The sequence below is a fragment of the Lissotriton vulgaris genome, chromosome 1_1 (genome assembly GCF_964263255.1).
Source record: "Lissotriton vulgaris chromosome 1_1, aLisVul1.2, whole genome shotgun sequence".
In the NCBI taxonomy this organism is placed as follows: Eukaryota; Metazoa; Chordata; class Amphibia; order Caudata; family Salamandridae; genus Lissotriton; species Lissotriton vulgaris.
Window position 1 is genome coordinate 999,210,324 of NC_141685.1, and position 288,358 is coordinate 999,498,681.

A 288,358-nucleotide genomic window follows, 5' to 3' on the forward strand; every position below is an offset into this window, starting at 1 on the left:
AAGTGTGTGGCGTTGGGGGCGAGGCGAAAAGGAGTTGAAGAAGAATTTTAGCCAAGACCCGGGAGAACAATGTCTGCTGGCTAGAGGATGAGGAACCTAGGCCATCAGGGGATGAGTGTGTGGAGATGGTACCAGGGGAGAGAGAGTATGTCTGTAGAAACAAGTAATGCTGAGCAAGCAAATTTGGAAGAGCAGTGCGATGAAGATGGGGTTCCTGATGGAAGTTAATGGATGCCAGAAGTCTTGCGAGGAGAGAAGCTACTAGTAACAAAAACAAAAGTAGAGGACGACCTAAGTGGCTGGAAGACTATATTTATGGTAGCAAAGTTTAAGTTTCTATTAACTATTTTGTTAGGAGTTCTATTTTCATAGTCATTTTGGATTATATGTATTTATTTCAGGGAGTGTGTTATGGGTTGTTGGTCTGTTGTTCTTTGTTACATTAAAGAAGGGGTGTTGTAGGCTTGTTGTTGCTATAGCACGTCCACTTCGCATCGTTCTTGAAGCTGTGATGTCAAGGATTCGATGGGAGGAGAAAGACGGTTGGGAGAGAGCTACGCGAAGGTCGGTGTTAGGCTCCGCTATTACTTCTACTGCAGAAAATAAAGCAAAAATGAAACTTACTTTGGTGTACCGTGTCACTACAACTGATTATATGTAAAATCAATCTTTATGTAAAAAGTGAAACAACCTCAAAATCGCATAATTCCAGTAGCCCTTTCCTGCTTCATTCTGCCCCTGGAAAAAAAGTAAATTCAAAATGGACACTACCCGGGAGCGACCCGAGTAATCCGTCCTCTATGTTCATGCCGTTAACTCTTTGCAGCCGCCGTAATTTCTGGCGCTTTCCGGCAGTGACGCAGCTTTGTTGTCCTATGGGAACGCTGCTGCGGCGGAACTTCCGGCTGCCGCGTTGATAAAGGATCCTGTTGGTGTTTAGAGCCGACCCCACGTGAACAGACCGGCGGCCGAGAGAAACGGAGATCTCTAACATAGGTAAGGTGGTGTACGTTTCTGAGGGGTGTAGACCTACAAACGAGGCTGAGATTGCTTCGTTCTGCGACGTGTGATCCTCCGGAGCCAATCAAGCTTGAGTGCGAGTGCTGTATTTAATGGCGAGGCCCTATTGATCCTCTCTAGAGGTACGGCTAAGATTTGCTTGCGCAGTTTGCCTACACCCACGTTCAGCTCCTTATTCTGGTCGCCGTGAATACAAAAGCTCGCCGTATCCCCTTCCAGCAGAGCCGTTCACTTTTCTCTTTGCTGTGACACTGGGTATGTCCGCGTAATCGACGATGCATTTTTTGGACCCCCACGTAGACCGTTTTTAACAATTAGGTTTATTTCTTGCATTTCCCAGTTGGTCTTTTTTTTTGTTGGTGAACTTGGAACGGGTCTTTTAGGAAAGCGTTTCCCGGTAATCCGCCTTGTATGTGACGTCGCACTTACCTCCCACTATAGAATCTTTTTTGACCCCACGTGCCCCTCCAAATCATAGTGATGCCCTTTTGGCATTTGGGAGAAAGTGAATAGTTCTGCCAGACTATTACTTCCCAGTCTGTTTCGAGTGGAACTACAGATCCGGAATCCCTAAGACAATGGTAAGCGACATTGGTGGCTGAATAATGTAGTAGGTTAGTTAACTTTGTCTCCTGGCTGTTAAAGCTGTCAATTGTCATGGGTTCGGTTTTTCAGTGGCCTTGGTTGTCAACTGTAAAACACGGCCAGTCGCAGTTGCTACAGGCCTAGTTTGATCGGTGGATCCTCGGGACGCAATCTTGACAGTGGCTACACCATTTTGATACATTTGCGATCTTTATACTATTTTGGCCCAACTCTGGCAGCTCCAAGAGAGGCACATCGGTAGGCACCACTTGATTGTGTGAATGTCATATACGTACTTGGGCACGCCGCATTGACAAATGCTGCAGTTTTTCCCTGGCTACGTTGTCGTTCGATAGGGACCAAACCGTTGTTAGTATTGAACGCCCGGTTTGGGAAATTTAACGCATTTTACAAGGAGAGCCGCGAACGAAGTCCTGTGCATCTCATTGTAATTTCAGCTGGCGCCGCCCGTCAGTTGTCATGGCAACATTTGGTGACAGGTGAGGGTGACCTAGGAATCGCATTTCGGTAATCACATCTCCCTCCAACTTAGAGGGTGTTTTGCTTTAAGCCTCCATCTTTAAGTAGACCTATATTTGGCGAAACATCAAAACTCATAATTTAATGTGGTATTGGCATATGGTAGTCAGTCACCGCATTGCCTGTTAAGGCCACCTGCTTATTTTCAATTAAAATGTAGGTGCATGTACTGAACATGATGTCCACGGAGCCATATATCTGGTTTGCTTTGAGAATTGTTTTGCAGTGCATCGTCCTGACCACTGGTTCTGGGTGTAGCAGACGCAATCAAACATCGTCTTCTAATTTCTGTACCATTTTTTTTGGGCCAAGCTTCTCCTTAACTCCAGATGTCCACATTACTGGGACTTGAACCTGGATGGGTGGTATAGGCCACCCGCTGTGCTTTCTGGCTCAGTTTAAGATTGTCTGAAGAGTGGTGTGGTAGATGTCTATATCCATGGAACCTGCAGTTGTCTATTTACCCCCGTTTAAAATCCCTTGCAAAATTATCCTGGGCTGATGTGCAGTTATGCGTGTAATTTTCTACAAGTGGCTTTCAGCCGAACATTTCTTTTATTGGTCTGTTGTCGTTCAGCTTTTCTTCTGCCCACTACACAATCCGGCATGCTGAAATTGGTCGTCAGCCCGCTTCAGCAATTGGTTACCTCCAGAGTGACCCCCTTGACTGAGAAGGAGCAGATCAACACACTAAGTAATTCCTTTCAGTGCCAGGAGCTAAGATGGCAGTGGGTGCATTTCGAAACCTGCAGCTTCCACAGCAGTAAATATTTACAAAATTACTGCAGTATGAAACTAGCAGTGATAAAGCCTAAGAGCTTGCAACCAACCAGCACCAAACATTAGTTTAGCAATGCTTGATTTTTTAAAGGCATCTTTATTGCTCATTTGTTTTGTGAGCAGTAAAAAGGCCTTTAAATCTTGTCGCATTTGCTCCATTTTCAAAGACGGGGGACAGAAGTTAGTATGTTTTCCTACTCTCCAGAAAGGGCGAGTAGGACCTAAAAATAGCTTGACCTCATAAAATTTACCTCGCAAATGCGAGCGGTCAAGTGGATTTGTCAAGCCCTGATCTTTAGATGACTGCTACCCACCTACACTACCCCATAATTTAAAATTAAAAATTAAAAATACCATAATTAAAAAGCAATAGTTAAAACGTACCTGTGCACTGTTTTACATCTAGCAGCAACTACTAAAGTGCACTTGTGCAATTTCCAACATCTGGCAGCTTAAAAACAAAAATAAACTCTCCCTGCTTAAAACAAGCCCACACTAAGCAAATTGATTCAATATTAGTATTTACCCAATTACTGCTAGCAATTGAAATCTTTTAAAATTTCTATTGCAAAACTATGCACAAACTTCAAAAGCAATTTATGGGATTACATATTCTGTTTAACATTATTGATATCCAATAAAATCAATCATAACACATTTTTTTTTTTTTTTAGTTTGGCATTTTTAAAGACTAACAATTATCCTGTAAAACCAAACATTGGAAATCTAGGGAAGCAGCTAATGTCGGGTGTTGCACTCTTGGAATAGCTTTTTTTCGGCAACAAGGGTGAACTTTGGAAATTGGATAGTTGGGTGAGACAAGGAGATGATAGCTTACATGCTCTCACCTCTAATTCATTAAGGATGGACTTTAAAAATGATTTCCTCCCTTCTAACAGTTGCAGACCGGTGGACACCTAGCCAACAACTGTTAGTGGGCCGTTTTAGTTCCCATTTAGGGATTTCATCCTTTGTAGGGTATCTCCCAATTCGTAGCAACATAAATCTGTCTCTTGGATATGATTTTAAATGGGTTGTGAGGTACTATTGTAGTTCTAATTTAATGAATGTGTTAATAACTGACCAGGAGTGTCTTTTTAGCGAACTCGTCCTTATCAAGAATTATTGATACATTTGCTGAGCAGTTTGTCTGTTTAAACACTACTTTACTCCTGGTTTCATCTTCAAAGAGCGGAGACTCAACATTGTTTAAACTCTCTGTTAAATAAGCGCTCCAGCCCTTAGCATGCTCGTACCTCAGTAGTTCAACATTGGTTCACACGAGAGCCCTTGTCTGAACAGAAAAAGGAAGAGGACTTTTAAAAAGACAGATTCTTGTCAGTTTGTCTTTTCACACCAAATTCCAATGTGACGTTGGCATGCCCAATAGACTTTGGGACCTTAAAAACAGATGTATAAACTTTTATTTGTAGGTCGTCAAGAGTTTCTTTGCCATGAAAAATCACTGAGTCATTAGCCAAAGAAGGGATCAATTTTGCTTTCATTATCTTAAGTAAATGCTTATGATTTGGACATGCCAACGTATACCAACTTTCTAAAAGCAAAGGACAAGGCTGTAGCTTTTGCTTTTTAGTTGATAAAATGCTGTTTAAAAGACAATCTATCAAATGTAATCACAAAGTATTTATAGAATTTCAGTTTCAATAGATAACCTGTTAATCTTCCACGCTCTAGTCTAATTTTGTACCACCGATCGTCATTATGTTGGTCTTTGTATTAATTTGTAAACCATTAATAGATATATAGTTATTACATGAAGCAATTTATCTTCTAAGACCTATAGCAGTGTTGCTTAACAGAATGGTATTGTCTGCATACTGTAAGTATTTAATTTCTTGACCTGCGAAGGTAGGCAAATGTGCCTATAATCTGCTGGATTTTGTAGATTGGCTGTATTATGCTTCTCCGCCATGATTTGGGGTCTGTTTTAATATTTTTTAAAACAAATTTTATTTATCTTCACATACATAGAAAGTATAGCTCCGAAACAGACTGTGGGCCTTATAAAGTTATTTGCTGCCTCGTTGCCACTGTAGCAGACGCAGTGTCTTTACCATGCCGTCGGTGGCTGGGCCGCCAAATCTACAGTGGTCTGCTGTTAAACAGACCCATACATACATGGGTAAAAGATAAATCATGGCTGCAGGTCAGCTATGCCAGCATGGTGTTCTTGTCATCACTTGTGGTTCCTGATTGTGTGCCTCGCAAAGCAGAAGGTGGTGAGCCCATCCTCAACTAAAATTCCTCATGCTTTGATAGTGTTCTTCCGTGGCGTGGAGCTTTTCTGCCCTACTACTAGTACTACACAAACCTAGTCACGTAGCTCAAAAAAACCGTAACAGCAATCTATTCACCGCAGCAGCGGATAAGTGTTTACAAAGATGTAATTGATAACTACACGTTAGTTTTACCTGCTCTATCAGGAACTTAAATATAATTCAAGATTGTCACTGGACAGCAGCTGAGCCCGGATGCGGCTCGGTAGGCTTGGTCCCTCCCAGTCACATGGTATATCACCGCCACCGATGTGCCATCAGTCATGCTGCAACCAATGAGCACAGCAGCTCGCTCCACCACCTCTCACTGCGACTGTTCCCCAATCCCCCCGCCCCCACCCCCCCCATTTCCCCCCGGCGCTGCAGTCACCCTGACTCGTGAGCAGGCCAGCCTCTCTAGCCCCGACTTTGGCTGGCTGGTGCAGGTGGGATCCAATACTACAATGGAACCGTCCATGTGCCATCTTTACCGCAGATGGTCGACGGTGCCCTGCATTGGCAACGGTAAAAATCAGCTGCAGCTGGCATTAGTTACTGTTGGAAATACTTGTCAGCTGCGGTCAGAGCGCGAGTTCAGGAGGAGAAGGAGCTGCGCATGTTAAGTTACAGGCGGCAGCAGGAGGACCGTCGGAAGTGACGCACATAGCCTAGTATTGTGAGTCTACTTCATCATTGGGCACAAACTGCAGTGACGATAACACTAAGTTCGGCGCCATGTGTCAGCCCGGGCTGGAGGTTTGTAACTTGAATACTAAAATTACGTTGTAGCAGAACTAACGCGCAAGCCGCAGAGCTGCAAACATATCTAGCAACATTATTTGTCGGATATGGCCCGTGATCTGAACGTGGCGGTAGATTCCAGATATTTGTCAGGTGGTGGGGTGGCCCAACATCTAAAAAAAATTCAGATGGTGGGGCTCAACCTACAAAAGACTTCTGCTGTAGGGCCTCTAAGTGGGGCAGTCGGCCATTGCGCCAGAGGGGGGGGTCTCCTGAGTAAGTACATTCCACCAGCCCATCCTGCGCAGCGCCTGCCGCCAGACAGAAGACTACTTGCGTGGCAGATGGAAGACCCCGCTGAAGTGGCGCCGAATACAGCAGCATATGGACGGACTGCGAGCCCATCAACTGGCGCTTCACCGCGTAGGCTGGATTGCCCCGGTCCCCATACCACCAATCATTCAGGACCAAGAGGTGCGCTGCTTGATAGCAAGAGTACATCAGACGTGGCAAGGCCACCAGTGTATGTCGAGAGGAAGCACGTCCGCAATGCCACCCTGACAGCACCCCCCTCCCAGAGGAACCTGCCCAGTACGGAATTGACCTGCTGGAACCAGCGAGGCGGAATCGGGTACGGATGGTTCTGCAGGTGATGCACGGGCCGTGGGAGCGCTGCCATTTTGAATGTAGCTGACCTCCCGTATATGATCGCTCCAGGTCCGTGAGAAAGAACAGCACATCGTCCGCATAGAGCGCTATTTTATCGGTGAGGCCCGGGGCACACTGAAAGCCCTTGAGCTGGGCATCTATGCGCACCCATGCAGCCAAGGGCTCCATAGCAAGCGCGAACAGGTATGGGGAGAAAGGACACCCCTTCCACGTACACGGACAGAAAAGGACTGGGAAATCACCCCCCCCCCCCCCCACTCGCACAGAGGCTGTGAGGTCTGTGTAGAGCAGCTGTATATAAGCTAGAAAACGTGGGCCCAGGTGCTGCAGCAGGGCAAACGGGTACGTCCAGCTCAAAGAGTCAAAGGCACGATCCATATCTGCCAAAAATAATGTATCCTGCTCTCCCAGCCTCTTCCAGGCAGAGATCGCCACCTAGACGCGGCGGATAAATTAACCACCACCTACAATTCCACCCCTGCTCCCAGATGTATTCCATGTCGGCCTTCACTGTGGAGCCCTTAGATAGTTAATCCACTGCTTTTTGAAGAGCATAGGCCACTCTGGTGCGTCTTTTACAGAGGCAGTGTGGGTCTACAGCAGCTAGTTAGGGAAGTAGTCTAGTTCACACAGAGGTTGCACTTTTCAGCAGGACATGCATACATTTTAAGGGTCTGTACCAGCAGTACCCTTTTTAAGAGTCGGTACCGGCACTTCTCAGCAGGGCAGTTATACGTTTAACTGGGCAGTACCAGCACTTCTCACCAGTGCTGCTATGCATCTACCATTGTTTCGTCGTTCTGAGCACTTACAGGGCTCCACCGCAGCCCTCCCCATGAATCCCCAATAACTGACCTCCGGGGCCCTCTTGTTGTCACTGCTGCATCCTCCTCGGGGTCCTTGCAGCCCTGCGGGGGGTTTCACCCCACGACCCTTCACCGCCTCCTCCAGGTCCAAGGGGTGGCTGATGCTGAAGTTCTTTATTCTCTGCGGGGGGTCCCAGATGTGCAGGGCCTGGGTGCTTTCTCCAGGGTTAAGCGGTCCCGGTCCATGGCCCCAGAGTCCCAGCCCTCCACTCCTATTCCGTACACACCCATCTCTCCTTCTCTCGCTTCCCCACCCTATGTCATCCCCTCCTCCTAGCCCCCTCCTTTAACTCTTCTCTGCTTCTTTCTCTCACTTCCTGGTTTTCTTAGCCCCCCCTTGTGTTATCCCATTTAACATCTTTTTCTTTTGTCCTCTTTCCTTCCTTCTGTGCCCCCCCCCCCCCCCCCCCCCCCCCTCCGTTCTTGTGCTCACTCCAAGGCTTTGCTGCCTCCTGGTCCCGCACCCTCTCCTCCATTCCCCTCTTTCCTCAGTTCTTTCTTTGTTTCTCTTCCTCCTAAGATTGTTTTCCTTTCCTCTATTTTCTTCTTTCCCAGCTACTTTCCTCCCTTCTTTCTTCCATCTCTCCCTCACTGCACTCTCTCGCTCCAAGTTTCCCCAGACCCTCTCCCTCCTATATAGTACTAGTAGCTTTCTCTCCCTCGTTCTCTGTTCCGCCTTGCTGACGTCTTGAAGAAAACACGTTTTCTCAATTTTAATTCCTCTGGGGACCCCTATCTCTGCCCCTCTACCTCCTCCACCATCTCTTCTCTCTTCCAAAATTCTCATCTGACTCTCAGCGTGTCGCAGTCCAGTGAGGCAGGGCCTGGTCTTTGCGCCTTGGAGTCCCAGCTTCTGCCGTGCTTGAGGGTGTCTGGCGGCAGTGAGGACCCAGAAACCTTGGGCCTAATCTTGGCCCCTCTGAGTCCTGGCTCCTGCCTCCTCACAAGAGTGATGTGCTTTGAGGGTGTCTGGCAGCCCCTCTGAGTGCAGGGTCCTGTCTGATGCGGTTTGGGATTGTCAGGTGGCTGTGAAGGTCCACGTGCCCTGAGTAAGCCCCTGTCAGTAGTTCGCAGAGCTGAAACTCTGCCACTGAGTGAAGGGTCCTTCCCTGCCAGTAGCTGTGTCCCCAGATGGTCCTAGGCAGCAGAGAGGGTCCCATGACCTGGGTACAGACTTCCAGGTGCCCCCTACTGTGGGGGGGGGCTCGGAAGGCCCCAGGCAGCACTGAGTACAGGGGTTCAAGATGTGTGGGGAGGGGTGAGGAGATCAGAGCCAACACTGCCCCTCTGTTCTGTGCGCAGACTCCCGAATGCTGATGCTGCCAGGCGCAGTATTGATGCGAGAGCTTCAGTGTCCAGGGGGTCTGCAGGGGGGGAGCCTTGAGGTTCCACTGAAGGGAGGGCCTGAACCCCCGCTAGACACTGACTACCATATGCAACACTGGAGGAAAACTACTTAAAAGAACACTTCTCACTTCAACAAGCGTTTGCAATACAATAGGTCTCGCATTTACGCATGTTTGCGCTATTGGCATTGTAAATTACAATGGCTTTTAGTTTTGTTATGTTTTAATAAAGAAAACAAAAATAAAAGGCATTTTTATTTGCAATGTCAATAGCTCAAACTCTCATAAATGTGAGGCCTATTGCATTGCAAATGCTTGTTTTAAAGTGTAGTTGATGATTGGATTATAGATTTACTCTTTCCAATCTGTGAGCAAATTCTTGGAAATTGTACAGGGTTAACTGCCCAGCATGCTGCAGGCATTCTGTCTGCGATAGACATCTTCCAAATAAAATGTAAACCTGCTGTTCTGAGGTGTGTGCCTTATGAGAAGCTTGTTAACCTCATGCGCGCGGGCCGTTTTCCCGCTGTGCGCGGAGTTTAAAAAAAACCTGCGTTACATGACGAGCTCAGCTCGTCATGAGCGTCTAAGGGGTTAAGCCTTATCGGTCTTTGGTCCTCCTGCATGAAAATACATATTTTGCACATCAACATACCTAAATGGATTTTAATGTCTTGACATTTCAGAGCAATTAATCTGGAGCGGAGTCTGAATTCCCATTTGTTAACTTCTGGTATTTTGTTGTATCAAGGATTAGTTTCTTGTCACATGCGCTAGCTTCCCACATGGATATACCAGTGACATTCAGTTAAGTCTTCCAAGTTGCATGATTATTATGATTGACATCTATGGTGTGTATCAGATCGTGATTTTTTTTCTTCAAATAGATCACCAGACCCAGGACTTTTTACTGTCTGATTTTGTGGTCATTAATTTCTGGCAGTAGTTTGGCTTTTGTATTGGTAGTCTGTCTTGCCATATTTTTGGGCCAACTTTACACTTGCAACCATGCGTGTATAGCCAAGAAAATTCACTCTGCCAATTTCCAGGCTTTAATGCAGCATGCATAATCTTTTATTAAACCATTTCCCTTTAGAACTTGTAGCTTCCATCAATGACTGGATCAGTGTGCTACGTGGCCTTAGGTCGCTTACTCTTGTGGCTGTTCCACATCATAAATGCTGGCCAGTGTAAGCACACGTACTTAAAGAACCTGTACTGTTTGCCATTTCTGCATTTTGAGCCCTCAATGATTCACCTGCTCTTTTGTGGCTACTACATTACAAACAGAGGGTATCCGTAATATTATTGGAGCAAGTATTGTAAGCTTTAAGAGCAAAACATAAATAAAAAGCATTGTCATTTACAGTGCCAGTAGCTCAAACTCATGTAAATCAGAGACCTATTGCATTGCAAATGCTTGTTTTCAAAGCCTTTGAAAGAATCTTTGTGGACGCATTTTAATTTGATCTTACTAGGGGCATCTCATGAGTTAACTGCCAAGCATGGTTTTCTATAGTTTTTACCTGCTGCTCAGTTGTGCTTGCTTGAGGTCCAGCTTAACGTAGGCCTATCCTTTAGTGGTGAATGTTCTTCTTCATCCCATGTTTCTAGTTAGATTTTTATTCAAATGCCCTTTGGCACCTCTTCTGGTTGTCCGTGATCTCTTGAACACAAGGTATCTGCAGCACCTTTGCGGCGCGCGAAAACAAAAACAGATGGACGAGGGGTGTAAGGAGATGTGTACTTAGCCCATGTGCTATGGGAGGGACAAACGCAGGATGTCATGACGCCTGCATGTCTTGACAAATGACATTAAAGAAAATGAGTGACACCGATGTTTACCAATTGTTGGAAATGGCATCGATGTAAGCCCACAGATGGGACCCAACACGTCTCTTCGAGACGGCGCATGCACTGTCTAACCGAGGCCTACACGCCCTTATTACCCAATACCATTCAACCTATCGAAACCCTAAAAAACACCTTTATGACCCATTCCATAACTGCAACAAGCATTTACAATGCAATGGTCTCTGCATTATTAAAGGTAGAGCTATTGGCATGGTTCCTAATTTTTTTTATTTTAAATCCTAAATAAATGGCATTGTCATTTACATTGCCAATAGCTTAATCGTTTGCATATGCGAGAAAGTGCGAGTGCTAACAAGGTGAAACCTAAAATGAGTACCAGGCATTAGCAAACTAGCACCTGAATGGTAATGTACAGATTTGTTTAATCCTGCACTTTGGCCCTGACAAATTTATTGGAAACCGGATACTGTAAAATATTCAAAATATGTATGTTCACAAACCGACGCACCTACTACCCTCTGCCATCAACACATCAGAGCTGTGTGAATAATAACAGCTGTGAGCCAGTGCCTTAGGTGCATCAGAGCTGTGTGAATAACAGCTGTGAGCCCGTGTCTGAGGTGCATCATCAGAGCTGTGTGCATAACTGCGTCAGCCCCTTTCCTGAGGTGCATCATCAGAGCTGTGTGAATAACTGCGACAGCCCCGTGCCTGAGGTGCATCATCAGAGCTGTGTGAATAATAACTGCGGCAGCCCCGTGCCTGAGGTGCATCATCAGAGCTGTGAATAATAACTGCGCCAGCCCTGTGCCTGAGGTGCATCAGAGCTGTGCGAATAACTGAATCAGCCCTGTGCCTGAGGTGCATCATCAGAGCTGTGTGAATAACAGCTGTGAGCCCGTGCCGGAGGTGCATCAGAGCTGTGTGCATCAGAGCTGTGTGAATAACAGCTGTGAGCCCGTGTCTGAGGTGCATCATCAGAGCTGTGTGCATAACTACGTCAGCCCCTTGCCTGAGGTGCATCAGAGCTGTGTGAATAACTGTGGCAGCCCCGTGCCTGAGGTGCATCATCAGAGCTGTGTGAATAATAACTGAGGCAGCCCTGTGCCTGAGGTGCATCATAGCTGTGCGAATAACTGCACCAGCCCTGTGCCTGAGGTGCATCATCAAAGCTGTGTGAATAATAACAGCTGTGTGCCTGAGGTGCAATAAACCTTTGCAAATAAGCAGGGGGCAGAAGGCAAGAAAAAAATGGCGGCCGCAAACGTCTGAAATTTTCGGAATCTGGGGTGTGTTTTTTTTGCGTTCTGAGTGACGGATAACGTCACAGGGCGAAAGAACGCAAAAAGCACGCCCCGAACCATGGGACTCAATTACACTCAGCACAGAAGGAGAATTGCTGTAGCACTGATGTGGTTAGGAAGCCAGCCAATGGAGGAGAGGCAGGTTCAAGCCCCCTTACCCAAAACATTAAATCTCTCGCCGAAGACTGCGCAAGCGCAGCCTTGCGGTCGACCTAAAAATACCTATACCACCCAATACCCTAAAAATTCCCTTACCGCCCAATAACCCTAAAAAATGCCCTTACCCGCCCCATAACCCTAACAATACCCTTACCACCCTATACCCATACAGTCCCATGACCCGTAAAAATGTCCTTTCTCAACATAAACCTAAAAATAACCTTGCAGCCCAGTACCCTTGCCGCCCCCAGATGGGTTTCTGTTACCTGATGTATACCTACATTTTTGTGGTAAAGGCATATGCATAGTAAGTCATGTTCCTCCTTGGTGTAGTCAACTACACGCCCAACTACACGCCCACACAACTACACACACACACGCACGCCCAACTACACGCCCACACACGCACGCACAACTACTCGCCCACACGCACGACTACATGCCCACACACACGCACAACTACACGCACGCACAACTACACGCCCACACACACGCACAACCACACCATCAGTGCACACTTTCACCGGGCACACACACACCACCAGCCGGCAGTGCGCGCTTTCACCTGGCACACACCACACCAGCCGGCAGTGCGCGCTTTCACCTGGCACACACACACCACCAGCCGGCAGTGCACGCTTTCACCTGGCGCACACACACACCACCAGCCGGCAGTGCACACATCAATTGTTAACGCATCCACAATTAACTATTGTAGCAATCGCAGTATGGCGCACTTTACATTTAAGCATTCATCTAAAGCGCAGCATGCCACCAATGCTACAAAAATAAATACACATTTTTTTGGCATACAATTTTAAGACTTGTTGCAATGGGTGTTGCACTATTTAGCAATGTCAATAGCTCAAACTTAATTAATGCGAGACCTATTGCTTTGCAAATGCTTGTTGTGGATTTCAACTGATTGTTTTCATGTCATGTTGGTGAGAAGCTATAAATGATGTATTGGGGAGAGAGGGGGTGGAAGTCTTTTGGGTCGATTATCAGGTTGTTTTATTTTGTCCACATATTTCTCGTGAGTTTTTGAGGGGTCGATGTTGCTCTGTACATGAGCCCTGCTTTTAAGGTGACATTTACGCGGAATAACTAGTGGCTTTTGCTACACGCCTTTTTGAGCACAGATATTGCTTCCAATCATATTACGTGATACCACATGCAAGACGTGTCCTTAGTGGCTAAGTTTCGGTGTTCTGGTTAAATGCGCCCCCAGTCGGCCAAACCATGGCAGAGGTGCTAATTGGCAACAATCTGCATGTAAGGCGACAATTTGGGAACCAAATTAACCAATCTAGAAGGAAGAACATTTGAGGCCTGGTGCCTGGTGCCCTGCATACTTTTTCTATTGTGACTTCTCTCCCCAGTGTTGACGTGTCCTTAATTTCAAAGATAGTGTGCGTTTTCAGTTCAGAGTCCGCTGCCCGGCATTTTTTGTGTGCAGTTTTTATAAAGAGTGAACTCTACCCGAAGGTATTGGAGCCAAGCACTGGTTACGTTGCACATGCACACATTTATGTTTGGTCGGCACGCGGAGCTGAAATGGTTTGCCCAGAATCACAGGAAGTTGAGCCAACGTAAGGCTCAAACCTGGTTCTCCAAATCCAAAGTTGGCGGTTGGGCCACACTCTCTTCCCTAATAATCTTACCTCCAGCATAGGTCAGCTAAAAGAAACAAGGCTCCTGGGAACAGTTAATGATGCATGACCTACGACAGGCCTATGTATAACTCAGGCCTGATTAAACAAGCACTGGCGTTGCCAATAGGTCTCGCAGTAGGAAAGTTGGAGCTATTACAATTGCAAATAACAATGCCTTTTATTTTTGTTTTCATTTTAAAAACATAAAGGGCTTTGTCATTTACAAAACCAATACCTCCAACTTTCCTACTGCGAGACCTATTGTGCACTGCACAGTGTGAGTGAAAGTGGCACTGCGTGTGTGAGTGGCTTTGAGTGAGTGGCGTTGCATGTGAGTGGCGTTGCGTGTGAGTGGCGTTGCGTGTGTGTGTGTGTGGCGTTGCGTGTGTGTGTGTGGCGTTGCGTGTGTGTGTGGCGTTGCGTGTGTGTGTGTGGCGTTGCGTGTGTGTGTGTGGCGTTGCGTGTGTGTGTGTGGCGTTGCGTGTGTGTGTGTGGCGTTGCGTGTGTGTGTGTGTGGCGTTGCGTGTGTGTGTGTGTGTGGCGTTGCGTGTGTGTGTGTGTGGCGTTGCGTGTGTGTGTGTGGCGTTGCGTGTGTGTGTGTGGCGTTGCGTGTGTGTGTGTGTGGCGTTGCGTGTGTGTGTGTGTGTGGCGTTGCGTGTGTGTGTGTGTGTGGCGTTGCGTGTGTGTGTGTGTGTGGCGTTGCGTGTGGTGTGTGTGTGGCGTTGCGTGTGTGGCGTTGCGTGGGTGTGAGTGGCGTTGCGTGGGGGCGTGGCGTGGGTGTGTGGCGGCGTGGGTGTGTGGCGGCGCGTGTGTGTGTGTGTGGCGGCGGTGTGAGGCGCATTGCGTGGGTGATAGTGGGCTTGCGTGTCTGAAAGTGGTGCTGTGTGGGTGAAAGTGGGCTTGCGTGTCTGAAAGTGGTGCTGTGTGGGTGAGTGTGGTGTTGCGTGGGTGAGTGTGGCGTTGCGTGTCTAAGTGTTGCTGTGTGGGTGAAAGTGGCACAGAGCCTTTGATGTGGCCTGGCGCTGGAGAAATGCTGCTGCTGCTAATTAAATATAAAAAGTGTTTTTTGGGACTCACGGCTGCCGAGAGTAACGAGGCAGTGCTGGGAGGGGGGCTGCACACCAACTGAAGTGCTCTGGTTGCACGGCCTGCGGCCGGCCGTGTGAAGTGATAAGCCTTTGAATTACACAGGCATGCTGTGACGGAGGTGTGAGAGGTCTGGCAGGGAACAGATGGCCTGGCTGTGAAGCAGGGGGCTGGGCAGCGCTGGGGAAGCCTGTGGGAGGGTGATTGATGCCTTTGATGTGGGGAGGGAGGAGAGCCTTTTGCGAGCCTGCAGGAGAAATGCTGCCGATGCGCGTGCATGTTTAATCATGTGATTCACGTGAACTTAAAGAAAACCGCGGCTGAAAGCCCGTGGTTTGAAGAGGATTTTGCCGACTTGAACTCTTCCCATTCCTGCGGAATGGTAAAGGCGAGACCTAAAAATTAGACTCCTCCGTGGAGATTAGCGAGACAGCATGGCATCTCCTTTCAGGAGTTCGCAGCACGGGTCCCGATCCTGCCTCGGTATTCAAGGATTCATTATCTAAATCTTTCCTTTGAGCGTCAGTCTGAGGGGCCAAAGAGGCCTACTTTTCAACCACCTTTCATGCTGCACGACTCTAGCTGCGGTAAACAGACCAGCACCAAGCAATCGTGTGGAATTGCACCAGGTCACACTCATGCTTGTGATCGGTTTATAGAGTGCAGAGGCTGTTTGGTATTGGCACACCTGTTACTGAATTTGCAAAGTGCCTAGACAACGAACATGGTTAACTATTTGTTTGCTCCACTTACACCATCGCCGTGTCCTGATCTATGAGCTTTAGCTGTCCCGACACAAAGGAATCAGCAGTTAAATACACAGGTACTTGCAGGAGTTGATGCAATAATAATTTCATTGACACAGTAATGCTTTTTTTACAGATATCGGCTGGCAGAGATGTCACAGCCACGAGGGACGGTGTAATGCTTCACATAGGGTGGTGAACACAAGCAGTGCTGCACATAGCCGTGAGGAATCAGAGGGGCAGATGGATTTGGAGATACTGTAGTGTACTGTCATATTTGTAGAGCGCTTGGTACCCCAGAATTAGGCCATGAAGCGCTCCAATTGCATCAGGGGCAGGTACCCTTTGAAGTGCATTATTGGAAAGGTGTTAGGTTGAAGAATGGGTGATTGATGTGTGTGACAGAGGGGTTGGTTTCCGGTCCTGGGTCAGTGGCATTCATGTCAATCTTTATCTTTGGGGCCAGGCAGTATGTTTGTTTTTTTGTTTTTTTATGAATCTTTGTGCCATTCAACTTTCTCCTCAGTGCACCATTGGAGAAACAGATGAGTGAAGGCAAAGGTTGTGTAGACTAATGTAGAGAGAAAGGGAGGTAGGATGGAAGCAAGCGAAAGAAAAGTCAAGTGTTTAAAGAGGAGACGAAGGGAACAGATGGAGTGATGGAGACAGGGTGTAACAAGCATTTGCAATACAATAGGTCTTGCATTTACGCAAATTTAAGCTACTGACATTGTACATAACAATGAGTTTTACTTGTTTAAAAAATGAAAACATAAATAAAAGGCATTGCCATTTACAATACCAATAGCTAACACTCGCGTAAATGCGAGATCTGTTGCATTGCTAATGCTTGTTTGTCTTGCTCCTATTGACACCATAGCCCTGATTAAGAGTGGGTTGGGTAATTCAGACCCTTGCAAAAATCCAAATTTACGCACAAGTTATAATTGCAAGTTGTTGGATTTTAATGCATGCGGTCAAGTATTGGATTTATTAAATAAATCAACCATCTTACCAAAATGTTAAGTCAAACCAGCCAAAATTTAACAAACTATACAGTATTCACTATCATGCAGAAGTGTGATGTGTTAACCATCAAAATTTGCATGTTTCCCAACAACTTGTAATATGTGGTATTTACTGAATAACTTACACTGTTTTGCATGTGCAATAAATACTGCCTATACCGGTTTTTCTTTGGTGACATAAGTTTTGTCCTTTTCTGCTTCTAGAAATGGCAGAACAGGATGTTGAAAATGAGCTCTTAGACTACGAAGAAGATGAGGAGCCAGCAGCAGTTACTGAAACGTCCACTGCACCAGCCAAGAAGGAGGTAAAAGGGTCCTATGTCTCCATCCACAGTTCTGGCTTCAGGGACTTCCTGCTGAAGCCAGAGTTGCTACGTGCCATTGTGGACTGTGGTTTCGAGCACCCGTCAGAAGGTGAGATGTACTATTTGGATTCTAATGTTCAACTGGGAATGCATACTGGTCTCAGATTAGGATTGTCCATGTATGCATACATGTACGTAACAAGCATTTGCACTGCAATAGGTCTCACTTTTGCGAGAGTTTAAGCTATTGCCATTTTAAATGACAATGCCTTTTTATCGGTTTTGATAATTAACACATGAATAACATGCATTGCCATTTACAATGCAATAGCTCAAACGCTTGTAAATGCAAGACCCATTTTATTTTAAAGAAGCAGCCACCATTGTTCCGGGCTGCTCCAGGGCTTGAAACATCCACTTGCTTACTCGCCCTTTCTGGTGAGTAGGAAGGCAAACTGACTTTTGACCGCTGCCTCTGAAAGTTGAGCAAATCTTACAAGATAGCAAGATTTAAAGGCATCTTTATTGCTCAAAGTGAATGAGCAATAAATATGCCTTTCAATCTTGTCACATTTGCATGTCTTTCAAAGACCGGGTCAAGTGCATTGCAGATAGATCGAATAGATGTTTTAATTTACTAGAACTTCAGGTCTAGTGACATTTTAGATTTTTTTCTAACACTGTGCTTGGAAAGTGAAAGTGGAAGCTTGCATGCTTCGTTGAATGTTGCATGGAGGCATGTCGTGCTTGTAGAAGGAGAAACTCAAAGAAAATAGTGCTCACAGACTAAATAAGATATACTGTATAACAGAAGTAAAAGGGTCCGTCCTTATGGGAGGTTACAAATGCAGGCAAGGCAGTACTAAGGAGGGACTAACAGGCCTATTAACTAATCAGATGCCAGCATTTACAGTGGGCAACACAAGCCAATTAAATATATGGGCGGAGCTTTAAGTCTGTACTCCAATACAGCATGCCTCACAGAACAGCACATCCACTGCCCAGGCTTGACCTAAAAATAATAAATGAAGTGAGCTGTGCTTCATGGTACAGAAGTAAATGAGTCTACTTAAGTATGAGTAGGCTTTGGTAAGCTCCTCTGTTATCTGTTTCTCTCTGAACTCTAGTTTTTGCTCTTAATGCATACAAAGCTCCTTGGTTTCGTGCTACTAACACCTTACTACCACCTCTTGTCTTAGTGCAGCATGAGTGCATCCCGCAGGCCATCCTGGGCATGGACGTCCTGTGTCAAGCCAAATCTGGCATGGGGAAGACTGCAGTTTTCGTACTTGCCACACTCCAGCAGATCGAGCCTGTTGATGGACAAGTGAGTTTAGACATTTTTCCTGTGTCGAGTGGCTGCGTGGTGTTGGCATAGATGTTGGCTGAAATTGGATGCAATATTTGCTTGTAAATAGCAACTAAATCTGATCTGATGTAGAGGCTGCATGGTCATAGGGTTCATATATGGTCTACAAGATAGCGTATATTAAAAAGGCATTACATCTCATATTTTAAGTGAACAGGGGATTAGGGTTGCTCTGAAGCCAAGGGTAAACGTTGGGAATTTGAACATGTATTCCCAGGTTTGAAAGTTGGCAGCACTAGTCACATCTATACTATGGTTTATTCTGTCGAGCAATTGTTGTTTTCATGTGCAGTGTGTTTTTCTATTTCCCACAGCATATATGGCTTCTGTGTATCTTAATTTTTTAATAGTTTTGTTACATTAATCGCTAATGTGAGGGTACATTTTTCTAACGCTTTAGGTAGTCGTTCTAGTCATGTGTCACACCAGAGAGCTGGCGTTCCAGATCAGCAAGGAGTATGAACGGTTCTCGAAGTACATGAACACAGTCAAGGTAAGACTTTCTCCTGTACCCAACTTTGGAAAACACCCAGAAGTAGTGGGAAGAAAAAAAACTTCTGTGAAGCATTCTCTGTATTTGAGGACTGATTCTTGACTGGGGCAGCAATTAACTGTAGTTTTTTTTATCGCACAGGTGGCAGTTTTCTTCGGCGGACTGCCCGTAAAGAAAGATGAGGAGGTCTTAAAGAAAAGCTGCCCTCACATAGTTGTGGGTACTCCTGGTCGCACACTTGCGCTCATCAGGAACAAGTCTCTCAATCTAAAGAATGTTAAGCACTTTGTACTCGATGAGTGTGACAAAATGCTCGAACAGCTTGGTAAGACCTAGTAAAAAATAGTGGCTATCCGGGTAGTTGTCAGACTACCAGGCTCTGAACCCAGTTCACTTTATCGGTTACCACAGTGGGAAGCAGGTTGTTTCCCACAACTGTGGTATAAAGGGAAATGCTCTTTCATTATGTTCCCAGTCGTTCCTTATAGCCCAAGCCAATCCAGAGAATGGTGGCTGGCAGTCTCCTTGGCCTTCCATCTCCCATGGCGGTCACTTTCAAAGGATGCTCTAACAAAACTTGCGCTTGACAAATTCATTTTTCCCCTTCAAGATGAGATTTTGGCATTTATCAATAGGGTGGTTTGAGTAGGGAGAGCCCTTATATTTTATGAATTGGGTGGCTAAGGGTAAATTTTGCAGATAGTGGTGGAGTGGGTGGCAGAATACTGGTACTGAGGGGTTGGTAATGTTGATATGCAGGTATTTGTGTTTTTTTAAAAAAATGGTGGTGGCTAAATTTTTGCAGGTAGCGGACCCCAGTTTGGACTGTCTGTACTGCTCTCCCTTGACTCCTACAGGAACACAGGTGTTCTGAGTGAAATCATAGAAACTAAAGCTTCAAACTTGTTTGTCAGAGCCCATTAGTGAAAACCTTCCTGCAATTCAGTTGCCCATTTGCATTTCTTTGCTCTAGCAGTCTCCATGGGAGTCTTAGATTGTCTTTGAAAGTACTGATTACACTGATTCTCTTCTCTCCTTTTTCATGCAGACATGAGAAGAGATGTCCAAGAGATTTTTCGTCTCACGCCCCATGAGAAACAATGTATGATGTTCAGTGCCACCCTCAGCAAGGAGATCCGGCCAGTGTGCAGGAAGTTCATGCAGGATGTGAGTGACCCTCCTTTCCATGGTGCAGGTGGCAGTGTACAGATGCCAACCAGGATGTGCACGAACCACACCTTGGCGTCCATGTGCAGCACACTTGGTAGGATGTTGGTGCTCCTGTGTCTACAGTGTCAGGCACCTGCTGCCCAGCCTTTTCTGTAGTGTAGGAGTGTATATCCCTAAACACACTGCATGGGTATTATGGTACTTGTAGCCAACAGTAGTGGATGCTTTGTAGGTTTAGCCTTAAGTGAACCTCTGAAGTCTTTATTTCATTCCTTGAAAATTCAGGTATATTTGCCCATTTTATTTGTTGCGCGTGGAAGCATATAAAAGGAACAATTGTGCAGTTTTTGAGTCCTATTCTGCTGCCTGTTGACTTGCGCAGAGGGAGTCTTGTAGGCATGTAAACTGATGGAGTGGTTCTTAGTTGGGTGTCTAGTCTGTTTTAATTGTATTATGCCTCCTAGTTAATAGAACTAGGATGCAGGACATGTGGTCTGAAGGCCAGAGCTGCCGACTTTGGAACTGGGGAGCTATGTTAGAGTCCCAGTCTCTCCCCCCACACGTCATCTGGGCACAAATCACTTAATCTCCCTGTGGCAAAAAAGTTGAACAAATGAATCAGACCAGGTGTAATACAATCTGGTGCTAATGTAAAGCGCTAAAATGTCCTGGGGCAAATGCACTCTTTATAACATTGCAAAAAAATGCAGATCAATACAGGAGAGAACTCACTTTCTAGAACAGCTCTCATTCCCCCTGGCAACTTGGCAGTTTTCTCAAAAGGTGCTCAGAGAAAATATTGTGTACTTTGGTTATTCTGTGGTTTTTGCTACTCCTACTCTGCCCCAAGGCATCAGGGTTTGGCCAGGTATCTGATAACCAAATTTGCCGCCTTTCTTTTGTGAAATGGTTCTTTTTGTGAAATGGTTCTTTGAGCAGGAATGGACTTGTCTGTAAAACCAATTGTGATGGGAAATTTCTTATGACCCCCACCCCATTAAAGTGGTGCCAAACTTGGGAGCTGATATTATTCTTCCTTGATGACATGGGTACTTTTTAGGCCGAGCCTGTGACAGCGCATATGCTCTTACGAGACTAGTTTACAGTGGCTTGCTTTGAGCCGGTGCATTGCTTACCATTTGTTGGGCCATTGTAACTCTTTGCTGCCTCCAAATTGACCAGCGCAGGCCAAGTGTCACTTCTATTCCTTTCTGTGGAGCATGGACAAAGCACAGATTGTGCTGCGATTGAGGTACTTTGTCTTCTTTACCTGCTCGCCCACCCTTTGTGTTGCTGCTCCTGTCTGGTGCTGCTCCTTCCCTGGCACCTCCGTGTTTCTTTCCCATCTTTTGTTTCTGCTCCCACACATATTCATGTTGCTTCTGTGCCTTGGTTTTTTGACACAATGCACAAAAAAAGCAATGTGACGCTGGCCATGCCATGGTGCTTTTTTTTTTTTTACTTGATACACGCCATACATGTCAAATATATTGGCTAAGCCAATTGATTTTACATAGGTTGTTTAATCTCGAGCAATGGATTTAGGAGGAATGTAACATAGCGTAAAGTCCCCCCTATTCTACATCATACCCATTGCTGAACACTTGATTAGCAAGTTTGTATTAGTCACACAGAGCACAATATGAAGGTCTGTTTTTTTCGGTTCTTCAGTTTACAAAATATTAATCAAATGTTACTTAAATTGTGATTTGGTAATGGGTGTGAAGTCATTTTCCCTTGATACTACTTTGGTGAAGTAATCAATGTAGGCAACCTTTGCTTGGCCCACACCTGTTACTGTGACACTGGTACTCCTTTGAACAGTCCTTGTCCCCCTTTATATCACTTGGGGAGTCTCGCGCTCACTAGGGTGAGCAAACGTGCCCCACTGTAGTACGTAGACGAGGATTCTGCAGTCTGACACATCACAGCTTTACGTTGGGTGAAGGCATTCAGACTGTTGGAAGTAATCTGTTGCATCCAACAGGTCTGTTGGATAATTATTGTGCTTTTTTTCCTTGGTTACTGCTATCGAACATTCTTTCATCCAACTATTGTGTGAAAACGGAGCAGAGTGCCCTCTGTTTGTCACTTGGTTCTCCATGCAATAGAGGAGCAGCTCAAGGCCTATTTGCAGTAGGGTGGTGACAAAACTCTGCAGATGAGTCAATATATCATTGTACGGCCAGTGTTTTTGATTACAATACTAGCCTACCTCTTTCACGACACTGCTGTCCTTTCAGGCAATATTAAGCAAGGAAGGGATTACTTGGTGATTATTGTAGTTGCGCATGTGGTGTAGAATCAGCACGTATTGAGATCCTGAATAGTTTGGGGTTTTCTCTTTAAGCTGGGAAATAGTATAAAACTTAAGGGAAGCACGGGAGCTGGCAGAGCATAGAACTACAGTAATGTATGGATTATAAAGTCGGCGAAGATGGCAGCCTGACAGATTTGAGAAGGAACAGATTTATTGGCATAAGCAGGCTGAATTAGACTTAAAAGTAGGAGATGGTGCGTGATTTTTACGGTATGCACCTGCGCCTGTATTAAATATTAACCCCTTCGACGCGGATGACTAGCTGGGCTCGTCATGGCGTAGCCTCCTCGCACGCTGATGACGAGCCCAGCTCGTCACGTAAAGTGCGTTTCCGCAAAACCCAGCGTGCGAGCGGAATTCCGCTAGCGCGCATGGTGTTAAGGGGGACTCTGTCCCTCGGGACCTGGTTCTATCGAGAAAATCAATTGGTGTTCCATAACTAATATATTCATTATGGAACAGAAAGTAATTGATTTTACTGGCAGAATCAATGGTATTCCATTTCATACATGGCCAGGTTCTGAGACACAGGGTTACCCCGTTACATTTAATGTGATTTTTAAGGTGGCAGAAGTTCTAAATAGTCTGGCGGTATGAGGCAGCAAGTTGGAAGATACCAGTTCTGAGTTGGCGGGCACCTCCCCAAGGCTGCACATGTAGAATGGTCTACTGCGGAGGGTGCTAGTGTCCCTCACAGGAGCCCCATATTGTGAACGACCCTGTCAGTTGTTGGGTCTGAAGTGGCTGATCCTGATGTTTATGTAGTGTTTAAGATCACTCAGTGCAATTGACCGTGTGAATCTACAGACTGGTCACTGCAGCTTGAAGCTATTTTGTTACCAAGTAGTTCTCCACTCCACTGTGTTGTAGGGTTTTTGACACTGCGTTGTGCTCACATTAACAATCCCAATGTCTAAGTAGTGATTTCTCGTCTCCTGCCTCTCCACAGCCCATGGAGGTCTTTGTAGATGATGAAACTAAGCTGACCCTTCACGGACTGCAGCAGTATTACGTCAAACTGAAGGACAGTGAAAAGAACCGCAAGCTCTTTGACCTGCTCGATGTGCTGGAGTTCAATCAGGTGAGCGAGTGTCTGCTGTGGGCCATTTTCTCTGGTGCTATGCTACAGCACCTCTGTCCCTGGATAATATCTAGGTTGGAGGGTGGTACAAGTTTGTCACCTCACGGTACTGGGGTGCTAGCCTGACAGTGAAGGTTTCAATATGCTCATTTCTGCTGCCTGTTTTCACTGGAGTCTCCAGCATGCTGTGACCGTGTCTTTGTTGTAGGTAGTCATTTTTGTGAAGTCGGTGCAGCGATGTATAGCCCTGGCTCAGCTTTTGGTGGAACAGAACTTTCCAGCCATTGGAATTCACAGAGGAATGGCGCAGGAGGAGAGGTGAGTTTAGTGCTGAGTAAAATCACAGGCCTTTGATAATGTCTTGCCCTATTGCCCACGCCTCATTTTCTCACTCTGCTCCAGGTTGGTCCGGTACCAGCAATTTAAAGACTTTCAGCGGCGCATCTTGGTGGCCACAAATGTTTTTGGGCGAGGAATGGACATAGAAAGAGTGAACATTGTCTTCAACTATGATATGCCAGAGGACTCAGACACCTATTTGCATAGGGTAAGTGAGCCGGTACATGTGTTTTAAAGGAGAGTAGTGTGGAACTGTGTGCAGCTTCTGTGAGCAACCAGCGTGCTGATTAATTAAATATCTTACTGTGCCCTTTAGGTAGAAAGGGTAATGAAATGTGCTTTTACCCTAAGCTCCGCACATCTGTAACCAATTTCTGTCTCTGCAGGTGGCTCGTGCTGGCCGCTTTGGCACAAAGGGTTTGGCCATCACATTTGTGTCTGATGAAACCGATGCTAAGATCTTAAATGACGTCCAAGATCGCTTTGAAGTAAACGTTGCTGAATTGCCGGAAGAAATTGACATTTCCACATACAGTATGTATCCATAATACCTCCTGGGGCATTTGCCCTGCTGTCGGCAAAAGATCGGTCGTTATCCCGCCTTGAGCGGTCCTCCATATACTTCATATCTGACAGTTTTCATGCAGATTTGACATAAGCACATCTGACAGACTTCTGCTGAACAATTATGGATTTTTGGGTGGTATTTTTTAGGCTTGGCCTGCTAGACTTCTTGTGGGCTCATCGGGAACCTACAAGGCTGGCTTACTTGCATCCTGCCCCTTGTTTACCATTTGATGGCTCTGCAATTAATGTGCTCGCTTTTTATTCTATTTTCCTTTTGCCAACCCGACCATCTAAGTTTGCCGCTCCCCTTATGCATATCTTTTTTACCATCTCTAATTGGATGACTTCTATCCTCCATCTGCTCACTTAAGTAATAGCTGTTTATTTTTGCTTAAGCACTCCACGAGTGCAATGTGTTCCAACTCTACCCTTATTTATTTAAAAAGTTTTATATAGCGCTACTGGACACGAGTATTAGAGCACTTGCAGGATAGGTTAAAACATCAAGAAACAGGTTAACATAGGGCAGATTACTAGCGTAGGATAAGGCATTTGATTCTGACGAGAGTAAGAGGAAAAAGTAATTAAGAGATCAAGTGAGGGAGAAGAGGACAGTTGAATATTTAGGGGGGAAGATGGAGAAGGAGAGAATATAGGAAATGGAAATTAAAGGGGGTGGATCGAGGTGGAATGAGAAAATGGACAGTGTGTTCCGTATCATTAAGGACCCCAATATTTGTTGAGAAGAAGCATCTTGAGGCTTTTTTTGAAGAGAGGGTAGGAGGGGTTGCAACGAAGATCTTTAGGAAGAGTTCCAAATCGAAGGGGCATTGCCTGAGAATGCATTTGATTGAGTCTTTTTATTTTTGATCCGAGGGGGGATTAGGACATGGGCGATGGTGCTCCTCAAAGATCTAGTACACCCTGCTTTTTGGGGTTTGTCAGAAAGGTACGAGGGGGTGTTTGGTGAAGGGCTTTGTGAGTGATGCAATCTTGTATGTGGATCTTCCTTCTATTGGGAGCCAATTGAGGTTTTTGAGGACAGGAGAGATGTGATCATATCGCTTAGTCGGAGATGAGCCTGGCCGCCAGGTTGAGAACAGATTTAATCGGGAAAAGTTGGACTTTGGGGGTGCCAGCAAGGGTGGCGTTGCCATAGTCTATTCTTGAAAGGACAAGAGATTGTACAACAATTTTGAAATAGCTGGAATAAAGTGTTTAATATTTTTAAGGTGTTGTAGAGTGAAGTTAGCACTTTTAGCCACATTTTTAATGTGAGGGATGAGATGAAGATTCTGGTCGATGCTAATGCCAAGGGATTTGACAGTTGGAGGTGGAGAGAGCAGTTAAGTGCTTTGATATCTGTAATCCAGTGTTGGATAGGCAGAGCGTTGTTTTGGGGAGCGAAGAGTATGATTTCAGTTTTTTTAGGATTACGTTTGAGGTGGTATCGTTGAGATGTAAGATGCCGTTGTGGGATTTGATCTTATAATATAGTTGAGTGTTATCTGCATAGAGGTGGTAATTGATTTTAGCTTGTTTGAGAATAAGGGTGAGGGGTTCAATGAAGGGGTTGAATAGAGTTGGAGAGGATAGAACCTTGTGGGACACAAAGTGAGACAGGTTGAGGTTTGGAGAGGCAACCGCTGAGCTTAATTTGTTGGGTTCTATTATGGAGATACGAGGTAAATTGATACTTGCATAGCGCACTACTCACCCGCAAGGGTCTCAAGGCGCTTGTACGAATACCGCTGTGGAACCCATCCTGGCTTTCGCTGTGAGGCGTCCACTACTGGGCACCCCCAAGGTGGAGGCCGTTGTGGAGATTAAGCAAGCTATTGCCCAGAGTTGCAGAGTGGGACTCCATGATTGGAATAGGCACCGAGGCGAGAATGATCAGGTCCGTGGAATTTTGAGCCCAAGACCCGCCGAGGCGGGGAATTGAACCCTGGTCCCGGGCTAGACCTCTGCATCAGGGTCTGCCGCTCTAATCATTGAGCCACACTGGTGAACCACTTGAGGACATTGCCATCAAAACCGAAGCTGTCTTTGAGAGTTTTAAGTAGGGTGGGATGATGAACAGTATCAAAGGCCGCAGAGAGGTCAAGGAGGATTAGGAGGGAGGATTCGCCTTTGTCCAAAGAGCGATGAATGTCTTCAGTAATATTGAGCATAGCAGTTTCCGTGCTGTATCCCTTTCTGAAATCAGATTGGAAAACGTCAAGGAGATTAATGGAGTCTATGGTTATCCAGTTGAGACATGACACATTTTTCAAGGGCTTTGGAGAGGAAGGGAAGGTTTGAGATAGGGCGCAAATTGTTTGTCATTGGGGTCAGCAGCGGTGTTTTTGAGGATGGGGGAGATTTGACCTAGTTGAAGGGAGGCAGGAACACAACCAGTGGCAAAGGAGGAGTTGATAATATTGGTCCATATAGGGGCAATGATGTGCTTAAGTTCCTGAACCAAATGAGCGAGAAGAGGATCTTTGGTATGTGAGGATGGTTAGAGTTTAGAGAGGAGAACAGCAGTTTCGGATATTTGACAAATTCGCTCTCAGAAGCTGTTTTTTGGCTGGGGGTCAATAAAATTAGAGTCAAACTGGGGGAGAGCGAGCAGGGGTTGTGAGGGGTCATAAGGGGGAGAGGTGGACAAAAATGCAGTAGGAATGCTCTGGAGGAGGTGTTGGCTAAGGGGAGGCTGGAATGAGGGAGGAGTTGGTCGAGCGGGTGGGTGGTAGAGAAAGATAGCTCTATTTTGACTTTATTGGAAAAGAAGGTAGCGATTTCTTTGCACCTCTCCAGTGGCTAATAGTTTTGGAGGGCCAGAGGAGGTATTTTTTTTTACAGTTCTCTGGGACGGTTTCTAGCCTGGTAGAGTTGAACGGAGGAAGGAGGCTTTTTCGTTGAAGATGTGCTTCTTGTATTTGGCCCTGGTGTTTCCAAGGCGTACCAAATTAGCAGAGGAAGGATGGTTCCTCCAAGCACATTCCGACTGCCTGAGGGCACGTCTTTCATTTTCAAGGTCTGAGTTGAACCAGGATTTGGGTGGGATGTTTTTTGTTTTAATTTAGTTGGGGCAGTTTGGTCAAGGGTTTCAAGGATAGAATTATTGTAATCAGTTAGGTCGGTAGTGCTGTAATAGAGGGGGGAGAAGTAATGTAGTTTTAACTGTGGATTCCAACTCGCATGGGGGAATGAGGTGAAGATTACGAGTATTTTATTGGATAACTGCCGATAAGGGTAGGACAATTAGTAGAGTTGTTCATAGTGAAGAGGATAAGGTGGTGGTCTGACCAGTCCACGGGAATGATCTTGGAGAGGGAGGCCAGATCCTTGCAAGTGATAGCATCAAGGGGGGCACCTTTAGAGTGAGTTGGAGATTGGCAGAGTTGAGTCAGGTCACTAATGTCCATAGTATCTTTAGAGGATGACTGCAGGTTCCTCATTTTTATTCCAATGGATATTAATCTCCTAGGAAGAGATTCCTGGAGTTGGAGAGCAATGCTTGAATAATGAGTCAGACAGCTCCTCGGTAAATGATAGAATTACCAGGGGGGTGGTAGAAGGTATGTAGTCGAATAGTAGGGGAACCAGAATTAGTGAGACCGGCACAGAGGTATTCAAAGGTGGATGGGTCCTGGAGATGGACCAGTGCAAGTTTGAGTTCATCTTTAAAGATTAGAGCAAGGCCTCCTCCTATTTGATCAATTCTATCTTAATGATGGAATATTTCGGAGGAGTGAGCATGTCGAGGATAGATGTGGAGTGGGGGTTGAGCCATGTTTCAGTTAAGAATGCAGTGTCTTCACTGAGAATGGTTTTTGCGATCTCCGTAGCGTGGCAAGATGCAGATCGGCAGTTAATCAACATGCGACAGGGGTGACGAGTTGAGGTATTGAGTGGAGGGACAAGGGAGGATACAGTTAGTTGTTGTGGGGGCCTGGGTCACTCTGGGTATAGGGGGTACCTGCTCATTCCCATGAGAACTGGGATGGTAGATTGAGGGGAGGGGGGGCTCGCAGGGGAGGAGGGGGGTGGAAGAACGGTGTCCAATATACCTTTCCCCTGTGCTGCTTTCTTCTTGGAAGCTCCAAGCTACTTCTCCCATGCCAACTCTGCGTCTTACAAGCTTAGTGTTTTCTTGCTTGTGTGCATCCCCGACCCCCCTGGTTCGCACTGCCCCCTGCCTACTTTAATTACTGCTGTCCCCACTGCCTTAAAGTCCCTTTAGCTACTATTTTTATTTTCTTACCGATCCATCTCAAAGGTAATTCATAAAAAGCCACCTGCATCACTTAGTAAGCATGCAGAATGATGTATGCACACGTCCATCAGTCATGCCAACATGACATGGCTGTTGTAGGCCCACTGCATCTTTTTTAATTGGCCATGCTGCACAGCATCTTGCCCATGCTATACAGCAATAACGAGACCCTGTCAAAGCCAAAGAGTCCCAAAGTGAGTCTTGCCTACGACCGTTTTTTAGGTGTGCCGGTGTTATATAAATATAAACAAGTGCCTTAGTTAGCTCCTCACATAATTCACACCCGGTGGTTAAGGAAGCATTGTGGAATGGCTTAAATGGTGCTGTGGTCCTTGCAGGCAGTGACTACTCGCCTTCTAAAAAGTAATTGCAATATAGCCATCTTGGCCCACTGCTGTATTTCAATGATGAATTTATGTATGGTGCTCAATGCTAGTTATTTCATTGTCTGAATCTCATAACCGATTGCTATGATATAGCAAAAGTTGATAACAAAACTGGTTACCCTCTATCATGTGATAAAGGCCTTCCAGGCCACGCGGAAGGCAGTTCTGCTTTAAACTGAAGTAGAAAACACAGCTGCTGGAGGAAGGGGGTGGGGCGGGTAGGAATGTACGGAAGGTGGTGGGGGCTGATCAAGGATGCTAAACGTTCCCTCCTACCTTTGGGTCTAATGATACATATGAGGAAATGTTGTGTTCCCCTCTATGTTGGAAGTTCAAGATCCAGGGCAGGTGATTTGGAGGTGTTGGGGTACATAACAAAATCATAGATTGGTAAAAAGTGAAGTATGGGTATGTTTTTCTCCGAGGGGTTGAGTGACCTAGACAACTCAAGCACCACTCTTATCTGTCACTCCAAACCTCCCTTTGAAAACAGCCCCATAATTATCTTTAATCTACAAATCTATATATTTTATGCATGGAGGTAAAGTCGGAACATATGTTGTACTGTAAGCTACTGCACCATACTGCCATTTCTAAATGCTGTGCTCTTCACATCTCATGGGATGCACCGCTCTAGAAAGGTTTTTGTACGCATGAACTCCTGTTGAAAGTATTTACCCAGATAATCGGCGGTGTGGTAGTTCCTTTTGAGTGATCGAGATGGTACTGAGTGACTGAGCAAGCTGGCACTAACTACTTTTGTGGAAAGTGAAGTGTTCAACTATTCTTTCTCGAGTCTAGCCTTCTGTTTGAAAGGGCTGTTTTTGTTCTCTGTGGCTTACTGTCATGCATCTGTGGGTAGACATATAATTCTGACTGGCGAGCCTGCCATTCTGTCCACTTATTGCTCTCAGGTTGGAGGTCGGGGCCCTCAGCTGCCGGACTGACTCAGTGTGTACCAGTATCTGGTTGCTGCATTGAGTCTTCTGGATCCTTTGTAGCTGTGGGTGCTCATGATTGCACAGATTGACTAGACGGGGTGTGGGAGTGGGAAGTTACTGTTGGCTGAGGTACTCCTGGTGTTGCTGAGCAGTGCAGTATAGATCTGAATTCTGTACAGTGCAAGTTTGTATATTGTGAATGTCTTTTGGGTAGTATATTCTGGGGGGTGCTCTGATTTTTCCTCACATCAGGGTTTTGCAACATCTCACATTATGATTAATTTAACTGTCTTCTCCTTCTCTCAACAGTTGAGCAAAGCCGGTAACCCTTACCTGTGTGTGAACTGTATGGAGACCACGCAAAGGATCTGTCAAAGGGAACCCCAGCAGGCTGGCTACACTGTCTTGTTTTTTTGTATTTGCTGCTTTTTCATCTGTTTTTCTAAACCAGCGCGGGTACATTTTTATGGTCTGTTTTTAGATTGTGTAAAAAAAACAAATTAAATTTTATTACAAAACAGTATGCGTGTTTTACATTTCCTGGAGGTCGCCAGTAATGCTGAATGTGATTTTTGTTTTTTCTTTGCTCTAATCGAGGATGGCAATGGTCTGTAGGGCATGTGTGACCTTGGTATTCCAGCAAAGAATTGACAAGGTTTAACATGTGACGTCTTTAATTTAAAGTACAAAACATACAAAAACATGTGTCGCCGGACAGGCTCCTGAAAGTTTGAGAGGAGAATAACGTGTATTTACATTCGAGAAGTCCAGATGGTCACATGTCTGGTAGACTGCTTAGTTACTCCTTCAAGCAGGTCATTAAGTGGTGAACAAGTTTTAACTCTTCCCCTTCAGTCCTGCAGAGGTGCGTGGTATCTTGGGAGGTTATTTACAGTACTTGTGCTGAAAGTCTGAAATCGAAGTTGAGAGCAAGAACACTTCAATATTGCTAATATCTCTACAACACTGTCAGGCGAAGGCATAGTCTACTTGTTAAATGAATTGCGTCTTCATGTTCTGAAGTATTTGGCTTCCCTGATGAAGCTTCCCTTTTGGGGTACCAGTATTTTCTTCCTCTAGAGACTGCAATTTCTGGAATACTTTAGGTGCTAAATTTACTTCTGTTACCTTTCTTAGAAAGGTGGTGTCTGAGTTCTGAGCAGCTGGAACGGCATGTTCGTTCTTGCGGAGGGTCTCGTACCTTAGGTAATCTATATACAAACAGCAAAAAAGTATTTTCAAGACAGTAGGAACTCCCGTTAGCACAAGTGACTTAAGTTCCTTCTGAGCTGGTCTCCTTAGTGTTCCCATTGGAGCCTCACCTTATGTAACCATTAGCACCATAGCTGATTACATTCAGAGAGCATAGCAACCTAGGGTTAAATCTGAGTGTTGTGCAGAACCTCAACAATATTTCTAGAACAAATGCTTACATTTGCAACTGTTCGTTGGCCAAAAATATAATCCAACTTGATGATGAACTGGAGCTTTCGACTTTGAAGAATTAAGTGTAAAGGTCTCTATAGCTGTTCTGTGGTGTTAGTTACGGTGACTAGCTCCCTCTTGTCCGCTGCTCATGGTTTGAGGTTACATGATGCTGGCTTTTGTCAAAATTGGCTGCGTAAGTCCAGTCATAGGTGATTTCTTAACTTTTAGCTTCATTCCGGTCAATTTCCAATAGGCATTGGTGCCATTCCCACCTGATCCTAAACTCTCATTCTGGCTCTGGGGAGGAGTTCTGACACGTGCTGATCTGTAGGTGTTGGCACTTGTTTACGGTAGATTCTTTGAGCAGCACCATATGGAAATATTTTTGGTCCATGGCTGGTTGAGGGGTGCTAAAGGAAGAGAAGACCATTTCAGAAGTGCCAAGTTCTGGTCTCTGAGCAATTGATTCCTTTGTCCGCCACAGATTACATTCCAGATTCTTTGGCCCGGAGAGCCTGCAAGAAAAGAGTGAAAAGTTAGCCATCACAATCCATTTCCTGCCTAAGACCTAGAATGAGGACAAGGTGCTTGTCTGTGCATGAAGAGGCATTTTGCAGAATGGTAGCTCTCTACTGCAGTTACCCAGCTTCCCTGTCCTTGGAGCAACTAGTGTGCCCAAAGCTTAAACCTTGTATGAATGTAGTCCATGTCTGGTTAGAGTATATATTGAGCTCTCTTGCGATGGGGTTGTCCGGCATTGGGACACGCTGAACGTGGAACCTCTGAACAAGCTAGATTGATCACTTTTCGCTTTGGGTCATGGACTTGGTGGTTGCCTAAAAAAACTGAAGCTGGACGATTTGGGAAGCAATCTGCTATAGGGGTCCTGTGAGGAAGAAGACAGACTTGGGTGAATCTTGTGACCGATAGCCCATCCCAGGCTACAAAATCAGGACATGAAAAACAGTTGCACGAAAATATTTTGAACAGATCCTGCAGGTGCTGAATGTGTGCTTCCACTGTGGGTACGTAAGGTGGGGGCAAGTGCAAACTAGCAATCTGTTTATGGTTAATGGGTGCTTCCCAGCCTATATATGTAGATATAGATATGAAGCTGACCGCAAGAGATGGCAGGAGACCTAGAGTTTTGACCTGTGTATTAGTGCTGTACTATACCATGCCTGGATTACTCACCCTGGACTGTGAGGATGAAGAAGAAAAGGCACCGGTGCTAGAGAACTTATCGTAGGTACTGGGTGTCTTCAGCTTGATGGCGGCACAGAACCAGCGTCTGTACTCTTCTCTGACCTGATGAGAGATCACACAAGGGGCATCAAGTTAACCCTAAAGTTGCACCTGGCATTGCCACCATAACAAAGTAAAAGTACTTTTGGAAGCTTGCTTGTAAGTTGCTATGCTGACTGAAGTTAGGTGACCCTGGCAGGGATGTGTGCTGCCACTTGCGTGTATATAGAAATATAGAGAGGCTGGTTGTATTTTTTGTATTGAAATGCTGGCAGGCTGTTTTTTGTTACTATGGTAGTGTTGTATGTACTGAGGGATATAAACGTCCGTGCTAAGAAGCTGTGCATGCGTAGGTTGGTAGTATTTGGAGGTGGTATAATGTGAATGTTGCTCTAGAAACAACTTGTTGGTGTTTGGTTGTGGAGAATCTGACTAGACCAACTCATAGGCACCCAATCCTTCTTGCATGATGTCTTCCCCTTACTGCCAAAATGGCGCCAACCCACTTCAAATTTATGCAGATAAGTGAAATGGTTTAGTGGGTGAAATGTAAATTTAGTTTTGCTTAATTATGCAATGTTTCTGAAGTTATGTGAATGTTCATCCAATGCAAATCTAATATTTTGTACCTTTTTGATGTGAAGTGTCTGTCCAAATTTCATGCAATGCGCGTTGCCTACTAAATTAATGCAAAAAACATGGATGTAATCCAGGGCAGCTAGTGTTGTGGGTTGGTGCTGTTATGGGTCTTTTCTGAGCATTCCCATTTACATAGTGTGATGTTTATAGAATTTCATGTAAAATACTCGAAATTAAGTGTACTAGCAATTTCACTATGGCCTAGTTAAAAGACCGAGCCAAAGTGAACATTGTGCATTCTTTAAAGCCCTTTCTCTGGACATGAGCTGACTGAAAGTATTTGTTTATAAACTCTGCAATTCTCACAGAACGATCGGTGGTGTAATTGTAATCCAACATCTTTCCAAATGTTGCCAACAAAGACCTTGTAAGAATGTGAGGTCAGCAAAATGCAGCTTTTCTTGTGTGATCTAGTAGACTAAGCCAGGCATAAAACACCTAGTTTCTACAATCTTGGTGCAAATTCGTAACTACAAGTACTACAAACTGGTGTGTATTTCTGTCCTCGTGATTTGTAAATAAACCAGTTGTCTTCCGTAAACGGAGGTCTTTGAATGTGAATGTGAGGTCTTAATCTCAATCTTAACATTTTCAGCGAATGTGATTTCAAAGTGGGGAAGGTGAAATGTATGTACCAGTTATACCAATTACTCATTCATTAAGACCTGCTTGTTTTTTATGGGGATACAGCAGCTTGGGTGTATTCTTAATATAAAAAAACGGTGTGATTGCCAATGCTGCTACTAATCCATGGTGAACTGGAGCAGCATTTGAACTCATTTATGCTGGTTCCACCCATATGACATGCTCACCTGCTTCTTCATCAAACAGTGCAGCACGAAGATGAATGCCCCCTGTAGACAGTTGAGGATGGTAAACAGGTAAGATATGACCAAGGTGTGTTGGTTAAACTGGAAGATGCCAACTATCCAGGTACAGCCCAGGAGGCAGAGCTGTGCGACTGCAGTGATGGTGAAGGTCCTGTGGAAAGGAGAGAACCTACATTAAGCAAGGCCTGTGAATTGGGAAGCTGGGTACCCACTACATTCCTTTTCTGCCTTGGTTTGAAGATGTCAATGTACAACTAAGTGTATGTATCTGATCCTTTCCAAACTTGAGCTACTAAAGAACGTGTTAACGAACTACAATTGCACTGGCATACATACCCTTCTAATAGACTACTAAGACATGCCTCAGAGTTGTGAATAAACAGTAGAAACTGATCGAAACATAAGTAATACTGTGTGCTCTTGCATGGCATATTGTTGCAATGATAAAATGGTGTACGATGTGCTAAGTGGGACCCCAAGATTTGAGACGAGAATCCCATTGTCAGACAGCAGTAATCCATTCATTGAGGCCTTCAATATGTGCTCGAGGTAAACCCCTTCGATACAGCATTTTAGACTAATTTAGCGGTAAGGAAAGCCAAATTATGCAGTCTATTGCTGTACAATGTTTCGTTATTTTGTGACTGAAACAATACTGTCTAGGCAAAGCTGCACTTCATTAGTATTAGTGTATTATATATATATATGAGTTTAGAAAACTGGTATAGTCCTATATGTAGAAACCAGAGTCGAGGCCCAAATTGTGTTTTCAGTGCTCAAGGTTTAATTGGCAAAAAAAGTATACAGCCCCAACGCGTTTCGAGGTAAGCCTACCTCTTGTTCGTGTTGTGTATATATATATATATATATATATATATATATATATATATATATACATATATATATATATATACACTATCGCTAGGAGGTAGATAGGATGGAGAGGGTCTGCCTAAAGTCCGGCTGGGTAGGTGATGGCGGGGCGTGGGGGGTTGGGAGTCCACAACCCATCTCTTTAGCTATCGGGTAGCTCCGCAGGGCATCAGTCAAAAACCTAGGTCTCAAAGGGAAACATTTTTAAAGAGGAGGGATAAATAGAGCGTAAAGGAGGTGGAGTAAAGGGGTAGGAGGGATAATACAACAAAGTTCTGTCCAAAGACCGGCTGGGTAGGTGACGGCTGAAGGGGTAGTCCACAGCCCATCTCTTTAGCTATCAAGTAGCTCCACCGTGCATCAGTCAAAAAGCTAGGTCTCCGCGGTCTGAGGTAGGTTCACAGATTCTGTATCCAGATGGGAGATGTGTTCGAGGACTGCCATTTTGAAATCAGGCAGGCCGAGACAGGAGCTTCCAACCAACACCTCCCCCCCCCCGATGGTCGTTTTCCTTGCCCCCTTTCACTTGGTAAAACTAATGAATCATAATAAAATATAAAGATACCTGGAGGGTATTCTGGTGCATATCCTGGATCAGCTCTCTGCTCTATCGCTGCTGCGCATTCTGTCTCAAATGGGAGCAAGGGAGGACACTGTCGTTGGTCAGGTCCCAACCCCCCAATCCCGCCCCCCACCATGGGGCCGCATCCTCACTCCTGCTAGCACTGGATGGTAGCACTGGCTGCCATCTTGAGGTCCGGCACCAGAACTCCAATTGCCCCCAGTGTGTCCACTCATCTTTGGATCTCGAGAGGTGGCAATCTCGCTATGCAAATGGGCTCAGCAGGCCCCCAGTTGTTCCCAGTCTCCAGAGGTGGGTACCTCCATTCCTGCAGCTCGCACTAGGCTCCCAGCGCGGGTGGCTCCCAGGCTGCCTGTCACCTGCCCAAGTATTTGTACTTCTGTAGTTGGGGATCTCTGTGTATAGTCAATCTAGTGAATAGTCCCGCCCATGTGCGTGGACCCCGGAGCAATCAAAAATAATCTCTTAAAGTGTCGAAAAAATGCAGAACTGCACAGTCACTTAAGAGAGAATTTACAAACCTATAATGCAGCCTATAAACAGGCTACACTGTCCAGTACTTCAATTAGAAATTCCACCCAAAAATCCACAAAACAGCAAAGCCTGTCCAGATTTCCCTTGCCTTCAGCAAAAACCCCTCTGGAATGATAGCGAGGAAGACATGGACAGACAAGCCCCATAGGCTGCCATTATGTGGCTCAGAACAGGATACTGTGCATTTAAGAACTTTCCAGAACTTCACAGTATCCCAGAATGCCCTGCAGGTCCCTCTTACTTTCAGTTCTTTTTTCCGGCTCCTGCTAGCAGGACCCTGGAGCATTGAGCTCGCCCTTTTTGGGACTTATTTTGTGTTTTTTCACAGAATTAGTACTTTATTGTACTGTGGGGCCTTTCTCCTTGGTTTCCTCACTCTGTTTTCTGTCGAATATGCCTGCATTATTCGACAAATGCCCGGAGTGCTCCAGGAAAAAGGCCAGGTCGGACCACCATTAGGTGTGTATCCTCTGCCTTCCAGCTTCCCATGTTCCAGAGGAGTGTGTTATCTGCCAAGGCTTCTCTGCGAAGGACCCTGAGGGAAAGGAAGATGATCAGACTTCAGGGTCTCGAAGAAAGAAGACTGAAGGCACAAGGTGGGTCTGAAGGGGCTTCTTCTGCCCATGCGGAGACCTCTGGGGGGCTCCCCAGGGGCAGGAAGACAAGCAAACGTCACCATTCTCCGCCTGGGTCCATTGCGCCCACTACGGCGTTGAGAGGAATGACTGCGGTCTGTTCCCCAACGCTCGACGTTGAGGGATATCACAAGACCTTCGAAGTCCCCAGTAACTGTTTCATCGTCCTTGTCGGCATCTACGTCGAGCGATCGACGTCGACGAGCCAGGCGTTGGCACTCGCCGTCGAGGCGATACCGCCGTTCGCCATCGGCGAAGAGGAGGTGGACGTTGTCTATGAGGTCCTCGCCGTCAAGGTCGTCTAGGCGCAGGAGGTCGCCGTCGAGGCGCAGGAGGTCGGCGTCGACGAAGAGACGCTCTACGTCCAGGGGCCGACGCTCGCCATATGGTTGCCGTTCTTCGACGCCGAAAAGAGGTGGAAGGAGACCTGACGCCGTGGGAGGTTCGCCTACGTCCCAGGCTGGAAGAGAAGGGGGTTCGCCGCACTCGGTGTATTCTGAGGTGTATACCCCGTCAGGGAAGGTGACTCCCCCTCCTCCGTTACCGAGGGGACCCCCTCCGAGGACACCTACTCCGTCTCTGTTGCCTCCACCGCAACCTGGGTCAGGGTTGCCTGAGAAGCCGCCTCCGGTTCCTCTGAGGTCGACTTCATTACCTAAGCTTCTGACGCCTCCCAAGGGTACACCTAGACCGAAGGCTCCGTCCAAGCCCAAGTCACCCGTTCCGGGGGACCCGGTTGATCGTCCTCTGCCGAGGAGGTCCCGTTCACGCTCCGGACGGAGAGGAAGATCAAGGAGCCGTCATAGATCCTCCACCAGATCAAGGAGTCTCCATAGGAGGCGGGGGTCTAGGTCCCGTACGGACTCTTACAGGACCCCTTCCTACTTGCCGACCTTATCGGACTCTCCTGAGACCAGGATCTCTCCAGTGGACGACATTGCCACGTTCCAGGAAGTTCTCCTGAGGGGAGCTGCGAAGTTAGGTATCACAGTGACTGCTCCAACACCTACGACGTCCCTGATATTCGAGACGCTTCACAAGAAGCACTTGTCTCTCCCTCTTCTGCCTCTGGTACCTGGATTGAAGGAACCTGCGGAGGAGCTGTTCCTCACCCCTGGGGTGGTGAAGGCCACTCTGTCCCGGCTTCTAAAGAAGTACAGGGCCCTGGATTCGGACCCTGCCTTTATGAGAATGGATCCGGTACCGGATTCAGTGATTGTGACGGCGATTAATTTTGGAAAAGGTGATGGACAGAGTTTCTGAATGATGCAGAATACTCCTACCCAGTCAAGAGATCAGGGCTTGATCCATCACCGTTTTTTAGCTCACTGCACCATCCCAGCTTCAGAACCTGGCTATATGCAAATTAGTCTGTTCCTGTCCCAGTGCATGATGGGAACAGGGCAAACCAAACTACCAAGCCAATTCTTATACTGGGAAGGAGACAAGCTACCGGGGACCGGTTTCTGGCATTTCAGCCGTCGTCGGCCCGGCTTGCTTGAATCCTGATGGTGCAATGAGCTAGGGACTCACGTCTGAGTATACCCTCCCACACAGTGTGGATAAAATCAATTTTGGAAAAGGTGATGGACAGAGTTTCTGAATGATGCAGAATACTCCTACCCAGTCAAGAGATCAGGGCTTGATCCATCACCGTTTTTTAGCTCACTGCACCATCCCAGCTTCAGAACCTGGCTATATGCAAATTAGTCTGTTCCTGTCTCAGTGCATGATGGGAACAGGGCAAACCAAACTACCAAGCCAATTCTTATACTGGGAAGGAGACAAGCTACCGGGGACCGGTTTCTGGCATTTCAGCCGTCGTCGGCCCGGCTTGCTTGAATCCTGATGGTGCAATGAGCTAGGGACTCACGTCTGAGTATACCCTCCCACACATAGTGTGGATAAAATCAATTTTGGAAAAGGTGATGGACAGAGTTTCTGAATGATGCAGAATACTCCTACCCAGTCAAGATAGGAGTATTCTGCATCATTCAGAAACTCTGTCCATCACCTTTTCCAAAATTGATTTTATCCACACTATGTGTGGGAGGGTATACTCAGACGTGAGTCCCTAGCTCATTGCACCATCAGGATTCAAGCAAGCCGGGCCGACGACGGCTGAAATGCCAGAAACCGGTCCCCGGTAGCTTGTCTCCTTCCCAGTATAAGAATTGGCTTGGTAGTTTGGTTTGCCCTGTTCCCATCATGCACTGGGACAGGAACAGACTAATTTGCATATAGCCAGGTTCTGAAGCTGGGATGGTGCAGTGAGCTAAAAAACGGTGATGGATCAAGCCCTGATCTCTTGACTGGGTAGGAGTATTCTGCATCATTCAGAAACTCTGTCCATCACCTTTTCCAAAATTGATTTTATCCACACTATGTGTGGGAGGGTATACTCAGACGTGAGTCCCTAGCTCATTGCACCATCAGGATTCAAGCAAGCCGGGCCGACGACGGCTGAAATGCCAGAAACCGGTCCCCGGTAGCTTGTCTCCTTCCCAGTATAAGAATTGGCTTGGTAGTTTGGTTTGCCCTGTTCCCATCATGCACTGGGACAGGAACAGACTAATTTGCATATAGCCAGGTTCTGAAGCTGGGATGGTGCAGTGAGCTAAAAAACGGTGATGGATCAAGCCCTGATCTCTTGACTGGGTAGGAGTATTCTGCATCATTCAGAAACTCTGTCCATCACCTTTTCCAAAATTGATTTTATCCACACTATGTGTGGGAGGGTATACTCAGACGTGAGTCCCTAGCTCATTGCACCATCAGGATTCAAGCAAGCCGGGCCGACGACGGCTGAAATGGCAGAAACCGGTCCCCGGTAGCTTGTCTCCTTCCCAGTATAAGAATTGGCTTGGTAGTTTGGTTTGCCCTGTTCCCATCATGCACTGGGACAGGAACAGACTAATTTGCATATAGCCAGGTTCTGAAGCTGGGATGGTGCAGTGAGCTAAAAAACGGTGATGGATCAAGCCCTGATCTCTTGACTGGGTAGGAGTATTCTGCATCATTCAGAAACTCTGTCCATCACCTTTTCCAAAATTGATTTTATCCACACTATGTGTGGGAGGGTATACTCAGACGTGAGTCCCTAGCTCATTGCACCATCAGGATTCAAGCAAGCCGGGCCGACGACGGCTGAAATGCCAGAAACCGGTCCCCGGTAGCTTGTCTCCTTCCCAGTATAAGAATTGGCTTGGTAGTTTGGTTTGCCCTGTTCCCATCATGCACTGGGACAGGAACAGACTAATTTGCATATAGCCAGGTTCTGAAGCTGGGATGGTGCAGTGAGCTAAAAAACGGTGATGGATCAAGCCCTGATCTCTTGACTGGGTAGGAGTATTCTGCATCATTCAGAAACTCTGTCCATCACCTTTTCCAAAATTGATTTTATCCACACTATGTGTGGGAGGGTATACTCAGACGTGAGTCCCTAGCTCATTGCACCATCAGGATTCAAGCAAGCCGGGCCGACGACGGCTGAAATGCCAGAAACCGGTCCCCGGTAGCTTGTCTCCTTCCCAGTATAAGAATTGGCTTGGTAGTTTGGTTTGCCCTGTTCCCATCATGCACTGGGACAGGAACAGACTAATTTGCATATAGCCAGGTTCTGAAGCTGGGATGGTGCAGTGAGCTAAAAAACGGTGATGGATCAAGCCCTGATCTCTTGACTGGGTAGGAGTATTCTGCATCATTCAGAAACTCTGTCCATCACCTTTTCCAAAAGTGATTGTGACGGCGGCCAGGAAATTGCATTCTACCTCCCCGTCATCCACTGTGCCGCCAGACAAAGAGTCGGTGGATCGACTCAGCGGGCAGGAAAGCGTGTGGGACCGCTTCCGCAGCCATGAAGGCTGCCAGCGATACAGCTCTGCTCGGCCGTTACGACTGGGCGCTGTGGGACTCCCTACAACAGTTCGTGGAACTGCTACAGAGAGGCAAGAGGGAGGACTTCCAGGAGATCCTCAAGGAAGGGATGTTGGTATCAAACAAGGTGATCAGTGCAGCGGCGGACGCCTCCCTGTTGGCCGCACATGGTTACTGCCATGGAATCAATCAGCGGCGGCATGCCTGGCTACGGCTCATGTCACTCAAGCCAGAGGCCCAGCAGCGGGTAGCCAATCTGCCATTTTCCGGGGAGACTTTATTCGGAAAACACGCAGATGATGAGATGGCCCGCATGGAGGCGGAGACCCTTACGGCTGTGGGCTTGGAGAAGCCCAAGGAAAAGAAAGCCTACTTACAGTTCCAAAAGCAGTTCGGTGCACAAGGAAGAAGACTGGGACAGTCTTCGGGACAACAGCAGCAACAGCAGCAGTTCCGGAGACCCTTCCAAAATCGGCAAAAGGGTAGAGGAGGACAGCAGTCTTCTTCCGCGAACAAGGGCCTGGCCGGGTCTTGACCCTGAGCGGTTACTTCCCCTTCATCCGTTACCCGCTCCGGTGGGGGGAAGCGTTCAATTTTTTCTGGCAGAGTGGAGAAAAATTACTCAGGACAAGTGGGTGCTGAATATTGTTTGCAATGGATACAGTCTTCGGTTCATCAGCCCTCCTCCAGCGATCCCTCCGGTCAACTCGTAGTATCAACTGCACGAGCTCCAGGCGGAGGCCGATATCCTGTTAAGGAAAAGGGCGATAGAAGACGTACCTCTGTCTCAAAGAGGAAGAGGTCTGTACTCCCGGTTCTTCCTGGTTCGCAAGAAGGACAAGAACGAGTTTAGGCCCATTCTGGACTTGCGGCAGGCAAACAAGTGGATTTGCAGAGAAAAGTTTTGCATGCTGTCGTTGCATCAGATTTTTCCTCAGTTGCAACAGTGGGACTGGCTTTGTGCCATAGACCTACAGGATGCATACTTCCACGTGCCCATCGCGTACAAACACAGGAAGTTTCTGCGATTTCAAGTCGGCACCAACCATTATCAATACAGTGCTGCCATTCGGGCTGAAATCTGCGCCCAGGACTTTCTCGAGGTGCATGGCAGTGGTAGCGGCACACCTAAGGAAAGGCAAGGTGTTTGTCTACCCGTACCTGGACGATTGGTTGATCAAGGCCTCCTCCTTCTCAGAAGCTCAGGCAGACTTCCAGAAGACGTGCGTTCTCTTGAACAAGTTGAGGTTGCACATCAACATGTCCAAGTCTGTCCTGATCCCGCTCCAGTGCATTCAATACTTGGGAGCCACCATCAATACGCTGTCAGCAAGCGTGTCTCCTTCGGAGGAGCGACGGCGATCGATCCTTCGGAAGGCTCAGGCTCTTATGACCGCTCCATCTACAACAGTGAAGACTGTCTTCTCTACTGGGGTCGCTGGCCTCTTGTATCTTCCTCACGCACTGCTACACATGAGACCTCTGCAGGAGTGCTTGAGGACCAATGGGACCAGAGGACAGGATCTTGGGACGACAAGATACGACTGTCTCTGCATGCTCTTCAGTCTCTGGAGTGGTGGTGTTCAGCGGAGAATCTCCTCAGAGGGGTTCCCTTCCACAAGGACATCCCTACTCAGACTATTGTGACGGATGCTTCTCTCCAAGGCTGGGGAGCGCATTCGGGAGACTTACAGATTCAAGGAACGTGGTCTCAGATGGAGTCCACGTATCACATCAATTTCCTGGAACCCAAAGCTGTTCACTTGGCACTGAAGGCCTTTAATCTGTCCTTCCAGACCAACTCTCTGCTTGTACAGACGGACAATACGACCACGATGTATTACCTCAACAAGCAGGGGGGGTCGAGATCGCGCACTCTCTCGGTAGGCGCAGACTATCTGGCGCTGGCTTCTGGGCAGAGGATTGACTATAACGGCTACCCATCTACCAGGTGTGCAGAATGTTCAGGCAGACTCACTGAGCAGACTGATTCAGGAAAACCACGAATGGGTCATAAACGACAACGTACTAGGAGAAGTCTTCGAAAGGTGGGGGACTCCAGACGTAGATCTGTTCGCCACCGCCAAACACCAAATGCCGAGACTTCACTTCCAGGTACTACCAGCAAGGGACGCTGGGGAATGCACTCTGGATCAACTGGTCGAACAGCTTTGTTTATGCTTTTCCGCCCATTCCCCTGATTCCAGCGGTGCTCATCAAGCTGTCCCGGTCCAGGGCACGGATGATCCTGATTGCCCCGGAATGGCCTAGGCAGTGGTGGTTCACGGACCTTCTACACCGGTCAATCCTTCCGCACATACGGCTGCCGAGCAGGCCGGACCTTCTCACAATTTGGGGGGCAGATGTTGCACCCCAACCTCTCGTCCTTGAGTTTGGCGGCATGGCTCCTGAGAGAGTGCAATATGGCCATTTGAATCTGCCTGAAGATTGCATGGACATTCTGAAGGAGTCTAAGAGACCTTCCACTCGGACTTCCTATGCTTACAAGTGGAAGAGGTTTTGTATCTGGTGTGTCCAGGAACTTTGACCCAACGACGTGCAAGGAAGATGTCATCCTTCCTTACCTTCTGCGTTTGGCGCGGTCTGGCCTTAATGTTCATTCCATTAAGGTTCATCTCGCTGCATTGACTGCCTACAGGAAAAGCCCTTCACAGACTTCCTTCTTCCAGATCCCTGTGATCAAGGACTTTTTGGAAGGTTTGAAGAAAGTGTTCCCTCTTGTCAGGCTTCCCTCGCCTTCATGGGAATTGAATGTGGTGCTGTCCAGTTTGATGAAGGAGCCTTTTGAACCCATTCATAAGGCTTCGATGCAGCACCTGTCCTGGAAGGCGGCGTTCCTCATGGCCATTACATCGGCCCGCAGGGTGAGTGAAATTCAGGCGTTGTGTTGTAATAAACCTTAAACTGTATTTCATGCTGCTATGGTTGTTATGCGTACTCACCCTAAATTTCTTCCCAAGGTTATTTCTGACTCATGTCAACCAGACTATAACTTTGCCTACGTTTTTTCAGAACCCTTCATCTCCAGCGGAAAGGTCTCTACGTTCCCTGGATGTTAGGAGGGTGTTAAAATTTTATCTGGATAAGACCAAAGATATTCGTAGGTCAGACCAATTGTTCATCAATTATGGATCAGTCAGGACGGGTCTTGCGACCTCTAAGCAGTCCATCTCTAGGTGGATTGTGTCCTGCATACAACTGTGTTACCAGACAGCTAATAAGACCGTAGGAGGTAAGCCTAAGGCTCATTCCACCAGGGGCAAAACAACCACTACAGCCTTGCTCCGTAATGTGCCGATTGCAGAAATTTGCAAGGCCGCCACTTGGAAGTCGGTTCATACCTTTGCTAATCATTACTGTCTGGACACTGATGCCAGGGCGGATGCTCAGGTTGGACAGGCTTCGCTGCGGAATTTGTTCGCACAATAGTGGTGTTGGTTTCTTTTCTCCACCGCCTCTTTGGTGTGGGGATGGGCTTGCAATTCTATTCACTAGATTATGACTATACACAGAGATCCCCTACTACAGAAGGAGTAGTTTCTTTTCTGTAACTCCAGTTCTGTAGTAGGGGTATCTGTTATAGTCATAAGCGCCCGCCCTCCTCCCCGATGGAGAAAGATATTCATGTAAGGAATGCTACAGGTCTGGCGTGTTACGCCTTCAAAAAGAACTGAAAGTAAGAGGGACCTGCAGGGCATTCTGGGATACTGTGAAGTTCTGGTAAGTTTTCTTAAAGGCACGGTATCCTGTTCTGAGCCACATAATGGCAGCCTATGGGGCTTGTCTGTCCATGTCTTCCTCGCTATCATTCCAGAGGGGTTTTTGCTGAAGGCAAGGGAAATCTGGACAGGCTTTGCTGTTTTGTGGATTTTTTGGTGGAATTTCTAGTTGAAGTACTGGACAGTGTAGCCTGTTTATAGGCTGCATTATATGTCTGTAAATTCTCTTAAGTGTCTCTGCAGTTCTGCATTTTTTCGACACTTTAAGAGATTATTTTTGATTGCTCCGGGGTCCACGCACATGGGCGGGACTATTCACTAGATTATGACTATAACAGAGATACCCCTACTACAGAACTTTAGTTACAGAAAAAAAACTACTCCTTTCTGTCTGTTCATCAACTGGGGGCCCTAGCGCCCCCGATGCTCACTGTGCACTTCCTTGGTGTTGAGTGGACAGCCCCTCTAGGAGCCACTCCGACGCTGTGCGAAGGCTCGAACGTGCATCGCCATCTTTGAAGCGGGCCGCTCCTCCTGATCTCCAATTTAACAACTAAATATAGCAATAAGATACTGAAAGGTCCCAAGTTAACCTAAACCATGGGTGGTGCTTTATCTTTCGTTAGTAACTTGATCTGTTTGAACTAGATTCGTTTTTTTGTGTGGGAAATCTGCAAATTGTGTCTACAATGAATTGTGCCAATTGCAACAAATCTACAATTATGCAGGAAACACTATGCCCCAGAATTTCAGTGGTTATTTCCATTTGAGACCTGTTGACACTGCATAGGCCTTTAGCTGTTCTTGGAGTCCAATATTTGGGACTTCATCTCCAGTAGCTCCTTATTTTACAAACCAGTTTCCTTTTTGAGCCTCTGTCTCCAATACGGTCCACTTTGGTCCAAAAGCACCTCATGTGGCTGCTGATCCAAGCCCACCCCTGTGCAGGAACGGTTTCCTCCCTTCGCTACAGGGGTGCTCACTTATTAAAAATGCATCATGTCTTGTCTGCCTCTGTTATTCAATCCCCTCCTCAAGAAGCCATTGGCAAGTCTGACTGATCTTTATATACAGAGAACTCCAGTATCCTCAACCCTTGTAAGCACATAAAAGCAGTACATTGGACAGTTGGAAGTTTATGTGGAACACAGCAGTTTGTTGCACCACCACCGTTCAGGGTTTCAGTATCTGTGGGGGCACTGAAATACCCTGCGCAATATCTAAAAAGAATTACTGCTGTTCTTTGATAATCAATATCTGTTAGCATGCTCCTTGACCTCAGTGGTCTAGAACACTGCAACCTTGATGGAACACTCAGAGTGGGCTAGTACCTCTGGATGTGCCCTGGAATGGATCAGGTAGGATTGTCATCACAGAAGATGATTCAGAGTGCTTCCAGCTCAAGGTATTGCTTTAATTACTTACCGGTAATTACATTACTCCTATTCCCTTGCTTTAATTCAGAACGAATGATGCTTCACTGCCTCAATCGGACACCAATTGCAAGCGCTCCCTTTAAATAAAAGCTGCTCCACTTGTATTTAAATGAGCTCGGTACCAAGAAACCGTTCTGTTGCTCTGTAGTGGGAGGTTGTCTGAATTAAAGCGAGGCAAGAGGACTAGGAGTAATGCATTTACTGGTAAGTAATTGAAGCATTACCTCCGTACCTCTCCCCTGCTTGAATTCAAAACCAATGAGATATGGAAAGCAAAAGAAACTTGACAACCTAAGTTGCATGCTCAAAGAACACTTTATTTGCAACAATGACGTTTCTCCAATTAGTTAATGGGGAAGAGAACTTTATATTCCAGGACATTATCAATCACCTCTCCTGTCCTATAATGCTTCACAAAGTTTGATGAGTAGCTCATGTAGCTTATCTCGGAGATTAACATTCTCCAGTATTGAATCTTTCATAGATTCACATGCTTGCATCTTCCCTGTCATGGTGGGAGTCTTACGGTAACAGAATGACTATAGCAGTATCATAGAGTAAAACACTGCATAGAAAGTCCCATAGGGGACCATATAGTTGGTTGCCAAACCTCCTCAGTATTTGGACCAAAACTCAGCCAATTAGCTGCCAGCCCTGGCATCCCACTCCCCCAGTAGAACCATCATACCTCAGATTTCCAACTGCCTTTGTGTGAAGAGGAGTCTCCCTGAGCTCTGCTCAGTTTATTTCCTTTGAAATTTTCACCCTGCTCAACTGAAAGTGTTTTTCAGGATTGAGGTACTGTTTTATTCCTTTCACTACAATGGCTGAAAGCTCCAAAAGAGGCTTTTCAGGCCCTGCAGATCCTGTGGAAAACCTAGACTTTACTCTGAGGATCCACATAAGGACTACCTATACTGTCTCCATCATAAAAATGTCCCTAAAGACCAAGCATTGTAGGACCTTCTCATCTAAAACTTTGAGGGACAGGGAGGCACGTTTGCTCTTGTGGCTTCAAACGAAAAAGTCCACTACTGAGACTGACTCTGAAGAAGTTGATCCTCAGACCCCAAGAAAAGAAAGTCTTTCTACCCGGAGGAGATTTTGTTTGCTAAAAAGCAAAAAACCAAAGAAAAAGAGGCTTCATCTTCTTTGCCTCAAACACCATTGAAAAAATTGGCTGTTTCAAGGGAGGTATCATCTGCTCACTCATCCAAGGTAGGAGAATCTCCATCTGTAATTCCTGTCAAAATGACGACGACAGTCGGCGACAACTTTGTCGACTACTATTTCGACGACTGCTTCGTCGACTAGGACAACACAATCTATGAAAGGTTCAACGTCTATCTCGTCAATGGGAAGATCTGCTTCGATGCTGTCTGATGACATTATTGATGACGACTGTATCGTCGACTATAATCAAAATCTCGACTAAGGTTCTTTGTCGACAGAAAACTTGACACATTTCAAGTCACTGAAATCAAAATCCTCCATTACATTAAAGCCTAAAGCCATTTCACCCGTCGACGGGCTTGTCTATGACGAAAAAATCTTCTGACTTTACCAGTTGGACCAAGGTTTCACTGTTTCCACTGTCAACTCTGTTGGAAATGCAGTCAGAGGATGAGGAGTCTGGAGTAGCTTATAGTCCATCCCAGCTACAAATAAAAAGTCAGGACACTGATGAGGAGTACCCGGAGGTACAAGAGGACTTTTTTTTCCAGGATCGTCCAGTGCCAGAAAAAAATATGCATCTTTTCATCAGTCTTACGACTATGAAGTAGAAGAGGAGGTTCAGCAAGAAGTGAGAGAGGAAACTGTCTCTATGCCAATCTCTCTAGTAACAGATCTTTGCCATGTGACAAAATGACTACTATCGCTGCTAAAACTGTTAAGTCCTGCTCGGCTTCAGAAGATTCGGCCTCCACCTCTGCCTACGCCTCCCACGCAAACACGCTCTCCTCTTGTTACAATCAGAGATGACCTGATTTAAAGTGATGGAGATCAGCCAGAGGAAGGTGAACTTATTCAGGGTAGCCCAGTTGGGACTGAATGGGATGTGTATGTTCTCCCTACAACGCCATCTCCATCGCCAGCCACTTCTCCTCCTCAAGATGTTGGAGGATTCCATGGTATAATGGAAAAGGCTTCAAAGCGTTTTGAGCTTCCGCTTCCAGTCAAGGAGGCAGAATGTTTACTTTACGACTTTAAAGAGGATTCACGTAAATCTGTACGATCAATACCGATTATTGACTTTATTTGGGAAGAGGGTTTGAAATTGATGAAAAACCCTGCCTCTGTTGCAGCCTCGGTTCCGAGGATTGAAAAAAAGTATAGAGCACCTGAGTCTTCTCCGGCGTGTTTAATTGGGCATTGACGGCTGTAATCTGTGGTGATGTAGGTGGCACAGTGCAACTCTAAGAATCAGGTGTCCACAACGGTAGCGACTCCGGACAAGGAACTAAGACTCATGGATGGAGCGGGAAAACGCTTTGCTGTGGATCTTTGCAACAGGGAAAGTTTTCTTCCTTTCGTAGGAGAGGGTCAAGCGAACAATATTCCCAGAGACCGGCATTCCAGTCTGGCAGATATCCACCTTGCAATCAACCGGGATATCGCCAGTTTTCAAGTAGTCAGCAATTTTGTTCCTCAGGTTCCTCATACCAGCAACAGACAAGGAAAATCATCGACAAGAGGCAAGACTCAACAGTCTCATAGACAGTGACTGCAACAATGCGCCCACCACCTGTCCAAACTTCAACAACCCTTATCTGGATCTATTCTACCAAACATGGAAGTCCATTACAATGGACAAATGGATCTTGGACATAATCCATCAGGGCCATACCCTGGAATTTATACAGAAGCCTCCACATCAACCCTGTAACCACCGAAAGCAACTACACCTGTCCACTCTCAAAATGGAAATATTATCCCTCTTACAAAAGGGGGCAATAGAGGAAGTGCCTCGTCATCAACAAGGGAGAGGCTTTTATTCGCATTTATTTCTAATAAAGAAAAAGCTTACAGGGAAATGGAGATCGGTAATGGACCTAAGAAGTTTGAACAAATTCATCAGATGTAATTTTGAATGTTATCCCTTCAAGAAATATTACTACTTCTTTGCCGAGGTGACTATCTAGCATCCCTGGCCCTCTTAGATGCTTATTTTCATATTCCACTTCACATAAAACACAGGCAATTTCTTCGCTTTATGGTGGCGGGGTGCCAATACCAATTCAAAGTATTGCCATTCGGTCTGAAGTCGGCCTCAAGGGTTTTCACGAAATGTATGGCACCAGTGGCAGCTCGCTTAAGACTTCAAGGTCTTCAGGTCTTCCCGTACCTGGACGACTGGCTCGTAAAGGGTGCTTCATTTCAGTAAACACAGCGCTCTCTACGGCGCTGCATGGATCTCTTCAGTCGTCTCGGTTTGAGAGTCAACATCATGTATTTGCCCATCTCAGTCTCTTCAGTTTCTAGGAGCTATGCTTTGCACAAAAGAAGTGTCAAAAGATTCTAAATCTGGCATCCCTTCTGCGAATAAAGCAGTTCACTTCAGTGAGGATCTAAAAGTCATTGTTGGGAATGATGTCGTCTTGTATCCTGTTGCTTCCCAATTGCAGGCTACACATGAGACCTCTTAAAGAGCTTCTGGACAAACAGTGGATCCAATCTCTAGGATCTTTCGAAGATCGAGTGTCCATCTCTCCTCAGATAAAGAGCCCTGTTATGATGGACAATCAAACACTTAATGAAGGGTCTGATATTTGAGCCTAAACATCAGTTATGTAATGATGACAGATGCATCTCTGCAAGGTTGGGGAGCTCATATTCAAGACTTGGAGATTCAAGGTCATTGGCCAGAAACTGATTCGCATCTTCACATCAAACTGCTGGAATTAAAGGCAGTATTCTTGGGATTACAAGCTTTTCTGCCTAGGATCAGAGGTTCTACGGTCCTAGTCAGGACCGACAGCACGACTACCATGTTTTACCTGCTAAAACAAGGGGGTACAAGATCAGAATTTCTCTCAAAACAAGCCAGGAGATTTGGAGGTGGTTACTTCTCCACAACATCTTGCTACAAGTGCAGCACATTCCGGGGGTGAACAACTCGAGAGCAGATGCTCTCAGCAGATCTCCAAGTGTCTCTCACGAATGGGAGTTACATCAGGGTCACCTTCTCCAGGTCTTCTGTCTATGGGGAACCCCATCGCTAGACCTTTTCGCGACAGTCCGCAACTCAAGATGCAAACACTTAGCAAGCAGATTCCATCAGAAGAGATTGTGGGGCAATGCCCTCCAAATGTGTTGGATGGGAATGTTCGCATATGCATTTCCCCATTCCCTCTAATTTCAAAAGTCCGGAAAATGAAATCCGAGCCATGCCACTTGATTCTTATAGCTCCAGCTTGGCCGAGACAAGCGTGGTTCTCCGATCTCAAGCTTTCAGTGGCACCCAGGATTCAGTTCCAGCTCTCTCCGAATCTGATTTCCATGAACAAAGGCCAAATTCTTCATCCGAATCTGAAATCACTCAATTTATCGGCATGGAACCTCATGAACATGAGTTTCAATCTTTTGAACATTTCTCAAGAATGCAGAGATTCTTTCCAAATCACTGGCGATCTCTACGAACAAAACCTATACAGCAAAATGGAGGTTGCCAATGGTGCGCTTCTCAAAATCTTCATACTTTTAATATTTCTTCAGAACAAATCCTGCCTGATCTTTTGCCTCTGGCCAAAGCAAAACTCTCTCATGCTTCTATAAAGGTGCATCTGGCAGCTATATCAAGATATAGGAGACATCCTGACCGTCCATCTCTCTGACCGCAGAGAGTAATAAAAATTTCTCAAGGGACTTTTCAGGTCGTTTCCTCCAGTTCACTGTCCAACAGTTTCATGGCAGCTTAACACGGTTCTAGCACAACTCATGAAGTCTCCTTTTGAACCGATACATAAAACGGATTTGCAATTTCTCTCATGGAAAACAGCCTTGCTTTTTAGCCCTCACTTCAGCGAGGAGAGTAAGCGAAATTCAGGCTTTCTCAACTTCTGAGCCTTTTCTCCAATTTCGTCCTGACGAGGTGGTCTTGAGGACAAATCCTAAATTCATCCCTAAAGTTCCGTCCATATTTCATCTCAATGAACCTGTGGTATTGCCTACATTTTTTTTAAGGATCCTTAGTCACCTGCAGAGCAATCTCTACACTCCCTAGATGTCAAAAGATGTCTAAAGTTTTACATTGACAGGACGAAGTCGTTCAGAAAAACAAACCAGCTGTTTGTAGCATTTTCTGGTCCAAGAAAAGGGTTGGCACTTTCAAGAGCCAGTATTTCTAGATGGATTTTTTTAGGCTATCTCTCTGTGCCATTACAACGCCGGTAATCCTCTTCGATCCAGAGTACATGCACATTCCACCAGAAAAATGGCAACTTCTACCGCCCTATTTCCCTGTATGCCAGGAGGTGGGCCTCACTCACTACTTCCTGTGCCATGGAAATAAAAGGTCAGATCCATCTACACAGGGTAGAAATAGTTGACTTCGTATTTATTTTTTTGCTGGCCCAAAGTTAATAAAGCGCTATCTACCTTCCTGAAAGGTGCTGCGGTTAGGGTGCAAGGATGGTTCTTCTTGTGTACTTACAAATAGTAACATCTATTCTCATTGGAGGAGGGAGAGAGGTAAACTCTGGATAAATGATTAGGTGTGAAGCAAGGGACTTTAATCAAAACATCACTGTCTTGTTACATACCAAGGGTTAAAGATGCATTTAGGCTTGTGCTGGCTTCCACCCACTATCTCACTTAACAGATAGCATGCGTAGCATCCTCAGCTTGCCAAAAGCACATTTTGTACGTATGTCGTTCACCTGGGTACTGTTGACTGAACTTTTGGTAGAATACAGAATGTTTTGAGGCTTTCTTCCTTGCACGATGTACTCCTGTCCATTGATCCAGAGGCAGCAGGAAAGCTTGAGACTTAATGTGCCATAAATGCTTTGGGCCAGATGAGGCTGGTGTACATGGGATCCGGACACTACCAATCTAGAAACTTGTTGAAGGTCTATGGCACCACTGGAGGTTATGGCATTGAATGAGTGGGGGGAAAAAAGAATATGGTGACCGGTAAATAAATCCAAATGAACAGTTATTACATTTTGGGCGGCCAACAAAGTGAAGGGGCAGGGACAGTGATAAACCAAAGGAATAGAGGCCATAGAAATGATTGACTTGCACTGTCACTCAACGGAATTTTTATAAATGGTATCCCAGGACTATTCTCTACATCTGAACCCCAAAGAGGTCAGTTCAGCGCGAAACATGTGTTGGCTGCATTTCTTTCAATTATAGATTTATTTTTGCACTTGAATGATTCAATGTTTTGGATAGTATGAAGTAATTCTTTAATTTGGAATAAGAAGCTTTTTGTACATTAAAAAGATTTTATGAATGTTAAATATGATTGGAAAGAACATTTTGGGGGGATTTTTTTTCTCCAAAAAAGAACATTCTACTGGTCATGGTTTCTTAAGAAACCATGACCACAGTAGGCTTTACGGACCACAGGTTAAGACCACTGTCCTAGCTGATGTAATGGTAACAAGAAAGCATGTTTTGAGAGTGCGTTTTTGAAGTGAACCTGCTTCAGAGGTTCAAAAGGATTTTTTTGTCAATTTATCTAATACACCAAAGGTAGATTCCAACCTGAAAATGACCCATAGGATGTGAACAATAATTTTAATACCCCTTAATGAATGTAGGAATTAAGCCATTCTCGTTTCAAGTTTTTTCAAGAGCTTTTAAAGGCTCTTATTGCTGCCCACACAATCTTAATAGTTGCTACTGCCAAGTCCAACCTTGACTCCTACAAATTTCAGTGATCAGAATAAACTGGCTGAAGTGGGATCCACCTCCCTCTTATACCAGTGTGAGAATGACCTCCAGTGCCTACTTTATGAGGGAAGATTGGAAGAACTTCTTGCAGCCTGGAATGTAAGGGGTAGATTTTCTGGAACCCCTTAAGCCATCAGCTTTAGTTTTGCAAATTGGGAGAAGAGGGCACTATGGGCAGCTTCCACTCCTGGTACTACTTCATGACTTCCAATAGATTAAACCAATTTTCCCGAGGCCAATGTTGTGCAAGCATCCATCACTATGTCCCCCTTCCCACCCATACGACAAATGGTCTTATCAATGGAGAAGGCCTATATTCGAACCCCCGGACACGTTGTACCATCTATCGCCCATGCAGGGGAGGCTCCTCTGCTGAGGTGGAGGAGCTTCGCCCCCCCCCCCCTGCTTTTAAGCAGTGGGAAAGCTTGAAACATAAAATGATAACTTTGCGTTATCATTTTAAGCTTCTTTGTGGGCCTGTTCTGTTCTTTGAGCAGGGCAGGGGCGAGTGGTTTGCCCACTCAAGTGTGCAATGACTGTTTGGTCTCCCTGTCAGTCATGCACACTGCCCCTTCTCCATGCAGGATGCATGGAGAACAAACCCAGGGCCCATTCCCTGGTGAGTGTCAAACCATAACACTCAAAACCAATCACCACGCTGCAGTGTTGATTGGTCAGGGGAGCCTGGGTGCTCACCAATCACTGCGCTGCATTGCAGTGTTGTGATTGGCTAGTGGGGCCTGCTTCCTGTTCCTCGGTGTACCCGAGGAGAGCATGAGCAGAGACGCAAGCAAGGTAAGTTTTATTTTTTTTATAATTTATCCATGCGTGACCACCCCGGCATGATTTTCCTGTGCTCACCTGCTAGCCATGCCTGGTTGTTGCTCCCTCTTGAACAAAACATATGAAGCTTGGCATTCTCTGGAGAAATGAACAGATCCTAGATTGACTGCCCCCCCCCCCCCCCCCACAAAGAGCGAAGAGATCGAATAGAGCTGGATGAAGTCATTTCCCTGCTTGAGGACATCTGCCCTTAGATTGGACACCCCATAAATGTGAATGGCCGTCCAAGAGATCAGATAAGTCTGAGCCCATCTGAAAATATTGTGAGCAATATTGCTAATTGAACTGAATTTGTTTCCCTCCTGCTTGTTGATGTAAGCTTTGGTTGCCATACTGTCTGCAACTCAATACCGCCTTTCAAGTGATTTGATTTTCAAATGTCTAAAGAGTCAAATATACAGCTCTAAGCCCTCTCTAGTTGGAGGAGTTCTGTGCTTTTTATTTATAAAGTTTTATATAGCGCAAACTTGATCCCGAAGGATATCCGAGCACTTTACAATACAATTTGAAGCAATTAAATAACTTCCCACCCTATTCCCCTGTAAACCCACACCCCACTATGGAACAAAAAATGCATAATTACATTAATACAAAATCGATATTTTTAACCTATATTTTTGCAAACGATATAAAACACTTCGATATTTTTTACATCTACGTTTTTGTAAATGATATTAAACACTTCAATATTTTTTTTCATCAATGTTTCTGATATCTAACCTGATTATACCTCTAGTAGGTTTGAAGGTTGTCTCCTTTCTGTATGACTAGATCAAGCCTCCTGGCCATTTAAAATTATAGTTTATGCCCATGATGTTACAATGTATTATTAAATCAATTCCTAGTACCTGAGATTGGGGACTTTCATCACATATATTTCTTTGGCACAGAGGGTGCACCCAGATTTCCTGAAAGCTGGTCCACGTAGAGCTACTTTTACAAAAGCATACATTAGACTGAGCATCTGGAGAATTATCTTCCCTTTTTAGGTGGACTCTGTGAACACCCTGATAAACTTCAACTTCAGAGATGCCTCACCGAGGTGGATCATTTATTTCCCGATCAATATGACTTCTTTCCTTGAAGAAGCACTGTGACCACTGTCCTGCTGATTGTTGACCATGCTAGGCACAAATCTTTGCAACATTTGGTAGTCGACCATGGCGCACCTCTTTCCATTCTTTCAGACTGCATGGATGTGAGCGACTAGGTTCTGAAATAGTTTAAAATCTACCCCAAAAGCTGGGAGCACCTACCTGAGAGGCTGGCATCTGTGGTTATTAATGCCTGACATGGGGAAGTCAAAGAAATTCCCCTGAAGAGGTGATACTACCACCAGCACAGGCCTCCCCTCTACTTGGCATGGGAAGCCGTATTCTGAGAGACAGATTCTGGTAACTTTGAGACCAATTGCTCAAGATCATGGGTACTCGCAAACCTTTTCCAAAGGGACCAAACAGTTTGGTGCATGATGTACCGAGTGCTGCATGGATTCCAGCAGGGTGGTGTTCAGAGGGGAGAGTTTCTGAGGTGGGGGAACCTAGCGGTATGATTGGTGTAGGGTAAGTGAAGCATATACAACTTGTGGCTGAATTGCACAGTGTGAAACCAGAAAACCTGGGCTTAACTCCAGCTTTACCAAATTGTGGGATCCTAGGCAATTGCTTTATTTCACTTTCCCTGCTTTTTCTTTATCATCCCTTATAAGACTACCTCGAAATACGTGACTTCAGGATGTGCCCTGTTCAAAACTACCTCCTGTGTTTGAATTAATGAACAATGTTCATGTATAATAGGAACCCAGCCCACCCAAAGACTGCACATAACTGACTTGCCTCTTAGTTCACTATTGGCGTTGTTGTCATGGTGGGGGATAAGAATGAACGTTTCTAAATTTGTGTCTGAAAACTATCACTTTAAAAAACAAATACTTCTCAATGCACTGGTACAATCTGATGTACTATGGTGCAATGACTCTGCATGTTGATGAAAGCAAGGGGGTGCACCAAGAAAGCAGATCCAGTCCAGTATAATTCTTAAAGAAATTCTTCATTCCAAATTCATGCACACTAAATGAACAACCAGCCAACTCGTTTAGTTCCCACAATACATTCATGGAACTTCGTCAGGGCTTTATATTAGAGTAGGCTAATACGCCGTGAATGACCATCACAATTCAGTTGCAACATTATAAAAATTGGGAAATCCCAGGCCCGATGCCTGACACCTTGCTATGTGTCTTTTCATGTGTCCTGCGTTTCTGGATGTGTTTTCAAACGGACATCGGGCCTACATCGAGAAAATGGAGAGTAAGCATGACTGGTTTGTTAGACCACAGAGGGCTGACCAAACATTCCGGGCCCACAACATTGGACTAGCCATTCCTCCCCTGCCCTGGAGCAGGACCACCCACCTGCCCCCAACCAAACCATTCATCTGCTTTCTCGTAGTGCCAGAAGCAGAAACATAAAATGGTATTTATAATACCATTTAATGTTTGATTCTTGCAGTGGGGCAATGCCCCTGCGTTAGTGGCTGAATCGACCATGTGCACATGCTAGTTCAACAGGAGCTTTCCCCTGTTCAGAAATCGACTGGCTAACGAGATTTGGGAGATTTTTAGTGTGTGGTGCTAAACGTTTAGTAGTGTTGGAACAGAACCAATATCATGTCAGGCATGAAAACCACTGCCCTTGGCCTGCTAGCTTTCCCAAGGGCAATCGGAAAAATCTTACAAACTCCCCCTACATCCGATTGTCTTTGCAAGTAACAAATACAATTCATCTTTTTTTTTTCTTACTTGGCTTTGAAGCTTTCTTGTACCTGAATTTGTTGAGCTGGCTGATATCCGGGTTAATACTGGAGAACTTCTGTGCTAACTTATAGACGGTGATGATGAAGATGATGGCATTGAGCTGTAAGAAAAGAGATCGGTTGATGTACAGGCAGGTAAAAACATTGCAGACTACTTTGGGAGGGGGAATTGGGGTAGATGGTGAGAGGGCTACAGGCCTTTATGCTGTATTTGTGGCCCGTTTCTTAGTGAAAACTTTGTATGTACACACATTCTCCTTTAGCCAGACAAAGCAGTTGTAATTTTCTGGTTTGTGAAAGGTGGCGGCAGATGGAAAGTGAAAATGAAATGTATCCACACAACTGGTGCATCAGCACTGCAATCCTCCCCAACACTATTCTAAAAAGATCTCATACCCTTACAGTGATTACATAGCTCTGATAAATATACTCCAGCATTGGTGGTTACAATCATATAATTGTTTCTTAATGAGGTGTGCCTAATAGACCGCTGCTTCTTTAAGTTCTGTAATTAACCAATGATACAAGTGGGCGAGGAAATTATTGCTTTGTTCGCTGTTCCTGTATACATGACAAAGGCAGAGAAGATGCCAGCATTAGAGAAAAATAACTTGTTTTAATTTACTGGCCTTGTGGACCTCCCTTTGTATGTCGTTTTTAAAATAAATGTTATTAATTATAGGGATCATGCTGCTATGGTAAACAGCCCCGTTAATGAGTTGCCCATGGTCTACCAGGCCATTTGTGCAGGAGCTGGGATTATGTAATCCCATTTCTATGTGATGATTATGCAGAAGAAAGGATGTTAGGAGTACTTTTTACTTATGTTAAAGCGATGTAGCCCACTTACCAGTATGATAATGCAGACTGGCGCAAGGAAACTCCAGATGAAGCCATGTTCCAGAGATAACCAGCAGCTGCAGGGCAGGAAAGAGGATTAAGTTAAAATATGGATTTCCTACCCAAATTAGCAGTAGTCTGGACACGGTGTCTAGAAGAGAGATCCATTTACCTATTTCCAAATCGGCAGTTCTTTCGTAACAAATTTGGAGTGCTAGTCCATTTGTAAGCTCTAACTTTTTAAAAATAATACGAATATCAATTGTAAGTTATGAGCTGCCAATTAAAAAATGATAATAAACTTTAAATACAAGCACAGTTAGGCAGGCTTCTTTATCCTTTGCATGCAATGCACTAGTAAAGGAGAAACAAGAGCATGCACACACACACAAAATGAGCCATTTCAGTGCCTACAAGAACCATGGTTGCTCACACAGCAAGCAACAATTAACGTAAAAAAAATTCCAGGCAAGTGAACATTTGGAGATTTGTGAAGACCAAATAACACCTTAATGTGCAGGAAGGAAAGTGATTGCTTGAAATCTGTTTGTCCAATAGTAACCACCTAAAACATTGATTTGAACAGGTTTTTCTAGATTAAAACTTTGCTTGATGAACCAAAAATTGGCGACTATCAGCGGAATCCTGTATTTTTGCCCTTTTAAATACTAATTTAAATCAGTAAATAGAAGTTTCAATTACTTCTGAAATATTTTATGAATGTCCAAACTATTTCTGAATGATTACAAATGCAAATTAGACAGAATTGCAAGGATAACAAATAAGATAGAGGATTTTGAACAACAGTGATTTTAAAGTGGCACTTAATCTTGAACTATAAACGCAAAGCCATTGTTTTTCAGTGAGAAAGGGAACCAAACTAGATCTACAGCTGGATAAATATTTCATTCAAATTCTTTATCAGCTATGTTTCTAGAAATCTTCGCCGTAAGGAAAAAATGCAAAGTTTGAGAAAGCGAACTGGTCTTTTTAACCATCTTTACCGTTCTGATTGATAAAGATAAAAGGTGGACAAGCCAAGCAAAGCTTAAGCCAAATATCTGGTTAAGGCATTGACCTTTGGGGAGTGACCAACCCAAACACACCCAAGCCAAGCATCCCAGCCACTGCCCCTTTCGCTCGCGAAAGCAGTTTTCATAAGACAAAAAAACTCCCAAAACGTCAAGAGCTAGGAGTAGTTACAGGATATAAAAGTGTGCTTTTCGGTTTGGAGTGTTTCCACAGAAACTGGAACTCAAACTGTGACACAACATGTCAGAAGGCATGCTGTGAATTGCATACATCTCCTTAAAGAGTTGTAACCTGAGGAGGAAACTCTGTGCCGGCTCCAAGACCACCATGCAAAACACTAAACCAAGGCAGGCAGCATCCTAAACATGGTAGACACTGTAGTTAACCAAGTCCCAAATAACGGTACGCATAACCGAAACTAAGGCTCAACCATGGTACAGTTCAAACTCCTTCAATCATAGTTATAATACAACACACTCACACGCAACAAGACATACCAACAGATGTTAGGTTTATCTCATCTACTCACTGGTCTCGTGTGCCGTATCCGCTGCTCCTGGCAGCTGCTGAAATGGCCACAACCACGAGTGGCACCCCATAGCCAGCAAGGACCATGTATCGCTGCTTCATGGCATTTGTCTTGAAGACCTTGACCACCATGAGATAGAGTTCCACACCTTCCAGACACATCCAGCAGAATGAAGCAAGGAAGAAATAGTGCAGGAGTCCTGCGATGATTTTGCACGCCAGCTGAAAGAAAGAGAACACTGCTTTGCCTCAGGAGTACTGCAAACCTTGACCACTGGCCCTGCTCTGGCCAGGTGACTTGGACCAACACAACCGGGCATCCTCAAAATATTAACGCATATTCAGTGATACTGAATCATTCACCATCCCCATAATGGTCCTTCATATTTACCTCCAGTTACCCGGAACACTTTTGTGACCTAGATCTGTACACTCTTTTCAAAAGGTAAGTGTCCTCTCTAGATGCTTAATGTTCAATGCAATGTTAAATAATATAAAACGAATTTCACTCAATGGGTTGAAGGTGTGGTTGCTGTGCTTAAGCTACAACAGTGCTCTAGCTTTGATTCTGACTTAGACTGATGTGTACAAAACAAGCAGTGTTAGTACTGTTCCTATCGGCGAGTAAAGGAAAGAAATAAGAGGGGGAGGACTGAGAAATAGGAATCCTACGGATCATTCCTTGGTGTTGTCACACATCCCTAGGGATGTAGTGCTTCATCGTCGGACGTGTTCCTCAAAGGCCCGGTGCTGCAGTGCCCCACGGGCCCCATGAAGAGTCACTTTAGCTTTGGTCTTTTTATTTGGTTGCACTATGATGAAAGGTGTCTACGTGAGGGCATCGTGGATATGTGAGTTGGACTGGGTTGTTGTAATAAAGTTAAGGAAGGTTAAAACTGTCTAATTCTGTACTGGAATTTAATATTGTTGTTCTCTCAGCAGGGTTAAAATGACCGTAATAGAGTTATGGCTACTGTGGGTAAATGATGTTCCCCAGTAGCCTAAATCTGTGAGGGCGGTCAGGTCGACATGTTTCGCGCCTAATGACCCAAAAAGGATATGCAGCGCTTCTTCAGGACCGCAAAAAAAAAGGGAGAGCAACCCTAGCCCACACCTAAAAAGAAATGTGAAGGTAGGTATTCCCTTAAAATAAGATACCTGGTTCAAAGAAAGATAAAAGAGAAAAATAGAAAACAACACAAAGTAATTAAGTATTATGATCAAGAGTGTCCTAAAGATCGCTAGTCCAGCACACTAAATGGTGAGGTCTCCAAAAGGCAGACGTGCATGCTACAGATGGTGCTGATCAGTCACCACAACGAGAGGAAAGTGAAGTCAACAAGCTAGTACACACAGGCAAAGTGAACATACATGGGACAGGCACCATAAAATCTGTGTTGGTGGCCCACATCATATAAGTGATAAGGTCTCCATAGGTATGAGCGGAGGAATCAGTCAAAATACCCCCATAGGAGGTCAGTGAGCAGACGGTAGCCCACAGCTCCTAACTGTAGGAGCAAGGCAGCTGTAAACATAATTAAAAATAGGCAGTAAATAGCCATTGTGTAAAAAAGAAATGCACAAAGGAGACAGTTGTTCTCACATGGCTTTGGCACAGGGAGGGGACGCAAAAGACCTACCCTTGTCTGCTCGCCTGGATCGAGACTGAGCAGAGGAGGCAGTTGGTATTTAAAGTGCTGGTAATTAGGGCAATTGGTCTCAGATGTAGCTTGTGCCGTGTGGGTGCCAGAATAGTATCTGCACAGCCAAAGGGGACAGGCGGAGTGTGTTTATGCTCATGCACATGGCAGCAAGTGCTTTGAATGTAGATTTTCCATCTAAAAGTGGTGGCTATCTTAGATTATGTAGCGGGCCACTATGTATTGACTTGAATAAGCATTGATACGGAACAGTAGTATGTAAGGACACAAACTAATTTTTACTGGAATGTGGTAATATAGAATGATTATGTGTATCCAAATATGAACCTACTCCAGATTAAATCAATAGGACTGTGATAGGGGGAGTCAAAAGGATGGTATGTAAAAAAAATCTATACTTCAGCATGTAACAGGGCCACACATCTCACATCACAGAGCCTCATCATTCAGATCCGTTCTGTCGATGGAGGGACGGAAAATCCAGCGTAGGTGTCTTTTGAGAAGGTTAGCATTGCTCCATGGGTTTGCTTACAGAATGGTCCATCTGAGGTAATCCGGAGAGTGCTGGGAATTGCGGAATTGAATGCACATGTTGTTGTTAATGCTTCCACAGCGAATTTTACTCCGGTGTTCCATCACTCTTGTTTTGACTGCCTTTGTGGTCATTCCCCAATAGTGAAGGCCACATGGGCTAGTGATCAAGTAGACTCAGTTCCTTGTGTTGCAGTTGGTATGATTTTCTACATCAAGGTGAATCATGGACCTGGCTTGATCTTTTTTGTTTGTTGGGTGGGTGAGCACACACTACAAGACCCACAGAGATAATGTCCTGTGACTGTGGTAAGCCCCACAGTGTTTTGCGTGGGAGATTTTTTTTTATAACTCTTTTTATTAACAAACAAATTGTACAGTACAGAGGATCAGGCACAATTGACATCACAATACATATGGATGGAAGGACCTACACAAATTACAATAGAGATGAACATTAAGGGGAGCTAGGGTCATCCTGTCCGATGCTGCGAGGTGGGGTACAGATGTCGCCTCTGCAACTATTCTATAGGCCCCAGACATGTGACCACTTCCTGGGACACCCTCTTGCCAGATATACTGTTTTTTCTCTAAACATACACCAATAGAGATTCCTTTTCCAGGCCTCTAGGGTGGGTGGATCCACTGCCCCCCATAATTGAGCTATATTTCTTTTGGCCAACATGAACCCCAAAGTGGCCCACTGAGTATGTGAGGCATTCAAGTCAGTGGGCTCCCATATATTTAGAAAGCATCTCCTTGCCTCTGGACGGAGTGTGATGCGTAACAACTTGTTGATTATCTCATGGATTTGAAGCCAGGAGCTGATATGTGTACACTCCCAGATAGTGTGCATAAAATGCCAGAGAGGCCACAACGCCCTTTACATGACGGGGCCTCGATTAGTGAGCATGGGGTGGGCCGACACGGGAGAATGTAAATTCTATGGAGGATTTTTAATTGAACGAGTCTTAAGCGCGCTGGAATAGTGACGACTCTGGGAGAGGATAGCGCCGACTGCCAGTCCTCATCATCCAATTCTATCCTGTAATGTACCCATTTGTCCCTCAGTGTTTGAAGCGGGCCTGTCATATGGTTAATTAGCTTTTTATATATTAGGGAGATCGTCTTTTCGGGAAGATGACCATCTAAAATTCTGTCTTCTAGCAGGGAAGCCTCCGGGGGATCAGTTCCCTTGGGTAGCAAGGACTGGCGTGAGTGTCTGACCTGTATATAATGGAAGTATTCTGTGTCCGCCATTTCGTATTCAGTTTGAAGCTCCTTGAAGGTCTTGACCCCTCCCTTTCCCCACATATCCTTAATAACTGAAATTCCTATAAGATCCCACCTGTCGAAGCCCTTTGTTTTCCTGAGATCGCCAAGCTTCTGTGATTCCCAAAGGGGGGGGGCAATGTTAACTTATGTCTCCAACCCTGAGAGCTGGTGGCATTGTGCCAAATTTGCACTGAGTGCTTTGTGGGCCCTGTTAACAAGAAACAATTGGGTCTGGAGTAAAGAGCTCTGTTATAGTTCCCTCCTGGAAGGAGCCACCTATCCATGGCGTAGCCCGGGTCATCTGCACGACCAAACGTGCCATGGTTGATAGCCGCAAGCTGGGAGGCCCAATAATACTTCCTGATATCCGGGAGACTGATGCCTCTGTCGTACCAGTTCAGAGTTAGTTTGTTTAATGCAATTCGAGGTCTACCATCCCATAAAAGCTCTCTTTCCAGGCCCTCAATTTCCCTAAAGTAAGATGCCGGTACTATGTCTAAAGTGTTTTGCAGGACATTAAGGAATCTTGGCAAGGCCATGATTTTAAAGAGGGCAGCCCTACCCAGAAGTGAGACAGTGAGCTTTTTCCAATTGTTAATGGCACTTTTGAATTTCTGGAGAGGGGGAAGAAGATTCTTGGTGTACCTGACTGAGGGGTTAAGGGAGATGAAGATCCCCAAGTACTTAAATCTGTCATTCTTAATTTGTATTTGGCAATCCCTGGGAGGAGTAGGAGGGCTCCCCCTCAGAACGAACAGCAGGAATTTCCCCCAATTAATGGTGAGCCCCGAAAACCTTCTGAAGACCGTCAGGATGTCTAGAACGACTATGAGGGACTTCGGGGGAGAGGCCCTTTAGAGCAAGATATCATTGGCATGCAGTGATATGCGGTGTTTCCATCCGGGGGACCACCTGAGTCCCCTTATCATTGGATCCCAGCGAATCCAGGCAGCCAGGAGTTCCAAGGCCAGGGGAAAAAAGGAGGGGGACAACGGGCATCCCTGACGTGTACCACGACTAAGCTGGAATGAGGCTGACACCTTATTGTTTACCACCACTTGTGCCAGAGGTGCTGCATATAGTAGACATACCCACTGGATGAACTCTGGACCAAACCCAAACTTAGCCAGAACTGCCCACAAATAGGGCAGCTCAATAGTATCAAAAGCCATAGTCGCGTCCAATGACACAACTACTGCTGATTCTTGAAGGGTGTGTGCTCTATCAATTACCCCATGTACCCTACTACCCTACGCAGACTAAGGTTTGCGTTCCTATGGGGCATGAAGCCAGATTGATCGGGATGTATTAGGTCGGTGATCACTTTTATCAAATGGTTAGCAAGGAGCTTGGCCAAGATTTTAGGCTCTCTCTTCAGAAGAGAGATGGGCCTGTAGGAGGCACAATCAGTCTTGTCCTTTCACTCCTTGTGGATAGTGACAATAGTAGCTACCCTTTGCTCTGGGGGCAGTATCCCTGCTTCTCTAGCTTCCTCATACATGGTCTTCAAGTGGGGGGGCAAGTTTATCAGGCCTCAGTTTGTAGAGCTTGATGGGGAGTCCATTTGGGCCTAGCGCTTTCCCTGAATTTAATGAGCGAATTGCTTGGGCAATATCCTCCGATGTGAGGGGACTATCAATGTAATTCCGGTCTTCAAGGGAGAGACGAGGAAGTTTAATGTCGCGAAGCAGTTCCTGCGAATCTTCCTCCGAGAGGGCGGATTTTGTCGTATAAACTGCTTGAAAGTGCTTGGCGAAGCTGTCTACAATTTTTTGTGGGTCTGTGATTGGTACATCCCTTTTTGTTCTGAGCTCAGGTACCAGGAGGCTTGCCCACTCCTTTCTGTCCAGCCACGCGATGAGTTTCCTGGCCTTATCTTCCAGATCATAAAGCCTACCCTGTTGCTCCCTGCTAAGTGCCTTGGCCCTATCATTGACTAGTGTTTTATAGTCGTGCTGCTTTAGACTTAGTAGATGAAGCTTGTCCGGCGTCGCCCCCATCTCCAGGTCGCCCTCCAGTCTATAAATTTCAGTCTTGAGCTCAAGAACCTCTTTTTGCTTGTCCTTCTTAGTGCCAGCTATTAACAATAGGGCCTGTCCCGGACTAACGCCTTGAACGCTTCCCACAGTGATTGGGAGGAGGACACGGATCCCACATTATTAGTAAAGTATTTGTTTATGGTCTTAATTAGATCTTTACGGATATTTGGGTTACGCAGAAACGTGAAATTGATTGAGACCAGTCTCCCAGCTGTTCCCTGGCCCAGAAGTAGGTGGATCCAGAGTGGTGAGTGATCAGAAATACCTCTGGCTAAATGTTTAATTTTACTTATATAGGTGGCTTGTGCGGCTGGTACCAGGCAGTAGTCTAGTCTAGAGAGGCTGTGGTGGGCTCCCAAATAAAAGGTGTGTTGTATCTGGTCTGGATGATAGAGCCTCCAACCATCTACTAGGCCCATAGCTTCCAAGAAATCGGGTAGCCAACGGGCAGCCCGCCCCATCTCCCGTGGAGGAAACCTATCCAAAGTGCCTGAGACGACTGCGTTAAAGTCGCCTCCCAGCATCAGAAGCCCATCCGGGACCATGAGCAGAACTGCACCTAAGTCCGCAAACATGGTTCCCTGCAGGCCTGGGGAGACATAGATGGATATGAAGGTGGTTAAACGGCCCTCCCACTAACCAGTCACACCAACATATCTGCCTCGATCATCAATCCATGTGGAACTCACTGACATTGGGAATGCGTTTCTCGTCATGATGCCCACCCCCCTGGACCCCAAAGTGAATCCCGTGTGTGCGATCATCTTATACCCCCCTCTGTACATTGCTTTGCATAGGTTTCCAACAAAGTGCGTCTCTTGTAGCAGGACTACATCAGGAGCGTGTCTCTTAATATATTGGAGTACGACACTCCGTTTGATTTTATACCCTAACCCGTCAACATTCCAGCTCAGAATCTTTGTATCCTTACCCCCATCATCTTTGGTATGAATATTGACATGTCAACAATCCTTTGTGTTCACTTTTGCAGTAGATCTTTTGCAGATACACTTGTATACTGTGCCAATTATACTAAAAAAAATATGAAACCAAACCAACTCAATACCCCATCCCAACAACCCCCTCCCTGCTGCCCTGCACTCTGGGCTTGAAACTGACCATTAAGAAAACTTGCAGAGTGCCTGTCGCACTAGCAAAATTCAAAGGAAGAAAAAACAGGGGGAAAGTAGCGGGCTCCGTGCCCCTGCCCCAGACAATACCTACGTTGCGCCAGGAATAACATTGCATATTTTAGGCCTTTGTCGCTCAGGTCGCCCTTCACCAATAGGAATACGAAAGGGGATGATGGAAGGAGTGCTTGAGCAAAACAAACACTCGCCCCCAGTCAACTGATCTGGGTTTAGTCCATCATCATTCTTTAGCTCACTCCACCACCCCAGTTCAGACATGGCCATATGCAAATCAGTCTGACCCTGTGCCTCATGGGAACAGTCCAGCCCGAACTGCCAAGCCATGTCTTCCCTGGACCGGAAACAAGCATCCTGGGACTGGTTTCGGATTAATAATCCTCATCAGCCCGGCTATCTTGAATTCAGTGGTAGAGAAAGCAAGGGACCCCACGTCTGGCATACCCTGCAAACTCAGGGTGAACAAAGCGATACCAAAAGGGATGATGGACAGAGTGCTTGAGCAAAACAAACGCTCACCACCAGTCAACTGATCTGGGTTTAATCCATCATCATTCTTTAGCTCACTCCACCGGTCCAGGGAAGACATGGCTTGGCAGTTCGGGCTGGAATTTTCCCATGAGGCACAGGGTCCACACTGATTTGCATATGACCATGTCTGAACTCTGGTGGTGTGGTGAGCAAAATAACAATGGATTAAACCCAGATCTGTGACTGGGGGTAAATGTTTTGCCATTATGCAGCATTCCGTCCATCATCTTGTGTGTTTTGCTGTTCGCCCTATGTGGGAAGGGTATGCTCAGACATGGGTCCTGTGCTCACTACGCCACTGGAGTCAAGCTATCCTGGCTGATGACGGCTGATAGCCAGAGACCGGTACTAGGATGCTTGATTCTGGTCCAGGGAAGGCATGACTTGGCAGTTCAGGCTGGACTGTTCCCATGAGGCACAGGGTCAAGACTGATTTGCATATGGCCATGTCTGAACTGGGGTGGCGTGGTGAGCAAAATAACAATGGATTAAACCCAGATCTGTGACTGGTGGTGAATGTTTTGCCATTCTGCAGCATTCTGTCCATCACCTAGTGTGTGTGTTATGCTGTTCACCGATAGGAATGATCTCCTTTGCTTCTGCACTGTTTGAGTAAAGTCCGGGAAGAAGGAAATGTCAGCATTTTCATAGCCAGTTCTGGAGTTTTGGAGAATAACGTCTCTATCTCAGAAGTTGAAGACCCGAGCCAACATGGGCTGCGGGGGAGTGCCCGGTTTGGGTCGGCCGCCCGGGACCCTGTGAGCTCACTCGATCACAAAAAAATGTATTGAGGCCTTTGGGTTGCAAATGGTTGAGAATGAGGTCCTCAACAAATAGGTCCGGGATTTGCCCCTCCGATTTCTCTGGAACCCCCAAGATGCGGAGGTTGTTTCAGTAAAGTCGGCCTTCATAGTCATCTAGCTTCAGGTCGGTAGAGTTACGTGAGTCCTGGAGTTCACGGACCTCCCTTTGAAGCTGCGCGACGTCCCCCACCAGGTTGGCAACTGTTATTTCCATCTGTTTGACTTTCTCATTGAGTTTTCCCATATCCACCCTGATGAGGTTGATGTCCCAGGCCATGGTGTCCATTTTGTGTTCCAAGGAGGTCTTAACACCAGAGCTGGCCTCCATGACGTCTTTGAGGGAAAGTTCATGTTCATCCTCCACCGGGCTCCCACGTGCAGTTTCTTCCAACAATCGGCCCGCTGTGCCTCTTCGGAGACCGTGTAACGGTCCAGCTTATTGGTTTGAATTGGTTTTGGCCCACGGGACCCAGATCCCTTAACGCGCTCCATTGTAGTGTTCAAGGCGAGTGTTGGACAAGATGGAGGCGAAGGATGGGGGGAGGGGGGCTCCACAGCACGACACCGCTCCCTGCTCCGGCCCATCCCCGACATGTGAATCACTGCGGGTCCTGAGCTCGGGTCTGTTCCCTGCAGATGTAGGAGTCTTTGCGACTGCTCCCGATATCTCACCACTCTAGGGCTGTGTCAGAAAGGGCAGGCTGGAGAGCTATTGTCAAGGGGTGGTTATTAGACTCAAGTGGCAAGACGCATTGGGCCCTAGGATCGCAGAAGTCAGCCTCCCTGGCTACGGGTCCTCCACGTGGCGGGACTCCACAGGGGGCACCAAGTGTTTAGGGTGGGGTGTTACTTAGAGCCCCAGGCAATCTGCTTTGCGCATTTAATGTGGCCTCCCTATGCTGGCAAGTGATAACAGGGTTTGAGCCGATGCAGAACTCCACAGAGGGCACCAAGTGTTCAGGTTGGGGGGTTCCCTAGAGCCCCAGGGAATTTGCTTTGAGCCTTGAATTTGGCCTCTCACTGCTGGCAAGTGATGTCAGGACTCGAGTACCTGCAGAAACTAGAGGGAGAGTTAGGATTTTTCTCAGTTTAGGAGTAGCAAAGTTAGGACTCCTAACTTTAGGACTCCTAAATGCCTTCTGTGAATACCGAAAGTCTTAGTTAGGATTTTTCTCAGTTTAGTTGTAGTAAAATTAGGACTCCTAACTTTAGAATCCCAAACTGAGAAAAATCCTAATTTTAAGACTTTCGGTATTCACAGAAGGCATTTCTGTGAATACTGAAATGAGTAAGTGCCTTCTGTGAATACCAAAATGAGTAAGTGCCTTCTGTGAATATCAAAATGTTAGTAAGTTTGGGATTTTGTCTTAAGTTAGTTCTGTGAATCGGGCCAAGTGACTTGACATAAAAAAAAATCTGAAAAGGGCTTTGCCTTCACAGAAAGGTAAGTGAAAAAGTTCATAAAATTTGAACTTATGTATCAGTAGTGGCCTCCTTTATTTTTTTTTCTGCTGTGAGGCCTTTCCTACTTTGAGGAGCTGTATAAAAGAATAGAAGTGAACAAAAGAAGCATTGCATCATTGACATTAGATTAAAGAAGGAATATTCTATGGAATATTCTCCTTAAATCGCATAATATTTTTCTTTAGATGGGTATATATGTCTGCACTGTGGGTTCTGCCAGTATACATTTACAACTTGCATGATTTTTGTTTAAATCCAACCCTGGGCCATCTCATTCTTCTGAGACTGATAAAAAGGTCAGCACGGAGGCGAATGATAGGAGGAAATATTATATTCTGTGCTACAAAACAATAAAATATACAGTGGAAGGCACAACATAATAAATACATTATTATGTATTACTTTAATTTAAACAAAAAGTTTAAATGAAAATTAAAGTTACTACGGGTGTAAGCTACAACATAAATAATAAAAAAGCATGTCTCAAAGTATTGAAAGACAACAGGCAAAGTGCTTTTTAAAAAGAAAACACATCATAGTGCTATGTTGATGCTTTATCCGTAGATAATGAAGTGGGTGTATTTGAGGCTCCATGAAGCTTGATGGAAAGCCGCACTTTAACGGCTTTCATGATTGCATACCTCACATTTCTCGATAATAGAGGTCCCAGGGATGGGCTGCTGGCTTTGTGCTCAAACGTAGACGGCTCGCCATGCCCCTTGTGACAGCAGGGAAAACATCTGCCTGCAGCTGGGGGCCCGGTCCAGCTAGGCTTTGAATGGCAGGGAATAGGACACGGGCAACGTCACACATCTGGTTTTGTAATTTCAATGTGGGACTTGCGTCACCGCGGTGTGTCAATGTCACCAGAACTCCACAGCATGCTTTTATTTACTTTGTATATTGCATGTTTTTAGAACGGGAAATATGTATTGAAAGCAGTAGTATATCATGCTGCTGTAACCACTATTCCAGTATATTTCTTTCTGACCTTGTTTGCTGAAATCTGTAATTGACAGCGATGAGTTAGTTCGTACAGTTTCTGGGAAAAACTCCAATGTATGACAGGTGCAGGACGCAGGGGCGGCTCTAGGCTCATGGTGGCCCTGGGCAGGGAGCGTAGGTAGGGGGCCCCGGAAGAGGGGGTCGGGCGGAGCGCGGAGGCCAGTGAAGAGGGGGGGGGAGTCAGGGTGTTTCGAAGTGGAACAGAGCCAGAGACCACCAAATCCCTGCCAGGGGCCGCCACACAAATATGTATCCTTCCTCAGAGGATTATTATATTAAAGATATATATTGGGGTGGTGGCCCTGTGCAGGTGCACAGCTTGCACATGCCTAAGGCCGGCCCTGCAGGACAGGCTTTAGAGCCGACAATCATTTTTGGTGCCCCCACACCATAATACCATCGGGCAAAAGTCCCCCTGAACTCTCCAATCATAATTTATTGATAAACACATCGCCCGCCCTGAGGTCAGCGCCCCCTCTTCAGGTCAGCGCCCACTGCGGCCGCACCGGTCGCACTGCCTTAAAGCCGGCCCTGAAGGTATGCTATGAGAATATCATTGTCAGGATATGGTTCGACACAAATAGCTTGTCCTAAATGGCATTTACAAAAATATTGCCTCATGAGAGTTAATAGTACACACAATAAGACAATATTTTTGTAGATGCTCTTTAGAACACAGTAGTTATGTCTGGCGATAGTTCTGGTATGATATTCTAACACACAAAAGAGTTACACATTCCTGGGAAATATGTTTTTTTTGTAACAAGTGCTGTAAGCCTATTATTATTGAGTCCCAAACCGTATACACACATTGATTTTCACCACTGATGGTTAGCTGTTGTACCAAATTTCTCCACAATTCATTCATGCCCTGTAGGGCCAAGGCTCCTGCCTGTGGTAATAACTGGACAAGGTTAAAGGCTGGCGCAGTCTGGGCACAGAGATTGGCCTTGGTGTTTCCAGTACCCTACTCCAGGTACCCACTGGACACAACCTGCAGCTATGCCAAATGGGTACAGGGCACAGGGCATGTCCTGCATCCCGCCGTCTAGCCAGTTCCACATCTCGCAACAGCAATAGGTGATTGGACACAGTGCATGACTAATGGTACTTTCTATTAGACCCAATAGCACTACAAGTGTGTAACCATCACTTCTTAGACATGTCTTAATTGCACAGTTGTCAGTGTCTAAAACAGCAGATCTTTGTGCTTTTTGCCTGATGCCACATGGCTCCGTATAACCCACCCATGCTTATTCACGGCCCTCCCACATTTGAAATCCTGGAGCCAGACAGAACGGAAGTTAACACTAATGGCATTGTGCTACATATTTTTGTAAAATAAAGTGTTTATGTTTTCGTGAAGGTAGCCAGACTCTGCTTTGGGTTTGGGAAGGTGTGATTGGATAACATGTTTGTCAGCAAGGTTGTCTGCCCCATCCGTATTCTTGACCAGAGTGAGCCCTATTTCAGAGGCTGTGTTACAGGGTTAGTTGCTTCTATCAGAATACGGTTTGATACATCAATAGCGTGTAGCTGATGACAGGCTATATAACCGCATCTGATCAGCTTTCAGCCGCTCACTGTATGATTACTGTTGAGCCCAGTGTAATGTTTGCATTCTCTCTTTATCGCACGGACCGGTGGTGTTTTATAATGCGAACTCTACACTTGTTTAATTTCAGGCCTTGCGGCAAACTGTTAATGACACATGTACCCGGTGACACATGCACTGTTGGTTGAAACTTACCCTTTCATCGCCTAGCATGAGCAGAGCAAGAGTTACCTACCTGGTAATAGCATGGCATTCATGTGTTCTGAATATATATCATGGGTATCCTTGCCGTAAAGGTACACTCATCTAAAATGTAAGCAAGCAAATAAACACGTTTGCCACTATATTTCGTGTGGCAACATTGATCAATGAAAAGGGCCACCGTACACCCTTGGCAGTCCTGTACCGGTCATTTCACATGGGGATCGAGGCACATACAGCATCTGTGGGTTAACATATTTCCAGTGAGAAGCCGCCATTTTTAAATTTGAAAGCACAACACATGTTGTGCATGAGACCACGCCCTTCTCCATAGCCAACAGACCGAACAGTGGATCCCCCCCCACCTGCAGCCAACCTCTGCTGAGGGTTTACATAGACATTCTGCATACCCCAACTTTCTGCTTGGGTGGAAAAACGTTCTATCACCAATCAACTCGCTTGGAGTTTTGAGCATCATGGATTGCTTGACCCCTATTGGCCCACAGCTACGGTGGGGGTAAATAAATGGGCCCTTGTATAGTCCAGTCCCCCTCTGACTTGCCTGTCCATGACCTAAGGCAGCAATGTCATACTTCTGTTAACTATTCCAACAGGTATCATGGACCCACAGTCAGGCCTCCTTACCTCATTGTCCACTCTGGCTATCCCTGCCAGGAAGATGGCATTTGCCAAGAAGAGGGAGATACAGAGGTGCAGGTGGATAGTGTTACGAGTCCCCTTGAGCGACCTGCAGAACATGAAGGTGACTATGGCGAACAGGAGGCATATGAGCGATATGGCAAGGCCCACCTTGGTGATGATCTCTAGACTCCAGCTCTGCACATGGGACGAGAAGGACAATATTGACTTTTCACATATGCGTCCACTGACCCTCCCTTCCCCAATAAATGACTTGTAATATGAAATGCAAACATTAATGCATGAAATCGATTAATCCACCAATCGCGCCCACAGTGTTGCTTCATCTTCTAGCTGGTTGCGGAATGCATAATGATCAAAGCAGCGTATTGAATAGTGATGTGTAGTATTAAGCTAAACATATCCGAATAGTGTGTTGTAGTATTAAGCTAAAAATATCTAAATATTGTTTTGTAGTATTTAGCTCAAAATATCTGATTGTGGGTCAAATAATCCACTACATAGCTTTCTTTAATAAACAGAATTGTAAAAGTATAACTCCAAAGTAGTGCCTTTCTAAGTGCTTGTAAAGAACACAACCTATGGGAAGTTTGTCTCTGTAGAGGGCTCTGGATGTGTTAATTGCGAGTAAGGGCGGCAGTTCTCAACAGCCTGCCACCACTGCAAGCTCTGTTGCCTCCATATTTATCTTTGCTCTCTAGCATTACCTCCCTCCATGTGTGATAGTCACTTTTTTGCTGGTTTTGAAAACCGCACTACTTCAGTCTCTATGTGTGTACCATGTGTGTAATTCACTGAAGAAGTTAGTGTAAAGTTGGCAATACAATGTCTTTATCCAGAAAAAACACTTTAACAAGATGGTGTTTCCTCTCCTTATCCGCTAATCAACCCCGTAACTAACTAACTCACTTACATAACAAGACCAGCAACTGGACAGGCCTGGCCAGGCCAGGCCAATTTTGACCCCGCCTAAATCCTCACTAAGTAAAAGTTCTACCATTACCACAAGTTGACACTGTGACCAAGATGCACTTCAACCAACCTTTCTTAAAACCTCCTCTGTCATTGGAAGTTTTTATTTGCGAAAAACAAAATGTTTGGTGGACAGCTTTCAAAGTCGACAGTGGTCTTCCACCAAACTTTTTTTATGTTGGGGAATCCTCCCTCTTCTGATGATTGCCCATAGAACATCACTGGCTCCAGAGGCGCAACTACAGCCACATTTTTTTGGGGGGGCTGAAACGTTAAGCAATAGGCAGAGTGGAGCTGCAGGGGTCTTAGAAGGGGTGAAACAACAACAAAGCCTTATTAACATGCAAATGGTCTTTTAAAGACCTGTGAAGTGCTCGGGTGCGGCTTTGTGTGTGCCCGGGAAGCTGTCTCATCCCGGGCTGCCACACACGACCGGGGGGGGGGGGGGGGAGGGGGTGCTGAAGCCCTTTGAGTCCAATAGGTGTTACGCGCCTGACTGGCTCTAACAGTAGTGCCGTCCCATTGATCCAACTACAGTCAAATTCACGCTCACCTCTCCATCAAAATTCTGCACACTAAGAACATTGCTGTGTACAGAAGATGATCTGAATGACCCACAAGACCTTTGATGGAACACTGTCCACCGCCTGCCTCACCATTCTGACCAAACTCCTAATGATGGCTGCCTAAACAATAACTGCTTCTCAGTGATCTTACCTTGGGACGGTTTGGTTCAAGGTGGAGTGCACCCAGATGGGAGTTCCAAAAGTATGGATCCTTGGTATAGTTCGAATCATCACTCAAGTGCAAGTGGTTTGCGGGGGTGTTCCTGCTGTTCCAAGGATCCCAAATCTAGAGCTTGTCACAGCTTGCTCTTCATCTCAAGCTAATCTTGGCGATGGTAAGAAGAGCAAAGACAACCTTCTAAGCTTAGTGTCCCTAGGCTGTAGAACACCTATTCAACCACCCTGACATCTGTGACCCTAATTCCCTCCATATCACTCAGTTCTCTACTGCTAACAAAACACTAATGAGCAGTCCTTGCAATTTATTTCGTAATGTGTTGTGATGCCCCAGGAATGAAAAAATGTGTTTTATACAAATAGCAATACAAGCAACAGTGAAAACACAAATACATTATTATGACATATCTGAAAAGGTCTTGTTATGACCTGCAACAGGTTTTTCTGAAATGTCTTAACATTCAACCAAGTACTCCTGGCCTCTGTCTGCATTTCGTGAGATTCACTAGAAGAATCGACATCTGTTGTACCCGCCAATCTTCAAATGCAGACAGACTTGACCAGCAGTTTTACGGGCTACGCCCAGGCATAGACTAGCAGCTATTGGGCTTTCTGCTTCCTTGATAACTCTCATACATTCCTGCTGGGAAATCCAGGTGCAATGGCCCGGTTCATGGCCTGCTGACCTACCTTAACAGGATACATTGCCATCAGTACCGCAAAGCTGCTCAGGTGATTACACTCGCAGGTGATTCGCTGCCCGTTGGAGTCAGTGAGGTTACAGCCCTCTGTAGACCAAAAGCTTGTGTTCCCAACGATCTTACGGTATGAGCAAATAGCATCTGTCTTTTCCGCCTGTTGAATGAAATGGAATTAATAGAAAGTGTATGCATTCCGCAAAGCTGCAAACATGTGCTTAATACTAGTCCCCAGGCGTCCCATTCCCAAGAAAGTATGCAGTTGTACAAGTTACCTCTACAATCTGAGGGGGGCAGCAAACTAAACATGATCTACAGTTCCCCATTCCTCAGAGGAGTGGAGAGCAACACAGGGTAATAATGTAACACATTTGGTGTTAAGGGTGTCTCTTACTAGGGTTTGGCGTAAGTTACATTTTGCACAGTAAATTAAAAAGTAAATGCATTTTGCTCGCTACAGGGCATCAGGGGATATCAACTTTAATAAACTGATCTCTTGAGAAGCTGGGCAGATCCTGGCTGGAAAATAGGAGTCAACAAAGGCAGGGTGATTATGTATGGAGTTATCTGTCCACGTTTGGTACAAAATAAGTCATACTTCGGTTATGAACTATCTGATGTTGGTAAGATGTGTTAACAGAGGGTGTGAAGAAGGCATCATCTTTGTGTAAGACACACCTGATTAAAATAACAGTAGCAAATACATAGGGCCAAATTTAGAGTTTGTCGGACAGGGTACTCAGTCACAAATGTGTACTCTGTCAGCAATGCCAATTCTGAGTCAAATGTAATGCCAGTTTTCCAACAGTGGTGCCCATATAGGCTCTGCTGCAGGAAACATATTCCATTTGCCTGTTTGAGATGGGGCCTTCAGAGTAAAGTCATCAGGCAACCCGCTCTATTTATGGCTGACCATGTGCTGTCTCACTGTCAACGGCAGGAACACCGTGGAAGTCATAGACAGAAAAACAAAATTACCCCCAACACATAGGAGGAAACTCCCAGGGTGTGGGGGCATTATTGAATTGTTTTAAAAAAATATATACTCCATCTTTGGAAGTTGTTTTTTCAAAAAACAAAACGTTTGGTGGACAGCCGTCAAAACTGACAGCAGCCTTCACCAAACGCCTAGTACCTTCAGAGGAACTGCTCTTACAGTGGATCCTCTAAGGTACAGCATCACCACTGGATAAGCAATTGTCTCTAAATTTGGTGTCAGGTAGTCCGTCAAGGTGCATTCATTTAACAAACTAAGTTTGCATAAAACATCATCTATCACATAAAACTACCGGTGTCGACCTCTGTAATTTCTCGTTAATCAAGCACTATCTTGTGCACTTGACTTTATGAATAACGTTACATCCTTGTACGTGTGCCCAGGAATTGTTTCTAACTGGTCCTCCACTCACATAATATTCTGGGGGGGTTTGGGTCTTCCCCTGACCTGGTTGCACCGCAAAGTACTTGTTCTTTTCTTTTACACTCTACTGCTAACCAGCCTGAGCACCACTATCCTGCCTATCCAAAACCCTTCGCAGAATTTGTATAGTTCGTCAAGGTGGCCCATAGTATAGGAGGTGACACATGTTAACTGATCCCAAGCAACATGTTCCGGATTTAGTAGCACACAGTATCTTAGGTTTTCTCAATACTGAGAAGAACTGCAATAATATTGTGACCAGAGTACCGACTGTCAAATATTGCCATGATAAGTATATGTAAGTATAGAGTTGTTTTACTTAACTCAACATATTGTTACCTTACAATTCAAGGTAGTTAGATTGGGAGCTAAGAATTATAAATATATACTTACCTGTATGCAGTTACTGTCACAATATTGTGGTAGTTCATTGTTTGGTCACAGTATTTCTGTAGTTCGATATTTTTGCACTCAATAACAAGACATACAACCTTAGGAAGCCTGTGTTGACTGATTACACTGGTAAAAATATATCTCCTGCACAGATCTCTCTATATCCTTAAGGTGACAGGTTTGAATCTCACCAGATGCACTCTGCCCATATTCTTCGTAGATGGATAAAGTGAAAACCACGAGATAATAGGAAATTCTGCTAATACAGCAAAGGTGGGCGTTTAGCTTTGAAGTTTGGGATATAAAACGCCCAAGATTATTGGTACAATCTTTTACTCACTGACAAAGTCTTCAGGACATACCTGTTTCTCAATTTCAAAAGAGAACTTAACGGGTGTCTTCAAGTTGTACGGCTTATCATTGCTCACAAAGGCAGTTACTACTTCTGAGATCACATCGTACGTCAAGTCTTCCTTCTGCGGATGGCTTAGACTCTCTTGTCTCCCTTCGATGAAAGTCGCCTCGGACAACAATGTGCGCATGTTGTGGAAGGAAAACAGCCCCACAATCACAAGTCCTACAAAAAAAATATTGTTCTTGTAATGAGACCAACTTGAAGGTAGGATCATTAGACACTTTTTCTGGCAACATCTGTCAAAATACTTAGGATTTTTAAATGCTTTACTGTGCAATAAAAATAATGTATTTCCCCATGTAGTATTACATTTCATTGTCCCAGTCTTCACCTCATCAGTAGAATACTCGAGGGTCTTTAGAGTAAGCAACGGGCTAGAACATGCATTTTTGAAACCTGTTATTTTCTACTCACCTCATTTATCACCACACTTTGGTAACAAGAGTTGTCAGTGTATTTGAGCTTGGACGAACATTTGTGGCTTAATGACCTGCTTGGATCAGGCTGACATTTCCACCACAAGGAAAAACTCTTTCAACCTGTTATAGATTTCGTCACACAAAAGGCACATATATGTGCATTATGTACAAGAGGTAATAGGTGTCAAGCTCCTAGAGGTGTGTTTTACGTGTAGGACAGTATTTTTGATGAGGCCCCTGATATGATGGCGCTGTACCCACTCACAAACACTCCCCCAGAAGGTCCACCCACGAGGGTGTTGCACTCTCTCCTCCCCTGCATCTGCATTTACAATGACTTAATCTGTTGTTTACCATGAAACCCTGCACCAATTCAACAGGTCCCCATAGGTGGATACCAGGAGTCTCTATTTATTTATTTATTTATTTATAAAGTTTTATAGTTACCTTTACTGCAAGATCTAAAAAGTAATTTGGTCCAAACAGATTTCACTGTAACTTTAACTATGGTGGACATATGATCACACTAAAAGAACGACGTGGATAAGAAGAGCGAGGTTGGGGCTTCACTGTGACCCGTTGAAGTGTTTTGTGGTGACCCAGCAGTGGTTGCTTTTCTCATCAGTTACTTGGAGCAACTGTACCTCGACTAGCCATTCTCTCTGTAGTATGGACATGTGCTTCTCAGTTACCTTGTCTGTCTCAAGTCCAATCTTTTGCCCCAATCGAAGGTTCGGTCCGCATTAAGGACATTTACACTGAGGTCAACTGCCTCTTTGTGGCACAGCCACTGGTACCTTTGTCCACCCTTATTTCTTCCATATGGCAATTGCTTCTCTGCCTGTTACGCATTCTGTCGGTGGTGCCGGCATTTGTACCCCGATCAACCCTGCTGCCCTGCCTTATGGACAGAAGTTGAATTGTGTTCTCTCTGAAATAATGTTTCAGAATTACTGACACTTGTACCTCAAGAGTGGCATGGATTTCTTTGAAAAGAAAATCACTGTGGGTTAAACAAGACTACTCTTGCTTGGACTAAACGTAATGACTTCCACGCCCTAGAGAAATTCCTCCCAATCCACTCCCAGCGGTACTACGCAGGTTTGTTAATTAGCAGGAGTGCTTCTGTTTTCCTGAACATTTGAGGCTTTCCCTAGCAATAGTCACAGCTCAGCATCTCCATATTCATACAAGAACCCCAGCATGACAGTGTGCTAAATTTCGCTTCAAGTTATGGATACTTGCGCCATATAGACGTGGAATTTTTCCACATGTTGCAGAAATAAGGTGATATCTATGCACAAACTGAAATGCTCTTGTGATATGATTCTAACATCTCCCTATCCTGATAAAAATGCTATATGATCAAGTGAGAATGCAGCAGAGTTCATTGTTTTGTCAGTTGTCACCTTCGTTCCCTTCACCTCCTGCGGCTCTCCGGTTCAAGGTCATCTGAGTCCTACTTCCCAGAAGGCTGATATTTTCTTTCTTTCTGTCGCTGCTTTTCCAGACCTTCACAACTGTAAACAAAGAAAAGAAAACATGAGATGCCTGTGCATTAAGACATGTATCATGGTTTATAGCTGGATTGCTGTCCATCCATTCATCATAATATGGCACTTAAGCACCACCCATGTACAATCGTCTTAAACTCAAGTAAGTCCCTTCTTCCTTTCCGTGATAAGAAAGCCATGTGCATAGGTGGTGGTTTTCTTAACTTGGCTAACCAAAAACATTTAAATAAACGACTACATTAAAGAAACTCTCTGCAACACTGAATTTCCAGACTTACTAAATGACTAACTCTCAGCCAAACAAAAGATTGTTGGAGAAATTAATGAAAGCTGAGGAGCTCGCTAACGAGAATGTACCAGTGTTTCTAAGGTTAGCCATGGTAGGCCTATATTAATTCTCAAGGTATACTTTGTTGAGCCAGCTAGACGTATTTAACATGCTTGACGGCAAACTACTTCTTCATGTGTTGCATCCAGGAACACCCCAGTGAATTTATCTCTAGGCCACATTCACATGTGAATTTAGAATAGTTCTAATTGTTGTGCCATCCCAAGTCATACTATTAACTGTTGAATGTCATTTTGCATTGCCATGATATAGTGTGAATATTATTCTTTGCACTGTAGTAGAAAAAACAACAATATATACACTGCAACGTATATGAGCCAATCTATGATGAAACACTAATGTATGAAAATGTCCTCAGCCGATTTCTCATGGGTAGAGTAGAGTGAATAATGTTCGCTATGCGCAGCGGTTCACAAACTCATCAAACCATTTGCTATTGAGTCTCTGGGTCACCGCAGTCCTTTAATTTCCTTCTGTCATTCTGTTACACCCAACTCATCGGAAAAAATTAAGGAATCTAGTGGTACGCTTCTTTAAATGATTTACAATGATCCAATTTCTCCATAATCTTCTTAACACTCACATGATCCGTTATTTGAAGGTAACGATATCTCTTGTGGCAGAACCAATGCCAAGTTTTTCAAGGCTAACTCGATGCTCTGGAGCATTTCGGTGGCCATCTGATGTCTTGCTTTGATGGTCATCTGCTCCGTATTCCTCCATTCTGGCTTCTTCAGGAGTCTCTCAGTAGCATCCAACAATTTCTGACAAATACATTTCAAGAGTTAATAAACGTCCGTGACATGGTCGCGTAGATGCACCGCCGTGGCTTACCACGTGCTGGACTGCAGGCTTCATTCAAACTACAGGAAGCAGAATATTGAGGAGTGACAGAACATATTTTTTATGTGTTTATTGGCATTTAGAAATAATACAAACAGATTCTCGGGAATCAATATTGGAGCATCATGTATCATGTTGCAAATGATGATCTGTTAACAGCACTAAACAAAAAAAATCAGGTAAAAGGGCGACAACCACATATCAATGTAGGGATTTCTTGACAATTTCCCAGCGGGAGTGCAGGCATATAGTGTGTTGGTGCGACTGTGGACACCCAATACGTTTCATAGCCACGATATTACCATGATATTAACATATTCCCAAACGGAGTAGGTGTGTGCTGGGGTCCATGTCGTATTCCCGGGGCTGGACATGTGTTTTATACCCCTACCAGACAGTGTGATTGAGCCAGGGTCATCTGAATTGTGAGCGCGTTCGCACACTAGGAACAGACTCCCGATATCTCTGGGGCCGGAAGCAGTAGGCATTAATTCCCCGAATGTGGACAGCTGGTCTTGACAGAGGGCGACGTCCAATATCCCGGCCTTTACCGAAGAGGCATTTGGTTTCCTCCAGTGTATGGCTACCCTAATGTTCGCTTATAGCAGTAGCATGGCATGGAGTCTGCAGACTTCAAGCGGAGTGTGTGGAGTGACAGAACCTTAAATGAATAAGCACATTTAAGCATGTTGCCTTCCGCATTGCCCTAATGAAGGAGTGACAGTTTGCCGACAGGGCTACACCATTGCATCAGTAGCCTTTCTTCACAGGTAGAAAGAAGTCTTTATGACTGGCTAGGAAGACTCTACATGTTAACATGTCTATCTCATTGCCTTGATGGGCTGTGCATGAAAGTGAATACATGAAGGACATGCTGAGGTGGAGGCAACAGAGGTGAGACTTGTCTGCTCTGCTTACTCTGGAGTTGTCGCTTACAGGTAACGCCGTTCTATGCTGAGAGGTCTAGAGCAGGACACTGGGTCTCTGTGTCTGGTGAAGTTAGCTCAGTGAATGACTGCCATGGAAGTAGTAGTAGACTCTCAGAAAATGCTAAGTCTAGTGTCGTTGACATGGTTGGGGGAACACTAAAGGCTCATATGTGGGCACTTTGGGGTATATTTGCAGGGCCCACACACAGTGCCAGCAATACAGCCAGCAGGGATGGATATAGATAGGTTTTCTCTTGGAGAATTCTGCATCACTGGGCTCTTCTGACAACATGTAGGCTACTTTGGCAGGAAAACCGCTGCTGGCCTTGCAGAGTACTTCCAATACAGTAGATTTTCCTCTGCAATCTGAGGAGAGGGGCTACGTTGCTAAAAATAACAGAAGGAATTCCACTAGCTACACTCAAGCGCATAGTGGACAACTCTCCCCTCCCCTACCAGCTGATCTAAATCTTCCTTCCCTGGTATAAGCTACTGGGATGTCACCTTACTTTTCATTCCCACTGAAAACAGCAAAAAAGGGAGTGTCCTCACAACATGTTTTATTTGCTTGTAGCATTTACTAATAGGTGCACTTTACTTGAAGCTGCAATTGCATTTACCAGACTGAGTAATCTAGATAGGTTAACCGAAGGTTTAATAGACGATCCATAATGTATTTGAGGCGGAAACACATGCCACTGATTTAGTTGATCGTACAAAGGGGGCACATTTAAAGAGTAATAATACCAATTAATAACTACCCACTATGTAATGAGCTAGGCCCACCTCGTTGATCTCATAGCCAAAAATGTAGCTGTGCACAGCTCTGATGAAGTGTTGCTGTGTTGGTTAAATGTGATGTTCTAATGGGCAAGAAGACTTAACACAAGATGTTAGAAACAGAATTGCAAAGAACTTGGATTTTGGTATCACACTTTCAGTTGTATTTCATTCTGAATATAAAAGAAGTTAGAAAATTATATTATCGTAATAGATTTTCCAACTTGCTCTATAGATGCCATCCATCTCAAGAGCATGGTGAGTTAAGTCTTGAAATGAAGCAGGTCCAACCCATGGCCCCTTAAACCGGTCTGTCCGGGTAGCTCACCCAACAGAAAATCTGTCAGATGGAACGAGGACCAACTTTGATGCACTCTTTTCTTCAGAACCAAAAATACTTGTCTCCTTTTCTACTGTTGCGCACAGAGCTACGTCAACCCCAAAATAGGGTCCCCCCCCATGGCTCGTCTCTCACCGATCATGTTTATTGTGTATGTTTAGTCTTTGGCCCAGCTCACCCATCCCATTGTTTCCATTGTGACCATACAGTGATGGCAATCAGCTACCCTTCAGATCTCGTTCTATTCCTTGTATTCTGGCAATCGGTGACTGAATGTCAATCACCGACTGAATCCTGTCAAGATACAGGTGATGGTGGTGGACTGCGAAGAGGTTTTATGGGGACATGCATTTAGGACATAGGAACTGGGATGATACCCCATTCCTGCAGCATGAGCAAAAATACCTGGGTGTGAGGACTAATGTCCATTTTCTCAAGCCACAACTGTTTCTGCATCATGTTTCCATCAGTTCCAGATATTGAAGACAATCTAACATGTCATATATTTGTGGGCAAATTTTCTGTAGTTAATGGAGCTATATTATTTCTTTTTGGATTATAGAAATGAACATCCCAACTCTGGGTATCTCAAAATATAATGATCCCTCCTTTGTTTGACTGTCACAACTCTGTGTTGCCGCACCTCTTAATCAATCCCTTTTCTGGTTGCGGGTGTGGCAGCGGCTTCTTTTAAAGGTGCTGTGCATCACCTTGCAGGTAGTGCTCATAGCCTCCCTGCAGTTTCGAAAGGGCGTGATCTAAAACATATACTACACAATCCTTTCTATTCATGTAGCACTGAATTCTGAGTGTTTTTCACTTCCTTCGGCAGTGCAAGCGAGGGATGTCTTTTTCACTCTTGCCACCTACCGCTTCCTCATAATCTCCAATCTATGGAGAATCATCTATATTGAGTAATAACTCTTTGTTACGTTGAGTCTCCCATGGTTTGGTTTGCTTCATTGAGTGGGTGTAAAAGCACACTGTAAACAAGTACGAACATTGCAAGCCATAAGCTAGGTTTAAAACGGTCTGGATTGGACATGGGTGGTGTACATCCTGGGGCTTTAGCACAGGTCTGAGAAGCATAAGGTGACGTCCAGATATACAGACTCAGGCCTCATAGTGGCTAAGCGATTGCACACGCGCCGCTGGAAATCGCCCTATCCCCCAGTAGCTAAGGCCTGGTATCGCTCCCTTCTGTGCTGGGCACAGGCGGAGAGTGTCACACTCCACAGCGAGGATGCAATTGGGCTACGTAAGCAGCCGTTAGCACCTGTGTGGGATCAATAATTGCTGGATTTTCGGATGGCAGACTAGCAAGATCCAGATAATACTGACGCGGCAACAAGCGAGAATGAACACATAGCACCGCAAATGGCGCCCCATTAGGCCCACTAGGGCGCAGACACTGCACGCCTGGCTGCTGATAACCCCAGACACTTAAAAATGCACATCAGATGTGCAGACAAGGGCGCGTACAACTGTTTCTTATTATGTAGATGGGTTGGCTGATCCAAAACCTGGGCAGATATGACCCTTAATTTGTGTGGACGTGATGGACATATTGCCATCATATTGACATATGGACGTATTGCCATCCAGTACAATTGTATACTATAAATGACGGCAGAGATTTTCTTTTTGTCTACCTCTATATAGTCCTCCTCCCCTCTTTCTCATACGCCTTTTGTGAGCTCATGGGCCAGACCATCACCTGGACATGCATTAGAATTGCAAACTAGCGACGGCACTGAGAGTGTATCATGTTGATGCATACACTGTAATATGCAATGATCTTTGGTGATTGGGGATGCATAATATGTATACGGGCTATTATGTTATGTTTTGTTAAAAAAATCTTTGAGAAATAACAATAAACAAGTGTAAACAAAAAAAAAAGCTAGGATTAAAACGATGGTACAACACCCACTGTTTAATCACTATACCAACAGCCTGATCGGCGCACAGGGTTTGGGAGGAGAAATGTAGGCCACTGTAAAGCAAAGAGTAAAATAAATATATATAGGGAAAGTATGGGAGAAGAGAAAGGAGGCGTCTGTGCCCAGGGTGCTTTCTTCCTTCCACCTGGGACATGCTGAACTTTAGGCATTCTTATTTTATTTTATTTGCCTGTCAGCCAGTGTTGGATTTTGAAAAAGGGAATAGGTTTTACAGAATGTTTGCTTGTGGGGCTTAACCACCACACCCTACATCCGGGGTGACCCATTCTCAGAGCGTCTGCCACAGGTGATCAACGGATGGGCCCTTAAAACTTAGCCACTGAAAGGCAAGCTTTTGCAACATTGTTGAGACCATAACACACCTGTCGTCTCTTCCCTCATCCTCCCTTTCTCACCTCCCCTGCCCCATCCACTACTTTTCTCTCTCCTCTCCTAATTGTATTGCCTATTTTTTTATGTATTATGTAATTGTTGATCTTTTTCTGTTACATTGTTGATTCTCATGTAAAGCGCTCTGATACCTTCGGGTCTAGCCAGCGCTATATAAAACTCTTTAAATAAATAAATAAATAAATAAATAAATAAATAGATCAACACAAATAAAATAAATATTCACATGATAAGATTTCTTAAGTAACAAACAGTTATTTTCTTTAAAAGATAATTTCGAAATCTAAAGTGCACATCACGGTTACCCTATCAGGCTTTACTGGATGAATCTAGTTGTAGGAAAAATCTACAAAGGGACATTGTAAGGGCAGCGTTGCTGCTGTTTTAATTACTTGTGGAATTAGCAAAGCCACCCAGCTAATGAATGTGGTGGCAAGCAGCAGTATCTTAGCCTTCCTGTAGCGCTTTGTATGCAAGGTCAGATGCTGACGGCTGATTACCTCCACAGCTAACTTACTGCTGCAAGAAGAACCAAATCATTTGCGATCATCAATGAAGAAGCACTTGTAGGGCAATCCTATAGAATATGTGAATTGATTGCTTTTGGCATACAGAGCAAGAGAGCTGCCAATAGGGCTTGTATCTTAATGCCCCATTCCTCCTAGATCAGTGAGTGAGCAACTATGTAGTGCAATGGGTTATAACCCCCCAAAATAAATAAATACATTAATTAATTAATAGAAAAACTTGGCTAACAAGCAGCAGGGTACTAGCCTTACAGTGGCTCTTTCAATTTATTGAGCTAGTGGCGGCAATTCACTAAATGAATGAGGAAGCCAGCGACAGTGTCTTAGCATTACTGTATCGCTTTGTGTCTGAGGTGGCAGCGAGTCAACGAGCTATGCTAGCTTGAAGGCACAGAGTGGGAATCGCATTCACCTGCACTGCGGCCGAGCTCTTACTCTCTTGGTCCTTTAATGCGCCGCACACTGGTTCGACGGATGCAATGATATCAGCAAGCTCACACAGGAGGGCCTGAAAAAGAAAAGAGCTGGAGACATTATAGTGGTCAATCTCTGCAGATGAAGATATTTGTTTCATGTTAAAAGTTGCTTGATATGTCGGGGCCTGATTATAAAAAGGCAGAATGCAATTGTAGGTGCAAAATGCTCACTGACATTTTCCAATCTATGTTTAATTTTTACAATGTGACTTATATATTCCCATAGGGTGTGTTGCATCACAGGCTTTTCGAGTTTGGCCAGCCTGATGAATATTAATTAGGCATGTCACAACATGCGACGCGGTGTGATTGGCTACTTACACAGGCGTGAAGAGCTGCAAGGAAGAGCAGATCACAGTCCCTGATTTTGCTTTTCCAAATAGGAAACATGGTTTTCAGATTTAGGGGCTTGGGGGTTGAGCAGAGAGTGGCCTGTTTGGTACAGTTCCCAAAGAGCAAGGGCCAGCTTGCCCTTTGAGAATCAGTTGCCACCTCCTTTGAAGTGTAAGTGATCAATGTTTTGCAACTTCAACTGCAGTTACAATGTTTGATGCAACTCACTGGGAATTGCAAATGGAGGGTAAGTTGATGTCATGCTACCCAGTATTTAAAGGAATGAGTCTCAAAGCCACGATAGGGATTCAGAAAAGCTTTGCTGAATTGGTAAAGGAATTTAGTACATTATAAAAAATATTTTGCTGTTGCAAACCCTATTATTCTCTGGCTGCAAAATGGATTTGTACATCAGGACCATAGCTCTTTGAAACATGTGTGGAGTCATGACCAGTCATTCAATGTCACTGCTACTCCTCTGTGTGCACCCCACCACTAATTAGGACGTCTGAAAACCTACCTATTTTCCCAGAAATGCTGGAGATCAACCACCTAAAAAGTGATGAAGTAAATACAGAAATTCCTCCTATCGCATTTTCCGTCTACTTATCCCTGTGCCCCTTTCCCCCCAGATACCCAAAGTACTGCGCCTCAACAAGGGACATACTACACTTGGCATTATGTTGGTGATTCAGACCTTCAAAGCTGGTCCCTTCATTGTCATTGACAGGCGATGGCTATCAGAGACAAGAGATGAACTCTGGCATTTACAGGACAAACATTCACCGTCTGAAGAGTCCCAAAACATGAAACATACATGTATCTTAGGCAGCTCCTGAGAAGGGCTTGGTGCTTTCCAAAACCCACATGAAAGCAATCATGAGTGTTATGCGTGGCCCCGTTGGCACCATACCTTTGTGTTTGTACCCAATAAGAAACGTCAAGTGAAAAGAGCTGGCAAAGGAAAAGAAAGCACCATTTTTGAAAAGCCTGACTGATGGGTGGAAAAAACAAGAACCAGGTGGGGGAAGGTGGTGTTGCAACGTCAGAAGTCAGACTCAGGGAACCTGTGAGACTCTCTTGTAGGGGAGCCTCATTGCAACTTAAAGAAACAACTTTGGGGCAGATTTATGAGGCCCTTGCGCCACGCTTACGCCGCTGTTGCGTCACGCAAGGCGGTGTAAACGTGGCGCATCCCTACGAGGCATTTACAACGTGACGCATCTATGGAGATGCATCACGGTGTAAGGCCCTGCGCCACATGAAACCTGCGTCAGGTTTCATGTAGGTGTTCCGGTGCAGGGGGGGGGTTCCGTCGCAGGAACGCCCCTGGAAAGTGACTCAGTGAAATCTACAAGATTTCACTGAGTCACTTTCTACGTCAATTCCTTACGCCTGCTTGAAGCAGGCGTAACGGTGATGCACCATGCAATGTAGGGGTGGCCCCTGTGCATTGCAGGAGTCATGTCGCACTTGCGACATGACTCCAGCAATGCGCCGCCCGTACGCCGAAAGATGCATCACACATCTTCCCTGCCTTGCTCCATGGTGCGCCGCATTGTAAATGCGGCACACCATGGGTGGCGGAGCTGTGGCGCACTGTGGCGCACATTAACTGGCACATCCCTAGGGATGCCCCAGTTAACGTAAATCTGCCCCCAAATTTTTGTGATGCATGTTTCTGGCCCTACCTGCTGTGCATGGCAATTTTTTACCACTAGAGAAGAAGGGATAGCGAGATGATCGAATGGTAAACTGGCGTCTGCTACACTATAAGCCGTAGAGTCACCGTCTTGGGTATATGCTTATTTGACCCTTTTATCCAAACATACCACAGGAGATTGACAAAGATCCAGGGAGGCACTGGCATTCAAGCACAACCATATGAGAATGCATCCACTGCCTGCGACTTACGTTTTTCTGTGGACATGGAGTACTTTCATGGGAGGTGGCTGGACTGCGACAGTTGATTCCTGGGAAAAGAAACACATAGTATTTATTGTAAAAGACAACACTTTGTGGTGCTGGATATCTGTTCACATGTTCCAGATTACCAAATAGGCACCAGCATATGGGCTCCACTCCCTTTAGTTGCCCCGCGACAACGGATCAAAATACAACTTAAAGGACATAAACCAGAGACATCAGATTCACATAACAAATTGTCTCTTAAAAGCTCATCTTCTGGCAGCTGTCAGTTTGTAAAAAATCTGGTGCATTGAGTATTAGGAGATAATTTGCGAGATGGGTCCTGAAATTTCAACTGCCTAGAGGCCTCCACAGGGTTCAACCTGGCACTGCTGTTCACATACCAGTATGAATGCAGGTGGAGAAGGCAGACTATATACTTATCTAGGAGTGAGACATTGCTCTCCCCAGGGAAATGAATCTACCTTAGGCAACCTATTTTAACTTTCCGTAAAGGAGGTCCATTATGAATTTAAAATTGTGTGGTTACATTGGATTTGTTTTGTACATCATACTGTGCTACTGTCTCTGGTGCATGAGAAAGGTAATGTCTGATTCCAGTGCTTCATGTGTAGAAGGAATTACAAAAAAGTGCATGGCCCCATAACTTTCATTATGAGCCTTCCACCAGTGCTATGAATGCCCAGGTTATGGTGTGTGTGTGTATGCGCGCGCGCGGGCGGGCGTGCGCGCGTGCGTGAGTGCGCGTGTGTGTGTGCGCGTGTGTGTGTGTTTCTCTTTTGCTCTGGGTATAAGTCTAACAATGAAAAATAATAGGTACTTGTTCTGGTGCCCTTCACCTGCCATGCCTGTCACAAATTAGGCACTGTTTGTGTCCCTCGACTTGTAGATGCAGATCCAGTGTGAACAGGGAACCCTGTGCTACTAAGCACATAGTCTCAGTGAATATCTACATACTCACTCAGGCATGTGGTTCGGTTAGTCCAGGCTCCAGATCCAGTAGAAGGGACACTTCTTTCATCACATGTGCAGTTATAGGTCCCAGGGATGTTGTGGCACTTGGCGTTAGGGCCACATATATTGGCATTTTTTGCACACTCATCAATATCTGGGAAAGAAAATGTAATACATTATAAATACATAAAAATAAATGAATGCTAGTTAGAGTAAGAGATAGAAACATGGTTACATACGTGTAATAATAGTTTTGTTGCTTGGTACTGTTCTACATTCACATGTTGTGCATTATTCTAATGGATGGCGCAGGATCTGTATTTGTTTATAACAAAAGTTAAAGTTTGTGCACATGGAGGGTCACCATGACTCACTATGATGTTGACTACCCTAACCCATGCCCACCAATTGTAGATTCTTTCCTTTTTTTACAGTGACCAGTGGTGTAACATAGGCCCATGCAGCCCTGAGCTGCAAGGGGCCTCATCAGCACATTACCTTGACTTGAGAGCTCCTGATTGAGTCTGAAGGGGGGCCCTCCTTGTACCTTGCAGGGGGGCCCCCTCAAGTTTTGTTACGCCACTGATTCTCCTCGAAGTGAGAACAAACAAACTATGCCTAAAGTAATTTTGCCTGGAGCGTATGGGTACTAAATTAAGAATCTCAGAATACAGCATAACAGAAATTTACTTTGTTGGCAAGTACTTAGAAACAAGACTGCAAACCATGCCCCATCAAGTGCAGAAGTAGAGATATACATAGAACTGTGCTGGAAGCAGAACAATGTCAGGTGCAAGCAAATGTCCCAAGGAGAGCTCTAAAATCAACCCACAAGCAATAACAGAATGATAGGCAGTCAAAAATATATTCCAGCGTGAAAAAGAGGGTTGGTGCCCTCAAAAGTAATGCCACCTTTCAAACCCATACATAGCAGTGGATTCCAATTACTGTAAGTGACTATCATCTGCACAGGATGAGTTAGTAACATAGTTTTCATACATGTAGCTTTTGTCTTCTTTGATATGGAAAAGATAATTCTCCAGTGTAGTAAAGTTGGTTTCTTTTGCAGTACCCACCACGTTTTGCCAGATTTCTGATGCCAACTTGACTGAGTGTGTGCTGAGATCATGCTAACCAGGCCCCAGCACCTGTGTTTTTTTCCCAAAGCTGTACCTTTGTACCCACAATTGGTTCACTACTTCTAGGCTGCATGTAATTCCTTAGTGCCTCTGAGGCCTGCAGCATGTATTGTACCAACCTCAGAGACCCCTCACTTTAATACCCCCACGCTGCCATTGCAGTCTGCATGTTTGGGTGCAGATAAAACTGAAGAGTGAATATAGCACACATCCCTGTGTGCCATGCCCATCAACACTGCCTGTGGTATGGGTACGTCACGCTCTCTAGCAGGCCACACAGCCCTAAAGGCAGGGTGTACCCTACCCAGGCCAGGGCATGGATGCAGGGGCATTATGCCCCTACAGTGTAAGTGTAGTGGAACTATTTTGACTGCATGGGCTGGGAGTTTGTCAACACAAACTCCACAGCTCCATGATGCCTTTACCGAAGCCTGGGAAGTTCGATATCAAACTTCCTAGCACATTAAACCTACACTGATGCCAGTGTGGGATTTATTGAAAAATCATTCAAAGGGCACCTTAGAGTTGCCCCCAGAAAAACGCCCAACTCTGGTGTGGTTCCTGACTGGCTCCCAGCCATTTGCCACCACCAGGCAGGTTTCTGACCCTAGGTAGAGAGCCTCCGCTCTCTGGGTCTGGAAACAAAGTACATCCTGGGCAGAGAGGTCATGCCTCCACCCCCAGGATGGGCAGGGTCCTCGAAGAGGGAGTGTCAAAGGCCCGCCTCCTTTGTCAGCAGCCCCCAGCCTTTTGCTGCTATAAGCAACTGGCTCCCGCCGGTTCTGATCACCATTATGGGTGCGAGACCCTGCGGGAAAACCTACCCAGGAAAGGAGGTGTGCCCACTTTTGCCAACCCCACTCCTCAAGTGGGGGAGGTGAAATGAAGGCCACCTCTCAGTCTCCACCATCTTGAAGATGTGTGGACGCTTCCAATCAGGAACAGGCCTATACCCCCCTCCCACTGGAAGGTGGCATACTAGAGGGTGTAAACACCCCAGGATAATGACCCATTGGTCCCAACCCACACACTCCTGCAACTCCGCTAAGTCTATAACTTAGGGGCACCTCTGAAAATTGCCTCTTCAGATTCGACGTGACAAGAAGAAGAAGGACCGAAGAGCTAGATCCATGAGTTATCACCACTCTGCGCCCAACCCCCATGGCCCGAGTGGCCCAACTCCCCAGCAAGGTCCCCCCAGTGATCTGGACCTGTGTTCCAGCGTTGGACAACCTTCATCGACCTTCTCCTCAATGCCTGAAGCCTCATCCTGAAGGGCACCTGCTACCCGAACTGGTGAGAAGAACCCGACACGAAAGGACACCCCTGTACCCGCAGCTCCAGAGACCTTAGGTGCCCAACCGATGGTGTCAGGGTGTCGAGCAATTCTTCAACTTCATCCTCTATACTTTGGCTCCCTTAATCCAATCTTCTGGCTCCAGCCTGCAGTCTTTTTCTGTGACCGACATCCTCCATAGAAAAGTATTTGGCTCCCGACATCTCCTGAACACCTTGCACCCGACCGCCTCTGCGCAGCTGGTGGTGTGGACTTGGTGCCAATCTAGGATCCCATTTGCCCTTACCTGAACCCCAGGAGCTTTACACCTGAGACCGAGTAGCCTGCCAGTGAGCCACATTGGCTAACATTGGAACCATGCACCCTGCACCCGGCCACCCTAGTGCCACTAGTGGTGCCCCTTGAGTGCCAACCTGAACCTTGATTCTACCCCCAAAACTCCAATCCTAAAAACGTTTACTTACCTGTAAACTTAACACTTCATTTTCTCCAAGTGTTTTTTGAACAGTTCACCAATTGTTTTCTCAACTGCAAAAGTAATCTAAATATTCCTATCAAACCAGTATTCCCTGTCTTTTGAAAAGTGACAATGTATGAAGAGTTTAACTTACCTGCTACTAAGTAAATTTTTGTTCTAGAAATAAACAACAAAATAACAACTTTTTATACAAACAACTGGTCTGGATTCAGTCTTTAAGTATGTGACATCATTTCTTGCCTGAGTGTGTACAACAAATGCCTAACACTTCACTCTGATAAGCCTGATTGCTCAACCACACTCCACAAAAGAGAGTACGTTATTATCTACTTTATCCTCTGCTATATCTCTGGAGATCCCCTGGACTTTGTGCACAGAATACCTTACTTTTGTATAGTAAATACAGAGCCAGCATCCTACATCATGACTCACCAGAGAGGGTTTCCTGAAAGTATTATTTGCAAATATAGCAATTGGTCTATGCCACTACCAGTTCTTTTCAGAAAATATACCTTTTTGCATATCTATACCTACATATATGGGTTGCTACAAATGATTTGCCCTATTATGAATACACTCATCCCCCTCACTCTGCCATCATTTTCATATCCTGATGGATGTCCCAACTAAGTTTGCAGACCATGTAAAAATCTGGAATTTGTTTCGGACACAAAGGTGAATTTAATTCCCTAAATTGACAAATGCTTCAAAGATTGTTGGCTCAAGCTGTATCAGCTTTGGAGCAGGGGTGGCCTTAGGCATGTGCAAGCTGTGCACCTGCACAGGGCCACCAAACCCCAGGGGCCACCACGCCAATATATCCTTAATATAATAATCCTCTGAGGATGGATACATATTTGCGTGGTGGCCCCATGCAAGGATTTGTATGCCTCCGGCTCTGTTCCACTTCCAAACACCCTGACCACCCCTCTTCACTGGCCTCCGTGTTCCGCCCCGCCCGGACCCCCTCTTCCGGGGCCCCCTACCTACGTTCCTGCCCAGGGCCACTATGAGCCTAGAGCCGCCCCTGTTTGGAGGATCAGGAGGCTCTCCACCCTTGGGACTTTCATATAGTGGTAGTGGAAGCATTGTCCAGCCAATGTGTTAATCTTTATTCGGTTTAAATAAAAAAACAACAAAGCATTGATTCATTTGAATCTAATCTGTTCCTATCGATTATTTGGTGGTCCACCAAAGGGCATGTGGCATGACTGAAGAAACTATGAATCTTTTATACCTTGGTCCCCACAGAAGATATCCTGTATCATATTCAAAGATAAACATCCAGTGTCTACCAGTAAAAACCTGATTGAAAAACCTGACTCTGGTTTAAAAAATGCCTACATGGGCTGGTTCTACATAACAATTTGCCCTCTCACACCCAGAAAGAGTCTCTGCTGTCCTTCCAAAAAAGGCATAACAAATGTTTTTTCTGCTAATCCACCTATTGCCATCTAGATTTGTTAGGTGTATTGAATGTCTGGTGTACATAAGTAAACAAGACAAAGTGAAAAGCAGTACTAAGCAGTGAACATCAAACTTGATGGTGTGTCTCTCTTTATTGGTATAGGTAATTACAGGGAAAATGACACTGCTCAACTCCACCTCTTCATGGCATTTGTAATTCTTCAAAATAGAAACCTCTTCATGCCTTCTGCACATGCACGGCTACCTTACTGTTGGTTTCAATCAATCAGGACATTTGTTAAGCACACTACCTACCCGTGAGGGTCTCAAGGCGCTTGGAAGGGGAGGGGTGCTGCTACTGATCGAGGAGCCAGGTCTTGAGAAGTCGTCTGAAGGCCAGGAGGTCTTGGGTCTGCCATAGGTTGGTGGGGAGGGTGTTCCAGGTCTTGGCGGCGAGGTGGGAGAAGGATCTGCCGCCAGCGGTTGTTCTTCGGATGCGTGGCACTGTGGCAAGCGCGAGGCCGCCGGAGCAGAGCTTGCGGGAAGGGACGTAGAAACAGAGTCGTTTGTTGAGGTACGCTGGGCCGGCGTTGTGGGGGGCCTTGTGTGCGTGGATGAGGAGCTTGAAGGTTATCCTCTTGTTGATGGGGAGCCATTAAAGGTCTCTCAGGTGGAGTGTGATGTGGCTGCGGCGGGGGATGTCGAGGATCAGTCGTGCTGAGGCGATCTGGATGCGTTGCTTCCGTTTCAGGAGCTTGTTTGATGTTCCTGCGTATAGGGCATTTCTGCAGTCCAGCCTACTGGAGATGAGGGCCTGGGTTACTGTTCTTCTCGTTTCGGTGGGGATCCACTTGAAGATCCTGCTGAGCATTCGTAGGGTGTTGAAGTAGGATGAGGAGACAGCGTTTACCTGTTTGGTCATGGAGAGGGTGGAGTCGAGGATGACCCCCAGGTTGCGTGCGTGGTCAATGGGTGTCAGGGCTGTTCCCAGTGGTGTCGCCCACCAGGAGTCATCCCAGGCTGAAGGGGTGGAGCCGAGGATGAGGACCTCCATCTTGCCCGAGTTTAGCTTCAGTCAGCTGTTCCTCATCCATTCGGCGACAGCCTTCATTCCTTTATGGAGGTTGGTTTTGGCGGTGTGAGGTTCTTTGGTGAGGGAGATGATCAGCTGGGTGTCGTCGGTGTAGGAGATGATGTTGAGGTCGTGCTGACGGGCAACGTAGGCGAGGGGAGCCATGTATATGTTGAACAGCGTTTGGCTGAGGGAGGAGCCCTGGGGTACGATGATCTCGGTGGCGGTGGAGCTGAAGGGGAGGAGGCAGACGCTCTGTGTTCTGCTGGAGATGAAGGATGTGGTACAGTCTAGGGCCTTCTCTTGGATCCCGGCGTCGTGTAGGCGTGTTCGTAGTGTCTGGGTCAGACCGTGTCGAAGGCGGCTGACAGGCCCAGGAGTATGAGGGCTGCTGTTTCTTCATTGTCGAGCAGGGTCCTGATGTCGTGGGTGGCGGCGATTAGGGCGGGTTCGGCGCTGTGGTTGCTGCGGAAACCGGACTGGGATGGGTCCAGGATGTTGTTGTCCTCGAGGTAGCGGGTCAGTTGCTTGTTGACGATTTTCTCTGTGACCTTCGCCGGGAACGGGAGCAGGGAAATGGGACAGAAGTTCTTCAGGTGCTTGGGGTCTGCCTTGGGTTTCTTGAGTAGGGCGTTGATCTCAGCGTGCTTCCAACTCCCTGGGAAGATTGTTGTCTCAAAGGAGGTGTTGATGACTTTCCGGAGATGGGGTGCGATGATTGTGCTGGCTTTGTTGAAGACGTGGTGTGGGCATGGGTCAGACGGGGATCCGGAGTGGACGGAGTTCATGATTTTGATGGTGTCATCGTCGTTGACGTTGGACCATGCTATCAGGCAGCAGGTGGTTGTGGCGGTGGGGGTCTCGGTGGTTGGCGGGGCGGTTGTGGCGTAGAAGCTGTTGTGGATGCCTGCGATCTTGCGGTGAAAGTAGGTGGCTAGTGAGTCGCACAGTTCCTGTGAAGGGGGGATGTCCTTGGTGTTGGAGCTGGAGTTGGAGAGTTTCTTCACGATGCTGAAGAGCTCTTTGCTATTGTGTGCGTTGTTACCCTGACGGTCCTTGAATGCGGTCCTCTTGGCGGTTCTGATGAGTTGATGGTGTCTGCGGGTGGCGTTCTTGAGGGCCGTGTAGTTTTCTGCCGATCGTTCGCAGAGCCAGTTCTTCTCCCATTTCCGGCAAGTTTTTTTGGAGGCCTGGAGGTCTTCAGTGAACCAGGTGGCTTTCTTGCTGGTGTGGCTGTTGGAGGGTGTCTTGAGTGGGGCGAGGGTGTTGGCGCAGTCGTTGATCCATTGTCGAAGGTTGAGGGCGGCGGTGTCGGTTTCGGTGGGGTCGGCTGGTGGGCTCTGAGAAAGTGCGGTAGCTAGCTGTTCTTCAGTGACTTTTCCCCAGCAGCGATGAGGCATCTGTTGGGTGAGGCGATGTGTGGTGGGCTTCCTGAAGGTAAAGTGGACGCATCGGTGGCCGGTCCAGTAGGGTTCGGTGGTGTGGTTGAAGGAGACATGGGGCCTTGTGGAGAAGATGGGGTCTAGCGTGTGATCGGCGGCGTGGGTGGGTGTTGTCACAAGTTGACTGAGTCCGAGGTTGGCAAGGTTGTCGATGAGGGTGGTGGAGTTGGCGTCGTTGTTGTTCTCGAGGTGGAAGTTCAGGTCCCCGAGGAGGATGTAGTCTGTGGAGGCGAGGGCGTGGATGCTGATGAAGTCACTGATGGAGTCGCTGAAATGAGGTTGGGGTCCTGGAGGTATGTAGATGAGGGTTCCTCTGAGGGTGGTGTTTGGATCGGTGTGGATCTGGAAGTGCTTGTGTTCGGCGGTGCTGAGGGTGTAGTCGGTGTTGGTCGATACTCTGAGGGTGTTCCTGTGGAAGATGGCGAATCCTCCTTCTGTTCCGTTGGCGCGGTCCCTGCGCGTGATCTTATATCCTTCCGGAATGGAAATGGCGATGTTGGGTGTGGGGGCAGAGTTCAGCCAGGTCTCTGTCAGCAAGGCGACGTCAGGGCAGGTGAAGTCGAGGAGATCCCAGAGCTCGATGGCTGCGGGCGGAGCGGGTGTTGAGGAGGATGCATCTGAGATAGTTGGGTTCCTTGGTGGGCGGTGTGGCTGACCGGATGCAGTTCCGGCAGGTGAAGGGTCCATGGGTGCGCTTCGGGGTTGCTCGGTAGCAGGTGTGTTCTTCGTCGGGGCTGAGTGCATGGAGGGTGCTGGTGTCGTAGTGCAATCGGGCGTCGTGGCGTCTCCGGGGTCCAGGGGTTCTGGTGCTGGGTGCGGTCCAGGCGCGGACGGGCGCAGACGGGCTTGCCTTTGGCGCGCCACCAGCGCGGCCACGCAGCGGCCTCCATAAAAGGGTCAGAGCTGATTTGCATATCGCCATTGTCTAACCCAGGGTGGTGTGGAGTGCAAAAAAACGATGGATTTGGGCCCAGATCTTTTGACTGGGGGAGTGTGTGACATTGATCCACATTCAGTCCATCACTTGTTGTTTTTGCAATTGCCGCCCTAAGTGCGCTGGGGATGCCCAGACGTGGGTCCCAGGCACTCCACACCACTTGGAGTCAAGCTAGCCGGGCTGATGAGAGGTGTTACCTCGAAACCGGTCCGGTCCTCGGATGCTTGATTCCGTTCTGGGAAGGACATGGCTTTTGTAGTTCGGACTGGACTGTTCCCATGGGGCAACAGGGTCAGAGCTGATTTGCATATCGCCATTGTCTAACCCAGGGTGGTGTGGAGTGCAAAAAAACGATGGATTTGGGCCCAGATCTTTTGACTGGGGGAGTGTGTGACATTGATCCACATTCAGTCCATCACTTGTTGTTTTCGCAATTGCCGCCCTAAGTGCGCTGGGGATGCCCAGACGTGGGTCCCAGGCACTCCACACCACTTGGAGTCAAGCTAGCCGGGCTGATGAGAGGTGTTACCTCGAAACCGGTCCAGTCCTCGGATGCTTGATTCTGTTCTGGGAAGGACATGGCGTTTGTAGTTCGGACTGGACTGTTCCCATGGGGCAACAGGGTCAGAGCTGATTTGCATATCGCCATTGTCTAACCCAGGGTGGTGTGGAGTGCAAAAAAACGATGGATTTGGGCCCAGATCTTTTGACTGGGGGAGTGTGTGACATTGATCCACATTCAGTCCATCACTTGTTGTTTTTCCATAAAAGGGGGCAGGGAGGGAGGAGCAGCTGTGGGCGGGAGCGGGCGGCCTATGGGAGAGCGAGGGGGCGGGGCCACAGGGAAGCAGCGGCAGGAGCGGGGGACAGAGCGGGGTGCTGGCGGAAGAAAAGGTGTCAGGGACTAGTGGAAACAAATATTGGAAGACAGAGGGCAGAAGAAGAAACACTAAACAATACCACTGGGCACAAAGAATGAGAGCAGTAAAAACCAGGTAGACAGCAGGCACTGAGTGGCACGATGGAGAGGCGATCTTACGTCAGCAGGGGGGAAGCACGGATACAGCAGAGGTGCTGTGCGGCGTGGGGAGCGGCCTGACCTGCAAATAGGGTCAAGGGTTTGATAGCATCTAGACAAGTGTGATGGGCCATAATTCCAGTGGCGGCTGCCGCCAATCGAAAATGGTAGGGCAGCATGTGGGGAGCAGGGTGGGGCAGTTTGGAAGTAAAAAATATAAATAAAGTCACTTACCTGCTGCTCCTGCTGCTGGCCGCCTTGTTGATCCTGCTCCTCTCATCCCGGAAGTGGATGGGCCGGAATTCACAGGCTCCCCACCCAAACCAAACGCTGCTCTCATGCTATATCTAGCATGACAGCAGCGCCAGGATTGGTCTGAGCAGCCTTGTTTGCCACTCAGACAGTGCCTGGGAGCCTGTGGTGTTTCTCCAACCCGGATGTGGAGCAAAACTGGGTTGGAGAAACATAAGTGCGCATGTCAGTTTGGCCGGCCTAAGACCTAAGCCCACCACTCCTCCTTGCCATGGCCCAGCCCACCCCTCCCACTCCATCTGCTTCGGACTACAAACATAAGCCGCTCAGACAGAGATAAATAAAACGATAATAAAAAATTTAAAAAATCGTTTTATTTATCATCTGCTGGCATTGGAGCAACGCTCCTCTGCCATTACGGAGGAGCCACCCTAAATAACTCCATATGCTTCTCCTCAAGTACATACTGTTTAGTATCCTATTACAAGGGGTTTGAAACAGCTGTAGAAAGTCTACATTATAAATAAATGCAATGCAAAGCATATTGTAGGAAGCTGACTTTTATGTAGAGTACCAAAAAGAGGTACACTATGTGGAAAGTCCAGAGGACCCTTAGTGTCTTAGAGGGCTTAAATTAGTAATCCTAAATGCTGCCTTTTGTGGTATTGTGGAAGAACGGTTTAGGCTTATCAGAGGGTAGTGTTAAGCATGTGTTAAACACACATAGAGTCAACAAATGAGAACACACTCGAGAAGAAACTCAAGATCAATTTAGAAAAATAACAAGTATTTTATATGTATTTCAACACCAAGAACTTTGTAATTGGATATGTACTTCTCAAGATATCAATTTTTACAGGTAAGTAAAATTGTAGTACAAATGTGTTTTTACTCTGTAATGCTTTCCTATGGAGAAAAAAGCATATACCTCATACAGGTACTTGCAATTGCATTCCGGGAGTCCCCTTTAGGACTTAAGGTGCTAGGAGGCTAAGGTCAAAAGTATCACCAGTAGTTTGGGTTTACCTGCCCTTGAGCGTCCAGGTGCAGAGATGCCGGATGGGTTGGTACCCTTGCGCGATACACAGTAGGGAGCGGGGGCGCACCTAGAGATAGGCTGCAGAGGGGGACGTGGGGTCAAGTCTGGGAGCTCCCATAGGAGGGCTCAATTTGTGAGGGTCCTAAGAGCAAGGTGGCTCAGTCGGTTGTCGTGGACCCGGGCCAGGAAGTTTGGGTACAGAGGGCTTTGTTTGGCTGGGCTTGTGCGTCAAAGGCACTCATGGTTCTCGGTTGGACCTGCAGAGAGGGGGCAAAACAGCACAGCAGGGCCACTACATCAGTCAGTGCTGGCCTCTGAGATGCTAACGTCCCTTGGTCGATCATTTTGGTGTTGGAGTCTGGATTGGACTCAAACAAGCTTTGTTTGCCGCAGAAGGTCCGGTATCCCAGGCATTGGTACAGGACGGCTCTGGTTAGTGCTGGCATCTTCAGACTTGGTGGGAAGACATATCTGACATCCTAAATAATGAGGACCTCCTCCTGGATGGCTGCTGTGTTGGTGGTCCAGGGGAACAGTAGAATGGTGAACCGAACGTGGCTGTTGGTGCCTGCAGGATGCAGAAAAGTGTCTCCTTCACTTCAAGGGAGATGCTGACGGCTTGATAAAGTGATGGAGGCCCTCCGGGGCTTTTGGAGGATGTACAGCTGCAGGACGAGTTGGTATGTTGTGATTGTCCGGACAAGAGTAGGTAAGAAGGCAGAGTTTGGCACCAAAGTCCATTAGCAGTCTGCAGTTATTGCTTCTTCGGTTCTTCTTTGTCCTCTTCTTTCTTCAGTCATATGGATCTGAGTTCCTGGTGGTAGGGGGCGACCTAAATATTGAATTTAGGGGCATTAAGGTGAGTGAAGAGTAGTAGCCAATGGGATACTTACCCTTGGGGTCACTACACCCCCTATATGACCACTTCCTGTTGGGAGTGGGCATAACCCTCTCCCAGAGTTCCAAATTCCACCAAAATCAAGATGGTAGAATAATTCTTTCATGGTTGGGACACATCAGGCAGCCCACCTTAGGGGTGTGACAGGCATGGTAGTGCATCATGCCTCCTAGCATAGCTAATTTCCCATCAGTCCTGGTGCCAAATGGCCCTTAGGGTAAGGGGTGGCATCTCCCATGTGTGGCGGAAGCTGGGGTTGCATATCAAAGGTGACAGGGCTTTGAAGTCCCCGGCCTTTGTATGCAGATTCACTAGCAATCCTTCTGGAAGAGGTGTGAACACCTTCCTCCGGAGCAGCATTTTTCCTGGCCTTACCTGCAGGGGGTCAGAATCATGTCTCTGGTGGGAGGGTGAACGATACCAGTCAGCCAGCACACTAAGAGGCTGGTGGGTTTTTAGGGGGCATCGCTAACATTCCCTCTGGGTGCATATCTTAATGAATCCCCTACTGGCATCAGTATGGATTTATTAAGACAAGGTATTTGATATCAAACACCACATGTTTCGGTGAAACCATCATGTTGCTTCCCTGTTCAGTGGTACTATCTAGCACTTGAACTAGACAGCACAGGGCCATATCTGCTCATGCAGATATGTCCTCACATGTAACATATTGCACCCTGACTTAGGCCTGCTGTAGGGGTGACTTACTTGTATATCTCATGCAGTATCTGTGGGCATGGCGCAATGGCTGTGTACCATGTTGTTTTCAATTTGCCTGTACCATTACACGCAGCCTGCATGAGTATGGTGGTGGGTCTCTTAGGGTGGCACAATAAATGCTGCAGCCCTTAGGGACCCTCTTTAGTTCACATGTCCTAGGTACCAGGGGGACCATTTACTAGGGGCTTACAGATGTGCTAAAGGCCTTGTCAACTGAGTACAATTGAACAGTTCCCTTGTTTTAGGGAAATAGCATTGGCACTGGGGGCCTGGTTGGCAGGAACCCAGTGCATTTCAGTCAAAATTGCATCAAATACCAGGCAAGAAATGGGAGTGACCATGCCAAAAAGGGGCACTTTCCTACACTTACGACAGAATGTATAAACCATGCTAGAGAAGAACAAATGATTTACCTTCATTGTTGGTTGTCTGGCATTAGTATCTATTGCAACTGGAATCTAAAATGTCTCTACAAGGTCATTCTTTGAGCAGTCTATGGATTATATTTTGCCCAAATGTCTTCTAGGTACAGAAACAAGAGGCCAGAAGCTTAAACTATCTTGTACGCCTGCTTGATAGAAGGAATATTTATTCAAGCATTTGAGATTTGGAACTACCCGCCTTGCTCGCTGCTTCTGTGTGAGACAAAGTAGGACATGGATCACTGAACACCATTCTTTCTTCTGTTTGGTGAGGTATTACAAGACATAGACCAGATATAGACCATGGAACCCCATGATGTGTGCAGCTTCGTGTAAAGAAACAGTATAAAAACAACTGGTGCCACCTCTTCAGCTGCCTCATGAGGTACAGTAGAGCACAGACAACCCACGCTGTGACTTCTCTTGATTAGTGAGGTAAAGCCTAAAATCCAAGGGAATCATGGCTTCAGCTGCTCGCCCACATAAAGAGAGGACAACAAGCACAAACAGCGTGCCTTGCATTGCTAAGCAGCGTGAGACAGAGCAAGAAGCACTCTTTTCTTTGACATACTACAGGACAAGAAGCACTAACATACCTTCAGCTGCTCAGTGACATTAGAAAGGACAACAAGCATTGACATTATGAATCTTGCTACTACTCATTGATGGATGATAGGACAAGAAGCACTGTGAATTTGCCTTAAACTGCCGGGCGGTGGAAAACTTACCAAAAGGAACCATCTGTATGCCTTCTGTTACTCACTGGTGAATGTTAAAGCAAGAAGTAATAGCATTATCTCCTCTTCTGTTAACTGATGTGTGATAGAAGCCCTGCCCGTATACCGTAAGCTGCCTGGAAATGTAAGTCATACCGAGAACTCTCCGCATGCCTTCTGCTGCTCAGGGATGAAAGTCAAGACAAGAAGTACTAACAATAAGTCTTCTACTGCTGCGTAGCGGAGTAAGTTGAGACACGAAGCACACAAAGCAAGCAGTCATCTACGGACTGATGTAAAACAAGACAAGAAGCACTACTTCAAGAAGCACAAGCTCCTTTTGGAGCTCATTGGTGGAAGACATGACAAACACTCCAACAGTACATGTCAGTTAATTGATCTAAGACATTGTGTCAGACAAGATGAGAAGCACTACCAGTATGCCCTCTGTGATCAATGATGTACGCAGGAAAGAAGCACGACATGTGTGCCTGTAGCTGCACAGTAAATAATACAGCAAAACAAATCCTGACACCATGCTTTTTGCTGCTAATATTGCTTTTGTAGAAGATCAATCCTGAAGCAAAAAAGATTCTGCTGCCAAGTAGATATATACATGATCCTTTGCCTTATGCTGATAGGCCAAGCTAATGCCACAAGATGCAACAACTAAACTGCAGAATGATCAAACTATGTCCAGGAGGAGCATCAGTTTGGTCAAACTCTTCTATGTTCAGATATCCCTATATATTTTTGATTAAAGGCAGTACTTCAGGTGCACTGTTGACTGAAAGCTGGAATGGCTTCACCTTTTTGGCTCTTTCATCTCACGGATGCCATACTGCTGTTGCAGAATGGAAAACTAATTGATGATAAATTATATGGAAATATGAGTTATTTTCAGCACTCACTCTGGGAAGCTCTTGCAGATTACTTCATCTAAGAGCTGAGTGAGTTCTCATTCTCATACAATAATAACTACATAGTCAATACTCTCTTCTTGAGCTGATCTCACATACATTTCATCTTCCTCTTAGTTTGGAACCTTGAATTTGATTATTTTTTTTCTTCAATTCTTGTCCTGGGAATACATCTTTACTCCGTGAATTTATTCTGGAAATTGAATCATCTCCCTCTTGAACATGCATGCCATCCCTCTTTCCAAATTTCTAATGTCGGGAAGGTATGCTGTCACCGCATTGTACCTTTGCATTTCTTGAGGGGGTCGCTAGAGCTCTTCCCATAGCCAGGAGGGCATTTGTAAATGCAGCCGATAGAAGTATTGATGCACTTTTCATGAGAACAACCGAATGTGGTGCTCTTTTCACCCTCATCAATGCCTGAAATGAAAAGAAGTACAGAGATGACTATTCCACTCTGTCAGTATTATTTAACTCTGTTTCAGAAAAACAAGCCGCTGGTGAGAAAAAATGGATTCCTTGAATTTACATTAAAATGTGACTGTGTTACATTAATCTAAAAAGTGGATGTCCACAGTAAAATTAGGAGTCCAATTCCAAGCAAGATTTGCAGGATATCCATAAGAGGTACATTTACAATAAATCAAAATGTGAATCTTTTAGATAGTCAGTGGTCTTCTTGATAATCTCGCATGGATTAGCTGTCCTAAGACTAGGATGGAAAGCCCTCTTCTGAAAAGATGAGGGAGTTCTTGGCATATCACAGGTCAGACTAAGCCCGAATGAGAGTCTGCAAGATGACTTCACGAAAGAATTACTTCTATGTGGTGAGAGCAACAAGAAGAAACAGTGACAATACTCCGCGGCCAAGTGAAGTGACGCACATAACCTTGAGGAACAGATGGCTGTGGTTCATACAGAGAAATCTATTGACTTTTTAAAAAAGGTCAAAGAAAGTTGTGTCTTTGAACATGCATTGGTGATTCAGACTTTAAGTATCCGAGTTGAGAAAGGCCACCACCCTCGTATAGGTGATCTCCATGCATGTGTTCTGGTGCAAAAACTAGTAAATGTAAATGTCGTATACTTGTAAAGCGCACAGCTACCCCAGCAAAGGGGCGTCCCGGAGCTGTATACCACTGGGGAACCCATCCTGGCTTTCCCTGTGAGATGGTCCCTCCTGGGCATCTCCAAGGTGAAGACAAGCATCCCCGGCGCTGATGGGGCCGTTAGTAGAGATTAAGCAAGCTATTGCCCAGAGTTGCTGAGTGGGACCCATGGTTGGAGTAGGCACCGAGGCGAGAATTATCAAGTCCGCTGACCATGGATCAAGACCCTGCCACGTCGGGAATCGAACCCTGGTACCGGGCTGACCTCTGCTTCCGGGTCTGCCGCCTCTAACCAGTGAGCCACACCACTCCACTAGTGAGAGTATTTACAATTTCCAGTTGGAGATGGTTGATACACATGTTCATAAGTAGGTTAAGTAAGTCAGTGATTGGAGATTACTAGGGCCAGATTTACAAGCCCCTTGCGCCACTTTTGCGTCAATTTTCCCATGTTAAAAATGCCGCAAAAGTGGCGCAAGGGCCTTGTAAATAAGCCCCCTAGTCTTTTCCTCAGGCATGTATGATTCTACTTTGCACTGACAACCTATGAGCTGACCAGACATGCAGTGCATGCACGGGCAAAGACATTGTATTCATTCATTATGCGCTTACCGTGTATTGATCTTTCGTGCAGAGCATAGCAATGCTAATATGTGCAGAGTGTGATTTTTATCTCATCTGCCCAAAGTCAAATTCTTTGGGTGTGAATTAGCTCTTCCTTAGCACTAAAAGATCTGAACTACTGCCAGTTGGTAACCCAAGTGCATGTTATTCAAACATTCCTAATAGCAGCTACTTGTGGAATTACTATCTACTTGCTAGCAACATACCTGTGAAAAATACATAAAGAGTAACATTTGGAATCAATTTTTTTTTCAAAACATTGTGCAAGAGATTTACTCAATCTCGGTGAGCAGTAACACCCAGGAACAGCACCAGTGCTCTTTTATTGAGCTGCCATTAATGGGAAAAGGCTGGATTTTGTTCATTTTCTAGATATCAAGAAAGAATAAGTACCATATTTCATCAGTGACAAGCCTTCAAAGCATAACTGAAAGATCATTTAATCTCACCTAACATCAGAAGATAAATAAAATGCGTCGAAGTGGCACAAATACAGGGAAATTTAAATTACTCGCAAATACTTACAACTCAACTAAGAGCATACCGTATTTTCCGGCGTATAAGACGACTTTTTAACCCCTTCAAATGTTTTCAAAAGTCGGGGGTCGTCTTATACGCCGGACACTAAATTTTGATGAGTGGAAGCAACGCTCCACCGGCGTGGAACCCTCCAATATGACCTGGGCTCTACTCGCGCGCTCCACTCCCACGTTTACCGGTTACATTAAACTAAAATTGCACATGATTTAGTGCACAGTTACTCACCGGTGCAGTCCCGTAGTGCTGTAGTGCCGATGGGAGAGGGTCCACGGGGCATTTCAGTATTCTTACTGCGTCTTCATCCTAGAGACACAGCGGTGTATGCGCTGATCTGGCGCCATAATCCTCACGTTTCACGTTCATCGGAAGTAGAGGAGCGTCACTAGCGCTCAGTTCATGGACATGGAAAGGGGACTTCAGAAGGTTCCAGCCGGCGGAAGTGGGGGTCGTCTTATACGGCGAGTATAGGACGAAACCTACATTTCATCATGAAAAGTAGGGGGTCGTCTTATACGCCGGGTCGTCCTATACGCCGGAAAATACGGTAATTGGAAGAGAGCAGATAGAAATTCTCTCATACAATAAAAGCAAACACTACAAGAACAACGTAGAATTCATGCTCTTTAAATGGTGAACCTGGCCGACAGAACATAAATCAGTGAGCAGGTGGCAACATCTGTGGCTTAAAAAGTATCCGAGATTAAAAAATGCACATACTTTTGATATTTTTCTAAAAATCCATATTGCCAAGTTTGTTCTTGTAGAGATACGATTAACAAGCTGATAAACAACAAAACATATTTGAAATAAATCGAAAAGCTAAGGGATGTATTTAAATTTAAACAGTGCGACATGAGACCAGGCAAACTACTCTCTTTGTTGTCATCGAAGTGCAGTCTCAAGCAGTTGACTACTTTGCAGGGTATTTTTACTAATGATCTGGTGATGGATGCTTCCCTCTGCTTCTAGCGCCAAGAGACCTTATGGTGATCGTGCGCTCTACAAGTGACCTATGACATAACATACTTTCAGGAACAACTGATTGAGACACTCTGACAGATATAAAACATGGGTATAAAGGAGTGAAATAAGCTGAAAATCCATTTCAAATCCTAATATTGTAATATCAATACACAGTAAGGACTACCCTTTTGGATATTACGAAAGTATCTGAAGATAAATAAAATTTAAATGCGCAATATGCGTGATGCACACAAGTCCTATCAACACTATAACACACTTTTATTATGTCTTTCTCTGGAACCTTAATCAGACATGCTATTGTGGCATAAAATGAGGTTTTACAGACATGGGTAGCATTACTTGTGATATTGTCTTAAATTCTGATGCAGATAGAGGGCCAAGCAGTATGCCCTGTGTTGACTATTTCGCTTTAACATGCATGTCTACTAGCTACCATTAATTACTCTTTCTACTATGTAAGAGTGATGCTATAAAACGTTACAAAGATGAGTTTGATTGCTCGTTGTGCACCAGACGCTTTACTACCACTCACCATAAAGATTGTAGGAAAATTAGGATCAATCACTGGCTGTAGCACTGGTTGTAGCACAAAAAGAGAGATATTGAAATTTGTGCCCATCACAAAAAGGAGAACAAATCTAAAAATGTAATGCATACAAGATTTCATCAATAATGATGTTGTAGACGCAGGTCTCTGTGTTTGACACCCTGTGCTTGTTTCTGTGTGCCAATGTGTGGAGATAGGACAGGGTTACACATTTCACCTAATCTGAACCCTCGTTCTCCCTACTGCTACCACTCTCTCTATAGGCCATCTATCCTGTATTTAGTGCTCCAGTGGCTAATCTGTGATACTACAGTCACAGCACCCTCTTCTTTGCCCCTACTCAGCTTCTCTTGGGTGGATTTGGAGTTCTTCGACCCATTTGACATTTTTAGGTTCCCTAAAAATTTATTGACACCATGTTCAGGAAAGGGGGCTAAGCCAAGGCAGGACATTCAAGCTGGGAGATGCCAAGTGAGGGTCTCCTGCAGATGACCCTCACTTGCTATCTTCCAGTTTGACTGTCAAGCTGGGTAAGAAAGGAGCTCTTTCTTACCCAGCTCTTCCACCCAGACTAAAGTGAATCCCGGAAAAGGTGGTTCCTAGCGACTGCTAGTGAATGCACCAAACTCCACTCCCTATTTTTTTTAAAAGAGCTGAAGAGACTTTTGAGTTTAATAGACAAGGCAACTCTGTCGTGTTTCTAATTGTAGGGGTAATAGCTTGAGGTGGTTAAGTATATAGATTGGAATTGCATTTTCTCTAAAGTGGAAGATCAGTTTTTAGCTGCTGCCAGAATGCCCCACTTATGGAGAATGTACATATCTCCATAGAAGAAACATCCTGGTTCTTGCACTGTTGATCAAAAGGAGGAGGAATGAGAACAGCTTGCCTAGCCAGACTTCTTGAGACACATGGAGTTGCCCTGTGGTGTCAAAATTCAAGATGAATCTTCTTGACTTAGGTGCCAGAGTGAGTGAAGTGCCTTCTTGTGGCCAGACACTCTCTGCTCTTAAATCCTGACTACAATGGGCTACCTTAGAGAGATGGCAGATGCCAACGTACCCACTGTATGCGCAGCAGCAAGGAGAAAAGAAACAACATAGACCCTAAGTCCCAATGAGAATTGTTATGTAAGTGAAATCTCGAAAAAAACGTTTTTTTCCCAAATCTCTATAAAGGTGAGATCACACCAGAAAATACCCCAGAGTGATATTGCCAATGAACCCTTGAGATCTGGCCATAAGCAGAGAATAATTATGCACTGAATGAGTAAGAGTTTCAAAAATCCCACCATCACGGTGAGGGTTTGTGTCAGGGGTCTCATGGTAGTGTTTTAAAACGGACTCTGTTGTGCACTTGTGGCCATTGTACGGTAACCAGAGCAGGGGACATTGTTCCCTCACTGTAGATGTACCAAAAACCAAGTAGCAGTTTTATGCTCTCTTAAATGTTGTCTTCGAGTAGCTGGAGGGCTACTCTGTATAACTTAACCAGGGCACTGCAGGAGAAAATAGTAACTATTAATCAAACAATAAAGGTAGTGCACTTAACTGGAAAAACCCAACCTACATGATGAAAAAACTATGTTCATAAATAGCAGCAAATAACTACAAATTTTTGCAACCACTATCCCTTCTCTTTTCAACCACTACTCTCGCTCTCTTCCTACGGTGGTAAATAGACTTGAACATACAAATGCACATTCGTGTGGTATGTTTTATGAGCCCTTTTTTTACTGAGGATTGTAACGTGTGTCAGGGGAAGCCGCAAAGAAGACTGAAGCAAAGAAAGCTTGCCTGAGGACTAAGCTGAGCATTCTTCAAAACAGGAACAACCCTTAGAACACTGGGACCCAAACAACCAAGAAAGCCAAGGGAGATCATTTCTCCACCACAGAAATTCTTGAGGCGAAGATCCTACAGTTAAGTGGTCCCATGAAACCCATTACTGCTCACTTCAGTTTTCCATTTAAGACTTTGACACTAATAATTTCTCTGCCACCCTCTTCTAAGTTTGGCTGAAGCCCTTCTGCCCCATCTCAAGAGCTTTAGTTCTGTGACCAGATTTTCCACTGATAGCTTCAATATCAAGGTTTTACTTGCTGGAGAGAACTTTGACATTGAAATGTTCGATGTGGAGATGCCTTTCAACAATCAGGTGGCTGGGGGATCATGAAGGCCACCATTACATCTATATTTGTGGATGAAGTTTAATTCTGCACCGTCTGCAATTCTTCCAGGCAAAGAAAGAAAGTGTGATGATATTATTGATAAAGAAGTGGGTCAGATTTCAGATACCCCCCTCAGGGGAGCATATTGCCTCTTCTAGGCTTTTTTTTATGATGGAATCTGGGACCCACTGGAGCAGGAGGCAGAAGCGAAGGCTTAACCCCTTCCATGCTGATGACAGAACGGTTCCGTCATCAGCATCGGTTGAGCTGTGCTGATGACGGAACCGTTCAGCACAGTCATTGGCACGAGGCCACCATGAAAGGCTCTTCCCGGCTTGTTTTAATAACAGAACTCCAAAGCACAAAAGAGGATCATTGACCCTTTAAGAGAGTGGGCTTGGAAAAGATAAATGCATTTTCTAACATGCAGTACAGATCTTCCGAGAGGTGCTTTTTCCACGTGCGGATCAATGCACTCTCTAGAGACAGTTGTATTCAGATCGCAAGCTTCATGGATTACCTTTATTGACAGTAGGACTCTTCCAAATTATTACCAGTGACTTACAAGTGCATGATTCTTCAGTGTCGTTTTTAAATTCCTTTTTTCCAGATACTGGCCGGTATCCGTCCAAACATTGGCAGTGGTAGCTCCCTTCTGTGTTCTGGCACTTAGCATTGGATCCACAGATCTTCTGCGAGCCTGATGTACACTCATTAATATCTGCAATGACAAAGAGCGGACAATACATTCTAGGCCGGTTATGAAAAGCTTTAGCACCTTAACCTCTTGGATGTGACAGGCAGGGACCTATATTAGGCTGGGATGTCCAAACTTTGTGCTAGGCCTCGCCCTACAGCTGCAAGTGGACAATGACATATCTGGGTGCAGCAGCGACAACTATGGGTGGATCAGAATGGGACAACCGTTGACGTCACTGACCAATACACCAGTCTCCATTTCAGATGCAACTGGTCAAAGTAAGGTCTATCTCTGTGGCTATAGTGCCATTCTCTCTTAGTAGAGAATATACAGTAAGATGGTTGAAGAATGAACATAATGCAACAAGACCTCTGCTCTGTTCCCCGGAATCTGCAAGCGCAATAGTTGTGATTTATGTTTTGATAGACCATCTGAGCTGTATCTTGAACATCATGTCTAAAAGGTATAATGCCTGCTCTATTTAACTTCAGTTCTGTAATCCAGGTTATCATGCGCTCTTTGCATAACTGCATGTTACAGATTTTCGGTTAGCGCTCTGATCTTCACTCAATATGGCCTGTTTTTTCTCTTGCCAATGGCGACTCTGTAGTTATTGTACAGACACACTTTACAGTACATTGCAAATGTATTTTTTTGGTTTACTTATAACTTTAGAGCTCTTGGACAAATCTGTATGAATATTACGACTCATCTATCGCAACTGCCTTAGTTTTGGTATGCCATGTTTCTTGCAGATCTGTACAGGAAAAAAGAAAATTAAGGGGTATGTTGATATATTCTCCATTTTAACACCAGTAGGACATTTTGTAATTTGCTACAGAAATAAATGGTGAGCAGTCAGATTTACACCACGCCTGGCATAAGTGTAGAAAGAAGAGATGGAAAGGGCTGCTGTAGACCGTGATTTATTTTGTTTCTGCCAACTTGGAATTTGCAAATTCAACCAAATGTGCAAATTGTGTAGCGTAATTTTTTTTTATCAATAAGAATATTAAAATCACCTACGTTTGGTCAGGTGGGAGAACCTAATACTGCTTGGTCTATAAAGGGATAGTTTGCATTAAGACATTTACTAGGTTAGGCAGGCGATAGATCAGTAAGAAGGAGAGTGATTGTTCTGGGAGATGGAACAGCTAAACTACCGGGCTTTAATCCCTCCTTCATTTAAGATAGAAGAGGTAGTACACAGCCAAAGGGCGCCTACCGAGGGGGCAGTCCACCCATGTCACGGTCCTATGTCTAACCGCTAATGTTGCTTTAAAAAAAAAAAAATCATAAATTTACACACAAAAAACAGTTGAAATAAAATTATGGCTAATGTAGTGGAAATACTGTAACAAACACATGAGAACAACACCTATGAAATTCACTGGAAAAAACATTGTTAATGTGAAATTATGGTTCCATAGCAAAACCTGAAAACCCCTAAAATTCACCAGTAACAGGCCGCTGCACAAACCATAATTTGCTTTTCCACTTCCATTAACTCTCTTTGATGTACAAGCCTTCAACTTTGAGGAACAAGACAGTTATGATGTTGAGAGTCATCAATACTGAAAGGCCATGACACCAAATGATGTTGATGTCATTAACCCCTTCGCAGTGGGGGTAATTCCCCCGCTGTGCTGGGGGGCGGGGAGGCGCACACAGCGCCCCGGTGCTGATGACGAGCTGAGCTTGTCATCAGCCACAATGCTCGTGTGCTGATGCCGAGCTGAGCTCGTCACGGCCACGCCCGTTCTTTAGAACGCTCAGCACAGCGGGGGAGTTAGCCCCGCGTGTGAGCGTTCTAACGGCCATGACGAGCCCAGCTCATCATCAGCACACGAGCACCGTGGCTGATTGCGACCTGAGCTCGTCATCAGCATGGGAGGGGTTAAGTTCTTGACTTCATAAGACCCCTGCCTTCAGAAGAGCCATTTCCTTCTACAAGTTCCTCTCCTCACGAAGTATCCTTCTAGGCATCAGAATGGTTCGGAAAAGCTTTTCACAAGCAATATTACCGCAGCACCGCCTGGTGGTGCCATATGGCTGTAGGTGCAATTCCAGAGTTAGGGGCTGATAATGACTAGGGCTCCCGGTTTTATGGTATTTCTTTTTTTGACAGTTCCGTCTGTATTTATCCATATTTATTTTTTGTCAACTTTATCTGCATTTATCTATATTTATTATGGGTTTTATGAAGGAAATAAAGCTGAAACTGGTATATTTCCACATTTATAAAAAACATTATTATGCAGTCGTGCTTGAATGCCTTCCATGTTTCAGTGATATAAACACTAACAGAAGATAAATCAATGTACTTATATGAAAATATGCACATTTCAGTATCAGTCTTGTGCATATATACTGCTGTTTAAGCCTCTTTACTAAAATTACTTTTTTTTAACCCCTTTACCTATCAACCTACATAGTTATTGGCCTAGCAGTCATGGCAAAACGTATTTAAAATCACTAAAAAAGCACCCAATTTCAATTTTTGTCGACTTTTTAAAAATAAATATAACCAAGAAAATAAATACATTTCTGTCTGTATTTATCTGTAAAAATCAGTATAAACGGAAAACATTGAGCCTTAATTATGATGTACGTGGGTCTGACACCTACGGCACGTTGCTATCAGACCCACCGACATCTGCCCTTGCATTAAGATGCGGTGGGTGGAGGCATAGGGTGGAGGGACCGTCCGCGGATCTTCCAGGCCCAAGGAGCCCATTGGTGCGTCAGAAAGACAACATAATCCCTTAATGAGGGCGGTTTCGCCATGTGGATTATGATGTTGGTTTCCGACAGCCATTCCATGTTGGCCTTTCCAACATGGAAAGGCTGTCAGAAAGTGACATTGGGGGCCCCTAGCAGGGCCTTCTTTCCCCTGGCCCTCCGCTATGGGGCCTGACATTCCTGCACCCTGTGGCAAGCACTTCATGGTGCCTGCCAGACGATGCAGGGATGTTGCTAACATCCATTTCACTATGGCAGCTTGTGCTGCAGGCCTTTTCCGCCCACAGCACAAGCTGCCATAATGAAATGCATGTTCCGCATCCAAATTGGGATGTGGTTACCGCCACTGTTTGAAATGGAAAAATAGAAGTGCAGGCACTCTTTAACAGAGTACCTGCTTGTTTCTGAAAAGTGCTGGTACACTCCAATGAAAAGTATTGCATTTCTCTTGAGAAGTGCCGGTACTCTCCCTCTCAAAATAAACTGGTCCCTTTAAAGCACTGGTTACCGCTGACCTATGATCGGGTGTCCGCCCGACATTGCAATAAGCCCCTCAATGTCTATGTAAATAATGAACCCTCGTTATGAGGTCCGCTTGAAAAGTGACACATAGTTTATACCTAACCAGGAATTATGATACTGAGGAATATGGTAATACGCAGGCACTTTATCCCTCTCATGCTGAGACCTTTCTTCACAGATTAACTTGGCCTGCTTTTCACAGAGAAAATGTAAAGTGAAACACCTGAAGGTGAGGTTTACTAGAAAAAGATTTGCTTTATAGAGACATTTTTTTTTTCTGGGGGTGTTCTTGGATCATGCCCAAAGGCAGAGATATTCAACATTTAGATGCTCTTGAGGGAGTACTAACTGCTCTTATTGGTGAGTAGTTTTTACACTTCAGCCCTGGTGTGAACCTGGGCTTCTATGGGAATTCACAAGGGCATATAATCGAGCCCCTTATCGCCGCTTTAGAGGCAGTTTCTTGCTGCTAAAGCGGCGTTAATTTTAACGCCGTTCTTGATAATATAATACCCAATGGCAGCCTGTGCCGATGTTGTCGCGAGATAATCAACTTCCGGTACACGTTTCTATTCCGCCGCTTTTCTTTTTTCAAGGGGACTGCAAACACATGCCTCTCGTTATCAGGAGAGGCTACACTCGCATTGAAATCCCTAGATTTGTGGAATGACCATACTGACCTTTCGCCCCATATCCATTCCTCATACTGAGCCTTAAAATAGACAATTAAATAAGCCCTGTGCTATCTGGAGGGCACTCTCTTTGCTTGCATGCCCCCAACTAGGAAATAAGCTGCCACTCTATCTTTAAACCATTCACTTTCACTTTGCTTTCAGAAAAGGTTTAAGTTCGTTTTATTCTGTTAGTTCTCCTCTTCTGCGTTTAGAATTTTATTAGGAGCTGGTATTTTGAATTATAATAATCAGATTGCCCTGTAGTGCCTCGATGCCATATGGGTGAATGTGCATGTTATAAAAAGATCTTCCAAGCACTCTTACCGTCACACGAGCCATCTTTTAACCCTTTGAAGGGAGTGTTCAGTCCGGAATAAGAGAACCCTGATTTGCAGGTACAGGAGGTGTTGACGGGCGGCGTCTCATGACACAAAGAGTTCTTCGGACACACGGTGCCGTCTTTGCAAGTTACGTGTGGTGCTGTGAATGGAAATGTATAGCAGATAATTGGTGTTGAGGTTTCTTGGAATACTTACAGAAAAACGTGCTTTACAAGAAGTTCAATGTACAGGTTTTGTGATCTGTTTCAAGAGAATGAACAACATGATGCCTCACTTTAAGCCACTGTTTGCTTCCAGTACACAGTATGGGTGCTCCATAAGACACCACTTCTAGTCTGCTGGTGACCAAAGCAGTGTTAGGGGGTTGATTCTTGAAAGAAACTGATTCCAGAGTAGTGTGGTGTGACCAGCCTCTCCCTTGGATGTGTGAGTGATGCCTCAAAGGCCTCAAACTGCTAATGGGCTGTTTGCTGTGAGTCGCAAGCCTCCTGCTTCGTGAATGAGGCAGGCACTGCATACCACTCCTAGGAAAAAGTTGCCAACAGCAAAACACCATCTCAGGATTTGAAATCTTAATGCATTGCCAATGTGGCATCTGTTGCTCTGGCCCTTTAATGGACAGGGGTCACAATGTCAGAAGCAGCACAAGGAGATCCTGATAATGGGGAGCTCATGCAGGTGTCCTTGGGTTCTGTTGAACACTTTGAAGGAGTAGCCCCCAAGTAAGAAAGAAAAACACAGACCTCTTCCAAACAACTACTGCAGACTCAGTTGGTGATCCTGCTTGGGTTCTCTCGCACAGGCGTCTCCAAGTAGCTCTCCGCCTCATTGCGAGTAGCTGTCCTGTGTGCAGCCCTGCTTCCTACAATTGAAACTTTTCTTTGGTTGAATCATTATTTGTATGCCAAAATTAAAAAGCATGCATTTGAGATGAAAATGTGTGTTTTTCAGAACCCAAAAGCTGTTGTTTGGAGAAAAATGTATGAATTTTAAAAAAGTATTTAAAGCTATTTTTGGAATTAAAGAGATGTATTACTCCCAAGATTACTTTGGTGCCCGGGTGCGCTGCTAAGGCTGTTATGTATTATCCATGTAGAGGGGAATACATACTACTGGTAACCCTGTCTAATGCACTGATGTGATCACTGCAGACAGTCTTGTTTGAGGTGGCCACTTCTATATCACTAATATTGGTAGCTCGGGGTAATTTTTATTGAACATTAGTAGCTCTTGTGACAGAAAAGGTTGGAAAGCCCTGCTCTAGCATATGGAAGAAATCTTTCACCAAAGAAGGGCAATTTCAGGGTAAATTAAATGCACAGGTAACAAGCATTCAGCAACTAAAGTGACTGCCCACAAGATATTTGGATCAACTTCGCAAGGGAACAAAAACCCTGCTTGTCCTTTGGATCAATTTCACAGGGGAACAAATACAGCAGCTCCACTTCTTAACGGGCCAGCGACCTGCTGCCACAGACTAGGGTGTCACAGTAGGGGAGGTTAGCTTGGCGTGGGGTCTCAGCACAATATACATAACCCAGGATTAGAAGTATAACACTTACCATTACATAGGACAAAGCATCAAATCACACTTTTGCATCCACTCTTAAGAGTGATGAAGGGGAAAGGGTGGGATCTATGCCTATGAGTGACGGTCATCTGAATTCACGCAGGGATGGCTCCTCTGACGCCCGCAACCATGACACTTAAAGCATCACTGGCCTGCAGTGGATACTGCCATAGACCACAATGGAAATTAAGGGCTTTAGAACAGTATGCCCTGCTCGTGTGTCACAGTTCTTAAAGTTGATTTGCTGTCTGGCTTCCGTCTCCTGCTTCAGAGAGAGGCAGTTTATAAAGAAAACAGTGGTTCCTGTGGTATAGTAAATGTACGGTACAAAGTCAGTACATAGCATAATAGCAATTACAGTAAGAGAGGGATTGAGAAGGGATGTCAAAAGGAGAAGCAAGGCTCAAAATACCAAGTTTTTATACCATCATAGTCTTTGTATTTCAAAACAAGAATTTCATCAGTTATCTACATTCGCACACATAGTATTTAGGAAAAAGTGCAGTGTGTCCCATGTGTTTTGTGAGAACCAAAGGGTAATTGAGTGACAGTAAGTGAATATATACAGGTTTCTGCTGGGGGTATTTACAAGGAAAAAGGAAAATGACCATGAGCAAAATTACAAACAATAATTATACAGTAGCTATCTTCAGTCATAGCCACTGTTTGTGTGGTTCATTTCCTATGGTATCGACGGCGTTTCGACCCGTGAGATGGGGGGTCTTATCAGGACTAATCATTGCTGGACATCTAAGGGAATGGAAACAGTCAGTGAGGGCATGTTACTATGTATCTGACGTTAAGGTATAAGAGGACCGCTAGGATTGTAGAATTACCTTATGGTGTGCCTGATTTCCAAAAAACACAACCCATGCATTATAGAAGAACGTTAAAGTTACATAGAGTGGACCCGGCCGGGTACTGTGGCATGGTGGAGGGAGAGAAACCGAGGAGGTAAGAACGTGGTGCACTGAACAAGGTACAGACTAGAAACCATGGTAACAGGCTGGTATTGGTACTTACCACTGCTGGTGGTAATCTGGGTGTGGAGAGCTTGTGGGTATCAGCCCTCGGGGGGCTCTTTAGTGATTTGTGGCGACCGATATCGCCGTTGCGATATTCCGGATCGAGTGGTGTTCAGCCAGGAAGATTCCTGATAATGGAAAGGGCTGTTTAGATAAGGATAGTGTACCGCCAGGGCTGTGGGGGTCGTTAATGGAGCTGAAAGTGGCGTCATACCTGTGTGCAGAACAGCAGCCGCGATCGCTTCTCTCAGTCTGTTTTAATCTGTCTGAGAACTCGGTACAGTGCGAGGGACAACGTCCTCGCGGTTATACCGTATTGCGCGTAGTACATGCGCAGGCCTGACAAGGAGAGCGTGGTGCTCAATCCTCGTCAATTATCTGTGGATAGGGAAGTGCGGTCTCAGTGCAGCCTCGATCTGTTTGGTGAATACGTATGAGCCTGTACGCCTCTAGGAGCCTTTTTGGACGTAATCTGAGTACGTAAAGTGTGTGGTAACAGTCATGGTACGATAGTGTAAGGCCAGACAACATGGTTAATGACAACTTGCATTTTGACAGTTCACAATATTTTTTAATGACAACATGGTTACTAATACAATCATGAATGAGAACAGCTTAATCGAATTAAGGCTGGGCGATTCATGTATACACATTGTATCGTTCATTGAGGGTAGCGAGCACAGACATACTGAGAATTTATACATAGGTGGTGTATATGTTTGATGACAGAGTAGTGGTGCATCAGAGGATAGATATGTTAATGTAACCATTATTAAACAGAGGAAGGCATGTTAATCACGTTCCTGAACATTACAATTACCAGATATATAGGTTACATAGAGTGGACGCATCAGTGATGTTGCATATTTAGACAGAGTAATATTGTATGCCTCTTCATAAGTGTGTTTCTAGGGGAGGGTTGTGCGTGGAAGAGGATGGATTACGCTTTAGTTAGCAAGAGTGGACACAAACCCTCTCCATTCATCAGCAGAATTCAAACCTTAACTGATTGAATTAATTTTGTCGATCCAGTGACATTCGCGGCATTGTAGTATTTGTGCAATGTCGCCGCCTCTTTCTGGTATTGTGGCAATATCAATAATTTGCCATTTGATCTCGTCCGCTGAGTGATTTTTTTTTTGTAGTGTGGCACTAGAGGTGGGGTCATGACTGACTTTCTAATGCAGCTGCGGTGTTGCCCTATCTATTCTTTGTTAAAAACCTATGCAACAGTGTTATATTCTGTATCTTTAAGTTCATTACTGTGGTCGCATGCCAGTGCATGTGCCATGTTTTCTTTTGTAAGTGTTCTGTGTTCCAGAGCTGAGGAGCCAAGTTAATGGACTGTTGGGAGCTCAATTCAGCCTGGACCAGGACACAGATGAAGGTCATTCGTGCTGCCATTAAACATGAACTTATAATTCAATCTATCTCTGTCTGGATGATTGTAACAATTTTGGCAACGAGGGAAACCACCACTTGCAGCACAAATTCATTTAATGTGGTGTGTTGGACCCATTCAATTTGACCTTTTATTCAATTTCCTACTCTCAACGGTATATACAACATTTTTCCTTCATTTTTATGCATGTTGATTGTGCCAGCGGCTGTTTATTCCCATGTGCTTTGATTGCACCTGCGCCTGTGTTAAAATTTCATATTTTTACCTCCGTTTGATCTACCGGAATTCAAAGTGATTGTAAGGAGCTTCGTTCAACCTCATATTTCTATTTTTTTACTTCCGCTTTACTTCCGCTTTATTTTTATGTACTGTGCACATATTTTGAACTTTTCGCCACGATTTTAACCAATTTAAACTCCTTGCTTACTTCCAAATTCAGCTCGCGTCCCTCCGAGCTCTTCCACGCGAAGCTGTAAACAACAATCGTATGTGACGCGCATGCGTGTACACGCTAGTGAAGTACGGCGCATTACGCAGTACGTTCAATCTCAAGCTCCAGCTCCTGGGTTCCCATAGCAACCAAACCCGACACCACAACGGAGCAGGAAATACTTTGCGCATTATTTCTTTTCTTTAACCATCCTTTGCTCATACCAAATAACGATGATTTTGGACATTTTCAACTACAAGTAAGCGGAATACATTTCTTTTCACTATATTTTTTTTTCTGTTTATTGGTCAGGTGGAAAACTACGTTTTAAGCTGTGTTGGTTTATTTATCTTTCAGCCTTTTTCACTCCATTGTACAAAGGAAAGGCATTTTATTTACAACTACTTTCAGTCATTTTCACTCCATTTTACAAAGTAAAGACATTTTATAATATCCATTTAAACCATTTAGACTATTTTTTTTTTATATATGTATTAAAGCTATTTTGGTCACAAACACCATGCAATTTGATCCTCCTGCAAAATTTTTGCAAACTAAGGGTGATCCACCTATGCCATGGACAAGATGGAAGGAAGAGTTTGTGAACTATATGAAAGCTATTGATGGTGAAAGGATGGGCGCAGAGAGAAAAAAAAGTATTCTTCTTCATTGCCTGGGTTCGGAAGGTCAAGAAATTTTCAGATCTTTACCCCAAATTACTTCCACTACTGATGGTGGTGGAGACAACTTAAATCCTTACACTGAGGCTTTTGCAAGACTTGAAAAAAAGATTCAAACCTATTTTAAGTATTGCACTTAAACGTTTCAAATTTTACACCAGAAAGCAGAAAGATGATGAATCTTTTGAAGATTTTTTAACATCGTTAAGATCTTTGAGTCTACACTGTAACTTTGGTAACATCACGGATGAGATGATACGTGATCAGATCATTGTTCACACTAAATGTAAAAAAACTCAAGATAAACTGTGGGTTATGGGTGACCCGAATCTAACTGAAACCATAGCTGTAGCCAAAGCACAAGAACAATCTGATTTATGGATGAATACCGTTAAGAACAATGCTGAGAAGAAACAAGTGGGTGAAGAAGTTTGTGTTGTGAAACGTAAACAAGGTTTTAAGCAGGATTTTTCTTCTCCCAATAATAGTAAACAGGATTTCTCTTCTTCTAATAATTCAAAACAATTTTCTTCTCAGAGAACTATAAATCAGAATTTCCAGGGTGTATGTTTCAGATGTGGTAACAAATTTCACATTGCTTCTTTTCCAGGTTGTCCAGCTTTAAAAAGAGAATGTAATTTTTGCAAAAGAGTAGGACATTTTAGTAACATGTGCAGGGATAGACGTTCTTCTATGCAAAATAGACAACCTGTATCTTTTGTTTCGGAAGAAATTATAAGTAATCCTGGAAGTAATGAGTCTTTCGTTGAACCTAACTTTGAATCTGGTTTTGTTGTTTCAATTGTAAACAATCAACTTTCTGTACAACGTAATTCACCTAAATCTGTTTTTACAATTTGCAATGTTAATTTGCTTCTTATGGTAGATTCAGGATCTCCCTGGACTATTATTACTCAAGAATATTTTGAGAATATGTTATCTCAGTCTTTTAATGTACGCGATATGAATGAGTCTGATATTTCCGCTGTAAATTTCTCTGGTACGAAGATTGATGTCATTGGATTTTTCAATGTTGAAATTCAATTTAAGTATAGAAAAGCTTCCATTAAGCTTTATGTTTCTGTCAATGGGATCAATGTGCTAGGATGGTTTGATCAATGGAAGTTAGGCATTACCTTGAATCCCAGGGCTAAAGATCCAGTGTCCTTATGCGAGGATGACCTTATGAATACTGTTTCTGTAGTTGAAGTATCCAGTCACCCAGTTCTAAGTAGTAAGGGATGTGACCTTATTAAACAGTTTGACACAGTTTTCTGTGATAAGTTAGGAAAACTAAAGAATTTTTCACACAGTATTGTGTTAAAAAGGAATAATACACCAGTTGTCCAAAAACTTAGAGGGGTTCCTATTAATATTAGAGAAGAACTGAAAGGCATGTTAGATGATTTACTAAAAGAAGGGATTATTGAACCTATAGAGTCATCGGAGTGGGTTTCTCCCATAGTTTTATTGAGGAAACCTGACCAAAAATTGAGATTATGTGTTGACCTGAGAGCTTTAAATTCCAATATTGTTATTGATTGCCACCCTTTGCCAAACATTAATGAGCTAGTGTCACTTTTTGATGGGGCTAAAATTTTCTCCACATTAGATTTAAGATCTGCCTACCATCAGATCGAGTTAACAGAAGAATCTAGGAAATTGACGGCATTCATAACACCCCAGGGTTTGTTTCAATATATTCGAATGCCTTTCGGACTTGCGTCCGCTGCATCAGTATTTCAAAGAGTTATGTTCCACATTTTTAGAGATATAGATAAGTACATAAAATGCTTTCAGGATGATATATTAGTTTTCTCAAAAAATGCTGATGAACATCAGAATCATTTGCAAGAAGTATGCAAAAGACTACAGAGTAATGGTCTAACTGTGAAGGCAAAAAAATGTAAACTATTTCAGGAATCGGTGGAATATTTGGGACATACCTTATCAGGCCAAGGTGTTTTTCCGAAAAAATCAAATGTGGAAGCTATTACTAAAGCTCCGGTACCAGAAAACAAGGATCAATTATTATCCTTTTCTGGAATGTGTGAGTATTATAGCAAATTTGTAGAGAATTTTGCTAACAAAATGAAACCTTTGAGAAGGTTATTGAGACAAGGTGCGGAATATGTGTGGTCTGATGTTCAACAACAGGCTTTTGATGTGGTCAAAAGAGACATTGTTAAGGCTCCTAATCGGAAACCTTTCAGAATCAACAAAAAATGTATTATAACAGTAGATGCAAGCCTATATGGTTTGGGTGGGGTGTTATCTCAAAGGGAAGGTTGTGAAGAGTGGAATGTGGCATTTGTTTCAAGAACGCTGAATGAGTGTAAACACAGATATTCTGTAATAGAAAAGGAATTGTTAGCGTGTGTTTGGGCCATTGAGCATTTTAGACTATATGTTTGGGGATCGAAGTTTACTTTAAGAACGGATCACAAGCCGTTAGTTAATATTTTATCTGTGCGTGGGGGTTGGAACTCCACTGCCAGAATAGCAAGATTAACTTCTAGATTGCAAGAATACAATTTTGTCACAATTTATGTTCCTGGGAAAAAGAATGTCACGGCGGATTGTTTATCACGCTTGCCATGTAAGATGGAGAATGTCAGTGCCATTAAGGAGAGTGATTCTGATTGTGATTTTGTTTTAGCCATGCAGGATGTTTTACAAGGGAACTTTAAAAATATTTCTGAATCTGATTGGCAACAGTGTGTTAAAAAAGATGATAGGTGGAAAGATCTTGTGAATTATATTCAGAATGGTTGGCCAAATAAGAATATTATCAGGTCAGAATTGATGCCATTTTACAATGTTTTGGATGAATTGGAATTGGATTGTGGTTTCATTTTTAAATCTGGTAAATGCATACCTCCAGAGGGCATGCAGGATGTCATTCTTCAAATTGCCCATGTTACTCATCCGGGCATTTCTTCAATGAAAAGGTTGGTTCGTTCTGTGTTTTGGTGGCCAGGTATTGACAGATTTGTCGATAGGACGGTTAGGGAGTGTCAAGAGTGCGTTTGTAAAGAAAGAATGTTAAAAGTGTATACTCCACCACTCAAAATGGCTAAGTGGCCTTCGGAGCCGTGGCAAAAAATTGCTTTTGATATATCAGGTCCTTTCCATATTTTACCCGAGTCTTCACGTTATGCTTTAGTGATTGTGGATTATCATTCCAAGTGGCCTGAGGTGAAATTCGTTCCTAAGGCTACCACTGAAGCTGTCATTGTTTTTTTAAAAGATGTCTTTACTAGGGAGGGTTGTCCTTCTGTTTTGGTGTCTGATAATGGCGTTCAATTAACGTCTAGTGAAATGGCAAATTTTCTTAAAAGCTGTAACATCATTCACAGATTTACCTCATTGTACGAACCGCATGAGAATGGGCAGGTTGAGAGATTCAATCGAGTTTTGAAGAATTTTGTGGTGGAGTCTGTCAAATCTGGAGGGTCTTGGGTAAGTGCTTTGAGGGAAAGACTATGGACTTACTGTATTACACCTCACACTATCACTGAGGTAAGTCCTTTTAAGTTATTTAAAGGTCGAAATCCTGCCTCAAGAATGTTACCGTGGTGGTTAAAAGAGAGATGCAATCAGTTTCTTTTCGACAAGGTCAATATGGAGGATGTTGCCAGACGTGTGGAGCGTAAGCAATTTAAAACTAAGGAATGGTATGATAAAAAGTGGAGTACTAGGTCTCAAGAATTTCAGGTGGGAGAGTGGGTAAGGATCATCAAACCGGGTTTGTTATCCAAGGGTTCTAGTAAGTTTAGTGATCCTATTCAGGTTAAAAAAAATTCTCTAACAGTGTCATGACTCAGGATGGGAAGTTTTGGAATATTAAGAAATTAGCAAAATGCTCTGTCATGAGTGATAAGGAGAATTCTTCTAATAAGCAAAGTAACTTGTTTTCAGATGGATTTATTGCTCATAGAGTTAAAGATGCCAAACATGTTATCAATATTCCTAAAAGATTTGTCAATTGATTCAATTGATTCTGTTATGTCTAATTGTTTTTTTTTTAGTATCTCAGATATGATATTTTATTCATTGTTCTCTTTTTAAGTTTCCTTTTTCATTTTGTTTATTTTGTATAAAAAGGGAGATGTGTTATATTCTGTATCTTTAAGTTCATTACTGTGGTCGCATGCCAGTGCATGTGCCATGTTTTCTTTTGTAAGTGTTCTGTGTTCCAGAGCTGAGGAGCCAAGTTAATGGACTGTTGGGAGCTCAGTTCAGCCTGGACCAGGACACAGATGAAGGTCATTCATGCTGCCATTAAACATTAACTTATAATTCAATCTATCTCTGTCTGGATGATTGTAACAAACAGTCAATAAAAACAGAGGTTCATTGCTAGGTACTAACTTTGACAATAAAGCTCAAAACATCATTATGTCCTTAGGTGCTGGCTTTGACAGTGGAGATAAAAACATCATTAAAACCTAAAGTCTAAAAGTTAATTAAGTTTTAGCTTAAACAGTTGGGAATTAAAAAAGAATCATTGTAACATAAAAACCTCTATTGCCTGATGCAGTAAACGATACTATATTTGTGTAGCACAATAGTTAGAACATTCAGCTACTCTGGGAGCATATACCATCAGAGACATCTGATGAGACTGCACAGTCTCTGCAGTCAGCCCTCGAACCCGTAATTGAATTCTGGCACCTGCAGGCCAGTCCTCTCCCTCGAATGGGTGTTTCCTGCGGTCTCATGTATGGAAACTCAAAGGCAACGTTGTAGTGTGCCAGTAGACAGAAAAAACAGCCAGCTGGGCTGCTAGCCCAGACTAGTGACCACTGGCATATGCCAGTGGTCGCCAGTCTGGGCTAGCAGGTATTGGCTTCTATGCAGTAGACCTTTGTACTCTCTACCATTCCTATGTGTCCATTAGAGTATATCCGGTCTTATCCATTCCTATGTATATAGAGATAACTCTAATGACTAGTCTCCTATGTGACTTTTAGAGTATATCCATGTGTATCCCTTCCCTATGTATATAGAGATAACTCTAATCAATGGAACATGCAGTAGTCCGCTTTGCTCTCTTCCATTCCTATGTGACTTTTAGAGTATATCCAGTCTTACCCCTTCCCTACGTATATAGAGATAACTCTAATTCACTAGTTTATGCAGGAGTCCACTGTGCTCTCTACCATTCCTCTGTGACTCCTAGAGTATATCCATGTGTCCCCTCCCTAAGTAGATAGAGATATCACTAGTATATGCATAGAGTTTATCCATTTGTATCTCCTCCTTGTGTGACTTTATCTCTTGTACATTTGCATTTTTTCTGTTTGTACCTTTCTTTTTTTATAACGCATGTAATCCTAAGTTCGTGTGTTTTCAACTGGTTCTTATGTAAGTCAAAAATTTGCAAATCTGTTTTTCCGATTGTAACCATCAGTCCTTATGGTTGAAACTGGGTCCTATGTAAAGCGCTCTGACACCTTCGGGTAAAGTTCGCGCTATATAAAATCGCATAAATAAATAAAATAATAAATAAATAAATATCTGATCTCTGTTTTATCAGTTTTAGCGACGCAAGGCATGTAACTGGAGGGCAAATGCTTGTCATCTGAAAGTCTTGATATCAAGATTACCTTCAGTGGTGGAAGGCGGGATCTCAGTTCTGGCTGAACGCGGGATCTCAGTTCTGGCTGAACGTCCATCACAAAGGAAGCAGATGCCTGCAAGATAGTAACAAAAAGGCTGTAAGTCACTGAAAACGAACTTCTGTTTATTGACAACACATGCAATAACTTGGTAGGCGACATGATGTCTTCGTGGTACACGAACGCTTCTATTCCAGTGCCGGGCTTTCCTTGTGCAAATCGCTACTGGGTTAATTGGTCAAACTGCTTCCCTTGATGAGGATTATGTGTACAGAGTGAGTGTTGTAGTGATTTGTTAAATTCAAGCCCAAGATTGGAAAACATGCGGGGGCATATTATCAAGCATGGCGTTAACATTATCGCCACTTTAGCAGCAGAAAACTGCTAAAGCGGCGATATTGGGCTTGATAATACGCCCTTGTGAATTCCCATAGAAGCCCATGTTCACACCAGAACATGGGCTTCTATGGGAATTCACAAGGGCGTATTATCAAGCCCATTATCGCCGCTTTAGCGGCTGTTTTCTGCCGCTATAGCGGCGATAATGTTAACGCTGTTTCTTGATAATATGCCCCGTGCTCTTCACAGATTGTGTTATCTGGTCACTTTAGCAAGACTGGAAATTAGCGTAAATTATGCCAAAAATTAAAGAACAAAAGTCACACAAGGGTTTGGGCGTCTGCTTTATATTGAAAGATGCTCTTGAGCTCTTGCTAATCTTGGGTTTCCCCAGATCTGTGCCCAGTGAAACGTAACTAGGGACACCAGCACTTCCAATATGAAAGTACCCTCAGCTTAACATTATGGTTTGCAAAATCTATTACACTTCATGGATATCTCTCCCTGGTAGGTCTTGCACAGAGTTAATGCGGGAACATTGTGGACTTGCAACACGCCAAACGGGCACTAGGTGGCAGGCTCCGGCTGTTCAGGGTTTCTGATATACTTACGGGCTTGGTAAGGAGGAGAGGGGGGGGGGGGGGGGGGGGCGTGGGTGCAGGCTTCTTGAAAACTTCAGACTAACACGTGGCCCGCAACTTGGTGACTCACTCAACTACTGATGATAAGAAAATTTTAATGATATGATCTTAACTGCCGAAGGAAACGTGATAAACACCCGTAGACTATAACAGAGAAATAGAGGCGTCTATTGGGCGTAGACAGAGGACTGGACCTATGGTGACAGCGAGTTCATAACAGAGCATAAATAAAGGCCGGGTCTGGGTAGTGCGAAAGATTGAAAAATGGCAGAAAAGATGGACCCGCCATTTTGATGCCACGGAAATGTATACAAGGCTTCTTTAATTGATAGTGCGCGTGACAACGCACACTGATGGGTGACCTCTAATTTGCACCACTGGAAGTGGCATATATGCCATCTGTTTGCTTACCCTGTTTGCTCTTCTTACATTTTTGCAAGTAATTTTTATGTCTGTACACTTGTTTCCGTTTAAAGGATGAGAAGGTGGCATGTTTACAATTTTAAGAGCCAAGTAAAGACTAGATCTAGGGATTTTTTTTGATTATGTGAGGGAAATCTTACTAATTGACTGTTGTTGGGTATCCTGTGTTTAGCTCTTTTTTACTCTCAGCTGGGCTGTTTTCATATAATTTACAACCAAGGGAGGCTGGTTCGAGCGTAAAATATCTCACATGAACTTTGAAACTGGTGCGTGTCACGGACGAGAGACTATTTCTGCTAGAGCCAGTATCCCATCGGAATTTTGCTTGACTTGTGAAAGTGATGTACGCCCTCACATACAGTTGGAAGGCAAGTGACTGTCAAGACACTTTTCACGTAAAAGGTGTAATTTTTGCAAACATTACGTATTCCATGAGAAAAATAATTCACAATTTCACCCAGGCATGTAAAAACAATTAAGAAATCCCTTGATAGTTCAGTTATTTTCAATATAAACTGCACGCCACAGCTTAAAAATTGGAAAGGGGCCACTAAAAGGCACTTTCAGCATGGAATTCTCAGTAGAAAGCCCCCTAAAAAGTCTGCACTGATTCGCACTGTTCGATCTTTTTTAGCCTGAGGTGTGGAGTCTCACCTGGATTGGCTATGTGCCTCATTCTATTTAAAATCTGCGTCAGACTTCTTGCCCACCTGTCTGCTATTTCCTTTAACCCCTTCGATGCTGATGACGAGCTGAGCTCGTCATGTAACGCGGTATTTTGAAAATAGCCGCACAAAGCGGGAAAAGCCGCAGCAGCGATGCGGTTAAGCCAATGATACTAAACTGATTGACCCACAGGCCTCCCTCAGAATGCCATTTCTGTATGCTTCTATGTCCTCAAATCTCTATGAAAAGTGCTACCACATCTACCCTAGACTCATCAAGTACATTTGAGTTCTGCATGCCTTTTGTCACAATTCGTCTACTGTAATATCCTCTACTCATGTCTGCCTATTACTGCTTTAAATAAGCTTCAAAAAATTCAAAGCATGGCTGTTCATAAGGTGATTATCTGAAAACATGAGATTACACCATTGATACAGCTTCCCTGGCCTCCATTAAGTTCAGTTCAAGGTTTAGATGCAACATTAGATCTTGTCTGCCTGGCTTTTTCTTCTTCTATCACCCAGCAGGGATCTTTGCTCTAACCCCCATCTTCCTCTCAGTGTTCCTCGTTTTACATGATCTTGTTTGAACAGGGGCGTTCTCCGATTAATTTTAGGACCCAAATCCTGTAACAACTTGCTACTTGCTCGGAGGGTCATCTGTAGCCATCAGACTTTCAGGAAAGAGCTCAAAAGTTGCTTTTTCTTTTACTTCTTTTTTCAGGGGGTTTCTACAATGGCGGCTCCTCCGCTAGGGGGGAGGAGTATCGCCCCACTCCTCTGCAGCAGTAAAAGAAAGGAAAAAATAAAATGATAGTGACAAAATGTTATTATCATTTTATTTTGTTCTCCTGCTGCAGCAGTTTGCATGAGGGGCAGGACAGGGCTGCAGATCAGGCGAGGATTGGTAGAACACTCCTAAGTGCGCAATGACTGTTGGGCCAGCCATCTCGGGCCGCCTAAAACAGTCATGCACACTTTTCCTGTTCTCCATGAAGGCTGCATTTCAGCCTGCATGGAGAACATGGCCACCCCTCCAGCGCCTAGCTGAGCGCCGTGTCATGGTGCTCAGACCAATCACAATGCTGCATTGCAGTCAGATGCAGGAGCAAAGATGTGGGACCTGGTGGCAAGGTAAGTATTTATTTATTTTTTAACTTTGCGACAAGCGCCAACCTCCCGTCACCCATGAGCTGTGCCAGCCGCCACTGGTCTTCTACGTTGCTCCCCTCTTCCTGTCACCAAGATGCCCTGTTGGATGGACGCTAGCGCTCATAAAATTCTAGAACCAATCAACCATCAATCAACATATATTTCGACTCCATCTTGGTAAGAATGAACAACCCCAATTGTAATATCTATATCAGCTACTTTTTTTGCCATGTTGGTCAATTTTGCATCATCTGCTACATTTACTAAGTGGAAAAACACAATCTGCAACACATCTAAGCCTGGGATAAAGAAGAAGGCAAAGCTCAGAAATGTAAGCAGGTGAACAGTGACGCAGACGGTGGATGTGCAGAAGAGAATTCCACAAACTAAAACACTATCTGGTTAAGTGATACTACCAGGGCGGACTCAACCTCGAGGTGGGCTATCCCGAGAGCGTTCTTAGATATTATTTTTTTTTGTGGATAACATAGGTCCAGCTACTAAACTAAAAAATCCTCAAGGTATACCGCAAAAGTATCCTTTTATTATGGTAGCACTGTGGGTATGGTCAAAAAGTTCTGTTAGTTAATATCAGGGTATAGGTGTGGATACTTTGATCCTTGCATACCCCTGGGTCCAACCGACAAGTCTCTGCCCTTTTCTAAAAGCCTATATGGTATTGGGCATTCATCACAGTTGATATCTACCTCCCTGAGTCTAACTTAAAGAGAGGGTTAGTAGTCTGTTAATAAAAGCAGATGGGACCTACCCCTCTGAAGGTAAAAATCTGTATTTGAGACCTACTCACAGAGGGCGTTTTGCCGCATGGTCTATTGGGGTGGGGGGCACCTCCTATAGTCACACATTCGCCAAGTTGAAATGCCCGCTTAGATACTACCCATCACCACACAAAGAAACAAACCAGAACTGATTAAAGAATATATTAGAGGTAACTGAACCCTTTAGATAAAACAGTTGTATGTAAGAACATCGTATACAGAAATAATGTCTGACATAAATATCATGCCCTATATACCATTTACAAAAATATTTTCCTATTTGATGTACATTTTCTATTGTTAAGTCCAGTGTAGCAACATATTTGTTAATTATGTTTAGGACATGATATCTATGTCAGACAAGATTTTGGTAAGAATTTTCTGATACCGTACCAGAGCAACATTTCACCTACATCCGTAATAGCACAGCTATGCCAAATTGCAGTCCACCATGTCACTTCCAGAGGTTCAAGCCACTAAGGAGACACCTATCTCCCAAACGAGCAGTATAGAACAGAATTAAACACGCACAGCAAGCACAGCTCCGTCATGCCGCACAGGCACGGACTCAATCCAATGCTGGGCAGTGGACTTTCTGCCAACTTAAAGAGAGACTCCAAATGCTGAAGCTGTCCACTCATCTCCCCCAGTGAAGTCACACACTACCAACTCAATGAGAGACATTGGCACCCAACATGACTACTTGTGATCACCTGTAATTGAACCCAATACTCAGCTACCACTGCACGCAGTGGAACCTACACAATCCTAGGAGGGCACCATTTCTAAAGCCCCAAACTCCTCATCACTTGATGACTCAAACTATGGTTTCCGCAGAAACTCCAGAATGTGCAAGGCCCCGGCTTCCCAGAAAGGCCACAATCCTTCAAGGCCATGCAAATGGCAGGTGTGCACTACACAAATACAGATAGAACAACATAACTTATCTGACTTTAAGAGCCCGCACAGTCTTTTCGAATATGAGCACTCTCTAATTTTAGACAAATAATTTCTATAAATTTATAATTTTTGTTTCTATTCTTGTTTTTACTCATCTTTTCAGCTTCTTGCAGCATCGTGGTAAAATGCATATTGTCAACAGTGAGAAACCTGGGCCCTGATCAGGAGAGGTTCGTAGAACTCTGATTGCTGCACAAAAGCCCTGCACTAGGTAGCGGCTATTGTATTCGTTCAATCTGGGCAAGACCAAGCGCCTAATGCTGAGCTTGGTTTAGTGCCTAGCAGACGTTTGACCCAACTTTCGTACTCAGATGGAAGTTGCACAGTTATGCCAATGCCCTACGACTGAGTGTCAAAGAATGGTATAGAAGAGTAGAGAGGCGCACTCAATGAAGTCAGTAATAACAAAGAGTCCATAAAATGCGTAGATCTTCAGTTCTTATTCTAAATATATTCTTTATTTTCACATACAACGGCACAGCCAACGCGTTTCATTCCCCTTCGTGCCTAGGGAATTTCATCAGGGCATGTACTAAATAATCCGGTCCGTGCGATGATCCTAGATGAGGTTCTTCCTAGGACGCTGGTGTAAGAGAATGATCACAGTAGACCACAGTGTATTCCTGAAAAGAGTTTCACACCCAATTCCAAGTGGAATGGTGATTCGGGTCCCCCGAGTAGGCTGGAAAGTATCAGTTTGGAAAATCAAGAAGAATATAAGTTCCGGACCCCTTAAGGAAACTCCAAGGCGGAGGGGGGTCGGGATGCTCGGGAAGATAACCGGCTATAAGGGTAGTTTAGCTCGCGTTAATACGCGACGGGACCTGTGATAAGGTCTCCGTTCTCCGCCGCTCCTCCTCGTGGATTAGTGGACGCGCGAAACCTTGGTCAGCTGCTGTGTGCTTTTGCTTATTGAGTGTCAAAGAATAAAACCTCCTCAATTAGGGGTCCCATATTCATCATAGCCCGGGAGGGTGTAGGACATTCACTCGGTATTCCGGGACCCAGTGGGATTTATTGCTACAAATGAGAACTTTATTCATAATAAATGCTCCATGCACCACTGGCAAGCAGCCAGACATTTTACACTATTTCCTTGGCTTTTCCCCCTTTAGGGAGTAAGAACCCTGCATACAATAGTCCTTATATTGACACTGTTTAGTGGTAGACGGCGAAGCCAGAATTGTGGTACGGAATATCGATGGCAAAACATCGAAGGGTCACATTATCTGATTATCAAGACACGGAGGGAGGTATGGATTTACCACTCTTAACTTCATATCTATGTGCTAAGAACACACACACACACACACACAAACAAACATATATATTACCTAGGTACGCATATGTGGAGTGAGTTGGGCATAGAAAATCTATACAAACTTACTTTCAATATTTTATCCTTCGATATTCTGGTCATGATATTGTGACCCTTCAACATTCTGTCTTCGATATGCCCAACCCACACCCGCATTAGGGGTGCGCAAATGATAAATAAATTGGAAAAAAGTATACATTATTTGGAGTAACAGAACTCCTGACAGCCCTCACCCAGTGACTCCCTCTAAAACCTCACACGTGACAATTCACCCTGGGATTCTCAAGACACATTCTTTCAGTCCTCTCCTCAGTCAGCTCTAAAGAACATGTTTTATCACATCGTATGAGAGACTAGACGCGAGTTTCCCATCATCCGTACTACAATCGTGGACAAGGACTGTAATCTTGGCATTGACACTGGAGTAGCAAGGTCAGGTGGTACCCGGTGCGGAAAATCCCTTGTCACCCCAGATCACATTGAAATTATTAAAATAAGGACAAAAAAGATAGTTACACATATTTTTGCCATTTTGTCACTCCCGTCAGTGCCATTTTGTCACCCTCCTCAGTGATGACACCCGGGGAGGCCCGGACCCACCGCACCCACCTTTCCTACACCACTGGGCATTGACTGACTTACTGGAGGTGGCGACCTCCTGATAGCCGGATCAGTTACTCATTACCTGCCACCTGCACCCCTGCAGCAACACCCGGGCATTGGACTTTACATTGTTTGCATTTTGACACCTCTCTGTACAGCCAAGTACGGATGCAACCGCATCACGTGTAAAGAAATAGTTCCTCATGCCAGTCCTCTGTCGTTGGAAGAGGTTCAGATTTATGCCAGTCTCTGGAACTGGCCCAGGAGCCTGAAGCTGCCCGCTTCACCCCACCAATGGCTTCCCTCCAAGGCGAGCTTCCCCATCCCTTGAATTCATCAGTCCTTACCCCCCCTCCCCCCGCTCTGGCTTCATTCTCCCCAGAGGTGTAAATCACAATCCCTTTGTCCTCTTTCCTTTTCTGTCAGAGAGCCAACCAGGGCCAGCTCAATCTCAAGAGAAAATGCCAACTCTATTTTCAGAGACCAATAGAAAGCGACGGTGAGTGCACGTGGCTGCGTTGGAACCAGATGGAAGGCAAAGGACCGGAAGCAGTGAGTAAGGGCAGTCCCTCTCTGCACACTGGGCTCTTGTTGGGCTTCAGTGTGCAGACTGCCGCCCACTCTCCAGTCCCCTGGGTGAATCACTGCTTCTGTTCCACTAATGACATTAAAAGGTTCAGTTCGAGGCGCGGTGCTCCTCCTTGGCCGCATTGTGCATTCGTGGTTGGTTAAGAGGTTAGAATCAGACGCTGAGTTCTCGCCAATTACCATCAAATAAACTAAAATAGCCCGCTGAAGAGTTAAATGAGTGGGCGCAGATGGGTGGTACTGTTGGAAAAGGAAGGAGTGGATGATTCAGTCACTGTAAAATCGTGGCTCCTTGTAACACCCGCCCCAGCAAAGCTACTACTGGTCTGGACCAGTGAGGCGCAGAGTAACCTCCAGATCCTGGGGACACAACAGGGGCGTGTTTTCAGGCCCACCCTCTTCCATAAGCAGTTTTGGGGAAGCAGCTGACGATTGTCTTATGCAAATAGCTAATGAGGTTTTTAAACTTGCACATGTTGTTTTAATGTAAATAAATAAGCCCTAAGAGTGATTCTCAAAACAAAAAAACACACAGCCTTGGGTTGGTAATTGTGTGGTATCTTCAAATTGGGTCACCACCCGGCTCAAAGGGCCCCACCCTGTCTATCATGGATGGACCAAAATATGACATCATCAGCATCATCACACTCTCCCTTGGTGTGGGCGCCAGACTCAAATCACACTATGAACCTCAACCCTTCGGGACATTCTCAGGATGCCTGCTTTCTTACAGTAGTGGCCATATACCATCTGTTTGATGACATATGGGACAGCAAAATCCCACTGCCTACATCAACACTTTAGACATTCTCAATGTGCCCCTTCTTCTTAGCAGCTGCCTTCTGCTGTCTGGAAGATAGGGGGCAGCGGAGGAAAAAAACGTTCTACTTCTAAGGCAACCCTTGAATACAACCAGGGTATTGTTAGAGTTTCTGACTTATTTTGCTCACATTTTGGTAATCCCATCTTTGAGGTTATTATTTTGTTGTACGGTATGTCAATAAAATGTTCCTTTCCAGTCATAAAACATTTACCCGGATCAAGTGTCGGAAGTAAGTCGCACGACTGCAGGTGAATGGCTCCTGCCTGAATTCTTAGGGCCAGAATATACTAAACATTTTAATTTTTGCAAAAACTCTGATTTAGCGCTGGCGGCTGTTAAAATGCTTTTTTTGTGCATACTAATCTCATTTTAGAAAAGTTTTTCTGACTCTTAAAATGGGATTCCGAATGGATAGTGATTGAATATTTTGTAGTAGGCGTCCATTTCCAAGTACTAAATCGGTGTCATACGGATCAATGATTTGGACCCAAATCTGATGGAAAAACATTGACCTTTTACTGATACCTCAAAGGAGGTGGTAATGTTTTTGTAAAATGGAAGGCCTCCCCTTGGGGCTTCTTCCCCCTTTGTGAATGTTAAAGAAAAGAAGAAGAGTAGGCCGCGGTCCTAAGGACCAGTGGTAACTCTTAAACACACTATATATATATATTTTTTTTTAATTCAGCCTCCTTTCCTTTGAGGAAAATGGGATGCATTTTAAAAACAAATTGCGACCGGTATTTTGCGACCAGTAAATAGCGAATTTGCCCTTCAATGCTTTGCATTATTTTCACTTTAATGCACTCACGTTACTTTTCTCACACAAAGCTTCAATCGTGGCTTCTATCGGAGGGAGCCCTTCCCATCCAGATGAGGGTCACGCTGGCAATGTATAGCCAGGTCAGACACCATGAGCATGCATTGAGGTTCCCATAAGATACATATGTATCCCTGTTTTCTACACAAGTGAGGCGTGTTCAAACCCAGCCTGTGCATGTAGCTACAACAAGGAATGTACAAGTACAGAAGAAGCGGCAGTAGATTGAAGTACCACAATATCACTCTTCCCTACACCAGGTCCTGTAAATCCTTCATACCCTAGTGCGGTCTTGGGGATGAGGGCACAGCTAGCATCTATGCGCTGTCTGTGCCTATCCAGAGTGCAGAGGAGCATTGGCTGCATGGGTGTCTGGTGTGCTGCACTCTGGTGTAGCCTGTTAGTGGGTGCAAGATGTCTGGTCCGGTCAGGAAGTGCTGAAAGCTTCCGGGGACGCGAAGAAGGATGGCCTACCCAGACACAGACAAAGCGTGATGGCGTTGAACACCCAGTGCCAACCTGCGGGTAAATTAAGAACAACATTATAGGTTGCACTGGTGCTAGGAAATTCTACACCAAGCAACTGGTACAAAATGTGCATGTGCATTGTCCGATTGCAGACAGTGCGAGAAGCCACGAGGGTTCTTAAGAAAGGTAAGTCATGAGAAGCCTGTGTCTGGTGCTGGCCTATTTAGTATCCTGGGTTAAGGACAAGGATCACAGGTCAGGTCTGAAGGAACAAGAAGGGGGCTGGTGGGGCCTTGTTGCAATCCAGGTAGGAGGCTGCACGTTGTAGTAATACTTTGGTGACTGCAGGTTCTCTATAGGTTACTTATTAGTAAACAGGTAAGACTTCTAGGAGTAGGTGGATAAGCAGAAGGCAACATACAGCCCACCAGCAACAGAGCCCCAAAACCTACTCTGCCCAGTTTCACCAGCTATGCCTGTCCTGGCCCGCCACAGCATAGCCACAGAACACCCCGGGTGACTCTGTGCTCACACAAGCGTGGATGGATGCAAGGGGCTAGTCTAAGCATCCACATCCACAGACAAAACAACACAGGCACCACTCACCTCTTCCCATTAATTCAACAATATAAACACACCGGTGCACTCTCCCGCCTCCTTCAAAACATGGATGCCATCCTTTTTCCTTCAACATACTTACTAGGATGCAAATAGGACCCCCTTCGCCATCTTTCCATGCTGCTCTGAAAGAACCCCCAGATTATGTCCTTAAGCTACTCCCTGACACACACACCTCTAAAGTGTTTTTGATTTTTTTTCGTGCGGTTCTGCCAGTGACGCGCACACCTCTATGTGCCTCCACGTTTTTGCCAAGGTGGTTCTGCCCCAGCGCGCGCCGCGCATGCCTCTAAGAGGTGCCAATGTTTTTCATGAGGTTTTCTCGAAAACATGCACACCTTGAACGTGGTCACGATTTTTTGGACGAGGATTTTTCATCAGCAAAGATAGTAAGATACCCACCCTCAGCACTTAAATCACAAAGCATACACCTAAAAATACACAAACCCTGCGCGCCTGCTGCATGTTACACAGTTGCTGTCAAACTCTGAAATAAATACAATGGTGGTGGAAGCAGTCCGATCCAGGGATCACTCAAAGTGCATCTCAGCTTAACACACAAGTGCTACTGCTCGAAATAGCAAAACCGGCACACGAAGCACTCAAAATAACTGCACACATTACACTGTGTCGCAGCACAAAACATCCTAACGCAGTACAGCAGCATGTACAAACTTGCATGCATACATTTTTTGCCATGCATCTGTAAAAAGGTCTATGCGCAGTAACAAAAACGCTGCATTCATTTTCCTAACCATGAACTGCAATTTTACATAGCACTTATTAAACAGCAAGTATTACTAGCGAAACTCTGAATGGAACGCACGTGGTCTTCAAAATGGCAAGGAAATACGCAATTTCCCAGCACAAACAGGAATATTAAGCCCCTTTTGTCCAGTCTCTGTGAAACAGTTCACTTTTCTTTGCCTGGCACTCCAAACCGTCATCAGACTGACAACAATACCAGCTCTTTCCACATATGAGCCTGTCACGCTATTCACTATTGGCAAGACATCTGGGGTTGCTAGGTGATGACGCAACCAATGGGCACGCACTAAGAAGAATGCCGAACAAGGGGGCATATTATCGCCGCTTTAGCGGCAGGAAACTGCCGCTAAAACGGCGATAATGGGCTTGATAATATGCCGTAGAGAATTCTAATAGAAGCCCAGGTTAACACCAGAACATGGGCTTCTACTGGAATTCTCAAGGGCATATTATCAAGCCCATTATCGCCGCTTTAGCGGTTGTTTCTTGCCGCTAAAGCAGCGATAATTTTAACGCCGTTCCTTGATAATATGCCCCCCCCGGTCTTTTGGACGCGAGCCTCGCTCAGGTGCTACACAATTCATTTTAAAAACACGACTTACACCAACCAGATGTTGGTATGCATTGGGCTGAAGGCAACCCGCCCAGAAACAAATATGCCCAAACAAGCAGTACAAGGAAGCAGCACTATCTTCCTGCTTTACTGCTGCTTGTAAAAAACAGTCTAACAGCTAATTTTCTTCAGCATCCTGTTGAAAAATGATAAAACACAGAGCAGTAGCATCATACTCCCTTCTTTTCGTCCTTGCTGCAAACAATGTAAACAGTTTCTCTTAAGTACAGTGCCATTACTTATACTGTCACCCAGGGTCAGACAGGAGCAATGAATAAGCCTCGTTGTCCAAAATAAACACACAAAAAGGCCCCCATTGGCAAATCAGACAGCTATGAAATAGCCCACATTTACAAAGTGGGGCCATTTTGAACTTGTAAAGGCATGCTACATAGGAGTTTTGCAAGGTATGAGGGGCTGCATGTGTTTGTGCTTTCTGCAGACAATGTTTGTGTTAATATCAGGGAAATCAACAGTAAAAACTGCCCCACAAGACCTTAAAACCGGCCCACAAACTGTCCTTCCAGACCAGCCCTGTGGGCACTTGCCCTATTGGCCATTCGAACCGTGCTGCCGCCGTTATGTCTCGAAAGAGCACAAAGACTGCTTTCTGGTCTGTAACCTTTTCTCGCTTCACAAAGCTCAGCCTCCGCCCTTCTTCTTGGGCTGCCAGATGTTGTGATGGCAGTGGTGGGGTGTGGTATCTTGTCTTTCTTCATGGTCTTCCATGACTGGCTTTGGGACACTTTAATGTTCTATGCTGGAATCAGTGGAGTAATGCGAAATAATTCCCCCTCAGAATATTATTGGTCTTCTATATCTCATAGATATTCAGTGGCGTAACAATAGCCCCCGCAGCCCCCAAGCCCTGGACGCCCCCCTCCGGCATTGTGCACTGGAGGAGGGTCCCTGGCCTGAGAGCTCCTTACTGGGTCCTGAACTTAGGGGGCCCCCTTCAGGTACTTTGCAGGGGGGCCCACTCCAGTTAGGTTACACCACTGCATATATCCATTGAACTTGGGCTGAATGGGGCCCCCCTTCAAGGGTTGGGAGCCCCCTGGAAGGCTGAGGGCCCCCGGGTGCTGTCACTATTACTGTCCATTAACTCGTAGGGAATAGTACAGTGTTACACCACCTCGCTCACTTGGGGGAAGTTTGGGTAAAGCTCACAAAAAAGCTGTTACAGTGATTTCTCTCAAAATGCCTTTAGTCCCTCTTTGTTCAGGAGGAATCCATGTCACTCTAAATCCTCACATGAATCCTTAAGACTTTACATAAAGACATAAGTGTGACTAGTTCGGCACTGGAGCAAAAACTGTTACAACTGGCCATTTTGATCTCTACGCTGAGACGTTAATTCTATAGACACCTACCGTCCACCGTCTCTGCCAGCATCTAGAACAAGAAACGTCGTACCTGTCGTACTCCCTTAAAAAAAACTCTGCCTCTCCAATGACAGCTACATATACTCCTGCTTCAGAGTAACCGACTACAATAAAAGACCCACAAACATCTCACATCCCTCATCACATCTTCCTTTCTTCATGTTGCCTGCATTATTTTAAGATGTCACAGTCATCCAGATATATTCATGTAGAGATATCCATCAACTAGATGTTTTTTGACTCCCTCTCTGTGGGATTGGCCAGTAGAATCTGGATTTAATTCTGGCTATGTCATGACGAAGGAATACCTCACTCACTGAAACCAGCTGGTGGTAGCCTGGGATGTGACTTGAGAAGAGTTGGTGGACAGGAAAGATGCTGTCACAATGTTATTCTTCAGAAAGCCACTGAAACGTTTCCCAGATGAGCCAATTCCACCGGGGTGACCATTGCTTTGGAAAATTTGTAGATCAAATGTTGACCTAGTACCCTTCTGCTCACAACAGAATTCCAGGAATCATAGTAAAAGTCACATATATTTTTAACGAGTGCCATCCAGACTGAGGTACAGGACCCTTGTCACATGCGCTCGCTGTGGACAACAGGAGGGAAAGAGTTTGGGAGCTAGACAAGAGAAAAAGACATCAGAGGACTTGAATAAGTCACTGCAAGACTGAGAAATGGCATGGAAGGATGAGAAGAGCTAGACAGAGGACTGTACCATTAGTGTGAACCATCACACCCACAGTAGGGTTATCCAATGACCTCTTTCTCTGAATAAGTAGTGAGCTGGAAATGATCTAGAGTAATAGGACACTGCACACGCATCAAATGGAGAAATAATCTGGATGAATCAAGAGCAGGTGACAGTGGAAGGCTATGGACCTCTGGCATCCTATATTCATTGCTGTCACATTCTTTATATCTCTCTCCACAAAGGAGAGCCACAAAGACTTTGGAAGCTCTGTTCACACAAACTCTATTGCCTTGGCAAAGCCTCTCCTCATGTGCCACGTGGATGCCAGAGTAAGGGTTGTACAAATAGCATTGCCCTAAGGAGGTAAACCTTTACTCTTTCATGCTCACCTACAGATATACTATTGACAGCTGTTGCTAGGGCCAACTCTGTTTTCCTTCATCTGGTAGTGGGTGGTAAAAAGTATTCCCTTCCATTGCGCCTCATGCTGAGCGGGGGCTGTGCTGGAGCTCTGAGTGGCTGCTGCTTGTGGGCAATAGACGCTATAGTCCAGTAGGAGCAATGCGAGAGGAATGTGTGTCATTATCCCGCAGTTTTTTTCCTGCAGGGAATCACAACGCGGTCGTTACAATGACCGCATTGTGATTCCGCATACCATTACTCCGCAAGTCGGAACAACGGCTTGTGGAGGGGGGGTGGGCTGGATGTTGGAATAGTATAATTGACTATTCCAACCCCAGTCTGTGCGGACACTCGGGAAGGTGTTGGATTTTAATTCCAACCCCCCCCCCCCCCCCCTCCGCAAGTTGTTGTTCCGACTTGCAGAGTAATGGTATGCGGAAACACAATGCGGTCGTTGTAACGACCGCGTTGTGGTTCTCTGCGGGGAAAAAGTTTTGCGGTAAATGTTATTTACCGTGCGAGAGTGCTGAAACAATTAACTGGATTGCTATGCAAGCCAGACAGTCAGACATTGATGCTGAAAGCACCAGATCTGTGCACAGAATGCTGCATTTCTTTAAGACATTAAAATGAGGGACTCTTAACTTATTAAGCCGAGTCCAAGAATTTGGTGTTTAACTTAACTTATATAGCATAGTGAACCACCTGAATTTTTTAATTCACCAATATTTCATTACGCTTGAATTTCTTCGTAAACAAAATATTTTTCTTATCATGATAATACCAAATACTTCCACTCTCCTTACTTTGGGTATAACAAGCAAATTCCAAAGCAGGCATTCGTGGATTTCAAATCACCTACGTTATTTTTGAACTACATCAAAGCAGGTGGTGATCTGGAGTAGGTGTCGGCAGAAGATCGCGGTGATCATCTTACATCAACTGAGCGTCTCACAGATTACCACAGGGTGACATTTGGAAAATCTGTCCAAACAAACGCTTTCAGGCAGTCAGTCCTTGTGCCTATTTTTACAACAGCCTTCAACATGTAAATAGAAGTTGTATTTCAGTATTTGTAAGACTTTCCTATATAGTTGAGCTGACTGCTTGTAACGTCTTGATGGCCATCAGACCCAGCACTTTGCCTACACAGTTGGTCCTTAAAATGTCTATGATCTCCCGCGTATGAGGATTTGAAGCCCTGCTTACACACAGCTGTACTATAAAACACTACAGAAGCACCACCTGTAAGGCACAGCAGGACTGGAATTTCTGAGTTAAATGGAGATTTGCTACACTGTCCCATAGTCAGTGAAGTTTTGCACTGCTGGTTTGCCATGAAAGGACAGAATTGAAAAGGAAGAGCTGCCCCAGGCATGTTTGTGAGTGAGAACATTGGCAATGAAGGCATCCAGGTGATGGAGAGGATGCCGAGGACATCTTGCAACATTCAAAACAAGGATCAACAAAAGCCAAAACCAGAGGGGGACGTTAAGTAACTTGCATACCATGTTTACCTTCAGAGGATTGGGTGTTATTCTGTCCTTCGCGAACCAGGAGTCCCTGCATGAACAGTCTCTGTTATTCAATCTGTCATAATGGTGACTTCGGTGCATAGCTGCCAACTGTCCTATTTTTGCCAGGACAGTCCCAGCAAGTTGGAGACTGTCCCGGGTAATTCACTATCCTGGAACAGCCCCGGCAATTGCACTTCCAGCCCTGCCAAGTGTGACACATCTTGTATTAGTAACACATTTTAAGTCAATACACCGCATTACCGCAAGTAAGCCGGCCATGTCTCTCTATGGCGATTACAAACGCTCAGCCTGGATGTCCCAACCCACAGAATGCAGGAGGGTCAGGGGTTCTTGCCTAGCACAGTCTCGCCCTCTCTATGATGAACACGTTCCCAGACCGGATGTCCGGCGTGGGATGTGGATGTAAACAGGAAGTAGTTCCTTTTGACCAATCAGAAGCCTCACCAGGGACCTCTGAATGAACCACTGCTCTGCCTTCATGGGAAGGCAGCGCAACCTTCGTGCTCTCCGGGTTGAGGGGCGGCAGTGAACCCCATGGAGCCCTCAGGCCCCCACAGAGCTTCATGGCCAAGGTATGCTTCAGAAGCAGGAGCGGTGGCTCCCAGGGACCGGAGATGCTGCGTCGGCCTGCAGAGGTTGAAGGTCAGCCGGACCCTTGATGGCATCAGCCAGGCCTTCACCCCCTGCCAGGGCAAGGCCAAACCCGGCTGTAGAGCCACCATCTCCAGTGCCCTGGAGCTTGAGGGCACTGTGAGCCACGAGTGGGATCTGACCTACTTCACGGCCAACAATCTGCAACTGCGGATCCTGCTGAGTGCGCTGCACGGGGTGCTGCAGGGGTTGGACAGTGAGTGAGGGTGGGGAGTGGGCGGTGGGGACAGGGCAGCGCATAGTGTTAATTGTGCCTGCTGCAAAGTCTTGTGTATCATGCATATCACAGAACCTAAAGTTGCTAAAAGGAGTTAGTTTGGGTGCAAATGCATTCTTATAAGTAAAGCTAACTCCAACCACTGTGGTTCGTTTGAAACCTGTGTTTCTACTTCTTCATACCAACCACCCATAAAATATACTGCCTCCTAGTATCTGTCACATGTGACTCCTACACCTTGTAATCCTCATTGTTTTATTTAACATTTCCTAGACTGATTTACACACGTATGATTCATTGTCTCTGTGTAATGTGTCTGCAATGTTAAGTGCTCTGACACCCTGTATGATAAGAGCGAGCAGCGCTATAAAACAAATTAAATATTTGTGACAGAGAGACTACGAAGTGACGAAGGACACTATTGGCCAGTGGTTGTGAGAGAAGCCGTGGAGAACGAGGTCATGGGGCACCAAAAAAGATTGTTGCACTGGGCGCCATCTGCTGGTCCTGAGAGAGTAAGCAAGTGATGTCTGTCCTGTGCTGTTAGAGATTGATAGTTTTGGCCAGTTGGGAAGTTGTTGTTATCGGTCTTGACCGCATGTATGTATGAACTTTAATAGCACATTTCTTATTTTATAATGCAAGTGATAATCCGTGACAGCATTTTAGGTAGGTTAAATTATGCTAATTATGTGGAATGGGCGGAGCTCTAGGGGCAGTGGGTGTGGTATATTTTCAAGTAAGTAGTTGATAGCTGTGTTGCAAAGTGTCCCTGTGATATTTTGTCAATGTTGACAACAATGTGGATGGTTTATGTTCTGTGTTTGAGGCCCACAACATAAACAATAGTTCTCATCTGTGACTCACCACGGACTTGGTTAGACTGTACACACATCACGTGGTTTCTTGAATCACCCGTGAGTTCTAAGGTCTTGAGGCCCGGCCGGGGCTTCCCCACGGTTAGTTTTAACATGTCGCAGTTTGACATTTTCTGCAGGGGTATTCCTCCTGCCTGCCATCTAAAATAGTCTGGCCCTGCGAGGTCGGTTCCCTCAGCTGCTTCCTCTCTAACACAGATGTCTGCAATTCTTTCCCCCCTAGGCTGGGAAGAGGAAGTGAGAATAACAGGCTAACGGAAAACTTACGGGGGCGGGGAGAGAGAATTAAGGGCAATGTATTATTTTGTGTTTCCCGCGCCTACACACTAATGGAACATGAGCGTACATTCTGTTTACGTGACATCAGGGATGAAAAAAAAATGCAATAGGTCTCGCACCATTAGAGTTAGTGCTTTTAGAATTGTTTATGGGTTTTTTTTGTAAATGTTTAGCATTTTTGTTTCCTGTAGCCTATGCTAAAGAATTACAAATAAAAAAAGCCATAAACATTTCTAAAAGCTCTAACTGAAATGGTCTGAGACCTATTGCACTGTGTGAGGGTGAGGGGTTGAGGGTGAGTGAGGGTGAGGGTGGGTGAGGGTGAGTGAGGGTGAGGGGTTGAGGGTGAGTGAGGGTGAGGGGTTGAGGGTGAGTGAGAGTGAGGGTGGGTGAGGGTGAGTGTGGGTGAGTGAGGGTGAGGGTGAGTGAGGGTGAGGGGTTGAGGTTGAGGGTGAGGTGTTGAGGGTGAGGGTGAGTGAGGGTGAGGGTGAGTGAGGGGTTGAGGGTGAGTGAGGGTGAGGGTGAGTTAGGGTGAGGCGTTCAGGGTGAGTGAGGATGAGGTGTTGAGGGTGAGTGAGGATGAGTGAGGGTGAGGGTGAGGGTGAGTGAGGGGTTGAGGTTGAGTGAGGGTGAGTGAGGGTTGAGGGTGAGGGGTTGAGGGTGAGTGAGGGTGAGGGTGAGTGAGGTGTTGAGGTTGAGTGAGGGTGAGGGTGAGTTAGGGTGAGGGGTTGAGGGTGGGTGAGGGTGAGTGAGGTGTTGAGGTTGAGTGAGGGTGAGGGTGAGTGAGGGTGAGGGTGAGTGAGGGTGAGTGAGGGTGAGGGTGAGGGGTTGAGGGTGGTGAGGGTGAGGGTGAGTGAGGGTGAGTGAGGGTGAGGGGTTGAGGGTGAGGTGTTGAGGGTGAGTGAGGGTGAGGGTGAGGGTGAGTGAGGGGTTGAGGGTGAGTGAGGGTGAGGGTGAGTTAGGGTGAGGCGTTGAGGGTGAGTGAGGGTGAGGTGTTTATAAATAAGTATATTTAAGACTTAACTTGCTATGATGGCCCATTCATTATTATAATCCGTTGTTGAAGTGTTGTAAACGTTTGCACTCGCCCTGCCTCGTCCGGTTTATATGCAAGTCAGAATCCTTAGATATAGCTTGCATACGTAGGAAAGAAGCGTGTTTTAAAATAGCAAGCTGTTTGATGCGCTCTTAAACCCTGTGAGTTAGCTATTTACCCCAGGGGATAGAAACAACTACAAAATCGGCAACGGAACGTAAGGAGTACGGGTAATAGATTTAACATGGCCAAGTTAAAGCGCTATGAAGCATACTCACATACCCTGACGTGCTTCATGGTAAAGCAGCAGGAAGTGTGTGCAGATGGAGCGTGGTAAACAAAGATAGCAGGAATGGAATGTATGGAGTGCGGATAATAGATTTAACAGGCTAAGTTAAAACGCTATGAAGCATACTCGCATACATGGACACGCTTCACGGTAAAGCAGCAGGGAGTGTGCGCCATCATGTTGCCTTCCTTATCACGCTGCCCAGGAGTCAGAAGGTGGACAACATGGACAGCGAGAGGGGAGCATGGAATTTACAACTTGAACGGCTTGAGGAGGTGAGGGAAGGGCTAAAGGCAACAATGTCACCGGGTGAAAAAAAAGCGAAAGAGAAAGCAGGGTAACCTGACCCAGGAGGGGGGAGGAGGGAGGAGAAATGCGTCTCGGCCGGAGCAGGGGGCGGAGCAGGGAGAGCGGGCTTTGAAATGCACTTCACACGGCCGGCCGGTCGTGAAACTGAAAGCATGGCCGGCCGGCCGTGAAAGCCTTTGATGCCGCAGGGGGTGGAGCGGCACCAGCTGGGAGAGTAGGCAAGGCAGGCGGCTGGGGGCATGTGCACGCGCTTTTAAGCTCAATGCGTATGCGCATTGAGCTTAAAAGTCACGGGCACTGCAAGGAATCGCCACGATTCCTTGCAAGTTGGACAAAGAGTGGATAAGCCCCCATAGTCTCGCTTGCTCGATGCGCATGCGCATCGACAGGCGAGACCTAACTAGGGGGGGTTCTCTCAAAGGGGCGTGGTCAATGTAATTAAGGGCGTGGCTTTAAAACATGTAAGCTAATAATCTGCGTTTAGCACAGTGTGCTGCCCGACTTGTATTTTGCTGTTTATGTCATCGCATCCAGATATATGATACAAGTAACATCATACCTATAACAAGTCAGGAATATTGGCTTTGTCAATGGTTGTTAGTTGCATAAGATGAATAAGCAGCAACTATGGCTTGTATATAGTATTAAAAAAGCTTCCGCTTAAAGCCCTGGTGACACCACAACAATGGTGCTGCTCCTGAGTTTCAAAAAGAGAAGGGAATCCAGAGAGAAAATTACTCTCATTAAAGGATTACCCTTCCCCTACAAATGCTCACCTGGCAAGACGTCATGCCGTAACTTCTTCACTAGTGAGAAGTGAGCAGTGTGAGCACGCACACATCGATGTGCCTGCTTTCACTGCAGTCCGGGTAAAAATGGACCCCCTTGCCAGGGCACAAAACAGAGCCCGATTGAAACCCGTTTCAAGGCCTCTTTTAAAATACTGCCAGCACCCAGCCCACTTTATGCCCTGCGTGACGTCGCTTCCTGTTCACGTGAAATCCCATTATGTATGTAAATAAACGAAAGCAGTCGCCTGTAATGAACTGCCTGTCAATCATAGGGGGCTCCTACTGACTCCCACATCAGTAGGTAGACATTGTCAGCTGATTCTAGGGGCCTCATTTATGAAAAGTGACGCATCGCTGCGTGAAAACAGCGATGCGTCACTTTTCACTGCGCACTCCTTGCGACACCAATGATGCGTCATATTTAATGTATGACGCATCATGTCGCAAGGACTTACAGATACGTCAGTATTTCTGACGCATCTGTAAGCGCAAAAGTGACGCATTGCTGGAGTGTGTCACAAAAGTGACGCAACTCCAGCAATGCGTCCTTTCACATGGGGAAAGCCCCATGTGAAAGGGCTTGCGTCAGTCTTACGCCTGCTGTGAGGCAGGCGCAAGATTTTGACGCAACAGCATCCTAAAAGTGACGCAGTGAAATCTCATAGATTTCACTGCGTCACTATTACGAGGCTTTTTGCGGGGGAACGCCCCCTCTGCATACATTATACCTGACGCAGGTATAATGTGGCGCAGGGGTTTAAAAAGTGACGCATCTACCTAGATGCATCACTTTTTAAATATGGCGCAACAAGGCGCATTTTGTACGCCGCTGGTGCGTCACAAAAAGTGACGCACCGGCCGCGCAAAACTGACGCAAGGCCTCATAAATAAGGGCCTAGGACTTTTATAACCGCACTGTGCCCAACATACCCTAGAGAACATCTATTTCGTCAATACAAAATGAGACCCAGTCCAATGGCGTAGGCATATATCAGTGACTCAAGGGGGGTCCAAAAAGTCCTACTCCCCACTACTCTCTTATCCACATTATAAAGAGGTAATGCACTGTACTCCGCCGTGTTTAAAATACCTGTTCTCCTGGGCAACACAACAGAACACCCACAATGAACCAAAATATAATGGTTCACAATAGTCCACACCAGACATTGGACCTTACTCTAAATAGAGGAAAAAATGTGCGAGAAGCAAATGACCCCTCACGGAAACACCACCATCGGGGTAACTGGTATGCAATTTCCAGGCAGGCCCCTGTCTCATCATCGGTGGTCACTTGCTTCTCAAAGGAAAATAAGATGAAAGGAAAGAAGTGTCCAAAACAAACAACATATAAAGTGACAAAGTGAAGTGCAGAAAAAATCTGCTGGTGACAAACACACATAAAAATAACTGAGTGCCTAAAAACACACACAGTACACCAATCCCTTAGCCAATTTTATTCGTAGCTGTGGTGATCGTGTGCTGTTGATTATTAAAAAGGCTGGTAGCTAATCATGCATACCATTACCTACTGCCAGTGCCGACATGTTTCACTGCTATATTGCGTAGAGCAGTTTCATCAGGGCTGCACTCAAGTGCTGCCACCTCACTTTTTTTGGACACTAGTTCTGTAACGTGCTGCCAAGAGAGAACAGGTAAGAAGAACATAATTAAAAACATGTAAACTTCAGGGTGGCCAGAAAATGCTCTTAGGGGATAATAAGTGTGGTAACGTGTGGAGTATTACCCGGAAGCAGCAAAGCTATGCATACCCGCCGCTCCGGTATCAACAAGGTCACTGGGTACTTCTAACGTAAGTGTGACCCTTGTTCCTTGATAAAAATGTTATATCTGCAGAAGGAGGAAACATACATGAGCTTGTATACTGTATTGTTCTGCTGACTTTCAATGTGCCCCGTAGTACCTCATGTATGATACACAGGTACCATATGCAAAGCACACAATGACATGCTCACTCAGCGCTGCCCCCGCAAAACAATACCAGGGAGTGCTGCCCCCTCGAAAGGTAAAAAATTGTAGCGCTGTTGTTAATAACACAGCACACCTTACATACTGTCCCCAACGAATGCTAGACAGTACAGCACAGGAGGTCAAGGCCCCCTCAAATCAATCGTGACCGGCTTTGCTATGGAACTGTAAAACTACACGGAGCCTGTACCAACGGCAACAAACATACTCCATTTAGCACACAAACAGAGGTCCACTTGGTACTTCCCTGGCGCGTGACTAACGAACACCGCCTCACCATGACAAGCCCGGAAGACGCCTTTCCTCAGCCGTGCCGGTGGCTAGCTCATGGAGCATTCAAATGCGAGGCGCCGGCAGAGCCACGCCCATGGCGTTACACCACGTGATCGCGCCATCGGGCGCGGCGGACATCTTAGCCTAGTCAAAGGGCCGGATCTTTAGGTCAGACTAAGGGCGTTATAGCTAGCTTATCCCCACACAGGACCCCAGGTGCCATACTATTGAAACAGAGCAAAGATAGGGTCATGGGTGGTAAAATAGGCCTCAGGAAAACGGGCACAGAACTATTAGCTGCCGGCAAAACAACACATAGGTAGTGTAAAAAACACCGATGACTCTTGTGTGACACATGGGCAGAAGGCAATGTGCCATGTCAGAACCCAGAAATAATGGGGCATATACTGCTGCCTCTATGGAGTCTGAATACTTATGCCTAGTTGAAGCTAGGGAAAAGACGCCTTCACAAAGCCAGGGTGATATAGGCTAATGTGGCTACACAGCAGCTGGTCCACGGATTTAAAGGGGTTCCCTTTGGAAACTGAGACAGGCAAACTGAATCTGTTTTTCAGGACGGGAGTGTCAATCACAGTTTAATCCTGTTCCATTCTATGATCTCGTTAAGCCCAATTCTGTCAGTTTTCTCATTATAAATCCAGCGTGCTTCTTTGGCTAACAGGATCTCATCAATATTCTGGGGGGAGCCTTTGATCTTCTCCCCAGAATATTGATGAGATCCTGTTAGCCAAAGAAGCACGCTGTTTTTTACACTACCTATGTGTTGTTTTGCCGGCAGCTAATAGTTCTGTGCCCGTTTTCCTGAGGCCTATTTTACCACCCATGACCCTATCTTTGCTCTGTTTCAATAGTATGGCACCTGGGGTCCTGTGTGGGGATAAGCTAGCTATAACGCCCTTAGTCTGACCTAAAGATCCGGCCCTTTGACTAGGCTAAGATGTCCGCCGCGCCCGATGGCGCGATCACGTGGTGTAACGCCATGGGCGTGGCTCTGCCGGCGCCTCGCATTTGAATGCTCCGTGAGCTGGCCACCGGCACCGCTGAGGAAAGGCGTCTTCCGGGCTTGTCATGGTGAGGCGGTGTTCGTTAGTCACGCGCCAGGGAAGTACCAAGTGGACCTCTGTTTGTGTGCTAAATGGAGTATGTTTGTTGCCGTTGGTACAGGCTCCGTGTAGTTTTACAGTTCCATAGCAAAGCCGGTCACGATTGATTTGAGGGGACCTTGACCTCCTGTGCTGTACTGTCTAGCATTCGTTGGGGACAGTATGTAAGGTGTGCTGTACTGTGTTATTAACAACAGCGCTACAATTTTTTACCTTTCGAGGGGGCAGCACTCCCTGGTATTGTTTTGCGGGGGCAGCGCTGAGTGAGCATGTCATTGTGTGCTTTGCATATGGTACCTGTGTATCATACATGAGGTACTACGGGGCACATTGAAAGTCAGCAGAACAATACAGTATACAAGCTCATGTATGTTTCCTCCTTCTGCAGATATAACATTTTTATCAAGGAACAAGGGTCACACTTACGTTAGAAGTACCCAGTGACCTTGTTGATACCGGAGCGGCGGGTATGCATAGCTTTGCTGCTTCCGGGTAATACTCCACACGTTACCACTCTTATTATCCCCTAAGAGCATTTTCTGGCCACCCTGAAGTCTACATGTTTTTAATTATGTTCTTCTTACCTGTTCTCTCTTGGCAGCACGTTACAGAACTAGTGTCCAAAAAAAGTGAGGTGGCAGCACTTGAGTGCAGCCCTGATGAACCTGCTCTACGCAATATAGTAGTGAAACATGTCGGCACTGGCAGTAGGTAATGGTATGCATGATTAGCTACCAGCCTTTTTAATAATCAACAGCACACGATCACCACCCTACGAATAAAATTGGCTAAGGGATTGGTGTACTGTGTGTGTTTTTAGGCACTCAGTTATTTTTATGTGTGTTTGTCACCAGCAGATTTTTTCTGTACTTCACTTTGTCACTTTATATGTTGTTTGTTTTGGACACTTCTTTCCTTTCATCTTATTTTCCTTTGAGAAGCAAGTGACCACCGATGATGAGACAGGGGCCTGCCTGGAAATTGCATACCAGTTACCCCGATGGTGGTGTTTCCGTGAGGGGTCATTTGCTTCTCGCACATTTTTTCCTCTATTTAGAGTAAGGTCCAATGTCTGGTGTGGACTATTGTGAACCATTATATTTTGGTTCATTGTGGGTGTTCTGTTGTGTTGCCCAGGCGAACAGGTATTTTAAACACGGCGGAGTACAGTGCATTACCTCTTTATAATGTGGATAAGAGAGTAGTGGGGAGTAGGACTTTTTGGACCCCCCTTGAGTCACTGATATATGCGTACGCCATTGGACTGGGTCTCATTTTGTATTGTTGATTGTGAGTGGAGGGCGACCCTTTCTGTATTCCCTCTGAGCTCCTATATTGTTTGAACATCTATTTCGTGCCTGTTTCCATTCTGCTTGGAGTATGTGACTTAATAACCATTGGTTGAACTTGAGATTGAGCACCCTGCACAGTATTACATCTTGCGAGAGTATATTCTATGCATATGGGCATAGATGCATCAAGCTAAACACCGCTCGCAAAGGGGCAGATTCTCAGAATCTGTCCCTTTGCGAGTGGTATTTTTGCATTTGGGATGCATCATCCCAAATGCAAAAATCGCAATTAAAGAAATCGCAAAAATTGCGATTACTTAAATTGCTATTGCATTTAAGGAATCTCAAATTGAGATTACTTAAATGTCAATTTAATTCCCCCATTCATTCCCCTATTCATTCCTATGGGCCTCTAGGCCCATAGGAATGAATGGGGAGGTATTCCTTAATTGTGAGTCGCAATTTGCGAGTCGCAATTAAGGAATTTTAAGAAATCGCTATTTTTTAAGCAAGTTCTTCATGCATAGCCTTTTGCTATTCCTTATTAGCGAATCCTTATTTTTCGCTAATAAGGAATCGCAAAATGGATGCTTGATGAATCTATGGGATGCTCTCTTGCCACAGAACATGATGCATTCACACTGCGCCCTGATGATGGATATGTTAATCTTCTAGCTACTTCCGAAACGCGTGTCGGCGGACTTCTGTTGATATATGCATCAATGAATATTTGATTAATTAAAATATAAAGTATTGAATTGACAATTGTTGTTTGTATTTTCTGTGAATGTCTTTTTTACTATGTATGCTTATTGTTCACTTGCTTTAGTATTGTGTTAGTTTTCAGCTGTGTTGTCAGTTGTCTCATGTACATTTTTTTACACTCCATGTTTGTGTATGTCAGTGCCCTTTTATAGTGTTGTTGGTGGTGCTCCCAAATGTATTTTATGAAAATAATTCTATATATGTCTCTGTCCTACAGTCTTTATGTAGAATGAATATATGTATATAAAAAGAAAAAAGATTTACTAAAATATATTGTTATACTTTTGACTAATAAACTCTGCTTTGTGAACTGCACGTACACTGCAGTTGTAACAAAGTGCTCTGATGGGGCTGCGAGGTGACATGTTTTGCTTTGTATACTTAAAAATATAATTCCATTATATTTTTGTAGTAACTGGATCATTTATAATTATTTTCTGTGCAGTATTATAATTTTCTTTGCTCAATATCAGATTCTCACTATCCAGAATCTATGCTTTTTTGACTGAATGATCTTTGGTATTTTTAAATTTCCACCTTTAGGAACTCCGGCTATCTTGCTTACTCTCTCTATTCCCTACATTCCCAAGATTGGGGCTGCCAGTCTCTGTTGGTAGGGCTGTTTGTTTGTTTTTCCCTTCATGTGTGTACAGCCTCTGTTACTAAGACACTGTGGGCCATATTATCAAGAAAGGTCGATACATTATCGCTGCTTTTATCGGCAGGAAACTGCCGATAAAGCGGCGATGATGGGCTTGATAATACGCCCTTGTGAATTCCCATAGAAGCCCAGGTTAACACCAGAAGCTGAAAGTCCATGGGTCGCACACTACTCCACCCACCAGCGGGTATACCCCAAGAGCATCACGGTAAATGCAATTCTTCAAAGCATGTGCGCTTTTCGTAGATGCTGAAGTGTAAAAGCAAAGCTGCAGCGCCAACTCTGGACACCGGTGTTTCAGGATTATTTTCCTTCATCAGCAGAGTATAGGCAGTTTTCGGGGGTTTGCTGTGCAGGCTGCCAAATATTATCGGGTCTGGTACCTCTCAACACCAGAACCTGGGCTTCTATGGGAATTCACAAGGGCCTATTATCAAGCCCATTATCGCCGCTTTATCTGCAGTTTCCTGCCGATAAAAGTGGCGATAATGTATCGCCCTTTCTTGATAATATGGCCCCAAGTTCAATCTCTATTACATTTACAGCCCTGCCATCTAAGGCACCTCATTGGATTTCCCCTACAGATGTGTACAATCTCCGTTGCTAGGCCACTTGTTTTGAATTATCTTCCATGCACAATCTCATCGGATAATCGTCTGTGTCGCATTTCCTCTATGTATGTGTGCAACCACTGTTGCTAGGATACAGCATTGCATTTCCTTTAAGTGTACTGTCACATCTGAGTCACTATGCAGGATTCCCCCTAAATTCAACTGTAGTCTGTTTCTATGACATTGCGTTTGATTTCCTGGAATTATAGTCTTTCTGATAGGATTCCATCTTAATGAGGCTTGGTGACAGACTGACAGACAGCCATCTTATTTGTTCCGTATCATCTCTACCATACTCTGCAGCTCTTGTCAGCATGGTCATCTCAACGCTTCACACCTGTAGGGTGCAATGACTGCAGTCCACCAGATATTGACTAAAAATCTTTCATGATACCATCTGAGGATAAATGCTTTCTTATTCTCTTTCTTACCTTAGGACTTCTCTGCCAACACTACCAACCCTTGCCTCAGAAAGCAATGGCCTTCTGGTTCTACAACAAGACGGAACGTTCATGGAAGGCAGGAGGAAGTCATGTTCCAAGATGTGGTCTCAGAGGAATAGGACGACACAGCTCTTCTTCAGAAGTGTCCACTCTGTTTTGTATCTGGTGACCGACTGTCTGTCCACTCATCTCCTACAGCATGCAGTCTGGCACGCTCTCTCCTCCTAATACTAAACTGACCACTGTCCTTTCATAGAATTTGCGGTTGACGGGTTCCAGATATATGTGAGCCTAGCTATCGGGGGGAAAGTGAAATTGGTCTCAACCTGATATAAGACTGTCCTGGGACTCCTAGGAGACATATGGGCTTATTTACAAGCCCTTTGCGCCACCCGTGCGTCACTTTTTCCCATATTAAAAGTGACGCACCAGCGGTGCAAGAGGCTTGTAAATAAGCTGGAAGTGCAGGACTGGGTGGAGTGCTGTTTTGTTAGAACCAGTTTCAGATGACCAGTGGCCTTATCTCCATGTACAAACCAAGAGGGTCTATTTTAATTACAGGCATAACTCCTACACTTCAACTATTTACATCAGATATTCAACTACACAGCAGCGCGGCTAACTGTAATGTTTCCAGACTCCTCCAGTCACTGTATGTAGTCCAGTTTGGTGATGGCTGACATTGTGCACTAGTCCTGGAGTTGCTCTGAGGTGTGAGCAGGAGGTAGGCTGGGGTGTCAAAGGCATGCTGGAGATTCTGAGCCCTAGTGACCTCACTGTCATGGTTGCTGGTAACATTTGTGAAATCCCTAGATCTGAGATTAGCTTCACCTGCTTTCTGTATGGCAAAATGTAACATTGCTCTTTGCTGGGGTGGGAAGAGCATACTGAGTATGAGACTCCCCAGACATCACACCCTAGAAACATCTGGGCCCATTTGTGGCCTCCCTACTTGGTAGGACTGATGATGAACAGTTGCGTAACCGAGGGATATGATAGAGGTTGCAATGTTCAATGGTGTCAAGCTGCGAGTTAACGGGTGTATAAACAGCCACAGCAGCTGTAAGGCGGATGACACAGCTTTTGTGGTTGCATTGAGACATAAATTGAACAGTACAGTCTACTCTGGATGAATTCATGTACACTGAACATCTAAATTAAAAGAAAAAAACAAGTTGGGGTCTACCACCGCTCACCAAGTCTCCACATTCTGTAGACCGGTTCTGGCCTGCTGGTTCTCTGGTTAATCCATGAGAGCGAGCACTTTATGTTAGGAAGGTGAGCAGGTTCTAAGATGTGATCTCAGAGGCTGCAGAGCCTCCTTTGATAGCTGCCCTCTCTCTACTGTCCATAAGGACTGAGCGCCCATCTGCTCATCTCCTACAGGATGGACTTTGGCAGGTTCTCTCCTCCAAGTACTATGCTAACTGCTGCCCTTTCTTAGAAGATGGGGTCGACCACAGAACAAGTTGTGAAACTAGTTCAGTACAGAGTAATGCAAATTCTGTATCTAGACCATTCTCCAAAACTAGGTGCTCCCTAACTAGCATAACTTTGGAAAAAGGGCTACATTTGTGCAGTATAGAAACACTCTATATGGTTAACGATGGCGCTATCTTCTTTTTAGAATGAGGTTGCTCCCTTTCGCTGAGGTAGCTCCCCTTCGCTGCTGTACGTCCATCCTGAAGGCAGCTTGGAAGATATCAGTTCTAATGATATGTTTCTAGCTGTTCGTTCACACAGAAAGGAGGGAGATGCCTCTTGTCGCAGTCACCTAAAGGCGCCTATTGAAAAACAATCCTAAATACTTGATCGGTGAGAAAAATGGCCTGTTCTTCTCATGGTGTTAGGATTAGAATGCCTAATGAGAGACAGAGATATATATTATGGCCAAATTCTTCATACACTGAGCAATTTAAACTTGAAGTCGAAAATTATTTTCAACATTAGGGACATGAGGTGTTTTGCCAAATATTAGAATATGTTTTGCACTACTGTAGCCTTACAGTTTGTTTTAGGTTTCTGACATTTGGATAAGAGATGTCTTCTCGGTTTTGCTTATTTTTTTGTATCCTCAATTCACCTTTACTTGGCACATTTGGAAGACTGGATAACACCAGTACTTAATTTGAGCAATTCGATGCTGGTGGGGCCCACCGCCACAGATTTTTGGGGACCAACACTTGTTTTTTTTCATCAGATATTAGCTGCGAGTAAGAGAAAGAAAAACACACAAAATGGAAAGAAAGAGAAAGAAAAAGATGGACAAAGGGCACAAAAGGAAAAAGTAGGGAACGGCAGGCGTGAAATAAAGAGGCAGTGAATGAAAGAGGCCTGCTCTACGCAACCTTGTTATTTGGCGAGACAATTTTTAATAATACTGCAGGAGCAGAGATTTGGGCACCGGCACTCATTCTTTTACAAATTAACCACTCTGGCAGGATTTTTGACCTAGAGTTTTCTGATATAATCTTGGCACAAAGAACAGTTTGGCACTCCACATATTGCACCAGAATTTATAAAGATCAGAACTCCTTATGGATATTCGGCATACAGGCACAAATCAGAAACAGTACTTTCTGTAAACTTTATCTCATGTTTGAACTGACCTCCTGGTCAGAATAAAATTAACTGGCAGTCCAAAGCTATACTGGACCCTGACCTCATTGTAGCACCACATGTCTCTGTTACCCAAAGTGATGCATGCTGAGGGGGTAGAATCGTATGTCTCAGAATACGACAAGACTCCGTATCCTCAATAGTATCTCACTCAAATGATTGGCATGCCTCCCGAGACATCAAACAAGGATGTAAGGTAGGGCGAACATTTGTTATGAGCTGTTTGCGAAATCCTGATCTTGCAAACCTGTATGATCCTAATCCACTTTTTCCCCCTAGTTGGTCCATTTGTTGAGGTCCATTTGTGTGTATTTCTGCTTTCTTTGTCATTTGGCAAAAGAGGTATGATTGGTTTAAACCAACTGCGCCTTCCTGTTGCTTAGTTCTAGATCTCCCTTTTGATCCTGGTGTTGGATCCGTTTCTTCGGATCCTGCACAATGGAAGGGCACATTGACAGTGACGTAGCAAGAGCTTTTGCGCCCGGAGCGGTCCCTGAGTTTGCCACCCAGTGCTGCTGGTGCAGGTAAGAGCGGGGGGGGGGGGAGTTGTAGTCTAGAGATGACAACGAGGTGAAATACAAACACTTTAAAAGAGAAACGCTTACCTAGGGCCCGCCTAGATTGCGCACCTCATGTGAAGTGCTGCGGCCCCCAAAAAAGACTTTCCCCCCTAGCAACGCCACTGGAGATTGTGACAAATATTGCTACTAGTCTTGGGAGCACAGAAATCAGATATTATAAAGAGCGCAGTGAAATTCCACACACCTCCCTTGTAGGTAATAACAAGGCTAGTAATGTTGAACAATCAAGCCTTTCTATTGGAGTACGTACTGTAAAGTATAACCTTTAGATACAGGCTTCACAAGTATACCTTGTAATACAAATAATTTCCAAGCAGTGTTATTCGTTTTGTAGAAAGATATACAAATGTCAATATTTGTTGTGGATATGTTTGTTCACTAACTTTGAAAAGGTCTATTGCATAAAGAATGATCTTCTGAATTCGCATTTACAGTTGATTCAGTTTGATTCAAAGTTCTCGTTGGGTGGCTACGTCAGGCTGTATATTGGAGACTGCTCTGCTTGACAGTGTGCGGAGAGTTCTTTGCATTTGGTCATGGTCACTGGAATAACAGGGTGGGGATAATGGTCCCCTCATCAGGGCCAGCAGTTCCTGAAAATGGGAGCAAGGTTCTTCAGCAATACGTCTGGGAGGAAATTCATGACCTTGCATACGTTCTCAAGTGTAGAAGAAGTGCGGCTCAATTGAGCACCATTCAAGAAAAGCCCGAGTTCAGCAATCAGTGACATGTCCTAAGGATGTTCATACATATGGGGGAAGGGAACACCAGCATGTACTCCACCTCCCAGGTTCCCAAGCAGTATCATTCAAGCTACACATACAGTCAGGATGACTGAGGGGGCCAAGTCATGACATACTCCCCAGATTTACAATGGAGCCCCAGTGGGCAGTCCTCACATTGCATTTCAGGTCAAAACGCTTCTACTCACTGGTATAAATCAGCAATCGTTAGTAGTGTGCTGCCTGCTCATGAGGTGGGAGGGAGAGCAACAACATGGACAACAGGCGAGGCAAACAATGACATGGATCTTGGGAGGGGCCTAGCAGCAACATACACAACGGGAGGAGGAAAGCGACAAAACCGACAGTCGGGCAGGGTAAGAAGCAGCCAGGACATTATGGAGTGGGGCAACTAACACGGAGGGCGAAGCAACATGGAGGGCAGGGGAACCGAAGAAACACAGAGGACGAGTACACGAGGGAGACTGTTAGAAATGACACACGCTCTAGTTCAGTGAACCGACAAAAAAAATTAAAATCTAGCGCCCTATTAAGGGAATGGTGGAAAACCACAAGTACTTGGACCATGCTCCAAGCGAGGCACAAACACAACATGTGAAAGTGAATGCCACACGCCCCACATTATGGAAAGCTAGCAAATGAGAGTGACAATGATGCCAACCAATGGTAAGAAATGGTCAGCCTCTAAATAAACAAAATGTCTCGCAAGGGACAGTACATGTGACGTCTGAGGAAAAAATGGTCTATTGAAGCTCTGCTTGTTATGTGTTTCAACTGCTGCCTTCGAGGTCTCTGAGAAGCGGAGTAGCAAGGGCACTGATTGCCAGCAGCTCCAAAGAGCAAGCCAGGGCCTGCAAATTGACGTCCATGGATAGAAGTCGTTCACATATCTATGCGCACCTTCCCTTGTGCTGCTGGACTTGCACTGTATCAGTCCGGGCTGCAGAGCACCCTCACCTCCTGCTCTCATGCTTATGACATTTTGCTCTGGTGGTTCTTTTCGCAGGTTTGTTGAAGAAGACATTGTTTTAGACACTGGGGTGAACTAGTCACAAGACAAATTGTTGCACATGTGGCACGGGCAGGCTGCTTTCCTAGAAAGCCATTAAGTTAGTGACGTCAGTGAAGATGCAGATGGCGCAATGCTAAAATCGAAAGATAATTTAGAAATCAGTTGTGTCAGTAAAAATCATGTTCTCATGGTAAGAAACACCCCTCGAGCAGCGAGAACGTTAGTTAGCCTTCTTGACAGTGCCAGTTACTTTAACAGTATATTGTTGATGGCAAAGTCTAGAAGTTTCCAGCACTGTGGTATTTAAGACCGCGCTTAAATCCAGTTTAAAGACGTCTGGACTTATTACCTTTCCACGTAGGCGAACGCAGGCACTGTGCTGCTGACGCTGTGTTTATTAACAAAGACTTCTGTATAAGAAGCTGGTGTTAAATATGCCCTTTGGCTGCTCCAAGCTCTTAAATGTTTCCATCTGGCGCAAGTCCTTATTTGGCGCGCTCCTTCAGTTTTGTGTCGTGTTTATTTAAATAATTGTATTTTCTTTTTTTATCTGTAATTAGTTTGTGTTTGAGGGTGTTCCTCTGGGGTGTGTGGGAACAACCTACCTGTGCCCAGGAGGCTTCACCACAGCCTCTGGCTTGGAATCCTGGCCCTGGGAACACTTCCGGCAGCTGGAGGCGTTCCTCTCTTAGGAGACTGGCCAAAGGTTCAGTTCCAGGTCAACATGCAGCGTCTCATTGGGGAAGCCAGATAAAGGGCAGGCACAACAACTTTTGCGCACTGCTCCTGAAAGTGGGCCAGAAATTCTTGACCCTGAGTAAAGCTAGAATTGACTCGGTCTAGGCTCCCTTGAAAGATCCAGCTGGTCAATGGAAGGGAAGCTGCTCGCATTTTGCAGTGTTGCATTATGGGTAGCTGAAGGTGGTACTGACAAACTTCATGGTCTGCTAGATTTAGGGTTGCCGCAATTTAAATATTTGACATTAGTAAGGTGTGCGCATACTCTCCGCACTCGCAGAAGGATTCAGGTTTCTGAGCTTGATCTCAAGCATTTTCCAAGGGCCTGTTGTAACCAAGGACACACGTGGGCTGGTGTTTTCTCTGACCCGAACAAAGAGGTTCTCAGACCACAACACAACATACAACCCAACGGGGCCAGTGACGTAACAAAGGCCCCCGCAGCCCCCGCTGTGCGGTGGGGCCCCAAGCTCCAGGGGGCCGCCTCAGCACACTACTCTGGCCGGAGGGAGTCCGGAGGGGTGCCCTCCCCGTACTTTGCAGGGGTGGGGCCTCGCATTTTGTTATGCCAGTGAACGGGCCAGGCATTCTCGCCAACCTGAACAAGGATTTACTCAGTCCCTCATGGAACATAGGTCTTTATGGGACATGCTCTGCCTCTGAGCCCACCAGATCAACCCAAACCAAACTGATCACACAGCATCCTGCACAGATGGCTACACCAGCCAAGCCTTCAGTGTAAAACCAAGCAAGCAACACCAGCAGCACACACATGAGGCACTGAAACCAACGAAAGGTGGCTGTATGAATCGTTTACGTAAAGAAGACCCTACTGGATAGGAAGGCAGAGCCATTCGCACTAATAGGCTGATGTTGAGGAGACTCATCTTCAAACACAGGTAACAATTTTAAATTTAAATTTTAAATTTTAAATTTTAAATTGGTAAAAAACAAACAGGTTTGTCAAAACCTATGTACCTTAGCTCCCCTTCCGTCACTTTTCTGGTCAACTCAGCGCTTGGACGCCTACGGGCAGCAATCGCGCTCAATAAATACCGTTACAATTACAATTACAATTACAATTACAATCTTTTTGACATTCTAGTTCGACTGAAAAGCACACACCACACACTTATTGAACGTTAGGGCATCTGTGCGGAACAGCAAGTAATCTTTTTGTATGGAAACCACCAATTGCAGATCCTCGCTACTACTTTTTAGAAAATAATTACTAAAAGCTGGGTGATTTTCCCAATAAGGTAGGAGCAATAGAAGTATGTATTGAACTGTAGTGGTTTTTGGTGAGCGCAAACATAAGTAGAGAGCAACGGAGCATAGCTGCAGGTGAGTGGCTTCTAGTTCCATGACTGTAGTAAAAAAATAAAGGTTTCAATTTGGTCAGTTATTGTCCAAAACACCTTATAGTGCCATAAATAACCCCCCAAAATGTGAGGTGATTCCTGGCGCCGAGGCTTGGGTGTTTGCAGGAGACTGAGCAAAATGTTGCTGCAACGATCCTTGCTAACAATACTATGTTGATTGGATAGGGTGGATTTCTGTGGTTTGAGTTGATTGATGGGTGTATATGGTTTTGCTGATTTGAAGAATGTGTTTGAGTCGTGACTGAGGTCCCGTGAGCGCCGTGGGTGTCAGTTGAACAATCTGCTATAAACCTCCACTAAGTCTGCTTGCACTTTCCTAGCCTATATTTACTTTTTTAACGACTCTGTTTGCAATGTGACATAATTTCTTTTCAAGAATAGCAACTTTATAGCCTTTTTTATCTAAGAGTTGTTTGTCTTCCTGCCGTTAGGACTTTCACCCTGCTGGGTTATGAAAAACAGCCACATAAAACAAAGACTCAATTACTGCAACTTTTAGTGCCCAGCTTATGACGCATGACGTCAACGTGCTGCCTCTTCCTTACAAATATGATACATTGACTGACAAATGCACAAAGTGCAAAGCAAAACAGCCAGTGACATTTGCTCTTTTCCCTTCGAAGTAAAACAATCCAGGGTCTTATGGGTCAGTCCGGGCCTGCTTCTGGAAGCGTAAGACCTGGCTCTTCCAGTGAGTCCCCCCAAGGCAAGACTCGCACACATAGCCTCACAACACAACATAACACAGCGCAAAACAACACAGCACAACATAACATAACAAATTATACATTTATATTATAACAGTCGCACACCAAGCCTCACATCCACACTTTACATAACATAACAAATCTGTTATACTAATGGCCAGGATGTGTTACTTAACTTATTGGTGAATGCATTTCACCTTCACAATCCTTTTTGATGTATTTGCACCCTATAGAGCATGTAGCTCCACAAATCTGAGGCCACCCAGCGTTGAGATGCAAACAGGTATCTTTACCTACACGCGCACTGCCAACTGTAAACACCTAATTCGTTTTTTCTCTGGAAAAAGCAGAGAGAGAGTAGTGCATCTGGATATCATCAAAAATAATATTACTGCATTTGCTCCTCAGTGACCAATTAGTTGCTGCTTTCTTCCAGAACCTGGTACCACACCATACTCCAGCTATCCAGGACAGACCATTGGTAGTCCCAGATCTCCTCGAGGGCCAATCACTGTCAAAGTCTCAAAGATCGAGGGGTGGTCCTGTGCTTCGTAGGCCCACCATAGCATCACAACAGTACCTTTTGTGCCCTGCAGGGCGGGGACCGGGAATTTGGGGCACATTGCGAGGTACAAAAGAAATAAATGTGTGAAAAAATAAATACATTTCTGGACCAGTGATTTTCAATTTTTTATCATATCATTCTAGTATTTTTGATCACAATTATTATGTAAAAAATTAAATGTTGCCAGCAAGGTAAAAGAGAAAAGTACCATAGGTTTTTGGGGCCTTTCCTGAATTAAATATAGATATAGAGAAGCAAACGGTTACTCAGGAGTCCTTTTACATTCATTATAATAATGATATGCCATGTAAAACAAAAGCATCTTTAAATGGAACTCCCAAACTAATATTCTGTCTTGTTTTTGATTTTAGAATAAACACAGGATATGAGATTAAACATATGTGAGTGTGGAGCCGAAATATCTAAGGAGTTTCAGGGACAGGGAATATGCATTGTTTTTTTAAAGATCTTTTTATGTCAAATAAAGCAAACAAAGAGACAATGAAAATAATACACAATAGCACCACAACACTGCTATACAAATCCGAACTCCCCCCAGCTCGCCGAATCTCCCTCCTCCTCACCCACTCCCGGAAAATTCACATGGGTAGGCAGCAGTTGAGCTCTTGTGTTCCCCATACACAGCACCAAATTCTGTATATTCAATAGGGGCAAATAGCCCACCCCATTGATCATTCAATTTCCCCCAAATTTTGGCCCATTTTTTGGGAAAGCGGGACTAAACATTGTTGAAGACTTTTAAAAAAATAGAGTCGTTTTTCATTTTTACTGTTTTTCTCACATTAATACATCTAACTTTTAAAATATTGCAATCATGCCTTTCAAAAGCATGTACATCAGTGAGGATGGGATAGAGGAGTTTTCTCTTGTCATGCCCACCTAGTCTATGCCCTTGATGCTCACAAGCCTGCATGTCACAGGGCTTCTGCATTGCTTGGACACTGGGAATTACTGTTTGTGCACATGTCTTAGGTTGAGAGACCTTCTGTTCACCCTACAAAATATGAAGGAAGTTGGATGACTGTTTTCCCTTTTGAGATCGTGTCAGACCTTTTGGCGGATTCAATGACTTGTTGCTGAGGAGAAAAGTTTTGGGGAGGCCTCTCCTGAGAACAGAACTGAGATTTGACTCTTCGGAGGCATTGTATTCCAAATATTATTATGAAGCAAAAGTTTGCTTAGGTGACATAACAACTCCCCTTGGTATCCTCTAGAACTACTGAAGCTACTGGAGAGGTGTAACCAGAGCAGGCTGCACTAAGCATTGTACTTTGCCTGCATGTAAACACATTGTTTGTTCCCAACTCTCATGTGTCCCAAGAGACCACGCCGTGAACAGCCCTGTCCCAAGGGCTTGGATTTATATATTGCTACCTCTGGCACAGAGGCGATCTTAGCTGCCCCCATCCAATAATGCCTTTCTGTCCTGTGGTAATGGCCCCTCTTAAGCAGAACTCTACTGCATTCCTCACCAGTCCATTCTTGGCGCAGGTTCAAGGACATGGCAAATACGAAGCTGCCGCCCGCCCGGGGGCGCTGGAGCAGATGCTCCAAGAAGAATCAAATACAGTTCCAGCAAAGGCAGCATGGAAAGGTCATGCCACATCACCTTGTGTGTAAATACCCTTGCAAGAGGCTCTACCCAACAATGCGATGCTAGAGGAGCTGCCCAGGAGTGGCGGCCGGGTCCACTTCTCTGGCACCAAGGTCCTACTCACCTCCCTTCATCTTCTACCATGTCCTTCATCTTACGAATCAATACCATGTCCTCCATCTTGTGGGTATGTGGTTTTTTTTACCGCTTCTTCTATAAATAGTACCTCAGCCTTCACAGGGGAGTTGTCAGTGGAGTAAGGCAGAATGATGGGACCACCCTGCAGAATGTGAGGAGGGCCCCTCAGTCTCATACACTGACCCTGGGCTGGATGCATGCCCCAGGGGGGGCTGGGCCCCCTGGAGGTTGGATCCTGCACTGTAGGGGCTGCAGGGGTCTACATCACTCCCCTGCGAGTTGCAGAGGGTCATCTCCTCATACTGCGCTGTCGGGTATCACTGCACATGAACCTTTAAAGCCACTCGGGCCCCTCTCACAGGATGACTGACTCAGTGGGAGCGAAAGTTCTGATCAGAGATGAACCAGCTTCGAAACTGCAAGAGCAGCCCTGCTCTCCTGCCCGAGCTCTTCCCACAGTGTGGCTTTTAACCAAAACCTCCTGCAGCAACCACAACCCCCCATCTTCATCCTCGCCTCATTCTGTGATATGGATTTCCATTTGACTCAAAATAAGTGAGCTGTTTGTAGGGACCGCAGAGTCTGTGTAACTTGACTGTAACCTTCCCTATTTTCTTTGTACTTTTGTTTGATATATTAAAGGTATACACGTTGTTCCTGTCGCCTTCAGGGTGTCTCAGCAAGCAAAGGGATGTGATAACAAAGTAAATGTCGTTTAATTTTCATCAGAACTTGGAGCTTCATCTTCCTTAGTCCTGGACAGTTGACACACATGTTGTATTAATCAGTTTTTCATTTTAATGATTATTACACATAAATACAGACAGATAGCAGTGGGCCCTGTTCAGAAAAGAAAACTTAACAAGCATTTACAATGCAATGGTTTCGCCTTTGGAAAAGTTAGAGCTATTGGCATTGTAAATGACAAAATGTGTATTTATGTGTTGGTTTTGAAAACAGATAAATAAATGGCATTGTCATTTACATTGCCATTAGCTTAATCTCTGCAGTCACTCTGCAGTCCCTAGCACTCCCTAGCACTCTGCAGTCACTCTGCACTCCCTAGCACTCTGCACTCCCTAGCACTCTGCAGTCACTCTGCACTCCCTAGCACTCTGCAGTCACTCGGCACTCCCTAGCACTCTGCAGTCACTCGGCACTCCCTAGCACTCTGCAGTCACTCTGCACTCCCTGGCACTCTGTAGTCACTCTGCACTCCCTAGCACTCTGCAGTTACTCTGCACTCCCTAGCACTCTGCAGTCACTCTGCAGTCACTCTGCACTCCCTAGCACTCTGCAGTCACTCTGCACTCCCTTGCATACTCTAGCACTCTGCACTCCCTAGCACTCTGCAGTCACTCTGCACTCCCTTGCACTCCCTAGCACACTCTAGCACTCTGCAGTCACTCTGCACTCCCTAGTCACTCTGCACTCACCACTCTGCACTCACCACTCTGCACTCACCACTCTGCACTCACCACTCTGCACTCACCACTCTGCACTCACCACTCTGCACATTAACCAGTTCCAGTATGAAACCAAGGCATTAATTGTGATCATTAATCCATCACAGGGAATCAACATTGCATGGTATTTCAAGGAAACTGTAAAAGTACACTAACGAAAAGCCAGCAGCAGCAGTGGGTAGGTACAGTAATATTCTTTTAATAATAGAACGCCCACACCCCTAAAACTATAGTGGGTGGAAAGGAACAGGGCCCAGGAGAGGCAAACAGAAACAAGTGTTTAGGCAGATCTATTGGGTTTGCCAATATTTTTAAGCTTTCCTGTAGAGAAGTTAAGTATTGAAATGATTAATAAGCTGTCACTTAATTCCAAGGTTTCTTTGGCGACAGGAGAAATAATGTAACTGCTTCGCAGGGATACATGGCTGTAGAAACAACACACAATTAAGGAAATGTATACATAATTGGCAACAATAAACGGATCTGATAAGTACATATATCATATGTGCCTCCCTGGCCAGAAAATATAACAAATGTGCTTCCTTTAGTAAGCAGTGCACATTGGAATATAAATGCACACATCAATCGTGCACCAATGTAATTGTTAAAGAAAGCTGAGCTGCCTTAAAAGCGCGTTGGGATGCCCAACCAGAAGGAACCGCTGCGAAGGAGTTGTGGACAAACCCTGGCAAGAAACTGTGGGGAAAAGGCTGCACAGTCAATTTCAGTCCGATAATATTAATAAAACGCCCTGAGAGAAAAATTGCACAAATCGTACCTCAATGTATACAATGATCAACATACATAATTGTGCTTGTCGGTTAAGCCTTACAGTTTTAAGCACACTTATAACAGATGGTATTAAAACATCAAGTGCGAGGAGGAAACTATCAAGAGTTGGCAGGGATACACTAAAAGCGCATGCTGCGAGGGTAAACATGTATTGTAAGCACAGCAAAGGGATACAGATTGCAGGGATTGTGATAAGTGGGGTCGAACAGAACATATGGTCACCTGCCATCCGCACTCCAGTGCCAATATGCTCCTGGGCCTGCCTGGTATCAGTGAGGAGCCAGGCCTCTCCCATGGGGCCTCTGCAGCTAGTTTGGTCAGACTCCTGCTAACCACATTTACACATAAAAGCCAGTAGATCTCTGGGACAGAGGAGGTTGGTGGGGGTGGTCGGGGGGCTCTTCATCACAGATCTCTACTCATCACAAGCTGTTATCTTTAAAATGCCTATAAAGTTGGCCAAAACAAATAGAATGAGTATATAATACTGCAGGAAAACGGGACAACTAGTCACGCATTGAGTAATTAAATCAAACTCCTTTTGAGTGACTCTGGGTAGTATCTACAGTCATTCACAAACTGTTCCTTTCTAAAAAAAAAAACATGGCATGATTATTATATAGCATGCAATCAAAGCAGTGCATGTAAAACTAATCTCTGGACATTATCTCAAAGGGCAATGCTTAGAGAAGCTTGAACACCTAACGGAAATTAGCCTGTGAAATAAGGGCTGTTTATAGGCAGAATGCCACAGTAATTAAATTACATGGAAGGATAAAACGCGAAGCAGACACACCAGGCATCTAACCCTGCCGGCAAGCTACACGTGTAACTGCGCTCTACCCACAAGATCTTTCACTAGCGTAGACAGACACCTGAAGCTGCAGTATTTTCAGCCAGACTGAAATACCCACACGGCTGACCAGATAACAGAAGTGTGAGCATACAAGGCAGAGAGCCTTAAACACGCGTGTCACGGCATGCCAACAGTGAACGAGCTGCAGTGCACTGCCCTCCCCACAGGGGCTTCTGGCGCTGCCATCCCCCCTCCCACAGCAATACCAGCCCTGGAGTTGCATATGAAAGCAGCGCTTCTTTAAATACAAGTGGTCTTGTGTAACCGCCTGCTTTCCCTTGCGGTTCCGTCAGTGCAAGGAGTAACTGGGCTGCATTTATTTATTTAAATACACAATTACCAATCGGAAATCGGGATTAATTGCAAGGATCTTACAAGAGCTTGCCCGGGACGCCCACTGCTGCCGCTGCACTCAGGCGGGCTCTGCTGCTCCTACCGCTTTCTCTGTGGGGGGTTTTTAGCGGCTCCACGCAGCTCCTCGCCGGTGCTTTGTTGTTCTTTTTGAGGCGAGGGGAGCCGCCGGTGAAGTTTTGTGCGCTCGAGGCTTCTCGCGCAGGGTCTGCTCACCAGCGGAGGAGGAGTTAGATCGCCATCTTCCTCTCACTTCCCTCTCCTGATTCAGCAACCCCGCCCACCGTCAGGCACGGGCGCCGGCTCCTCTCTCTCTAAGGAAATGTTATGTGATGTGTTTCCTATCCCCGCTAAAAACGCACAAACCCCTACAGCTGATCACTTTTACACAGAACGGCGAGTTTCTAGTGGAGGGGGGCGGGAGAGTACACGAACGGCGGGAGGGGGGCGGGAGGGGGGCGGGAGAGGACGAGGGAGGCGGGAGAGTACACGAACGGCGGGAGGGGGGCGGGAGAGGACGAGGGAGGCGGGAGAGGGGCAGCTAGGAACAAATAAGGAGACCCGTCCCGAGCAGCAAGGGAGGTGCCGGCAATGCCGGAACAGACTCGGGGGCGTTCCCGGCGTAGCGTGACGTCGGCAAAAGCCAAAGAATCTCGGGAACGCCCCCGTGTCTGGTCCGGCATTGATGGACAGGCCCCTCGTCCAATGGCTAGGCTCCATTTATGGAGCTAGCCAATGGGACGGGGGGGCGTGTTCCATAGTGCTTACTGTACTCAATAGATTTCTCTGGAGGAGGAGCCTAACGGCTCCGCCCCCCAGCGAAACCTAAAAAGTGCAGGAGGAGATTTACATCCCTGCCTAAATGTATTTTTTATGTTTTTTCCAGTCACCAAGGTGTTGGTTGATTCACAAAAGCATGTATGAGTACGACAGGTAGTCTCTTTAGAGTCATGCATGTCTTTGTAAATTGTCCCGTATTGTCCAACTCTCTATTAATAAAAGTTCAAAGAGAGCACATTGTTTTCTGTTTGTACCAATTGTATATGAATATTCCCATTTTAGATGTTTTGGTGCCAATTCACAGACACATGACAGTAGTACTACTTTACTTATTCCAAAATGCCTTTGTTAATATGCCCCCTGGATTCCCAGATCTACACCTGGAAAGGTGCACTTTGTGAAGAAATCTGCATAGTGTACACTACTCACCTTTTTTTTGTAACTTTTGATTTGAAGGGGAAATTATTTTCACTGTGAAGAAAGTCCTTCACCCTCTCTTTAGCAAATCTGGGGATGGTCTGTTCCTCTTTGCATCCTGAAATGAGATTTACTTCAGCTTTCAGATGGAGGAACTTTAGATCATTTCCAAGGTAGGAAAGTTGCAAAGAGTCGATAAGGGTTTGGGAATTGCCACCAAATGTGCATGTTTGCAGGCTTTTCGATACTTAGGGGGCAAACATTATCTTGGAACACACCCTACTTTTCTTGAGCAGGATTTATGAATGCAGACTTTTTCCACACTTGTGGTGGAAAATTCCACAATAATAAATCCATACATGCCAAGCAGGTTTTCTATGAGAATTCCTGGCAGGCGTAAAAAAAAAGGGGTATTCTATTTTTTGTGCCTGGGTGTCAAAGTGTTTATATTACTTTCCATGCTCCCAGTCATGGCAGCCAGGCCACATCCATGTAGACGGAGTTGAAAAGGATATAAGGTTACCTTTAAAAATGCGGGTGCATACATGTTTGCATTATTGTATTGTATTGTAATTGCATTTATATAGAGCTTACTTCAATGTTTTCATACGGGTGTATTGTTGTAAAATATGGATCTGCTAATAGTTTTAAAATTTGACCAGCATCCAAAGGTAAATGAAATGTGGGAAAATACTAGTTCCCACTTAGTTTGTTCACAAATTACTACATAGATATTCACAAAGGCCGACAACATAAGCGAAAAAAATAAATATGCCTAAATACAGATGAAAATGTTAAACACAACTTACAACTGGGAGCCCTACTATTCTTTAAATACTGAATTAAATATTCACTCTCTCGAAAATCCACTCATCAAAAGCCACCTAACCCACCCAAAGCTCCTTTGCAAAGGATTGGCAACGGATAAAACAGTCCTCAAAGAACATTTGTCTCTTTATGAGACCTGCAATTCCGGGCAGATAATGAACATGACAGAAACTGAATAGTTGCTCAATTTTCTTGTTTCAAGTATTTCATAAAGACGTGCTGCTTTTAAAAAATAATTGCAGATGATCAACAGAGGATTCGTCGAAGAGAAAGGTTACCACTCTGGACCCACCCCAACATTTAGGCTTGTCATTAAATGTAGAATAGTCCTTCCTGATGCTGATTCAGGGCAAAACAAGGCATTCATGGGAGCCTTCCTCTGCCCGCTTGACGCTAACGTAAACCTTTCAGTGGCGGGGAGAACCCTGCCCTATGATCATCAGGAGCTCTTTCTGCACACTACACTAGTCCATATCTTTACCAAGGGCCCTGTAATCATGCACTCTGCGGTTTCTGCACCGCAAAGTGTTAGGGAAGTGCACAATTTGAGGAATTTCCTTTTTCGTAGTCATGTCCAATTGTGGAAAAATTACACAAATTTACGCACAATTGTTTGAACCATCAATCTGACATATTGGACTATTCGTTTAGCCGGAAGAGTGTTCACACATCAAAATGGGAGGGTGAACTTCCTACTAAAAAGTAGCACATAAAACACAAATGCCATGAACAAGAGCTGCTCGCATTCTGTCTGTTCGCGTTGTTCCAGTATCCTGCCAATAGGATTTTTTACGCCAGAAACCCCGAGCCCCAATTTTACTATGTGGCGTGACCGCGTAATTTCACGTAAAAAGAATAACATGAAAAGCCAGAAATTGTGCAAATTACGGCATCTTAATTGAAATTATGTCTGCACCTAAAATGTCACAGTTGGGCAGGACTAGAACAACGACCAGTGTCATCAGACATTGGGACAATCAAGTTGAGGCCAGCTTGGTCTCAATAGTGACCTTTGCCAACTCTTTGAATACTCGAATTCTCCTGCTCAGTCTACCCTGGATGAAACTAGAACTACCATTGTTGCTGAGCACAAATGCATCTTTGGAAGTTTGGACGCCCATCTACAAGTCTTGGAAATCAAAACCAACGGAGGTAACTGCATATAAACATACATACTACCGCTGAGGTGCTTTCAGTTACATTTGTGGGCCTTCCTGCCCCATGAATCCACATTCCTCATAAGAATATGGACAGAAAACATGACCTCCATGATCTACCTTTTGAAACAGGGAGAGACAAGGACACACCTGCCCCTGCAGCTCAAAAGACTTGGATCAGACTCGGTCCATTTCAGCATAACATTTCAACATCAATAGAACATCTACCGATCTGTCCACATTCCTAGCAGACACCCTCAGTAGGGACAAAAAACACATATAAAGAATGAAAGCTGCAAGATCAACATTTGCGACAAGAGCCAAGGACTCAATATCACATTCTTCAAGCACTGTGTGCTTTTAGGAACAAATGGCAAAGCAAGTTAAACATCCATACATAATTGCCCCATATTCAGTCTTTTGGTCCCTGCATCTTTGCAGGAGCCTTCCTCCACGGTACAGAAATGTCTGCATCTACTGGACGTTAATATGTGCTTCGGTTTTGACCACTGTAGTAGCGGGGTGTTTAGGAACTTCATCAACAATTGTCTTCTTTGGCTACTGAAACAAGGAATTTTCCATTTCCATCTCAAAAAGCTTTTTTCCTCTACAAAGCAGGCCCACTGCTCGCATGGACAGTTTGTTGACACTCCATCAGGTGGATGATAGCTATGTAGACAATGTTTGCACCAGAATATAAGCAAGGGCTACAATGTGGTAAACAGGACTACTTTCCACTACTTACATTTTACAGTGTGGGAATATTTCACAGATTGCCATGCGACTCTCTTTCCTCCCCTCTGAGGCTTTTAATAAATTCCTTATGCATGTCTGCCAATCCGAGGAAAATTAATAATGTCTTCCAAGGTAGGAGTGGGGTTCTAAGCCTCTCCGTTTTATTGGCTGTGGAGCAGACCATAACAAAGAGGTAGATGGGCTACAGACGGTATTGCGTTAAATGTATGTGTTTCAATTCTGACATGTATTTCATTTTACCCAGGATTCTCGCCCCGACAAGGGGCAATAATTCAAAACGCGAATGTTTGAATGTATCCGGCCCGAAGAATGTAACTAACTTTTTTCTTATGGAACTAGTGGGATTACTCCAACTCTAAAGTCAGAAAATGCAAAGAACTAAAGAAGGCCTCTTCTAGGGGGTGACCCGAGAACTTAACGCAGGTAGAGAACAACTTCCTGAGACAGTTGCTAAAGCTCCCATGGAGCACACCGCTAATCCTGCTCCGACTAGATTTGGGCCTTATGGCAATTGTTGATGTAATCAATTTTAAACCCTTATCGTTCTGGCGTCGCCTGTGGGTAACCCCAGAACTTTTACCATACAGGGAGGAAATTAAAGAAGTAATGTCCCGAAGGGGGGCTGCCAAACCTCCATGGCTCGCGTATATAAAGCACACGCTAGTGAGTATGGGGCAGGGGGAACTTTGGGTTGATCCCGAGTCTGCCTGCTCCTTAATCCCTAGGAAATCACTAAAGGCCCATTATGAAGAGCACAAAATGGCGCAGCTTCATCGTTGCCCCCGTGTAGGCAAGGTGAACGCAGCCTTCTTAGACATCAAAGACAGGTTTAGCTTTGAGCCGGCCTTAGACGACATTAAGCCGGCAGTCGCTACAAAGCTCTACCTCCAATTCAAGCATGGGGTTTTGCCACTCCGTTGCATTACACACAAATGGGGGGGTCTGCAAGTTTTAAGGTGCCCGGAATGCGACTGTCAAGAGGAGTCAGTACTCCACGTGTCTTTTAGCTGCCCCGGCTACTACAAGGCAAGAAAACGATGGCTGGTGCAGAATTGTAGGAACCTTGGTACTAGACGTTGCTCTGAGGCTTTCAGGATACTGAAAAATGATTGCAGTACCCCGATTGTTTACTCAGTGGCAGGTTTCCTATTTTCCAAGTGGTGTACACAGAGGATATTTATAAAAACACCCTTAAATTAAAGTTAGGTTGTGTTTATTGGTTTACATGAATTAATTCTATCATCAAATAGCCAGGAAAAATACCCATTCGTGGTTTTCTCCATCAGTTTTAAAATTAGGCCTTGTTTTTACATAATCAGACTATAGTGAGCATGTCCTTTGGCCCCCTTAATTAAGTCACAGGGAAATTGTAATTTACCAGTCTACTTCTACAATCATTGTAAAAATTAATTTGGTGCAGATGTAGCCTGTATTATTGGGGACTTTTAGTGCCAGGACCTATAATCTGTTGTATGATAACAATATTTGGTCATCCTTTTTAGAAATCCTTTTAAGTAAATTATTTATTTATTCCATTATGCACTTTCTAATGGTGAATCCTTGTTCCTTGCCTTAAATAACCCTCTGTGATTTCTGTTTCTTTATGTCCTCTTACTGCGAACAAATAAGAGTTGTAGGCATTGTTTTAGTTGAGCATGGAATCTATTTACTTTACATGTGCGCCAACAGTGTTCACAAATTGATTTCTTTATTAATTTTTAATGTACTTGATCTTCGATGTACATTTTGTAATTAATTTATGTGCATCATGTTTGTACTTTTAAGGGCATATTGACCGAAATAACGTTTTTTTAATTGAACTGAATGGTAATATATATATATATATATATATATATATATATATATATATATATATATATATATATATATATATATATATATATATATATATATATATATATATGTCATTGTTATAGAAAGCTCATCCTGCAGTTGGTATGACCTTGCAGCTCTAGTCTAAAGGTGATATTTTTACTGTCAAAACCTTTGGTAAATCGATTATCCAAGTAAACATCACCCCATCGTAGTTCTTGCTTTTGGGTTTATCTTACGCTTGCTTACCTGTGATAATAGGGTGTCTCTTGGACATTTCTGCTGATATAACTGCATCAGAGCTAAAGAACTGAATTATAGGCCATTTTTATTGAAACATAAAAACTCAGTTTCCCCACTACAATGCATGAGCAATATAAAGTGTGGCGGAGAAGTCTTTGATATTTGTTTGTCTGTCTCTCTCCTCTTCGACTTAAGTTTCTGAACAATACACAGACGTTAAAATAAAAACAGAACCTCTTGTAGAAGTATAATGCGGTAGGCTTAGCGCCAATAGCACTTTACTACTCAGGCTGTCTCGAGGTGCAGGTTTGAGATGGCTTGGACACAAATAGCCAAAAAACCAACCCACACACTGACCTTTCAGACCGGCACATCGGTCGCTGCCTGACTGCCCCATAGGTCGGTCCGACCCTGCTACCTGTCAAGAAAAACTGACCTGTAAGGAATCCTTTTATTTAGCCTGAGACCAGCTCACCTCTGGCTGCAGACTTGTGGTGGCAGAATGAGTCAGCCAGGAGTGTGACCAGAGCTTCTTTGGGAAGTCTAGGCAGCCCAATCCTCATCAGGTCTCATTCATCAGTGACATAGGAGGGAGTGTACAGTAAATAGTTTGTTTCATGATACACCCAACTTAGATCCCCTATTTCAGAACTGAGTGTTCGTCAGACGGCAAAGATTCTTTTTTTTATGCTTATCTAAAATGCCAGAATAGTGCAGGATTTTTTAACTAAGTATTTCTGTGAAGCTTTTTTCACCCATTCAGGTTGCAATGTTATCCCTGTAAAACACAGCTTTGTAATGTTGTCCTCACTTGCGCGTGTGGGAGAAGGTTTCAGCGCAGTACTTGGGCTACTGAAACAAGCTTGTATTTAATTGTGTTGTACATGATTTAACACTCCCTGTACAGTACCCTGTCGAAGGATTTGACAGCGGCTGTGCGGTGACCGGATTCACTATACTTCGTTAGTCATTTTGGGGCGGCTGTGGGGTGAATGAGTTGATGGTAGGTGCGTGACGAATCTTTCCTCTCCAGCAGTGCATGCAAGGATGTTTTGCAGCTTAGTGGTAAAGGATCCGATTCACTGTGCGGTGAAGTGTTTCATGGAAGCTTGGTGAGGCAAAGGATCCACCGTAGATGGGAGATGGTTGGCCCTGCAGTAGCTCCATCAGGCGGAAGATGCCACAGTCGCTCTGTAAGAGGTGGATCCTCCCGCAGCAAAGAGGTTGAGGATCCAGCAGTAGAAAGAAATAGAAGATCTCGTGGCAGCTCTGTGAGGCAAAGGATCCACCGTAGATGGGAGGTGGTTGGCCCTGCAGTAGCTCCATCAGGCGGAAGATGCCACAGTCGCTCTGTAAGAGGTGGATCCTCCCGCAGCAAAGAGGTTGAGGATCCAGCAGTAGAAAGAAATAGAAGATCTCGTGGCAGCTCTATGAGGCAAAGGATCCACCGTAGATGGGAGGTGGTTGGCTCTGCAGTAGCTCCATCAGGCGGAAGATGCCACAGTCGCTCTGTAAGAGGTGGATCTTCCCGCAGCAAAGAGGTTGAGGATCCAGCAGTAGAAAGAAATAGAAGATCTCGTGGCAGCTCTATGAGGCAAAGGATCCACTGTTGATGGAAGGTGGATGACCCTGCTGTAGTTCCGTAACAAATAATCAGTTGCAGGATCACACAAGCTCTATCTAACAGATATTGTGGCCGATGCACACCTTTAGAAAAGCACTTGTGTGTGACGTGCCATAAGGAAGTGCTGCCAAAACAAATATCCTACATCTTGTAAAATCCTGACTTGAATGAAGGGTGCGTTAGAGAGTAAAGAGATGCACTTTTTCATCTTGGTAACACTGATGTTTATAATTTTTTATTGTTATTTTTCATTGACAAGACATCAGGACGTTCTCTGGTGAAGAGCGCTGTAGTCACAACATTAACATTTCACAACACATGGGGCTTCTTCAAGGAACACCCCTTTGCTCGACCTCCCAAACACCTCGTATTTGGCCTTGGGGAGGACATCAAATTTGGAAAGATCCGTGACGTGAGGTACTCACTGTGATGTTTCACCAGGGAGGATTTTCTGCATCACTAAATGGAGCGAGCAGGGGTACTTTAGATGGTTAGTGCCTGCCCCCAAATTCGCTGTGCATACATTAGTTAAGTGTAAGGGATAGGCTGTGGTTAGAATCCTACCGGTGGCTACTGTGGCTTCTATCACAGTTCTTCTTCTCTGAAACTGGTAACGAGTAGCTCTGGTCTTTCAGTTATTAAACAGTGCATATCTTTTACAGGGTCAAAATAGAAAGACTCCATGAAGGATGCCAAGGCCTGCCCTAGGCCTTCATCTTTGTATTGATCAGGAGAGCTAATGAGATACCCCCGCCCCATCTGAGCACACCAAAATGTTGTAACCGATCTCAACAGAAACCTGCATGAAGTAGTCAGCCAGAACCCTGTCTGAGGGAAAGTCGGTGGGGTATCAGAATGACTCTGTACTTACTGCTCAGTCAGATAGGGAAACAATGACGTGTCTGCGGTGCCTCTGCTCCTCGGCGTGGTTGGTGGTGATCGCGGAGGTTGCTGTGGGCTTGGGGAAGATGTTCTTAGGAGAGCCTTGTAGCATCAGTAGTACAGTTTTCTGTACTTTACAAGGCTACGAGTGGACACATCGGAGGGGCACATGGGTACAGAGGCGTGGAACTAGACAGCGTGGCAGTGTTGCACCGACAGACCACCGCCTTGTCTGCATGTGATCGTCAAAGGGATGCTTTTATGAATCTAGAGGATCCCCATGGAGTTCTAAGAGCAGGAAATGCCTGGGTGAACAGTGGTAAACCACCAAGATAAGGTTTATCTAGGACAGTTTTATATGATTCTTGTACAAGTTTCTATGAGAAAATGTAGGCGCTGCTACCACAGTCATCAGGCAGGAGGGCGGGACATCAACCTCTAGGAAGTAAATTGCTGAACGATAGAAAAATGTCACGGTAAGAATAGGACAGTCTTTTATGACTCTTGTCTGAGTTCCTAAGACAAAGAAGCAGGGACTCTAGAGGTAGCTGCTGTAAGACAGTGGGATGTGACAGCACCCACAAGAAAACTCTCCACTCTCTTACAGGAAGGGACATTCACGTTTGAAACCTTCTGGTTAGCGACTCGAAATGGGGCAAGCCCCCTCAGGCCTTTCGAGCCATACTTTTCGGCACTCATGTATACAAAATGTTTTGTTGTAAACAGTGAAAGTGCAGCAAAAAGTCAAAGAAGGCTAAAATCACAAAGTGCCCTAATTAGCCAGATTAGTGAGTGTCCCTTCTCACCTCCTCAGCCGCTCATAAAGTGCCACCAGCCACACCGACTCCCTTTCAAGGCAATCACCAGTATGAGCCCAAGTTCAGTGCCAGCTCTTACCCGGTAAAGTCAGCGGAGTAAGTAGAACAGGACTAATTCTGGTAAGGCAAGGAGTTTGGCATTGGGTAGAGGATCGATCTGTCCTTGACTGTTAGCATAAGGTGATCGTTGCATAATGTTATACAGCAATGTCAGTCCCTCAGCTTGAAATTTGAAAAGAAGTGACATAGATGCAGTTAGTCCAGGGCTTTAAAAAACTTTTTTTGCGAAAGATGGAAGCAAAAGAATACAACAAATCGTTTTTTCCACTTTTGAGAAATGTTGGTGATTTGTATTTTGTGGTGTTTCGTGCTAGCTTCAAGTGTCTTGCCAGTTCATATGGAGAGGGAAAGGATGAAAACGGTTTTGAAAACTGCACAAGTCAACTAAGTGGTCGAAATCCCCGCAGCTGAATAAAGTAGCTATTCCACTTCACAAGCAAAATTGTCTTTGCTGGAAAGTTTTGCTCACTGTTAGATGAAGCATATCATTTTCATATGCAAAGTCAGCTGCTGATATTACTAACAGAATCAGCATGGTCTTTTTGCATTTATGTTCCTTAAATATGAAGCCAACTAAAGTCTGGTTCGTAGTCTTTCATGTCAGCGCTCTCCTGTTTTACAAATTGCCTGGTACAAGTAGTTCTCTGTTTATCTTCCCCCTCCCGCATCACACCCCTACACTCACTCCCCACACACCTGGCCTTCTGCCACACACCTACCCACTTCCGGTTTCTAGCGCGTACAGTAAGTAATTCCCGGGAAAGGAGATATGCTCTGATGGGCTTGGCCATGCTTGAACTCTGACTTGTAATTCTGGGTTCCCATACTGTGTGGTCTCCTCCATCATTTAATGAATCTTTTTTTGGTAACGTTTGGTAGCTTTTGGAGACTGGCCAGAATTTAAGAATTAACTTCTGTAAAAACAGCAGCGCACTCACAGTGACTCGTCTCTCTTTTCCACTCCTTTGCTTTGCTTCAGTAACGGTTAGAAAGACGCACGTGGTTCCCTCTCTGCCGGGACCGGACTGGGTACCGAAACCAGCCCTGCAAACTGCTCGGCCGGATCCGTCTGTGGAGTCTAGGGGGTGCTTCTGAGCTGTTTTTTAGGGCCGGTTTCGGCCGATTTTATTACGGGGGGTGATATTTCCGACCCCCGGTAACAAAATTGGACCCCCAGGGGCTCAAAACTGGCCCCCACCCTAGCGGCCCACTGGGGAAACGCCCGGTGCCCGCTACGGTAAGTCCGCCCCTGCTCTCTGCCATGTGCGCGAGCGCATCCTGTAACCTCTATCAAAGAGGGTTCTGCCAGTCAGGAGCGTGACACAGGTTCCTACGGTTCCAGCGGCTCAAGGGGAGATAGGGGGCAACTTTCACGGGACCCAGTTCAGCCCAAGGTCAATGAATATCTGTGAGATATGAGCAGGGCCGGACTGGCCGTAGCGGGCACCAGGCAATCTCCCGATGCGACGCAAGGGTGAGGGCCGGTTTTGGGCCCCTGGGTGCCGTTTTTGTTACAGGGCCGTTTTTGCAGCATAGCTGCTAAATCGTCCCTGTAACAAAATCGGCCGAAAACCGGCCCTGGCAAAGAGCTCGGCGGCACCCCCAAGCCCCGGGGGTGGGGGCGGGGGCGGGTCGGCCGAGCACTTTGCCAGGGCTGGTTTTGGTTCCTAGTCCGGCCCTGGATATGCGAGACTTGGGGCACGGCTGCATGCATTACACCTTGGCTGCCAGGGCATGCTGCACCGAGTGCTAGTGGAACACTATTCAGAGTGGGGTGGTTGCCATCAAAGTTACATGACTGAGGTCAGGGACAGTGAAAAGTTCAAGTGTCACACAAAAAAAGTATAGTAAATGAGCCAGGCCCATTCAGCCCGAGACTCCTAAGGGGGGAACAACCTTTATAACGCAACTTTTAGCACGCAGTGCTATTAAAACGCAGACTTTAAAACGAAAACCATTACAACGCATTACACTGGGGGGGGCGCTCTAGGATAGGGAATAGTTTTAATTTACTATCCAACACCTTCCTAAGTGTCCACGGGGACTGGTGTTGGAATAGTAAATTAAACTATTCACTATCTAGCACCCCCCAGTGTAATGCATTGTAATGGAATGCGTTTTAAAACTTGCGTTGTTACAGCATGCGTGGTAAAAGCATGCATTGTAACAACGTACATCCCTCCTAAGGGCATAGTACTCGAAAGGGTATAGAATGTAGCTGGTGGTACATTTTGGAGCATACCAACACAAATATATAGCCAAGGCATGGTGTTGTGGTACACCTTCATTTACAGACAGCACATTTTCCATTGAAAGGGCCACTAGATTTGCAAAGACATAGGGCCTTATTTACTTTTTGTAAAACTAAGGTGGCGTAAAAAATGCCCCACACTTCGCCTTATTTACAAAGTGACGCATCTAGGCAGATGCGTCACTTTGTTATCCCCTGCGTGACATTATACCTGCGACAGGTATAATGTATTTCAAGGTGGGCGTTCCGGCGCAGAAAAGGCTTGTAGAAGTTTTGCAGTCTGCGTCAATGCGTCAAATCTTTACTCATGCTTGAAGCTTGTCCCATGTGAATTGACACATTTGCTGGAGATTCGCCACTTTTGTGCTGACAGATACTTTAGGATTTCTGAAGCATCTGTCAATCCTTGTGACATGGAGCGCCATGCAGTAAATATGGCGCATTCATGGTGTCGCAAGGAGGGTGTACTGAAAAGTGTTGCATTGCTATTTTACCACTGCGATGCAACACTTTTCATGAATGCGGCCCATACAGTTTTACTGATAAAACTATGTAACGTACAAACGATAACTGTTTTGATCGTTTTAGCTGATGGTAATTTTTATAGGAGTTTTACAGCCCTGACTTGAGACGATATTAGATTTATCTCCTACTTTTGAACTGTAATAATAGCTTTTAATATTTGTTAACTGGAGTACTTTTCAAATATTTCTTTTATGTGATCTCAATGTGAGAGTAAAACTTTTATGGCTGGGCAGCCAAAATGAAGTTTATATATACAAACGATAAGGTGCAGAAAATGGGTTTCAGCAAATATTTATCATTTGTGCATCACCAAGTGTACACATAGCTGACTTCACCAGTGTCTTTGAATGTGTGTCCACCAGTGGCATAACAAACCCAAGGGGGCCCTTCCAGCAAAGTACATGCATGGGGGCCCCCCACGCTCCAGACCCAGTCCGTAGCTCTCAGGCTTAGGGACCTGCCAGTGCCGAAGGGGCCCCTGGAGCTCTGGACCCCCCCCCCCCCCCGCACTGCAGGGGCTGCGGGGGGCTTCTGTTATGGCACTGGTGTCCAGGGACCGGTCACTGCTCAGATGCAATTAGACAGGGCCCGTGAGCGCAAAAGGGGCCCCAACAAATATTATCAGTGGGAGGGAGTGGGGGAGGGTGGGGGAGAAGGAGCAGGAGGAGGTGAGATGGGATTGCTAGATTTAGTTACAGCCGGGGTGCTGTCAGAGGAAAGGCTGCCCCCCCCCTCACAGGTACTCCGCTGCAGACATACACTTTGCAGTGGTGGTGGCCAGCTTTGCAGCGGTGCTTTAATATCGGCCCCTCGCAGTAACACAAGTAGCAATGCTTCACACTTGCCTCCCCGGGGGCTGCTCCCACAAAAATTGCCAGGGCTGCTTTGGGTTCCCAGTCCGGCCCTGCTCTCCCCCACCAACTGCATTGCCCCTTAAACATCCCTTATCCACTGTCAGACGGCCAGGTGAGGGGTGTCTCTTCCAGGCAGGGCCGGCCCAAGGCATGTGCAAACTGTGCACCTGCACAGGGCCGCCAAATCCGAGGAGCCGCCACCACGACCGACCGGTCACCGAGCTGAGGATCGGATTCGGATCTAGTATCACTGTGGCGGCCCCCTGGCAGGATTTGGCGGCCTCCGACCGGCCGGGCAATGGCTTGGCAGCGACGGCGCGCGTGAGCGCTCGAGTCTGTTTACATAGTCTAGTCAGTTTGGTTTCACTTAAGTTGCCCAGCAGGCAGCAGCCAGCAGTTGGGTCCCAGGGCCGTCAATCTTACCCTATGATGACGTGACGGCCCTGGGACAGCCCCCGCGCGCTGTGCGCAGTGTGCAATTTAGCCACGACGTCACGCTACGCCCTGCAGCGCCTCACTGTGGGAGAGTGCGTCCCTGTGAACGGTGCGTCGACTCCGAGCTCGTCACGGAGAACAAGAATTAAAAATCATATCAAAATTAAGCGACTCCTCGTCCTGTCGCCTGATCCTCGTCGTCGATAGAGACACTAGGACACCTGAGTGTCCTCCTCTGACAAGTCTCTTCCCCCCCCGAGAGTCCGACTAACGCCGGTGAGACTGAGACTGTGTGCTCACAAAATATATTTATAAATTAATCATGACTTGTAATAATCGCCTGGCCTGCCTGTCTTTCTAGTTGAGCTGCTAATGAATATGATTTATCATGAGTATTGAGTGTGTAATAACATGATGCGCAGCGTAGTCGTCAATAGTACTGAATAATGGTATATTGGTTTTTGTCTCTGCGCCAGTGCGCCACATTATGTTCACGACACGAGACACGCGTGTGTAACTATGTGAGGTGGTTGTGCCTGCTTGCTTTTGAGAAGAGAGAGTAAGACTGTTCTGTGTCATGACTCATGTGTCACCCCAAGGGCAGAAATGATGGGTTTAGGGGGTGCCCGAAGTAGGTATCCTAGCGGGCAGATGGGCCCCTTGCACTAGAGTATTGCGGTAGGGGAGGTCAGTGGGTGGGGTCCTCTCCTAAGGAGGGGATCCACCCATGTACATTTTTTGCACTAATGGTGCTAAGAAGGGAATTTGGGACCAACCATGAGCTCACTCCCAAAAGTACTTTGCAAAATGCACAGGAACCATTTTTAGGTATGGTTAGGAAAATACTGTGTATTAGCGCTTCTGTTAAGGCTGGGAATTAATCCCTGTAAACGAGAATGTACAATTCTTGGTCACTGTGCATTATGAAAATGTTTTTTTTTGTGTATATGCGTGAATAAATATGACCGGGGGTCTTACGTCCCCTAGCCCTCAGAAAGATCTGGTTTGTTTTTTTGTCAGTGACATGGGTTTATTGGTGCGGAAATGTTTGGGGGTCAATCCAGCCAAAGGGACATCGGCGATACCTGTCCATATCCGCTGATCTGACAGGAGCGAGAGCAGTGCTCGTCAGTTATATTTGCAGCTGACAGCAAGAACAGCCGCGCCCCCTCAGCTACCAGTGCCACAGGACCAGGAGAGGCAGCAGGAGTCACAGTAAGTGCAGTGGGGGCTCACTAGCAATCGAGGGCCTTCCTCGTCGACCATTGCTATGTTCCAGCTTTGGCAGCCAGCAGTGCAATAAATAGAGGCTAACACAGGTGTTTGTGGAACTTCCTTAGCATATCCATTAAATTCCTAGCTTCATGCCTGGTATGGACCAAGTGGCACAATACATAGGGGTGGTCAGCTAAAACCCTGCTAATTGGTAGGGTCTCTCGCCTCCTTGGTTGACACCCAAAACATTACATTTGCCAAAAATCATCCTATTTCTTAGCCCACATGCACAGTGGTGATTTATTTGCAGATTTCTATAGGTCAAACGTGGTCCAAAAGCATTAGAGTGGAGCTTTAACATTGGTTCTGTAAGCCAACCCTAAACAGTTCGTTTTCGATTGTGTTGTCAGTGTTTTCTTAATTGGGCTCACGTCGTGGCTGAGTCCGGAAAGGCTTTCAGGTGAGTGAGATCAGCGGGTGTAGAAGAACTGCTCCTGGCAGGCGGGGGTGTGGGGTGTTGTGCGCTGTGTGGGAGTAGGTGTGTTCGGTCACTCAGTGCGCAAGCGTCTTTAGCATTCATTGCTAGTCACAGAATGCGTCACTGACTAAAGCCCCACACAGGCCCCAACCACGGCAAACAAAGGGTGCACATCCTAAACCAAACTGCTCAGAATTCCAAACCGAAATCATAAAAAAGCGGTCTTAATTATTGGCCTTGTCAAGTAGATTAATTTTTTTTAAAAACCACGACTAGGCCTCGTTGCTCTTCGCATGATTACACCTCAGTAATTACGGCAGCCCCGTCCGGACCCCCTCTTCCGGGGGCCCCCACCAACGCTCCCTGCACAGGGCCACCATGAGCCTAGAGCCGGCCCTGTTCCAGGTGTGCTTATTTCTCTCATGCAGGCATCGTAGCACTGTTAACACTCGCAGTAGTAACTCCTCTCGAATCCACCACTTAGAGGAGGTTCGTATAAACCACTGGGGAGACGGAGGCGAGCAGGGGGGGGGGGGGGGGGGGGGAGAGGAAGGGCTTTAATTTGATTTCACCGGGGCGCTATCGTACTGAAGGCCACGGGCGCACACGCGCGCGCTAGTGTTGCCTCGGAAACACGGCCCAAACTACCTTCATGGAGTTCCACACAAACACATACCCTGATATAATGCAACATACAAACACACGCTGCACACATCCACTCACACGGTGTTGCAATGACCTCACATATCCTAGTGCAGCCTCAGACGCACAAGCTTAAGCACACTTTACACAGGCACACGCAGGCCCAAGCTGCATGCACAGACCCACTGCTGAGGTCATACTCGCACCATCCATCCACCGTGACCCACACCCTCGCCTCCCGTCGGACTTCCGCGCATCCCACGGCCCGACTCCACCAGCGCCTGTGTCGCCCACTTGGCTCTGTCTCCCCCGGTCCCTGCAGCCCTCAGCGGCTGCTTCCTGCCTCCCTGACCGGCCTGGACTGGAGCCCTGCGGGCCCAGAGCCAAGGCTGTGGAGGGAGTAAGAGCAGAGGCAACGCCACTGAAGGCTGCCTCCCGCCGGCCTCCCCTGGCCTTGGCCCTCTTGTCTGCCACTCCAGCCAGTCTCTCCCACGTCTCTTGCAGACCCTCCCGCCCGTCTGTCTGTCACCGGTGTCGCCCCCCTTCAGCTGTATCCCTGCCTCTCTTCCACCGCTTTCCTCTATGTACCCTCCATCTCTGTCTGACCCAAGCTGCACCCCCTTCCTCTAGCCTTCCCAAGTCCGGATGAGATCATTCCCCGCTGCCAGTCTGGCTGATGTAAGGATTACACCACACTGGTGGCATATTAGCAGCGCCTAGAAGCTAGTTTGTGCAACAAAGTTGCTGACTCTGCCACGGGACGAGTCACTGGGATTGCGAGGCGGCTGGGAGGGGATAGGGGTGCACAGGGGGAAGGGAGGGGAGCATCGAGGGAAAATTCACCAAAGCTGAAACAGTGACATTTACACTTTGGAAATATACTCCCCATGGTGTGGTACATTGTCACTACTCAAATCAAATGTCTAGTTTCACATACATTTGCTTTTGAGGCGGCCTTCCGCAGGGTTGGCACAACCAAACTTGATGGCGACCACTCGCCCTCGATTAGGCTACTGCTTTCCTCCTGTTTTTGGCAGGGCGTGGCCACTGCTCCGCCATGGACCATCGTGGTTCGAGAAATGTCTCCACCATGAGGAGCTCCGGCAAGGAGGCCATTGTGAACTGGTGGCTCGATCACTGTAGGCGCAGAGTATGTGCAGAGTACGTAGATTCTCAGTCACTGCCCTCTGTTGTTGTCGCCATCTCGGTTTCCTTATATTGCATACTTTCCCTTGCTCTGACTTTGCCTCTCTCTGCCTGCCTTTCTGCAGGACTTTCTCTGTCTCCAGCTGTTTTGACTCTAATGCTGCATCTAGCTGGATAGAGAAGGCAAGAAATAACATTTACATTCACTGAATCTCCAAGTATGTAATATAGAGACTCTACTTGTAGATTCACTCATAGACTCTGCAGCATGCTAAGGATTTCACACAGTGTCTTTTCCATCAACCCATCTAGACAAAGACAGAAGCCACACCAGCTTTGGTCTCCTGGCAAGCAAAGTTGCCTAACAGTAACAACATTTTTAAGGGTAGCAGGGTCCACTGCCCTGCTTGATTGCTATACGGTGACGCTTGGGACGTTCACAATCCTGCAGCCCTCAGCTTTAGATCCACGTCTTCCCTTTCTATTGGAACACTCTTTTTGGCTCTCATGCAGGCAAGGAAGATGAAAAGTGAAACCAAACCCTAACCTTTGGACAAGAGCTGGGGAATCACTGTGGGTACTTTTTTCAGGACTCCCAGGCAGTCAGGTGTCACTAGGCTAAGAGTGAGCCATTCAGGTCTATTTACCACCACAGCTGTGAAGGGGTTAACCCTACTATTGAAACCAAAACCAAGAACCTAGAACACCCCTTTAGAACTCAACCCTCAGTGTAAGGAAGTCAAACAGTTCAAGGCTTACTCAGGTGGGAGGTGCAAGGTTAGAAGCTCAGAACTCAATAAAATATCTAATACTGCCCAGCCAGAAGAAAAGTACTTTATAGCTAACACAAGGGGATTAGTTACTGTACATACTTGTCAGAAAACACAAGTGCTTATAATAATACATCTGGGCGATATTATTTTCCTTTCCTTTCTTTAGTTCTGGCATCCATGCCTGAAGTTTGCCATTGGTTGGCGGCTCTGCCAATCAAGATGGGGTGCACCGCACACAGCCACTGATTGGAATACCTATATTTCTCCCTGGACCAGCCACCATTTGTTGAAATCAGTGGTAACACACCAGCATACGCCTGTTTAGGCAGGCTTAGTATAGGCAGCTCCAGTACTGGCAGAGAAGCAACAGTGAGGCAGTCATGGTGTTTGTGGTGTGATGAGTCCTGCTTCTCAGGTTCTTCCTTGGACCTAAACAGCAGCCCCCTCCCCATACAAAACTAGAAGTCTGCCCAAGTTGCAGGGGTGAATAGGAAATCAATTGATGTCCTCATCCGTGAGTGGGGGCGGCCTTCCTTATTCGCACAGTTTAGTCCAGTGCAACGACTGATGCCAGTTGCAAGTTTATAGCACCACCTACTTAGATGCGGTAGGTTCTGATAGCGGGGTCGCTCTCTGAGCACTTCATTAATGGCTGTCACAAGCGGGCAGGTTTTCTCCAGATAAAGTGGCTGTCACAGTCTGTCTCCTCCTCAGCTTCCTTGATTGTCATATTTTTCTTGGTGGCATCTTACTCAATCAAATACATTCCCAATGCCACTCCTCAGCAATTGATCTGCTTGTTCCTTCCTTCAAGGCAGGCTTCAAGGCAACTTTTCCTGTGAAGCTGTCAAGCTTCCCCTGGTTCTGGTCCTGAACGTGGCGAGGTGAGTTGGCGATGCTTACCTCAGCCATGGAGACAGAACGATTGCTCTGTTGCCACTGGTGTGACCATGATCTTTGCTACAATGTACTAGTAGGATAGTTGGACTGAGCTGTAGGGTAGTCTCTTGGTAGGAGAGACCAAGGTCAGGGGTACAAAACAAAAACAAATGGAGGCTGGCCCATTTAACTGCCTTTTAACCACTTGGGTTAGTCCTGCCAGTGAACTGAGGGCCAGGAAAGGTCTGAGGAAACTCCCTAAACCTCAAAGGGTCACCCTTCTCCTCTCTTCTGCACCCAGGAGTCTGACTGTTGTACATCACCCCACCCCCTATAGTAAACATAAACAATCAAATGGATGGAGATAGTAAAACACACTTATGACAGCAAAGGGAGATGCATATAACAATAAAAACATTATAACACTGACCCTCTAACAAAGGATCCTTGAAATAGTCTGAAGAAGCCCTGCAATTCACATCTGTTTTCTGGGCTATTTCCAACCCTCCATTTCAGGCATCACACAGAGATGGAGGGAATAGAAAATGGATTCTAGTGTGGCTACATATATCACTCAGGCTCCACACACTTTCTCTACACAGTATACAATCATAGACCTGTGACATCCATGTCCCACATGGATGTGAGAAAGATCCAGTTGCTGGGGGCAGACACATTTCAAAAAGGTGGAAGAGGTTCATAGGAAAATCTCTTTGACAAAAACAGGCGGAAATGACAACCTGGCCCTATAATCTTTATTGCTGTCACCACTGTCAGTCATCTGCAGCTCAGCAAGCTGATGAGAGTCAATGTTGTTATTCAGGGTGCATATGATGTGCCCCTACAGACCACAGCCCTCTATTATGGGTCTTAATCTGGGTTATACACATGTCTCTAGCACACACCCATAATTGTGTGCTGCAGTGGGGGGTCAAAAATCTACAGTTTGCTATAATGATCTTAAGTCAGGGGATTTTCTGTCCAAAAAAGCATTAACATATGTAGCCGGCCTGCACAATGGCTTATCCAAGGTGGCACTAATATGCAAAACAGCAATAACATATCTACACAAACTTCTCTAAACCCTTCCTGCAGTCTTCATTCACATACTTCTTAATTGCAAAAAAGTGTGATGACTACTAAAACCTAAAACAAAGAAGTGTATTTGAGGAAGTGCGCTCTTCCTGCCGCGGAACCGCAAGACCCATAATACTGAACATGGTGTAAACACAAGCAGAAGCAGTTCATGCAGGCACTGAGGTAGAGCCAGCCTAGGGCAGAGGACAGTTAATGATTGACTGCAGCCTGGGCACTGGGCTCCTGAGCCAACTCATCTAAGATGCTCTAGACATGGCTGAGCTTTGGGATTCTGTGGATGAATGTTCTCGGTGGTTCTAGATACTGACTGAGCTTTAGGTTCGGTGCGATGAATGATGTACGGAGGACTAGAGAGCGGCTAAACCTCAGAGTTTGTGTGATGAATCATCTCTGGGATTCTAGACAAAGGCAGGCTTCAGAGATTGATCCACTTTTGACTTATACTCAAAGAATTTTATTACTGCCCATGGAGTTCAAGATGCTGGCATGCCTGACAGGATCTAGATACTTACTGATTCTTTCTGCCCACCCACAACGCCCTCCATTCAGACTCATTCTCCCACTGCTAACATGCCTTCTGTACATAGTATTGTATCTTCTATACACCAAGTTGCACAGCATCAGTTTACCTCTAGCTAGGTTAGTGCTCTGTAATTATAAATGCACACCCACATAGAGTTCTCTACTATGGCTGAGTTCTGAGTCTGATGGAAGAAACTTTAGTTCTATGCTTTTTGATTCGTCTTGGGCAGTGGGAATTTAAATGTGGATCCTGAACTCAGCGGTTCTAGATTCTGAACGAAATGAGTGGTTCTGAACACTGACGAATAGTTCTGGCCTGTGACTTCTCTAAGTCTCACATTTCCTCAGCAGGGCTTTTAGTTAGTAAGGTTGCCTGCAGATCACAGTGCTACTCACTTTATGCAATCTATGCATTCCGATTGGGAGATGTAGCTATGGATCAACAGTTTTGCAATGTTCTTCCATCTTGAATAGTCTGAGGTTGCTTATTTGTTAGAGAAACTAGAAAGATGTGACTTCTTCGAGCGACTAAGACAGAACTCCCAACTTCGGTCATCACCAAAAATAAGATCCGCCCGTCAGCCCGACAGTCTATACCTAAATGGATTACCGGGACAGGTAGACAACAAACTAACCACAGCCGGGTAGACATCTGTTGAGGACAATTCTAGAAGCCGAAAATATTCCAGAGTTTCGAGATGTATGATTGAGGTCCTTCTCACTCCGCCTCTCACCTCCGTTGCCCCACTTTCTATGAAACTCAAGCTTCTCAGACAATGACTTCCAGCCTCTTAGCAGACCTGCTCCTCTGTGTAGAAATCAATATTTGGTGGTGCTTGTGAATAGCAGGCATTTTGTAAAAAAGGGGTTCACAAAGTTTTGGTTATATTACGAGGTCAAGCTTGCAAACGTGTGTCGTCAGAATATGGGCGAAAACAAAGGTGAGCGGCTCTTACTCCATTGGCTCGATTGATGATATTGTTGCAGAACTGAAGAATCGCATGTAGAACTTTACAGATGTCATTGCACCAATGACCCTCTATTGGCTGATGGTCTGTGTACATGTCCAGACTAAGGTCCTGACCATCACCAATAAGTCACACTTTAATAACATACTATAATTTACAAACAAGTCTTCTGCCTTTTTACAGACATGGTGGTCACCACAGCTTGCACCACCCACTAGTGGATGAATGGGTGAGTGAATGACTGTGCTCTTGAATTCAGCACTACACACGTAAATAACAGCCGGCTCACTCAGAGATTCAATGAAGACCGACAACATAGGAAAATCTATCTGGTGTTGACGTCCATACTTGTCACCATTCAGGAACATGTTCTTTTAACAAAAAGTAAGAAACTGTTTTTGTAAAATTAGAAAAGATTGGGAACCTCTTTCCCAATAGATCTGGTCCGTTTCAATCATCGTCTGTGGCTCACACTTACTTGACTGTGCATGAGTGCCTTGTAAGGGGCTTTGACTGTGCAAGAAGCATTAATGTGGATATAAGAGGCTTGCTGCAGACACTGAAACTAGACTGGACTAAGGATCAAACCTTCCATTGAACGTAGGGCTCCAGGGTTCCAGTCCTGGCCTTTCCTTTTGCCAACCATTGTAATCTAAAATTTCAGTCCTATCTTTTCAGTTGATAGGAAGCATGTCTACAAATGCCTTTACGTATTAGCTTCGAAGAATGTGGGCATTCCAGAGGTGAAACAACATGCACTGGTGACACTGACACTTATGGTCAAGGCCACTAGAATTATGCGGTAGGAGATGACCAAATTATGCGGCAGGGGTGAGTGAATTATGCAGCAAGAAAGGGTATATTATGCGGCATAATGCCGTACATTGTCTAATAGTATTACTTTATTATTTCATAATTTTACACTTAGTACCACTGTCTCAGCATTGTTTGCACCTCATTAGAACCAGTTCAACACAAATATAGCAATAAGCAACAGAAAGGTCTTAAACCTAGCTTTGCAAAGGGCCTTCCACTGTGCTGCAACACGTGTTGGTGTATTTCAAGTAACTTTTTAACTGTTTGAGCTAGAAACAAAACTTAATTTTTGTTCAAATCTTCCGATTATGTGGCAAATGGTGGATTATGTGGTGAATATGGCAAATCTATAACTGTGAAAATCCCTGTGGCCGCACAATCGTGTAATTCCAGTGGCCCTGCTTATGGTCAACCAACCCCGGCATGACTTTCAGGAACCTTCAGCAAAGGTCACATAGCATTGACAAAACCAATAGGACTGGACTTTTCGCTATGTCAATGTCTGTTTTTTTTGTCATGGTTTTTGTAAAACTTTATTTTTGGGCAATTTGCTGGGTCCTTGCTAATGCAAAAAAAACCAATGGCTAAAGCATATTTTGTTATGGTTTCAAAAGGCACACATTGCTAAAGCAGGCCTGGCCATGAATGGAACTATTTAGTGTGCAGATAGGCTCCGTGTGAAAAAGCAGAATGCCATCACTCACAATGAGGTTAGCCAATAGTGTAAGAGGACTGCCTCACTGCGCTATGCTGTATGCTGTAGTGGACAGAAGAAAAACGCGAACAACACAGCAAACAGATGAATGACGATGTCTGGCTGAAACATCCAGCAGGTATATTGGACATGTAATTTGGATAAAATCAAAAGGCCTTTGGCTTACACTAGACGTAAACACCACACCCATTATTTTGTTTTTTAACAGACAAAAATGATTGAAGCTACTTGATGATCAGATGCTAGAGCTTCTTTTAGTGAATGGTCAGAGGCAGATGTCAGGTCAACAAGTTGCTGTGTGGGTGCTCAGAATAGCTACTGAGCAGTGCTTAATTTGAGCCTGTGGTTTCCGGTGCTCAGCACCAGCACTTATTTTTCGCACCAGCACTTATGACAGCTGCCACATGGTGGAGCTGTTTGTGTAATTTAGAGACAAGCAGAAAAACACTTATTGATTCATTCAATATGCATTAAAACAACTAATACTTGTAGCTTTTGGGAGAATCGAACAGTCTACATTGTCACACTTGTGGCAGTGTGAAGGGTAGTAGTTGTGTAGGTACTGTCATTGGCAGCGCTGGCAGTGGGTGTTGCAAGCTGCGGTGACCTCCTGACGAGGGCCCTGGCACTTATTTGTTTTACAAATTAAGCACTGCCGCTAATAGTGAGCCCTAATGTGATTCTGGCCCATGGTTCTGCTATAAATCTGACCTGCAGAACCTCACCCTTAGCGGGCTGTTGTTGGCCACCACAATCCTGTCCTTAAGCATTGAGAGCTGGGAAAGTGAGACAGCTGGCTCGCATTTACCCTCCCCAGAATGTCCCCTTTTCAGACTATTGAAGAATTTATATGGAAGCCACAGTAAAGAGTCAGGATTTATGAAACTGTGGGGTTATTGCACTGGCATGCCTCCAGTGCAGCAAAACATAGCTCTTCAAATTGAAGGAGAAGACCCTCCCCTGCTCCATGGGGGGCCTACATAGATCTCAGGGGAGGCCCCAGGCCCTGCCAAGATGAGTGTTTATTAAGCCCCTGGGAAACAGAGACAAACATCATGCTGAACACAGTTCAGTGTTTTTAGTGAAAGAAACCAGGGCGGCAGCGAGCCATTCTTTAATGGGCCATCAGTAATGGCCTTTGTCCCTGTGTCCTGGGTGGGAGTGGGTGTGAGTGTGAAGGAGGGAGTGAGGGCTCCAAATAATCCTCAAAATCCCTCTCCATCGTTTGTGATGAATGATCATTGTGGAGAGAATTTGATACGTTTAGGGAGCCCAGGCCAATAGTAGATTGGCAATCATATACCTGATTGTATTTTTTAAAAAGATAACTGAACATCACTGCAATGTTTGAATGTTTAAATCTGTTAGGGACAGAGTGAAGTTTAAAGCTCTTTGCATTGCCCACCAGACTTTCTGGAAAATGGGCCCAGAAATCAACTGCTCCCTGATTTCTCCATACCTGCCCAACAAGACTCTTCGTTCCTCAACTGCATCACTAGCCAAAATCCCTAGAATTTTTAGAGCCATAGCAGGAGGACGCTCGTTCTCGTACAATGTAACCAAACTCTGGAACACCCTCCCTCTGCAGATGCGAAATAATGTCAACCTAACTAGCTTCAGGAAACAGCTTAAAACTCTCCTGTTTAATAAATAGTAACCTATGAGGGCAGTTTCTGTTTTTTTCCAGCGCCTGGACGCCTCAGGGCAACTGCAGCGCTCTACAAATCCCATTTTCATTTCATTTCATTTCATTTCAGACCCAACAGTTTTATGGAATAATTGTGAGACAATGTTTGTTGTTGCGGGGTGGATGGATGACTTATTTTTACAAGCGGGGCACACAGCATTACAAATTTTGGAGAACATTGGACAACGGTCACTGCAAGTAGCGGACCCCTGCCACCTGAAGGGTATCACTAGTGGGGAGATGCCCATGTGTAGGGTGGGAGCTGCTGGCACAGAAGAGCGCCTGGAAGCCACAATTTGACAGCAGATCCCATGTATTTCTGCTAATAAGTATAATTATCAAAAGGCAGGGAGGTCTCCTTAGAAATCCAATTAGGGACAAGGAGCAATGAATGGAAATGAAAAAAGGTCCCTATTCTGCCTAGATTTGGAAAAAGTACACACACTTGAAATTTATAAACCCATTAATATCATAACCACGTATCGAATAGATCACAACAATAGACAAAAAACTTCAAAAAAAATTTGAAATAGTATTTAGACAATTGTACAATTTATTTAATATAAAAATAATACATTCATAGTGCCATTAAAAACAGTTAAAAATGGTGTCAATTCACAGAAATGTGTTATCCTTTTTAAAAAACTACAAAGTTGTCAACTTTGTAGTTTTTTAAAAAGGATAACAAATTTCTGTGATACGTGGTTATGATATCAATGGGTTTATAAATTTCAAGTGTGTGTACTTTTTCCAAATCTAGGCAGAATAGGGACCTTTTTTCATTTCCACTTTCTGCTAATAAGCACATCAGCTATTTGCAGTGAGACAGGCGCGTTTTATTTAACTAACATGACCTCCTGATAAACATAATGTGCCGCTTTAAAAAGATTTTTATCGCATGCTGCTCGTTTCCCCCGGGCGGCCACCACGCCGCTGCAGGCCTGGTGGCTACTTGTGTACAGTCCCTAAATGTTCCCACACAGTGATGTTAACTGACCTTAACCCAGATGATATCACCATAATTGACATCCCTAGCGTTCCATAATATCTGTGTGATTAAAATAAAGACACAAGACAAATGCCTCTTTTGTATAGACCTGCACTAGGGTGCTGACGTGATCTCTCAAAGGGGTGGGGTAGGATACAATACTTGCCCCTAACTGCGGCGAGTGAAGTAAACGAGACAGACTTCTTCTGAGGGTTTCGGAGAGATTCCCTCCTTGAGAACATTTTGAAAAAAATGCAGTTAAATAGTGCACTTCAAAGCAAACTTTTCACATTTCCATTCATGGTCGGCCAAGTCAATGAATCTTGACGCCCTCAAGTAGTTGATCCCCCCCCTTTTTTTTCTCCAAAATTTGTTAAGGGTGCCCTTATATGTCAAAATGGACCTCCATTGCGGCAGGGAAAGCATTTTGTCATAAGTGCCCCCATATTCCAATGGCGCCCCTTTTGCCAACAATTACATACAATATGTCAGTCCCAGAAATTCGCAATTAAAGTTATCCATATACCACGGGTCCCTTCCATGTCAAAATTGACCTCTGGTGTGTTAGGGCCAGCATTTTGTTAGGGTTGTCCTCCTCATATGTTCCACAGATATCCTCCTTCATGCCAAGAATCACATCCAATATTCTGGTGCCTGATATGCCAAATATTACTTCCGGTGTGCCAGTGTCCGTATTTTGTCACAGATCCTTATAATGTTTAGAATAGTCCCCAATATGGCGGTGGCAGTGTTTGAGATGGGAGCCTCTATAAGCCAAGAATTTCCTTTGACAAATCAAGTCAAGTCAAGTTCGAATTTATATAGCGCACTACTCACCCAGAGGGTCTCAAGGCGCTTGTAGGAGGGGGGAACTTTACATATCGAATATCCAAGTTTTTAGTTGTTTTCTGAAGGAGAGGTGGTTCTGTGTAAGGCGGAGGTGGGTGGGGAGAGAGTTCCAGGTCTTGGCTGCTAAGTAGGAGAAGGATCTTCCCCCCATGGTGGATCTTTGGATGCGTGGGATTGCGGCGAGGGCTTGATTGGACGAACCCATTGCCTTTAGCAAGTGGCAATGGGTTGAAATCACATATTAACCTGGGCCACAGGTGGAGTCCAGCCTTAAAGTGCGCGAGCAAAGGTTGGTGTCAAGACCTCGGCAAAGACTGACTTCCCTGTGTGGCCAAGGCTCCATTGGGAATGCCCCCAAGACAAGACATCCGCTATCAGACACCAATGCCTTCTGGGGAAGTTGGGTAACTACTCAACGCGCCTGATGACTCAAAATCCAGAGAGGCGAGGGTCCAGCCATGCCTCTAATTCTGCCCCACTCCATTAGGACCTTCTGAGGCACTGCCCTTACTAGTAATCGTCTAATTTCCAAGTAGATCACACCACGTGATGTCACAACCCTTACACACTGCTTAATAATAACTACTTTTTTACATAGCACTTCATACCACACTACTGCTGTTTCTAAGCACAATATATTTAAGGTGTAACTAAACGATATAAGAGTACTCAGTCACCGAAATCAGAACAATGCAAGTGCTGAGCAGGCCTTTCTAGATTTTGGCCCAATAACCTTCAGTTCACTGCACGTCTCAGCTGCAATCGTTTAACTCTCTGGACCGCCCCGCAGGCTAGCACTTTGCCCAACCTTTCAAGCTGCGCCCACTTCACCCACATAACCAAGACTTAATGCACTTGCACTTGGCGTCTGCCAAGAGAACTTCAAGGAGCGAGTTTGATCTCTCTGTCTGATGCCCGTTTACATTTCCTGGTTGCGCAAGAGATTGTCTGGATGCCAACAGTCACGTGGAAACAGGCGCAGCAGGAAGTAACAGCAATGCAATGTACCTGAAGAGCAAAGTCCAGCCCGAATGCTTCTGGGAGCGCCACCTGGACGACAAGGTTGGGTACATTCACCCAAAGAGTCCCATTTACCATTTAAGCAAAGCGCCTACATGTTGTGGCCAGATACACCAAAGCCCAAGCCACTGGACTGGTCATAAGTTCACCTTTTCATGTTACTGTACACATATTTCTGTTTGACTGCTTGCCAGAGAGCAGGAAAGTGCTAGCCCATTGCTTATGCACAGCGCCTTGAAGTCTGAATAGGTCATGTTCATGGTCAGCAAGACTATGAACATATATACATGAATGCATATATAATAGGGGGGTTCACCCATAGTAAAGGCCATTGGAATTTTGCGGCTGTGCAGCAGCAAGATTTGTTGCATAATTATAGATTTGCCCCATCCATCATCTGCAACATAATTTGCTGATTTTCACAAACAAACTACTTTCTAGCTCAATCGATTCAAAAGTTACTAAAAACGCAGAGACACGTGTTGCAGCGCAGTGAACAGCCTTTTACAAAGCAGACTGGTCACTTGTCTGTTGCCTTTTGCTGTATTTGGGAGCTAAACTGGTACTAATGAAGTGCAACCAGTGCCCACACAGTGTTGAGACATGTAACAGTGACCAAATAATGAAGTAACACTATCACAAAATGTGCTGCATTGCGTCGCGTAATTTGCCTCTTCTTGCCGCATTATTGGCTCAACCCTGCAACATTATATGGCCCCATAATATGACCCTCCCCAGCTGCTTGATTGCAGCTGCCCTGCCTATAATGTTATTCTAAGATGTTCTCCCTCTTACCCACCCCCACCCCCCCTTGTTTAATAAAATTAATGTGTTCAAGCAAATAAGCTTCCTGGTTACTGTTCCTTGGCATGGCCTTTGGTAACAAGAAGGGGAGCAGCAGGTGTAGCAGTGGTATGGTGACTGTGGGGTGGGCAAACTCTTACCTTAAATAAATAACTCATTATGGACGTCTCAGTAAATCAGAGGGTTGATGGGCAAGCTCCCAAGCCACGCTACAGAAGCATCAAGGTCTTGATAAATGACAACATACACTGCTGGCCACAAACAAAAACTTCATTTACACATAAAACCATGGCAAAAGGTACCCATTGGCAGCTGGTACCAAGAATAACCATCAAACCATTCATCCTCCAAGGAAGGACTCGAGCAAGCTTCCCAGGCGCTGCTCCTCTTCAGACTAAATGAAGGGACACCCCTTCTTTTTGGCTCCCCTGGGGCACAAAAAGCCCCCATCAAAGTGCCCCCCAGGGACCTATCACACCTGAAAATACGTCCATGTCACTCCTGCACTGAATCATCTCAGAGAGTACCAACAGCAGCAGGTTTGGGGGCTTTGAGTGGGCCCGGGCCCTCCGGGTCTCAGACAGGGCCGGACTGGCCATAGCGGGCACTGGGTGATACCCCAGGAGGGTCGAAGGGTGGGAGCCGGTTTTGCAGTGGTGGGGACTGGTTTTGTTATGGAGGGGCAGGTTTTGCTGCAGCGCTGCAATATCAGCTCCCAACAAAAGCAGCAATGCTTCACACTTGCCCCCCGTGGAGGGTGGCTTGTCTGACAACATTGCAAGGGCTGCTTTGGGCTCTCAGTCCGGCCCTGATCTCAGACCTGCCAGTAATTAAACACTGACCTTCGGCCCTATATTCATATCTTTAACATTACTGGCAAAACACTGACAGATTTCACAGCAGGGACAATAAAACCCTCAAGGCAATCCATGCCAGCTGCGCAGCCCCGTTTACATTTCGCATTTTGCATCATCTTGCCTACCCTAAGAATGTTTGCTTTTTCTAGATGTGTTTCTTTTTTTTATAGAACCTCTGAGTCATAGTGCGCACTGTGATGGCATTTATGATGGGGTGCTAAGGAGGTGCTCAGGTGTTGGAACTGGAAAGCACCGAAGGACAAGGAAATGTAGTGCTTATGAGTGGGATGGTAGTGTATTGCAGATAGTTGAAATGAGGAGATGAAAGGAACTACATATAGACGGAGAGTTAAAAGTCGGCGCTGAAGAGGAAAGAGATGATGGTAGAAAAAGGCGTAAGTGTCTGACAGAGACAGACTGCATGGAAAGCGGATCATTTGAATGATTGAGACACTCTGAAGATCACTACCTCCCCCACAGACCTTAGTAATGTTTAATTCACAGTCTTATATTTTCAGAAATAAAATATTTTTTATTCTAAAAATCACAAAAAATAAATTGTTGTTACACATTTATTAGGTACTGCTAACAGCCACTGGCACACATTTTTTTTACAACACATTTTGTTGAAGTTATTTGGATCAGGCCATTGAAAGTACAGACATAACAAATGTTTTACTAAACAATAATAGCAAAGAACAGTCGTCCAACCTTGATCCCCATCCCTCGCGCCTCTCATCCCTCACTCCCGCACCCTGCAGTGGTGGATCGCCCTGTCTCGGTTCTAAGAGTTGCCTCCGACATGCATGACTTTTGACCCCGGAAGTCCAACCGTTTAGGTGAGTCAATTGTTTCTAGACAAATTCCCTAGTAGTCCGCCCGCGCTTGCTACATTTTTATACATCCAGTCTGTATGCACTGGGTTATCTAAACCCATGCAATGTAAATGTAAATGTGTTTCGATTTATATAGTGCACTATTACCCAGGGGTCTCAAGGCGCTTGCTTACGGAACCCGTCCTGGTATTCCCCTGTGAGATACCCCGGCCGGGTATCCACAAGGTGAAAGCCAGGCATCCCGCCGCGAGGGGCCGTAGTGGAGATTAAGCAAGCTATTGCCCAGAGTCGCAGAGTGTGACACCGTGAGTCGAGAAGGCACCAGAGCGAGAATTGTCGACTCCGTGGAATTTTTGATCCCGAGACCCGCCGAGGCTGGGAAATCGAGCCCTGGTCCACGGCCGATCTCAGCTTCCGGTTCTGCCGCCTCTAACCACTGAGCCACGCTTCTCCACATATGGTCCAATCTCTTCTTCCATTCCTTGACTGTTGGGGGTTCAGTATCCTTGCATCTGCGTGCACAAATTAAGCGCTACATTGATCTCTTAATTGGGTGGCTCCTTCCTCCTTTCACACCGTACCCACCTTTATGCACCTTTTTCCTTGATACTGTCTAGCTCCAAGCAGCCCCAGAGTTAATATTAACTCACTCCCCCCAGATCGCTGGTGCGTAATGCTGATTCAATAATGCCCATTCTGATATCTCGCCCCAAACGAAGCCAATATATTTATTCTATAGCTATGTTCAGCGGCACAGCCCAGCTCCCTGCAGCGTAGGCGGGAGCCCTACTCTTCACGGGGCCCGAAAACCTTAAAGGTGAGGGCCATGTAAGCCAAGGCCAATTAATATTTGGAAGATAATGGGAGAATCAGGGCCCCATGACATTCATTTTTGTTTTTGAGTTTTATATAGCGCAAACTAGACCCGAAGGTATCAGAGCGGTTACACAAGCAACAGTTGCATTACAGACCGACACATTCATTTTTGTTAGGTACAGGGAGATTAAGCGATTTTCCCAGAAGAATATATGACGTTACATTGCAAACAATTACAACGCATGCTTGTACAATGCAGTATTTACATGGTAACTACCATTACATTGCATGATTTTACAAAGCATGCCATTACAGTGCATTTTTTAAAACTACCATTAACAACGCATTCCATTACAACGCATACCATTACTTCGCATACCATTACAACACATAATACTTTTGGGGCAACAGTCGGGTAAGTGTTGGGTACTGTATAGGTAAAAATCACTATTGCCACTTCAGTAAGTGCAACAGTAGGGTAAGTGTTGGATAGCGTAGGGGTAAAAATTACTATTCTAACTCCAGTGAGTGCAACAGTAGGGTAAGTGTTGGAGAGTGTAGGGGTAAAAATTACTATTCCAACTCCAGTGAGTGCAACATTAGGGTAAGTGTTGGAGAGTGTAGGGGTAAAAATTACTATTCCAACTCCAGTGAGTGCAACAGTAGGGTAAATGTTGGATAGCGTAGGGGTAAAAATTACTATTCTAACTCCAGTGAGTGCAACAGTAGGGTAAGTGTTGGAGAGTGTAGGGGTAAAAATTACTATTCCAACTCCAGTGAGTGCAACATTAGGGTAAGTGTTGGAGAGTGTAGGGGTAAAAATTACTATTCCAACTCCAGTGAGTGCAACAGTAGAGTAAGTGTTGGAGAGTGTAGGGGTAAAAATTACTATTCCAACTCCAGTGAGTGCAACAGTAGGGTAAGTGTTGGAGAGTGTAGGGGTAAAAATTACTGTTCTCATGTACCCCAAAACCCATACGACCCTAAAACTGAAAAATCTCCATTACTCACCTTATAATGCATTGTAACGGCATGCCTTGTAATGGTATGCGTTGTAATGGCATGCAATGTAGTGACATGCGGTGTAATGGCATGCGTTGTAATGGCATGTGATGTAAAGGCAGTTGCATTGTAAAGGTAGTGTGTTGTAATGACTGCGTTTTAATGGATGGTTACCTTCCAAGAATCACAGGGTGTTGAACGTCCCAGCCGAGACTCGAACCCGGTTCCCCAGCTCCAAGGTCAACCGCTCTAGCCGTTATGCCACATCCCCCCCACATCTCCTGCAGGATTAGCCCTTTATTTTGTGTTCTGTCACTCGATGCTCCATTGTCAACGAAAGACCCGGATGAAACATTGTTTATTATTATATGGCAACCGGTCAACAACTCATCTTCCATCTACACCATGACCTCCCTCCATGCGAAGTTGTATTGTTTCTGGCTGTGGTAACACACTCTGATGACCATTAAACCCGTTAAGGAAAATGTAAAGAAATAATAAGAACGTTTAGCGCACTCCCTGTCCAGGATAGACTCGTGGCACCTTGATGAGGTGTTATTATTACACAGCTTGAAGGCAACAGAGGGCTCGGCGGGAACTGTGGGCCAAGAAGTCGCCACCAGTCGGAGTAAAGCAATGATAACTTGGCTTCCTTTAGCAACAACGAATCTTGCCCGCAATAGTCAGCCCTACAATTATGCGTCAAAGTTGAATAAATTATGCAGCATAGTAAGGCACATTTTTGATAATATTACTTTATTATTTTGCCATTTGTACACCTGGCAATACTGCCTGGGCAAAGACTTCACCTCATTAGTACCAGTTTAACAAACCAAATACATAGATAAGCAACTGAAAGATGACTAGTTAACCTTGGGGAAGGTCTTCCGAAGCGCGCCAACACATATCCCCACGTTTTTAGTAACTTTTGATCCGTTTGAGCTAGATCCATTTTATTTGTTAAAATCTGCAGATTATGCAGCAGATGATGGATTATGTGGCACATGCGGCAAATCCCTAATTATGCAAGCCAACAAAAAAAGGCACGGCTTCAGAATCGCATAGTTTGAGTGGTCCTGCCAATAGTTCAGTGCTAGATTTAGTTTTTCTAGAGCGATTAGCAGCTGCTTCGAAGCGCTTCTGTGTGAGAGAGTGCGGCATAATAAGGATAGTCGAGCAGGACCCGGCTGTCCTCTGTGTGAATGGTGATGGCCGGTAGGAATGCTGCTGCAGTCTCATGTGACAGTTAGGCTGTTTACTCAGCAATGCACTTATTATCGGCCTCGGGCAGATGAGAGAATGAGCTGACCCTGCACCATTCAACCCTGTGAACTGCACGTTGCTGCACGCTGATGACTGCAGCGGGCGCCTTGCCCCCTGAGCAATGCAGAAAGGGCACTCCGCATAGAAAGCGCATTGTGACTCGGTGATTTCTGGAGTGACAATCAAGGGGGCATCCCCTCAGGGTTTAGGATTAAAGGAGCCACACGTGGTTTAGAGGAACGCATTGCCCAGCCCCTCCCTCCTCCGACCTCACTCACTGCTTTCCGACCCCCCAAGTGGAGTTTCCCACAGACTGAGAAATCAGCAAGCGTGCATTGGTGCACGGAGTTCTTTTTCACCAAGATGACGTACAGTACAGCTGTGTCCTGACCACACAAGTTCTTCATTTAGGACTTGCCGCCACCTTTATGACACCTTGAAATGAAAAATGGACTGTGGAGAAAATGTTTTGTGTCCCCCGGAGTCAAACCCGAAGTGGATCTTACTTCGTCTTCCGTTTATGAAAACACTGTGTGATCTTGGGCAGACCCTTTAAGTCCTCAAACCTGAGCCCCCTCGTTCTGCCCAGTTTAAGCGCGGGACACACTGAATTTCGCTACCACTTCGCCCCCTTCCCACTAGCAAACGAGTTATTTACTGGCAGTGCTACTGGGCATCTTTTGTAGAACGCTGGTCCTAAGCTCCCATTTACAGCCAAGGGCGGGAGGGGCGGGAGGGGGGTCAGACCTTGATGACCCCAGTGCCGGGGAACGAATTAGAGCTTCTGCACACCCTCCCCTTCAATTTAAGAATGACCAGTCCCCTTAGCGTCCCCACAAAATGTCACTTTAAATCCCTTGTGCTTTCAAACAGCAGCCGTTTCCAGTAATTGAAATGCCTGGTGCCGTTCTTGCACAGATGAGGCCCCCATCCATTCTGGGGAGCTGCTCTGCCCCTACCCCCACCCCACAACCAGAGATGTCCCCGTCAGAGACAAAGGCCTCTTTGCTGCCCAGACGGAAGGCGCCCCCCGGGGCCCCTCCCACCCACATATCCCCGACTAAGATCCCATAACACTGCGATGAATGATTTCCAAATGATTCCTGCGGCGTCAAGACCGACCCACCTCTCACAGCTCGACCCACCCACCCTTTATAACTCGACCCACCCCAGGAAACCTGAGGGCACCTCGTCTGCCCTCTCCAGTGTGACCCATTGGCTTTATTTATTTGTATAGTTTTATGTAGTGCCGCCCTGTCACGAGTGGGCTTCGGAGCGCTGTAAGGGCGAGGAAGGTAACAGACTGCGCACGGTGTAACTAGAAAGCAGACAGGCTCTGCTTCTTTCACCACAGCTTCAACGCCGGTGACTTTCTGAGAGTGTGGGATAAAAGGGCATATTTTACATCTATAAACCACAGCAGGGCAGGGTGGCATCGAGACCAGACCGCCCGTGCCCGGTGTGTGCTGTGCATGTTGGGGGGCGGGGCCTCACGGAGCCATCGCACCCTCGGACTCTGCTGATACCCCATTTCCACATGCAGCCCAAAGCAGGGACCCTCTTCCGTGCCCCCTGCCACTGGCAGGGAGACTGCCACGCGCACTAATGAAAGTGAAAACACCCCCACCCCTAATGTCCTCATTTAGGTGCTGAAATGCAGTCACATATATGGGTGCACAGAGCCCCTTAAACCCCAGAGACCCTTAGATCATTGGGTCCCGGTGCCACTGCGCCTGCTGCACTACTGATAGGTCCCCCCATGGGAGGGGAGCGTTATAAATAGAGTGAGTGCCCGCACAGAGAGGGGCTTCGATTCTCTGGACACAGATCCATTTCAGACCACCCAGTGTGGGGTCGGAGAGGGTCACTGAGATCACTTGAAGAGAAAGCCCGGCCCCGAGGAATGAATGACCTGATATTTAATAGCGAGTAACGCGCTGCCACGCGGGTGCTTACTAAAAGAATGCAACAAAGCGTTCGAGCTCCTTGCACTTCCATATCCTGAGTTTAAACACTGATTTACAGCGCCTAGAAGCGGAAAAATACAACATGTAGAGTAAGAAGAAAAGCGGTGGTCATCGGAGCATGATGGAGGAAATACTCAAAAGGCAGAAAGTTATAGCTCAGAGGACACAGAGCGAAGTGTGTAAAATAATCTCTCTCCTTACCCAGAATCAGAAGGCAGCGCGTCGCGTGCATCATTGCCTCGGGACAGACAGACAGACCCTCTGGACAGATCCCGGCTAATCGCAGACAGTTCCTGGTCAGTGGCGCTGTTAGACTGAGGGCTGTGGGCTGGCAGGGCAGCTCAGCCTCGGCTGAGGGCGGGAGCTGCTGTCAGACACTCCCAGGGAGACCCACCCACCCACGTGCTGCGAGAGAATGACTGCACCTCGCGTCCGGGCGGCAGCTGAGGGAGCGGAGCGGGCGTGGAGGAGGAGGGAGGAGGGAGGGAGCACCGCTGTGGAAAGCATGAGAAGTAGAGTGGGTGTGGGAGAGGAGAGAGAAAGCCCCCTTCTGTAATGTGTGGAAACCGGAGACGGAGAGCGTCACGTTCATGACGTGTGCGCAGGACCAGCTTTAGAGCTGCTGGGCTTGGTGTGACAGACAATCACGTTTGCCCCCCCCCCCCTTCCTTCTCTAATTCCCTCACGACCACCAAGCAAAAGTGACCCTCATCTCTCCATAGCCCCCTTTCCACATACATGCCATTTGATTTAAAGCACTGGTAAAAGCTGACTTACTCATAAGAATGAATATCTACCCAAACAAACACTTTATAGCAACATTAATAAACAAGCATTGGCATAGCCAATAGGTCTCGCTTTTGGGACCTTACAAGTATTTACGTTTTGCAGCGTGAATCTTTCCGGATTCACTATGCTGTGCATATTCCGCGGTCTTGTGGTTGGGTCCGGATTCGTAGTCTTTTCTTTGCTTTTGTTTTTTTTTTTTTGTAGGCCAGGTGGCGAGACCTATTGGCTATGCCAATGCTTGTTTTTGGTAGCTGATGTAGCTAAATTTAGTTCCCTGAGTGATGTCAGAAAACATTTTAGTACAGCAGGAGCATCTGTATGGAAGCAGTGAACCGTAAAGAGGAGCAGAGGGAATGTATATATAGGTAACGGAGGGGGCGGGAGTGGCAGATTGCTGGGGCGTTTAGGGGTATTCATTTTGAATGAGGTTGAGAATGTAAATTCAATGTAACTAACACGGGAACCGAGTAAATTCACTGTACTTCAGAATTTACATGAATTATATTTACATGATGTACTATGGTCCGATTTCCATAGCTAATAGGTCTTGCCCTTGGGACTCTATAAGTGTTCACCCAAGCAGCACAGCCCCCTGACATCAGAGTTCTGAATATGTAAGATTTTCGGTGAGGGGGATAAACCCAAGAGTTTTTCATGCACCACAGGGAGCTCCACTGGCTCACGATACAGAAACACACTCCTTTTAAACTCCACACACACATATGCAAGGCACTACACAACTTAAGCCCCACCTACCTGAACAGTTGCATCTTCTTCCGCCAACCACCCAGACACCTCCCACTCTGCAGGACTTCTACTCGCAACCATCCCACACATACACACAACTGGATCAGGAAGATGGTTGTTCTCTTATATCGCCCCGAAAGCGTGGAACGCCCTTCCACTCCACATCAGAGCCTCCTCTCTTTAATTCTGCAAGAAGCTAAAGCCCTTGATTTTCAGTTAACAAACCTACCCTAGGCAGCTGTAGCCACTCACATCTGCTCAGCGCCAGGATACCCTCGTGGGTTGGATTGCACTTTATAAATACACTTAACATGACATAACATCCAAATTTATAAAATTATATTTCATTTACATTCTACCTGCTTCGGTGGTACATTCTGGGACCATTTTAGCCATCATTACTTTCCATCCTGTGACTCAGAAACTCAGTTGTGATATCAAATGCAAGACTACAAGTCCCAGAATGCAAACTACTTTAGCAGGAAAATGCGATGCAGGGTGCGCTACGAAATTCGTTTTATTTATTAAATTGTTTAATTACCTTCAATTATCCATACTCCAGTTTTTAGCACCCCCACCCTGCCTCTCCGCCCCACCGAAACTCCCTCCACGGGCCGTGGCTGTGCAGGGGGATCCTGTTCCCTATTGAAAGGCAAGACGCATTTCCGGCATCAAAGTGAAAAGACAGACCAGCTGCTACAAGCAGGTGGTCTGTCTTTCAGTAATGCTAGGGTAGGTGCGAGCATTCACAGTAACAGGGTGCACTGAATAGGGCGGCGCCCGGTGCACACATTAAAGTTGGCACAGGCGCGGGTAATACAGCGCCATTTGTATTTCTTAAAAGCAATGAAGTTGGGGGCGGGGCTTCATGAAAAAAGTGCTGGTTCATGCTTTCAGTAGCCGTGGCATGTTTTGCGAGTGGAATTGTGGTTGTTGGGGTAGTAATGCTTCCACCTATATGTAGGTATGACGCCCCTCCCAAAATACAATAATATTTGGAGCTGGCTTTGGCACTGGGTAGACTCAGCCACTGTGAAGTTGTTCTAATGTCTCACACCTCACCTTTTGTCCTCCTTAAACATCTGGGGCCTCATTTATGAGGGTGTGCGTCACTTTTACGCCGCTGGAGCGTCACTTTTGTGACGCACCAGTGGCGTAAAAAATGCACCTTGTTGCGCCATATTTACAAAGTGAAGCATCTAGGTAGATGCATCACTTTGTAAACCCCTGCGCCACATTATACCTGCCCAAGGTATATGGAATGCAAGGGGGGGGCGTATTGACGCAAGGAAGGGTCGTAGAAGTGACGCAGTGAAATCTATGAGTTTTCACTGCGTCACTTTTAGGACGCCGTTGCGTCAAAATCTTGCGCCTGCCTCACAGCAGGCGTAAGACTGACTGCTTGCCCTTTGACATAGTGTCAAATTTTAAACTGACATCAGGTTTCTGTTTTGCATATTGTCCTACTTCCGTCAAGCATTGGTAGGAGGAGGGTCACTGACAGAATATCGAGGAACAAAATATCGACCTGCCAAAATATTGTGGCCAAAATATCGTATGCCAGAATATCGAATTCCTATCGACAAACAGGTAAGTACAAAAATATTGAATCCAAAATATCATAGTAAATAATATAGTTTGTTAAAATATCACATTTTATAAATGTTTTCAAAGTAATGTAAAATGAATGAAATAATAAATATTATTAACTGAAACATACTTAAAAATACTTAAATAACCTTAGAATTGATAAATAATTAATGTAAGTTATACAAAATAAACATGCATTTTTATTTTTTAATACATATATATTAACTTATTATTAATAAAAAATATTCAATATTTTTAGCATAGGATAGCGGAAGGGTAATATTTACTATTCCCACTCCAGTGAGTGCAACATTAAGGAAAGCGTTGGATAGTGGGAGGGTAAAAATTACTATTCCCACTCCAGTGAGTGCAACAGTAGGGAAAGCGCTGGATAGCGTAGGGCTAAAAATGACTATTCCCACTCCAGAGAGTGCAACAGTAGGGAAAGCGTTGGATCGCGTAGGGGTAAGAATTACTATTCCCACTCCAGAGAGTGCAACAGTAGGGAAAGCGTTGGATAGCGGGAAGGTAAAAATTACTATACCCACTCCAGAGAGTGCAACAGTAGTCAAAGCGTTGGATAGCCTAGAGGTAAAAATTACTATTCCCACTCCTGTAAGTGCAACAGTAGGGAAAGCATTGAATAGCGGGAGAGTAAAAAATACTCTTCCAACTCCAGAGAGTGCAACAGTACGGGAAGCGTTGGATAGCGTAGGGGTAAAAATTACTATTCCCACTCCAGTGAGTGTAACAGTAGGGAAAGCGTTGGATAGCGTAGGGGTAAAAATGACTTATCCCACTCCAGAGAGTGCAACAATAGGGAAAGCGTTGGATAGCATAGGGGTAAAAATTACTATTCCCACTCCAGAAAGTGCAACAGTAGGAAAAACATTGGATAGCGTAGGGGTACAAATTACTATTCCCACTCCTGTGAGTGCAACAGTAGGGAAAGCGTTGGATAGCGTAGGGGTAAGAATTACTATTCCCACTCCAGAGAGTGCAACAGTAGGAAAAACATTGGATAGCGTAGGGGTACAAATTACTATTCCCACTCCTGTGAGTGCAACGGTAGGGAAAGCATTGGATAGTAGGAGGGTAAAAATTACTATACCCACTCCAGAGAGTGCAACAGTAGGGAACGCATTGGATAGCGTAGGGGTACAAATCACTATTCCCACTCCAGTGAGTGCAACAGTAGGGAAAGTAATGATTTAATATTTAAATATAACTAAATTAATTATCAATACCAATAAAAAAAATATTAAAATGAATTACCAATTACAACATATTTAATAATTAATTAATTATAAATACCAATACATATTAATTATTAAGAATGAAGTACCTATTAATAATTAATTAGCAACCAATTAATTTTCAATACCAAAAATGTAATAAGTAATAAAAGCATTACCAATTAATGATTAACAATACATTAATTATCAATACTCAAAAATAATTTGAATAATTACTTAATTACAATTAAATGATTTTCCATCTTATTCCCCTATAAACCCACAACTCGCTCTGAATAATAAATTAATACAATTAACATAATTATCAATTAATCAATTAATACAAATTAATGACCAATTAATAAACATTAATTACCAATCAATTATCAATTAACAATAAATTAAAAATCAATACAAATACATTAAAATAAATATTTACTTAATTGCTATTAAATTACTTCTCACCCTATTCCCCTATAAACCCACAACCCGCTACAGAACTAAAACGCAAAATTAAATTAAAAATAATTAATAATTCCTAAAAATGTATATTCAATTTACTATAATTAAATTACTTCCCACCCTATTCCCCTATTAACCCACAACCTGCTACGGAATTAAATTACGCAAAAATTAAATAACATAACATTCATTACTTTAAAAAAATGAAACATACATTACAAAAATAATATACACTTTTAACACACATACTAACATACAAAATACTAAAAAAATTCGATATTATTAAAATTTCGATATATTTTAATGCCTATATTATGTACGTCGATATTTTGACAGTCGATTTTACTTACCTGCATTTCGATATTTTGTACCACTATATTATGTTCATTCGATATTATGTACATTCTATATTTTGACTTCTATATTCTGTTCATTCTATATATTTTTTTTGATATTTTGTCTAGTTACCCAGGAGGAGAAAGGCTTATGGCCCTGCTTACATTTGAGCACTTCTAACAAACTGCTACAGAGAAATAACAGTAAATCGTGAGGCTGATTTAGCCATTAGTAAAAACAACCAGACGACAAGGGTAGAACTGTGATAAGTGACTACAGTAAGATAAGTACTTGCATGAGACCGTGAGGTACCTTACAGGTGTGCTACTACTGAACGCGTGAGGTATGGTTTCGGCCCCAAGGGCACATTGGTAGACTGGATGTCTTCGAGAAGTGCTAACAACAACACTTACCACTAAAAAACAACTGACACAAGACATCCTTCTCAACACAAAAGACAGAGCACATGATAAAGCTCTCAAATACACAACCGCACTGATGCGTCATTTCGTTGAGATTTGTCATGCCCGCTTTAGAGCTGCTGGGCTTGGTGTGACAGACAATCACGTTTGCCCCCCCCCTTCCTTCTCTAATTCCCTCACGACCACCAAGCAAAAGTGACCCTCATCTCTCCATAGCCCCCTTTCCACATACATGCCATTTGATTTAAAGCACTGGTAAAAGCTGACTTACTCATAAGAATGAATATCTACCCAAACAAACACTTTATAGCAACATTAATAAACAAGCATTGGCATAGCCAATAGGTCTCGCTTTTGGGACCTTACAAGTATTTACGTTTTGCAGCGTGAATCTTTCCGGATTCACTATGCTGTGCATATTCCGCGGTCTTGTGGTTGGGTCCGGATTCGTAGTCTTTTCTTTGCTTTTGTTTTTTTTTTTGTAGGCCAGGTGGCGAGACCTATTGGCTATGCCAATGCTTGTTTTTGGTAGCTGATGTAGCTAAATTTAGTTCCCTGAGTGATGTCAGAAAACATTTTAGTACAGCAGGAGCATCTGTATGGAAGCAGTGAACCGTAAAGAGGAGCAGAGGGAATGTATATATAGGTAACGGAGGGGGCGGGAGTGGCAGATTGCTGGGGCGTTTAGGGGTATTCATTTTGAATGAGGTTGAGAATGTAAATTCAATGTAACTAACACGGGAACCGAGTAAATTCACTGTACTTCAGAATTTACATGAATTATATTTACATGATGTACTATGGTCCGATTTCCATAGCTAATAGGTCTTGCCCTTGGGACTCTATAAGTGTTCACCCAAGCAGCACAGCCCCCTGACATCAGAGTTCTGAATATGTAAGATTTTCGGTGAGGGGGATAAACCCAAGAGTTTTTCATGCACCACAGGGAGCTCCACTGGCTCACGATACAGAAACACACTCCTTTTAAACTCCACACACACATATGCAAGGCACTACACAACTTAAGCCCCACCTACCTGAACAGTTGCATCTTCTTCCGCCAACCACCCAGACACCTCCCACTCTGCAGGACTTCTACTCGCAACCATCCCACACATACACACAACTGGATCAGGAAGATGGTTGTTCTCTTATATCGCCCCGAAAGCGTGGAACGCCCTTCCACTCCACATCAGAGCCTCCTCTCTTTAATTCTGCAAGAAGCTAAAGCCCTTGATTTTCAGTTAACAAACCTACCCTAGGCAGCTGTAGCCACTCACATCTGCTCAGTGCCAGGATACCCTCGTGGGTTGGATTGCACTTTATAAATACACTTAACATGACATAACATCCAAATTTATAAAATTATATTTCATTTACATTCTTCCTGCTTCGGTGGTACATTCTGGGACCATTTTAGCCATCATTACTTTCCATCCTGTGACTCAGAAACTCAGTTGTGATATCAAATGCAAGACTACAAGTCCCAGAATGCAAACTACTTTAGCAGGAAAATGCGATGCAGGGTGCGCTACGAAATTCGTTTTATTTATTAAATTGTTTACTTACCTTCAATTATCCATACTCCAGTTTTTAGCACCCCCGCCCTGCCTCACCGCCCAACCGAAACTCCCTCCACGGGCCGTGGCTGTGCAGGGGGGTCCGGTCCCCTATTGAAAGGCAAGACGCATTTCCGGCATCAAAGTGAAAAGACAGATCAGCTGCTACAAGCAGGTGGTCTGTCTTTCACTAATGCTAGGGCAGGTGCGAGCATTCACGGTAACAGGGTGCACTGAGCAGGACTGCGCCCGGTGCACACATTAAAGTTGGCATAGGCGCGGGTAATACAGCGCCATTTGTATTTCTTAAAAGCAATGAAGTGGGGGGCAGGGCTTCATGAAAAAAGTGATGGTTCATGCTTTCAGTAGCCGTGGCATGTTTTGCGAGTGGAGTTGTGGTTGTGGGGGTAGTAATGCTTCCACCTATGTGTAGGTATGCCGCCCTCCCAAAATACAATAATGTTTGGAACTGGCTTTGGCACTGGGTAGACTCAGCTACTGTGAAGTTGTTCTAATGTCTCACACCTCACCTTTTGTCCTCCTTAAACATCTGGGGCCTCATTTATGAGGCTATGCGTCACTTTTACGCCGCTGATGCGTCGCTTTTTGTGACGCACCATTGGCGTAAAAAATGCACCTTGTTGCGCCATATTTACAAAGTGAAGCATCTAGGTAGATGCATCACTTTGTAAACCCCTGCGCCACATTATACCTGCCCAAGGTATATGGAATGCAAGGGGGGCGTATTGACGCAAGGAAGGGTCGTAGAAGTGACGCAGTGAAATCTATGAGATTTCACTGCGTCACTTTTAGGACGCCGTTGCGTCAAAATCTTGCGCCTGCCTCACAGCAGGTGTAAGACCGACTGCTTGCCCTTTGACATAGTGTCAAATTTTAAACTGACATCAGGTTTCTGTTTTGCATATTGTCCTACTTCCGTCAAGCATTGGTAGAAGGAGGGTCACTAATATCGACCTGCCAAAATATTGTGGCCAAAATATCGTATGCCAGAATATCGAATTCCTATCGACAAACAGGGAAGTACAAAAATATTGAATCCAAAATATCATAGTAAATAATATAGTTTGTTAAAATATCACATTTTATAAATGTTTTCAAAGTAATGTAAAATGAATGAAATAATACATATTATTAACTAAAACATACTTAAAAATACTTAAATAACCTTAGAATTAATAAATATGTAATGTAAGTTATAAAAAAATAAACATGCATTTTTATTTTTTAATACATATATATTAACTTAATATTAATAAAAAATATTCAATATTTTTAGCATAGGATAGCGGGAGGGTAACATTTACTATTCCCACTCCAGTGAGTGCAACATTAAGGAAAGCGTTGGATAGTGGGAGGGTAAAAATGACTATTCCCACTCCAGTGAGTGCAACAGTAGGGAAAGCATTGGATAGCGGGAGAGTAACAATTACTAATCTCACTCCAGTGAGTGCAACAGTAGGGAAAGGGTTGGATAGCGTAGGGGTAAAAATTACTCTTCCCACTCCAGAGAGTGCAACAGTAAGTAAAGCGCTGGATAGCGTAGGGGTAAAAATTACTATTCCCACTTCAGAGAGTGCAACAGTAGGGAAAGCGTTGGATAGCATAGGGGTAAGAATTACTATTCCCACTCCAGAGAGTGCAACAGTAGGGAAAGCGTTGAATAGCGGGAGGGTAAAAATTACTATACCCACTCCAGAGAGTGCAACAGTAGGGAAAGCGTTGTATAGCCTAGGGGTAAAAATTACTATTCCCACTCCTGTAAGTGCAACAGTAGGGACAGCATCGGATAGCGGGAGAGTAAAAATTACTCTTCCAACTCCAGAGAGTGCAACAGTAAGGAAAGCGTTGGATAGCGTAGGGGTAAAAATTACTATTCCCACTCCAGTGAGTGTAACAGTAGGGAAAGCGTTGGATAGTGTAGGGGTAAAATGACTTATACCACTCCAGAGAGTGCAACAGTAGGGAAAGCGTTGGATAGCATAGGGGTAAAAATTACTATTCCCACTCCAGTGAGTGCAACAGTAGGGAAAGCGCTGGATAGCGTAGGGGTAAAAATTACTATTCCCACTCCAGAGAGTGCAACAGTTGGGAAAGCATTGGATAGTAGGAGGGTAAAAATGACTATACCCACTCCAGAGAGTGCATCAGTAGGAAAAACATTGGATAGCGTAGGGGTACAAATTACTATTCCCACTCCACTGAGTGCAACAGTAGGGAAAGCATTGGATAGTAGGAGGGGAAAAATTACTATACCCACTCCAGAGAGTGCAACAGTAGGGAACGCATTGGATAGCGTAGGGGTACAAATCACTATTCCCACTCCAGTGAGTGCAACAGTAGGGAAAGTAATGATTTAATATTTAAATAAAAATAAATTAATTATCAATACCAATAAAAAAAAATATTAAAATGAATTACCAATTACAACATATTTAATAATTAATTATTTATAAATACCAATCAATATTAATTATTAAGAATGAATTACCTATTAATAAGCAACCAATTAATTTTCAATACCAAAAATGTAATAAGTAATACAAATATTAGCAATTAACAATACATTAATTATCAATACTCAAAAATAATTTGAATAATTACTTAATTACAATTAAATGATTTCCCATCTTATTCCCCTATAAACCCACAACTCGCTCTGAATAATAAATTAATACAATTAACATAACTATCAATTAATCAATTAATACAAATTAATTACCAATTGATAAACATTATTTACCAATCAATAATCAATTAACAATAAATTAAACATCAATACAAATACATTAAAATAAATATTTACTTAATTGCTATTAAATTACTTCTCACCCTATTCCCCTATAAACCCACAACCCGCTACAGAACTAAAACGCAAAATTAAATTAAAAATAATTATTAATTCCAAAAAATGTATATTCAATTTACTATAATTAAATTACTTCCCACCCTATTCCCCTATTAACCCACAACCTGCTACGGAATTAAATTACGCAAAAATTAAATAACATAAAATTCATTACTTTAAAAAAATGAAACATACATTACAAAAATAAAATACACTTTTAACACATATACTAACATACAAAATACTTTAAAAAAATCGATATTATTAAAAATTCGATATATTTTAATGCCTATATTATGTACGTAGATATTTCGACAGTCGATTTTACTTACCTGCATTTCGATATTTTGTACCACTATATTATGTTCATTCGATATTATGTACATTCTATATTTTGACTTCTTTATTCTGTTCATTCTATATATTTTTTTCGATATTTTGTCTACCCAGGAGGAGAAAGGCTTATGGCCCTGCTTTCATTTGAGCACTTCTAACAAACTGCTACAGAGAAATAACAGTAAATCGTGAGGCTGATTTAGCCATTAGTAAAAACAACCAGACGACAAGGGTAGAACTGTGATAAGTGACTACAGTAAGATAAGTACTTGCATGAGACCGTGAGGTGCCTTACACGTGTGCTACTACTGAACGCGTGAGGTATGGTTTCGGCCCCAAGGGCACATTGGTAGACTGAATGTCTTCGAGAAGTGCTAACAACAACACTTACCACTAAAAAACAACTGACACAAGACATCCTTCTCAACACAAAAGACAGAGCACATGATAAAGCTCTCAAATACACAACCACACTGATGCGTCATTTCGTTGAGATTTGTCATGCCCGTTGGGATTTGTCATGCCCGACAGCTAAGACCCAGGAAAGCAGCCTGGTTCACCACTCATCTCTAAGAAGCCAGACTCACCGGCCGACGCCTGGAGACGCACTGGAGAAACAGCAAGATACCTGAAAACTACACCACCTACAAGGACGCTATGATGGAATACCATCAACGCATCAGGACCACTAAAAGGACCTTCATCCACAACAAAATCCTCATCAACTCCAGCAACCCCAAGGAACTCTTCAGCGTACCCAGGAGTTCACAAAGCTCTGCAGCGAAGCCACGGACATCATCCCCTCCCAGGACCTCTGTGACAAACTCAGATCCTACTTCCACCTAAAGATAAAGTACCTCTAAGACAACTTCAACATCCATACACCCGACCCCGTAGCCAACCTGCCATACGACAACACCTGCCAGAACGCTATCTCTGCCTGGACACTGAACACGGGTGGTTGTTCCAGGTCCTCTTCCTTCTGGCCCCTTTCTTTAGGTTCCCCACCCACTCCCGTTCCCTCTGTCAAGACCCTTGGGTTCAAACTCAATAATCAACTTTTCCTCCACTCTCAAGTTAGTGCGGTCGTCTCCTCAGCCTTCCTCTCCCTCCGGACAATTCGCAAAGTCTCCCGGTTTTTTTCCCCATCCGCCCTCAAACTAATACTTTTGGCCATGGTGACGTCTCGCTTGGACTACGGCAATGCCCTCTATCATGGCATGCAAGCGTACCTCGTGAGGCGCCTCCAACTGGTTCAAAATCAGGCGGCTCGTCTGGTATTCAATCTACCCAAATCACAACATGTCACGCCCCATCTCAAATCTTTGCACTGGCTCCCTGTCCGGCAACGTGCCCTATTCAAGCTTGGCTGCATCATCTTCAAAGCCCGGTCCGGCTCTGCCCAGTCTTTTATTAGCACGGCTATTCACGACTACACCCCGTCTAGAGAATTGCGCTCTGCTACTCACCAACTTCTCACTGTCCCTCGCTTCAAACGAAAAAAATGGGGAGGCTCCAAATTCTCTACCACGGCCCCTGCCTTTTGGAACTCTCTCCCATTTCATCTGAGATCTTGTTCCCAGTACCCCCGTTTTCGCAAAGATCTCAAAACCTTCCTTTTTACCCAAGCCTCCCCTTCCTAATCTTCTCTTGTCCCTCAGTCTTTCTGTCCCTTGAGTAGTAGTATTACATAGCGCCAAGAAACCGCCTGGTGTACGTGCGCTCTAGAAATATTTTTAAACTCAAACTCAAACGACAGAGGAAACTGCTGCAACCATGAAAGGTGTCCACTCTATGGCCCCTACTGACCCCTGCCCCCCCACATATACCACAGAGCTGCCACCACCATCGCACCCGTGTTACAATGGACCATCAATACTACCTTTGAGATGGCTCCTTCCCTGACGAATGGAAACTCGCAGAAGTCAGGCCCCTGCTCAAGAAGCCCTCAGCAGATCCAACGGACCTTAAGAACATACTGGCCCATCATGCTCCTCCCGTTTGCAGCAAAAGTCGCTGAGAAGACAGTCAATGCAGAACTGATGAGGTTCATTGAAGACAACACCATCCGCAACCCTTCTCAATCCAGATTCCGAAGCAACCACAGCACCGAGACCGCCCTACTCACAGAACAAACGACATCTGCATCCTCCTTGACGAAGGGCACACCGTGGCACTGATTCTACTCGACCTGTCAGCAGCTTTCAATACCGTCTCCCACTGCACTCTCGAGCCAGACTACATGACGCCGGCACACAAGGCACCGCCCTAGAATGGATCAGATCATTCCTCACTGGCAGGAGCCAAAGGATCAGACTGCCATCCGTCCTCTCCGAACCCATGGAAATCAACTGAGGAGTCCCACAGGGATCATCAGCCTGACCCTCTTCAACATCTACATGGCTCCCCTCACCGCCATCATCCAACAGCACGGCCTCAGCATAGTCTCCTATGCCGACGACACCCAGCTCATCCTCTCCCTCACCAGGGACCCCATTATCACTGTTATATTCATATGCTTATTTGTTTTCTTATGATTTGTGCAAAGCATGTGGAATCTTGGGGGTTACTAGGTTACTGGAGCTGGAGGGTTGAAATGACTGTTTCAAAGCCTATGTGGGAAGGTGAAGCTGTGTCCCAGAGGTCCCTGCATTTGTACAATAAACCAACTTCTACAAACTCAACATTGTTGGTTGTCTCTTCAAAATTGGCGACAGAGGATGGGATCGTTCATTTCCAATGAAGAACATTTTCACTGAAGATTGAAAATTTATTTTACAACCCGATTTTCGGAATTTCAACAAATTTCTACTTTAAAGTGACCTCTGGATAAGGTATTTATGACACGGAATGCTTCTTATTACAATACTTCTCTACATCAAATAACCTACTGTGGTTATCATCGATATTACTTTATTATCAGTTTCTTCCTACAGAAGAAAAGCCGTAAGTTTAACATATTTGACTTATAAGCTAAGTTAAACTATTACACTTTCAACAATTACAATTTTAAGACATTTCCGATCATTTTAATCTTTTGTTGTTAATTTGCGCGCATAATGTGTGAAGAACGGCATATTGTCTCCTAATTTGACTTTAACAATTCTGCTTGGGGCATTTCCGATTGCCGTCTACTGTGAGTCACATTATTCTATTTTATTTTACATTAAATCCACTAAGAACTCGCATTTATCGCTTGTGAAGAAGGTCTGTTATCTGTGCATTTTTCAATTTGCAAGCAACGATCGAGGCTTCTGTACCTTCACGAGATCTCTTTGCGTGCGCAGTGTGGAGTAAAGACGTATTACGCTACTGACGTATGCCGACGTATGCATACATTTTGATGTTCGTCATTTTCAACGTCAACAACTAGAACGTCTCTGTTTTGTTTCTTCTTTGCGCCTAGCAACTTCAACAAGCAGCGCGTCTCCGTTTTAACAACAGACATTGAACTTGTGCGAACAAGTTTTTCTCTCAGCGATTTCTCATTTTAAACTCTGTATATCAAAGGTATTTTGAGTCTATTAACGATACGCATACCAGTGTTTCAACTACACTTTTCATCGTGGGAATATACATTTGCAATTTTCGGAATTTTCAGAGATTCACACTCTACCATTGCTTTGTGTGTTTCTTATCAACGGTGATACCCACACCATATTAATATTGCTTACATAACTATAATAAGAGTATTTCTTTGTGTTTTAATTATTTTTTTCCCTCTAGGAGATAGTAATTGATATTCATTAGTTATTACATGATGATGTCTTCTCAAATTATTCCTGCACCACCATTTTTCTTACAGAATCCTGGTCAACCATGCATGTTATGGGAGCATTGGAAGGAAACATTTGAGACTTACTTGGAGGCTATTGGGGGTGAGGTTTATGTTTCTAAAAGAAAATTGGCTATTTTAAAACAATTTTTGGGTCTAGAGGGAAGAAATGTTTTGAAAACATTACCATTAATGGAAACGGTACGTGTAGAAACTATTATTGATAGTGAGTCTTCCGGTGATAGTAATGTGGATGTGTATGAACTAGCTATAAAAGCTTTAGAAGATAATTTTGGTAAAAAATGTATTGTTGTTGAAAGACACAAATTTTTCTCACGTGCACAATCTTCTGGTGAAACCATTGAACAGTACGTAGCAAGTTTAAGAATGTTAGCGGTCACATGCAAATTTAATACTATGATGGATGATATTATAAAAGATCAATTAATTAATAGAATGTAAGATCTCAGAATTCAGGAAAAACATCTTGATTTAAAAGACCCCACCTTAGAAAAAACCTTATCTGTAGCCAAAAGAATGGAAAACACTTCCAGGTACATGAAAGAACTCAATGGTACTTCAAAAAAAGTTGCGCAAGGTAATGAGTCTGTTAATGTTGTTAATAAAACTCAGAAAAAGAGTTTCCAGAAAACTTTTACGGATGGTAAACAAGATGTTTTTAAACCTAAAACTAAATATTGTTTTAGATGTGGTAGTCCAAAACATACTGCTGATGCAAATTTTTGTCCTGCCATAAAAACTAGGTGTCATAAATGTAAAAAACTAGGACAGTTTGCAAGATGGTGTAAATCACCTAGTTCATCTTAGTCTACAGTCAATTTGGTTGATGATGTTGATCATAGTCTGGATATAGATTATGATAATAACATTGCTGAGGATGATGATTTTGAAGTCATGATGATTGAACATGAGCAAGTTTTGGAGAGCAACATAAATAAACATGATGGTTATCGTCCTCCTAAATTCAACATCAAGTTAAGGGGAAAAGATGTACAGGTATGGGCGGATTCTTGTTCTCCATTTACCATAATTGACAAGTTCACCTGGGAAAGTATAGGAGGAAAGTTGGAAGATTTACAGTTAACAGATGCTCTTCCAAAAGGCTATTGTGGGGTAAAATTGCCTGTTATTGGTTTTATTGAAACAGAATTGTTATTTGTTAATAGGAAAACTATAGTAAAATTGTATATAGTTCATAAAGGCAAATCTCAGTTGGGCTGGAAAGATCAAAGAGCCCTTGGTATTATTTTAAATCCTAATCATCCTTTACAAGTACTAGCAGTCTCTGCGGATGATACCTCCAAATGGTATACTAAATTTCCTGAGTTATTCAGTGAACAGTTGGGTTGCCTTAAAAAATTCAAGCACAAAATAATTCTTAAAGAGGGTGCTGTTCCAAAAGTTCATAAAGTTAGAAATGTACCTTTTGTTTTAAGAGGTAAATTGAAAGAAGAACTACTTAGACTTTGTAATGCTGGTGTGATTGAACCTATCAAGGCGTCGGACTGGTTAAGTCCGATCGTTTTAGCTAAGAAACCTAATGACAAGATTAGGATGTGCATTGATTTAAGAGATGTGAATGATAAAATTTGGGTTGACCGCCATCCTCTTCCCCGAATAAAGGAGTAATTAGCCACTGTGAAAGGGGGACACATTTTACTACTTTGGATTTATCTAATGCCTACCACCAAATCTTATTGCATGAAGACTCCAAACATATTACATCTTTTATTACTCCTGAAGGTGCGTTTCAATTTATACGCATGCCTTTTGGTTTAGCGCCAGCTTCAGCTGTGTTTCAAAGGATGATGCAGTCAGTTCTATCTGGCTTAGATAAGGTGGTAGTATTTCAGGATGATGTTTTAGTTTGGGGAGGAAATGAATCCGATCATGATTGTAATCTAGAAAAGTCCTCAAGAAACTAGTGGATGCTGGTTTGACAGTGGCTAGAGAACAATGCAAATTTGGCATGAGGGAGGTTGAGTACTTAGGTCACACTTTATCCAATGAGGGTGTCAAACCTAAACAAAATCTGGTAGAAGCAATTGAAAAAGCACCGGCTCCCAAGGACAAGGACCAGTTAAGGTCATTTCTTGGTCTTGCCGAATATTATTCTAAATTTGTAGATCATTTTTCAGACAGAGTGCATGAGCTTAGAACATTGATGAAGAAGGGGGTCAAATTTGAATGGTCAGACATTTGTCAACAAAGTTTTGACTCCATTAAAAAGTGCATTGCAAATGCTGTTTCTCTGAAACCTTTTGATCCTGCTGATCAGATTGTTGTCTCCACAGATGCCAGCAACTATGGTTTAGGTGCTGTACTTATTCAAATACATGATGGTGTAGAAAGAGTTGTAGCTTTTGCGTCTCGCACGTTGAAGGGTGCGGAACTCACGTATTCTACAATTGACAAGGAAGCTCTAGCCTGTTGGTGGGGCGTGCAATATTTCAGAATGTTTGTATGGGGGAATCATTTTCAATTGCATACAGATCATAAACCTTTGATTGATCTTTTTTCTACTAAGGGGGTGAGCAAGGCTACTCCAAGGATAGCTAAATGGCTGTATCGTCTTCAAGAGCATGTGTTTGATATCAAGTATATTCCTGGGGCAAAGAATGTTAATGCTGATTGTGTATCAAGGTTACCTTTGGATGTTGGACAAGATGTCAAAGAAGATGACTGGATTGTTTCTGAGGTGGAGGACGTATGCTGTGCCATTAGTCTAGCAGATTGGAAAAAGGCTTAAGATGAAGTTTTAGGCAAAGTACGGGATGTTTTGTCTGATGAACAAGGTTGGAGAGCACATAAGGATTTGTTGCCATTTAAGTTAATATGGTCTGAATTGAATGTTATTGATGATTTACTCAGAAGAGGGAATAGGTTGGTAGTGCCTGTTAGTATTAGAGAGAGGTTGTTAAAGATTTTGCATGAAGGACATGGAGGTATGTCTGCCTTGAAAAGGAAATGTAGGGAGAATTTCTGGTGGGCCGGTATGGATATTCAAATGGAGCGTTTTGTCCGTGATTGCATTGCGTGCGCATGTAGTGACAAGACTCATTGTTCTAGGGAGACTGAAATTGTGTCATCCTCATTTCCCAAGGGTCCTTGGGAAAAGTTAGCAATAGACATTTGTGGTCCTTTTGATATTCTAGGTGTTTCAGAGAGATTTGCAATAGTCATGATTGACTACTTTTCAAAGTGGCCTGAGGTTGCTTTTGTGAAGGAAATTAAATCTGGTAATGTGACTTCTTTTTGTGAGGACATTTTTAGAAGAGAAGGGTGTCCAGCAGAGATTATCACGGATAATGGGCCACAATTTATTTCAGACGAGTTTAAGTCCTTTTTGGATAGTTGGGCTATAAAACACAGCACCACTCCTCTTTATCATCCAAGGGGTAATGGCCTTGTTGAACGCTTTAATAGAGTGTTGGTGGAATGTATTCAGTTAGCATGCACCAATGGGAAACCGTGGAGGGAGCATGTTAGGAACATGTTGTGGTCGTATCGTACAACACCACATTCTGTAACTAATGAAACACCTTTTTCTCTTCTAAAGGGAAGGGTTACGTGTTCTCAAGCTGTGCCAGCATGGATGAACAGAGCTGGTAAAAATGAGATAGATTTAGGTAAATTACAAGAGAGAGTACTGAAGTATCAAAAGGGTGGTTATTGTGATCGTTACAATAAGAATATTGTCATGCCCAAGCGTGTCTTTACTCAAGGCATGTTTGTCAGGGTATATGTTGGTGACAAATCCAAGAAGGGTTGGTCGAAATGATCATCTCCAAAAAAGGTGGTTTGTGTTAAGGGAAATAGTGTAATGTTAGATGAAGGAAATTGGTGGAATACAAGAAAAGTTTCATTGTGTTCTGATACTGAATTAAAAGTATTTACAGGTTCTTGTCGAAGAGCGTGTTCCAATTGCATGTTCCAATTTTGATGGATTGCCTGATAAAAATGATTCATCGGTTCATGCTCGTGATGTTTCTAATACCTCGATTAGAAGACCTTCAGAACGTAGTCATGTATTTATTTATTTATTTATTTATTATAGAGTTTTGTATAGCGCGAACAAGACCCGTGGGTATCAGAGCGCTTCACATAGGGTAGGTGGAAAACATAACATATATATAGACAGTAAAAAGAATCACAGATATGAGGTAGATGAGATGCAATCATTCTTGACACATGTGCCAGTGTGATCAAAGTGAGTTGCAGCTCCAATTGTATCAAAAGCAAAGTATATACACATAGGTGAGGTAGATAGTTATAAGTCCCTGAGGGATGCGGTTATAAGGTCATTTAAAGATACCGTTTGGAGGTAAGTTTTGGGCCGTTTCATAACCTAGAATTAGCAAATCTTTATAATATTGATTATACTTCGCCTTTCTGATGTCATAGATGTTCTGAAGTCAAGCAGCAATAGATCAGGGCAGTGATCGATGTTCTTCTCTATTTATTGTATTTGTTCATCAAAAGGCTCTTCACTTCCCGCTTGAATGCTGCCACATTTTTGATCTTCCGAATGGTTGGAGGGAGTGAATTCCAGATTCTGGGGGCAGCTCCTGAGAATGCTCTGTCATAGGTTTTTTTCTTTCTGAAAATGGCTGGTCGTAATAGCAACTCCTCAGCGCTTCTGGCTGGTCGGTTACCTCCAGACAGCTGAAAACAGACCAAAAAGATTTGATGACTATGTGTGTGCATAGAAATGTTTTCTTAATTGTAAATATTTTTCTTTCTCCTTTGTGATTTGTATGTTTTTCATTTTTCTTTATTTATTTTGAGAAGGGAGATGTGTTATATTCATATGCTTATTTGTTTTCTTATGATTTGTGCAAAGCATGTGGAATCTTGGGGGTTACTAGGTTACTGGAGCTGGAGGGTTGGAATGACTGTTTCAAAGCCTATGTGGGAAGGTGAAACTGTGTCCCAGAGGTCCCTGCATTTGTACAATAAACCAACTTCTACAAACTCAACATTGTTGGTTGTCTCTTCAAAAATCACCAGACTAAACTTCCAGAAAGGAATGCAGAACGTCACAGCCTGGATGAAAAATAGCTGTCTAAAACTCAACTCGGACAAGACAGACGTCCTCATCCTCGGAACTACCCCTCGGTATGAAACAACACAAGTGGGCCACCACCCTTGGCAGTCCACCGACCCCAGTGAATTGGTGCTTTGATGGAAAATAACACTTGGTGTGGAATTGTGTATAACAATAAAATAGATGAACGGCAAAGCACCGAGGATCCTAATCACACAGAGCAGAAAAAACTAATCAAGGTACAACTGCTACTGCCCTGCAGTCTGCGGTACTCATTGGCTGCTCAAAGGTACCAGCTATTCTTCCAAAAATGTATGCTTGTGAAAACACATTCTTTTAATTTATTGTATTTCACGAAGGGGGAAATGATGAGAGTTTGATCAACGTTCCATCTGGTTTAAACCAATTTTTAAATTTCCTCTGGGTCTATATGCGTTTTGTTATGTACACACAGATCTCATGACATCATGTATAGTAACATTAGGTATTTTTCCCATTTAGTGTGTGTCATGGTCATTGTATTGTCATGTGGTTTATCTTATAATGTATATGTATTTGTGTATATGTATGGGTATTGTCCACTAACACAATTTGTAGAATAACATACATGTATAATAATGTAGATATCTAAGTTGTCTTGTGTAAATGTATATATGTGTATAGTATATTTATTGGTGCATGTTTTGACATTCCAGCCTTGAAAAAGGCATTGAAAAGGCGAAACACGTGTCGGAAGCATTTTTAACGAAAATACTAATTTTGAAATAAAGGCTACTGAACAGCAAGATAATTGATGATTCTGGATTCCCAATTTTGGACTATTATTGTTGAAATTATCCTTGAGCATAGTCAATGGTTCTATTCATACCCATATATGTGATTTACGTGGTGATGACTAAATAATGATAAGTGGTGTGCTGTAAAAACCCTAATTTTTCTTTTGGAATTTGACAGAGCAGCAGATGAAGAGATAGAAGCTCTTGGTCCCAGGAACATTCCACGTATAGGCAGAGAGTTCAGTGTTTATTAATTTAATGAGTTTAGTTACCCATGAGTTACCCATGACAGAGAACCAGTGTTACAAGTATGATATGATATGATCGGCCTGCCGGGGGGCGGTCAGCAAATGGGGTGCCTCAGAAGAGGAAGCACTTCGTTCGGAAGTGCTTAAGGGTATCCGTAAGCATCCCATATCCATGTCATGGGCTATCCTATTACACTCCTTTAAGCAGGAAGAGACGGAGGAGCCACTGTCCCAGTGCACTCGTGCCCCTACAGTGAATGCGCGCACCACGGATATCCCCTGCAGTCTCCCCATAGATTAGGCACCCGTTGGTCTCGGGGGTTGCAGCCTGGGGCGTACAAACATTATAGTGCTCCTAATCTGATGCCCTTGCTTGCCCCTTCTCAGCGCCACACAACCAGATCCTTACTTCAGATGTCTTAACCCGCTGGCTCATGTTATGCAACACCAATATAGACACAGTGTACCCCTGTTCTACCTCCCAGGTTAGAAGAGTTCAGATCGTTATTTTCAAACATAGATGCAAATCACATACTGGGCTAGCGGTGAGAGCCTATGCCCGGGTTTCAGTACAGGCCACAGGCTATCTCTCATGGACACATGCTCTATACTCATGCACCTTCTCACACCAGCGATGCTATTTAATGAAAGGATGGATGGGTTAAATGATATGCCCAGGCTATAATACACATCATGGTGTACCAGTACCATGATGTTTCTTTATGAGATCACTGTTTTATATGTACTGTATTATACAATGAAATGCTAATACAAATGTTTTACATAAAAATGTAAGATAGGATATGATATGAGGGGTATTTATAAAGCATCTAACTTGCAGGAGTACTTGAGTGGAAAACCTTTCTGCAAAGCTGTGCTGTTTTTGCATGAACCAATGACAGCCACCATTGTGCTTCCATCTATTCTCATGCTAGAAAGAGTGATTACAGCTATGGTAGCAGTTTGTACTGCCCCTTTTTGTGGCTTCATCAACCAATAAATTCCCTTCAACGTGAACGCCATCACGTTGATGACTAAGCGTGTGTATCACGTAAGCTCTCAGCAAGTCTTTTTCCAACTCTACCACCTGTTCCCAAAGCATTTTGTGCTTTATTGTGCAACCTTTTGAGTCTTTAAACCCATTCTGAACCCAATGTTGAAGATATTCATTGTTAGACTGGACACAGTAAAAAGAATCACACACTATGAGTGTAGGGAATTCCCGATCGGTTTGTATTAGGGCCAGTAATAGGGCTTTTAATTCTGCCAGCTGTGCAGTGCAATCTCATAGAGACTGCATCTTCATATTGCTAGGATGAAACTTGCCGTCCTGCATACGTCCCTTTATAATCGCACATGCTGCACTGTATTGCTTTTTACTTCCTATGGCAGGCTGAGCAGAACCGTCAGTGTAAGTAATATATTCATACTGATCCAGGAGCATTATTTCGTTTGGAAGAGCATATTTTTGTTCATATTGCAGAAATGCTTGTGTTTTTAATGTAGAATCAAATTTGTAGTATACATCTGTTGCAGTGAGAGAATTAACCCATTGTATCCATCTCGGATACAAAGCTTTAGCACTGGGAACGCTTGCCTTTGTAACAGCCACTAAGGCCATTACTGGAGTTACGACAATTGTTCATTTCCCCTGTGACAGTGCTCTTTCTCTCACTGAAGCAGTCTGTACTGCTGTCAGAATTTTCTCTGTAGAAGCAAAACACGTTTCAGCGTTTGTGTACAAGTGTGATTTGTATGCTATGGCTACTGTTTCGGCTTAATTGAAGGTTAGGTAAGTGTACCCAGATTGACCTGCGATTACAAGGATCACCAAATTTGTGGTATTTACACGTGTGTGTAGGTGTTTTGAAGCTATCATGTCAGCTTGATAGGAACGAGGTATAACTGTGTGTTCCTGTGTCCAATATCTAATTGAAAAATCAGGACTGATAAATCGTAGAAATATTCAATTTTCTTTGCGTAATCCAAAATGTATATTCTGCCAAAATTTAGGAATCCCAATATGGATTGTAGGTTTTTCAGAGATTTTGGAGGTAGGAGCAGTGCACACTTTTGTAAAACGTTAGCCTCTGTGCTTTTCCCTTCACTTGAAAGCTCAAATCCCAAATATAGGAAATTGTGGTGGGCTATGATTTTTTAAAGTTAAATTTGTAGCCCTCCTAGATGAACCCCAAAATGATGTAGCTCACCCTGGTCAAATGATCCTTTAAATCATAATCTGTTAGATAAATATCATCCACATAGGACAATCTCTCCTCATCCAAAAATTTGAAGTAACTCAGTTACCCTAGCTGAGAACAACCCAGGGTTAGTCTTATACCCTTGGGGGAATCAACAGAATTGAATCTGAGAACCGAGCGCTGAGAATGCTGTTAAATATCTGCTCTTTGACATTATATTTTGGCAGAAAAATCAATTTGGCGTATCTAGTGTTGTTTTGTATTTTTTCTGCACAATGTTATTCATTAATGCAGGACTGTGTGCATTCTGTACTGCAAATGTCTTAGTGCATGTATTCAAATGTCTGTAGTCTAAAACACGACGGCATGAATTGTCAGGTTTCATTACGGGAAACAAAGGATTATTCATTGAAGAGGTGCAAGTTTCTATTACACCTTGGTATTCAAGTTGGTCTAAGATCTTCCTGACTTGTTTCTGTGCTTCTTGTTTAATAGGGTATTGTCTCTGTGAAGTTGGAGTAGTTTTTTCTGTGATTACATGGTGAGGTGAGGTGACTCAGCATACCACGCTACATGCTTGCAAAGGTCTCCCATTTCAAAAGGATTAAAATTCCCGCATCCAGTACACTTCCTGTCCCTCGCCAGGCAATCAGTTCGATGGTGGGTTGAACCACCACAATGACTGCATGATCGAGCTGTTATGGTGACTTTCTTGGATTTGCTAGGGCTTGGTGTTAGTGCAATGGCGTTAACCGGTTCCATCTTCACCACCCTTTATAGGGTAGCTTCCATGTGAGAAGCACAAGCTTTTGATAACTCTTTTGTTCTGCCCATGGTTAAAATGTCTGCCAACTAATCGCCGTATTCCCGCAGGATGCTCTCACGGAGTTTTGCTGAGACGCAACCTTGGATTATATGACCATGTATCTCTACCCTCTCATCCGTAAACCCACAAGTAAGCATGAGCGGAAAATCCGTTCCGCTTGCGGATTTCGCGGATTTTCGGTAAATTCGCAATCCGCGAATTTCCCGCAAAATCCGCAAACGAAAATCCGCAAACGGAAGGGATTGGGTCAAAAGTTCAAGCTGACTTTTGTAACTCTTTTAGAATGGTGCAGGCAAGCTGCCAGATCCATTCTAAAATAGTTACAAAAGTCAGCTTCAACAGGAAGCTCTAATAGATAAAGTAAAGCAGGTGCTGATCAAATTCAGTTACACAATCATTAATCACCCCAAACTTGGGGTGATTAATGATTGTGTACCTTAATTTGACCTTCAACTGGAGCACCTCCTGTACTTTATCTATTCCAGTTGAAGCTATTTCTAGCTATTTTAGAATGGCGCTGGCAGCTTGCGGGCGCCATTCTAAGTGGGGCTGAGGGCAAAAGGGCACAGAAACAAGTGGTACAGAGGGCAGATGGGCATAAAAAACGAGAGGGTGGCAGTGATTAAGCAGGCAAAAAAAAAACCCCTGCGAAATTGCAAAGCAACTCGCGAACACCCGCGAACACGCAAAGCGCCTCGCGAACACGCAAAAATAAAAAAATTTGCGCGAATTCGCCAATTTTGCGGATTGCCAATTCGCAAATCCGCAAATTCGCGAATTGCAAATTCGGCCATGCTTACCCACAAGTGCTTGCCAGTTCCTTCAGACGTGTGATGAAGGTGTTTATTGACTCATCCGCATGTTGCCTGGTGGAATACAAATCTTTCATGGTCCTGATTTGCCATCAGTTCGAAGTATGCGTTAAGAGCTGTCATAACCATGTCATGCATCTTCGGGGCAGCTTCTGCAAAGGTTTTGGAGATCTTGTTGATGGCCTTACCCCGAAGATGTAGGATCATGACCCTCTTTCTTTCATCCTCCACATCAGCCAGTCCACCAGGGCGCTTGCGAAGAGGGGGCATCCTCTATTACAAAGGGTTCTATTGCCTGAATATTGGCCATGATAGTGGTGGCACTCAGGATGGTACAATGCCCAAGAGATGTGAATGCTGTATGAACAGCTACCGCTGGCAAGCTGATGTTAGATGGGCTGGGGACTCCACATACACTGCCACTGCCCTACGGACGTGTGGACTTGCGTGGCCGGCTGTCTTAAATATGTCTTGCAGGCAGGGCACTTATCTTGATGCGCAGCTCTAATATACCCCTAAAACTCAGCCAGGCGAGCAGCAGCGAGGTGACCCACCTTTAAGGCTTGTTGAGAGTGCCTGTTGAATGCCGAGTACCTCCGATGAAGATGAAAGACCATCGCACATGGTGATGAAAGACCCTCTCATGTGGGTATGAGAAGCAGTTCCTGTCAGACTATGAGGCTCAGCAGGCACCAGCACACCACTCTTGAGAAATCTGCATGCGTGAGCTCCCACTCAAGCATAGTTGTCATCAAGAAGTTTGGATGGAGGAAGAGGGCAGCCCGGGGACGCCGCAGCTCAGGTAAGGCATTTTTAATACTTTACATCGTTTTTTTAAGCTGGTATAACAATTGTTAATAGGGCAGGTGAGAGGTGGGTGGCCCGTAGCGGAGCTACGCGAGTGTGCAGAGTTTGTTTTAAACTCCGTGGTGCTCTGCGTAGCCCCACTACGCCCAGGGTAAGTTTTGAGAATTGTTCTTCTACAAAGGTATATTCGATCCCTGATCTTTTAGTATCAATGCGGACTTTCCTTCACAGTGAATGGGCATGCCAATATGCGTCTTCTGATAACTACTGTGCACAGGACGTTTTTCATAAGGTTAGAGCAAAAATGATACCTCCTTCTTCCACCTTTTTTCAATACCTATTTTATCTTCTGAACCTAGGGTCACCAAGTAGGAGTTACTCCCAGGAACACTGCGACTTGCTGCTTCAAGAAGCTTATGCACCGGTATGTACATGTGACAGAAGCAAACTCTGACGCCAACTCTGGTGCTCTGGAGGTGGCGGAGTACTCCTGCCTCCCCTCCAGACCTTCCCACCAATTGCAGCCTGTGCATATATGTGATGACGTCAATTTCCAAGCATGCGGTGAAGCTGCTGTTCTTTTTTCATCGTCAACTTTTCCAGGTTCGGGGCATCTTGGGGTCAGCCTGAGGGACCCATTTAGAACTATAGAGAAGAATAAAGTTGCAATTAGACGAAAATGTGTTTGGGGGGGCAGATGTTCCCACCTCTGTTGCTTACAACATCAGGGCCAACATGGTCACCAGCAACCTGCCTCTACAGTTATTTCATGGTCTGCTCCAAGGCATACAAGGGATTACAACCCTTGATTAGGTAGGCATGAAGAAGAAAATGTGTACCCCAACGAGACCCACAACTCTTGTCTGATACATGCACCTTCAGGGTTGAATACATCACACAGTGGAGAATGGGGTTCAAGTCCCAGTGCCGGCTCATTCTTTTCAATCCGTTGATTATTCGCACTACCTGAGTGCAATATTTGAACGATCCTTTACTTATATCATTTTTATAATCTCTACTCTAATCTCTGCTGTCAATGCTTTACTTCAAGCCCGGATTGGGACTACCAATAATAAAACAGCTACAGATGACCTTGCTTCTCATAACAGCAACCAGCTCATTTTGGCCTACATCTCTGTTCTAGGATTCTTGATCAGCCGGTGTTCAAGAGGCTTTGATCCCCTCCAGTACGGCTTTCGATCAATGGAGACTGCTCTACCACATCTCCTCAAATCGCTCACCTGAGATCTGTAAGATCACCTGTGCCCTGCAATCATTGGACTTGATTTTTCAGCTCTGTTAGATAATGTGGTGTGTTCATTTCTGATTGACAGCCTTACCTCCGTATTAGAAGCACAAACCATGAATGGATCTGATTAAAACTATTGCCGCCTCCTCGTGCTCATCTTTTTGCTTATCCGCGCTCTCCATGTGGGCGTCTGCCGGGGCTCAGTCCTGGGTCTGATGTTAAGTTTGTTTTACGTCCCTTGGGTGGTAGCTATTATTTTCTCATTTTATTTCTCATGATAGTTATACGCTGATGATAATCAAATATTATTCTCCTTCGTTTCGTTGTTGAAAAATATTCCTCTTCAGGTATCCCAGCAACCTAGCTTTGGATTTCCTGGCATTCCCTCATGCTCACCTCCTCCAAAACTGAAGTTATCTATTTCCCTCCTCTATTTAAACCCCTCCTTTCAACTCATTCTCTTTGTCACTCTTTCTCTCTCTCACTCCAGGATGGCCAAAAAGCTGTGATGTTCTATTCAGCTCACGCTGGTGATTGAACTCATGCAGAGCCCTATGGAAACCAGGTAGCAGTATGGGAAACAACGTTTACCACGCAACCAACACAACGGGGTACTTTACAAAGCAGTCATTACAACGACTGCGTTGTTACCACGCATGTCATTACAATGCAAGCCGTTTCAACGACTTGCTCGGGGGGGGGGGGCGTGCAACAACAGGGAATGTGTTGGATTTGAAATCCAACACCTTCCCTGCTGTTGCGCAAACTGGAGAAGGAATAGTGATTAATACTATTCCTAAGTCCAGCGCGCCCCCTAGAGCAAGTCGTTGAAATGACTTGCGATGTAATGACACGGGTGGTAACAACGCAGTCGTTGTAACGACCGCATTGAAAACTACCGCGTTGTAAAAGCATGCGTTGTAACATGCTATATTCAGCAGTATTACATCTCAGCAGGCTCCGCCCTCGCCTCTGGGTTATCCTGGCTAAGTCCTTCCTTAGTTCCTTTACCAAGAGCAGACTTGACCACCGCACACACTACTTCCCTTCCTGTTGGCGACTCCAGCACCTTTGCCACTTTGGCATTGTCCTCTTTCCGCTGAAGTCATCCCACCTGCCTTAAGCACAGATGCGCTGGCTTGCTGTCGGCTAACAGTAGAACATACTTTGTGCTCCTCACAATGGTGTTTAAGACCATCGAATGTCATTCTCCGTATGCGGCTGAGCCTGCTACCTACAAACCCCCCCATAAGAGCTCTACAACCTGCACCCCTCTACCTTGTGCTTAATTTGTAAAAGAATAAGCGCAGGGGCCCAAAGTGTTGCTGAAAGCCCTCGGCCGGTGCTAACGAATCAGCGTTGTTGAATATCAAAGCTGTCTAGTGTTGATTCCACCTCATGCCTGTTCCATGCACCACCAGACACTCCCTGCCATTTACCTCTCTCCCGCAAGTTCTTTTTCATACCTGATTTCTCACTTTGTCACAGTTAATCGATCTTTCTCTACCCGCTTCTCTCCACTTTTGTGTTTTTTTACTTTTCCTCTGGTTTTTTCTGGGTCAAAGTCTGATGAGGAAAAATAAGTGCAGGTTCCCAAAAAAAGACTGCCATTGGGCCCTACATGCCACCACCTGCTCAATTTAAGCACAGCTCTTACCATCTTACAGTGACCCAAACCCCCTGCACCTTGTCTAACTATCGTCCATTTCACCTGCTAGGTCTCTTCAGTGAAACTCCCAGACTTGGAGGGTCCTGCTATAGCCTCCTAGAATAAATGTACATTTGCAATGAAGGCCCAGCTTCTTGGGGTTGAATGTCTGGGACATGTATCAATCTGGCCACCTCCAGATGAATCCACATTTGAATTACTGATGCCCCTTTGGCCAGAGGGGGTTTCCAGTAAGATGCTTAATGATCAGTCAATGTTCCTATGTGTTTATCCATCAATCACAACTCTCTATAATGTTAGGCCTGTAAAACATTTCTGTTTAGAAATCTCTTTTATCGTGTTATGAGCAGATAAATAAATAACTCATTTTGTCATCAGTGTTTTATAACCTTGCCTATAAGTTTACGCAACAATTTCCAGACAAGGACTCCATATTTGGGGATTTCCAACTGCAGTTTTTTGCCTAAGTGGCAAGCTGAGAAACAGCAGCTGTTCATCTGATTTGACTATTTTGTTGTTTCACTTTATTAGGTCGTCCCAAAAGGTTGTGTGGAGTTTGCAAAAAAGTGCCCATTGAAGCCTCATCCATCTCATCTGGAAGCAAAGCCTCAGTGGTGCAAAGCTGGCTTCACACTGGTTCTCAGCGCCTGGAGACCGTCATATGTGGTTAGCCGCGCTATACAAATCCTGATTGTTGCATTGATTGACCATGGTGAGATGATCACTCAGAAGTAGTACATACATCTGAAAAATGCCCTTAACATCCGAGAACCAAGAGCTTACTTGGGAGGGATGTTGTAAATCCACGGTGGAGCCCTGTGAACACAAGCTCGAGGCATCAACTTTTGATATCAATTCTATGCATTAAAAAGAACAGACCTGGAGGCTGGACGTCCTATTAGTACCAATATTAAGGCCCAACGCAGAAAAGTGTTTGAGGCTGTAAAATACAGAATTCAAATCGACAAATGGCCACATCTTAACACATTGTAAAGTACACTTTGCAACCCTTTGTGAATCAGAAACTAGAGAGGGTGTGTGAGGGGCGTCCCCCTCCTACTTCTGAGGCGCAGTGGAATGGATAAATTCTTTTTGAGACCAAAAGTGCAGGCCATTCTTCAAATAATGAGCTGTTAAAGCAGTTGACAGCAATTTGCAAAATGGGAGATGTTCGAGAAAAAACAGCTTTCGCTTTTTGATCACAGCTGGGGAAGCAGAGAGTGGCCCAGGGGACCCCTGCATACTACCCCTGAGGTCTCATTGCAGCATATCATTTAGTTTGCTGAGTTTGAGCCCCTGCCTTTTTAAGGGGAGAGAAAGATACACTCAGAAACAACAAGTACTCCATTGGCAAAGCCAATATGTTAGACGGACCGGGAGGGTCGGCCGAGGATAAGGGGAGAGGTCTCCGGGGAGAGCCGTCTCCAGCGATCGTACAGACACGTAACTCCCCCCCCCACAGACGGACACCACACAAGGTTAAAGTTCAACGAGACTTTATAGGCAATTCTTTAAGTTACGATGGAATGGTACAAGGAGGTCTGGACTCAGGGGTCCCCTCGGTTCTGGTCTCTGGCTTGGGAAAAGGGGTAGCGGGACAGTCTTGTTACCAAAAGATGAAAGTAGCTCTCAATCCTCGAGCTCAGTGTTCTAGATGATCGGGCCGCGGCGGAGCCAGCAGGTCCCGAGATGGACGAAGGAAACGACGGTCCGCGGCGGAGCCAGCAGGTCCCGATGAAGATGATGGTTACAAACGGTCCGCGGCCACGCCAGCAGGTCCCGACGACGATGAAGGATATGAAGGTTACGAAGGTTGCGGCAGCGCCAGCAGGCAAGACGATGGTGCACGAGACAGAGCTATGGCAGCGCCAGTAGTCCGTCAAGGATGAGTTCTTCTCTGCGTCTCTCGACTCCAAGATACAACTGCCTTCCTGCTCTGGAGCTGCCCCAGTTATAGGGCTGGTGTCCTTTGATGTCCGGACCCTCGCACTTGGAGGTCGGGGGGTCCGGGATGAGGGAGTTCAGACACCCAGCAGGGGGGTGGAGCCAGCGCCCGGGGAGGCGATGGGCGAGCGGCACCTGGCGGGGGAGAGCCATCGACACCTCTTTCCCCCAGTGACTTGCCAAGTAGCCCGCTCACCTCCTGGGTGGATGGTGGTGCCGGGATGTCTGAGACCTGGCCAGGCCCAGGGTTGAGGTCGATCGGGGGCCAGGCGGCCTCGTGGTGGAGTGTCCAAGATGGCGCCCAGGATGGGCGCGCAGGCCGGCAGTGGATCAGGCCCACGAGGTCGACATGTTCGAGGGTAGGGGTCCCGGAGGGGACGGAGGACGTGTAATGGTGGTGTGTGATACCTACGTGACCGGGCTCGGGCCTGGTCGGGCCGGGGGAGAGTGGCCCTTCATGTGGCCTGTCCAACATGCGTCCCCCCCAGCTGAAGGCGGGGAGAGTTACCCATCCTCTTGGGGACTCTCCTCGTCGAGGCGGAAGAACCGGGACAGGCCATCCGCGTTGGCGTGATCTGGCCCAGGCCGATGTTCAACTGTGAAGTCCATCCCTTGGAGGGAGATGGACCAACGTAGTAACTTCGGGTTTTCTCCCCGCATCTGCATCAGCCACTGCAGGGGTCGGTGGTCGGTCTGCACCCGAAAGTGTGTGCCAAAGAGGTAGGGCCGGAGTTTCTTGAGGGCCCATACCACGGCGAAGGCCTCCCTCTCAATGGTGCTCCAGCGTTGTTCTCGTGGTAGGAGTCGCCTGCTGATGAAGGCCACTGGCTGATCAAGGCCTTCGGTGTTCACTTGAGACAGGACTGCCCCGATGCCATGGTCGGAGGCATCCGTCTGGACGACGAACTCCCGGCTGTAGTCGGGGGCCTGGAGCACAGGGGCGGAACACATGGCGGCTTTCAATTGTTCGAATGCTGTTTGACACTCTGGGGTCCAGTTGACTTCCTTGGGTTGATTTTTTGACGTGAGTTCCGTGAGGGGACCCACGATAGTACCATAGTCTTTCACGAACCTTCGGTAGTAGCCCGTGAGGCCCAGGAAGGCTCGTACCTCGGTCTGGGTGATGGGGGGCTGCCAGGACTGGATGGCGGCAATTTTGAGCTGCAGAGGGGCCACCAGGCCGCTTCCCACCTGGTGTCCGAGGTAGGTTACAGACCCTTGACCAATTTGACATTTGCTGGCCTTGATCGTGAGGCCAGCTCGCTGAAGGGCTTGTAGCACTGCTCGGAGGTGGTGGAGGTGCTCGGTCCAATGGTGGCTGTATACAGCGATGTCATCTAGGTAGGCGGCGCTGAACCCTTCGAGCCCCGCCAGGACCTGATTGACGAGCCGCTGAAAGGTTGCTGGGGCATTCTTCATGCCAAAGGGCATGACCTTGAAATGGTAATGGCCATCGGGGGTGGAAAAGGCAGAACGTTCTTGGGCCCGGGGGGTGAGGCCGATTTGCCAGTAGCCCGCCGTCAGGTCGAAAATACTGAGGTAGCGGGCAGCTCCCATGCGGTCGATTAGTTCATCTGCCCGGGGGATGGGATGTGCGTCTGTTCTGGTGACCGCATTTAAGCCCCGGTAGTCGACGCAGAACCGGAGTTCCGGCGTGGTGCCAGGGGCGGCTGCTTTGGGGACCAGTACTACAGGACTGGCCCAGGGGCTATCTGAGGGCTCGATGACCCCGAGCGTGAGCATTCTTGCTACCTCTTCCTGGATGCAGGCCCGTACCCGATCTGGCACGCGGTAGGCCCGGTGGCGGATAGGGGGGCTGTCCCCTGTGTCCACATCGTGCACACACCAGGAAGTGACACCTGGGGCGAGGGAGAACAGGCTGGCGAACTGTGACAGGAGGACTCGACACTCCTGGCGTTGCTCTCGGGTGAGGGCCTCCGAGAGTCGGACCCCATCCACGGAGCCGTCTTTCTCCTGAGTCCGTAGGAGGTCAGGGAGGGGCTCGGAGTCCTCTTCAGCTCCATTGTCTGTGGCCATCAGGAGGCTGAGTTCTGAACGCACAAAGTGGGGTTTCAGTCTGTTGGCGTGGAGGACCCGGAGGGGGTTCCGGGAAGATTCCATGTCGATGAGATAGGTGGCAGGACCCTTGCGCTCGACTACTTTGAAGGGCCCCGTCCACTTGTCTTGCAGGGCGCAGGGTTCGGTGGGGGACATCACCCATACCTGTTGCCCAGGTTCAAATTCGATGGAGGAGGCATTCCGGTCATACCACTTTTTCATGTCCTCTTGACTGGCCTCTAGGTTGGCTTTGCCAGCTCTCTGAACCGCCGGGTCTGGTTGCGGAGGGTTAGGAGGTATCGGAAGACATCTGGTGGGTTCTTTAGAGGGGGCATCTCCCAGCCTTCCTTGACTAGGCTGAGCGGCCCCCGCACTGGGTGTCCATATAGTAGTTCAAACGGGCTGAAGCCCAGGGACTTCTGGGGAACCTCTCGATAGGCGAAGAGGAGGCACGGCAGCAGCACGTCCCACTGGCGACGGAGGGGCTCTTCCAACCCCCCGATCATCCCTTTGAGCGTGCGGTTGAACCGCTCAACGAGTCCGTTTCCTTGAGGGTGATAGGGGGTCGTGAATCGGTAGGTAACCCCGCACTGTTGCCAGAGGGACTTCATATATTTAGAAATAAAGTTCGTGCCTCTGTCGCTGACGACTTCTCGGGGGAAGCCCACACGGGAGAAGACCCCCATCAGAGCCCGGCCGACTACCGGGGCTGTCACAGTTCGCAGGGGAACAGCCTCGGGGTAGCGGGTGGCGTGGTCCACTAGCACCAGGATGAATCGATGGCCTTGTTTGGTGCGCGGGTCCAGGGGCCCCACGATGTCTATCCCGACCCTCTCGAACGGGGTGGTGACCACGGGAAAAGGTTGCAGGGGGGCTTTTAGTTTGCGGCCGCTCTTTCCACTGGCTTGGCACGTGGGGCAAGATCGGCAATGCTGGTGTACATCGTTCCTCATTTTGGGCCAGAAGAAGTGGGTCACCAGACGACTATAGGTTTTATCTTGACCCAGGTGTCCCGCCAGGGGGACATCGTGGGCCAGGTTTAGCAGAAAGTCTCTAAAACGGAGGGGCACCACCAGTACTCGGCTAGCCCCCAGCTCCGCGATCCTTTGCTCACTGTACAGCAGATCATTGTCCCAGTAGACCCAGTGCGTTCCGGAGGTATCCCCTGCGCTTTGGGCGAGCGCTTGTTGGCGGAGTCCCTCGAGGGAGGGACAGGTCTTCTGTTCTTGGCGAAATTGTTCTTGCGTGGGCCCCCCCTCTTGAGGCCACTGGTCGAGGTTAGCGAGGTCTGGAGGTTGAGCTGGTTCTGGGGGGACGTCACGGTCGGTGGTTTCGGCTGGGGCGACCGGAGGCGGTGGCGCCGGCCATTCGGGTTCCTCTGGGCGGGGGTTTGTACGGGCGGCCATGGACCGGGTGGTGACGCACGCCCAGTCCGGGACGCCTAACATCCCCAGGTGTTCTCTTCGTTCTACGGCTGCCCACGGAGAGCTTTCAAGGTCATTCCCCAGGAGGCAGTCTACGGGGGCATCGTCTCGGACCGTTACCTTCAACATGCCGGAGACCCCTCCCCATTCGAAGGGGACGCAGGCCATCCGACACATACTTTCCGAGTTATCGGCGGAACGTACAGGGCAGAGAATGTTCGGTAGATATTGTTCTGGGGTCACCAGGTGACAGCGGACGGCTGTTACACTGGCCCCAGTGTCACGAAGGGCTTCGGCCCGGCGTCCATTGATGCTCACCCATTGACTGTACTTCTGGGTGTTAGCGGGTAGGGGGACCCGCGGGACCATGTCTCTCCCCTCTAAGCAGGCTAGAGCCATGGCGGCTGGCTCCCATTCTTGGTGTTCCTGTTCATATTCCTCCTGTTCCTCTGAGATCTGTTCCTCCCCTAGAGCCGCAGCAGCTACTTGGCGGGGCCTTGGGCTCTGGTACTGGGGGCAGTTTGGGTCGTTTGCATAGTGTCCGATTCGTTGGCATCGATGGCACGTAACATTGGCTCGATATCCCGGTCGCGCCGGGGTGCTGCCCCGGTTGGCCGGGGGGGTGGTGCTTGTAGCGGGGGCGACCGGAGCGTTGTCTCTTCCGCGTCCTTGGCCTCCTCCTCCTCCTCGGGGACGGTGTTGACCATTGTTGTTCCGGTTTTGTTCGTAGGACCCATTTCGGCCTACTCTGGTGATTTCCCACCGGTCAGCTTCGGCTGCGAGCTGCCGGGGATCCGTTAACTTGCTGTCGAGGAGGTGCTGGCGGAGTTCAATGAAGCAATTGTTCGACAGATGCTCCCAGACCATAAGATTGAACAGTTGTTCGTAGGTTGTGACCTTGCTCCCTTTGATCCAGCCTTCGAAGGCTCGGCTAAAGTAGTTTACATAGTCCACCCAAGTTGTACCCGGGATGCGGGTGCAGTCTCGGAACCTCTGACGGTACATCTCGGGTGTGAGGCCATAGCGGGTGAGGAGTGCAGCTTTCATATGGTCATAGGAGGTCATCTGGTGGTCCGGGAGTTGCAGCAGGGCGTCGCGGCCCTCATTGAGGAATCTCCCCCATAGACCGGCTCCCCAATCGCTTCTATCGATCCGGTGTGCAGTCATAGCGATTTCATAGGCCTTAAACCATTGCTGGATGTCGTCCTCTCGGAAGTACTCTCGAACGACATCCTTGGGGATGTGTACCTTTTTCTCTGTTGCCCCTGGGGTGTGTGGTTGCTCGGACACCCCTACTTCTTTATTCTTGCGTAGGTCGATCTCAGCTAGTTTCCGCTCATGCTCATATGCCAGTTTCTTTTCCTCGAGCTCCCTTTGTCTCTGTTTCTCCTCTCTTTCTTCTCGGAGACGCAGGTGCTCTAAGTTGATTTTTTGTTCGGCCAATTTAAGTTCAATGTCCATTTTGAGCCGGGCCATTTCCAGCTCGTGTAGTCGGGTTTTCTCTCGTTCCTGGATCTCGTCTTGCGAGAGACCCGTTCTTCGCTCTTCAGGGGCCGTGGTGGTTTTTGCTGCGATGCTTTGATCGGGGGTTCCGGCCGCCCCGGTTTCTGCCCAAGATTCTAGGGCCTGCTTAAAATCGTCTTTGGTACTGAGACCGGTGGTAGCGATACCTAGTTCGATGCAGAACTGCTTTAGTTCACGATGGCTGTACTCGTCCAATTTCTCCATCTGGAATTTCTCCGTTGATCCGCTTTCTTTAGTCGACATCGTGATTCGCCGTGGGGTGAGCTACTCTCTGTACGGTTATGCGGTGATTCGGATCGCGCCGCTGGCCACCAATGTTAGACGGACCGGGAGGGTCGGCCGAGGATAAGGGGAGAGGTCTCCGGGGAGAGCCGTCTCCAGCGATCGTACAGACACGTAACTCCCCCCCCCACAGACGGACACCACACAAGGTTAAAGTTCAACGAGACTTTATAGGCAATTCTTTAAGTTACGATGGAATGGTACAAGGAGGTCTGGACTCAGGGGTCCCCTCGGTTCTGGTCTCTGGCTTGGGAAAAGGGGTAGCGGGACAGTCTTGTTACCAAAAGATGAAAGTAGCTCTCAATCCTCGAGCTCAGTGTTCTAGATGATCGGGCCGCGGCGGAGCCAGCAGGTCCCGAGATGGACGAAGGAAACGACGGTCCGCGGCGGAGCCAGCAGGTCCCGATGAAGATGATGGTTACAAACGGTCCGCGGCCACGCCAGCAGGTCCCGACGACGATGAAGGATATGAAGGTTACGAAGGTTGCGGCAGCGCCAGCAGGCAAGACGATGGTGCACGAGACAGAGCTATGGCAGCGCCAGTAGTCCGTCAAGGATGAGTTCTTCTCTGCGTCTCTCGACTCCAAGATACAACTGCCTTCCTGCTCTGGAGCTGCCCCAGTTATAGGGCTGGTGTCCTTTGATGTCCGGACCCTCGCACTTGGAGGTCGGGGGGTCCGGGATGAGGGAGTTCAGACACCCAGCAGGGGGGTGGAGCCAGCGCCCGGGGAGGCGATGGGCGAGCGGCACCTGGCGGGGGAGAGCCATCGACACCTCTTTCCCCCAGTGACTTGCCAAGTAGCCCGCTCACCTCCTGGGTGGATGGTGGTGCCGGGATGTCTGAGACCTGGCCAGGCCCAGGGTTGAGGTCGATCGGGGGCCAGGCGGCCTCGTGGTGGAGTGTCCAAGATGGCGCCCAGGATGGGCGCGCAGGCCGGCAGTGGATCAGGCCCACGAGGTCGACATGTTCGAGGGTAGGGGTCCCGGAGGAGACGGAGGACGTGTAATGGTGGTGTGTGATACCTACGTGACCGGGCTCGGGCCTGGTCGGGCCGGGGGAGAGTGGCCCTTCATGTGGCCTGTCCAACACAATAGGTTTGGCTTTGGCTGACAGGTTTTTTTTGATTTGTAAATGCTTGTGTTGTTTTGCCATGTTTTTTGCAAAATGTTATTTTGGGGAAAGTTGTTGGGTCCTCGTCAAGCTAAAAAGAACATTGTCTAAAAGCAAAAATACTTTCTTGTTTTAGAGAGCACATATTGCCTTAGTATTTTGGGGTATTGAACATAACCGCTTTGTGTATGGATGTTCTGTTTGAGAAAGGATAAAATGTTGTCATTCATAGTGAAATTAGCCAATGGCGGAAGTCAGCTGACCCTTTACCCCATGCTGCAGAAGATGCATAATATGTAAATTACAATAAGAGACCAATGGATGAGGAGGTCTGTATGAAATTTGAGTTAACTCAAAAAATCTTGGCTAACACCAGACCTAAAATGCATTGGCAAATCCAAAAGGCCTCTCCTACATGAGATCTACCGCTTTGTTGGAGTGAAGTGGAGTGGTGTGGAATTTAGTGACATTGTGTGGCATGGAGTATCATTGTTTGACGTAGAGTGGAGTGGCATTGTGTGGCATGGAGTTGAGTTAATTGGCATTGTGTGGCGTGGAGTGCAGTGGCACTGTTTGTCATAGAATAGAGTGGCATTGAGTGGTGTAGAGTGGAGTGACATTCTATGGTGTGAAGTGGCATTGTGTGAACTGGAGTGGAGCAGGGTAACATTGTGTAGCGTCAAGAGGTTGGCATTGTGTGGAGTTCAGTGGCATTGTGTGGAGTGGAGTGGCATTGTGTGGCATAGAGTGTAGTGGCATTGTGTGAGATGTAGAGGCCATTGTCATTGTGTGGCGTGGGGTGAAGTGGAGTGACATAGTGTGGATTGGAGTGGTGGCATTGTGTGCAGTGGAGTGGCATTGTATGGCATGGACTGGAATGGAGTGGCATTGTGCGGCACGGAACAGCATTGTATGGAGTGGAGTGGCAATGAGTGGATTGGAGAGACATAGGGGCCCATTAGGATGGCGGGCGGATAGCCACTGCTGGCCTGGCGGGGCGATCTGCCCGCCATCCATCCCAGAATGACCCCCACCATATTAGTATGGCTGGTGGGTCTGCAGCGGACAGAAAGGCGACGGGGTGGTAAAGGGTTTCTATGGTGGCGTTGTCGCCACGGAAAGTCATGCGGAGTCTGCCAAGGACTCCGGGGGGGGGAGGGGCTGGGGGGGTGGAGGTTGCACATGGGGGGTACCTATGGTACCCCCCAGCAGTTCCATGCACAGCATGGCCAGCACCATGTGGTGCCTGCCATGCTGTGCATGGAAGTGCACTGCATGCCTTCCAGCGATTGTGGCGGGCGTTGCTGAGTGCACCGCCCGCAATGGTAGGAATGCTGGATGCGCCCATCCTAATGGCGGGCACATCCTAGTGCCATGCATGGGACCCCCGCCCTTATGGCGGGAGGTGCCTTGTACCGTGAGGATGGCAGGCGGGCAAAGTCCGCCCGCCATCCTAATGGGGGCCATAGTGTACAGTGGAGTGGGGTGCAGTGGTGGCTGGCAGGTAACGCAGGGGACGAGGGTGAGTTGAAAAAAAATAAAAAATGAAAAATTATTACAATTATTAAAATAAACCACTTGCCTTTTAAATGGTCGTCGTCTTTCTGTCGCATTGCCGCTCTTCTTGGCAGGTCCGAATGGCACCCAGGCTACCCATAGCCAATCACAACACTGCAATGCAGCGTTGTGTTGTGATTAGCTCCCCAATCAAGCCTGTACATGTTCCTCACCAGGCTCTGAATTACAGCCTGGTGGGAAAGATGCAAAGTGCGCATGACTAAGTGGCTGGCCTGAGACAGCCGGCCAAGCAGTCATGCACACTTGGAGTGTGCAAACCACTCCTCCCCCTGTGACCCAAACCCCGCTCTAACCCAGCTCCTCAGCAAAGAAAAAGAAAATGATAATAATAAAGTCATTATCATATTCTTTTTTTCTGCTTTGTGAGCAATGGGGCAATTCTCCTGGTGGGGTGGCATTGAGTGGAGTTGAGTTGTGGGGCGTGGAGTGGAGTGGAGTAGCGTTGCGTGGCATAGAGTCACATTGTGTGGAGTGGAGTGAAATGGCATTGTGTGGCGTGGAGTAGCATTGCATGGTATGGAGTGGCATTGTTTGGAATGGGTTGGAGTGGTATTGTGTGGAGTGGCATTGTGTGGTATGGAGCGGAGTGGCATTGTGTGGCATAGAGTGTAGCAGACATGCTCGGTACTCAATCATGATAGAGAATGATAATTAACAATCACTTTGTTGTGAGAAGAAACAAGCAGAATAGACTTTTGGAGGTTTAAACCAAAGAAATTTCAGATTTTCAAATCGATGACCTCTATGATGACCATGAGACCTTGGGATGTGGTTGCGGGTGGGACAGGAAAAAACATGGAGAATGGGGTTGGAGGGGAAGAAGAATTAGTACCTCAATCCCAATGGGAGCAGAGGTCGAACAATAATTAAAATGAATCAATAAGTTTATGGTCCATGCTCCACGGAAAGAAAAGGAAGAGTCACCTGGCATACGCTGGCCGATTAGGAGGCAGCATAGAAAAGCGGCAATAATGGCAATGAATGGTGAGCAATGGGTGGGCTCTAAGACCTTTATAGTAAACAATACCTCACAGAGACAGCACATACACTATCGGCAGTCGAGACCTAAAAATGACATTTTGAGATCCTGCATGCATGGATGGAGGTCTAATAATCCTGGGAATCCTCCATCCCTCCATTACAGGGATGTAACACAGGCCCCCACGGTGCGGGGGCCCCAAGCTCCAGGGAGCCCCCTCAGCACAGCACTTCCGCAGGAGAGCTCCTGATAGAGACAATATCTCCAGTAACTGGAGTCCCCTTGGTCTTACTTCTTCTCCTCTTCCTTTGTTCCTGAACTCTTATTAAGGTGGCAAGGAGAGTCGTTACCCCTTTATCTGCCTTCCTTGTCCCAGGCTGGGATGAGGGTTGCTTATCAGTCTGATTACATATCTTGAGACTTTCTTCCCTTTTTATTCCTAGGCCCACCTCTTCCACATAACAATCTCCTACTCCCAGCACAACACCTAAATATAGCAAGCACCATACACTACAAAGAGTTGTTGTACTAATGGGGTACTGAGAGAAAGAACAGAGAATAAAGAGAAACGTGACATCCAAACCCTTGTACCTTGCAGTAGCCTTCAAGTCCTCTGTGGCGCTTCTGATGGCTATTGATAGTGGCTCCTGACAGTGTGCGTCTGTTCCGGATGCAATTTTTCAACTCTCCTGACACACATAAATCAAAAACGAGGGGGGGGGGAGGGGAAATAGACAAAACGACTCATGCTCCTATTAACAGTACTGTAGACAAAGAGAGCCCATCCGTCTTTTGCAACATTCACTTTCACTCTAGGTTTTTGGAAAAGTTTTCTTTAAATAACCCTCAGGGTCTCCCCTTGGTAGCATGCTTCATCATTGGGTTCTTCCTGTTCCTCAATGCAACAGCCCAACTGTCCTGCTACTTGCAGACTGCTCCAGATCACCTGTGCCTCTGGTTCTTGGGGCCTGCCTCCCTTCTTCCATCTATGTTGGGCTTCAATCAATCAATCAATCATTTGTAGAGCGCGCTACATACCCGCGAGGGTCTCAAGGTGCTGGGGGGGGGGGGGGGGGGGGTGGGGGCTGCTGCTACTCGAAGAGCCAAGTCTTGAGAAATCGTCTGAAGGCCAGCAGGTCCTGGGTTTGATGTAGGCCGGTAGGGAGAGTGTTCCATGTCTTGGCGGCGAGGTAGGAGAAGGATCTGGTGCCGGCGGTGGTTTTCCGGATGCGTGGAACTGTGGCGAGGGCGAGGTTGTCTGAGCGGAGGCTGCGGGTGGGGGTGTAGAAGCTGAGTCGACCGTTAAGGTATGCTGGTCCGGCGTTGTGTAGGGCTTTGTGTGTGTGGATGAGGAGTTTGAAGGTGATCCTCTTGTAGACGTTGAGCCAATGCAGGTCTCTCAGGTGGGGTGTGATGTGGTCTTGAGAAATCGTCTGAAGGCCAGCAGGTCCTGGGTCTGACGTAGGCCGGTAGGGAGAGTGTTCCAGGTCTTGGCGGTGAGGTAGGAGAAGGATCTGGTGCCGGCGGTGGTTTTCCGGATGCGTGGAACTGTGGCGAGGTTGGCTGAGCAGAGGCTGCGGGTGGGGGTGTAGAAGCTGAGTCGACCGTTAAGGTAGTGAAGTAGTGTGGCTCACTGGTTAGAGGCGGCAGACCTGAGAGCAGAGGACGGCCCGGGACCAGGGTTCGATTCCCGACGCGGCAGGTTTCTGGACCAGGGTCAGCGGACTCGATAATTCTCTCGCCTCGGTGCCCACTCTGATCAGCGATCACACTCGGCAACTCTGGGCACTAGCTTGCCTCATCTTCACTAACGGCCCCACCAGACCGCCGGGGATGCCTGGTCTCACCCTGGAGATACCCATTAAGGGACCATCTCTCAGGGAAGCCAGGAATGGTTTCGCAGCGGTCGAAGCGCGGAGGTACCCCTTCGGGAGTGATTCCAGCGCTATATAAGCACATAATTAATTAATTAATTAATAATTAATTAAATAATTAATTAATTAATGCTGGTCCGGCGTTGTGTAGGGCTTTGTGTGTGTGAATGAGGAGTTTGAAGGTGATCCTCTTGTTGACGTGGAGCCAATGCAGGTCTCTCAGGTGGGGTGTGATGTGGTTGCGTCTGGGGACGTCGAGGACTAGTTGTGCCGAGGCGTTCTGGATGTGCTGGAGCCGTCTCAGGAGCTTGGTTGTTGTTCCTGCGTAGAGGGCGTTCCCGTAGTCCAGTCTGCTGGTGACGAGGGCCTGGGTGACGGTTTTCCTCGTGTCGGAGGGGATCCACTTGAAGATCCTACGGAGCATTTGGAGGGTGTTGAAGCAGGAAGCGGAGACGGCGTTGACCTGCTTGGTCATGGAGAGGGCAGAGTCGAGGATGACCCCCAGATTGCGTGCGTGGTCGGTGGGTTCTGGGGGTGTTCCTAGCGATGTTGGCCACCAGGAGTCGTCCCAGGCTGAGGGGGTGGAGCCGAGGATGAGGACCTCCGTCTTGTCTGAATTCAGCTTCAGTCTGCTCTCCTTCATCCATTCGGCGATGGCCTTCATTCCTCTGTGGAGGCTGGACTTGGCAGTGCGGGGGTCTTCGGTGAGGGAGATGATCAGCTGTGTGTCGTCGGCGTTGGAGATGATGTTGAGGCTGTGCTGTCGGGCGACGTGGGCGAGTGGTGCCATGTAGATATTGAACAGTGTCGGCTGAGGGATGATCCCTGTGGGACGCCGCAGATGATCTTGGTGGTCTTGGAGCGGAAGGGTGGGAGGCGGACGCTCTGGGATCTGCCGGAGAGGAAGGATGTGGTCCAGCCAGGGCTTTCTCTTGGATTCCGGCGTCGTGGAGGCGTGCTGTTAGGGTGCGGTGGCAGACTGTGTCGAAGGTGGCTGATAAGTCCAGAAGGATGAGGGCGGCTGTTTCTCCTTTGTCCATGAGGATCATGATGTCGTCGGTGGCAGCGATGAGGGCAGTCTCGGTGCTGTGGTTGCTGCGGAAGCTGGATTGGGATGAGTCCAGGATGTTGTTATCTTCGAGGTAGCAGGTCAGCTGGCTGTTGACGATCTTCTCCGTGACTTTTGCTGGGAAAGGGAGCAGGGAGATAGGCCGGAAGATCTTGAGGTCCTTGGGGTCCGCCTTGAGTTTCTTCAGTAGGGCATTGATCTCTGCGTGCTTCCAGCTCTCCGGGAAGGTTGCTGTCTCGAAGGAGATTTGATTGTTTTCCGGAGATGGGGTGCGATGGCTGTGCTGGCTTTGTTGAAAACGTGGTGTGGGCATGGGTCAGATGGGGATCCGGAGTGGATGGAGTTCATGGTCTTGATGGTGTCTTTTTCGCTGACGTTGGACCAGGCGGTCAGGCGGCTGGTGCGGTTAGTGGTTGCAGGGGTGTTGGTCTCGGAGGCAGAGGCGGTGGTGGCAGTGTTGAAGCTGTCGTGGATGTTGGTGATCTTGCAGTGAAAGAACGTGGCCAGTGAGTCGCACAGGTCTTGTGATGGGGGAATGTCGTTGGTGTTGGAGCTGGGGTTGGTGAGTTCTTTCACGATGTTGAAGAGCTCTTTGCTGTTGTGTGCGTTGCTGTCTAGGCGGTCCTTGAAGTCAGTCCTCTTGGTGGTCCTGATGAGTTGGTGGTGTCTGCGGGTGGTGCTCTTGTGGGCTGTGTAGCTGTCTGGTGTCCGGTCGTGGAGCCAGCTCTTATCCAGCTTCCGGCAGGCGCGCTTGGAGGTCCGGAGGTCTTCGGTGAACCATGTGGCTTTCTTGTTGGTGTTGTTGGCGGTGGGTGTCCTGAGTGGGGTGAGGGTGTCGGCGCAGTCATTGATCCACTGTTTGAGGTTGATGGTGGCCGTGATGGCATCAGTGGGGTCGGCGGGTGGTCCCAAGGCAAGGGTGGTGGTCAGTTGGTCCTTGGTGACCTTGCCCCAGCAGCGGCGTGTCATCTGTTGGGTGCGTTGGTGTGTGGTGGGTTTCCTAAAGGTGAAGTGGACGCATCTGTGGTCAGTCCAGTGGGGTTCGTTGGTGTGGTTGAAGGAGACGTGGGGACTTGAGGTGAAGATGGGGTCCAGTGTGTGTCCAGCGGCGTGGGTGGGAGTCGTCACAAGCTGTTTGAGTCTGAGGTTGGCGAGGTTGTCGATCAGGGCGGTGGAGTTGGCGTTGTTGTTGTTCTCGAGGTGGAAATTCAGGTCCCCCAGGAGGATGTAGTCCGTGGAGGCGAGGGCGTGGGTGCTGACGAGGTTGGCGATGGTGTCGCTGAACTGTGGTCGGGGTCCGGGTGGTCTGTAGACGAGTGTTCCTCTGAGGGTGGTGTTGGGGTCGGTGTGGATCTGGAAGTGCATGTGCTCGGCGGTGGTGAGGGTGTCGTCTGTGTTGGTCGAGACTCTGAGGGTGTTCTTGTGGATGATGGCGATTCCCCCTCCCACTCTGTTAGTGCGGTCTCTGCTGGAGATCTTGTAGCCTTCTGGGATGGCTATGGCGATGTCTGGTGCCAAGGTGGTGTTCAGCCAGGTCTCCGTCAGGAAGGCGACGTCAGGGCGGTTGAGTCGAGGAGGTCCCAGAGTTCGATGGCGGGCTTGCGAGTGGAGCGGGTGTTGAGGAGGATGCATCGGAGGTGATTGCATTCTCTGGATGATGGTTTGGTGGCCCGGTAGCAGGGGTGAATGCGTCCTGGGTTGAATGCGTGAAGGGTGCTGGCTTCGTAGTGCAGTCCGGTGTTTTGGCGGCTCCGGGTTCCAGGGGTTCTGGCGCTGGGCGTGGTACAGGCGCGGATGGGCGCAGACAGGCTTGCCTTTGGCGGGCAATCGGCGCACCCGCTGCGTGCTTCCGCTGCGCGTCCGGGCGGTGGTCGCCATAAGAGGCGAGGAGGGAGGGAGGAGCAGCTGGGAGGCGGGAGCGGGGCAGCGAGGGGGGCGTGGCCGTATGGGAACGGCAGGAACAGCTGGGCACAGAAGGCAAAAGTGGGGGGTGAGGGCGGGCGAGGGTGCAGCTAAGGAACGGAGTAAGGGAAAGGAACAAATCAGAAACTGCAACAGTCAAAAAACAATAATTAACAAAACGAGAGACAAACCACAGCTGATCTGGGTACAGGCTCGAACCCCAGTCAGGATGGCAGCAGCGGGGGAGAGCGCTCACAGGTGGTGCTGAGGCGGCGGGGGAGCGACCCGGCCCTGGAGCAGGGTCGTAGGTCACCCTGTCCGTCCGTCCACGGCCGCCTTAAGAGGCGAGGTGGGAGAGAGGAGCAGCTGGGAGGCGGGGGCGGGGCAGCGAAGGGGGCGTGGCCGTATGGGAACGGCAGGAACAGCTGTGCACAGATGGCAAAAGTTGGGGGGTGGGGGGGCCAAGGGTGCAGCTAAGGAAAAAGAGTAAGGGAAAGGAACAAATCAGAAATTGCAACAGTCAAAAAACAATAATTAACAAAACGAGAGACAAACCACGGCTAATCTGGGCACAGGCTCGAACCCCAGTCAGGACGGCAGCAGCGGGGGAGAGCGCTCACAGGTGGTGCTGAGGCGGCAGGGGAGCGATCCGGCCCTGGAGCAGGGCTTAAAGATGTATGACTATATCCTATGCTGCATCCTTCTGCAGCCCCATTTACCTCAGTGCTTGGACGTGTGACTGACGGTCCGCCAATCTACAAGCTGCAGTGCAGTGAAGCAAGCCTTCTTGAGAGCCACCTGTCCAGCTAAGCCACTCCTCCAGTGCTACCAGGAGGCACAATGTACCTCGGGCACCTAGGACATTGCAAAGTTCAGGAACTCACATACTGGTCCTGTAGCAAATAAAGTAAGGTTGTTGCAGCTCTCCAATGAGACTCCCCCACCCTCTTCACCCAGACCAGACATGGTGTAGATTGTAGACCCTACTGTGTGTAGGGACAGACAAGCACTTAAAGGTAGAGTGAAACTAGGCATGGGGGGCGTTATGTGCAGTTACCAAATATTTAGTTTTAATAAGGTTTTCCCACGAGGAACTGCATAAAAATGTACACGATCAATATGAAATTGTGGTTTAAACATATAACCCCAAGTAAACAGAGTCATTGGGGAGGATTCCCGCTAATATACTGAGATCGATCCTTATGTACTAATAACTAAAGATTCTTTGAAGAGGGCAGCCAAATTAGACAGATGATCTCATACTAAGTAGTACACTCTTGTGAGCTAACATTAGGCTCTATGAAGTCTCGAGGCAAGACTTAATATGTAGATAAAATATATAAAAAAATCTTTCTTTTCGTTTTTCCAAATGTCATCGTAATAATGAAGAAAACAATGTACATTAAAATAATACAAAAATAACGTAACTTAAGCCAAATGGCAATGTAGCATCTCATGTTTTAAGAAGATAGCCTAGGATGCCGGGTAGAAAACTCAATATGAGCCCAAGTTAAGATGGCCGCTCCACAATACGCGATTTCAGAGTCATAACAAGTAACATTTTCCAGTAACAGGATCAGAACCGGCTCCTTCACACTTCTCTATAATGAGCATAAAATAAACATCCAGCATAAAAATCACTTGAGTTGTATAGTAAATATCATAACAGCGGCTGACCATGTGTACAGAAATAGACACTCTAAGATGGCGGCCGGGGGGGCCGAGCTGAATTTACAAACGCGCACCCAATCCAAGATGGCCGCAATAAAGAGCGCGAGTTTGTAAACAAAACGAGCAAGTTCACTCATAGCAATAGTTTGGGGGAAATGGCTTTCTTACGCCTCTCTTAGCAAGCAGAGAAGAATTAAAATGAATACCCAACATAAAAGTAATAAGTTAGCATCTAGCGGTGGACTATACATTGTAATCGCAAACCTCTGCTGCACACATATCTTAAAACATTAAACCGTGCAAGGTTACTTACAGTGAATAAATCAGATCATAAAAACGAGAAAATAGAGTGTTAAGACCGAGATAGAGATCGTAAACAAATAAGAGAATGATAGAGAAGTACATTCAAAGATGGCCGACGTGTTTTCCCAAGAATGCAGGACCACGCTAGTAATAGGCTCCAATTAACAATAATTAAGATTAAATTGACTAATTAACATGAGTATAAATAGGAGAGTGAACTGAGCATCAGTCTCAGTTGCAACTACCGAATGATAAAGGACGGTCGTGGAGGAGAACCCAGAAAATCACAAGTAATTGCAGCCCATTCCAAGCAGCTAGGATAGTTAACAGAGGACTAACTTAAACCAGAATCCTTGTTATTTAAAACTAAATTAAAACATTTTTTACACAGAACTTCTTGAAAGTTTACAATCAGGGAAATCAACGTTGCAGACAAACCACAGACAAGAGGGTCTACATCAGTTCACAAATAAAGCTCTAAGGTAATATATAGAACATTATATAACTGCTACACCATAAGGGAGTAAAGGAGAACTAGTGAATTTAAACTAACAAGGAAGGTTGTGTCTCCACAGTAAAGAAACTGGGACTACGACCTTCCTGTTAAGAATCCAAGTTCCAAAAAAAAATTATAACGAGGTGAGAACTGTATTTTTAATATAAGTAGTATCACTCGCAACCAGAGGTAGAAATAACAATCCTTTATTTTTATAAAGCCTCTCTAGAACCAATTGTGAAGAGATAAGATCGGTTGGATGGGGGAAGATTTTTAATAAGAGGATACCATAATAAATAATGAGAAGTATCGCTCTATTATATCCTAATTCAGGTAGGACCTTTTTTTTTTGCATTCAATAAAACGTTTTTGCATTCAATATAAATTCACAATGAAATAAAAGTAAGAACAGAGCAGGATGCAGCATGTAAATGTTGTTCCTACAGTTGGCAGTAACAATAAAGACCAATTGACAAAAAGGAGTAAATGAAGCTAGGAGCAGAGGACACATGAAAGATCCCGCCCTAGAGGTAAATAGAATGTCGATAGAAGATTGCCAATCACACATCGCAGTGACTGCCAAAAAAACATAAGAGTTGAAATCCAATAAAATCCCTTTTATGTTACAGTTCAACTGAGCAGCTGAAAGCCCAACAGGTCTCCGGTATTACAATTTATAGCCAATTTATTTGAGTTGCAACACAACATTTATTTAAGAGTGAGTATCCTTTGCAAAGAATCATATATTTCTCGCTCCATATAGAGTGTGCCAAGAATTAGGAGTCCACAAAATAACAAATAGTAGAAGATGTAATGATTCAACCCCCATGTATATGCTTACCAAAATGCCTGTTAGTTTTGCACTTTGAGAACATGATGTATGAGTGATGAATTTTGAATCTAAGGAAGAACAAAAAAATGTTGCTCTAGTCTAAGAAAATGGCAAAGATAGAATAGGAATGTACAAATATAGGACCACATGGTCACAATATGATTAACAGAAAGAAAAAATATATAGAGGTTTTGTGAAATGGATGAATGTTTGGTAATAAAAACTTTTCTGTTTATATATTTCCTAAAATAGATTGTTTTTAACATAAGAAAGTTTTGTCCTGAAGAAGGTGACCAACATTTTTCCCCGAAACGCCGCGTCAACAGTTTCTTTTTTCTAAATGGTTTTTTAACACAAATGTAATGTTATGTTTTAATAAATTGTATGTGATTTTTTATGTAACAATGATGAACAAATAGATCAGATATTTTTTATAACAAAATCTAAATATAAAATGCAAACCCTTTTTTATCCTTATTTTTGTCCACTACTGATGCATATCTCAAATTGTTTATAATCAATAATATCCAAGTGTTGAAAGTGAATTGTTCATACTTATGATGCATTTGTAAATTTGTTATGTTGTGGTTTGGGACTCCAAGAATTGACTATACTCACAGGTTACCAGAAAACACGGTTGAGCAGGGGGACTATTTAACATAGTCTTATCTGTTAGTCAAAACCAGGAAAAGGGATTTTCTTATATTTGCTGATCACAAACCCATTCCCTTTTTCTTCAAAAAGGGTGTCTCCCATTATATATTTTCTGTTATGTGCAGGGACACACATTAATGAGAAGGCAAACGCTATGTCCTGTGGCGAGAACACCTATAGGTATACAGATACACATGGTCTTCAGTCTCAGAGACTAAGATATAAACAGGGACCCATTAAACAAACAAGCATGGCCCCTCTTGGCTATGGCTCAAATGAGTGAAGGGTGACACACCCAGACACAAAATGGCGCCCAAGTGCTCAGAGCCACAAGTGGGCATGAGACAGACAGGGTAAGGTCCCTCTGTGTGCAGCGATACAGCCAATCAGCGAGAGACAACAGTCCCTTTTTGTCCTGGACACACAAAGGTGCAGGATGGTGCTTGGCAAAGAGATGACAGCGCTTATATTGTGTGCAGGGACACACACACGGGCATGCTGGGAGAGGACTGATGTATGTGGGGCACATAACACAGCTCAGGAAAAAAGAGAGCAGAACCTATATGAATACAGGACAGAAACCTATACATGTGGAAGGACACAAACGAGCACATAGATGCCTAAAGCATGTACAAGGACACAGTCAAATCATGAAAAGAGTGTGCAGAGCTCCTGTGTATTTCTAGAAACACAGGTATGTGATGAAAGAGCACGTACGAATGTACAGAGACACCAATGCCCATGGAAAGAGAGTTCACTGTGTTTTTACATGCAGGAACCCACAGAGGGACATAGTGGGAAAGGACGACAGAGCACATGTGTCCAGCGACATATGCACAATGACACACACAGCCCATGATGAAATTGGGGGGGGGGGGGGCTATGTGTGCAGGGACATGGGCGCTTTTGAGAAGGTGTGGCCACCTGTCAAGCATTCCTTCCTTTTCAAATAGAACTGCTGTCCAGGTACCACTGTGTAAACGCATGGCGGTAGTTGCAGCACACCGTCTTTGAATCTTTAATACCAGAGAAGACTCTTCCTATTTAGAGGGAGAATCCTACCGGACTCACTCTTGAAAGTTCCTTAGAAGGGCCGCAATGACTAGGTCCTTTGTTGACAACCTGAGTATATAGTATGGGGCTTATTTATGGGCCCTTGCTTCACTTTTGCACCGCTGGTGCGTCACTTTTTATGACGCACCTGCAGTGTAAAAAAATGAGCCATGTTGCTCCATGTTTACAAAGTGACGCATCTAGGTAGATGCGTCACTTTGTAAACCCCTGCGCCACATTATACCTGCACCAGGTATAATGTATGCAGGGGGGGCGTTCGGACGCAGGAAAAGGTCATAGAAGTGACGCAGTGACGCAGTGAAATCTATGAGATTTCACTGCGCCACCTCTAGGATAAAAATGCGTCAATATCTTACGCCTGCCTAATGACAGGTGTAAGACTGACGCAGGCACATTTACCATGGGACTTGCCCATGTGTAGATGACCCATTGGTGGAGTTGGTTCACTTTTGTGACACACTCCAGCAATGCGCCATTTTTGCGTCTATAGATACGTCAGAAATACTGACGTATCTGTAACTCCTTGCGACATGATGCGTCACTTTTCATAAATGAGGGCCTTAGTATGGGCCTCAATTAGGAGAAGTGGCGCATCGCTGCGTGAAAGCAGTGATACGCCACTTCTCAGTGCACCCTCCTTGCGACACCAATGATGCGTCATATTTACAATATGACGCATCATGTCGCAAGGAAGGACAGATACGTCAGTATAACTGACGCATCTTTCAGTGCAAAAAGTGGCGCATTGCTGGAGTTGTGTCGGAAGCCTGACGCAAGCCCCATGTGAAAGAGCTTGCGTCAACCTTACGCCTGCCATGAGGCAGGTGTAAGGTTTTGATGCATTGGCGTCCTAGAAGTGGGGCAGTGAAATCCCATATATTTTGCTGTGCCACTTCTACGACCCTTTCTTGCGAGGGTATGCCCACCCTGCATGCATTATACCTGGTGCAGGTATAATGTAGCACAGGGGTTTACGAAGTAACGCATCTACCTAGATGCGTCACATAGTAAATATGGCGCATCATGGCGCATGTTTTATGCAAAAAGTGATGCACTGGTGGCGCAAAAGTGACGCAGGAGCTCATAAATGAGCCCCTATGTGTGCAAGTCGTACAAGGTGAGCGGCCTTCTGAATCTACATGCCAGGAAGGCCAGTGGGATTCGATTTGGGCAGTATGATAGTATGGTATGTGTTTTTCTGGGAGGGGGAGGGTGAGGGGAATGTAAAGGTTTGTTTTAGCCTGCAGTGGTTTGCTCAGTTGACGATTTTAGCCCTAGTCACACATTCCGATCTCTGCTATTACCACCAATCCGACCGAAGCTCCTCCAGCCCACCATTGACATTTTAGATGGGTACACTTTCTTGCTTTTTGGGGCATTTCTGATAAATATTACTCACTAAGATATGCCCCTAGGTGTATTGCGCTTTTTACAAGCAAGCGAAATAATTGCACACTTACAGACACACCCACATATGCCAAGCATCCTTGGCAAAGTCACAATTCCAGAGAGGCGGGAGCAGGAGCAGAAGCGAAGCCAAACAAGCGACAACAACACATGATGGAACTTGTGCAACAATTTTGATGACGTAAGCGACTCCATGTTTCTGTTTTTTAAATAAAATAACACTGAATCCTTCGCAACTTGAAAGCAATAGGCTGCTGGAAAGGAACACGTGCTTAGGCTAAGCATATTTTTTGTTTTGACTGGGAATTCCTCTGTCGCGAATAAACATGCTTGTGCTAACTTGACAAAACAATTCACCCCTCCAGTATGGCGTGCTGTTCCATTCCATGCTTCTAATCAAGAAGTTCTAGATCATTCGGTGTTGTTGTAGAGAAGGAATTTAATATTTGGTTTCCTCATTTGAAATTGTTGAGTCAATTTTGTGGGAATATTTCCCTCCCTCTTCACAGTTCTTTAGCTCTTCTCTATTTTAGTGTTATGAAAACCATGTTAAGTTTTTATTATCACACATTATTAGAGTTTGCACATAAGTCCATGAGCAGTACCTTGGGAGAGGGCAAGGGGTTTATTTACCCGGACGCAACCTATTTTGCACTTTTGCTGCTAGAATCGATTTGTCTTCCTCTGATGTTATTTTCTTTTTCTAGGGGTTCAAGGCAGTTCACAAAATGGATGTCAGTAACAGTAAGGAAAATGTGTATAAACATTTTTTCACCATTAAAGGAAGTTAGAATTTTTAGAACGGCAAATCTGCCAGACAATCGAGATTTATGGTAAAGAACTAGGGGGCTCATTATGTTGGCAGGTGGATCATAACAGTGATGGGACCGCCCGCCAGACGGGCAGCCATCCCACCATCCGAATTAGAATGCGCCTGCCATACTGGCGCGCGCATCCTGGCCTTTTACCATTGCGGATGGTGCTACTGGCTGCAGGATCGTCTGCAATGGTAAAAAAGCATGCACAGCATTTCCCTGCACTACGTGGCAGGCACCATGCAATGTCTGCCACTTGGTGCAGGGAACTGCTGGGGGTACCATGGGTACCCCCCAGTGCACCCTCCTCCCCTCCCCCCAGAGTGGGCCCACAACGGGCCCCCAAAGCGAATCCCCGCCAGCCTTTCCATGGCGGAATCGCCACCATGGAAAGGCCTATACATCACCCACATCCTATTTGGCGGACTGTGCCTGCTAGGCACCACCACCATATTAGTGGCCCAGCTCCGCCCGGCAGGCAATCGTAACGATTGCCACCGGCAGAATTGCGGCGGACGTACTTTATGTCCGCCGCGATACCCACCGCCATCCTAATATGGCGGTGGGTAATTCTCATTACGATCGTTACACCATCGTAATGAGCCCCCAGGTGTTTAATGTAAGAAATGTATTTTGTTTCGTACACTTTTAGTAAAAAAACATGCTTTGGGTCTAATTATGAGTGGCTCATTAAATCCTGTGCTGTACGTAAACGACCGTTTACGCATGGGAAGGAACTACAAGTTTGGTTTTAGCATATGCGATAATTATCAGATGCCTTAAATAACCCAACATTTGTTACATTTCAGCAGGTCAAACCTGCTAAAACTCAAAAGGGGGAGAACATATGGTATTTACCATATCATCCCTCTCCTCGACCAAGGCCACACGGCTGCCCTTATCCTACTAGATCTCTCTGCAGCCTTCAACACAGTCTCCCACCACACCCTCACCCCCAGACGGTGTAGGAACAGAATATCGAGTCATAAATATCGAGTTGCACAAATATCGAGGCATAAATATCTTGGGTCAGCACTATCGACAGAAAGAATATCGTGGTCAAGAATATCGATTTATGGTAAGTAATATCGATTTAAAAAATATCGAAGTGTTTAATATCATTTGCAAAAATATAGGCGCCTATTAGGATGGCGGACGGACCTGCGTCCGTCCGCCACCCTCGAGGTGGAGGGACCGTCCGCAGGGGCAGTGGCGGTCCCTCCGGTGGAATTAGGATGTGACCGCCACCCTGGCGGTCACATCCTGTATATTTAACATTGCGGAGGGTGCTGCTTTAAGCAGCACCCGCCACAAAGTTAAATATGCATGCTGTGCATTTGCATGAACAAAGCGGCAGGCACCACGCGGTGCCTGCCGCATTGTGCATGCAAATGCAGGGGGGCACCATAGGTACCCCCCATGTGCACCCCCCACCCCCCTTCACCCTGGTGGGCCGCAACGGGCCCCCAAAGAAAAGACCGTATGCCTTTCCGTGGTGGCATTGCCGCCACGGAAAGGAATGTCTTAAAAGCACATCCTAATATGGCTGGCGGTGACTGATAGACACCGCCACCATATTAGAGCTTTTCCGCCACGGTCGGAAGCCGACCGCGGCGTGAAAGCGGCGGACGGTCTTCCCGTCCGCCGATGACCCCCCAGCCATCCTAATGTGGCGGGGGGTCTTTTCATTCACCGCAGCGTGAATCTGCATCCTCCGGGCCGGCGGTGGCTTCCGCCGGCCCGGAGGATGCGGATTCATCGCGATCCTAATCGAGCCCTTAGTTGTTAAAAATATCCTTTTTATTATTGCTTTTAGTATATATTTTATATTTATGTGATGTGTTTTTCTTTATATAAAAATTGTTTATATTTTAATATATGTATTACATTTTTAGTAGATTTTGTTGTTGAATTTTGTGCTTTTAGTTCTGTAGAGGGTTGTGGGTTTATAGGGGAATAGGGTGGGAAGTAATTTAATTATATTAAATGTATTCATTTATTTTTATTTGAATTTTGCATTTTTATTTCCGTAGTGGGTTGCGGGTTTATAGGGAAATAGGGTGGGAAGTAATTTAATTATATTACATGTATTGATTAATTTTAATGTATTAATATTTAATCATTTAATGTATTATTATTTGTTTAATTGAGATGTTATAGTGTTAAAGTAAATTATTAATCATTCATTATTAATTGGGTGTTAATTAATTTGAATTCATTAACTGATAATTAATTATGGTAATTGTGGAATTATTTTTAGGTGTGTGTTGTGGTGTTTATAGGTGTAGAGGGTAAGAAGTCATTTATTTAGAATTTATTACATAATAATTGGTTGGTAATTAATTTAGATGGAACCTAAGAAGCTAACCACACTTCTGTGTCCTTCCAAAGCATCTTAGTGCCCAGTGGTAGCCTCCTCTCGTTAGAGATCGCGGACCTTAATTTCTGGCATTGACCCCAGCAGGTAGCAAGTTATCCAAAGCGCGACTACAAGTAGGAAGTTCTGGATGCAGCACATGACCGTCACTTTGACGCCTTGGAGGAAACACTTTCTTGAAAGCAATCAAGTGACCCCTTTAAACAGGAACCCCAAGGTTATTGAGAAACTTTGCATAGCATCAAAGGACACTGTGATCACTTCAGATCGCTAGGAAGAAAAAACAAGCATTTGCAATGCAATGGTCTCGGCATCATTAAAGGTAGAGCTATTGGCATTGCTCATGACATTTTTTTTTCTTTAAATCAAAAATAAATGGCATTGTCATTAACATTGCCAATACACAGCACTCTGCACTCAACAGCACACAATGCTCTGCACACTCACTCTGCACTCACTGCTCTGCACACTCACTCTGCACTCACTGCTCTGCACACTCACTCTGCACTCACTGCTCTGCACACTCACTCTGCACTCACTACTCTGCACACTCTCTCTGCACTCACTACTCTGCACACTCACTACTCACTACTCTGCACTCACTACTCACTACTCTGCACTCACTACTCTGCACTCAGCACTCACTCCTCACTACTCTGCACTCACTACTCTGCACTCACTACTCTGCACTCACTACTCTGCACTCACTACTCTGCACTCAGTACTCTGCACTCACTACTCTGCACTCACTACTCTGCACTCACTACTCACTACTCTGCACTCACTATTCTGCACTCACTACTCTGCACTCACTACTCTGCACTCACTACTCTGCACTCACTACTCTGCACTCACTACTCTGCACTCACTACTCTGCACTCACTACTCTGCACTCACTACTCTGCACTCACCACTCTGCACTCACCACTCTGCACTCACCACTCTGCACTCACCACTCTGCACTCACTACTCACTACTCTGCATTCACTACTCTGCACTCACTACTCTGCACTCACTACTCTGCACTCACTACTCTGCACTCACTACTCTGCACTCAGCACTCTCCCCTCCTCACCCCGACCCTCCCCAAGCCCCTTTCGCAGTGGGTGTGAGGTTCCGCCCCCGTGACCTTCCAACTCACGGCTGCGAGTTCATGGACTTCGCCAAAGCTGGCCTGGCGTCCTCGCGCAGCGCTAAAGTCAGCAGATTCCTTCAACGAGCCACGCCTGCGGAAGGTGCACGTGACCTCACCCGCGGTTTCCGGTGCATGCCTGTCCCCTAGCTGCTCGTGCACCACCGGCCTGAACCAGTCAGCAGCATGTCCATCACCGAGCCACACTATCTGAGGTGCACGTCACCCTCGGCTTCCGGTGCACGCTTGTCCCCAAGCTACCCGTGCACCACCGGCCTGAACCTCGAACAGTTGATGTTCACCACGTCTCGCTAAACCTGACTGTGACCAGCCACCCACAGCGTGAATAAGGCTGATGTTGGGTATAATTCTGCGACATGACAATAAGTGCACGTTAGAAGCATTATGTATTTACTTGTATTTAGTTATTTAACATTCTTGCCACGAACGACCACCGGGAAGGGGCGCTAGAGAGCGTCATGCAGCAAGGAGAGTCTCCGAATACATAAATACAGCAGGATAAATTAAAAGTATGCACCATAGATGCAAGAGCAGCCGGCGGTGTATGTTCAGTTTTAGCTACAATAAAGGATGATTTCAAAAGAAGCAGACCTGAGAATTAGAAGGGTGCACGAGGGGAGAGCAGAGATGGATTGGGTGTCAGGAGACGGAGAGGCAGTCACAGGCGATGGCCTCGGGTGCAGAAATCGCTGCTGGAGAATTACTCGAAGGGAGAGAGGGGTTACCAAAGACGTGACTCATGAGCATTATTTTAACTGCAGTAACTAAGGAGTGTGCCCAGTGCAAGCTGAGAGAGCATCCTAAATGCCCCCGGAATCCCGCCGCGGCTGCCCCGGAAGTCAGGCACGGTCGCCTGTGACGGGGGCGGGGCCACGTCCAGACCGGAAAAGGAGGCAGGCGGAGTCAAATGCGTCTCGCGCCCGGGGCTCCTCTGAGCGGTGTGGAGCCCCGGGGCCGCGCCAGCAGGAGGTTGGGCGCCGCGTGCTGAGAGCAGAGTCCCCGACATTGGCCAGGTAAGCTCCAAAATGCTGGGGGGGCTTGGTGCACTTGTGTGTGTGCGTGTATGCTCGTGTGTGTATGTATGTGTGCGACGGTGACGGCGGGGGAGGGAGGGAGGGAGGGGGGGCCTCGGTGCACTTGTGTGTGTGTGCGTGTGTGTATGTGTCAGGGGGGGTGTCTCTGTATGTATGTATGTGCGTGCGTGCATGGGCGCTTGTGTGTGTATATGCGCATGCGTGTGTGGTGCTTGAGCTTCCCAGGAGACAGCGCCTGGCCACAGCGCACGTTCCCGTTTCAAATCGGCTCCAAGGATGCGCGCAGCCGAAACTGTCTCCTGGGAAGCACACTCGCTAACAAAAGATCTCGGCGGAGACGCGCTTCCGCGCGGCTAGCCGAGACCTAAAAAGGAGTCAGAATGAACAGAGGCACAAGAAGAAGGGGGATTACAGTTTAGACAAAGGCCAACATTTTTCACCCCCTCCCCCACCTTGATGAGGCGGATGCCTAATGAAAGCTCTGATGAATATCTCCCATTTCAAAGTTTCCTGAATTGAAGATAATTGGAAACAGATTAGAGCTCTGGGCTAACAGTGTTCCAGAGTCTGGGTCCTTGGCGCCCCATAGATGTACAGATCTATCAGTACCAGAAACCAAAGAGCGCTTGTCCAAAAGCAAGAATCACAGAGGCAACTACACAGCCAGCCCCTCAGGAAGAAATTTGAGGATAGTGGTCCATAAGTGGTCAACAGCACCACCCTGTTCCTGCCTCATCGCCTTGACGTCAGAATCGTAAAGCGCAACCCACAAGAATGGAAGACAAGACACATGTACCAAAAATCTTAAAATGAAGTTGAAGGATCAGGAACCTCAAACCAACTGACCTAGTCCCCATGTGGACAGAAACCACAGCCAGGCCCCAGGGAAGAAGGACCCCAGAGTGCATACAAGAATCAAGTGAACCCCATTTAGAGATGGTGCTTTTGAGGAAGCTAGGGGGACTAGAGCCCCTAGGTATCCTCAATATTCTCAGTGTTCTCAATGGGGTTGGATATGGGCAACTGGGTTCCCAATACCTCCTCAAACAAGTAAAGCAATTACAATTGATAGGCATGTGTGTCGGTACCTTAAAAGGATCGCATTTTCTTATCCTACAAGAAAAAATATATGCATCAAAATACAAAAAAAAATATTAATTCTTATAACAATACCGAAAAAAATATCTGCAACATTTACAATACATATAGACCAGATGCAGAAATTTCTGGCCTACACTTCCATTTTATCCATTCACACACAGGCGAAACCACTTGCATTACAGTGGGGGAAGATCCTGGGTCACGGCCCAGCCAGACGCAGAAACCCAAACCTGCCGCCATCTTCAGGGACTGAGGGACCCAGCAGTCAGCTCAAGAGTTGAAGCCCCATGCCCTACACAGCTGCACGATATTTCTATCCTTCACCCACCTGAGCCAGGGCAAGATTTTTTACAGAATGAAAAAGTGCTGAACACAGACTTCAGAGCTTTCAAGCCTTGAAAACACACCAAATGCCCTACAAGGCTTGTTCATATGGTTCCGTCCTGCCAAAATACCACCAAGACCAATAGCCCTCAAAGAAATCGCCTTCCACTTCCCCCTGACCTCCAGAGCCATCAAGATTGCTAATTTAATCATTTTCTTGCTGGTGAATTTGTCTGCGGTGCACAGCTGCCAAGTTTATAGACTGCCTATGTGTGTCATTTTCATGTTTTTGAAGGTGCATACGTGTAACATTTCAACATATTATGTGTAGGGATCCCGGTTATATGGTAATTTCTTTTTTTGTCAATTCGTCTGTATTTATCCATATTTATTTTTTGTCAACTTTATCTGTATTTATCCATATTTATTATGGGTATTGTGAAAAAAATAAAGCTGAAACTGGTATATTTCCACATTTATTTAACCAATAAATATGCAGTCATGCTTGAATGCCTGCCACGTTTCAGTGATATGAACACTCACAGAAGATAAATCAATGCGCTTTCATGATAATATGAACATTTCAGTAACAGGCTTGTGCAGATCTACTGCGGTTTAAGCTTCTTTGCTAAAATTCCTTTAATTTTTGACCCCCTTACCTGTCAATCCACAGTGTTATTGGCCTGACAGTCATGGCAAAGTGTATAAAGAATCATTCAAAAAGCACCCAATTTCCGTTTTTATCCACATTTAAAAATAAATACAGACAAGAAAATACATGTTTTTTTGTCTGTATTTATCTGTAAAAATCGGTAAAAATGGAAAACAGGGACCCTTAATTATGTGTGACACGTTGTGACATTTTATAGCGTGTAGAACAAAACAATGATGTTCATGTAATGGATCAATCTCAGAAATGACCTCTTTTGTGTTTGAGGCTATACTCACTCCTATGGTTTTGGATGATCTTCATGTTAGTGTTGCATATAATTATTGTGCCTACATATATATTTCTCTGGTTTTGAATCCTTGGATTTCCTACCCCTCCTTTCCCCCTTCTCCCCTTCCCCCTTGTTCCTTTCCCATATTTTGCTATTTCATAATGATTTTCAAAAAAGAGAAAAAAGTTTTTTTTTCGCATTAAAGCATTTTTTTTTACTATTGCATGACTCCTATTTCACCTTGTTTTTCAAGAGTTTGCTGACATATTGCATTCTTTACTAGTTCAATGAATTGGGTGTTATGTATTATGCTTGGGATCTCAATAAAGCCTTTTTGACAGTAAGAAATGACCCCTTTTATGGTGTGTTCAGCTCTAGAAACTACATTAAAACAGCCCCAACACTCCCGAAGTGCAAGGAATCTAACCTGTCCGTTTTCAAGCTGGCACAGGCCACTTGACTACTATGAGTGGCACTTAAAATGAGCCGGAACTTCCAAAACCCTCCAGTTCCCTATACCGGGGTACAAGTAACTCCTAGGTTAGAGAAAATCCAGCTCAGTATGAGTTGGACCCTGAGGGTCAACTAAGAAATGAGGAACTACGGGGAGAATCACTACTTCCAGGTTTGATTCCAGTGGTATTGTCTCTTGTATTTTCCCACAGAGGTTTCTGTATGAAAGGAAAGTGATCTGCCGTGTGCGCTGTTCCAGCGGATCTCCTAACTCCTATGGGGCTGGTAAAAATAGTTACTGGCCCACTTGGAATTAAATGGTCTAAGCAGGATATTCACAAGGACTTATCTCTGATTTATCCCCACCTTAACGCATCAAAAGTGGAGATAGATTTAATACCCCATTCGCAAGCTGGTGCAAACTGCAGACATCACCAGTATTCCCACGATAACTGCCCCAAAATTTATCTCCAAGGTTGACACCACCAACTAACCCTATGAGATGCAGAGTAGGCGTACCTGTACAAAAACACACGAAAAAAAAAATAACCACTTTCACAACGAAATGCCAGATCTACAATGCGAAACAAAAACAGGCGATACGCCGCAGTAGCAGCAGGGATATAACACCTGCCTTTTGCTGGTGTTAAGCAGGACGACTACCTGCAGCATAAAAGGGAGCCCAGCCAAGAGCCACACCTGAAGACCCACAGATGCCATGGAGACAATGATCATGCAACGCAGATACCCATTAGGGCCACAACACCTACCGCAACCACCCCAGGCCCGCCACCACCCCCAGGACCCGTCTCGCCCCCCGGAAAACCACAGAGGTAGCGTACACAAAGACAGCGGACTCACCTGAAATGCACCTGCCTCCCACAGTCATGCAACTCACGACACTGCCAATGGGCACGCAGCACAACTACATCCAACACACAACATGCCAACCGACCAGACACGCCAACACAACTCCATTGGGAATCCGGCCTTGCCATGCCCACAACCCAGCCACAGCATGACACCACAGACGCACAATAGCAGGATGTGAGGAGGGGCATGGAGCAGGCATGTGCGAGAGCGGCAAGTGACTAATGAATGTGAACCTATCCAATGCCAGGTGTGGCGTGGAGGTGCCGGACAGACCACATAGTGCAAACCACGGAACTGGCCATGTGGAGATCAACTGCTGGTGCATGGAGTGTAGTGGCCAGTGGACGCTACCATGTCCCCACAGGCTGTGGGGTAGAACACAAAAATGTTGCAAGTTACAGCCCCCCGCATGCGCGTGGATAGTGGGTTTGACCTGCTCATGCCAGGCCTGCATAGTGGTGTGAACATAAAGCCCTCACACTGGTCGTTGTGTCAAAGAGGGCCCACCACGTGCCAGTGCAAAGCTCCAAATACCAGTCCCGCGACATCTGCAGTCTCTGCAGACCATCGCTGACCCCCGACGCTGTCCCACATTACTCCTCTCTCATTGACATACTTCACCGGCGTCCTCTTCGGCCCAGTAGGTCCCACATGTAGAACTGTGTCCTGAGTCCTGAGTGATAGTGACCCAAGTTCGTGACAGCGGCCACAGCACCAGACTTCCTTCGATCAGTGAGGCATAATTCCATATGGCAGGCCTGTGACATGTGGTTCCACTAAACTTGTTCAACGCAAGCCGACCACACGTGGTGCCACTAACCCTGTTCAGCGCAAGCATGAATGTTTGGCATGCAGGCTGGAAATTGGACCTGGGAGATTGCACCAGTCCTTGTGTGCAGTGAGCACATTGAGCCACTACCCGATTGGGCTTTGGTGCACATTGGGTCCAGGGGTTGGAGTCAGCACATCTGTCCAGGTCAGCTCATGGATTACGTCGACGACATGTCAGATGTGGTGGACGACGATAGCTCATTGGAGAAGCTGGCCTACGCAGCTGCACTCGCGTTCATGGATGAGTGACAAGGTACTTGCAGCCACAACTGGATGTGACCCATTGCACGTGTCCCAATGCCTGGTTGCATGTTGTGAATCTGTTCACATGTCCCAAGACAACAGTGGGCATGGCTGCATTGGCCTGGACTCATGATCCATGCGCGGACAACCAACGCTCGTTGGCACTGACTTGTGTTGGTGTTGGACTCCGCCGAGGTGGACATATGTGCTTTCCTACGTTCCTCATTCAGACATGCTGCTGCATTGGTGTGCATATCGTGGCACTTCTCTTGGCCGTGCTGACACACACTTGTTGATAAAGTTTCCACACTTTCCCTTGTCTCCAACTGTGTTGTGTCTTGATTTGTATGCCAATGTGTGTGTCATGGACTCTCTGGCTCCCTGCCATATGTGCTTTGCTACCCCATCAGGACTGTGGATTTGTACTTTTGCATTGTCATGTCCCTGTTTCCTGCTTAGCCTGATGCGTATGGCCATTTACAGGCAACAGGCCTGTGCACTTGTGTCCTGTGTTCGATTGTGCAAATGTTTGTGTTTCTGCCACATTGTGTTGGATGTTGGGGTACCCTGCTTCCTATGTGTGTGTGCTGCATTGTGTGTGAGATGTCCCTTCAGCTCTGATTTGGCTCACCCATCTCCCTTTCATGCAGTGTAGTTTTCACTTCTGTGCTTGTTCAGTGGTGTGATGTTGCTGTGTTGTGTGACTTGTGCTCTTGGTTGGTGTTGTTATTCTTGGGCATGGTTTGTCTGCAGTTGTGCTGCGCTTAATTGTGCATGTGTGCCATTGTGCCCATCTCCCCCAGTCCCTGCTGATTCCTCTCCCTGTTGCTGTTGTGTCTGTTGTTTTGGGCAGTTTCCGGTCCCCGAGTCCTGCCACAGTCTCCAGACTGATGTAGTGGACACAATTTCCTCCATGTCATCCAGCTCCTGGTGTGGCACTGGCCTCCCACTTCCGGTGTGCATTGCTGCCTTCTTGTTGTCGGCGTGTTTCTGATTGTTTGTACGTTTCGCATCATTCCGGATGTTCTGGTTTTCTTCCATTGTCCTCCTCCACTCTCAGGCTGCATTCACCTTGTCCAAGATGGCCTGCCATGTACAATGTTTTGTTGCCAATGGGGCTTGTGGGGTTGTATACTGACTTGGGTTGCCTCCATTGTGCTTGGCTGTTATTTTCTGTTTGGTTTGTCTTATTTTTTCAGGCTTTTGTTGTGCTTATTCCCGCCAGCCGTGTGTGGTGTGAGCCTGGCGGTGCTTATCCATGCTTTCCTTCTCTCAAATGGGCTCCTCGCATGGTTTTTTGTGTTGGGGTTTGTGTTTTTATCTCGGTCGAGGTGGTTGTATCACAGACATTGGCTGCGGTTTCGGCAGAATATTGCATGATACCGCCGTGTTGTGAATTCCACGTTATCACAGGGTTCTTTTCCCACGATCGGCTGCAATTTGTAAAGGTACCTTAGCATTTTTTGGTGATGTTTAGCACACGTTCTTGTGAATATACCCCTGAATGTTCTTCCCACTGTGTTCCACTGAGCTGTGTGATGGTGAAAGAGTTTGGCCAGCATGGAGGGACGGTGAGCGGCAGTAACTTCCTGTCCAAAGACAGAACCTACAGCAGCAGTCAGTGGCTGCCTGTTGTGATAGATCTTGGCATTTACAAGCTCTTGCTGACCCTTCCTGGTAGACGTTGCATGGCTTGTTGTCCTTGCCTTGCAAGAACCTTGGGTTCTGCACTCTTTGTGAGGTGAGCCTGGGAAGGGAAAGGCCTTTTTCCGTCTCTGGAGTTGAGTGGCAATGGAAAAAACTACTGTTCCTGTAGTAAAGTCATAGAAGAATACACCAGTGGATTTTCCTCCACCCTGCTATGACAATGGTGAGGGAAAGTCTACTGGTGGCAACCCATTCAAGAATTAGGACTCCCTCCAGGAATTGTGAGATTCTCCATTACCACTCATTTCTATTTCTTTCCCTGCTCTGCATACAGAGGGGGATTAAGATTTAACTCTGAAGTGACCAAGGTGACCGCTCAGCACTACAAAATAGCGCATGGGAGGCCCAATCTATCCTTTATTTTTTGTGACCCATCAGAAAACTCCTGCCATCCTCTCTCCTTCCCCTTCCTTCATTTTTCATCCACTCCTCACTCTTCCTTTGTTGCTTTCCTCCTCTTAATGTTCACTATCTACTCTTATCCCTTGACTCTCTGCTTTGCCAATCTATCCTTCCCTCTTCCTCCTCATTCACTCAGTGATTCTTCTCCACACCACCTTCCCCCTTGTCTTTGCCCTCTTCTCTCCCATTCTTCTCACTTCCCTTTCGTGTCTCTTGCTTTTCTTTCCTCCACTCTGTTTTCCTCTCTTCTCTCCTTCCTACCCTCTCCTCTTGCACCATTTTGTCCCTCTCGTCCCTTCACCAGTTTTTCCAGAGCATCATCTGGCCTGCTGTTGTATTCCTTTCCCCCCTCTTGTCTGTATCACTCTTTCCTTTGTATGTCTCCTCTGACATAAACAGAATTACAAGGCTCTGATAAATACTGTTTCTTTTCTGGATATGAATAATTTAAATTGGGCCAAACCCGTATTACACTTGTTACTTGGGTTGTCAATCAAAATAAGCTTTATTCGAAGTCACAAAGTGAATCATAAAAGCTACATAATACATCAGTAACAGTGATAACAAATGACCAAAAATACAATTTAAAACAAGATACAAAATTCTTCCTTATAAAAAGTAAGCAAGCTCAGAGTATTAAAAAAGACTATCATCAAGACACAATCATATGATTACTATTTACAGCTGCTTCCTATAGTTGATGACAGCCACCAAGAAACACGACATTACAAAACAAGTAAAAATGTCTGGTAACGAATGCAAATAGGTATACGCCGGGCGACAGTGGCTAAAACCCAACTGTAATAGCAAGGGTTTTATGAGTTTCTGTCTCAACCATGAGAAGTGTTTACAGAAAAGTACGGTGTGCATGGTGTTCTGAGATGAGATATCATCACACGTACAGTTCCCCAGGTCAGCTGACAAATTGTTAACATTAGGGAAGCGAATTAAATCCCGGAAAATATCCAGCCGAAAAACGGGTAAGCACACACCTGTGATGAGGATTATAAAAGTTAGCTAGCTATGGTTGCATGTAAACACTAGTCATGATCAATTGGTTCCTCAGCATAGTTGGTTTTACAGATTTCAGATGCTAATCTGATTTCTTCCAATAAAGAGATACATTTCAATTTCAAGGCTTTCCTCTGCACGTTGGCCAAGCTCTCTGGGAGGGTAAAATATTCAGGAAGGCCGAGGTTTACCAAAAAATTATGCACATATTTGAACCACGGAATTTTAAAAACCTTGGGGAATTTTGGCAGTCGGCATTATGGCTCGATTTAAAGTAGTGTGTTCAGATGACCATATTTTGTGCCATAATACCACTGGTTGGATCCTAATCAAGTCTGCTAGGTAGGGGGCACCAAGTTCAGAGTGGCACACAAATGTTGGGCTACTTTTCGGGAGTGCAAGGAGAGACCTGAGAAAGGCATTTTCTTCAAGCTGTAATACATCAATCTTTCCATGCCCCCATACTTCAGCCCCATACATGGCAGAGGATCTACACTTTACATTATAAATTGTTATCATCTCTTTTGGGTGTTTAAAGCCACACTGGCTGCTGGCAAAACTCAGTTCGGTTGTCAATAATAGCCTCTATCACAATCATCATTTACTTTTGCTGCAGGTAATCGTCTTCGGCCGCCAGGGTAAGTATCCCTATTTTTCAGTATGAAGGCGGGGTGATAGACTGGGGGTCCAGAGGCTCTCAGCTTAATCAACACCCCTGCTTGTGTACCTCGTTTCCAGCTGACACAGTATGGAAGCTCTTACCATCACATGGGTCAATGGTGTATTTTTGGTGGGTGGCAACACATAGATATTCACATAGATATTCAGCCTGGCTGGTGTTGGATAAGCCACAGTAGGTATGCAGGAAGAGGTGAGGGGTCCAGCTCAGGCCATAGCCCCGAGTACACTTGGGGGCAGATTTACTATTTATTTTCGCTGGCGCACTGCAGCAGCCGCAAATACTGCGCTGAGCTACGTGAAAAGGAGAGAGGAGGAAAGCACTCTATTTACTAAAATAAGGCACTCTCCTCCCCTTCCACTAGTGCCGCACTGAAATTAGCTGTCGTGCGCCAGGGAGACACCTTTGCGATATGGTCCAAGAGTGTCTCCGTGAGTCTCACATAGGTTTTGTACTGGATGGGTACCCTTCCAGTACAAAATACTATGCACAGACTCACTGTAACCTTTTTTCCACTGTGTATGTGTGCTGTAAAGTGCCGCATACATGCAAAGTCGGAAAAGGAAGGAGAAATGGAAGCATTTCTCCTTCCTTGCACCTACGTGAAAAGGGTGCAGTTTTCTCATGCTAAACCCAATCTACTTTATTTAGTAAATTTAGTTTAGCGTGAGAAACCTTGGTCGTTCCATTGAAACGCCCAAGCACCGCCCTTGGTACGCCTTCCTGGTGCAAAGTAATGCAAAGCAGTGGCATTACTTTTCTGTTATTAGCAGTGCTAAACAAGTTTAGCTCAGGAAAGTAAATTGTGAAAAATTATTTTGCACATATTTGGGTAGCTTTTGTGATGCAAACATGGCACAAAACTTAGCAGATCTCCCCCTTGGTGTTCATGGAAACATCACCACCTCTTCGATCTGCACTCTGCCAGGGCATTTGGGAGTAGCTGACTGCCAGCTACTGCTGAATGTCTGTGGGATCCCAATGGAAGGAAGGAGCTCTAATTGACCGGTGATGCAGGAACAAGCACTGAAAAAAGCATTAGTCTAACTCTGGATGCGTGACACTTAACAGGGAATGCTGGCATCTGGTTTGTGCAGAGCAAGTAAAAGGGCGCGATGAGAATGATTGACCCTTATAAAGTTAGTGCCTCTCAGTATAAGGCCTGGCCATGACATAAACAATCTTGGATCTGAGCTGGGATGGTGCAGTGAGCTAAAAAACGGTGATGGATCAAGCCCTGATCTGTTGACTGGGTACGAGTGTTCTGCTTAATTCAGATACTCTGTCCATCACCACCCCCTTTTCTGAATCGTTTTGTCCACCACAAGCGTGGAAGGGTATGCTCAGACATGAGTCCCTTGCTCACTGCACCATCAGGATTCAAGCAAGCCGGGCCGAAGACGGCTGTAATGCCAGAAACCGGTCCCCGGAAGCTTGTTTCCTTTCCAGTAAAAGAATTGGCTTGGTAGTTTGGTCTGCCCTGTTCCCATGATGCACTGGGCCAGGGACAGACTAATTTGTATATAGCCAGGTTCTGAGCTGGGATGGTGCAGTGAGCTAAAAAACGGTGATGGATCAAGCCCTGATCTGTTGACTGGGTAGTGTTCTGCTTAATTCAGATACTCTGTCCATCACCACCCCCTCTTCTGAATCATAAACAATCTTGGGGCACACTTACCCATACAAAGGTCCTCTTTCTCACAGGAAGCATAAGTGACCTTCCAGCAAAGAGAGATGCACTGACCTGAGCCTGTGCAGAGGTTCCGGGTGACAAGTTGGCTGCTGGGCTGAATCACTGATATCCATGTTCAGCCTAAATATCGTTACTCTCTATTCTGGAACTCTCTCAGCCCTGCCAAATGCCACGCATCTAGAGTTATATTTCCGCATATCCCAGCCCTGTCAAGTACTACAAATGTAAGATTAGATTAATGCATATTGGGGGGGCGTGGCTTGGCCGCCGAAACGACATGGTGGACCCCGTGTGAGCTTGGTCTCTTCACAGAACTTGGTGCTACTTTCCGAGCCTCAATTGCCTGCACTCGGTCTTCCCCCCGGTTCCTGCTGCGATGTGAAGGAGGGGTGAGTCGACCGGAGTGCTTTGCTGGGCGCTGCCGACTTGCTATGCGGAGCTTTGCATCGCGGCATTATTCCCTCTTCAGCATAGCGCGAGCGGCCACCATTTCCTACTGCGGCGCTCGCGCTCGTGTTTTGTTTATTTTGACCGCTCTGCCTGCCGTTTTGTGCCCTTAATATGAACTCTCCTCTTTTTTTATGAATTTTCACCTGCTCAATGCATTTTGATGCATACTATTGCATTTTTTCATGTTAACTGAAGATCTTGTGCTGTTACCTCATATAATCAGTACATTGAATGATGAATAAACAGCTTTTCTGTCACTTTGATGAAGTTTACAATACCATAGAGTGCAGGTAATGAATATTTTTACGCTGGAATATATAATTTAAGGTAATGTCTATGCAGACCTAGGTTATTTGCTTTTTTTCAAAGGTTTAATGGATTGACAAGTACAGCAGATCAGTGAAAGATTATACTTATATCCTGTATGAAGGGTGTTGCACTGTCCACTGCTAGACGGTCTTTCCACTTTTAACTCAGTTCCATCGGTTCTGAGGTATTCTTAACAGTGATCCCTGCGATTTCTATGAGAGGAATTTCGACGTTACTGACCTCAAGCTTTTCAGTCATTATTTAATGTGGACTCCTCTCACTTCTGTGACAATGTGAGCTTCTAGCCCTTCTTTCACGCTTTTTTGCTTCAACGCCCTCTTCACCAGCATTTGTACAGTTATTTCCAACTGTCTTCTTTCTATTGCCTTAAAAGTTCCCTTGCTTCATCTCCAGTGTTCACTATGGCTAATGAATTTCACTCTGCGAGATCCTCCTCCACTGGTACCAAACCGAAGAGGCATAAGAATGACCCACCCTCTCCTATCCTTTCCTCACAGAACCCTGTTTTGGACTCTATATTGGAAGAGGTTTGTGGTCTACAGCCATTTATGACTACTAAAACAGATTGAGGAAAGATGGATTGTCATGGAGGGTAAGGTACTGGATTTGGAGCAAAACGTTAGTGATATTCAGGATGTCGCTGTGAAAATTCCATTACTTGAATTAGAAATTCACAAATTGAAGCTTCACACTGAGGATCTTGAAAATCGTAATCGAAGGAACAACCTACGCCTTTTTGGTCTGCCGGAAAATATTGAAGGGACTGACTTGGTTGCTTTTTTACAGAAGTTTCTCCCTGAATTGCTGGATCTTCAAGCTACGTCATCTCCTCTCAACATTCAAAGGGCCCATCGCTTAGGTCGTCTCAATTCCACGTCTAACAAACCGCGTAGTATCATAATGCTCTTTTTGGAATTTACAGAACTTATGCATGTCTTGAGGGCAGTGAGACTTATGCGTCATCTAACTTGGTCAGGCACACAACATCTTTATCTCCCAGGACGTTTCCAATGCTACCAATGCAGGCCGCAAATAATTTCTTGCCCTCCGCCCACAAATGAGGCGACTCAACATCAAGTATGGATTTCTTCATCCCTGTCTTTGCAAAATCACACATGATGGTCTGTCACGTTCCTTTTATGATCCTGCCAAACTGAAGATTTTCCTCGACACGCTTTCATCACAGGGCATGGAAACTAATAACTAATGTCTTTTTTCTTTCATGATCTTGCCATTGTTTGCTATCTGTATGATCTATTGTTCCTTTCCAGGGTTGTTATCTTATCGCCATTATTTCTGTATTGTATTATATTCTCCTAGTTGCTGGTTTTCTTTGTTCTTCTTGAGGTTCTTTTTTCAATCATTTTTCTCTTATGGGTGTCCGTGTCCTTCGCTGTCACCATGCTTCTCTTAATTTATATTTCTTGCTTTCTTCAGATCTGGATTTTCCTCCTTGATCTGTCTACTTATTTCTTATCTCCATCTTTCTATCCTCTTCCCTCTTTCTTTTTTCCTTTCTTCTATATTTGCTTTTTACTGGCGATTTTGTTGTTCTCTACATGGTTTGGTTTTTATAATATACTTTTTTCATCATTGCATAATTGTTGTTTTTCTTGTCTTTCTTTTTTCTCCCACAGTTTTCTTTCTGTTGATTATGCAGTCTTGTGTTCCTGTTTCCTTCCATATTCCCTAATCCATCTGCATGGTTAATGTCGTCTCATGGAATGTACGTGGTCTAGGTCATCCTATCAAACGTCAAAAGGTATTGTCTCACCTAGCTAAACTTAATGCTCAAGTTGCTTTTTTTACAGGAATCCCACTGTAATGATTTTGAATCTCTAAAACTTAAGTGCAATTGGGTTAATCAAATTGTTTTTTCACCAGCTATTGATCGTCATGGGGGTGTTGTCATATTATTTCACAAATCCATTCAAGCTCAAATTGTATCGTCCAACAGTGATTCTAATGGTCGTTGGGTGATAGTTGATGCCACGATTAACAAAAAACATATTACTTTTTTAAATGTTTATGGTCCTGTGAAACCTGACCATGAATTTTGGCATTCTATCAAATTGAAATTGATGTATATTTCCAATCCTAATGTGATAATTGGTGGTGATTTTAATAATTGTCTTGATCCCTTCTCTGATAGAGTGTCAAATTATAAATTTAAACCTGACAAGACACACAAATCATCCCAATCAGCCATTTCCTGCTGTTATCCCAATTTGACTCTTGGAAAACATGTAACCCTGATGCCTTTGAATTCACCTTTTTCTCCCCTGTTCACCAAACACACTCCCGTATTGATTATATTTTAATTTCAAAATCATTGTTGCCTTGTCACCAATCCTCCGACATTGGCTCGATTTTTATCTCTGACCATGCTCCAGTTTCTACCCATATTGATACATCCCTTTCCCCTCACAAACAAGGTCGCTGGCGTTTTAATAATTACCTTTTGTCTGACCGTACCTTTATTTCTGAAGCGACCTCTTTTATCAAAGAATTTTTTGAACTTAACAACTCTCTTGATACCTCAGTACACAACAATTGGGATGCTTTTAAGGCATCATTCAGAGCCTTTACTATTGATTATTCAGCTAAAAAGAAAAAATATTGAGTAAAGAATATACTGACATGCTTAGTTTAATCAAAACTTTGGAACATAGTTACTTCTCATCTAAATCTCCATCTGCATTACAAGAACTAATTAAAGCTAAATCTACGTTGAATAAAATTGCCACTGTAGATGCATGTAACGTCCTTCTTAAAATTGAATCAAAATACCATGGGGATCAAAATAAAGCTGGGAGGTTGTTGGCAAATTATTTAAAAATTAATCTGAACGAAAAAATATTGGCCCCGTCCGTTCAGAATTAGACAATCGGCTTCTATCCTCTGACTCTGACATTATTAGTACTTTTCAATCCTATTATAATAACCTATATACAGAAACAACTAACCCAACTGAGGAGGACTTCACTTCTTTTTTTCCAAAACATTCACAAACCAGTTACCCCTCCTGATATATTTTCCTCTCTTGAGGAAGATATCTCTCTTCTGGAAACCATTGATGCTCTTAAGTCTTTGAAAAGGTCCAAAGCCCCTGGTCCTGATGGTTTTTCAGTAGTATTATTTTCCACTTTTTCTTCTATTTTTGCCCCTAAACTATTGGAACTCTTTAATTCCTTTCTATCCAATTGTAAAGCCTCTGGGTCTTTTTTAGAAGCACTCATTATAGTTATTCCCAAACCAAGTAAAGACTCTTCCCTATGTAAGAATTTTCGCCCTATATCTCTAATCATTTATGATTGTAAAGTTTTTGCTAAAATCTTAGCCACCAGATTGGAAAATGTTATGCCGGCTCTTATCCATCCAGATCAGTCTGGTTTTCTTAAAGGCCGTTTGGCCTCTGATAATGCTAGACTGTTTTCTAATATTCTCACTCTCAGCAAAAAATACCCTTCCCCCTTAGCAGCTCTATAACTAGATGCTGAAAAAGCTTTTGACCGGATTAATTGGAAGTTTATGTTACATACTTTACATTGGTTTGGTTTTGATCCTAAGTTTATTAAGCATGGGCGGAAAATCCGCTCCGCTCGCGGATTTTACGGATTTTCGGTAAATTCGCAATCCGCGAGATTCGCGAATTTCCCGCAAAATCTGCGAACGGAACAGATTGGGTCAAAAGTTCAAGCTGACTTTTGTAACTCTTTTTAGAATGGCGCCGGCAAGCTGCCAGAGCCATTCTGAATTAGTTACAAAAGTCAGCTTCAACAGGAAGCTCTAATAGATAAAGTAACACAGGTGCTGCTCAAATTCAGTTACACAATCATTAATCACCCCAAACTTGGGGTGATTAATGATTGTGTAACTTAATTTGACCTTCAACTGGAGCACCTGCTTTACTTTATCTATTAGTGCTTCCTGTTGAAGCTATTTCTAGCTATTTTAGAATGGCGCTGGCAGCTTGCCGGCGCCATTCTAAGTGGGCCTGAGGGCAGAAGGGCACAAAAGTGGGACAGATGGCAGAAGGGGACAAAAAATGAGTGGGGCAGAGGGCAGAAGGGCACAGAAATGAGTGGTACAGAGGGCAGATGGGCATAAAAAACAAGAGGGTGGCAGTGATAAAGCAGGCAAAAAAAAAACCTCGCGAAATTGCAAAGCGCCTCGCGAACACCCGCGAACACGCAAAGTGCCTCACGAATACCCGCGAACACGCAAAAACAAAAAAATCTGCAAATTTGCGCGAATTCGTGAATTTTGCGGATTGCCAATTCGCAAATTCGCGAATTGCGAATTCACAAAATTCACCCATGCTTAAAGTTTATTATTCATGTTAAATTGTTGTATGCTGATCCGAAGGCTTGTGTATTTGTTAATGGCCTCTTTTCCCCATATTTTTGCCTGCAAAGGGGCACACGTCAAGGATGTCCCTTTTCCCCTTTACTCTTTCCACTATGTCTGGAACCTTTTCTTCAACGAATCAGGAATAATCTGCAGATTTCTGGTTTTAAGTTAAAATCTCATCATATTAAATCATCTGCATATGCTGATGATATTCTTATTTACATGTCTGACCCTGTATCTTCTCTCCCACATTTTTTACAAGAAATGTCCTCATTTTCTCAAGTTTCTCCAAAACTGAGATTTTGCCATTGAATGATTCCTGTTATCAACATATGTTTAAGTTTACTAATTTTTCATGGTGTCCCCAAAAAAAGATAATATCTAGGAATTTGGTTTTCCTCCAAAATTCGTGATGCACTGTCCCATCATTTTTCTGCCCTGAAACTTAAAATTACCAATTTGCTATCCTCTTGGTCTCCCTTATTTTTATTTTGGTGGGGTAGACTTGCTACAATTAAAATGATGATTGTTCCTCAGATATTATTTATTTTGTCAATGTTGTCTTTTAAAATTCCTAATTATTATTTTTCTCAGATTAATTCTATATGTACTAAGTTCCTTTGGAATAATAAGTGTGCCCGTATTGCTCTTATCAAATTGTCCCGTCCTAAATCTGAAGGAGGTGTCCGATTTCCTAATTTTAGATTGTATCATAATGCATTTTTAATTCGCCAATTTTATGCTTTGCCTAAAGATTATCAAGATGTATCTAAACCTTCATGGGTTTCCATAGAAAATTCACTGTTAAATGATTTCTCTTTTCAGGATGTGATTTTTATGTCCAATTGTACTTTTATTTCTAAATATCCCATTTTGAAATATTCCCATCACATATTACGAACACTTTTCTTTTCACCTTTTGATGGATATCAATCCTTTCTAGCTTCCTCATTATGGTTTAATAGTCACATTAGATTTCGGCACAAATCCTTTTGCTACAAACATTGGAAAGAAAAGGGTATTTTTTATGTTTATCAACTGTTTGCAAATTATGTGATTTTGTCTTTCCATATATTGCAAGAACTTTATAACCTACCCGACTCATGTATTCAACAATACACTACTTCAGTTTCATCTCTCCAAACCTCTCTACAGAAGTTCAATTCTCAACCTTTTCCGCTTTCACCTAATTCTCCTCTTTCTGATATTTCCTCTAACGTTGTACCTAGCGCATCTTTTCTATATAAACTCTTATCTGCTGTATCCTCTCCTCGTAGTAAGTCCAAGGTTGAACTTGAATGGGAACACGATTTATCCCCAAATCTGTCTATTCCTCAATTGGACAAACTATGGCAGAAACTATTTAAAACCTCCAAGGCTGCCAACATAACACAATCACTATATTTTATGTATAATAGAGTAGTTCTTACGCCTTCTCTCCTTCATAAATGTAATCGCTCAATTTCAGCCTCTTGGTGGTCATGCCTTCTTGGGGAAGGCTCATTAATACATCGACTTTTTCATTGTCCTAAAGTTAATTCTTTTTGGAGACATATTTGGTCAAAATGTTTATTGATTTGTTCATATAATATTCCCTTTAATATACATAATATTATTTTAGGCACATTGTCTCCAGATTTTGACCAAGTCTCTCCCAAATCTATTTTGTTTGATCTGTTTCTTGCTGTAGCTTTTAAGGTTATATTAACTTATTGGAAAGATAATTCTAAATTATCTGTTTTGCATTGGTGGAATCTCATTTGTAGTGAACACAGAATTGCTTCAATTTCATATTCTTCAACTCACTTAAAGATCAAATCTGTTTTGTTATGGTTACCGTTTACTACTTATTTATCTTCGAACCTGCCTTCTACATAATTGCCTCTTTTAACCTCTTTTCTTTTTTCTTTTTTCTTCTTTCTTTGATATTTCTTTTTCTCCTTTTCTCCCTTTTTTCTTTTTACCTTTCCCTTTTTTATAATAAAATATCTCAAGTAGTTATGTTATATACTAGTTGTTTCACAGAAATGCTCGTTTTCTCGCTCTTCCTTTTCTCAAGTTATCAGTTGTTTGATTATGATTATTTTGTGTAATGCTTTTATAATCGTATATTATTATATCCTTATTTTTCACTATGTTTTTCATCTATTGTTCTGATTTGTTATTGATTTCTTGCACTGTTCGAAAATACTTACAGCTAGATTCATCAAAGAAAAATGGGCTCACAAAGGGCCAGATTCTGAGAATCTGGCCCTTTGCAAGCGCAATTTTTGCATTTGGGATTCATCATCCCAAATGCAGAAATCGCCAATTGCAAAATCGCTAATTTGTGAGGAATTGCATTTAAGGAATCTCTATTTGAGATTCCTTAAATGCAATTCATTAACCATTTTTAAATTGCGAATTCGCTATTTTTGGCCGCTTTTTACCGCGAAGTCAGACTTTGTGGTAAATAGCGAAAACTTAGAAAAATGCACTTTGGTGCATTTTTCAAAGTTGGATGTTACACACACACATGTCCTTTGGACATGTGTGTGCGCAACATCAGTCTACATTGACATTTCAGGGGTGCTACAGGGTCTCCTTTGGACACCCCTGGCACCCTTGAAATCGCATCCTTATTTGCGATTAGCAAATTGCTAATCGCAAATGAGGAATGACTCCCCATTCATTCCTATGGGCCTTTAGGCCCATAGGAATGAATGGGGAGTCATTCCTTATTTGCGATTAGCAATTTGCTAATCGCAAATAAGAAGGCTGTAGGAATCGCAATTTATTTTGCGATTTCTACATGAATCCCGATTTGCAAGTCCTTAATAGCGATTCCTTTATAATCGCTATTAAGGACTCGCAAATCGGGACATTGATGAATCTGGCCGTTAATGTTTTTTGCATTTTCTGTGGTTTTTTCCTTAATAAAAATCATTTAACTAAAAAAAAAGATTAATGCATATTATAATATTTTATGCATTACATATCACCTTTGCTCAGTAAACAGTGCAGAAGTGTATTGTTAACCGCATCGCTGCGGCGGTTATTTTTCCGCTACGCGGCTTTTTTCTAAAAGCCGTGTTAGATGGCGAGCTCAGCTCGTCATCCGCACACGCCCCCCGTGGCTGATGACGAGCTAAGCTCGTCATCAGCATCGAAGGGGTTAAATCTCTCTCTCTGTGCCTCTGAGAATTTGCCCCGCCCACAAGCTACATGCAGCCAATCAGTAGGACTAGTTTGAAAATCTCTCGCTGCTCCTTTGAGATCATGCCATTCTCCATGTCCCTGTGCACTGGATTGTGGGACTCTGTTCCCTTGGAGAGCCTCCTGTGCCACGTGTGAGACGGCATCACTGCCGCCCTGGTTTTGTGCTGTGGAGATCACTGACAGAGAACTGGTAGGCTGCTCATGCAATAGGCTCTCACCTCAGAGCCTCCACCACAACGTGCCCTCAGCTCGATCAGGTAGAGTTCTAGGTCTCCACCTTTCATAGTTTAAAGCAGGGCCGGACTTGGGGACCAAAAGCAGACCTTGCAAACTTGCTCTAATCACATCCCTACTCCCTTAGTCTCCTAGCTCTCTGTCTTTCCATCCATTTTCTCTCCTCTCTCTCTCTCTCTCTCTCTCTCTCTCTCTCTCTCTCTCTCTCTCTTCTCTGATTACTTTCTCTCCTTGTCCACCTCCCTCTCTCTCACTTGAGTCCTCCTATGCCTGTTGCAATTAACCACAGGGAACCAGTTAAACTGACAGAGGCACCGTATGTGGCCCTGGGATTTCCAGAAACAGACTCCAAGGAAGTGCTTGAAATGGAAAAATAGAAGGGCAGGTACAGTGTCCCAGAGTAACTGCTTGTTTCTGATAAGTGCCTGTACTCTCCAATTAAACGTACTACGTTAAGTGCAGGTCCTCTTCCTATCAAAATGAAAAAGTGCCGGTACTCAGTACCGGACAGTACCGGCCCATTTAAAGCCCTTCTCCAAGGGTTCCAGCACACCGGGGAAGTGCCTAGAGGGATTTAAGTCCGGCCATGGTTTGAGGCAGGTTCCTTGTGTCTGATGTAGAATTTCCCTCCAGCCTGTGGATGCCATCACTGCCCCCACCTTCCGCTCTGCAAGGGGCTGCATGATCATCTCTAAACTGGAAGCACATTGTCACAAAGCTGGGATGGCAAACTGACAAGCAATGGGTGGCTGCATAGTATAGAAGCACCAAGTGTGACTGATTATCGTAGCAGCAGTGGCGACTGCCATCTGGGTGGGGTGGTTAGGCATGCGCAAAATAAAATAAACTTACCTGAACGCACAGCAACATCCTCCTGTCCTCTTCTCTTCACTATAATTGGAAGCAGCAACTCCCTAGACCAATCAGGGCACTGCTCTCATGCAGCATGATTGGAGGGAGCGACTTCACTCAATGCCCCACAGAGCTCTGGAGGCTTTGGCTTGCTCTAACCCAGCTGTCTGAGCCTATGCTGAGCAGAGCGTTTTAACCTTCATTAATTTGCACACTTAAGTATTTAAAATAGATTCAATTTTTATACACTGAGTAGAATATAATTGGCAGTTGTGTGTGTGCACATGATCAGCTTTTCTTAATTATATGCATGCCCTCCATTTAAATACTAGAAAATAAAGTGAAATGAAAATAAATGGATCCTCCTTCAATTAAAAAACATCAATAATTTGAAAAAGTTCTCTTATTAGCATGACAAATGCCAGGAGTAAGTCTTTTTTTGTTTTTCTTGCATTTCGGTACTTTTGGTAGGTCTGCTCTTATCATTTTACATACAGGACTTCAGGTACCAATATGCAATGGTTGTTTGAAGCTGGACTGGATGAACTGTTCACACCTGAACGATGCTAATGTTTCTGCGTAAAGGTCTAGTGAAGGATGCTTTGGGTACATTAGGGAGCCGTGACCCTTTCCATTCCTTGTGAATTATGTTTCAAAGTTAAAAAATAAATACAATATTGTTAGTTCCCAACACAGGAACATACCACACCATTCGTAATTCTACTTTTTCTAGGCTTTTAGAAATACCTCTCTGTATGATGACGTCGTCATTGGATTAACAGCAATGCAAGGGTTAGCGGCCTTCAGGGAGAGGACTGTGCCCATGGTTTTTCTGGGTAGTTGAGGGTGGCAATCAGGCTTCAGGGGGATATTGCTGGCCACAGAGTTCTGATGATGTGAGGGGCAACTATGACGTTCAGCTTTGATAATTCTTTCTGGTGTTAAGGCCAGTCGCCCTCTATGGGGCAGTGCCACAGTGGCTATAGCCCTGAGGAAAACTCCTAGTACTGGTGAGTTAAAATTTCTCTGCTGCGTTGAAGGACTAACTTTGCCATAAAATGTCACTCGTAGTGTCACGCAAGACCAGGAAATGTCACACACCAGCACACTCCAAACATACCCACGTCACACCTAGGTAGACTGGAAGTGTGACGGTCCGGTTCTCTTCCAGACTCAGCAGTGACCTTGGATGCAGCATCCGGGGGCGCAGCCGTGTCCTCTCCAGCCTCCTATGAGCCATGTTTCCAGACTCGCAGAGAGCTCCCAGCTGTGGTGTCTGATAAATATTTGGTTCCTCTGCCTGGAAGAGGAGGGCCTCTGTGATAGGGGAGGGGGTGAGTGATAGGCCAGCTGTCTGTCTGACAGTTGAGGCCTTTCTGCTGACTGTGGGGGAAGCCCAGCTCCTGGCCTGGAGCAGGCTGGGACTTCCAGGAGCTGATGGCCTGTTTATGGTGCTGCGTAAACACCGCAGTCTAAGTGAGAGGGAGATGTGGCAAAGGGCCAGATGGTCGCCATGGATACCCCATAAGTGCTAACATCACTATCGGACTGCTGTGTACTCAGTATGTGTATAGAGGTGCAAAAATATTTTCCAACGCTAGTATTAACACTAAAACAGATCCCAGTGCGATCAACGAGTCTCACCAGCCACTTAGTCAATCTGCCGGCCTGACTGTCTCCTTACAGAAACAACCCTTCATTTCTCTTCCTGCTATGGCAATGCGTCAAAGGCAAGGGGCAGCTGTTGAGATCTCGTCAGGGGTGTGAAGTGCTCTAATGATGCAAGTGCAATACAGTACAGTGCAATTGGGCCCTAGGAGCCTACATTACCTTCCTTATATCACGAGCCGTAGCCACACCCCGGCTGCACTGCCTACATAAAAGAATCAAGCATTGGCACAGCTAGTAGCTTTTAACTTTTGGACCTTGAATTTGCCAATACTGTTTGGGGGCAGGGGAGGGTTTGTGTGGGGGAAAGCACACAAAGGAGAGAGCAACACAGAGTCCAGGGGGTGGTGTAAGCACAAGATATAGAGACCACCAAAGATTGCAGGGGGTGCAGCGGGGTAACACATGTGGGAGAGAGTAATACTGAGTGTGGGCAGCTGGGATCAGGTGGAGATGCACACAAGGGAGAGAGCAACACGCAGCACGGGGAGGAGGGGAGTTGGCAGGGAGGGAAAGCACACAAGGCAGAGAGGAAGAGAGCAACACTGAGTGAGGGGTGTTTTTCGGGTGGAAGAAGTACATGAGAGAAAGAGAACAACATTGAATGTGAGAGATAGGGAGGACGCATAACAGAGAGAGAGCAACACAGAGCACTGACGTTTTATTGGGAAAAGCACATAAGGGAGAGAGAAACACATAGTGCTAAAGTGTTTGGCTGGTGGGAAGAGCACAAAGGAGCGAGCAGCACGAAGCACGGGGCATAGTGGTTTTTGAGGAAGCATAGAGCAGCTCAGCGAGTTATGGGTTTGTAGCAGGAAGCACATGATGACAAGAGCAATACAGTGCACGAGGGCGTTTACAGATGAGAGGCACGTGACATGAGCACATGATGGAGACAGTAACATGAAGGTAGGGGGATATTTTGTGAAGAGGAGAAGGACTCAATGGAGGGATTAACAAGGAGAGAAAAGAGCATCCTGCAACTGAGTATGAGTGTCTCTATGCAGGGAAATGCAATCAGCGAACAGAAACCCAGGACAACTCTAATTTATTAATATGGGCCAAATTTGCGAAAATACATATATGGCGGGGATACTATGAGCGCATTCGTTCACCCTCCTAAAGATAGGAAATGCCAACTTTCCTGAATTAACGTTTTGAACTTCTTTTTGTGTGAGTAATTTTTCAAGACTTGTGAGACCGAACAAACCATTTCCATGCAGGGTTACTCATGTTTTGGGTGAAGTAATCATTGCAGTCGCCTATAATCTAGCGTACAATGAAGTAATCATAGTCATCTCCTTCTGTAATCTCATGATGCATTAAGTATTGAACGCAGAGTAAAGCAAACCATGTAATGCTTTGTATTTCTCTTCTATAATCTTAAACGTGATAAAGTTTTCAATAAATATTCTACTGTATAATCTAATGCGGAGTGAAGAGATTAGTGTGATCGTTTGCAATTTCTGCCCTAAACGTATGTGATGTTGAGTAATCAGTATTTCCTGTCCTAATAATCAAAGAGTGATGTAATTGTCTTTTTCCACTACTGTAATATAATGCAGGTATATGCAATCTGTATTAAAATACAAGGGATTCTGTAATCCCTGTATAAACGTCAATTTCTGGTGTTTTATAATCGGTGACTATAAAGAAAAGATGTCAGAACTTGATTATTATAATTTATTACAGTTGAGTTCTGACGTCACAGTGCCTGGTGCCAAAGCCAGCAGGCGAGGTGAAAGGCAGATCAGGTCATGGATCAAAATTGAAGCAGCTGTTTAAAGCAATGAAAACTGAACATTGCTTTTCTTCTGCTCTATTTTAGTAGTTTACAATGACAAGCAGAGAATATGTTTATTTTTTGCACTCCCAATGCAAGGTAAGGTACTTAGTGTGCTTGTTCTCTATTCTTATTTAGGGAGCGGTAATCCATGTAGTCTTGTAATTCATTGGAATGTGAACTAATAGAGCTAGCTAACCTAATCAAATTAAAGTAATTATTATTTTTCTTCTTTAATCTAAATCAGGGTATATCAATTAGTGTTTTCCTTCTGTAATGCAGAGTAATGTAACCATATTTCCCACTGTGATATTATCTAATGTAAAGTAATCAGTATTCACTGTCAGTAATCTACTGCTGGAGGGAGGAGGTAATCTGTATTCTACGTCAAGCATAGAAAACATAGTCAGTATTCAATTATTCTCTTCTGTAATCTTAGCCTATAATCTAATAGAATAATCAGAGTAATTTCTTTCTAAATCAAAATTAAGTAATCAGTGTGATTTTATGTGATCTTCTTGTATAATTTGATGCAGGAAGAGGTCATTAGAGTGAACTCCTTTCCACACTAGTGAATGGCAAATAATGCATGTAATCCTGTGTACTCTAGAAAAGGGCGAAGTGATTATTCTATTTAATTTTCTGTAACCAATGTAGTACTTTTTTATCCAGTTCACGTTGAACAATTATAAATATATTCTTCTGAGATCTGATTCATGGCAAACCAATCAGTATTTCTTTGTGTCAACTAATCAGGTTATTATACTGATTATATTCTTTTTGTAATTTAATCCAAAGTGACATATTTATAATTATCTCTGTACCCAAAGGTAGGATAAACAACGAGCATTCACCAGGACTCTAATGCAAGAGGAGGTAATTGGATTGTTCTCCATCTGTAACCGAATACAGGCTCAGTTATTCAATGTAATCTTCTATCATTTTCCTCAACAAAATCGTGTACAGTAACTGGTGAAATCGACTTCTTTAAGCTACTGCATGGTGCATTAGTCATAGTTAACTCCTACTGTGATGCAAGGTAAAAGAATCAGTATTTTCCTTCTGCAATGTAATGCAGAGTTACAAAATGTGTGTAATCGTTTGTAACCTCCTGTAATCTAATGCAGTGCTAAGTAATCCGAAACATCTCCTTCTGTAATTTAAATTAGCGGTGACTTATTCCGGATCCGAAGGCGTCGTCTGAATGTGTTTACTTACACAGCAGAGATTAGGAAAGTGACTAAAGCCATCCATCTTGCATGAATCATTCCTTAGTCCTGCTGGACTGCTCATAATTATACAGAAGTTCACTTCGTAGCCAACAAACTCAATTAATTGATTCTGGCCACATCTCAATGTCCCGCAATGTAGGTTTCTATGCAGCAATTATTTTCACAGGAACATTCCAGTTTCTGGTTCTCTGCTTGATATTTTGACATCGCTTTTTTTCAGTCAACAATAATGGTGTCTTCAGTTTTTTTATTTCAAAGGATTTTATTAGAAGGTTATTGTATATACAGTACAGTACCGATACAATGAGGGCAATACAGGTAAGTTTCAGACGCCGTTGGGGTTACAGTAGACGTGACGACAGACATGAATGGTCGGATGTACAACTGATCTGCGATCGATAGGGGGGTCGTTGTCCGACGGGCCTCCAGGACCTGCGGTCACTAATGGCGGGCAGCCTAACGGGGTTTGTGTGGACCCAGGTGCTTGTCTAGGGAAGCCCACATCTCGCCTCTTGCTGTGTGGTTGGGTGAGCACTTTGCTGTGATGTTGTCCGCCCCCCTGAGGAAGGTGACCCAATTGACCCAGCTTTTGAAGGACGCCTTCCCTGTGTACTTCCAGTTCGTTAGGATTGTTTTGACCGCTGCTCCCCATACAATTAGAAAAGAGCGACACGCCACTAACATTCGACACCTTAAAACACTTACACAATCTACCAGACATTGAATTTTACGGGTTCCTTAGAATCAGGGCGGCATTCACGAGAGCAAACCTAGCTAAAGAGGTCCCATCCATCATGCAATACATGGGGAACCTGAACAAGAATGGTGTCTTCAGTTTAAGTTCCTAATGGAGGGCCATGTTCTGAATGTAGTGTTCCATCCAAATTTTCTACTGAAGGCCAATATTCGCCTTATGGGAGAGAACACCCACTGGGCCACATACCAAACCCTGCTTATTCTATTATTTTCTAGTATGAATGCCACAGCCTTTAACATTTGTGGGAATACATTCATTGAAGATGAAAAGAGTGAGAAAAATACAGTCTGTTTCAGCTACAACCCTAGAAAGGGGTATTGTATTGTATTATATTTCTATTTAGATAGCGCTTTCAAAACTCCTAGAGGGTTATATGTCAAAATGTGGATAACAAAAATATTGTCTGACATGAATATTGGGTCTAAAATATTTTTTTTAAAACATTGCCCCATCAGGTTTTGCAGAAATAACAACATTTAATTCAATCTGAAATAATACTTTTTCAAATATTAACATGAGCCCGTTGTTAAAACTAACATGCATACCACATGTATAGAAATTATGCTTTATCACATGTATATATTTTTCCATTTTTATATATAATTCATTAATTAAAAAAAGCATAAATATGCTAAATGCAGTAAAATATAACCACAAAAGAATTCAAACCTTCTCACTATACAAACACCAACACTATTGCCTTCATCTACTTCAATTCCATCTATGATATATAAAATTATGTTGTTATTTTATATGCCACTTATGGGTGACTAATTTCTGCTTGGGTAGTTCCTCCATAAATTGTGGGTGGGTGCTAAATACAAGGTTAACTAGTAAAGAGATTTAGCTTAATCTCCTCCTGGCACTTCAGTAGTGGGGGATATCACACATGGAGAAGCCAAGGCTGCCCCATAGGGAGCACTTACGAGTGAGATGGAACGGACAACCTAATGGACTTCCTGGAAACTTGGTCTGATGGCATCTGAGGAATGAAGATACCTCCACGGTTGAAATGGGTGAAGTTCTTGCACCAACAGCAGTCTTTGACCATAGAAAGCCCAATGGGAGGTGTGAAGGAACACAAATCACATTATCTGAAAGGGACTGTTTTACTTTCATCAATATCTTAACACGCATCAATTAAACCACTGATCTCGTTGTCTGCCACCTCGCCAATACTCCAATGGTAATAAACTTTGGTGTAGCTATGAAGGGCTCGATCAGAGATACCCACTATCTTATCCACCATTCAGGAAGGTGGTCTCCATCCCCCGTGCTCCACAGACATATCTTACCATACCTGGCCTGCCCCCTGCAGGTGTCTACAGTTATTGCTTTGTCAGGTGGACTAAATAAGCCACCTGTGTGTTTGTCTTACTTAGTTCTGCTGACTGTAGAATTTGGTGATTTATCTTTTCTCTAAGGCTCAAGCAGCAGCCCCAGGTTTATCTGGCCCTTTGGACCCAACAATGTCTCCCTTTAGCAAACAAGGGCCACCATAAAACTTTTTGCTGAGCTGACTGGGCTGAAGTTGCTCACGGTGGAATAGTACCCCTAGCGAGAGCCTCCACTGCCAGTTTCAGGTAGCCTCGGGCCTTCAAGAAGGTGAGCGAGGGTGGCACTCCTTCTTTGTCCTGGCCACCCACCTCTGGATCTTGTTATGCCAGAGTTATTCCATACAAAACAGTTTCTTAAGAGAGGTAAAACGCTTGATTCCTGGAGTAAGCAAACAAAAATTGGCCTTTCAACGCGGCTTGCCCTTCCACCCAGTGTAGCACTAAACCATTCTTCTGGTGTGCGTTCAATATATAAGTCACAATGTCGGATCAGGTGGTTCTATAGGTGATGATACAGTGCTTTTCCGGTAGAACTCATGTGTATTTGTGAGACGGGGCTGGGCATTGATATCTCGGTACTGTAACCAACATGGACTCTCTCAGTGCAGCACTCTGAGAGTGAAGGAAGCCATGCCTGCATCTCTCCCTTCACTTTGAAGAATGTAAGAGGTGGACCACTAAAGATGGAGGTGTAATTATCTGCCCATCTTTCCGACCTATTAGTAGCATCACTTGATTTATAGGGCAAGAGAGGACCACATTAAGCACAGTGTTGGATTAATTATGTCTCAAGAAAAATAAAATAATTCAGCCCAGCGTGGCACATTTTCCTGCATTATTATTTCATTATATTGCCGTTTTTGCACCTGTTAGAACTGTTTGGAGAAAGGTTTAATCTTAATAGCCACAGATTAATACCTAAATAGAGCATCCAGGAACTGAAAAGTGATGAGTTAACCTCTACTAAGGGGCTGCCGCTGCCCGGTGAAACTTGTGGCAGTGGTTTTAGAAAGTTATTTTGCTTTAAAAACGATTTTATTTGTTAATATCTGCAAATTTAGCAGAAGGCGATGTATTATGTGGCAAGTGAGGCAAATCCATAATTATGTGGAAAAACACGGTCACTGCAAAATCTCCTAATTCCAGCGGCCCGTCCTGTAAGCGATTTCTCACGTGAAGTCATGCGTACATTGTTTTTTAATTTGCATCATTTGATCATTTCCTGCTCACGTACTTCCTCTGTGGCTTGCACTGTTACCTTCCTTTAGTGTCACTGTGACCAAGGGGTTTGAGTGTGAACTTTTGTTAGCCTTCCTCATTCAATCAACTCAACCCATCGAAAACATGTATATGAGAAGTTCTTTCAGCGAAAGTGGAACTTGCAGCCGTCCTGGGAGAGGGCGACGTGCTGCGCGTGTGACCACGTGGTCATTGGGGAGTGCAGCAAGGGGGGATTCCAGTCTCCCCAGACCTCAGTCTATTATCCTGAGCAGCTACTGAACTCAAGTCAAGACACCAAGCTGAAGCTCTCACTTGCCGTACCAGGCAGACCATAAACCTATAATGGCCATGTCCAATGGCGGTTTGCGGACAGACCATGGCATATAACAGCGCCATCCATACCTGAGCATGAACCAGTCACTTCACTAAACATGGCGGACCCCAGTTTTGAACTCAAGTCACCTGGACTGAATTTTGAACTCAAGGCAGCGGGGAGTTAATGAGCGTACGCATACTTCTCATTGTCACAGCAATAGTCTTAGGGGAATATGACTCATTACATCGCATAGCAATACCACGCATGCCATTACAACGCGGGCTACGGGATGTCAATTACAACGACATACCATTACAATGCAAAATGTTACCATGAGTATACCTTTACCACACATGCCATTACAACGCAAAGGCATGCATGGTAAAGGTATACGCATGTTAAACGTTTGCAAGGTAAGTGACTCCACCCTACCTTACCCTACCCTAAACCCTAATGTAGTACCACTGCCCGACCCTCCCCGACCTCCAGTCCTCTCCCTACAATACCACTACACTACCCTGCACTGCCCCTGACACTACCCTAAATCCTAAAACGCTATCCTACACTGCACAAACACCACAACACTACCCTAAACCCTAAAACACTAAACCCAGCATGACCCTCCCCCTATCCCCAGTCCGGTCCCTACACTCAAACACTACCCTGCATGACCCCCCAACACTACCCTAAAACCTAAAACACAAGCCTACACTACACAAACACCACAGCACTACCCTAAACCCTAAAACACTACCCCCAGCACGACCCTCAACCTTCCCCCAGTCCAGTCTCTACACTCAAACACTACTCTGTATGACCCCCCACACTACCCTAAAACCTAAAAAACTACCCCACACTACACAAACACCACAACACTACCCTAAACCCTAAAACACTACCCCCAGCACGACCCTCCTCCTACCCCCAGTCCGGTCCCTACACTCAAACACGACCCTGCATGACCCCCCAACACTACCCTAAAACCTAAAACACAACCCTACACTACACAAACACCACAGCACTACCCTCAACCCTAAAACACTACCCCATCACTACCCTTCCCCTTCCCCCAGTCCGGTCCCTACACTCTAACACTACCCTACACAACCCCCCCCCAACAAGACCCTTAATCCGAAAACACTACCCTACACTACACAAACGTTACAACACTGCTTCGACACTACCCTAAACCCTAAAAAACTAACGCCCACCCCAAGCGCAAACCCCCTTACCTCTCTCTTCTTTGTTCCTGTCTCCTGGTTCCAGCGCCGTCTGAGGGGCGGTGCACGTTCTTGTGAGGAAACGGAACAGCCTCAGCTTCCTCACAACGATGTACATTGTAAAAGTGCATGCGATGTAATGGTATGCATAGTAATGGCTACGCGTTGTTACGCATGCGATGTAATGACTTGCGGAGTAACAGCCACGTTGCAATGGCTGTTTACCGTCTTAGGAAACTTCACAAGTCTATGTACTGACTCAAGTATTTTTGTTTAGTGATACATTGGATAACACAAAGATTAATCGGTCCTTGGTAATACAAGAGGCAAGGTTTATCAAGTTAATCTTTCTTCTAATTTCCAGAATCCGCACAATTTCCTAGACTTATACACAGTAGAGCACAAAAGGAAGAAGAAGAATAGGACTGTGTAACTGTTTTCATGTTGCACACAAGGCCAGGCATACCTGGCCCAAAAATGTCACACAGAGCACGTTGAAGATCCCCACATACCGATGATTGATGCAAAACCTAGTAACCAATAGCGCGAGTCACCTTTAAAAACTCCTCAAAGTATGTTTACTGTACTCTAAAGTATCAGAGGCATGAAACCAGAGGCCATCCATCCTTTCTATTCCTTTCCACTGATAATAAGTGATCATAGCTTTGTGAACAAAAATAAAAATTAGATGCATGTAATATGTTTTGGTGTAATTAAGTGAAATTTCAGGAAAATTAATTGTAATTATGCATAATTATGTGAAATGCAGAACTCTTATTTAGAGCTAAATATTAGGGCAAAATGCATTCTTATGTCAATATTTGATGCAAGGGCACATTTCGCTAAAAAATATACTGTGAAAAAGCATATCCAATTCACTACCCTATTTCTCATCCTGTACCTCTATCAATATCTTCAATCTACTTATACTTATCTCCTTTAGGCATCTACATACTTTCAATGTACTTATAGATCTAAATATTTATCACTTTCTTCTAATTTAGCATTTCCAAATGCACTACCCTATTTCTCAGCCTATACTTCTCTCAATATATCCTCTAGCCCAACCTTCGGACTCATCTCAAACTTCTTTCCACTATTCTTTCCAATGCACTACCCTATCTCTATACATCTATCAATATATCCTCTACATCCACTCTCTCATTTTGCCCAAACCCCATACCACTACTACGATCCCCAAAATAACCCTTTCTAGACTCTCTCCTACGCTACCCCTCCTTGCATCATCCAACACCTCTTTTACTATACCGATCCCCTAAAACAAAACCTTTCTAAACTATTCCCTCTGACTCGTCTGCTCAAAAACCCCTTCTTACTCATCCAAAAGCCTCCTCCTACTGCTATGACCTAAAAAAAAAAGTATTTCACTATTCTGTCCTTCCACTATCCTTTTCAATCCAAATAACAGACTAACATGTTCACTTCTCAAATTCCATGTTCCACTATACTAATTCACCACCAATCCTTTATGGGATCCAGAGTAGCGTGCTACTCGCCAATAAAGCGTTTAAACACCCCATCAGGGTTACCAGTGCTATATAAATGCTAACCTTTTTCCCTTTTCTACCCCTCCCCAACACTTCTCAATCCAAATAACTGACTATCATATCTATCACTCAAATTAGTTTCATGTTTCCCCATACTAATTCACCAGTAATCCTTATGGGTTCCAGAGTAGCGTGCTACTCGCTAATAAATCGCTTCAAACCCCCATCAAGGGGTAGCAAGCGCTGTATAAATTCAAACCTCTTTCCCTCTTCTATCCCGAAACCTACCCTTCTCTATCCAAATAACTGAATAACATATCCTCCACTCAAATTACTTCATATTTCACTATACTAATTTTCAACAATAATCCTTTATGGTTTTGGAGTAGCGTCCTATTCGCCAGAAAAGTGCTTCAAAACCCATCAGGGGTAACAAGTGTTTCATGAATGCAAACCTTTCTTCCCATTTGTTTTTCCGCTATCCTTTTCACTCCAAATAACTGACTAATATCCAGCACTCAAATTACTTTCATATTTCATCATACTAATTCAGCATTAATCCTTTATGGGTTTCCGGAGTAGCGTGGTTCAACACCCCATCAGGGGTAACAAGCGCTATATAAATACAAACCTTTTTTTCCCCCTCTTTTATCCTTCTGCTATCCTTCCGAAGCAAAATAACTGACTAACCTATCCACCACCTAAAATGTACTTGCTTGTTTCACTATAATAATTCAACACTAATTCTTCTATGGGTCTCGGAGTAGAGTGCTACTCGCCGAAAAAGCGCTTTGATGCCTCGTCAGGGGTAGTAAGCGCTATATAAATGCAAATACAATTACAATTACAAGTGGTGAGAGCACCAGCCTGAAATGAATCACACACTTCAGCTGATCTCACGGCCCATCTGTTGAAGATCCCTTTGATGTATGTTGATGACTTCATGTGATGTGTGAAGGCCACCGTAGACAGGCTTCTGCAGTCGCCTTCCATTGCAATGTGGTCGGTTTTGGGTTGCAATAATTGCACTTGATAGGCCATTTCCATTCAAATTGTCCACAGGGTAGGAGTGTAAACAAAATATTATTTGAGGATGTATTGGCATTGATGGTGTCTCAATCAGAAAAGGAAGCAGAGCATTTATGCTCAGAATAGTTTTGGGTGAGTCACTCTCTCATACATTATATCATTTTTAGAAAGCGTGGCCTGGAAGGGATGCCTCAGTCCCGTGCATAGCGACACTTACTCAGCATTTTCCCATAACGTCTCTTTCTATTCGTACATACTTCTTGCATGGAGGGTGACCTGAGGGCTGAGTTCTGAGTGACATGGCTTTTTTGAATCAGTGGCGTAATGCAAAATGATGGGGCCATTGTGCATAATGCACTGGTGGGGCCACTGAGTCCCTAATATCTCACAGTTAAACGTTGGGTTTGGGCTGAACAGTGTCTCTCTGAAGGGGTGGGGGGCTCTTTGAAGGGTAGGGCAGGGGCGTCGCAGCACTGCTTTTAAACAGTGGGAAGCAGAAACATTAAATGATAATAACTTTGCATTATTACCATTTAAGGCTGCTTCCTGCTGCTTGCGGGTGGGTAGGTGGGCGGGGCTGCTCTGTTCTTGGAGCAGGGGAGGAGTTGTTTGCCCACTCCTAAGCGCACAATGAATGTTTTGCCAGACCTCTCAGGCCACCCAAACCAGTCATGGACACTTTCCCCTTCTCGCAATGCAGCCTGCATAGAGAACATTCCCAACCCTACAGCCCTTGGCTGAGTGCCACATTATGGTGCTCAGAGCAATCAAAACGCTACATTGCAGCATTGTGATTGACTTAGGGGGGGGGAGCCTGGCTGCCTGCTTTCTGTTCCTGTCAGAGTTGGAGGCAGGAGAGCAGGAGCAGAGAAGACGCGGGACCCGCCTCAAGGTAAGTAAAAAAAAAATGTATTCCGATCCATAACCCCCCACCCTTGCATGACACCCCCTAGACCCCCCGTGCCCGCCCTGCCACCCTTGAGCCAGCCGCCACAGGTAGGGGGGCCTTCCCGCCCTGCAGGGATTACCCTTTTTTGAATGTGAGTGGTATAGAACATGAGCTGAAGTCCTTGTCTTAGAAGTGGGTTGCGCTCTCCTGCAGTTTAAGGCTGCTGGTAGCCGGGGCTTGAAGAGCTGTTCTGGGCTTCTACAAATGACAATTGCCAAGAGGGTCTAATCAGAGAGATGTGGCAGTGTCAACTTAAGGATTTTTGTGGCCATGGTGAAGGTACTATTGGGGTCCCCCTGTTTGCAATGACTATGCATTTTATTACTATTGTCTGTTAATTCAAGCACACACAATGCCAAAGAATAAGGAATCATAAGTTACATTTTCAGAAAAAGGGTCACATAAAAACATAAATAGCCTAAATGTGTCTTGGCTTGGGTCCCAAAATCCTTAAAGTGAAACTGGTAGACAGAAACAGAATCTGGGATAGAGGTAGGCAGGGAGAGGGAGGAACATAATTTGAGCTAGATTAATAGAGGTGATATAGAGAGACAAATTACTTTTCCAGGGAATGGGGCCCTTGGAAGATAGGGACCATGGGCAATTGCCCATTGTGCCCATTCTTTAAACATCTCTAAGTGTTGTGTTTTTGCTATCCTTCATGTGAAGGCTTCGAAGAGCCACCCAGTGAAAAGAAGAAAGCTTACCATTTTACCCAATCTTGCATTATTAATTATTATCAGAAACAATTGTCTGGAATGTTTCTTTGTTGGGTGACATCTATTTGGGTTATAATTCCTATTCTGACATCATTCGCTGGATAGCCCCTCTAATGGATGGAGAAACACTGCCTCTGCGGGTTATCATGTACTGCTGCAATTGATACCTCCAATAAGGCTCACCGTAGAAACCTAGATTTGTGACCCGGAATGCTATCCTTTAGGAGGATGGAGTGCCTTTCTACCTATCTGTGATGTGGTAGTTGACTTTTGTGGGCTAGTGAGGTTGTCTTCTCCAGAAAAGGCCCCTATATGTGTAGGTATTTAGGCAAATAAATAGCAAACCGAGGTGGTAAGCAACAGAGGAATGTGCATTGTAGCGGGACTGGATTAAATTAAGATTAGGTACGGGGCGTGGCTTCGAGGGCGAAGATGGCGGACGTGGCTCTGTAGAGCTCCTGCCAGCCCACTACTTATCCGCCTAATTATCCTGGCCCCGAACCCTTCACTCCCCTTGCAGAGGTTGTGGAGACTGCTGGAGACCGGGGGCGCCCGTTGGTGTGGTTGCTGGGGCCCCGGATCGTGCCTGGAGCGGCTGTTGGTGCCGGCGCCCGCCGGGCCTGCTCACCGCGTGGTGAGCCGGGATCTCAATTTTTACCCCGCCCGCCGGCTGGCTCTGGGCGCCAGGCGGTCTGCATGCGGCC

The 288,358-nt window shown here is 45.3% G+C and overlaps 2 protein-coding genes across 3 annotated transcripts; one reads left to right on the plus strand and one right to left on the minus strand.

Moving 5' to 3' along the window:
- Window positions 1-867: 867 nt before the first annotated feature.
- DDX39A (DExD-box helicase 39A) lies at window positions 868-30,371 on the plus strand. Its single transcript, XM_086961110.1, has 11 exons — window positions 868-996; window positions 16,821-17,030; window positions 18,121-18,248; window positions 18,691-18,783; window positions 18,925-19,108; window positions 19,832-19,950; window positions 23,223-23,354; window positions 23,563-23,672; window positions 23,757-23,901; window positions 24,080-24,227; window positions 30,161-30,371. The coding sequence occupies exons 2-11, from the start codon at window positions 16,823-16,825 to the stop codon at window positions 30,175-30,177; spliced, it is 1,284 nt and encodes a 427-aa protein (XP_086817236.1). The 5' UTR covers window positions 868-996; window positions 16,821-16,822; the 3' UTR covers window positions 30,178-30,371.
- A 136-nt stretch (window positions 30,372-30,507) lies between these two features.
- Window positions 30,508-199,249, minus strand: ADGRE5 (adhesion G protein-coupled receptor E5). Of its 2 annotated transcripts, XM_086961097.1 has the most exons (19): window positions 199,108-199,242; window positions 123,324-123,410; window positions 112,588-112,743; window positions 108,191-108,346; window positions 101,937-102,071; window positions 87,899-88,045; window positions 86,923-86,981; window positions 84,612-84,707; window positions 79,010-79,190; window positions 77,973-78,083; window positions 76,092-76,306; window positions 73,909-74,073; window positions 71,489-71,680; window positions 58,632-58,852; window positions 57,081-57,147; window positions 56,240-56,331; window positions 33,976-34,144; window positions 32,474-32,587; window positions 30,508-31,794 (listed from the first exon to the last, which is right to left on the minus strand). In XM_086961097.1, the coding sequence occupies exons 1-19, from the start codon at window positions 199,139-199,141 to the stop codon at window positions 31,765-31,767; spliced, it is 2,427 nt and encodes an 808-aa protein (XP_086817223.1). In that variant the 5' UTR covers window positions 199,142-199,242; the 3' UTR covers window positions 30,508-31,764. The 2 variants fall into 2 exon arrangements, with proteins under 2 accessions (XP_086817223.1, XP_086817214.1); XM_086961088.1 differs by lacking the exon at window positions 101,937-102,071 and having other exon boundaries at window positions 199,108-199,249.
- Window positions 199,250-288,358: the final 89,109 nt, after the last annotated feature.

What these genes read in the sequence shown, in the direction of transcription:
- ADGRE5 (XM_086961097.1), bottom strand. Translation starts at nt 199,141, where the DNA reads ATGATGCACGCGACGCGCTGCCTTCTGATTCTGG. An exon ending in TAGCCAGAGTGGACAATGAG is followed by an intron (nt 58,853 to 71,488) that starts GTAAGGAGGCCT and finishes TCTTTCTTTCAG; the next exon opens with CTGGCGTGCAAAATCATCGC. An exon ending in GGATACGGCACACGAGACCA is followed by an intron (nt 57,148 to 58,631) that starts GTGAGTAGATGA and finishes CCTGCCCTGCAG; the next exon opens with CTGCTGGTTATCTCTGGAAC.
- DDX39A (XM_086961110.1), top strand. Translation starts at nt 16,823, where the DNA reads ATGGCAGAACAGGATGTTGAAAATGAGCTCTTAGACTACGAAGAAGAT. An exon ending in TCGAGCCTGTTGATGGACAA is followed by an intron (nt 18,249 to 18,690) that starts GTGAGTTTAGAC and finishes CTAACGCTTTAG; the next exon opens with GTAGTCGTTCTAGTCATGTG. An exon ending in GGAATGGCGCAGGAGGAGAG is followed by an intron (nt 23,673 to 23,756) that starts GTGAGTTTAGTG and finishes ACTCTGCTCCAG; the next exon opens with GTTGGTCCGGTACCAGCAAT.